The 245,839-nt window shown below is 41.7% G+C and overlaps 2 protein-coding genes across 9 annotated transcripts; one reads left to right on the forward strand and one right to left on the reverse strand.

The window, feature by feature from the left end:
- The first annotated feature begins 3,351 nt into the window (after positions 1-3,351).
- SIDT1 (SID1 transmembrane family member 1) lies at positions 3,352-144,197 on the forward strand. The gene is made up of 25 exons (XM_064280572.1): positions 3,352-3,573; positions 47,950-48,071; positions 49,359-49,529; positions 60,299-60,344; positions 63,191-63,292; positions 63,934-64,017; positions 66,014-66,101; positions 67,806-67,877; positions 68,328-68,421; positions 74,764-74,807; positions 95,738-95,809; positions 97,131-97,276; positions 99,033-99,106; positions 101,503-101,569; positions 113,381-113,454; positions 113,828-113,951; positions 114,162-114,279; positions 119,002-119,138; positions 120,129-120,237; positions 124,440-124,454; positions 125,472-125,551; positions 127,885-127,931; positions 136,525-136,831; positions 138,523-138,636; positions 141,933-144,197. The coding sequence occupies exons 1-25, from the start codon at positions 3,352-3,354 to the stop codon at positions 141,993-141,995; spliced, it is 2,592 nt and encodes an 863-aa protein (XP_064136642.1). The 3' UTR covers positions 141,996-144,197.
- Positions 144,198-163,683: 19,486 nt separating this feature from the next.
- Positions 163,684-237,000, reverse strand: USF3 (upstream transcription factor family member 3). 8 transcript variants are annotated; one of them, XM_064280731.1, is made up of 9 exons: positions 236,890-237,000; positions 196,272-196,387; positions 196,002-196,095; positions 195,370-195,430; positions 194,924-194,988; positions 193,585-193,613; positions 190,366-190,448; positions 175,306-175,402; positions 163,684-172,097 (listed from the first exon to the last, which is right to left on the reverse strand). In XM_064280731.1, exons 5-9 carry the CDS (start codon positions 194,968-194,970, stop codon positions 165,664-165,666), a joined length of 6,690 nt encoding a protein of 2,229 aa, XP_064136801.1. In that variant the 5' UTR covers positions 194,971-194,988; positions 195,370-195,430; positions 196,002-196,095; positions 196,272-196,387; positions 236,890-237,000; the 3' UTR covers positions 163,684-165,663. The 8 variants fall into 8 exon arrangements, with proteins under 8 accessions (XP_064136801.1, XP_064136891.1, XP_064136712.1 ...); XM_064280821.1 differs by lacking the exon at positions 196,002-196,095 and having other exon boundaries at positions 195,370-195,419; XM_064280642.1 differs by lacking the exon at positions 196,002-196,095.
- Between the last annotated feature and the right edge of the window lie 8,839 nt (positions 237,001-245,839).

Raw genomic sequence — 245,839 nt, forward strand, 5'->3', positions numbered from 1 at the left:
TGGCAAGGTCATGGTAGCTCCACAGATACATCCAAACTCCCTGAAGGACCGAATTGCTGGGCTGAGGGCTGTGGGGACCATGGTCTCAGGGAACATCTTGCTCAATTGGCATACATAGTTTATAAAGAATATGGTCTACATTCTACTTTGGTGAGCAACATCTGGGGTCTTAAAAGCCTGCGAGTGGCCATCTAGGACACTCCACTAGTCTCACCCCTTTGGGAGCAAGGAAGAATGAAGAAAACTAAAGATACAATGGAAAGATTAGTCCAAAGGATTAATGGCCACATCTACCACAGGCTCCACCAGACTGAGTCCAGTAAAACTAGATGGTGCCTGGTTACCACTGCTGACTGCTCTGACAGGGATCACAAGAGAGGGTCCTGGACAGAGCTGGAGAAATATGTAGAACAAAATTCTAACTCACAAAGAGTAGACTTGCTGGCCTGACAGAGACTGGAGAAACCCTGAGAGTACGGCCCCTGGACATCCTTTTAGCTCAGTAATGAGGTCGCTCCTGAGGTTCACCCTTCAGCCAAAGATTGAATAGGCCCCTGTAACAATACAAGACTAAAGGGGTGAACCAGCCCTGGGGCAGGGACTGGAAGGCAGAAGGAAACAGGAAAGCTGATAATAGGGAACCCAGGGTTGAGAAGGGAGAGTGTTGACATGTCATGGGGTTGTTAACCAGTGTCATAGAACAATGTGTGTACTGTTTGATGAAACTAGTTTGTTCTGTAAACCTTCATCTAAAAAGCACAATAAAAAAGAAAGAAAGAAAGAAACCAAATGATGTATTGCATTGGGCAAATCTCCTGCAAAAGACCTCTTTAAAATATTTAAAAACAAAGATTTTACCTTGAGGACTAAAGTGTGCCTGATCCAAGCCATGGTATTTTCAATCTCCTCATACGCATAGGAAACTGGCAACAAATAAGGAAAACCAAGTAATAATAGATACATTTGAATTATGGTGTTGGCGAAGAATATTGAATATACCACGGACTGCCAGAAGAACAAACAAATCTGTCTTGGAAAAAGTACAGCCAGAGTGCTCCTTAGAAGTGAGGATGGTGAGACTTTGTCTCACATACTTTGGACATGTTATCAAGTGGGACGAGTCCCTGGAGAAGGACATCACACTTTATGAAGTGGACAGTCATCAAAAAAGAGGAAGACCTTCAAAAAGATGGATTGACACAGTAGCTCCAACAATGGACTCAAACATGACAATGATTGTGAGGATGGCGCAGGGCTGGGTGGTGTTTCATTCTATTGTACATGGGGTCACTATAAGTCAGAACCAACTCGATGGCATCTAATGACAACAAAGTTAGGATAAAGGCTTGATGGAAGGATTATAGCTCCCTTCAAATACCTACAAGGCTGTCATGTGGCAGGATTAGGTTTATTCCTACAGCTCCAGAGGGCAGAACTGGCAGCAGTGAGTGGAAGAGAGGCTGATTTCAACGTGGAATGTGAAATCTCTTTCTAATAACGATAGTAAAAGAATGAGCTTTATCTTCAAAAGAATGGGCTGTCTCCTGAAAGAGTTCGTTCCTCATCTCTCGTAATGTTTAAAAAGGACTCCATGATCTTATATTTCCAGAGAGTTCTCGAGCTAACCAGGCCAGCTAACTTTGAAGGGCTTCATAAACACCAACCTTATGAAATTTTGTTAAATTTAGAAGAGAGACATAGACTTTTTAATACAACAGTTTAAAATCATTCAAATTCGGATTGGAAATTATTACATTGTTTCCAAAAATCAGTGCGATCAGTTTTAAACTCTATCCCAGAGTTTCTGTGAATTAATATTCCTGGAACTTCTTGCCCTTATGTCCATACATTTGCAAAAACATTAAAAAAAAAAAACCGGAAAATTGCCCTAATAAGGAGTAGTCTAGCTCCATCTTCCATAGCATTGTTTTCTGAAGGCAGAGTTATAAAACTATACACTGAATGCATTGCACTCATTCTGGGCATTTTAATAAGTTGTGAAAATTGAATAAGGTAAAAAAGGAGAAAAAAAACTTCCCTGTAAGTGGTAAATTACATTAAAATTAGCATTTTAATCCGTAAGCCTGTATTTTTGAGCAATATCTTTTTCTTCTTTGTGACTTCTTTTTTAATATTCAGGTTGAACCAACTATATTCTTTTCTGGTTTACAAATAACCTGAAGCCGAATTAAAATAGTGAGTCCTCTTCTGCACCTCAGTTGTAATTGTTTGATGTTCTCCAAAGACTTGGGATGGATGGATCATCTTCCCGCCCCCATCTTTATCTTCCTCCTTACGCATTTAAATCTAATCCTTTAACTTTGCGTACTTTTTTTTTTTTAATGGGCTGTGTTTTTTGCCTTTTGAAAAACCATGCAGTATCCTGAGGATTGTCCCAGGATGTGGGAAGAAGTCATTGTGGAGTTCAAGCAGCCAACAGGCTGCTGCGAAGAAAAATGCCCCCTGCAGAAATCCAGCTACTCTCAGTCATTTTGACAACTTCCGGGACCAGATTTGAGGCGGTGTTCGAAATTGTTTTCTTTACCGTATCTTTTTTTTTTTTTTTTAATTGCTGTACATATTTACATAGCAGCGAGGGAGAGAGAAAGCGATGACGTGACACTCTCCCTGGAGAACAAGAGATGACCAGGAAATGAAACAGGTGTTTGGAAAGGGTTACTTTTAGAGAAAGAGACTTGAGAGTAACCATCCTTCAGAAGGTCAGGAAGTCAGGCAACCTCTTTGAGGCCAGGCTCCGTCGCTTTCTATTTCTCCTGCAGCCAGGGTGCACGTTTCTTTGAAACTGAATTTCCTGCTCGATGGCTGGTCAGAGAGACTCTTGGAGACTCGTGGATATTTCTTTTTAATGTCTCCAATGCTTTCTCTCTCTCTTTTTTTTTTTTAAATTGAGATTCAGAGGATACAGATTGGTGGTAATTCTGGCCGGGTAAGTGGGGGACTCTCGGCGATGAGAAAGGGAGAAGCAAGCAGACTTGAAAGGCCGAGAGGAAAGCAGCAGCCCGCCGCCCCCGCATCCCACTCCCCCCTGGTTCCCTGCCCGTGATCTCTCTCAGAGACCCCCGGTGGCAGCATGAATATTGGATCTGCTCTTCGCCAGCGCGTTGCCAGCACTCCCGGCGGGGCGAGCTAGGCATTGCCAGCGCGGCGCTCAAACCTGCGCCCGCGCCTGCAGCGGCAGGGGCTTTGGAAGCCGGGCCCGAACCCGCGCCCGCGCCGGCGCCGGCACCTGCACCCGCACCTGCGCCCGCACCTGCAGGGGCTTTGGAAGCACCGTCCCCGCCCTTGCGCTCTGCCCGGCGGCTCGGCTGCGTGGCGGCTGCTTTGCCCACCATGCTCGACTGCGCGCGGCTGGCGCTGCTGTGCGCGCTGCCCGGGCTCCTGCTGGCGGTGGCGCCCGGGCAGCCCGCGCAACCCCCTGCGCAGTCCCTCGCGCCCCGCCGCGCCCGGGGAGACCCAGCCAGGGGCGCCGACTTCGACCGCGTCTACAGCGGAGTGGTGAGCCTCAGCACCGAGAACATCTACTCCTTCAACTACACCAGCCAGCCCGGCCAGGTAAGACACGCGCGCCCCTCGCTCGACTCCCAGGAACTTGCCAGATCTCAGAGCCCCGTCGCTGGCTTGGGTCTCCCTGAGGCTCGACTCGGGGAGACCTCGGGGACCACGGGACCCTTTATTCTTGAAAGCAATACCTGCCCTGTCCGAGGTGCCGCACCCTCCGGCAGCGGCCTCGGGGACAGCTCCGCTTCGTCTCGCGCCTTCCCTGGCCTGGCCTCTGGCATTTCGGGGGCTTTGCAGAGGCACTGCTTGCGGCACCGTCTTCGGTTCCGGGCCCCTTGCTGGGCCTTCTTCTAGGAAAGTCACAAATTCTAGGATGGGGTGGGGGAGAGAATCACACCTCTGTCCCTAATCCTTGCTGGGGAAGAACCTCGTTTCATTCGGATCCGTTCAGTCAGGCCCTTTCCATTTCATAACGCGTGCGAAGGGAGAGCTACTAAGAATCTAAAATGGAAATCGTGTGAGAGCCGACGCGTGCTGCGGAACCGCGATGTATTCAACAGTCACTTCATGGGCTTCTGTACCACTGTCGCACGTATGTGCTGCAGAGACGCCAGAAGACGTTGGGACTGCAACCGTTAGCTGATCTACGAAGGTTTCAGTTCTAGATGAGAGTGGATTAATTGTGTAAAAGTTTTGGACCTATTTCTGAAAAGAGTTGAGAGGAGACGAAGCAAAGTGGGTTCCAGTAACTACCCCTTTGACATATATGTTCTACTTATATAATGCATAGGGTAATCTTTTTTCTTCTAATGGGATACCCCTGGGTTACAGAAAGAAAATTCTCTACTGTGCTTCCCCGTGAATCTTCTTGCTGCATAAGTGTGTATGTTATCCCTTACTGTGCCAACGTTCCCTACTCCCTCAGGAAATCCCAAACCAGATGATTGCGATACTGCTGTATGCCTGCCTCTCTGACTCACTCAGATGTCCTCAGAAACCTCATAGCTTCCAATGAGGAGGGCTTGTGTTGAGCCAGAGAGACCAATGAGCCATCACCACCCCCCCACCCCCAAACCTCCCAGCTATGTGGTTCTGAAGAAGTGTTCTGAGCATTCCTGGCTCCAGTCTGGCACTGGATCCTGAGGAGCTGTCACCATGGCAGCACAGCCCTCACCCTGTCCTGTCTTCTGCTCACCTTCAGGGTCTGTGTCCCAAAGTGAGCAGAGTGGCCACCTGCAGAGCCATTCCATCACAGACAAGTGGGACAAGGGCCAGTCTTATTCCCCAAGCCCATGTAACTGACCTCTCCCTGTCCCTTGTTGGGTATAGACCAGATGGCTGAGCCCAGTTCACATTACACGAGATGTGTTCCTGGCACTGTGGTTGGCTCAGAACAGATGAGATTCTGAAAATCCCCATGATGTCTGAGATGTATGGTCAGGAAACTGAAATTATGTGTGCCAAGTAGGTCCTGACATCAGTGTTTGGTAGTTCTTCGCTTTCGCTTAGAGATACACTGCTTTTTCAGCGTTGCTTTGGCTTTTCTCCTTAGTATTCAGTAATTTCCTCCACCGCAACATAGATCGCACTGATTGCAGTTGGGGTCACCTGCGTGACTTTCGTAGTGAATGATGCTATATGAGTCATGTTCATCTCTGTACCCCAGGACCTGGCACAGTGCTTGGCACATCAGAGATTTATAGATTTTTTTTTAATGAATAAATAAGTGAAGAGAGGGTCAAACAATCTTTAAGCTGAGGCTAAATAAAATAAAATAAATACTGTTTTCAATTTCCTAGGCTGGGAAAAGGTGAGATTATTGTCATTTTTCATAAAAACAAGATTTTAAAAAATTGTTTGGAGATTATGGCCTTTCTTTGGTGTAAAAGTTTTAGACCTTTTTTTTCCCCCATGAACACAGCATGTCTCCTTATTTACTTATGATACCCTTTGATTTCTTTCGTCAGCATTTTGTAGTTTTCAACATACAAGTCCTGTACATGTTTTGTCAGGTTTACATCCAAGCACTCTGTATTTTCTTTTTTTACACTTAAATCAAGGCTTTATTTATTTTTTTAATTGTGCTTCGGGTGAAGGTTTACAGAGCAAATTAGTTTCTCATTAAACAATTAATACATATATTGTTTTGTGACATTGATTGTGAGCCCCACGACATGTCAACACTCTCCCCTTCTCGACCTTGGGTTCCCTATTACCAGCTTTCCTGTCCGCTCCTGCCTTTAGTCTTTGCCCCTGGGCTGATATGCCCCTTTAATCTCATTTTGTTTTACGGGCCTGTCTAATCTTTGGCTGAAAGGTGAACCTCAGGAGTGACTTCAGTACTGAGTTAAGAGGGTGTCCAGGGGCCGTATTCTCTGGGTCTCTCCAGTCTCTGTCAGACCAGTAAGTCTGGTCTTTTTGTGTGTGTGTGTGTGAGTTAGAATTTTGTTCTACATTTTTCTCCAGCTCTGTCTGGGACCCTCTATTGTGATCCCTGTCAGAACAGTCAGTGGTGGTAGCCAGGTACCAGCTAGTTGTGCTGGACTCAGTCTGGTGGATGCTGTGGTAGTAGTGGTCCATTTGTCCTTTAGACTAATATTTCCCTTGTGTCTTTGGTTTTCTTCATTCTCCCTTGCTCCAGACAGGGTGAGACCAGTGGAGTATCTTAGATGGCCGTTCACAAGCTTTTTAAGACCCCACACACTACTCATCAAAGTAGGATGTAGAACATTTTCTTTATAAACAAACTATGTTGAGCTAGATGTTCCCTGAGACCATGGTTCCCAGGCATCACCCCAGTAACTTGGTCCCTCAGGGAGTTTGGATGTGTCTACGGAGCTTCCATGACCTTGCCTTAGTCAAGATGTGCTAGCTTCTCCAGTCTTATGTGCTGTCTTACCCTTCACCAAAGTTATCACTTATCTATTGTCTCTTTAGTGTTTTTCCCTCCCCACCCCTTCTCTCCCTCGTAGCCGTCAGAGATTGTTTCTTTTTGTGTGTAAACCTTTTCTTGAGTTTTTACAGTAATGGTCTCACACAATATTTGTCCCCTTGTGATTAACTTATTTCACTCAGCATAATGCCCTCCAGATTCACCCATGTTATGAGATGCTTCACAGATTCGTCATTGTTCTTTAACATTGTGTAATACTCCATTGTGTGTATGTATCATAGTTTGTTTATCCATTCTTCTGTTGATGGGCATCTAGGTTGTTTCCATCTTTTTGGTATTGTGAACAATGCTGCAATGAACATGGGTGTGCATATGTCTGTTCGTGTGACAGCTCTTATTTCTCTAGGATATATTCCCAGGAGGGGGATTGCTGGATCATATGGTATTTCTGTTTCTAGCTTTCTAAGCAAGCGCTACATCGTTTTCCAAAACGGTTGTACCATTTTGCATTCCCAGTAGCAATGCATAAGAGTTCCAGCCTCCCAACAGTCTTTCCAATATTTATTATCTTCTGTTTTTTTTGACTCATGCCAGTAATTTTGGGGTGAGATGGTATCTCATTGTGGTTTTGACTTGCATTTTCTAATGGCTATTTTCTAATCGCTATGAGTCAGAACCGACTCGACAGCACTGGGCTTAATGGCTAGTGATCAAGAGTATTTCCTTATGTTTCTGGTAGCTGTGTGAATGTCTTCTTTGCTGAAGACTCTGTTCAAACCCTTTGCCCGTTTTTTAATTGGATTATTTGTCTTTTTGTTGTAGATGTGTTGGATTTTCCTGTAGATTTTAGAAATTAGGACTTTGCTGGATTTGTCATAGCCAAATTTTTTTTTTCTCGGTCTGTAGATTCTCTTTTCACTCTTTTGGTGAAGTCTTTTGATAAGCATAAGTGTTTAACTTTTAGAAGATCAGAGATATCTAGCTTATCTTCTGGTGTTTGTGTATTGTTAGTTATGATTTGTGTTCTGTTTATGCTGTGTATTAGGGCCTCTAGCGTTGACCCTATCTTTTTCCTATGAGCTTTATAGTTTTTGCTTTTATATTTAGGTCTTTGATCCATTTCGAATTAGTGTTTGTAAATGCTATGAGGTATGGGTCCTGTTTCATTTTTTTTTGCAGAAGGACATTCAGTTTTGCCAACACCATTTGTTAAAAAAGACTGTCTTTTCCCCATTTGATGGACTTTGGGCCTTTGTCAAAGATCGGGTAACAGTAGATGGATGGATTTACATTTGGGTTCTCAATTCTGTTCCATTTGGTCCTTGTGTCTGTCATTGTATCAGTACCAGGCTGTTTTGACTACTGTAGCTGTATAGTAGGTTCTGAGGTCAGATACTGCCAGTCTTCCTACATTCTTCTTCTCCTTCAATAGTGCTTTACTTATTCGGGGCCTCTTTGCTTTCCATATGAAGTTAATGATTAGTCTTTCCATGTCTTTTAAAGACTGCTGTTGGTACTCAGATGGGAATTGCATTGTATTTGTAGATTGCTTTGGGTAGATTGACATTTTCACAATGTTGAGTCTACTTATCCATGAGCATGGTATGTTTTTTTCCATTTATGTAGATGTCCTTTGGTTTCTTGCAGTAGTATTTTGTAGTTTTCTTTGTATAGGTCTTTTATGTCCTGGTTAGATTTATTCCCAAGTATTTTATTTTTTTAGAGGCTATTATAAATGGTGTTGTTTTCCTGATTTCCTTTTTCTAGTTCTCTTTATTGGTGTATAGGAATACACCTGATTTTTGTATGTTTACCTTGTATCCTGCTACTCTGCTGAATCTTCCTATTAGTTCATGTAGTTTTCTCGTGGAGTCTTTTGGGTTCTCTATGTATAGTATCATATCATCCACAAATAGGTACAGTTTTACCAGTTTGGATGTCTTTTATTTCTTTTTCTTGCCTTGTTGTTCTACCTAGGACTTCCAGCACAGTGTTAAATAGGAGTGGTGCTAAAGGGCATCCTTGTCTTGTTTCTGTTCTCAAGGGGAATGTTTTCAGCCTCTCTCCATTAAGAATGATGTTGGCTATTGGTTTTGTACAGATGTCCTTTACTATTTTGAGGATTTTCTCTTCTATACCTATTGTATTGAGAGTTTTTATCAGGAATGGGTTTTAGACTTTGTCAAATACCTTTTCTGCATTGATTGAGATGATTATGTGATTCTCTTATTTATGTGGTAGATTACATTGATTGATTTTCTAATGTTGAACCATCCTTGCATACCTGGTATGAATCCTGCTTGGTTGTAGTGTATTATTTTTTTTATATGATGCTGAATTCTATTGGCTAGAATTTTTGCATATGTATTCATGAGACATATTGGTCTTTAATTTTCCTTTTCTGTAGTGACTTTTCCTGGTTATGCTGGCTTCATAGAATGAATTCAGCAGTATCCCTTCCATTTCTATGTTCTGAAATAGTTTGAGTAGTACTGGTGTTAGTTCTTCTCTGAAGCATTGATAGAATTCTCCAGCGAAGACATCTGGGCCAGGGCTTTTTTCTGTTGGGAGTTTTTTCATTACTTTTTTTTTAAATAATTTTTATTGTGCTTTAAGTGAAAGTTTACAAGTCAAGTCAGTCTGTCACATATAAGCTTATATACACCTTACTGCATATTCCCATTTACTCTCCCCCTAATAAGTCAGCCCACTCCCTCCTTCCAGTCTCTCCTTTCATGACCGTTTTGCCCATTTCTAACCCTCTCTACCCTCCCATCTCCCCTCCAGACAGGAGATGCCAATACAGTCTCAAGTGTCCACCTGGTACAAGTAGCTCACTCTTCATCAGCATCTCTCTCCAACCCATTGTCCAGTCCCTTCCAAGTCTGATGAGTTGTCTTCAGGAATGGTTCCTGTCCTGGGCCAGCAGAAGGTTTGGGGACCATGACCGCCGGGATTCTTCTAGTCTCAGTCAGACCATTAAGTCTGGTCTTTTTATGAGAATTTGGGGTCTGCATCCCACTATTCTCCTGCTCCCTCAGGGGTTCTCTCTCTGTTGTGCTCCCTGTCAGGGCAGTCATCGGTTGTGGCCGGGCACCATCTAGTTCTTCTAGTCTCAGGATGATGTAGGTCTCTGGTTCATGTGGCCCTTTCTGTTTCTTGGGCTCATAGTTATCGTGTGACCTTGGTGTCCTTCATTCTCCTTTGATCCGGGTGGGTTGAGACCCATTGATGCATCTTAGATGGCCGCTTGTTAGCATTTAAGACCCCAGACGCCACACTTCAAAGTGGGATGCAGAATGTTTTCATAATAGAATTATTTTGCCAATTGACTTAGAAGTCCCCTTAAGCCATAGTCCCCAAACCCCGCCCTTGCTCCGCTGACCTTCGAAGCATTCAGTTTATCCCGGAAACGTCTTTGCTTTTGGTCCAGTCCAATTGAGCTGACCTTCCCTGTATTGAGTATTGTCCTTCCCTTCACCTAAAGTAGTTCTTATCTACTAACTAATCAGTAAAAAACCCTCTCCCACCCTCCTCCCTCCCCCCCTCGTAACCACAAAAGTATGTGTTCTTCTCAGTTTATACTATTTCTCAAGATCTTATAATAGTGGTCCTATACAATATTTGTCCTTTTGCATCTGACTAATTTCACTCAGCATAATGCCTTCCAGGTTCCTCCATGTTATGAAATTTTCATTACTTTTTTAATCTCTTCTCTTGTTATGGGTCTGGTCAGATTTTCAGTTTCAGTTTGTGTTGGTTTGGGAGGTAGTATGTTTCTAGAAAGTTGTCCATTTCCTCTAGGTTTTCAAATTTGTTGGAGTATAGTTTTTCATAGTACTTGTTACGCTTCTTTTTATTTCATTTGGGTCTGTTGTAAATCTCCCATTTCATTTCTTATTTGGGTTATTTGCAGCCTCTTCTGTTTTTCTTTTGTCAATTTGGCCAATGATTTGTCAATTTTGTTGATCCTTTCAAAGAGCCAACTTCTGGTTTTGTTGATTCTTCCTATTGTTTTTCTATTCTCTATTTCATTTACTTCTGCTCTGATCTTTACTATTTCCTTTCTTCTGGAGGCTGCGGTCTTCTTTTGCTGTTCTCTTTCTATTGGCTCGAGTTATGTAGGTAATGTTTTGATTTTTTCCCTTCTTTTTTGATGTGTGTGTCTATTGTTGTAAATTAACTTCTGAGCACTGCCCTTGCTGTGTCCCAAAGGTTTTGGTATGATGTGTTTTCATTTTTGTTTGATTCTAGGAATTTTCTTTTATTCTGTATTTGGTTTCTTCTGTTACCCAGTGGTTTTTAAGCAGGGTGTTAGTCAGTTTCCATGTATTTCCTGTTATTAATTTCTACTTTTATGGCATTGTGATGAGTGAAGATGCTTTGTATTATCTCAGTGTTTTGGATTTTGTTGAGAGTTGCTCTGTGGGCTAAGATGTGGTCTATTCTGGAGAATAATCCATGTGTATTGGAAAAGAATGTGTACTTTGCTGCTGTTGGGTGGAGTGTTCTACACATGTCTGTGAGGTCAAGTTGTTGATTGTGGCCTTTAGATCTTCTGTGTCTTTGTTGAGTTTCTTTCTAGATGCTATGTCCTTTACCAAGAGTGGTATGTCGAAGTCTCCTATTATTCTTGTGAAACTGTCAATTTCTCTTTTCAGTGCTGTTTGTTTTATGTATCTTGTTTTAACATGCAAATAAGACAGTTGTGCCTTCAACCCACTTAATATAGGAACTTACCATCCTTGCCTTCCAGGCAGTATTCTGTTGATTTCTCCGGAGATGGCATTTTCCTGAGCTGTCTGTCCAAACCATTCCTCTCAGTTTCTGTTGATGCCCTCCTTTCTTGTTGGTCTCCTTTGCCCCATTTTTGATATCTACAGCATCCCCTGGCCCTTACCACACCATGAACACAAGGTGCTTTTTACTGAAGCAGAATTTTAGTGAAGGTTTGCAATAATGTAGGGGAATTATAGCACAGCACAGGGTAGATGATAAGTTCAATCAGAAATTTAGATCACACCATCTGTCTTAGTCATATAGTACTGCTATAACAGAAATACCACAAGTGGATGGTTTTAACAAAGAGAAATCTAGTCTCTCACAGTCCAGTAGGCTAGAAGTCCAAATTCAGGGTGCTGGCTCCAAGGGAAGGCTTTCTCTCTCTGTTGGGTCTGGAGGAAAGTCTTTCTTATCAGTCTTTCCTTAGTCTGGGAGTATCTCAGTGCAGAACCTCAGATCCAAAGGACATGCTCTGCTCCCGGCACTGCTTTCGTGGTGGTATGAGGTCCCTCTGTCTCTCTGCTCACTTCTTCCTTTTATATCTCCAAAGAGATTGGCTTGAGACACTACCTAATCTTGTAGACCTCATCAATATAATTGCCACTAATCCACCTTATTTACATCATAGTGATAGGCTTTACAACATATAGGAAGATCACAAAAAATAGTGGACAATCATACAATACTGAGAATCATGGCCCGGCTAAGCTGACAGATATTTTGGGGGGACACAATTCAATCCATGACACCTACTGTTATGAATTGTATTGTATGCTCCCCAAATATCCTTGTAAACCCTAACCCCTATACCTGTGGATGTAATAATCCCTTTTGGGAATAGGGCTTTCTTTGTTTTGTTAATGAGGCCATATTAGTGTAGGGTGTGTCTTAAGCCAATCACTTTAGAGATTTTAAAGAGTAGATTAGGTACAGAGGAAAGCCAACACAGGTGAGATCTTCACTATCTGAAAACGACTAGGGCAGACCAGTCTACAGGCCCAGAAACTCCAAGGATGCCCAGCTAGAGAAGCTGAGACAAGAAATTTCCCCAGAGCTGACAGAGAGAGCTTTCCACTGGAAACAGGTGCCTTGAATGCAGATGTATAGCTTCTATAGAGTGGCTGTGAGTGAAAATCGACTCAGTGGCAATGGGTTTGTTTTTTTGTTTAACTGTGAGAAAATTAATTTCTGTATGTTCAAGCCACCCACTTGTGGTATTTCTGTTATAGCAGTACTAAGTAACTCAGATGTTGTCTTAACAGTTTTCCAGCTATCTCCAACCAGGGGAATTTCAAGATAATATTGCTCTCTTTAGGGCCCTGGCTTGTCATCATCTACTTGGCCACCCTCCCTTCCCAAGTACTGGCTTCCAACCCTCCAAATTTTTGTTATTCTCTCATGGCAAGCAATTTAGGCCTCCATTCTCAGCTGCAGACTTGCTAAGGGGCTCTACTAAATAAAGGTCCATCTGTGCCCCAGATCTGTGGTCTCCAGAGCAGAAGCTTTGCCATTACCATTTTTCTTTAACCTGAGCAAAGGCTTGGTCAGGGTTTCTTCTCCCACACCCACCCCTTTTCAGTACAACAAAGAATGCAGGTTAGGAAAAAAAAAAAGGAGATCTAATTTTTTAACTTGAATCATTTTCCTTTTGTATTTGAGGTATTATTACTCTTTTGGCTTGGAGAAGAAAGCCTTTTCCACCTACTCTAAGTTTAGCCCTTGGTGAATGGAGGAAGCTGTCATGGGAGCCATTGCTCTTAATCTTTCTTGTCAGCCACTGCGCCTCCCATACCAAATGCTGCCACCGAGAACTATTTAGCCAAGCATATGTCAGGCTCTTTAGCTGAATTCGACACCAGGAAAAGTCTCAAATGCCTTCCAGGCATAAAAAATATATGTATAAATATGAAGTTGCTTTAAAAACAACAACAAAAAAAGCTTCATTGAAAGAATGGAGTGATTGGTTTAAAGAAGATTAGTAAAAATAATGATCGAGGGTGAAGGTCATGCAGGGTCGTGGTTAAGTTCTCTGGAGAAATGTCTGGAAACTTCTCTTAAGGAGAGTAGAGTTACACTGTGGCAAATGGTGTCCTATAGTCATAGGGCTGGACTCAAACTACAAGGAAATCACTTAGTTGGGCAAATCACCAGGGAGTAAATTTCACTGGGACAAAGGGAATAAAAGCAGGTCTGTTGGAAAATGAGAAAACCCTTGTGAAGACTGGTGGTGGCAACAATCATATATTTATATTTGAGCTAGATGGTGATAAGAAGCCCTTGAATAAAAATCTAACCACCGTTCAGTAGGGTGCCTTCTCTGAAGTTCTCAGTAACAGAATTTGTCACTTGCCATAGATTAGATTTTTTAAATGGAAATATTTCCCTGGAAATATTCCTTTTAATTTATGACATTTTAAGGATTTATATAGTATTTTCGATGCACAAAGAACAATCTTTGGCTTGTCTGACTGGTGATTATGTATCTAGAACCAGTTATACCAGCCTCTTGGATCCAGATTTAGGGTCGCTATGAGCCAAAATCGACTTGACCACAAGCGTTTTGGTTTTGGTTGTTTTTGTATCCAGTACTCATATATAATGAAGTACCTATCTAGGCACTCCAGTGGTAACTTCTAGCTATCTGCATTGCTAGTTACATTGAAGAATTAAAAGCCTTAATGTGATAGGCTCCGTTCTTCCTTTCTCATATAAGAAATACTTGCTCGTTATGTATTGAGACCAAGGAGCCCCTCTGCTGTCCTCCCACATCCTCTTACTGAACTGGACTAGTGCTTGTTTGAGGAGAGAATTATCTCATTATCACATTACCTGGGTGATTGGTCACGCCCCACATTTTTCTCTGTGGCTCTGAAAACAGCATCAGCATGTAAAAAAGCTGCTAAGGGCAACAAATTGAGATGTGCTGTGAAACACCAGATTTCTAAGACTTAGTATGAAAAAATAATGTAAAATGTATCACTAATAATTTTCCATGTTGACTACATGTTGAAATCATATTTTTGATATACCGGGTGTGTTATTTATCTAGTGCTGCTATAACAGAAATGGCACACATGGGTGGCTTTAACAAACAGAAATTTATTTTCTCACAGTTTAGGAGGCTAGAAGTCTGAATTCAGGTCACCGGCTCCAGGGGAAGGCTTTCTTTCTCTCTCTTGGCTCTGGGAGAAGGTCCTTGTTTCTTCTGAGCTTCTGCTCCTGGGTGATTTACTTGTGCCTTGGTATATGTCTTCCCCCACCTCTGCTTACTCGCTGGCTTGTTTCATCTCTTTTGTATCCCAAAAGAGATTGACTTAAATCATACCCTACACTAATCCTGTCTCATTAGCATAACAAAGACTACCCATTCCCATACGGGATTATGACCACAGGAATAGACGTTAGGATTTACAACATATATTTTGGGGGACACTATTCAATATATAACACTCCGCACTTTGGCCCCTGAAATTCATGTCTTTGCCACATGCAAAGCACATTCACCCCATTGCTTCATCCCAAAATCTTAAATCAACTCCAAGTCCAAAATCTCATCTCCTGAATCATCTAAATCAAGTATGGTGAGACTTTAGGCACAGTCCATCCCGGGTCAAAATCCTCTTCATCTGTGAACCTGTGAAATCTAGAACACAAGTTATCTGCTTCCAAAGTACAATGGTGGAACAGACACAAAGTAGACATTTCCGTTGCAAACGGGAGAAAATGGAGAGAAAGAAGGGACAACAGGCACCAAGCAAGTCCTATATGCAGCAGAACAATTTACATTTGCTCTCAAGGGTTGAAAATAATCCTCTGTTCTCTGAGACCATCTAGGCAATGGCCCTGCCCTCCAGGCCCTGGGTGTTGGCATCCTTTCTGGATTCTGGGTAGAGGCAGCTCAGCACTGGGCTTCAGCTTCGCCTTCCAGGCCCACTGGGACAGCCACCCTGCTCCCTCAGCTTTAGGTGGCCCCATTCTCCCAGTCCATATGTGTGGCGACCCCACACCCTTGGCCTCAGCAGTCCCCGTTCTTCTGCCCCTTGGGCATGGAATGTTACGGATTGAATGTGTCCCCAAAAAATATGTGCTGTAAATCCTAACCCCTATGCCTGTGGTTATAATCCCATTTGGAAATGGCTAGTTTGTGTTATGTTAATAAGACAGGATTAGTGTAGGGTGTGTCTTAAATCAATCTCTTTTGAGATAGAAAAGACATTAAACAAGCAAATGAGTAAACCGAGATGGGGGAAGACATATGTCAAGCAACGTGAAGATTGCCCAGGAGCAGAAGCTCAAAAGAGAGAAGGACTTTCCTCCAGAGCCAACAGAGAAAGTCTTCCCCTAGAACCAGCACCCTAGATTTGGACTTCTAGCCTCCTAAACTGTGAGAATACGAATTTCTGTTTGTTAAAGCCAGCCACTTGTGGTACTTCTGTTACAGCATCACTAGATAACTAAGACAGTGGGTTAAATAAAATATACTAATAAAATTAGCTTTATCTCTTTCTTTTTCCTTTTAATATAGCTAATAGAAAATACAAAAACACATATGCAGATCACATTGTATTTCTATTGGATAGCACTACTCCAAGTACCGTAAGACTTTAGAGAAAAGAAATGTTCGTAGCTTTATTGTAGGAAATAAGACTTGAAAAGCTCATAATAGATAAGCAGACTTGAGATAGGCAAAAGGAAAGGGGAAAGGCATTTCAGATATCTAAAAATAATTCTGATTTCGTTTTTGGCAAGACTGCATCAGAGGTGGTGTTGTATATTTCCAGTGGGGGCACAGATTGTCTAGTTATCTCTTTTTGTAATGATACCCACCATTGATGATCATTGCCTAGCTCTAGCAATTCCTTAGGAGTGGCAAGATAATGACATTTTAACTCTATCATTCACTTTTCATTTATTAGCTGAAATACTTCTATAACAAGAAACCTCTCCTCATCAACTATTTTGCTACCTTAAGTGACAGTTCATAAAGTCGACACGGAATTAATGCTTCATTTTTTCCCTTCGTTTTCCAATTTTCAAAATAATGAGTTGGTCTTCTGGCATGCTATAACAGTGATCGATGAGATTTTACTTAGTGTAATCATGAGATCATGGATTTAAACATTTTCAGTGGGTTTCAATTCATTGCAGTTATTACCCTTGTTTAAGTTCCGGTTGATCATTTCCGGCCAGTGAAAGCCAATTCTAGTTAGCTCCTGAATTCTTTTGATGAAACCCAAGGACTCTCCAATAGCTTCCTTGCTTTTTGGCATGAAAAGGTTATTTCAGGCTCATCAACTTCAGTTGTTCCAATCTGAAATCAATCATTTCTCCAAGAAAGTTAGGTTTCTTTAGTGAGAAATCATTTTTAGAGACCCTCATTTTGGAACTAAAGACCCTTGTCGCTAATAGATTGGCCATTTTTTTCTAGGCCTGTTCAGTGGACAGACTAAGGGATACATTGCGTGAGGAGTTCATATTGCTACTTCCAATTCAAATTTAAAAGTACAGGATTTTGCTTAACCTCATTTATCTTACCTCTATATCTCCTTTGTCTCATGCCAGAAATCCTAGTTCTCAACTCTATCAACTTAGTTACTCAAGATACCCACAATAGTCTTAGATAACAATACTAAGATTATTGGAAACAGCATAAGGTTTCTTACAGTCCTTTTTGACTTTAGGCTATACCCCATTAAGGACGCTGAGTCAAATAACTGTTTTAAAGTCACTGTCAGTGAGGGTATGCCATCAACTTGTTAGATTCATTCGTTTCACTTTGCTTTTAAATTTTAGGTACTGTTTTTTCATTTTGTTTGAAAATCAAAACAAACAAGCAGAAAAACTACAAAACATAGTATATTCAAAGAAGTCTAGCTTCTGTCCTTATCCTCCGTTCCTCCGTTCCCCATCCTCTCTTTTTCAGTGGATAACCTTTTTTTTTAATTGTATGATGTATAAAATAATTTTTTTTAAGCTTGGACTTTTTTTTAGTGATTTCCTTTTTACTAACACATCTACATAATGCCCTTGGGTATCCTCTTTTTGGTCTATTGTCTATTAGTTTCCTATGATGAGCAGTATTAAAATAAACTGATATCCTCTTCTTCTGCCTGCCTTCCTTCAACCCCAAAATCTAAATACCTAGTAAATACCTGGGAAACCCTGGTGGTGTAGTGGTTAAGAGCTATAACTGCTATCCAAAAGGTCAGCAGTTCGAATCCACCAGGCGCTCCTTGGAAACTCTATGGGGCAGTTCTGGTCTGTCCTATAGGGTTGCTGTGAGTCGGAATCGACTCAACAGCAACGAGAGTCAATACCTGTAAGACAGTTAATGAACTTAATTCTACTTTACATGCATTCTCTCCATCCTTCATATATTTTTTGGTTAGTTGTATTTCATCTGCATTGTCAGAGCATATAACTATTGCAAACTATACCGGCTCCGTTATAACCAGCATTTAGTCCCAGTTCTACAGGTACACATATATTTAAAGTTTTGTTTTAGTATTATCCTGTTCCAGTGCTTGTCTTTTTCAGGATTCTCTTTATATTTATGTTGGGCCATGTTTCTCAGTGTTTTGGCAGTCATATAATGTTGTGATCACTTCCCTGTTGAGATTTGATATGTGATCACTTCCATGATCTCATCTGCTGTGAGTAGCCAGTCAGTGGAAAGGGAGTTTCCTTGGGCATGTGGCCTATATTGAATATAAGCCAACATTCTGGCAGGGCTAGGGGACTTTTTGCTCACCTGGCTCCTGTTCGCCTAACCTGTTGGTTCCTGAGACTTGAGCTAGCACCTTACCTGTGCTCTTGCCTACTGATCTTGGGATTCATCGATCTTTACGGCCTGTGAGCAAGAGCCCTGCCCTCTGACCTGCCAATTTTGGGTTCACCAGCCCCTGTGCCTATGTGAATCAGGAGAAGCCTCTATCCTGACCCACAGACTTGAGACGTTCCAGCCTCTACAACTGTGTGAGCCACTTCCATGATAGAAATCTCTCTCTGTCTCTCTCTCTCTCTCTCTCTCTCTCTCTCTATGTGTGTGTGTGGTTTAGCTTCTCTAGAGAACCCAACCTAAGACAGTGCCTGTGGTTAACGAGGCAAGATTTGGTTATGTTAAAGAGGATTACGGCAGGATGCTCTAATTTAAAGTAAGGGGAGTTTTCCTGCGGTGTGGCTTGCATTACCTTTTATTTTACAAAAGATAAAGAAGAGAGAAGCAAGCAGAGAGATAGGGACCTCCTACCACCAAGAAAGAAGCACCAGGAGCAGAGTGTGTCCTTTGGATCCTAGGTCCCTGTGCTGAGAATCTCCTAAACTAGGGAAAGATTGATGACAAGCACCTTCCTCCAGAGCCAACAGAGACAGAAAGACTTCCTCTGGAGCTGGTGCCCTGAATTCAGACTTCTAGCCTCCTAGACTGTGAGCAAATAAATTTCTGTTTGTTAAAGCCATCCATTTCTGGTATTTCTGTTACAGCAGCACTAGGTAACTAAAACACCACATTTGCTTTATCATTCTCACTCTCTACAAACAGATTATTTCTTTCCTGAAACACTTGAGAATGTCACAGACAAGGTGCTCCCTTGTCCCTACATACATCAGCATATATTTCTTAAGGACAAGGACATTTTCTTATATAGTCAGAAAATTAACATTGATACACTGCAATTATTTGACCTATAGACCTTATTTACATTTCACTAATTTCTCAAAAGTTTCTTTTACAGGAAAAAAAAGTTTTTTTTTTCTTTCTGTTCCAGGATCCAACTCAAGAATACACGTTGTATGTACTTTGTATGTAGTTGTCTCTTTAATCTACAACAGTTCCTCATTCTTTCTCTGTCATTCAGGACCTCAGGATTTTTTTTAGCTCAGCCTGTTATTTTGTAGGATGCCCTCCATTTAAGTTTGTCTGATGTTTCCTTGTGATTAGCTTCGGGATAAGCATTTTTGGCAGGAACAACACAGGAGTGATATGTCCCTTTACTGCATTATATCAGAGGCACATAATGTTGGGTTTTCCTATTACTGATGTGGATAACTTTGGTCACACGTTTAAGATGGCCTCTCTTAGATTTCTCCACTGTAAAATTAATATTTTACCTCTGTAACTAAAAAATAATTTGCAGAGAAAAACCTGGAGACTATGTCTATCCTATGCCTCATCAAACTTTCAATTACAGTAAAATCTCAGAAGATTGGAACCTGCCACCAAAACGTGCAACAGAAAAGTAGGAAGACCTCACCCTGTCAAAGGCAGAAGACTTGCAAGACATGGAAAAACAAGGCAGTCCCATCGAGTTCTGGCTCTCGCAGATTTCACTGTACTACTTTTTAGTATTCATTGTTTCCAAAAAAATCAAACCAGTTGCCATCAAATTAGATTCATGGTAACCCCACATGTGTCAGTAAAGCTGTGCTCCATAGGGTTTTCAATGGCTGATTTTTCAGAAGGAGACTGCCAGGAGTTTTTTTCAGAGGCACTGCTAGGTGGACTTGAACCACCAACTTTTCAGTTAGCAACAACCATGTTAGCTACCCAGGGACTCCTGCTATTGTTGTTGTGAGCTGCCATTGAGTTACCTCCACCTTCATTGATTAAAAAAAAACAAAATGATTATTCCTGTCTAAATCAGATATTACTATAATAGTTGCCAGCTAGTGATTTCCTAATTTATCACTCCTTCTACATTTATTAGTTAACGTTTCAGTGTGGCTGGAGACAGTTATGGCAGTCCGCTTCTGTGAAGATTTATCCCTTGGACACCCTACGGGGCAGTTCCATCCTGTCTTATAGGGTCACAATGAGTCAGAATAGACTCAATGGCTATGGGTCTGGTTTTGATTCTGCTGTAAGAGTTTTTCTTCTCTCTTCATTTAGTTATTTATATCAGTATGGACTCATAAGTTCTTACTTGATCGAAGTTTCCATGATTTTATTTATATTAAAATTATTGTTTTAAATAACCTGTCATACCAAGGGAAACCCTGGTTGCATAGTGGTTAAGTGCTACAGCTACTAACCAAGAGGTCAGCAGTTTGATCCCACCAGGCGCTCCTTGGAAACTCTATGAGGCAGTTCTACTCTGTTCTATAGGGTTGCTATGAGTGGGAATCGACTCAATGGCAGTGAGTTTGGGTTGTTTGTTTTTTTGTCATCCCAAGTATTATGGGTTTCTTCCCTTCAAACCAGTCATACTTGGTTACTAACTATGATAAACTTTGTGTACCTCTGGGTGGTGAGATTATGAGGAATTTTAGCTTTCTTTTCTGTACTTTTCTGTATTGTCCAAGTATTTCACAATGAACATGCTTTATTTTTACCTAACAAAAGGGCAGTAAACAGCCAAGAGGCAGAGCATTATTGAGAAAGAGCACTAGGTGGGGTACCAGGAGACCTGTGTCTTCATCACTTTAACTACTTATGGACCTTCAGCAAATTCTCTTCCCTCCCTTGGCTTTATTTTATCCACAGATAAGAAGAGAGGGTTGCATTCCTTGTTCAAGCCCTAAGGTTCCTATTCAAGCACTAAGATTCAGCCTTCTGATATTTCTGTGTCAGATAGCAATTGTTTTTTTAATTATGACAAGTAGCATTGACTTCTTGCTATAAAGGTCATTTCTCTTTGCCTTATAAAAGCAAGCAAATGAGCAGCTTACATTACTGTTTCCTAAAAACTATTCTCTCTCACTGTTTGGTTTTGTTTTCCCTTGAGAAGCTTCGCATAGGGCTAGTCAGTCCTTAGACGTGCTATTTGTTTTGTTTTACTTGTTCTGTGTTCCCCCCCGCCCCGCTGCCCCAACCCTTGCACGTGTGCTGAACGTGTATTTCAGTTCCTTTTTGTTTCTTGCTGGCATTTCTGCTGAGCGTCATGTCAACAGGCTTGCTATACTATTGTATCTCTTTTGTTTTATTTTTACTGCTGTGATGGTCCCTACTGAGAGGGTCTTTTAGGTGTCTGGTATAATACGTAGCGATCTGGCATCTGATAGAATACGCAGGCTTTGGTTTCAATTTGTTACTTAAAGTTTCTACTATGTCATTTCTCACTGTGGAGTTGAACCCAAATGACCAAGGGACTTGAAGTTACTTGCGACAACTTTGAAACCTCTTTGCTGCTGGGAGATGCAGCAGGTCCTTCGTTTCAATTAGAAATAACCACATTGTGTTAATGCATTACACGTTGCCATGCAGCACCCCAGAGTATGTTAGCCAATTTTTCCTGTATTGTTTAAGTCTGGAGCTAACAGTAGTTTCATGTCAGCACACCAAGCTGGTGCACATCTAATGAGCTATTTGAATTGAGGTCTTACTATCCTTTCTGTTTACTTAATAAGCAAAATACCAGACATATCATGGGTCTGCCAGACAATTCAATCATTGTCTTTTCTATAATGCTAAAAAAAAGTTTATAAATACAGCTTTTTTATTTTCTTGTTTATTTTGGAGAATGGAAATGTTGAGGGTTTTTAGTACATGAGTTAGCTATCCTAGCCAAAAACAAAAAGTGAAGACCTGTATTTTGCTTAAAAACTGAAGCCAGCAATAAGAACAATGTTTTGTTCTATCGTTCTCAGTCTAAGATCCTTTGGTTTTCATATATAGTAAGTTTCTAATGTGTATAAAAATTGTTTTTCCTGGTGCAGGCTGTTGCCTTATATGCTAAAAGATGAAGCTCCATTCCTGGAGATGAAAAGACAAAGTTGTAAGTTACACAGCAAATCTAAGACGTTATATTCAATGTCATTGGCAATAAAATTATGTAAAACTAATTTGCTCAAGTAGTTTATTACCTCAGTTTCTTGTTTTCTTTATTCCCTCAGTTTACCTGAAGTGACAGTTAAGACAAAGATACTGATTTTAGTGCTAGAAGAGTGTAGATAGTGATTTTGTGTAAGATTGAGTGGGGGCCTTTGCAATGGGTTGAACAACAAGAGTGAATCTGGTTTGTAGATGTCTTACCTTGAACAATGTGTTCAGAGAAAGTTGAACACAAGCCTTCTTGCTTAATAAGAAAGCTATTGTAACCCACTTCCCCATCACAACTCCAAAGAAGTGGGGAAATTTCTCTCTATTTGGGCCACGGAAAACAATTTTAGGAGCTAATTCTCAACTCATAATTTTAGACCCAGCCTTCTACAGTTGATCCCAAGGCTGGCCAGCGTTAAATCCCAGCGTCTGACTGAGGCTTCGGGGTCTCTGCTGTGCTCACCCAGTGACTCCACTTTGTGTGGGAAGCATCAGAACTTTCCTTTTTTTTGTTTTTACACTCATTTTTATAAAAGAATTAGCAAAATGCAATGGCAGTATTCAAATAAACCAAAAATACTGCTGCTCTGATAAAACTGAACACCGAGCTGACAAGTCGGGCCACCATGCAATATTGTGAAATATTTATGGTCAGCTGATGTAAGTCCAAATGCAGTGTGGGAAGACCAATTCAAGGGTGTCAATATATAATTATGAAAGTTTTGGTTAATTTAAAGTTGAAGATCAACTATGTTTTGTTGTAGAAATGGCGTGGCCAGAGCGTCTGGCCTCTTCTAACTTCACAAGGAGGAGAGAGAATCAAGATCAACAGCCCAAGGCCGATTCCTGTGAAGTGGAGGTCAGACATGCCTCCGCCATCCAACTTTTTTACAAATTCTGACACCAACCAGGGCACTCTCTACTTTTCTGCTGGGTTAGATACATTGTTGCAGTGGCCACACAGAACTCACAGACAATACTCATGATTATGCGGTTTCTTAGGGAATTAACAGGCTACAATTCAGGTTCAGGGGTACTCAGAATCAAATCCTTTGATCAGGACAGCCTCTTCCAAGCCATGCCACAGGCGGTCCTTTCTCTGGCCCTCAGCCCCTCCGCCCGGCCTCTGCTGTAGTCTGACTAGTGCTACAAAGCTCTTTTAGCTCTGCCGTTCAGTGCCCAGAGGCAGCCCACTCCACTAGCAAACCTTGGCCTAAAGGCGCTCAGCTGTAGCTTTGTGGGCCAGGGAGCCCACTGCACTGTCTCCCACCGGTCTCCTGATTCTGTTGCTGCCTCTGCTTCTCTGCCGCCACCTCTCACCGTCTCTGGTGTTACAGCTCTCCCTCCCAGTCCTGATTCTGTTGCTGCCTCTGCTTCTCTGCCGCCACCTCTCACCGTCTCTGGTGTTACAGCTCTCCCTCCCAGTCCTGATTCTGTTGCTGCCTCTGCTTCTCTGCCGCCACCTCTCACCGTCTCTGGTGTTACAGCTCTCCCTCCCAGTCCTGATTCTGTTGCTGCCTCTGCTTCTCTGCCGCTGCCTCTCACCGTCTCCAGTGTTACAGCTCTTGCTTCCAGTCCTGGTTCTGCTGCATCTGCTGCCTCTGTCTGTCTTCTGTGTTATAGCTTCCCTACTCCCTCAGAGTCTCCCTTTAAGCCTAGTGGGATGGCAAAACTGGCCAATCCCCTCGTTAGGGTTCCATATACCTTATTTGCATGTCTTACCCCCACAAGGGTGCCATGCACCTTATTTACATTATTAGCAAGCTGTCCAGTCCCCTTGGTGAGCCACAAGCACCTCATTTGCTTAGTCTCACCCAGTCATTTGGTGGAAGTTACAAAACTTTGGCTAGAAGGGCCATATTAAGTAATTCTTCGCACCACCTTTGTTTAGACTCTTAAGTATTTGAATAAAATGTTTTATTTCTGAAAATGGCCTCAAATTTAAAGTTTATCTGGCATCATCAAGTAATGTGTTGTCCTCAGTGAACATTTTCTGGTTACCTGGGTTCCTAAAAGCTGATACCCTGGACCTTTAAAAGTGAAGGTAAAGGTATGCTCCTCCCTCTGCCTAACCCATGATGCAGAAGTTTTTCAACTTCGTTCACTTCCTCACTACCCCACTATATTTTTATTATTAAAGTATTGTGTATGAGTGTATATATTTGCATTTGTATTCCCAAAAAAGGTAGGTTGAAGTCCTGATCCCTGGTTCTTGTGAATGTGACTTTGGGAATAGGCTAAGTCCAATCCCATCCGAATGGTGTCTTATAAGAGAGAATAGACTCAGAGAGTTGGACAGAGGAAGAAGGGCCATGTGACAACTTAGGTGGATGCAACTACAAGCCAAGGAAAATCAAGAATGGCTAGAAGCCACCAGAAACTAGAGAGAGGCATGGAACAGTTTCTCTCTGAAACTGTTTGACTCTTTTTGGCATCTCACTTCTCCCATTTCTGCTTTGCTCATTTATTTAATCTCTTTTATATCTCAAAAGCGATCGACTCGAGATACATCCTACATCCTATGTTACCTACATTAACATAACAAAGATAACCTATTCCAAAATGGTATTATAACCAGAGGCATAGAGGTTAGGATTTACAACACATATTTTGGGGGGGCAAAAAGATGCCAAAAGGAGTCAACACTGTTGATACCCTCATTTGGACTTCTAGCCTCCAGAACTGTGAGAAATTTCTGATCTTCAAAGCCTCTGTTATGGATTGAATTATGCCTCCCAAAAATATGTGTTGTAAATCCTAACCTCTATGCCTCTGGTTATAATCCCATTTTGGAATAGGTTATCTTTGTTATGTTAATGTAGGTAACGTAGGATGTATCTTGAGTCGATCACTTTTGAGATATAAAAGAGATTAAACAAATGAGCAAAGCAGAAATGGGAGAAGAGAGATGCCGAGACACATGGAGATCACCCAGGAGCAGAAGTGCAAAAGAGACAAGGACCTCCTCCCGGGCCAACTGAGAGAGAAAGACTTCCCTAGAGACAGCACCCTGAATTCAGACTTGTCGCCTCCTACACTGTGAGAAAATTATTTCTCTTTGTTAAAGCCACCCATGTGTGGTATCTCTGTTACAGCAGCTCTAAGTAATTAAGACAGCGACCCCTGTGTGTTATTTCTGATACAGCAGCACTAGGTAAGTAAGACAGCCACCTTTGTGTGGTATTTCTGTCATAGCAGCTCTAGGTAACTAAGACAGCCACCCACATGTGGTGTTTCTGTCATAGCAGCACTAGGTAAATAAGACAACCACCCCGTGTGGTATTTCTGTCATAGCAGCACTAGGTAACTAAGATGGCCACCTCTGTGTGGTATTTCTGTCATAGCAGCACTAGGTAACTAAGACGGCCACCTCTGTGTGGTATTTCTGTCATAGCAGCACTAGGTAACTAAGACGGCCACCCCTGTGTGGTATTTCTGTCATAGCAGCACTAGGTAAATAAGACAGCCACCCACATGTGGTGTTTCTGTCCTAGCAGCACTAGGTAACTAAGATGGCCACCCCTGTGTGGTATTTCTGTCCTAGCAGCACTAGGTAACTAAGATGGCCACCCCGTCCGGAGCTTTGTTATGGCAGCACTAGGTAACTAAGACACGTGCCTTGAACTAGAGGATTTGAAGAAGTTCCATCAGATTAACTGGGGCTTGTCATTCTTGTTATTATTGTTGTTCTTATTGTTACTGTTCCCATTAACTACATTAATGGCCCTTCTGCAGCCGGCACCTCTTCTCCCTACCATTCTCGTCTCTTTTTCTTCCTATGCATCTTATGTCTTTGCTTCTCCCACCTTTTTGTCTTTCAAACCTTTTATGAACATCAGTGTTCTCTCTCTCTTTTTTGATTTCCCCTGGTTATTTGAGTCTTTGCTAACGACAATGACATTCTTTCTTCTTCATCCCAGGAGATATGTTTTATTCCATACTTACCGATTCAGAGCCGTGATGAATAATTTCAGCTACCCAAGAGCTCGTCTCCTGATTTTCAAGATTTGTTTATGGATTTTAATAATGCCAATGTTGGAGGATGCAGAAGCTAATCAGTATATATTCATGTTGATCTCATGTGTCATCATTTCGTTCATCTAAGTCAGTAAAGTTACCTTTGACAAGTGTGCTTAGCTACAGAAATGCAATTGGTCCTGAATTTGAGAGTTTTTTCTATTCTTTTTTTATTACTAAAATAAACTTATATAAGCATCTCTTGAAACCATGAGAAAGGGGTAATTTTATTATGAACTTGAGAGTACAAAGGATCTTTTAAATTGCCCAAACTTTTCTCACTTAACACGAGAGAAAACTGAGACCCAGCAAAATCATGTAACTAGTTTGAAGCACAGCCAGGAATACAACTCAGCCTCCTGAGGGTGTTTCCTCAGGATATGTCTACCAAGCCACTCTCCCTCCTCCAAGATCATATCTGTTATGTTTATCAAAGACAATAAAAATAATTTTAAGACTCCAGAGTCATACTTTCACAGACAAGTCTTTTGACCATGCAATGTAACAACCTCGTCTCTGACCCCCTTATAATTATTGAAAATTGAAACAGGAGGTTTTGCTGTTGCTCTTCCCCCATTCGTTGTCCAGGTATCCACTTGCCTGTGTGAGTCAGTCAAGCAGGGTTGACACTAATTGTGAGATTGGTGGTTTTCTTCATTCTTCAAAGAGCTACAGCCACCGTCCAACAGAGATCTTATTCTCACTCCCTATGGACCTCAGAGGGCCAGTCTTCATCTCTTTAGTGCCTTCTTTGTATCAATACTGGGTTCCTTCTTTGTGCCACGTAAGGCAATGTGGAGACACCCCCACCTGCAGCCCCTGGCCCAGGACAGAGGCCTCAAGTTTACAGAATTGATGCTGTAATAATTAAAATAGAGATAATTTGGGGGAGGGGGCTTTCCTGGTGTTTCCAATGTTTTAGGTCCAAGCTAACTATGTTAACGGCCACACTTAGGCTTGACCTAACCACCCTCTCACAATTGGGTTAGGATCCACGCAGCTAGCTACCCTGTCTGTTACTCCAGGGCAATGTTAATCCTGAGAACAGGCATTTCTGGATCCCACTAAAAAGCCGTGACAAATAGCACCTACAGACCATTTCTGTCCTCTGGATCTAACTGTCCCTTTGTGTCCTTTTGGTTAATTAAAGATGTTTTAATTAATCAAACCAAAAAATTTACAGGCCAAAAAATTAACATGAGAAAGTCTACAGTTTTATTTTATCCTGGTCCCTTACCTGCTAAAAATAACCCTGTATTTTTCTTCCCTATCCCCACACCATCTTCACCAGGGAGGAATAATTATATCTTTCTAGGAGAGCAACAGTATTTATCTGGGTAATAAAGGGAGGAAAAGGGGAAGATGAAAAGAGTGACAAACAGTGGTGCGGTCTAGGTGTGTGGAGAGTGTGAGTGAAGTGGTCAGGGAAGGAAAGAGGACGTTGTTGGCTGCAAATGACAGAAATCAACTGGCTAACATAAGCAGAAAAAGAAGCTATTTGAAGGATATGGGGTAGCTCATAAACCTGAGTTACCAGACTCAGAGTATGTTTGGTGGCCAAGGAAGACTAAGCTGCAGGAAATTATAGCAACAGCCCTGTGGCAGGAGTGATTCCTTTGGGATGCTAACCATGGCCCCACCACCTCCACTGCCATTAGATACGGCTGTCGCCGAACACTGCTGCTATAGACCCATCTGCCGTCACCATCTCCATGAATTCTGAACCCTCCCTTCATCTTGCTGTCATCTCTCAAGATTGAATGCACTCAGTGGGAGTGCCAGCTCTCTGAGCACAAGTCATAGCCCCTTTAGTACCCACAGGCAACCTCGGCTCCCACAAAACTCAAACAGTGGGAAGGGGGGTGTTCTTCCAAAACAGACGATTTGGATGCTGAGTAGCCCAAAAGCAATCCCATCAAAAGTCCTCATCAGGGTGTGCTCAGGCTAGGGCATTTGTTGTAAGAAAGCTGTGTAGACCCAGACGTGGGCAGTCAAGAACTAAGAGATGGCAGAGAGCAAAGGTGCAGTGATACAGCTTTCTGCTTATGCCCATTAAAGAAGAACATTTAATGTGAGGTTAGAAGAAGAATTCAAGTAGTATATATATCATCTCTGCAGTGATGTTCATGACATGGTTAAAAATGGCTTTGTCTCTCAAACATGGCCTTCCCCCAGGCTCCTTCTGCTTGTCTTAAGAAATCTTTGAAGACTTAGAAGAGAAAGATGTTTGCAAATGATGAGTCTTGCCTCACTTAGAAGTTTCCTTTAGGTAATGCTTACATTCTGACAAATACTTATTTATAATTATAAATGGCACCTGCCTGGCACTAAACTCTACTACAGAAATAGCTGATATGTGTCAGATCATAACTCTGACAATCATAACAATAATTGTCTAGCACTTTTCCATCTTCAGAGCATTAATTAAGAAGGCCTCAGAATAGCTCTACAATAAACTTGCCTGCAGTGTAATCACTCAGCATATAAACAAAATCCAAGGGCCCTGGAGTCCTGCCTCAAACTATAAAATAATTCTTTTTCCCTCTTTAACCCTGGCACAGGAGAAGGAGAGTGAGCAGGAGATAAGAGAGACATGAAAGATAAAAAGGAGAGAAGGAATAACACACTGGAAGTGAGCAGACTTCAGATGCCTGAGGGGATGGAGAACCAAGCAGACAGGGGCTGCTGGTTCTCTCCCAGAAACCCCAGCCTGGAGATCTCTAAAGTCAGCAGAGGCCAGTGGGACTGAGAAACTAATGCAAAAAACCTGAGAAACCCTGGGGTACAGAAGATGGTTATCTGTTAGTGAGGTAAATGGCAGCCCACGTAATAAACCCCATTTGAGAGGTTGTGGGAGGGGAATCTGTTGGAGGAGAGCTTTTCGTTGTGCTTTTTTTGCCTTCCTCAGTTTGGCAGGGTAGATTGCTGCCTGCCCTGCCTTATCACCATATTAAAACAAACAATCCTATTAAGCCAATAATAGAAATTGATTAAAGTTTATGTAATATACGATTTGCAAATCGGGGTAACATTTCAACCAGGGAGTCAAAAATGTTCCATAGAAGAAAGAACTTCCAAAGATATTTTTTTAAGTAATATTTTGTTGTGTTTTCAGTGAAAGTCTATACAGCAAATTAGTTTTCTGTTTCTATACAAATTTGTTCAGTGACATTAGTTATGTTTTTTAGAATGTGTCGACGTTCTCTTTAATTGTGTTCTGGTTGTTCTGTTTCCAGTATTCTAGTTTCCCTGCCCCCTTATCTTCTCGCCTTTGCTTTAGAGTAATTTTGACATTTTTGATCTCCTATAGAAGGTTTTTTTAATGGAGCACTGTACTCACAGGTGATATCCTCTATTTTGTGTGTCAATTTGTTATTTTGCTGAAAGGTGACCTCAAGAGATATTTTCTGTTCAAAGTTTAAAGAGTCTCTTGGGATAGTCTCAGGGAGAGCTGTAGTCTCAACTAGTCTGTTAAGTCTGTGCTTTCCAAGAATTTGAGTGCTGTTCTACATTTTTCCCCTGTTCTGTCAGGGCTTCCAAAGATTCTTATACCCCATCTTGCTGACATTGCCATGGAAAGAGGGACATACTAGAACTGGTAAAACAGTTTGTGGTCAGCAGTATTCCATACTTTTGAATTATCTTCAGCAAAATTCTGCTTGTGTGTGATGACAATTCAGAAGTGGTTACGCGGTACATCGGCAGGGAATCACCAGAAATTCAAGCCAGATTCAGAAGAAGATGTGGAACCAGGGATATCATTGCTACTGTAGGAGGATCTTGGCTGAAAGCAGAGAATACCAGAAAGATGTTTACCTGTGTTTTATTGACTATGCAGAGGCATTCAACTGTGTGCATCTTAACAAATTGTGAATAACATTGCAAAGAATGGGAATTCCAGGACACTTAATTGTGTTCATGAGGAATCTGTACATAGACCAAGAAGCAGTTGTTCAAACAGAACACAGGGATACTGTGCAGTTAAAGTCAGGAAAGGTGTGCATCAGCGTTGTATACTTTAACTATACTTATTCAATCTGTATGCTGAGCAAATAATCCAAAAAGCTGGACTATATGAAGAAGAAGGCAGCATCAAGATTGGAGGAAGACTCATTAACAACCTGTGATATACAGATGACACAGCCTTTCTTGCTGAAAATGAAGAGAACTTGGAGCACTTACTAATGAAGATCAAAAAGGTCACCAAAAAAGAGGAAGACCTTCAATGAGATGGACTGAAACAGTGTCTGCAACAAAGAGCTAAATATAACGACTGTGAGGATGGAGCAGGACCAGGCAGTGTTTCGCTCTGTTGTACACAGGGTCACTATGAGTCAGAATGGGCTCAATGACACCTAATAACACAACAGCTTCCATGGGCGTTGATTGTGGATCCAAGTAAAATGAAATCCTTGACAACTTCAATCTTCTCTCCATTTACCATGATGTTGCTACTTGGTCCAGTTGTGAGGATTTTTGTTTTCTTTATGTTAGGGTGTAATCTATACTGAAGGCTATAGTCTTTGATCTTCATCAGTAAGTGCTTCAAATCCTCTTCACTTTCAGCAATCGAGGTTGTGTCATCTGCATAAAGCAGCTTTTTGGATTATTTGCTCAGCATACACAGAGTGAATAGGTATGGTGAAAGGATACAACCCTGATGCACACCTTTCCTGACTTTAAACCACTCAGTATCCCTTTGTTCTGTCTGAACAACTGCCTCTTGATCTGTGTACAGGCTCCTCATGAGCACAATTAAGCGTTCTGGAATTACCATTCTTTGAAATGTTATCCATAATTTATTATGATCCGCACAGTCAAATGCCTTTGCATAGTCAATAAAACACAGGTAAACATCCTTCTGGTATTCTCTGCTTTCATCCAAGATCCATCTGACATCAACAATGATATCCCTGGTTCCACATCCTCTTCTGAAACCAGCCTGAATTTCTGGCAGTTCCCTGTCGATGTACTGCTGCAGCTGTTTTTGAATGATCTTCAGGAAAATTTTGCTTGCGCGTGATATTAATGATACTGTTTCATAATTTCCACATTTGGTTGGATCGCCTTTCTTTGGAATGGGCACAAATACGGACCTTTTCCAGTCAGTTGGCCAGGAAGTGTCTTTCAAATTTCTTGGCATAGATGAGTGAGCACCTCCAGCACTGCATCCATTTGTTGAAACATCTCAGTTGGTATTCCGTCAATTCCTGGAGACTTTTTTTTTTTTCTTTCCAATTCCCTTGGACTTCTTCTTTCAGTACCATCAGTTTTTGATCATGTGTTACATCCTGAAATGGTTGAACATCGGCCAATTCTTTTTGGTACAGTGGCTTTGTGTACTCCTTCCATCTGCTTTTGAAGTTTCCTTTGGCATTCAGCATTTTGCCCATAGAATCCTTCAGAATTGCAACCAGGGGGTTGAATTTTTTTTCTACAGTTCTTTCAGCTGGAGAAATGCCAACTGTGTTCTTCCTTTTTGGTTTTCTAACTCCTGGTATTTGCACATTACATTATAATGTTTTACTTTGTCTCCTTGAGCTGCCCTTTGAAATCTTCTGTTCAGCTCTTTTACTTCATCATTTCTTCCATTCACTTTACTCTACATTTAAGAGCAAGTTTCAGAAGCTCTTCTGACATCCATTTTGATCTTTTCTTTCTTTCCTGTCTTTTTAATGACCCTTTGCTTTCTTCATGTATGACGTCCTTAATGTCTTCTTACAACTTGCCTTGTCTTTGGTCAGTAGTGTTCAGTGTGTCAAATCTATTCTTGACATGATCTCTAAATTCGGGTGGGATATACTCAAGATTGTATTTTGGCTTTCATGGACATGTTTTAATTTTCTTCAGTTTCAACATGAACTTGAGTATGAGCAATTGACTATCTGTTCTGCAGTCAGCCCCTGGCCTTGCTCTGACAGATGATATTGAGCTTTTCATCATCTCTTTCCACAGATGTAGTTGATTTAATTTCTGTATGTTCCATCTGGTGGGGTCCATGTGTATAGTTGCCATCGATGTTACTGAAAAAAGGTATTTTCCATGAATAAGTCATTGGTCTTGCAGCAGTCATGAAATCAAACAACATATTGCATTGGGCAAATCTGCTGCAAAAGACTTCTTTAAAGTGTTATAAAGCAAAGATTTGACTTTGAGGACTAAGGTGCACCTGACCCAAACCTGAAAACCCGTTGCTGTAGAGAGGATCCTGACTCGTAGCACCTGACCCAAGCCATGGCATTCTCAATCGCCTCATATGCATGTGAAAGCTGGACAATGAATAAGAAAGACCGAAGAATAATCGATGCATTTGAATTGTGGTGTTGGCAAAGAGTATTGAGTATACCATGGACCACCAGAAGAACAAAAGAATCTGTCTTGGAAGCGATACATCCAGAATGCTCCTTAGAAGCGAGGACGGTGAGATCTCATCCCACGTCCTTTGTACATGTTATCCGGAGGGACCAGTTCCTGGAGAAGGACATCATGCTTGGTACAGTGTCAGTATAAGAGAGGAGAACCCTCAATGAGATAGACTGACACAGTGCCTGCAAAGATGGGTTCAAACATAGCAATGATTGTGAGGATGGCACAGGACGGGGCAATGTTTCATTCTGTCATACGTGGGGTCGCTATAGTCAGAACTGACTCAATGGCACCTAACAACAATGACAAGAATTCCATACAACATTGTCTTGATGAACAATTAATATAATTAGGTCTTACCCTAAAACATAGCTCTAATTTGACCTTTGGAGTTTCTGTTGTCAAAACTGCACATAGATAATTCTTTAAAAGAACATAATGCCTAAGGCAAAATATTATTGAAGATCAAAGACCACAGCCTTCAGTAGGGATTGCACCTCAACATAAAGAAAACTAAAATCCTCAGAACTTGACCAATGAGCAACATCATGATAAACGGAGAAAAGATTGAAGTTTTCAAGGATTTCATTTTACTTGGATCCCCAATCAACAGCCATGGAAGCAGCAGTCAAGAAATCAAAACAAACATTGCATTGGGTAAATCTGCTGCAAAGGACCTCTTTAAAGTGTTGAAGAGCAAAGATGTCATCTTGAAGACTAAGGTGCAAAAATTCCAGGCCATGGTATTTTTAATCGCATCATATGCATGTAAAAAGGGGACAATGAATAAGGAAGACCGAAGAAGAGTTGATGCCTTTGAATTGTGGTGTTGGGGAAGAATATTGAATATACCATGGACTGCCAAAAGAACGAACAAATCTGTCTTAGAAGTACAGCCAGAATGCTTCTTAGAGGCAAGGATGGCGAGACTGCGTCTTACGTATTTTGGACATGTTGTCAGGAGGGATCAGTCCCTGCAGAAGGACATCATTCTTGGTAGAGTACAGGGTCAGCGGAAAAGAGGAAGACCCTCAGTGAGGTGGACTGACACAGTGGCTGCAACAATGAGCTCACGCATAACAAGGATTGTAAGGATGGCTCAGGACATGGCAGTGTTTTGTTCTGTTGTACATAGGGTCACTATGAGTCAGAACTGACTCGATGGCACCTAACAACAACAACTAGACTATTATTTGACTTAAAGTTGAGTTTTAGAAAACCAGTGTTCTCAAGCTCAAGATTCAAAGATCATCTCAGGATGACAGTGTGGGTGGGTTACCCCAATCTCCATGGAATCCAGAAATCTGGATCCCAAGAGAATTAAAACTCCGTCCCTCCACCATTGTAAGGGATGAAAGCAGCAGTACCATTCCTGCATTCAGTAGGGTAATGGCTGTGGAGCCCCACTAGAGGAGGAAGGATAACCACTGTGCCCGCAGACCTGCTGACCCCTGAGTATTCTCTCCTTCCCCACCACTGCCTTCACAAGGCAGGGGTGAGGTGATTCCAGCCAACACAGGAACAGCGCTGGGGCAGACATGTAATTAGATCTCCTGGGACAGACTGGACTGCTGAGGTGGTGACAAGGGGGGCATAGTCAGTTGAGAAGCCCGCCCCTCCTGTAGCATTTCCACTTTTCCCGTACTCTCTCACCTTTAGCCCTACCCCTCAGGTTGTGGATACCATGGGGAATTGGAGCACCAAGGAAAAAAAAGCACACGTGTGTGAAAGAACATTCTGTGAGGCATCAAACCAAATGCCTTTACCAGATCTGGCAGAGTTGGTAAACAGGAAGAGTAAGACTTTAAAATAAGCAAACAACCTCAAAGAGCTATGGGGGGGGGGGGGGTAAAAAAAAGCCAAACCACTTGCCATCAACTTCAAAATCCCAGGTTTTAAAAATAATATGGTTACATAAAGACCTCAGAAGTGGTCCTCCTCCACGCTTAGCCTTTGGCAACCACAGATTTGTTCCCTGTCCTCAAATTTTTCCTCTTCCCAAATGTCATTTAAAGGGATATACAGACTGTCTAACGTTTTGTGACTGGCTTCTTTCATTCAGCATGATTAATGCCTTTGAGATTTATCCACAGTTCATTTATTTTATTGCTGAGTGGCATTCCATTGTATGAATGTACCACCGCTTGTTTATCTATCTACCCATTGAAGGGCATTTGGGTTGTCTCCAGCTTATGGTAATTATGAACAAAGCTACTATAAACAGGTGTGTACAGGTGTTTGTGTGACCATGTTTCAGTTCTCTAGGGCAGGATTTCTCAACCTCAGCACTGTTGATATCTTTTTGTCATGGGGGGACATTGTAGGATGTAGGATATTGTAGGATTGTGCGTTGCAGGATGTTTAGCAGAGTTTTTCTGGCCCCTACTCACTAGATACCAGTAGCAGTCACTCCCCAAGCCTCCAGTTATGACAACCAAAATTTCCCTGGGAGGGCAAAATCACCTCATGGAGAAACATTGCTCTAGGGTAAATATCTAGGAGTAGACTTGCTGAGTCATATGAAAAGTGTCTATTTGCTTAGTATGAAGCTGCCAGACTTGTTTCCAGAGTGGCTATAATGAGGGTTGAGAATGGAAGTAAAAAAAAAAAAGTGAAGACTGCTTATTCAAGGAGGTTGGCTGTAAAAGAGAGAGCAATGGGCTCATAACTGACGAGGAATCTGGGATGGAAAAAGGGTTTTTATGGAGATTGGACCTGAGCCAACAGAAAGGGATAAATTGAAGACACAGGAGAACAGGGTGATTCAAGATCATCCAAGTTTCCTGAAAACCTAAAAGGAGCTGCTTTCTGGACCACAGGTGGAGATTAGCTTCCGGCTGGAGGAGAGAAGAATTAAGGCGTGATGCGGATGTGCGTTGCTTTGTAGATTTGAGATTGCGATATTGAAGTAGCTCCTGCCAGACACCTATCTTTCCTGTAAAGTAGGAGGCTAGCCTCCCTCTGACAATGAGGGGAAGGTAGTTAGGGGTGAGAAATTAAGAAGAGTAGAGAAGGTGTGAAACAAAAATTGTGGAGATTGGCAGAAGAAACTGATCAGGAAAATGTGATCAGATATCAAATTTAGATTGGTGATCATGAATTTATGGCAGTTACCAATCAGTCTACTGTCATGGTTGTTTCCAGCGCTAAGTTCCCTGATGGAGGCACAGAGAAGAGGACAAGTGGCATTCATCCAGGGTTGGGACTTTGCCAAGTGGTGCCGTGAAGGACTGTGAGGCACAAGAATGTATGATATTGGCCATAGGGTTGAAATGGTAGGCCACAATAGAAATGGACAGAGCAAAAAACACAAATGCAAGAGGGTAAGGAGAAAGTAGATGGGCCTTGGGCCGAAGGTTCCAGTAAAATAAAACCAGCGGTGTAATGATGGTAACTGAATGAGCATTTCTAGGAAAGTAGCTAAAGTGGATTAGGGAAGGTCACTGAGATTAATAGGTTCAAGAATTTAATGGGCCATCCATGTTGGTGTTGAGGTTTCCCAGGGTGACCACGGGTCTTGTAGAAAAGACAACACTGTGAGTCAGGTTGGTGCCAGTATTTTCCGTAAATGAAGGTTCATTTCCTGGAGACTTCCATGTTGAGATCTTTTCCATTGGTGTCTATGACACCACACCCTCCTAATTGTCCTTATTTCTCTTCTGCCTCCTTTGAAGTTTTCTCTACATTTTAGTTCTTTTACATTTGAATTCTGAACTTTAAGATCACCCACAATAAAAAAAAAAAAATAGCAGGCAGTAATTTAAACTTAAGTTATAAAGTCCATTTTATATATACTGGTAAGTAGGGCATTTCATTTGTAATTTTTTATAATTTATTTTATTTTTGTTGTTGTTTAGAACATACACAGCAAAACATACAGCAATTCAACAGTTTCTACACGTACAATTCAATGACATTGACTACATTCTTCAAGTTGTGCAACCATTCTCACTCCCTTTTGTTGTTCCTCACTCATTAACATAAACTCACTGCTCCCTAAGGTTCCTTTAATCTTTCAAGTTGCTGTTGTCACTTTGATCCCACATTAAAAAAAAAAAAAACCAAACCCAGTGCCATTGAGTCGATTCTGACTCATAGCGACCCTATAGGACAGAGTAGAACTACTCCATAGAGTTTCCAAGGAGCACCTGGCGGATTTCAACTGCTGACCCTTTGGTTAGCAGCCTTAGCACTTAACCACTACGCCATATATAGATAGTTCTTAAAAGAGCATAATACTCAAGACAGGCATTTTTTATTAGTTACGTTAAACTATTGTTTGATTTTAAGCAGACTTCAGGGGATATTTTTAGTTCGAGGTTTAAACATTAGCTTTTCAGGGTAATAGTTTCAGGGGTTCATCCAGCCTCCATAGCTGGAGAAAGTCTAGATTCCATGAGAATTTGAAATTCTGCTGTGCATTTTCCCCCTTTTGGTCAGAATTCTTTCATAGACCCTTTGATCAAAATGTTCAGTAATGGCAGCAGGGCACCATCCAGTTCTTCTGGTCTCATGGCAAAGGAAGCAGTTGTTTGTGGAGGCAATTAGCCACACATTCCATTTCCTCCTCCTATTCCTGGCTGTACTTCTTCCTCTATTACTTCAGGAGAATAGAGACCAAGAGTTGTGCCTTGGATGGCACTTGCAAGTTTTTAAGACCCCCAGGCACTAAGCAACAAACTAGAAGGCAGAACAGAAGCATTAAACATGTTATTAGGCCAATCAACTGGGATGATCCCATGAAACCGTGACCCTAAACCTCCAAACCAAGAAACCAGATCCCGTAAGGTGTTTTGTTGTACATAAGCAATCTCAGAAGCTACTCTTTTTTTTTGGTCATGGTTGTAAATATATCTATCACACAACTTTTTTACAAGTGTATAACTTATTGACAGCACTTAAAATAATCAGCTGTGCAACCCTACCCTTAATCAATGTGATTTTTTCATCACTGTAAACTGAAACTCAGTACCCCATAAGCAGTGACGACCCCTTCTCCTCCCTCCCGCCCCAGGTAACCACTAATAAATTTTGGTCTCTATATACTTGCCCATTCTTGTCTTTTTCTATAAGTGAGGTCAGAGAATACATGTCCTTTTGTAATTGACTTGTTTCACTCAGCATAATGTCTTTAAGCTCCATCCATATTGTAGCATGTATCAAGACTTCATTTCTCCTACTGGCTGAGTAGTTTATATTATCCCTTTTATTTGAAAGTTTCCCTTGCCTCAATTCCACATTTCCTGCTTAATTCCTTCTCATCTTTTAGGGAACTATCCTCCCCCCCAAAGAGGTCTATGCCATGTCCTCCCATGGGAACTTGGACCTTCATGTAATTGCTTGTTTAATTGGCATCCCACCTGCAAAACTGAGATCTCAGCGAGAGCAGTAGGTATGTCTACATTGCTTTCTAATGTCTCTCCTGTGTCCAGAACAATGCCTGGTACAGGACAGTCAATAAATATTTATTGAATGAACAAAGTTCATCCTATAAAGTAACTAAAATCTATACTGCGTATTGTTGTGAATTCTTGGCCTGTCAATTATTATACCTCTCTTCAATGTTTTCCCATATTTTTGTTGGAACTGAAATTTTTAATAGAAAATTTATGAAATTTTTAATGTAAAATTTAGATCGTAAACCAAAAGATGAACCTTTAGATAAAAGTAGTTGTGTCTAGATTATTGTTGCATCATAAAAGTGGTAAAGTGAGGGATATAAAGCATTTATCTTAGAAAAGAGCTCAATGAATACAAACACCTAGAATCTAAACGTATTGGAAATAAATAACACCTAAGGGGTAAACCCTGGTGGCGTAGTGGTTAAGTGCTACAGCTGCTAACCAAGAGGTCGGCAGTTCAAATCCACCAGGCGTTCCTTGGAAACTCAATGGGACAGTTCTACTCTGTCCTACAGGGTCGCTATGAGTTGGAATAAGGGATAAACTGAAAACCCTGGTGGAGTAGTGGTTAAGAGCTATGGCTGCTAACCAAAAGGTCAGCAGTTGAAACCCACTAGGTGCTCCTTGGAAACTCTATAGGGCAGTTCTACTCTTTCCTATAGGGTTGCTATGAGTCGGAATTGAATCGATGGCAGTGGGTTTAAGGGGTAAACTGCTCTTTCCAATGAGATGAATGAGCTGTTCCAGGCAAGCTAGAAGCCAAGCTGCAAAAGGAAATTAATATCATATGAGATAGACCATATAACCTTCTCCTTTGCCATGGGCCGTTGGGCCTATAAATGTATCTCCACACTTGGGCAACTGGCAGTCAGTAAGTGGTTGATTGATCAATGAGCGTGTGGGAGAGGAAAAGCACTTCCCCAACCCAAAGCACCAGTGGGACAGCTCTGCCTGGTGCTCTGCAGGTCACAAAACACCATCAGCTGTAGCCTATCATTTGATTAATGCAGCAGCTCAGGGAAGTGGATAGCGTGGGGATCACTGTTCCCATTTTATAGCTGAAGAAACTGAGACCCAGAAAGTTGAAGTGATTTGTCCAAGGCCACCCAGCTAGTAGATATTAGTACCAGAGAGAAAATCCAAGTCTATATCTCTTTCTTCATTACTACATAAATTTACGGAAGATAGTTTTCCAAGACTGAGTAAGACTGAGGGGATTTTAAATAAACACCTCAATAATTCCTTATTAAGATAAGGAATTATTTTAATGTTTATCTTAAAAAACTGTGGGTTCCTGGATGGTGCAAACAGTTAACATACTCGGCTGCTAACTGAAAAGTTGGCAGTTTGAGTCCACCTGGACTCAAGCTTGGAAGAAAGGCCCAGAGATCTACTTCAGAAAAATCAACCTTTGAATACAGTATGGAGCACAGTTCTACTCTGAAACACACATGGGGTTGCCATGAGTCGGAATCAACTTGAGGGCAATTGGTTAACTGGCAAAAAAAAAAAAAAAATGTATAACCTGTGATGGAAACAGCTCAATTCTCTGCAGTAGTTATGAAAAGCTTGGGATAAAATGCCTCATTTTAATATGACTTTCTATCTTCTAATGAATATACCATGGACTGCCAGAAGAACGAACAAATCTGTCTTGGAAGAAGTACAATCAGAATGCTTCTTAGAAGCAAGGATGGCGAGGCTGCATCTTACATACTTTGGACATGTTGTCAGGAGGGATGAGTCATGTTTGGCAAAGTACAGGGTCAGCAGAAAAGAGGAAGACCCTCAACGAGGTGGATTGACAGTGGCTGCAACAATGAGCTCAAGTATAACAAGGATTGTGAGGATGGCGCAGGACCGGGCAGTGTTTCAATCTGTTGTGCATAGGGTTGCTATGAGTCGGAACCGACTCGACGGCACCTAACAACAGCAACGAGACAGGATACAGAACTGCAAGGGCTGCGCTGCTTAGGGGCCGCTGTTTTCATACGGTGGTCACATGAACTCTCCCAGCAGGCCTGCTCACTCAGCCCAGCTGCGAGACACAGCACACATGAAGAACCTTGGCAAGTGGGCACGAGCTGGAGAGAAGCTCAGTTCAAGTCAGGGGCAGGAACAGAGTCTTGGAGAATGATTTTCTTGCTTAAAAACCCTGCAAACTTAATAGTACAGAATCTAGGCTAACATGTTACTGTTTGCTGCAGTACTAGCTTTATGGGTCCCCTGAGTGTATTTCTTTTCCAGGGTAGAGCCGTGTTAATGAGGCCATAGACAGTGCACCGTTCTACACCCGAGATGGCTAAGACAAAAAGGGAAGCAGCTAATAATAGCCAGTGTTTCTTAAACACCCATCCTAAAATATAGTTTCCTTTTGTGTGTGTGATAAACAATATCATAATCAATGATCAATATACCTTATAATCAATGATCAGTATAATCATAGTCAATGAAGTCAGGTCCAGCACTAAAGATAACAAAACCAAAAAACAAACCCTTTGCCACTGAGTCAATTCCAATTCATAGTGACCCTATAGGACAGAGTAGAACTGCTCCATAAGTTTTCCAAGGAGCTGTTGGTGGATTTGAACTGCCAGACCTTTTGGTTAGCAGCCGAGCCCTTAACCACTGCGCTACTAGGGCTCCAGAGTAGAGATAGATGACGACAAAACAAATCAAGAGAACAGTAAGTGTGTGTTGTGGGGACTATGTGTTTGCCACATCCCTGAATAACAAAGAGCCTGTGTAAGATGGGGTTTTCTCTTATACATGAGCAAACACAAAGTCTAGCCTATCAAACCTTCTTTTTTTTTTTATCACTATTATGAAATATTTTAGACATATAAACAAGTATAGAAGATAATGTAACCAACACCTATGTACCTACCATTCAGCTTAAGAAATAAAAACACCATTCAAGTTCCCTATTTACCTCGGCCCTGATTCTATTCTGGTGAGACAGTGTCTTGTGTTTCTGCATATCCTACAGGGAAGAACTAAAATTTGTTCTATACCATGGTTTCAAGAATGACTCTATAGCAAACGGACTTGGAAATACAGAGGGTCTCTCTCTGGAACAAAAGCCAGGCAGGCTCGCTGCCCATTGTAAAAAATTGGGTTCCCTAAACTCAGGGCTCCTCTGTTGTAACATAACTCACTGCATGTGTCAGCATCCATCTGGGCCCATTTGTGTCACCTTCGTGGCATCTGGGGCGAGAGGATCTGCTAATGCTGCCTGCTGTGATGTGAGTCACAAAGCATTTTGACCTACAAGTCTTGTGCCTTCAACCAGCATCCATGAAACTGTGATCAGTAAGGTAAGATCTCAGATCCTTCAAAGCTCTTGAAAGCCATTATCTTAAATTTGGTGTTTATCATTTCTGTATATATCAAAAATATATTGTTTTGCTTGTGTACAAAGTTTACATAAATAGAATTATGCACTAGGTATCCTTCGGCAACTGGTACTTTCTCTTAATATTATCTTCTTGAGATTTATTCATACTGATCCATATTCTAGTTCATTCATTTTTAAACACAGTAAAGCTCTAGTTCATTCATTTTTAAACACTGTATAGCTGTTGCTGGAAACCCTGGTGGCATAGTGGTTAAGAGCTACGGCTGCTAACCAAAAGGTCAGCATTTCGAATCCATGAGGTGCTCCTTGGAAACCCTATGGGGCAATTCTACTCTGTCTTATAGGGTCGCTATGAGTCGGAATCAACTTGATGGCAATAGATTTTTTTTTTTTTTTTGAATAGCTGTTGCTGAACCTGGAAAGGCTGGTCCTGTCCGGCATGCTCAGACTTGCCGGTGATCTGGACACTGGTCTTTAAGAAAGAGAAAGTAAATTCATTGCAATGTGTGAGCAAGGAGCTGGGAGGGAGCTCCTCAGATCCAACTTCCGGAGCTATGGGGAAGCAGGGCTTATATGTGATTTGGGCAGCAGGATGGCAGCCACGAAGGCATTCTGGAGAGGGAAAATTCTAGAAGGACTGCGTAGGGAAGACCTTACAGGAATTATGGCTGCCCGGAAACAGGATGTGGTATAGATCATATTGGACCTCTTGCTTTGGAATAGGGTCCAGATGATGATTTTCCTTTTGATTTGTTCCACCTGTTGCTGCATCCACTTTTGAGGCCAACTAATGGTCACAGCTGGCCCTTCTGCGCATGCGGGGTGGGCCAAATCTGACTTGGGCTGATTTAAGGTAGTTGTCTTTGACTAATGGAAATTTACTGGCATTCATAGGGTCAGGTTACATAGCATTTCACTATATGAATACAATTTATTTATTTATAGTCCTATGAGATGGAATGGACTCGATGGTAATGGGTTTGGTTTTTTTTTGGAGGGGGTTATTATTTCACTTTTGTTGCTGTTTAGATCCCTCCCGAATTTTATTTTAGCAACCAAGGCTTGCAATGAACATTCTTGTTCATGATTCTTTGTGCATATATTACAGAGTTTTTCTTGGGTATAAACTTAGGGATGTAAGGGATGGAATGAAATGTGAATTCATCTTCAGAGATATAGTCAAATTCCTCTCCAAAGTGGTGGTACCAAAGTAATATATGAGAGTTATTTCTTTACATCCTTGCCAACATGGTGTTGTCACACTTTGGAGGCTTTATTTTTCTAGTGAATGTAAAACACTGAACATCTCTTCACATGTACTTTGGTCATTCTTTCTCCTCTTCAGTTGTTGCTTGTATCCTTTGTCCATTTGTTCTGTTGCATTGTTATGTGTTCCTGATGAGTTTTAAGGATTCTTTATATACTCCCAATGCTAATATTTTCTGTTTTATATGTACAAATAATGCCTCCTAGTCTGTAGCTTATCTCTTCCTTTGGTTTATTACATAGTTTCTTAATTTCATCTTGGAATAATAGGAGAAACCTGTATCCATGGTGGTGTTCATTGGAGCCAGGGATCCAAGATAGTGATGACAGCATGTTCTGACCAAGCATTGTGTGGAGACTGGGATGCAGGAAACTTGGGTTCTAACCATGCTTCTTTTATAGCTTAATATTCTTGGGAAAATCCCATCATCTCTATGTCTCGAGGTCCTCATCTGTAAATTGGAAGGTTGGACTAGAAGATCTCCTGAGTACATTCTCAGAGGTATGGTTCTCTAGCACTGTAAGTCAAGGTCGTGTGCATTAAGCAGGCAACGACAGGACCTATGTGGAAGAGCTCAACTTGACTACAATTTAGGAGATGACTGACTGGCCTGTGTTGCTTCCCTTGACTCCTCCACACGGGTAGTAGCCACTTTCTCCTCTGTGTGCCCACAGCACCTGCTCATATCGCTACCACAATACTCATCATATGCTCTTATTGGTGGGTTTTGATTTTGTTCCTCTGACTAGATCACGAGCTCCTAGAGGACAGGGTTTCCTTCAGCTTATCTCTAGCACCTACCATACATCCTGACTCAGGGTAGACCCTCAGTAAATGTTTGATGGATGTTGGAGGGAGGAAGGGAAAGTGGGAAGAAAGGAAGGAAAGATACCTAGTGAACAGTTACACATTAGGGAAAAGAACTCTTGGCAAATATTGTTGCATCTGTTTTATAAGAGGAGTCAGTTTTTCAAGAGCACACAGGAAAACAATGATGTGGTTAATAATAAAAACCAATAATCTCTGACTTTTAATCTGATCTTGTAACTAATAGAGTCTACAGCCTCACTATTTTAGCAAAAATAAACTAGATTTGAATTAACCTCATATTTATCCTTTTTGTACAACAGGGACATAGTCTTAAAGTTTTGACCTTTTCCCTGCTGACATGGTCTGAAAGATTAAAAAGGGACTCTCTAAGCTTTAAGACCTTTTATAATAGTGATCTATCTAATATCAGGGGTGGAAGTATTTAAATAATTCTCTCTTAGCTGTAATGTGATTCTCTGCGTGTGGTAAACATAGGAAGAAAAAAAAATCTATGTGATAAAATTGCTTCTGTTGTCATGACAACAGGAAGAAGCAACAGGAGGGAAAATCTTGGCTATTAAAAATGATCTGTTACAAGGTGTGGGTATCATGAGGCATGGTGAATACTCTGTCCTTCATTTAGTTTTGTCTTTACACAGGTTACTTCACTGCCACGAAAGTAATCCAATTTTCTCAGCTGCCCATTAGCCTCTGGAAAGGCAAAGCAGATTCTGAACAGGGCGCTTTGCTTACTTGGGGATAATACATTATCCGTTCATCTTGAAAAATTGCCCGGTGTCTCTCCCCTACTGTAATATCGTTTTTTGCAATTTATTATACCAGTATCTCTGAGTTTGTTTTTATTATAGCTAGTAAGGTCATTATTATATAATAATAATAATAAAAATAAGTAGATTACAAGAGGCAGACCAGAAATAGAATTAGGGTGTGGAGATGAACAGTGTAATGGCGATAAAGGTGTTAGCCATCTATCCATTCTACTGTCCTCTGGCAGGCCTTCTCTCTGCCAAACAACAGCTTCCAGATGTGCTGGTATCGCTGGTAATCTCATGGTTGTACATCCTGTAATCCTGGGCAGTTGGGGAGTTGCTGACAAAAGGGATCATCTCTGGAGAAATCCTTTAGGTGGTTTCTTTGGAACATTACTTCCAAAAGTGTAGGTTCCAAGCCATGCGCTTCAGAATCACCCAGTGTGCTTGTTAAAAACTTGTATTTCTAAGTCCCATTCCCGGTCTGTTGAATCAGAAATGCTGGGGGTGGGCTTGAGGGATTTGAATTGTTAACGTGCATGCTAAAATGTGAAAATCACTGCCTTAGAGCAAAGTCAGAAAAACTTTAGGGAAATCCCCTCTGGCACAAAGGTGGAAGAGTTTGCACCCTAGATAATGAAAAGGGAAGCAGAGAAGCTCAAGATGAAGCTTAGCTATTTCACAGCTTTCCTCAGGTCTTCTCGCCGTTCCAATTGTTGTAGATTTAATCCAGACTATTTTTTTTTTTTTAATGTCCTCTGGAGCCCTGGTGGCGCAGTGGTTGAGAGCTTGGCTATTAATCAAAATATTAGCAGTTTGAATCCACCAACCGCTCCTTGGAAGCCCTATTGGACAATTCTACTCTGTTCTATACGGTCACTATGAGTTGGAATCAACTCGACGGCAACAGGTTTTTTGGGGGGTTAATGTGTTCTCTGGAGCCCTGGTTGCTTGGTGGTTAAAGCGCTCGACTGCTAACTGAAAGGTCAGCGGTTCAAACCCACCAGCCACTCCACAGGAGAAAGATGTGTCAGTCTGCTTCCATGAAGATTTACAGCCTTAGAAACCCTATGGGGCAGTTCCACTCTGTCCTATAGGGTTGCTATGAGTCGGAATCAACTTAACAGCAATGAGTTTGATTCTTTTAGTTCAATGCATCTTCTAAACCAGGTACTGTGTAATGCTGGTGAACATTTGTGTTACACATCTCAAAAGAGAGACTGCTTCATTCGGCCAGCCCTGGGAATTCCAGAGATGGAGTTGGTAGATTCCTAGATGAGCCAGCCAGGTAAACTAAAAGAAGGAGTGCCTTTAGACTAAAAGAAATTCAAAAGACTAGCAACCAAATGCAATGCTGCATCATGTTTCTACTCAGTTTTTTTAATTAAAAAAAGCAATTTTTGAAACAGTTGAAGAAATTCAAACACTGCCCAGATATTAATTTTAAGAAATTATTATTAATTTTATTAGGTGGGATAATGGTATTGTGTTTATATTAAAAAGAAGCCTTATCAGTTAGACATATATATTGACTCTTTACAAATGAAATGATATGATATTTGGAATTTACTTTAAAATAACCCAGTGGGAGATTGAGTGGGAAACAGGGAATATAAATGAAATAAAATGATATGTTTGTTAATGAGTATTAAAGATGGATGATAAATATATGAAAGTTCACTCTTCTCTTTACTTTGTAAATTTACTTTGTAAATCTGAAAATTCCCAGAGGCACTAAAAATCTTTTTAAATGAAACTGGCATCTTAGGGGGAGTGCAGTCCTGGAGATAAGAAGATAGATAGAGGGCTGCTAAAAAGGGTCACAAGTGATGAAGCCGTGAACTATGAGACTGTCCATGGGGGTAGAGTGGAGACCTGGATACGGACCACACTAAGGAGATAGAAGCAGTAAAGCTTGATGACCCGTTGAGTGAGGGACCTAAAATAAGTAGCAATCAAAGACAACTCTCAGCTCTCAGGCTTGGATGGATGGCTGCATGGTGGGACCACCCACCAAGCAAGGGCATTCAGAAGAAACTAAAGTTAGGAATGAAGGAGTGATGGGTTCTATTTCAGACATGTTGAGTATGAGGTGCCTATGGGACATCCAGAGCTTGGGAAAGAGGTCTGCACTGGAGATACGGTTTAGGCAGTTATCAGCTGCAGCATAATTTCCATGGAAACATTTAGAGTGTAGGCCCAGGAAAAACCTTCCCTTTGTGTGCTTGCACTTCTTATCAAATTAATAAATTGCTCTCGGACTGTTTCAACATTTAAAAAGCAAAACAGTAGCTTTACCGAGGAAAATGATATACAAGTACCAAATGGTAATGTTTTCTATCTGTGCTGCTCTGTTTCATCTCAGTTTCCATTTCAAATATGTGGTAGAGCTTCAGGGCTTAACTTCAGGATTTTCTTATTTCCCTTCCCTTTAGTAAAGAAGTTTTCAAGAGAACACTCAGGTTTTAATGCATTAGAACAAAATTCTCATGTGAAAGATCAAATTTCACTTTTTCTTTTTTACCTTTTTGTCTATTTTGTCCTCTTCCAAGTTGCCCACAGTATTCTAAAAATCAAGAGAAGATATCAAATACCTCCCTCTAGATCCAGGGTCACAGTTCAGTTCCCTGTTTTTAAAAAAATAGCCATGATAGGGTTAAATCCTTGGGTTAACATGTGTATTCTGAAGGAACCATGGAGCTGCTGATATGAAAAACCATTTTGAGTCGGAAATCAATTTATACCTTGGAGCAGGGCAAAGAAAAAAAGAATGAGCACCATGGTGTTTGTGGCTGTGGGGCTCCTGATGCGTCGATGGTGGAGGCACCGAGCCATCTGTTAGGCTTTAATGAGACATTGCAACAGCATTTTGGTTTGCAGCACAGTCATTTCCCAAACCAAAATCAAAGTTTTTCTGTCACCTATCAAGGCTCTTATAGGTCTTTTTATTAAAAAGACATTGGTATCTTTAGCATTTGTATTCAAATGAGAAGAAAAGCACATCAGTTTCTTCCTTTTTCTGTTCTGGGCTTGTCATGGATTGAATTAGGTCCCCAAAAAATATGTGTCAACTTGGGTAGGCTATAATCCCCAGTACAGTGTGATTGTCCTCCCTTTTGTGATCTGATGTAATTGTCTTATGTGTTGTAAATCCTAATCTCTGCCTGTGGTTAATGAGGCAAGATTAGGTTATCTTGAAAAGGATTAGGGCGCGATGTCATCTGATGTAAAGGGAGTTTCCCTGGGGTGTGGCCTATATCACCTTTTATCTTACAAGAGATAAAAGGAGAGAGAAGCAAGCAGAGAGATAAGGACCTCCTACCACCAAGAATGAAGAGCCAGGAGCAGAGTGCATCCTTTGGACCTGGGGTCCCTGAGTTGAGAAACTCCTAGAACCAAAGGAAGATTGATGACAAAGACTGACAGAGAGAGAAAGCCTTCCCATGGAGCTGGCACCCTGAATTTGGACTTCTAGCCTCCTAGACTGTGAGAGAATAAATTTCTATTTGTTAAAGCCATCCACTTGTGATATTTCTGTTATAACAGCACCAGATAACTAAGAGGGGGCTCATTATCTAAATATTATGTTTACTATCCAGTTCAAACTCCTCAGCTTGCCACTTGAAGCCTCCAAAATTTGGCTTCACCCAAGATCAATTAAATCAGCATCTCAGAGGACTGGATGCAGGCATCAGTATTTTTTAAATGTCCTTGCTAATTTCAGTAGGGTCGCTAAGAGTCGGAATCAACTTGACAGCCACATGTTTGTCTGTTTGGTGATTTCAGTGTGCAGTCAAGGTTAAGACCCACTGTGGTAACAACAGGAATTAGGGAAGAAAGCAGGGGCATTTAGATTACTAATCGTGAGGAGCAAATGTCAGAAATGAAAGATTTTCTGAACCTCAGATGGCAGTTATGGTGTGTGTGTGCGTGTGCATGTGTGTGTGTGTGCGTGCGTGTGCGTGTGTGTGTGTGTTTTCACAACCTCTCTCTCTGCCCTGCCTTGCAGGTGAACGCAGTGCGGGTATATGTGAACAGTTCCTCTGAGAACCTCGATTTCCCAGTCCTCGTTGTGGTTCGCCAGCAGAAAGCGGTGCTGTCCTGGCAGGTTCCTCTGCTCTTCCAAGGATTGTAAGTGGATCTTTCCCCAGATGATGAACGTTACAATCTTTGGTTTCCTTCAGTGTCCTAAAATGTATTGGTCTTTTCCCTGATGAAAGGAGAAATCAGACATTTGGAAAGTTGACATTTTATGCATGCTATACTTTTTCTTCTTTTCATACTTATAGAAAAAAAAATTTTTTTTTTCTATAAGTATAAACATTGTCCCTGGATGGTGCTAACAGGCTCGGCTGCTAACCAAAAGGTTGGAGGTCCGAGTTGCCCCAGAGGCGCTCTAAAGAAAGGTCTGTTGGTCTACTTCTGAAAAATCAGTCCTTGAAACCCCTAAGGAGCACAGCTCTACTCTGACACACATGGGGTCACCACAAGTCAGAATCAACTCCATGACAACTGGCTTCTTTTTTTTTTTTTTTTTAAGTGTGAACAAAGTTTATGGTGTCTACCCCCACTTTTTTTTTTAGCTCTGTTCAATTTCCATCTTCTTTCAATTTCAGATAAGCACTCCGCCTAAGATTTGTAGTACCTGGAAGACTTCTCTGCATTAAATTTTCTCCAGAATGTTCTGTAGCTGTGGTGGGATAATGATTCATCCACCGAGGACCTACAGAATTTATGCATTCTTCATTCAGTAACATTTATTGAGCACCACTAAGTGATAGGTGTGCTGGGGACAAAGTTCCTGCCCTCTGGAGCTTATATTTTCATAGGGAGAACTGTACAACAACAACAACCCAGTGCTGTCGAGTCGATTCTGACTCTTAGCGACCCTATGAGAACCGTACACGGTTCTATCGCACTACTAAGAAAAGACCCAGAGGACACACAGATGTGGGCACATCGTATGGTGTTCACTAATTTTTTAAAGGTTGGGGAACTTGAAGATTGAAATACTAACTCCAATAGCCTTCACTTGATTTCTGACATTTTCTTTATACTTCATTTTAGCAAAATTTTGAAGAGCAGAAAAATAGAATTAGCTGGCTGATTAGTCAGCACCATTTTGCTTTCAAATTCTGATTTTTTTTCCTCACCGAGTTAGCAGGGTGTTTTAGTGTAAGGTGGACCCTGTTTACGAGAATTAAACGGCACTGAACTACCCTCGCGTCCTGTTACTATAGCACAGAGCCCTGCTCCAACACCACTCGTTCTAAAATCGCTATCAACAGCTCCAAACTGAAATGTGAAACGTAGGACTTGGGAGCAAATTTCAGGAGAAGTGAAATGAGATAGCCTTCTGTGCCTGTTCATTGAGCTCTTTCTTGTTCTTGCTGGGTTGTCCACCAATGGGTACTGCAGAAACCAGAGGAGTTACAGCTACCAGGAAGTGAGCCGCACCTTGTGTCCCTCAGAAGCAACCAATGAAACAGGACCTTTGGAGCAGCTGATATTTGTAGATGTAGCATCCATGGCACCACAGGGTGCCCAGTACAAACTGCTGGTCACCAAGATCAAGCACTTTCAGCTCCGGTAAGCAGAACTCAGTGTGGCCTTTCTCTCCTTATTCCTCTGCTCTCCCTATAATCAATCCAGCTTCCACCCTTATGGATTGACACTCTAGAAAGAATTTATCCACTTAGTATATTACGTTACCACCTCCTGAACTCTCCTGCCCATTGCTGGACAGCAGGGCCCTGATCTATGCAATACAGAGAAAGGAGGGGACTGGTGCACGGGAGAAAGATGTGGCAGCCTGCTTCTGTAAAGATTACAGCCTTGGAAACCCTATGGGGCAGTTCTACCCTGTCCTATAGGGTTGCTATAAGTCAGAATCACTGGACAGCACCCAACGACAACAACAGGGGCCTGGTGCAGAGAGTAAGAGCAGCTGACCGCACAGGTGTATCTGCCCCAGAGGTCGGTGTAGTCCAGCCAAGAGCCACTGATGACTGGCTACTTTTGTGTTACCAACCACAGCCACTGTCCTGAAGAATTTTTTATTATTATTTATGGAAGACCTTAAGCTATTTTTTCTATCCTTATTTTCTTCTTCCAACTTAAGAATATATGTAGGTAGAAAATAATTATGTGGCTTTGTCGTTTGTGCAAAAACTAATGACTTTTTTCCTTCTCGCCACTATCCTTTGAAACTAAATCAGTTGGGATACACTACCTGAAATTGTTTATATTACAGGTGGAATACAATAAATTCAGTTTGAGGCATCATCTGCAAGGGATCTGTTCACTGCCAGAGGCTACTCTTGAAAACAACAAAAACAGTGTAAATCTATGTGAAAATTTTAACAGAAAGGCTGAGGTTATTTCTTAATAAGGCCATAAACTTTAGGGAAATTTCTTCCCTTGCCTACTGTAAGACTTCTCAAAGAGTTCAAACCATTCCTCCCCTCTGAGTGTTTTAAGTAAATTTTAGAAGAAAATATTGCTAAATTGGTTATATAAGATTATAATTTCTACTCATCACAGGGCACCATTCAGAGGACAAAAGGGCAATCCATAAACAATGAGAATATACAACACACATAACTGACAACAGGCTCATATGTTTGTGCAGAATATATAAAGAACTCCTACAAATCAATAAGAAAATTCAGGCAAGCTCCTGGCTGCTGTTTCCTTTTGCCACCCACCCTTCTGGGGCTCTGGCCTTCTGTAGGTGAGAATCCTGGAGACTGTGGGTGTGAGAATTGCTTCGGGTGGCGGCTGGCACCAGGTGGGTGCAAGTCTTTGTGCCCACAGGTCCAGACTCAGCTTCACTAAAACGTATGGGCTTTTTGAAACAAGAAAGAAGAGAGCTCAGGAACAGAAACTGTACTTGAGAAAACAACCCTTGTCCTGGGCCTCTCAGAACTTTGGGCCAGAAGCAAAAGAGTCTCGGAAGGGGAATCAATGTTTAGATTCACCCAATGAAAAACACACATTTACTCTGGACAAGATCATATCAGTGTCACAAATGGATACTTTTGTACACTTTTCCAAGAGTAGGGAGAAAAAAAGAACAAAACACTATCCTTGGAAAGGAAGAAAAGAGAACAGAGCAGAAGCAATATGTGAGGAGACAGTACCTGAGAAATTTCTTCAAACTGACCAAAGAACATCGAGCTACACTTTCAGGAAGCACTATAAACCCCAAGAAGGAAACCATAAAACTGCTGAAAATTAAAGATACAGAGAATTTTTTAAAGCAGCCAGAGAAAAATGACACATTATATTCAATGGGTGGGCAAATAAAATGGGTGAGCAACTGTTTAATAGAAGCCAGAAGATAATGGAATAACGTTTTTCAAGGAGCTGAAAGAAAATTTCTAGGTTAAGAAATAATGGTAATATATTCAATAGGGTCGCTATGAGTTGGAATTGACTCAACGGCACTGGGTTCTGGGTTTATATTAAATATATATGGACAAAAATATCCAAAATAAAAGATTAAGAATGTCAAATGGGATTTAGAAAAAAAGGAAAGTAAATATATGTTGCTTACAAGAGTTCAACCTTAAAAGAACATATAAATGTTATAAATAAAAGGATAATAAAAAAAACACCATGCTGAACTAACCAAAAGAAAGTTGGAGTAGCTGTATCAATATTATACAAAGTAGTCCTTAGGGCAAGAAGTATTATTAGAGGTAGAGGGACATTTCAAATTTATAAAAGAATCTATCACCAGGAAGACTTTAAAATTCTAAATTTGTATGCATCTAGTAACACAGATTAAAATATTGGAGAATTGGACAAATTTACAATTTTTGTGAAAGACTTCTCTATAGAATCTAATACAAAAGACTCTACGGATAGAATAAATAGATCAAAAATTCTTGAAAATATATACAGCAATTTGATAGAACAGGCATCAGCAAACTATGGCCCACTGGCTGACCATCTGGCAAATAAATTCTTACTGGAACACAGCCACATCCATTTCTTTACATGTTGTTTGTGGCTGCTGTCATGTTACAGTGGTGAAATTGAGTAGTTGGAACAGAGACTGCATGGCCTGCAAGCCTGAAATATTTACTGTCTGGCTCTCTAAGGAAAAGTTTGTCAGCCCCTGATAGAGATCAGAACAACATGATTAACAAACTTGATCTATTTAATGTATTTAGGAAACTGCATCTCCAAATGACAGAATACCCATCCTTCTGAAGTGCACACGGAACATTTACGAAACTTGCTGCGCTCTAATGCATGTGCCTCAATGAATGTCAAAGGACTGAAATCATTCATAGTATACAGAATTTTTCTAGAAATCAACTACAAAAATGATGACTAGAAAATCCCTCAAATATTTGAAAATTAATCTGCTTCTGTATAACTTATGGATCAAAGAAAAAATTACAAATGAAAGCTAGAAAATATTTTGAATGGGTGATACTAAAACACCATTTATAATAGCTCCTAAAAAAAAAAATTTAGGAATAAATCTAACCAGGGATTTTAAAGACCTATACAAAGAAAACTACAAAACACTACTGCAAAAAACCAAAGGAGACCTACATAAATGGAAAAATATACCATGCTCATGGATAGGTAGACTCAACGTTGTGAAAATGTCAATTGTACACAAAGTAATCTACAAATACAATGCAATCTCAACCTAAAACCAACAGCATTCTTTAAAAAGATGGAAAAACTAATCGTTACACGGAAAGGAAAGAGGCCCCAGATAAGCAAAGCACTACTGAAGAAAAAGAATAAAGTAGAAGGAGTCACAGAACCTGACCTCAAAACCTACTATACAGCTATGGTAGTCAAAACAGCCTGGTACTGACACAACGACAGACACATTGACCAATGGAACAGAATTGAGAACCCAGATGTAAATCCATCCACCTACGGTCACCTGATCTTCAGCAAAGGCCCAAAGTTCATCAAATGGGGAAAAGACAGTCTTTATAACAAATGATGCTGGCAAAACTGGATGTCTTTCTGTAACAAAATGAAACAGGGCCCATACCTCACAGTATACACAAAAATTAATTCAAAATTGATCAAAGACCTGAATATAAAACCAAAAACTATAAAGATCATAGAAGAAAAAATAGGGTCAACACTAGAAGTCCTAATACACAGCATAAATAGTATACAAACTGTAACTAACAATACACAAATACCAGAAGATAAGCTAGATATCTGGGATCTTCTAAAAGTTAAACATTTATGCTCATCAAAAGGCTTCACCAAAAGAGAACCTACAGACTGAGAAAGAAAATTTGGCTATGACAAATCTGACAAAGGCCTAATTTCTCAAAGCTATAGGAAAATCCAACACCTCTACAACAAAAGGACAAATAATCTAATTAAAAAACGGGCAAAGCGTATTCTCATGGATTGAATTGTGTCCCCCAAAAATATGTGTCAACTTGCTCAGGCCATAATTTCCAGTATTGTGTGGTTGTTCTCCATTTTGTGATTGTAATTTTATGTTAAAGTGTATTGGAGTGGGATTGTAACACCCTTACTAAGGTCATATCCCTGATCCAATGTAAAGGCCGTTTCCCCAGGGCGTGGCCTGCACCACCTTTTATCTTACAAGAGATAAAAGGAAAGGGAAGCAAGCACAGAGAGGGGGACCTCATACCACCCAGAAACCAGTGCCAGGAGCAGAGCTCATCCTTCAGACCCGGGGTTCCTGCGTGGAGAAGCTGATAGTCCAGGGGAAGACTGACGAGAAGGACCTTCCTCCAGAGCCAACAGAGACAGTAAGCCTTCCTCTGGAGCTGATGCCCTGAATTTGACACTTCACCAAAGAAGACATTCAGGCAGCTAACAGACACATGAGGAAATGCTTGAGATCACTAGCCATTAGAGAAACGCAAATCAAAACTATAATGAGATACCATCTTACCCCGACATTACTGGCACAAATCAAAAAAACAGAAAATAACAAATGTTGGAGAGGCTGTGGGGAGCTTGGAACTCTTAATGCACTGCTGGTTGGGATGTAAAATGGTACAACCATTTTGGAAAACGATATGGTGCTTCCTTAAAAAGCTAGAAATAGAAATATACGATCCAGCATTCCCACTCCTAGGAATATAAAAAAAAAAAAAATTTTTTTATCCTAGAGAAATAACAGCCATCACACAAATAGGCATATGCACACCCATGTTCATTCCACCAAATTCACAATAACAAAAAGATAGAAACAACCTAAGTGCCCATCTACAGAGGAATGGATAAACAACTTATAGTGCATACACACAATGGAATACTCCGCAACAATAAAGAAAAATGATAAATCTTCAAAACGTCTCACAACATGGATCAACTGGAGGGCATTGTGCTGAGTGTAATAAGTCAATCACAAGAGGACAAATACTGTATGAGACCACTATTATAAAAATTCGTGAAATTCTTTGTTACTAGGGAGGTGAGGTGTGGGGAAATAGACAATAGATAAGTGGTAACTTTGGTGAAGGGCGAGACAGCACACAATTCTGGGGAATCCAGCAAAACTTCACTAAGACAAGGTCATGGAAGCTTCACAGAGACATCCAAACTCCCTGAGGGACCAAATTACTGGGCAGAGGCTGAAGACTATGGTCTCGGGGGATATTTAACCCAACTGGTATAAACAGCTATAAGGAATATGTTCTACATCCTACATTGGAAGACCCTTTGAGGAAGACCCTCAGCAAGATGGATTGATACAGTGGCTTCAACAATGGGCTCAAGCATAAAAACGATTGTTGAGCATGGGGCAGGACTGAGCAGTGTTTCGTTCTGTGGTACACAGGGTTGCTATTAGTTGGAACCAACCTGACGGCATCTAACAACACCACCAACAACTTTCGTGAGTAGCATCTGGGGTCTTAAAAGCTTGCGAATGACCATCTAAGATACTCCACCTGTCCCCCCGTCTGGAGCAAGACAGAATAAAGAAAACCAGTCAAAAGGGAAAGATTAATCCAAAGGACTAATGGACCACAAGTACTATAACCTGCACCAGACTGAGTCCAGCACAACTGAATAGTGCCCGGCTACCACCAATGACTGCTGTGACAGGGATCACAATAGAGGGTCCCGGGCAGAGCTGGAGAAAAATATAGAACAAAATTCAACTCACAAAAAAAAAGACTAGACTTACTGGTTTGACAGAGACTGGAGAAATTCCAAGAGTATGGCCCCTGAACACCCTTTTAGCTCAGAATCAAAGTTCCCCCTGAGGTTCAGCCGTCAGCCAAAGGTTAGACAAGCCCATCAAACAAAAGGAGGTTAAATGCACAGACAAGCCCGGGGGCAGGGGAAAGAAGGCAGATGGGGACAGGAAAGCTGGTAACGGTGAACCCAAGGTTGTGAGGGGCAACCTTGTGGAGGAGTTGGCAATGGTGTCACAAAGCAAGATGTGTATTAATAGTTTAATGAGAAACTAATTTGCTCTGTAAACCTTCATCTAAAGTACAATAAAACACAAAAAAAGATTAAAATCAGAAAATTTTAAAATAGCACGTGTTACTTTTTCACAGCTGATTTTTCTAATCAGAATGTTCTGTTCCATTATAAAGCTTTCTTTAACTTTCCTAAGGCTGTTTATAAAAAGGCCTATAGCCAGTGGAGCTACTCATAGGTGTCAAATATTTATCTTGGTCTCCTCAGTACTCCTTGACATAGTAATAGACCCATAGAGACAGGTGGAGAGATTAGATGAATTAATGGTCAGAACGATGGAGGAATAATCACAATTGTTTTCCAGGTCCCTTTGTTAAATCTGGTGTTGAAATAGGTTATCATTTCAAGAGCCAAGAAACTAAAAAGAAACAAAAATATGCAGAAAAATATTCTCTGGTGGATAAGATCCACCCAGACCAATTAAATAAGAGTCTCCAGGGAAGAGGTGTGGGCATTGGTATGTATATTTTTTCAAGTTCCCCAACTAATTCCACTGTGCAGCCAGAGTTGAGAACCTATACTGTAACACAATGTCTAAATATGGTGCTTACATTTAATTGTTTTAGTTATTTTTAAAAATCTATGTATGATGTTCAAAGTTATGGGGATACACGGTTAAACATTTGAGGGGAGTAGCAGCAGATTACTTGAACAGAGTAGAATTTGAACTTCAGAGAAGTGTTGCCCTTACCGATTGGCCTGTGTGGCTTTGACCAGTTGCTGTCACCTGGTGGTAGTGTCCTTGAATTGTAGGGCCGTTTTTCTGTAAGGTTAATCAGACCTTTGGAGAACTGATCTCTGTGAAGCTGAAATCGTAAGGTCACACTCTGTGCGAGTGTTAATGGACAATTTGCACGCTGGTGAAACTGTAAGACGATTCCCTCACGTTGTTTTCTGTTGCTACCTCTTCAAACGTGACTTGACCTCAGCGAGCAGACATTCCGAGCATTTCAGAGTGTGCACAGTTACTGGGACTTTTGTAAGAAGAAGATAAGCCTGAGAAGAGATGGTAGCTGCGATATGTTTCTTTTCCTCTGTGGCAAGTTCTTGCCCTGCGTTGTCCCACGCCAGCCCTGCTGGTGGTCCAGAAATCCAGAGGAGGAAGGTGATGGGCAAGAGATGAGGACCATGATAAAATCTAGACTCTAGGTATTGCTAGAAACACTGAAGAATTAACTCAAAATTCTTACCATTCCCATTTCTGTTGCATGTTTTTGAGTGAAAGACTTCAATATACTTGGAAAAGTTCTGGGATTTTTCTTCTAGAATCATCATTTTAAGAACGGAAGGAGTTTTAGGGATCTAATTTTTTTTTTTTTTTTTTTAGTCCACCCATCCCATTTTCACAGACAAGCGAACTGACAGCCAGAAAAGTTAAGTGACTTACTTGTACAACTTCAGAATAGATGCTATTTCTATTTTCTGTTTAAAACTGTCCTCCCAATTTTTATGTTCAGTGTATTAGTTTCCTGGGGGTAGCATAATAATTAACACAAACTGAAAACCAAACCAAACCTCTTGCCATCGAGTCAATTCCAACTCATAGCGACCCTATAGGACAGAGTAGAATTGTCCAATAGAGTTTCCAAGGAGTGCCTGGTGGATCTGAACTGCCGACCTTTTGGTTAGCAGCCGTAGCACTTAACCACTACACCACCAGGGTTTCCACCACAAACTCGGTAGCTTAAAATAATAGAAATGTATTATCTCATAGTTCAGAGAGTTGGGTGTTTGAAGGAAAGAACCGATACGATTTAGTGCTGGAGTACAGAGGCATGAGGGGTGTAGGATTACAGATGCCGAGAGGTCAGGAGGGAGGAGCCGTGGGGACAGGTAAGAGAGTTCATGACAGATGGCAGCAGGAAGGTAACATGGGATGATATTCAGAAGTCCATAGTCCAAGTGAGTGATCATTTCCTTCAGCAAACAAACGTGGGTTTTGAACACCCTTTGTGCTCTGTGCTGGGGGATTTCATAAGATAAATAAGATTCTGTGAAGCTCAGAGTCCCAACACTCACCTCAAAAACCATCGTTCCTTTGTCCTTGCCTCCTTTCCACATACCCCTCCTCTCTACCCCTTTCCTTTTTCTCCTGTTTTTCTTCCTCTCCTTCCACATCTGTATGTCTTCCCCCCTCCCTCTACCTTCTTTTTGTCTGCCTCTCAGCCACCGCTTCTCCCTGCCCCCTTACTGCACCCCATCTCTCTTTCTTTCCCCTCCCTCCCTCCTCAAACTAGCCAAAACGAAGCAGGCAGTCATGAAAGGGTTATCAAGGGTTATTAACCATTCTATAATAGTTTTTCAGAAAAGTCTATTCTTGCTACCTTTTTGTTACAACTTTTACAGCACTTCACCATGATTGGTCAAATCCCCAGTTTTCTTGACTTCTCCTAGCAGGAGGCCGAGGCACAGGCACACTGACTTCAAATCTCCCTGCTGTATTACCTTCCTGGGGTGACAGTATCAAGCCTTCGCCTTTGTTTCAGGGCCGTGCGCAGTATTTTTAGAGCCATGTGCAAAAACCCGTTCACTAAAATGTGGACTGTGCACACATCACCAGACTGAAGACCCTGCCCTCACTGTTCATGCACATGTATGTCACTCTATATAAAAGGAGCAAACCTGCCCTGGTTCAGGGAGCAGGCAGCCTTAGGTCATGAGACCCTGTCTGTCTCCCAGTTTGCAGACCGTGAATAAACCTTTCTGTTCTTCCAACCCTGTGTCTGGCTGACTTCAGTTCGCTAGTCTGCTTGACAAGAACCTATTAGTTGATGGCTTCAAAAACAAGAAAACAAAATCAGTTTTTAGCCTTTCTTATATGTATTTTTTAAACATTTGTTTCCTGTGTCTAACTTTTAAAACAAATAAGTTGAAAATCATGTACTTCCTTCTCTAAAAACGAAAGGTGAATATGAGTCTCAACTAGCTTTGTTCTGTTGGTAAATGATCCTTAATAAAATAAACCCTCCCCACCTCAGCTAAGCTTCACCGAGAAGGGAACAGAACTCATATGGTTTCATCTACAACCGACACGATGTTTATTTTGCCCATGCTATTGACCCCATGAAAAAGAGAGAACTTAAACACTTCAGTATTAAAGAAAACAACATGTTTTCAAAGCTTGTATGCGTTGTATTAGCAAATAAAACACGAAGAGCAAGAAAAAAAATTGATATTTCCTATCTCCGTCCATACACTCAGTATTACAGCTGGAATTCAAATGGTGGGGGGGAGAAAAAATAAATTTCTAGCCAAAGAAAACTGACTGCTGGAAATATCATGCTGCCTGTTGCTAGCCAAGAAAACCAGTGTCATCTTCTTTCCCCTGACCCGGCAACAAAAAGGAGTAAAGGCCCCAGGGTGTCCTGGTAACAGCAGATGACGTGCCTCACAGTGGACACCCAGTCGAAAGGGCACTTGCTGCCCAGGCCTCACACAGCCTTGCGGGCCCTGAACTCTGGCTGTGGAATCTCTGAGCAGACACAGAGCTTGGTTGATAGTGTTTGACACTGGTCACTTTCTCTAAGTGACTTAAGGCTGGAAGTTTTCAACTGCATTTCAGCAGAACTAATCCTTGACCTCGATGACAATTTCTGTTGAAAGTGGACATACAAAAACTATATCAGCTGCCATGAGCTAAATTCCAAGCCTAGTCTTCCTGCACTCTACTTGTTGGTTATAACCTTTAGCGCCTGATTTGGGTTACTTCTAAATAGCACCTCGAAGTATAAATGTCTGGATTCAATGCCCTGACGTGCCCTTTCTAAGAGTCCTTAATAAAAGACATTTAATTTTTATAAAAGGAAAATTAGAAGTGGAGAGATAGACTCTTCAGAGAGTACCAGAGGATGAAGCTGGTGAGGGACCCCTGAAGAAGTTCAGGTTCAGATTCCTAGAGGCAAAGTTGGAGGGGTGGGGGCAATCCCCCCCCCAGGTATGCCTTTCCAGCAGCCTGAGCATTGAGAGTGCAATCGACGTACGTGAGTCATCTTCCCAGCTAAAGATGAAGCAAGAGCCAGAGAAAGCAAAAGCCCCCAAAACAGCCTTTACAAAACTGTAGAGAAAGTCAAGTTGGTCTTTGTGTTTTCCAGCCTCTTGAGCTGTTTCATCTATACTTACTACCAAGAGCAGTTTTTGCTACAATTTAAGCTTCCTGCACACTAAGACTTTCATTTCCTCAGTGCCTTGATCATAGCTGTCTTTCACAGAGGAATGAAAGTATCTAAAATAATTCACAGTACATTACTCATTGGAGAGACAATACCTTCTTCATTGTATTCTTTTGGTGGTATTTGCATCTTAAAGGAGGGTTATGGAAGGCAGTGCCTAACCCAAAGAGAACTAAATCCTGGAGAAGAATTTCATCCATTGCAGCAGGTGCTCGGGGACAGGAAGAGCACACTGTTATCTCTAGGGACCATCCCGTGGTCATGACCTAGTCACCATTTTCCTTTTCTTAATGACCTTACCCCATGGACACAGCAGGATTACTTTGAAGTGTTGTCTACATTAGCCAAAAGGACCTCAAGTCTATTTTTTCTCACTTTTTTCAGCCCCCTTTTGACACCTAAACCCTGTGCTTAATTATAAAATCTTAAGAGTCCTAAGGTAAAAATTTCTACAAAATTAAGCAAAGTACTTCCTCACTTACCTACAAATCCATGGATATTTAAAGGAATAAAAATTATCCCCTTCCCCGACTTTGATCATTCTTTAGAGATGAAATAACCAGGTCCTCCTGCAATTTACTTTGTCAGTTTGATGGGACCAGAACTCCCTTCACAAAAGTGCTTGCTTCTAGTCTAAGATGGCTTGCTTTCAAATAAATGGTTTTTGCTTGCTAACTTAAGCTTGTTTTCCTCCCTTTTCTCTCTCCCATTTCCTTTTCTCAGGACGAATGTTGCCTTTCATTTTGCTGCCAGCCCTTCTCAACCTCAGGTGAGTTAAGGGTTCCAAGAGGTATTGTCGTTCAACCTGTTGGTATTACTCAGAGAAGCCAAGGTAATGTACAGTCAGTATGTGGTGTTTCCCTAGATTTTTCACAACTTGAGATATATTTGTGTTTTTGGAATTTGGGGTACAACATTTAATCTTAGCACCTTAACTGATTTGAAATGGGAGGCATGATATTTGTTTGTACATGTTTCTTGGTTCAACCTTCATTCAGAAAATCGTGTGCCTACTATGTGCCAAGAACTGTGTTACATAGACTGCTGTAGGTGCTGGGGACACAGAGGTGAAGAAGAGAGAGACACAACTTTTGCCCTCATGGAGCTTGACGGCAGTGAGTTTGGTTTTGGGTTTGGTGTGCTGGTAAATATTTAACAACTGGAAAGCCCTGATGTGAAGTGTTTGCCCATTTCTGCAGTATAATTACCTCTATCATAGCCAATTTCAAGCTGCCAGCGTGATGTCATTGAACACAGAGCTGGGAAGAGATGTACAACATCAGCTCTTCCAACCCTGAATGAGCCAGTTAAAAAACCACACATCACGCCTATTAAGGGTTAAATTTCCCTTTTCAGTGAAAGCCTCTGCAGTGCGTATATACTGCCACCCAGTGATAGGCACACACCCATGGTCCCATGCCCTCAACATTCATCGACCACTTACTGTAATTCAAGAAATATTTAGAAAGCTTTTTAGTTACTAGGTGCAGTGGAAGAAGCTACCCAGTAGAGGGAGGAGGAAATTTCACCCCAAGTACAGGAAAAGTAAGTTCATAAAAAATATGATATACAGAATGTGGGGCACTATAGCAGAAGGGCTTGTAGGCTGAAAATCAGTGATGATTATATAGTGTGGTTTCTTTTTATTTTAAAAAGGTATATAAACATTAAAGCTTAAACGATTTGTATGTAAGCCCTGAGCCAGAAAAAATATACAGTAAAACAAACTAACAAAACAAAAATAGAAATTTTTTGACATCTGTAAAAGTCTTAATTTGCTCATAACAGTTCCTATTTTGGTCTCTATTTTATATCCTCTTCAATCGCTGGAAAGGATTTTCTGTTCCTGTAAACTCACTCAAACTACTGTACATTCTTAGACAACCTTCGCCATCTCTGTCTGCCTCTTTACCTGTATATATTAACAGGCTGTAAAAGCTGGGCAGTCATCAGGACCTAGAAGATAGTTTTTAGCCTCAGTTCCAGCTATTGCTTTGGGTCCATGTCATTTGCTTCTTTCCAGTGAAAGCAGATTGTCAGGACTGGAGTCGAAACCAGCTCTTTGGGGTTTATGCTAATTTTTCTGTAGGTACATGCACAAAACCAACTACCATGTAGAGATATTCTTATGATGGTCATCACTGCTTGTAGTAATCATGGAAGTGCTCTTGAGTTACAAAGTATGGCTCTCTAAGAACCAAGTACACCTCTCAAGGATTCCAGAGAACTCATCTTTGGAGGAATCCTGTATTCTGTGTATTTGTGTTATATATATTTGAATCAAGCTTCAAAATGAAAGAGCAAGTGGATTTGTGGGGGGTGGTGTTGCCATCTGTGATGAGGCACAGACAGACTTATAAACAGCCATGTGAATGGCACTGCTTAATTTTGAGATTTTTTATTTCTTCCCCCTCCGAAGGTTGAAGGTTTTAGATTACTGAAAAACATTTGATTTTTATTGCTCTGGTTCTCAGTATCAGGTTAGTAAAGAGGATGTTGGGATGCAAAATTAAGTCTTGTATCTCTTTCAAGGTGCTGGATTTATTAGAGCCCAAGGAGATGCAGCTTGTCTTGGTTCTTTTCCTCAAAATCTTCGTCACGTATTTCATGTCAAGTCTCTCAACCGGTTACCGTATTTATAATTACTGGGAAGAAGTCCCCTTTCTTCAACATTAGCAACATGTTTTTAATTTAGAGTCCATTTTTCCAGTGGACTCATAATCTAAGTAATTAAATAGTAGAATCTCTTTCTATTAGAAATGTTTCCTGATTCTGGTCATATCCGAAAAATACTATTAAAGGTATCTCAGCCTGCCTAAAATTGTGAACATATTTTGGGGTCTTAGGTGTAGAACTTGGTCTGTGAATCCAAATACCTTCTTACTATAGTCCAATCAGGAAATAGATTCTTTAGCAAGAGATCTAGGGGAACATTGGGCCTGGTGCCTATGAGAAGGTCACTAAAAATTCTTGAAGAACAGGCTTATTGGCTTTACAAGGTGAAGTTTCGTATTTCAAAATGATCACACAGAAGAAAATTCTGTCTCGTATTACATCGACATATCCTTAATCCAAAGGATGAAGTGGGGGTGGGAGGTTCTTCTTATAAGTAAGAGCTAGAATAAGTGTAACAAAATTTACCCTACAAAGAAATGATCATTGTGCTGTCATAGCATAGTAAATAAAATAGCAAAGTTGTAATGAAACAGCTTCTTCGCCTTGTTCACTGTTATGTCCCCAATGGCTGGCCCAGAGCCAGAGCACAGAGCAGTTGCTCAATATGTATGAGATAAATCAATGTCTGAATTAATGCAGATCTACTGAGATTTGGAAGTACAGGTGGCGTAACGGTTAAGAGCTATGGCTGCTAACCAAAAGGTTGGCAGTTTGAATCCACCAGGTGCTCCTTGGAAACCCTGTGGGGCAGCTTTACTCTGTGCTATAGGGTAGGTATGAGTTGGAATTGACTTGACGGCAACGGGTACTGAGATTTACATCTGAACTTTGTGCCCAATATTAGAGGAATTTATCCTATTCCTATGAAAATAATTCTGAGTTTGCAATTGTAAATATTTCTTAATTTTAACGTTATCTCCTTCTTTTTCTTATTCTCAGTATTTTCTGTATAAATTTCCCAAAGACGTGGACTCCGTTATCATTAAAGTGGTATCTGAAATGGCTTACCCCTGTTCCATTGTCTCCGTCCAGAATATCATGGTGAGTCCTGATAACTTGTCCACATTCCAACATGGAGCCTTATATTGTCCTAGAATAAGTGAGAGAGAGAGGTGGGGACCGTGTCATCCTCTTACTACGCATATCCCCCATAACTGCTAAATAACAAAAACAGTACCTTGCACACACAAGTGGGCAGTCCATGTTTTCAGGCAGTGATTGGAAGAGATAAAGAATAGTTGACACCTCATAAGTAAATAAGATGACAGAGAAAGGAAGAATCATGACCAAGAACAAGAAAGTTCAAGTTGTGAGTGGCACAAGTTAAATAGAATAGAAACCTACCATTTGTTCTATTATTTTAAAAATTTCATTGTAACATTAGTCCATTTCTAGCTCATAAGGTATTTATTCATCAAGAATGGGAAGGGTACTATATGCTTTAAGACAGTCTTTTCACAGTTCTCTTTGATAGGAAGTAATCTTGGCTTTAGAGAACAAGGCACCAAGTTTTAAGAGGACTAGTTTATCACTGCTCTGGAGTAAAACTTTTACAGCTTCTGACTTAGTAAGGACTCCCTTGCTCTGTGATGCAGCTGAGAAGACCCTGAGAGGGCCTAAGTGTGATATGACATTATAGACATCAGTGATGCTTTCCTTCTTAACCCCCGTGTGTGCTACAGTGTCCAGTGTATGATCTTGACGACAATGTGGAATTTAATGGTGTCTATCAATCCATGACCAAGAAAGCTGCCATCACACTACAGGTGAGACATTGGTTTTCTGGTCACTATTGTCAACGACAATGCATGATTTATAGTCAGGGTACCTACTGGACCAACATCCAAAAGGGATGGCCATCCATTGTGTGCCTTGTATCTTTTTCCTTTCTGGTTGGTTTAAAACCCTGAGCCTAAAATCAAAGCCTAGACAATGGGGAGCAAAACTCTCCTGCCAGGTGCCCTGTTCCCCCTTGGAGATTCTTGGGACACCATGGTGTAGTGGGACATGTATCTGGCAGATGCCTTAGAGAGAGGTAAGGTCCCATGGACTACCAGAAGGTTCCAGTCTTCTCATCACAGATACCGATTTTATGCTGGCATTTATCTGATCCATTTAAAGCAATGAGACACATAGTAGTAATTTGTATCAGTAACTATAACCAAAAGAGGTCTTCAACTCTAAACAGAATGGACAGGTTCAAAAGAATATATTTGTGTATCAGTTTACCCTTTGGGTATCTGTAATTACATTACTATTTCAATGGTAATTTTATAGCAAAATATGTACACGTGTCATGCCGGAATATTTTAAAAGGGATTCTGTCCCTGCCTTCAGGGTGGTTACTTAAGCTTGAGGTACCTGCGCCTTGATCTGTTCTTTGGAGTAAGATAATACTATTTGTTGAATAACAAGCAAAGAATGAAGACAGATGAATTATAATTTAAGCATCAGACCTAAAACCTTCTACCAGTCAGGCTTTAATGACCTAGGGCCTCGGATTTGCTATCCCAAAGGTCTGCTCTTGTTTTTAAGATTTACTTCTTCCTCAGCATTCCAGCATCATGTGGTCCCAAATAAAAATGGACAGAAAAAGAAGTATAGTTGGGCACCTCGGAGTTTATATCTTCAGGACACGAAATTAATGAAGCCCAGAGGATATCAGTACTTCTCTACCTTGGATGTATTTTGCAGTGAATCCTCACTTCTCTTTTGGTCTTATGATTCATCCTTGGGCCCTTTTCTTAGTTGGCTAAACATGATACCGGAAATTTGGGGGTGATAAAAAAGACAGAGTCTTAGAACTCTTGCTGATTTCGTTAGTTGCTGTGAGTCGGCGCTGACTCACAGCGACCGTGTGCACAACAGAACAAAACGTTGCCTGGTCCTGGGCCGTCTCCGCGGTCGTCGGCATGGGTGAGTCCGTTGTTCTGGCCGCTGTGTCAGTCCATCTCACTGAGGGTTTCTGTCATTTTTGCTGACCCTCTACTTCCCCAAACGGGATGGTCTCTCCCGATGGCATGTCCAAACTGTAACAACCTTAAAGATCATCCTATCAAACACCCTTTTGTTCATGAATAAGGGACACAGAGAAGCAAACTTAGAAAAAGTCAAAATCAGGACTATAATTCAGGTCTATGGGCTTCTGTCTTTGCTTCCCTAACCCAAATTATTTCTTTAATTGCTGACTGTGTGACTTCAAAGAAAGTCGTTTGTCTTTAGATTTTAAAATAATGAAAATGTAATACAGTGAAACCTGTGAGAGCTGGAACTTGACCAGAGTGGCTTTTTTTTTCCAGGTCTCGCAAGTTTTCCACCTTTGACAGGGTGCAAATTACCACTTTTCTGTCACTCTCTATTAATTGGAAATACTGAACTTTCCTTCTCTGACAGATTTCCACCTTACGCAGGTTTCGGCATTCACAGGTTTTAACGTATACAAGTATTAATTATTCAGCAGAGGCTGTTGACATACTATTTATATATATTTTATATGGGGCACTCAAGTGTGCACAAAAAAAAAAAGATAAGTTTAAATGAGAACAGTTTATTTAATTTCTTGGATGGAACAGTTATTTTGTCATGGAAAATCTGGAATATGAATCATGAGTAAGTGAAAGTCCTTTCGAAGAAGTTAGGGGCCAGGGGTGAATTTTACTAGCCTTCTCTCTCTTTCTTTCTGCCTTCCTCCTCCCCACGGTCTTTCTCCTTCTGGCTGTCTTTCTTGCCTGCCCTATCATAAGGTTGTTATGTCTTATGCAGAAGAAGCATTTTCCAGGCGAGCAATTCTTCGTGGTGTTTGTGATAAAGCCTGAAGACTATGCCTGTGGAGGATCTTTCTTCATCCAGGGTAAGAGATAGTGAGGAGTGCTGGCCTACCAGGACAAACCTGAAGGAGGGCAATGGACAGGGAGCCAAAAGCTAACATGCACCTTTTATCGCCACCTCCAGTTCTTACTAAGCAAGGGTCCGTCAGCAGTGACTGGACAAGACAGTCTCAGAAAAAAAATAAATAAAGGCAAGAAAACGATAGACCTAAAGATATTCTCAGTATTACAAAATGTCACGTGATACATTCCATCTTTTCAAAGTTTTATACTTCCTCAGATCCGATAAGGGGTAATCACCGAGCTGGTCCTCTATTCAACAAGTATTTGTTACTATGAAGTAATGCTCTTCTACGGTGAATCAAGAAACCAGGTCCTTTTCCTAAGATTGCTTTGGTAGCCAGCCCTAATGGAGCCATTTATATTCATTAGTATTCATCCTTTCCACCAGGCATTACCAGGAAAATTCAGACTTCTCAATTCTAGTTGCCAAACTTGTGCCTTACAAGGTAGTAAGAAAGCAAACTGTGACAACTTAGCCCACGGACAGGGGTTGTGTGAGCTCTAGGCGCAGTCCAAATAGTTATAAGTAACTATTCAGGAACGATCTTGGGAAAAGAACAGGCTGCTGATTGAAAACAGTCCCTGGCAGCTGATGATCATAAACGGTGAACACAGAGAGTGTTTTCTGTTGCATGGCCAGATCACTGGTAGTCAACGATTTTGAATGTTTCACCACAGCAAAGATTCTGCTTCTAGGTATGTCTGGCAACTGACTCTCTCCCAACCCCACAGCACCCTCCTACAGAATGGAAGCCTCTTTTCAAATTTACAATCCCTGACGGGGCAGATGACCCAGTAAGCAAGGTAAGCACAGGCTTACTTGTGCTTACTACCTATCTGTAGTGAACAATTTCACGTGGATTTCAAAGACGTGGTGAAGCCCATGTGAAATTGTTCACTACAGATGATCTGGTAAGCAACGTAAGCACCATGCTTACCTTGCCTGTTGGATAACCTGTCCCTATGCGTGTTGCCTGGTTGCCTTGGTATTTAGGTGAGATTTCTGCTGGTTTGTTTTTTAACCTAATTACATAGCTCTAGTGGCACAGTGGTTAAGCGCTCAGCTGCTAACCGAAAGGTCAGTGGTTCTAATCCACCAGCCACTGCATGGGAGAAAGATGTGGCAGTCTGCTTCCCTAAAAATTACAGTCTTGGAAACCTTATGGGGCAGTTCCACTCTGTCCTATAGGGTCACTATGAGTCAGAATCAACTCAATGGCACACAATGACAACGACAAAAGAGTTTTATAATTGCCAAAAGTTTCTGGTAAAGTACAAGTCCTTGAAAGACTATACAAGGGGGAAAAAAACTGACTAGAAAAATGCAAACTAACAGAAGAGGTAGATTTCTACTTCTGATGCTGTTTTCTTCTGATGTCTGTGATATTTTGAGCCACATGGACGTCTACAACCCTTCACTGGGGAGGGGAGATTGTGGTCCCATTTGCATCAGTGAGTGTTGCCAAAATGCACCCAAGCAAAGACCAAATTATAAGTTTTAACCAAAAGGAACATTAGATGGTTTGAATGTTTAGTGGTTAGGTTTTCCTCCAGTTCTTACTAAAATAAAATTATACATCCAAAGTTAATTCTGATCATTTTTTGAAAAATTTAACAAGCCAAGAACCTAGTCTGATCCATCATTCCTTATTCTTTTTTACCAGAAAAGGAGAACCAGACCTGGAATCTGCACAGAACAAAGAACCTTAAAGTAACCATTGTTCCTTCCATTAAAGGTCAGTGTTGACTCTAGGAAGCAGGTGAGAAATTTCTATCAGGGAGTCTATTGTATGAGTCAATGATAATGCTATCCTTCTAGAGAAAGGATGACTTCCTTCCAGATTCATCTTAAGAAAACTAAAATATGTCCACGCTAGAGATAGAAGAAGGAACCAGAACATTTTTCTAAATCCCTTCCAAAATGAAGGGGTGCTCATTATGAAGTCGTGTACAGGCAGTCTCTTCCCAGCTTCCACTGGGAAGTCCTCACTGACAATGACAGTCATTTGTGGATAATGTCTAGGTAACCTCAAGTGGCTTTGTTTTTCTTGATGGAAATTTCTTAGGACTTAATAATAGGCACAGTGGGTGTGGGGCCTTTGAAACTGTTCTGTCCTGAACATGAACATCAACTGTCCTCTTTTCTCCTGAGGTCAACTTGACCCAAGTTGTTTCTCTTCCTCCAGGATCCGTTTATAAGGAATCCATTCTTCTCAGTTTCTTCATCTTCTTCTTATTCTACTTGGGAAGCCTGCTTGTTGGATTTGTCCATTATGTCAGGTATGTCAAGAGTTTCAAGAAACGTTAACCCTCTTAGCCTATGGATTAGAGCCACATTGACTGAGTGCCCCTTAGGCAAGTTACTTAACCTCTCTGTGCTTTAGTTTTCTCATCTGCAAATGAGGTGATATTTTACCTCACAAAATAAAAATATAACTGCAGTGTGTACATCAATGTCCTGCACATAGTAAGTGCTGACAGAGAGTTAGTTATTTTTGTAGTTAATGAAACCCAACAAAAAAGCAGCTTATGCATTTTGTAGACAAGAAAATACTTACTATAAATCCCACAAAATATGGGAAATTATCTGTTCTTCCAAATATGGAGATTTAGAAACAACTTTAAACATTCTATCAAAAAGTAGAATAATGTCTAAAATAAATCTTGAAAAAAAACAATAAATAGCAGGAATAATATGCTTTGATACTATATTACTAGGTGCTTTCCTACTGTTGAAGCATCAATTTTCTAGCAAAATGTCCCTTGAAAGATAAAAAAAGTGGGGGAGGGGTATTCATCAATGGATGAATGTATAAACAAAATGTGGTACATATATACAATGGAATACTCTGCAGCCATAAAGAAAGATGAGTTCCTGGAATATCTTGGAACATGGATGAATCTAGAAGACATTATGCTGAGTGATGTTAGTCAATCACTAAAGGAAAATATTGTATGATCTCACTTTTATAAATTGACATTTTCTATATGAGTCGGAATCGACTCTACGGCAACAGGTTTTTTATGTATACAGAGACCAAAATTCATTGGTGGTTACCATCTAAAATACAACTATTGGTCTTCACTTGTCTGGAGAAAAAGAGAAAGAATGAAACCCAAGAATCAGGGAAGGAACCAGTCTACAGGACTAATGGGCTATATGAACCATGGGCTCCTCTACCCCTAGAGGAGAAGAATAAGACGGTGCCCGGCTACCACTACTTATGTTCTGATCAGAACCACATAGATGGATCCTGATAAAGAGGAAGAAAAATGTAGACCAGAACTTCAAATTGTCCAAAAAATACAGACTTACTGGACCCACTGAGACAGGAGGAATCCCCAAGACTATTGCCCTGAGATATTCTTTAAGCCTTGAACCAAAACTATCCCCTCAAGTTACCTTTGAGCTAAATAGCAGGTTAGCTCATAAAGTGACGTTCTTTTAAAAAACAATCTATATGAGACCAATGGTCAACAAATATCTAAAGCATAGATGAGAAAGTTGGGAACTGTGAGACTAGGTTAATGGGAATGGTACAACTAGAACAGAAATAATGAGAATGTTGATAAAATGTGAAGAATGTAACCAATGTCACTGAACTGTGTGTGTAGAAATTGTTGAATAAGAATGTGTTTTGCTATTTACACTTCTACTGAAAATACAATAAAATACTATTTAAAAAAGAGGGGTGGGGGAGGATAATGGTTCTATCATTTTACCAAGGAACTTTCCCTTTCTGATAGTTTGGAGCCTCTCCTAGTAAAAACAGCTGAGTCTCTCCTGCCTCTCTCAGCAGGCCTGGAGCTTGAGAATTCCATTCTTTGTTGTGCTCTCTGAGAAACAACTACAAAAGAATGGCAGGAGGTTTACAATAAACAAATGTTCTTTCTCCCCTTGAACATGTAAAGAAAACAAAGCTGACATAGAGTTCTGAGACTCTTGAAAGAGATGAACCACATCTGTAGAAAGACCTCATGGCTACCTCAGTGATACAACTATCTCAATAATACTGGCCTCTCTCTGACTCTAAAAATAACACCCTCCTGTGACCTTTATGATACTTTGAGTTACTGCCTTCAAGAAAACTTGCAACTACCACTAGCCAAATCTGAGAATAATAATGAATTATAAGCTATTGAAAAAAATAAAAATTCATGAGCCCATGTCAATAAAGGAAGGATGGAAAGAAAGGTCTACATACCCATAGATATGCACTCAGTGAATTCAACAGTTACTGAAACAGATACACTTGAGGGTAAAGAATGGTTAGCAGATACTGACAGTAGAAGGGAGGACTCTTGTTTGCAGTAGGACACCTGGACCTGACTGGAGGGAGTGCTGGAGTTGGAAGGGCATCATTTTGCAAACCAAAAACAAACCAAACTCATTGCCATCAAGTGGATTCCAACTCATAGCGACCCAATAGAGTAGAGTAGAACTGTTCCTGTAGGATTTCCAAGGCTGTAAGTCTTTACCGAAGCAGACTGCCACATCTTTGCAAACATCATAGTAAAGATTGGATCAGGTTAAGAATCACCATTAGATGTTATCTCCAGAGGGAGATTCTGATGAGGGTCAAGCTGTTTGCATAGCCTTACAGTGCCTGCCTACCAATGGCTTAGTAGTTACAAGGGGCGGAGGGGGGGGAAGAGTAAGTATATAATGGAGAAATCAGAAAATACATTGATTGGATGACAATAGTCAAAACAACTGAAATATCAACAGATGAATAGATAAACATAATATTGTGTATACGTGCAATGGACTGTTAACCATAAAGAGAAATGAAGTCCTGATACCACAACATGGGTGAACCTTGAAAACATTACGCTGAGCGAAATGAGTTAGTTGCTAAAGGACAAATAGTATGTGATCCCAAATATATAAAATATATAGAAACCAAAGATTATTAGTAGTTACCAGAGGTGGAAGGGAAGGGGAAAGAAGGAGATTTTGCTTCATAGATATTGAGCTTATGTTAACTGTGGTGCAATAATTTGGAAAAGGAGAGTGATAATGGGTGCACAGCACGAATGTAATCAATGTCACTGAATTATACATGTAGAAATCGTTGAATGGGTAAATCTTTCATTGGATATATTTTCACCGCAATAAAAAAATAAGTTAATAATGGGATATCAAACTCCCTAAAGTTGTTTGTTATTCAGCCTGGTGAAGCAAATGCAGTTTTTGAAAACTGTGTTATAAGGCTCTGTTGAAACTTCTAGCTGCCACATTATTTTTCCTACAGTCAAAGGCACACGCATAGAGTTTTTCTAAATATAGACAAACTGAAAATAGAAATCTGAAGACATAAGAACTATGTGGCATTTTAAGTAGGAGACTAGACTGAAGGAAAACGCTCACAGGGAGAGAACTCCTCCTTGACTGAACTAATAACACAAAGTTTCCTCCAAAGCCATATGAAGCCAGTCCTCACAGCATAATGCCATTTGCTCGGTGAGCCCCCGTACCTCATTATTAATACATGTGAGTTTTGTAGTTCATGCTATGAAATTAGGATGAAAAGCGATGATAAGAGACATGCCCCGCCCTCAGGGAGCTAAGAATCCAAAGTGTTTTTATGCTGTATTGGCCTGAACCTAAACACCGCCACCCACAAGGCCCAATCCACTCAACAAATATTTATTAAGCCCAAGTCCCTGGGTGTCACAAACGATTAAGCACTTGACTTCCACTAGCTAAAAGGTTAGCAGTTGAAACCCACCCAGAGGAGCCTCAGGAGACAGGTCTGGGGATCTGCTTCTGAAAGGTCAAACAGCAACAATGAATATGCAGGTCCAGGGCCAAGCACTACACACATGTTTTCTTATTTGTGCCTCTCAACTACTCTGGTGGACGTTGAGTTCAAACTGCACATTCTTGTATTAGTTATCCATTGCCACGATAAGGCTGCATTAAAAAAGAAAACAAACAAAAAAAAACCCATACATGCACAAACCCCACTGGCTTACAGCAATAAATATTCAAGTTTGCTGGCAAATCTCTGGGCCAGGTGGATGATTCCTGCTAATCTGGACTGGGCTCAGCAGATCTTAGCTGGATGTAGTCATGAGTACAACCAGCTGGAGGGTCAGCTAGGAACTAGCTGTTCTTGAAGGACCTTGGTTGCACTTGGTCTCTCATCCTCCAACAGGCTAGCACAGGCTTATTGTATCTCCAAGACAGACAGCAGAAGAGTACAAGGCCTCCTTAAGGGGTAGGTTCACAAGTGGAACAGCGTCACTTCCCTTTCATTCTATTGGCCAAAACAAGTTGTGAGGCCAGCCTAGATTCAAAAGGTGAAGATATAGACTCCATCTTTTGATCAGAGGAGCTGGATACATGCAGGGGTGCAGTCATTTTTGCAGTCACTCTAGCACAGTTATCATTTACAGTTTTTTCCTTTGTTCCCTGGATACAGCCTGCCTCACCCTAGCTTTGTAATCATTCAACTTCTCTAACTGAAGAATTTTGTCAGCTCCAAAATCTAGGGCAGATGTGGGTGATGCCTATTAACACAAACACACAATTCCAACAGATTGTCTTTTATGAGTCCACAGAGTTTCTTGGAGTCAGTGTCACCAACAGAGTTATGAAGGAACTTCACTGGAGCCCACTTTGCAAGCTAGGACAGGCCAAGTGCTAACTGCTCAGGTGGACGGGGAAGGGGATAGCTAATCTGGCTTTCTGACACTAAGAAAGAATATGTGGACCACATCTATCACGTCCTCCACCAGACTGAGTCCAGTACAACTAGATGGTGCCTGTCACCACCACTGACTGCTCTGACAGGGATCTCACAATAGAGGGTCCTGAACGGAGCTGGAGAAAAACGTAGAACAAAATTCTAACTCAAACAGAAAGACCAGACTTACTGGCCTGATAGAGACTGAAGAAACCCCAAGTATGGCCCCTGGACACCCTTTCAGCCCAGTAACAAAGTCACTCCTGAGGTTCCCACCTCAGCCACAGATTGGACAGGCCCATAAAACAAAACGAGACTAAAGGGGCACACCAGCCCAGGGGCAAGGACTAGAAGGCAGGAGGGAACAGGAAAGCTGGTAATATAGAACCCAAGGTTGAGAGGGGAGACTATTAACATGTCACCGAGTGGTTAACCAGTGTCATAAAACAATATGTGTACTAACTGTTTAATGAGAAACTAGTTTGTTCTGTAAACCTTCATCTAAAGTACAATAAAACAAACAGTCACAAAGAAAGAAAGAATGTGCCCCCCCCCCCCGCCCCACCGCCCCATGCCTTGTTCATTCAACAAATCCTTAGTTTTCACCTCCTGCGTGCAAGGCACTATGCTAGGGGCTAGCAATACCGTGGTGAACAAAACAGTCTAGATCCCTGCTCTCCTGGAGCTTACCTTCTAGAGGGGAGAAACAAATAATAAGCAGGTAAGCAATTAATAAGCAAAATAATCTCAGCTAGAGACATGAGGAGGCAAACACAGCGATGTTACAGAAATGATTGGGTTGAGGAGGCTACCTTAGATTTGGTCAGCAGGGACAGCCTGTCTGTCTCAAGACTCGAATGGCAGGAAGGAGCCACCCACGTGAGCTTCTGGGGACAGAGTGGCTCAGGCAGAGACCAGCAAGTACAAAGGCCCCAAGGCAGGGATGAGTTTGGTATATCTAGGAACAAGAGACATGAAGAGAGTTTCTTCCAGCAAACACACCAGGATCAGGGATGTGCGACTTCTTGAAACCCTCATTTGGAAGTAAATAACAGCCTGCATCAAAGCATGAACATATCTGGCTCCCAGCTTTCCTTCCTACCTCTCTCAACCTCACACGCAAAAAAGGAGGCCCATTTTGGAAGAAGAGGGTAATGCACGTTTTAATTTTTATTTAATTTTTATTTAATTTTTATAGACATTCCCAAATGGTATGCCTAGTTTTTAAATAACAGCTTTATTGAGATATAGTGCACATACCATAAAATTTACCCCTTTAAAGTGTACAATTCTTTGGTTTTTTAGTGTATTTGTAGAGCCGCGTAACCATCATTGCTATCTAATTTCAGAATATTTTCATTACTCTAAAAAGAAACCTCAAATTCAACAAAGTTGCAGGATATAAGATCAATGTACAAAAATCAATTGTATTGCTATAGACCAGCAATGAACAATCTGAAAATAAAATTAAGAAAACAATTCCATTTACAATAGCATCAAAAAGAATAAGATTCTTAGGAATAAATTTAATGAAAATGAAAGATTTGTTTGTTGAAAATTACAAAATATCATTGAAAGAGGTTAAAGAAGACCTAAATAAATGGAAAGACATCCCACATGCATAGATTAGAAGACTTCATATTGTTAAGATGATGTGGTAGACTGAATAATGGGACCCGAAATATGTCCACATCTCCTAATCTCCAGAACAAAGTGGCTGGACCATTTTACAAATCCCACCAGCAATATATCAGGGGCCCAGTTTCTCCACATCCAACCAAAAAAAAAAAAACCTGTTGCCGTTGAGTTGATTCCAACTCATAGCTCCACATCCAAAGGTCTATTTTTAAAAGTTCCTGGCAGGCGAAGTCTACAGGGAACAAATGTAAACTGCTAAGGTTTTTTCTCATGTGTGTGTTCTTCTTTGCAGGTTTCAGAGAAGACCCATTGATGGAGGCTTTGGTTCCCGTGATGGTAAGAAAAATGCCTGGTTTCCATTCAGAAAAGATGTCAGATGGTGTGGCTACATCCCATTCGATACCTCTACCTCTCTGCCTTTTGCAATTTCCAAACCCTCCCTTGATTCTTATCCCACAGAGTAGTGTAATCCCTTGATTCTTATCCCACAGAGTAGTGTAATCTGCAGACATTCTAAGGATGGCAGAGCTAGTAAGAATCACTCTTTATAGTTAATAATTATTGTGATATAGAGCTCGTACTAAGAACCTTTGCTTGGAGTGTCCTTGAATTGTCCGTGGCCTGTTTGTCAGCCACTCATATTTTTTAAAGATTAATCTTTTCTAAGACATAATGGCTCATAGTTATCTTATTCCAATGTTGAGTTATGAACAGTAGTAAGAATTTAATGTGTCAACTCTAATATGGAGTTAACTTTTCCCAAAATGATATCGAGGCTTTTTTGTTCAAGTATCTAAAAAATGGAAATATTCAAGACTAGCAAGTGTACTCAAGTGTATATTAACTTTAGAAAATCCAAGAGTAACTAAATACCAAACCACTGTGATATGCCTTTTCCTTCACTCTGAGAGTTTGAACAAAGGAATTTAGTTGCCTAATCTTTTTATCAAGACCAAAAAAATTTTTAAATGTCTTCCATTTTAAAAAGCTTAAATCAGCCTAAGTAACTCAGTGCTCATAGCTATTTGGCACAGAGTGATAATTGGAAAAGGAATGATAAAATGAGACTTGATTTTTAAGTCAAATGTAGCAGATGTTTAGTTCTTTCTGTGTTTTCTATGGTTAAATAAATCCACAGAATCTTGGGAAGACTCAAACTCATCCTCTAACCTGTTGCCCTCACCCAGCAGGAAACTTCCTGTGCTGGAGAGCTCACTTCTCCTGCCTTCCTTTGACATTTTTCTTCTTTAATGTCAGCATGTGTATTTTTCCAGCCCCCAAGTGCTTTGTTTTAATAAACTTTCAACTGCCAGTAGAGAGGGCTTTAAAAGAACACCTGTTCTAGTGGCTCCAAAATACTAAGTGCTACTTTCCCTTTTAGTCAAAAAATGTTTAAATGAACTTATCTGTTCTCTGGATGTCATCCTTTTTCCTACAGTGCTCCCCGATTTTGCTATTACGATAGGCCTTTTTTTTTTTTTTTTTTTTTTATTATAGGCCTAGTTGAACTTAGAAGCCCAGTGGGTTGGATCCCACTGGGTCCTCTGTGATCGGATGGTCGGTTATTTTTACTGTATGAGTGAAGTCATTTTATTGTTGTAGTAATAATTAAAGGAATTCTACACTCAGAAGGTCTCCTTTACATTGAAGCACATGCGAACAGAGCTGTACTTGAGCTAGATCATTTTTCAAGGTCAGAAAGGTTCTGCAAATTAGCTAAGAGGTAATTAGAAAACAGAAACTAATGAGTGACCAAAAAAGAGGAAAAATGTATCAGCTGGGAATCCTTTGGCTGCAAGCAGCAGCAACAACAACAAAATGTATCCCAAACATACTTAATAAAGAGGCTCTTGTCCCTGGAAATTGAAAAGAAGGGCGAACTTCAGAACTGACTAAAGTCCAGTGGCTCTGATCCATTTCCCTGCCATTCTCTTGGTTCTGCTTTACTCCCAGTGCTGATGGTGAGATGATTCAGATCTCATGCTTTCATCTGACAATGTCCAGCAGGAAAGACTTTTTCGGAAGCCCCCACCAACTTCTCATGTTTCATTGGCCTAGAGTGGATCACATGCTTTGTCTTATAGTCACTGCAAGGGACTAGATTTACCTACAGATCAATCAGGCCTACTTCTAGAGTTGGGGATGAGGTACAAGCTCTGCCTGAGGGAAGAACCAGCCTTAGCAACCAACCAGGTAGTTAAATCATTGAGAAACCAGTTAGGAGCAAGAGACAGAGGCAAATGAGGACCATATGTGAAAACTAATGTGAGATATTCAGGGGAGGTACCTTTGGAGAAGAGCAAAGTTACACAAAATCTTTCCCAAGGGCCAGAATCAGTGGTGACTGTGGGGGCTTCAGGAAGTTCAGTGGAGTTCCGAGTCACAAGAAATGACCTGGTGGCTGGTGCCCAGAGAAAATGCTAGGAGCAGTGTCTGAAAAGGGAGGAAATCCCACTGGACTTAGCAAGGTGTCTGCCCAAATCAACATGGAACTAGATACCTGAGGAACTTGGCCTAACCCTTTCACCTCAGGTATGCTTGAAGTGGAAGAAATGGAGCTGGGTCCCTATAAGTCACCAAATTGGTGACAGCTCTACATTAGTTAGAAAATGACAGGAAGGCTGCATTCATTAAATCTGTTAGCTCCTCTATTTTTGTTTTTCTTTGATTTGTCTGCAGTTGTTCAATTAAGTTGTATTTGCAAACTGTCAACATTGCCTCCAACTGAACTAAAAAAGTAAAGTAATTTCTTTCATATTTCACGGGATGAAGAACAAGAAACTTGGAGCCCAAGTGAGGTAGCAGCAGGGTTGGTAAAGAGCCGCCTTAGAGGCCTTGAAGGAATCCTTAATTGCGGTATGAATGAATAGATATGGTATTATTCACGTATCACTGTAACACTTATGACAGGACCTCTGTGATAACCTGAGTGGTGCTAGGAAAGGCTCTGCACTCTAAAAACAACCCCCTACTAGCTCTGTCAGGATACCTGTAACCCCACATTTCACATCGTTGTTAAAGAGCCTCAGCACAAATGCAGTTGCCAGATGGGAAGAGAGGCTAACGAAGGGCCCCTCACAGGCCTCTGGGACCACATGAGCTCTCTACATGAGCTTGGGGTGCAGCCTAAGAGAATGTTACTTACTCAAGCGAGAGAGCTCAACTAGCCTGACAAGAGTGTGGATTTAAGAACCAAATGGTCAACCAGATTCATACCTGGATAGGCCATTAGTGAATCAAGTTTTTAGCAAAGAGCAGGGCCCAGTGGGGAGAAGGAGAGTGCTGAGGTTGGCAGAGCAAGGAGCACAGGGCATCATCAGACTCTAAGGCCCATACTTCTTGCCACTGGGCTGATTCCGACTCATAGCAACCCTATGAGACTCTAAGGCAGTGGGTCTCAAGCTCTAGTTCTGGCTCTCTTCTATTTCCAAATTTCCTTGGCTTTTCTTGCCCAGCTTTTGTTGTAGATGAATTTTAGAATAAAGTTCTAAGAAAAATCTGAGTAGTATTTTTATATGAACTACATCAATCCCATTAATGATTTGGAAAAAATTGACACATTTTTCATGTATAATCTACTCATCCAGGAATGTAGTGTTTCCCTATTTATTCAAATCTGCTTTGACACCCTCCCATAAATGGTTCCCTTCATTATCTCCTGAGTATTTGAAACTGACCACGGAAGTAGTTGGAATAGGCGTCCAATGGGCAAAAAAATGACATTTCATTGCAGCTCATTCATGTCCTTGACTTCTTCAGCTTTCTACTCCTTGCATGTGTGGGGACACAAGGAAGTAGGACAATGATAAACATAAAATTTCTGAAAGACCCAAACATGATAAAAATAAAATGATCTTTTTCTCCTCAGATACAGCATTTAGCATTTAAAAAAAAAAAAGTCGTGCAAGTAAATCCTGTTCTATCTTAGCAAAGTAGACAGACGGCAGTGGGCACATGATCAGAGAAAACATACCAGAGTGAGTTTCCACATTACGATGGGATCATTCACAAACTTCCGTACTTGTTTATCCCCAACCAGACCATCGTGGGTCAGTCCTATCGACTGAAATTTTGTGTTAAATTCTGCTTTCTAAATACAGTGCCGTTGACGGGGAGCAGCTGGGAATTGAACCATGTGTTATATACACATCCAAGGAGCACTGATGAGCTGGCCTGAATTCCCCAGCGCTCGGCACATGGGAAATTCTAACCAAGCAAGTCAGAGCAGACTCCTTGGGCACAGCCAACATGGGGCCACCCCAATTCATCCATCCAGAACCTTGTGGGCCAGTACAGTGTCTATCCAAAAACCTGAGAATCATCACAAAGCAGGGTTAGCCGACTCCTAGAGGTATACCACAGTGCGCCAGAGGAGTCGGAAAACAGGATAAATATGGATCATCTTTCCAGAACATTAGTCGTATTGAAATTTTGGGTATGGGGTAGACATGCTTTGATTTTTGCCGTTAAGGAGGCTTTAGGCATAAGCATAATTGACAGACTACTGCTCCATGTTGGCCAATCTCATATGTAAATTTTGCATATAAAATTTCACTGACTTAAAACACTGTATGTGCTAGAATTGTATTGCACACGAGAAATCTTGGTGCCCTGGCCCATCAGAGAACCCATCTGGTGCTGCTGTCGCCTCAAGGTGAACAGGGCCCATGACTGCAGGGAGGCCAGATCAGGTTCAGTTACCAGCCAGAAACCAGTGATTTGTCAAAGTCCAAATAGATCTGCAGAGCTGGCCTCTTTTTTTTGTTGTTGTTGTTTTTCAATGAAGTTGTCACCTAACAAAACAGTGATTTTGTGTTTGTTTCAGGGCTTCAAACCTGTTCAGTCCAATTCAAAGCCTGAGTTTGTTGGCTTGCTTTAATTTTAATTTTTACTTTCTTTTTTTTTTTTTCTCTTGATTACTCACACACAAAACACGAGCTCCTACAAAATCATCCCAGGCTCCTGCCACAGCTGAACTCAAGCATTCACCTGCACATGCCCACCTCCCTCTCAGATAGCCCCTTGGCAACACAAGATGCCAGCAACTCTGGGTTTCCTGACTTTAGCGTCATTTTCATTTACTATTTGCAAGTTTTAGGGCCTTGATGGCTCAGTGGTTAAGAGCTCAGGCTGCTGACCAAAAGGCTGGCAGTTTGAATCCCCCAGCCACTCCTTGGAAACCCTATGGGGTATGTCTTAGTTATCTAGTGCTGCTATAACAGAAATACCACAGGTGGATGGCTTTAATGAAGAGAAATTTATTTTCTCAACGTCTAGTAGGCTAGAAGTCCAAATTCAGGGTGTCAGTTCCAGGGAAGTGTTTCTCTCTCTGTCGCTTCTAGAGGAAGGTCTTTCTCGTCGCTCTTCCCCTGGACTAGAAGCTTCTCTGAGCAGGAACCCCGGGTATGTGCTCTGACTGCTCCACCGACCAGCCGTTCCCCCATCTCTGTCCATCTCCTTGGGCCTCCCTAGTCCCTGAGACATGACAGTATTGAAGTTAGACCAATTAATAACCCATAGCCTCTAAGTGTTCACGTGAAAGGAAGAGTCGCAAGTCTCTCACTTTAAATCAAAAGCTAGAAACGATTAAGTTAAGTGAGGAAGGCATGCTGAGATAGGCCAAAAGCTAGGCCTCTTGCACCAAGAGTTAGCCAAGTTGTGAATGCAAAGGAAAAAATCTTGAAGGAAATTAAAAGCGTTACTCCAGTGACAACATGAATGATAAGAAAGCGAAACAGCCTTATTGCTTATATGGAGAAAGTTTTAGGGTCTGGATAGAAGATCAAATCGGCCACAACATTCCCTTAACCCAAAGACTAGTCCAGAGAAAGGCCCTAACTCTCTTCAATTCTATGAAGGCTGAGAGAGGTGAGGGAGCTGCAGAAGAGAAGTTGGAAGTTAGCAGAGGTTGGTGCACGAGGTTTAAGGAAAGAAGCCGTCTCCATAACATAAAAGTGCAAGGTAAAGCAGCAGGTGCGATGTAGAAGGTCTGCAGCAAGTTATCCAGAAGATCTAGTGAAGATAATTGATGAAGGCGGCTACACTAAACAACCAATTCTCAACGTAGACAAAACAGCCTTATTATATTGGAAGAAGATGCCGTCTAGAACTCTCATAGCTACAGAGGAGAAGTCAGTGCCTGGCTTCAAAGCCTCAAAGGACAGGCTGACTCCCTTGCTAGGGACTAATGCAGCTTGTGACTTTAAGTGAAAGCCAGTGCTCGTTCACGATTCTGAAAATCCTAGGGTCTTTAAGAATTATGCTGAATCTACTTGCCCCTGTGCTCTAGAAATGGAAAGACAAAGCCTAGATGACATTACATCTGTTTACAACATAGTTTACTGAATATTTTACGCCCACTGTTGAGACCCACTGCTCAGAAAAAAGAATTCCTTTCAAAATATTACTGCTCTTTGACAATGCACCTGGCCACCCAAGAGCTCTGATGGAGATGTACAAGGAGATTAATGTTGTTTTCATGCCTGCTGACACAACATGCATTCTGCAGCCCGTGAATTAAGGAGTAATTTTGACTTTCAAATCTCATTATTTATGAAATACCTTTCATAAGGCTATAGCTGCCATAGATAGTGATTCCTCTGATAGATATGGGCAAAGGAAATTGAAAACATTCTGGAAAGGATTCACCATTCTAGATGCCATTAAGAACATTTGTGATGCATGGGAGGAGGTCAAAATATCAACATTAACAGGAGTTTGGACTAAGTTAATTCCACCTCTCATGGATGACTTTGAAGGGTTCGAGACCTCAGTGAAGGAAGTAACTGCAGATGTGGTGGAAATATCTTGTTGTGATTGTTATTGGTTACTGTGAAGTTGGTTGTGACTCATAGCAACCCTAAGTACAACAGAATGAAACACTGCCCAGTCCTGCACCATCCTCACAATTGTTGCTATGCTTGAGCCCATCCTTGCAGCCACTGTGTCAATCCATCTTGACGAGGATCTCCCTCTTAGTCGCTGACCCTCTACTTTACCAACCATGATGTCCTTCTTCTGGGGCTTATCCCGCCTGACAACATGTCCAAAGTATGTGAAACGAAGTCTCATCATCCTTGCTTTTAAGGAGCATTTCGGCTGTACTTTTTCCAAGACAGATTTGTTCGTTCTTTGGTAAAAAAAAAAAAAAAAAAAAAAATTTTTTTTTTTTGTAGTCCATGGTATATTCAGTATTCTTCACCAACACCATAATTCAAAGGCATCAGTTCTTCTTCAGTCTTCCTTATTCATTGTCCAGCTTTCAGATGCATATAAGGCAATTGAAAATACCCTGGCTTGGGTCAGGTGCACCTTAGACATCAAAGTGACATCTTTGCTTTTTAACACTTTAAAAAAGTTTTTGCAGCATATTTGTCCAATGCAATATGTCATTTGATTTCTTGGCTGCTGCTTCCATGGGCATTGATTGTGAATCCAAGTAAAATGAAATTCTTGACAACTTCAGTCTTTTCTCCTTTTATCATGATGTTGCTTACTGGTTCAGTTGTGAGGATTTTTGTTTTCTTTGTGTTGAGGTATAATCCACACTGAAGGCTATAGTCTTTGATCTTCATCAGTAAAGTCTTCAAGTCCTCTTCACTTTCAACAAGCAAGGTTGTGTCATCCGCATATCACAGGTTGTTAATGAGCCTTCCTCCAATCCTGATGCCCCATTCTTCTTCGTATAGTCCAGCTTCTCAGATTATTTGCTCAGCATGCAGATTGAATAAGTAGGATGAAAGATACAACCCTGCTGCACACTTTTCCTGACTTTAAACAATGAAGTATCCCCTTGTTCTGTTCGAATGACTGCTTCTTGGTCTTTGTACAGGTTCTGCATGAGCACAATTAAGTGTTCTGGAATTCCAGTTCTTCACAGTGTTATCCATAATTTGTTATGATCCACACAGTCGAATGCCTTTGTATAGTCAATAAAACACAGGTAAACGTCTTTCTGGTATTCTCTGCTTTCAGACATTATCCATCTGACATCAGCAATGATATCCCTTGTTCCATGTCTTCTTCTGAATCCAGCTTGACTTTTGGCAGTCCCCCATTGATGGACTGCTGCAGCCCCTTTTGAATGATCTTCAGCAAAATTTTACTTGCTAAAGAACTTGAATTAGAAGTGGAGGCTGAAGATATGATTAAATTGCTGCAATCTCATAATAAAACTTTAACAGATGAGGAGTTGTTTCTTATGGATGAGCAAAGAAAATGGTTTCCTGAGATGGAATCTACTACTGGTGAAGATGCTGTGGCATTGTTGAAATGACAACAAAGGATTTAGAATACTACATAAGCTTAGTTGATGAAGCAGTGGCAGGGCTTGAGAGGATTGACTCCAATTTTGAAAGAAGTTCTACTATGGCTAAAATGCTATCAAACAGCATTGCATTCTATGGAGAAATTTTCGTGAAAGAGTCAATCAACGCAGCAAAAACTTCACTGGTGTCTTATTTTAAGAAATTGTCACAACCACCCCAACCATCAGCAACCACCACCCTGATCAGTCAACAGCCATCAACATTAGGCAAGACTCTCCACCAGCAGAAAGATTACGACTTACTGAAGACTTAGGTGTTGGTTAGCATTTTTTAGCAATAAAGTATATTTAAATCAAGGTATGTACATTTTTTTATACATAATGGTACTTCACACTTTTAATAGACTACAGTATAGTGTAAACATAAGTTTTATATGCACTGGGAAACCAAAAAAATTTGTATGACTTGCTTTATCATGATATTAACTTTATTGCAGTGGTCAGGAACCGAACCCGCAATATCTCCGAGGTGTGCCTGTAGACTGAAAGACGATGCTAGTGTGACCCTAACCCCAACAGGGAATCAGTGATATAAGCAGCAGCACTCAAACTAAAGAGCAAAAGTTGTGCTTAGATACTGTTAAAAAATATGAGTTTATTATGAAGGAGATGCGAATGAGCCTCAACCTCTGGGTATCTTTAGAAAGACATTCTTGAGCCGACATGAAAGTAACATACTTGCTGCCAATGAGTCATATTTTGAGGGAAAATTACTGTGTTTTCTTTAATTAAGAAACTGTGTTTCAACTGAGACCAACACAATGAAAAGCCCTATCAAACTAGCAAGTAGAAACAGTGCTTAGACCTTCCTCCTGCGTTAGGTTCAGAAGTGCCTTGGAAGGCAAAGCTTTGCGTGACTGGACACGCATCCTAGCTGCTCCACCCACTATCTGAGTGAATCTCAGCAATTTATTTGACCTCTCAATTCCTCAGTTTTATCATCTTTAAAATGGTGATAATTATAATGTCTGGCCTTGCTGATTAGTTCATCACCTCTTGGCTAAGCTACCAAAAGGAGGAAGGAAATTGAGTCTCCACAGCCATCTGACTTTGTCTCTCGTCACCTGGTGTGAAGGTTAAGATTGTGTGTTAACTTGACTGGACCATGATTCTCAGCATTTATATGTGATCACCCCCATATGGGATCTGCTGTGTGTAGCCAATCAGTTGAAAGGGAGTTTCCTTGGGTGTGTGGCCTGCATCTGAGTATAAGTGGACATTCTGGCTTTTGCCTGCTCTGGATCTGCAGCAGCCTTCTCTTTGTCTGAACTCTGGTTCTTGGGACTTGAGCTAGCAGCTTACCTGCCGATCTTGGGATTCATCAATCCTCATAGCCTGTGAATGAGAGCCCTGATCTCCAACCGGCCAATCTTGGGTTCCCCAGCCCCTGAAGCTACGTGAATCAAAAGAAGCCTCTATCCTGATCCACAGACTTGTGACATTCCAGCCTGTACAATCACGTGAGCCATTTCCTTGATATAAATCTATATATGTATGGATGAAAGCATGTATAGGTTTATATGCTTTACTGGTTTTGCTTCTCTAGAGAACCCAGAGTAAGCACCTCGTTAGGGCTTTAAACTTAGGATTTAATTATTTTTCTTTATGGAGGCAATGAATGGGTACAACAAAAAGTAAAAACACAATAAAGCCTACAAAGTTGACTTGCAAAATCATCAACATTTTTACCACCCACCAATGAAAATGAAGTTTGAGACCAGGATGGAGAAAGTTTACTATGACAGGCGATGAATTGTTTGAGATTTATAGTTTTTTCAGACGTGTTACCCATGGTAGTATTAATATAAACTATAAAGAACTTGAAAATATACTTACAGTGAGGATATTATAGAATATTCTCAGTGGTACTTTCTCACTGAAAATATATTTCCCTACAATAATGAAAGAGTGACCAGTTAACTCACAGACTTTTTTTGTCTGTCGTGTAATACAAACAATCTCATCTCTCCAAAAGAAGATAGATATTTTACTATTCTACTGAAATTCCCGCCAGCCTAAAAATGTACCACATCTTTGGCAGAGCTCAGAAACCATTGAAGAATGTTCTCATGCATTTCCACAAATGAGTGTGGCTCCAGGAAATAATGTGGTATTTAGTCAGAATGAGGGAATCTCTGGATGATGTAAATGGTTAACACTCTTGGCAGCTAACTAAAATGTTGCAGGTTCGAGTTCACCCAGAGACACTGTGATAGTTAATGTTGTGTGTCAACTTGGCTGAGCCATGATTCTCAGTGGTTTGGCAGTTATGTAATGATGTAGTCTGGCAGTTATGTAATGATGTAACTTGGCAGTTACATAATGATGTAGTCATCCTCCATGATGTGATCTGAGGTGATCAGCCAATCAGTTGTAAGGGAAGTTTCTTCAGGGGTGTGGCCTGTATCCAATATATACGTGGACATTCTGGCAAAGCTTGCTTGCTTGCTCTGGATCCGGCATCTGGTTCGTCATCATCTGACCTACGGTCCTTGAGACTTGAGCCAGCAGCCTACCGTATTGCCTACCAATCTTGAAATTGATCAGCCTCTGCAGTCTGTGAGCCAGTGGCCTACCTTCTTAACTACCGATCTTGGGTTCATCAGCCCCTGCAGCTACATGAGTCAGGAAAAGCTTCCAGCCTGATGCTTGACCCACGGACTTGGGAATTGCCAGCCTCTACAACCATGTGAGACATTTCCTTGAGATAAACCTCTCTCTCTATATATACATCGCACTGTTTTTTTCTCCTCTAGAGAACCCAACCTAAGACATTTGGTACCAAGGGTGGTTCTAGAGAAACAAAATCATAAAAATGAGTTTTCCAAATTGTTTCTCAAGCCTGACTAGTTTTAAAGGCACTGATGACTCTGCACGCAGTAGTAAAGATGGCACTGCTAATCCACAGCATGAGACCGCAATATTAACGCACAAAATATCACCGCCAATAGATCAAGTATTGGTGAGAAGCGAGGCTCTGAGTGATCACATGTTTGACACTTTTCTGCAATTTTGTCAGAACGAGAAGTATAGGGAAGCTGGTTGGTTGGCCCTACTTTCACTAGACAAAGTGGTGAACGATGAGCTCAGGGCTTCAGGGTCACAACTCAAGCACTAAATAAAAGACCTGAAAGTTGCCACTTGTGCCCTGAAAAAAAGCCTTATTTCTTGTAGTAATACAGCTGAAATTGCCGAAAACCAAACCCAGAGTCTTATCACAAGAGTGGCTGAATTACAGCACCAGCTCAATTTCCAACCTCAAATCGTGTCTGAAGTGAAAGTGAGGGCACTGATTGAGAAGAAATGGGACCCTGAAACTTGGGATGGGGCCATATGGGCAGATAATCAGGAAGCTGGAGACACTGAGCCCCTAAATTCTGTTGTATCACTCCTGCCAACAAACCAGGTCTCATACTCCCATCTGAAGAGATCACTCCCTCTTTGTCTATTAAACCACCTTCCCCGGTAACACCATTATCCCTTCCACCCTCATCTGATGAGATTAACCCAGCTCTGCCTGAAGAGTCTTTGTTAGAGATACCACCTGAGGTGGCACCTGGGAAGCTACCTGGGGCATCGCCTGATGTAGACGCCTTGCAAGACATTGCTGAATGTTCCCAGGATCCACCCCCACCACCCATTTTTGCTTCTAGACCTATAAATAGACTTAAGTCCCAGCAAGCACCAAAAGGTAAAGTACAAACTGTGACCCAGGAGAAAGTACGCTACACTCCAAAAGAACTGTTTGACTTTTCTAATATGTACAAACAGAAGCCTGGGAAATATGTGTGGAATTGGCAGTTAAGAGCATGAGATAATGGTGCAAGGAACATGAAGTTGGATCAGTCAGAGCTTATTGATATGGACCCACTAAGCACAGATTCTTCATTCAATATTTCAGCATGAGAGTTAGGAAAGTATCTAATAGTTTATTTGGTTGGTTCACTGAAGCATGAATTGTGCAGTGGTCTACACTAATTTGAGTTGAAATACCAGACCTACCTTGGTATACTGTAGAAGAAGGCATCCAAAGGCTTAGGGAAATTGGCATGTTAGAGTGGATTTATCAGGTTAGACCCACCTATGGAGTGCCCAGAGGACACACTTTTTACCACAATGGTGAGTAACAAATTTGTGAAGGAAGCCACAGCATCCTTGAAGACATCTGTGATTGCTATTTTATGTAAGTCAGATTGGACAGTGGGAACTGCCCTAACTTAAGACACCTAAATATAATGGGGCTGACCGGACCCCATGGTGGCAGGGGCCAAGTGGCAGCACTCAATCAACAAAGACAAGATGGGTGTGGTTACCAAACTAGACAGCAAAGTCAAAGCAGTAATCAGAATAGTCTCACTCATATGAGCTTTTGGCATTGGCTACTTAGTCATGGTGTCCCTAGGAGTGAAATCGATGGGAAATCTACTAAATATTTACTTGATCTGTACAAGCAGAAGAATTCTAGGTCAAGTGAATGGCAATCTAACTTGAATCGCCAGAATAGAGAGTCCTGGCCTCTCAGTCAGTTCCCAGACTTGAGCCAGTTTACAAACACACAACCCCTTAAATGAAGGGGAGGCTGGGTTCCCTCGAGGGAAGACCCCACTACATTGCCCAAAACTTTCACTGTTAATCTCTCTCCCCACCTTTCCCAAAGGATCAATGTCCTTTTAATGAGAGTGACTATTCATGGGGAAAAGGAAATAATCACACTTTTTAGGGATTACTGGATACTGGCTCTGAAATGACACTAATTCCAGGAGACCCAAAATGCCACTTTTGCCCACCAGTCAGAATAGGGGACGTAGGGCAATCAGGTTATTAATGAAGTCTTAGCAGGGGTTCATCTCAGAGTGTGTCCAATGTGTCCTCCAAACCATCCTATAATGATTTCTTCAGTTCTGGAATGCAAAATTGGGATAGATATATTCAACAACTGGCAGAACCTCCACAATGGATCCCCGACAAGTAGAGAAAGGGCTATTATGTTAGGAAAAAACAAGTGGAAACCATTAGAACTGCCCCTATCTAGGAAAATAAAAAGCCAAAAGCAATACCACATTCCTGGAGGGATTGCAGAGAGTACTGCCGCCATCAAGGACTTGAAGGATGCAGGGGTGGTGATTCCCACCACATCCCCCATTCGACTCGCCTATTGGCCTGTGCAAAAAACAGATGGATCTTGGAGAATGACATGGATTATCATAAACCTAATCAGGTGGCGACTCCAATTGCAGCTGCTGTTTCAGATGTGGTTTCATTGCTTGGGGAAATTAATACATCTCCTGGTACCTGGTATGCAGCTGTTGATCTGGCCAATGCCTTTTTCTTAATTCCAGTTTTGAAGAACCACCAGAGGTTTGCCTTCAGGTGGCAAGGCCAGCAATACGCCTCCAATTGCCTATCTCAGAGCTACTACATCAACTCTCCAGCCCTATGTCATAACTTAGTCCACAGGGACCTTGGTCACCTTTCCCTTCCACAAGACTTCACACTGCTCCATTACATTGATGACATTATGCTGACTGGACCTAGTAAGGAAGAAGTGTCAGTGACTCTGGACTTATTGGTAAAACAAATCGAACAAAAATTCAGGTGCCTTCCACCTCAGTGAAGTTTCTAGGGGTCAAGTGGTATGGGGCATGTGGAATATTCCTTCTAAAGTGAAGGATAAACTGTTAAATCTGGCCCCTCCTACAATTGAAGAGGAAGCCTAACCAGCGTAACACCTGCGCCCTCATTTGGGTGTGCTACTTCAGCCTATTTATCAAGTGACTCGAAAAGCTGCTAGTTTTGAGTGGGGCCCAGAACAAGGGATGGCTGTGCAAAAGGTTCAGACTGCCGTGCAAGCTGCTCTGCCACTTGGGCCATATGATCCGGCTGATCCAATGGTGGGTGAAGTGTCAGTGACAGAGATGTTGCTTGGGGTCTTTAGGAGGCCCCTATTGGTGAATCATAGCACAGATATTTAGAATTTTGAAGCAAAGCCCTGTCATCCTCTGCAGATAACTACTCTCCTTTTGAGAAACAGCATTTGGTTTGTTACTGGACCTTAGTAAACACTGAACGCGTAACCATGGCCTACCAAGTCACCATGTGGCCTGAGCTCCCCATCATGAACTGGGTGTTGTCTGATCCACAGAGTCATAAAGTTGGATGTGCACAGCAGCACTCTGTCATTAAATGGAAGTGCTATGTAAGAGACTGGGCTCAAGCAGGACATGAAGACACAAGTAAGTTGCATGAGGAAGTGGCCAAAAGCCTCGTGGTCCCCACTTCTGTCGCATTACCTGTCCTCTCCCAGTGCACACCTATGGCCTCAAAGGGAATTCCTTATAATCATTTGACTGAGGAAGATAGAGCTCGTGCCTGGTTTACAGATAGTTCTGCGTGATATGCAAGCATCGCTCAAAAGTGGACAGCGGCAGCACTACAGCCGCTTTCTCAGACCTCCTTGAAAGACAGTGGTGAAGTAAAATCCTACCAATGGGCAGAACTTCAAACAGTGCATGTGGTTGTTCGCTTTGCTTGGAAGGAGAAAAGGCCAGATGTGCAATTGTAAACTGATTCATGGGCTGTGGCCAACAGTTCAACTAAATGGTCAAGGACTTGGAAGAAACATGATTGGAAAATTGGAGACAAGAAGGTATGGGGAAGAGGTATGTGGATAGGCTTCTCTGAATGGGCCAAGGACAGGAAGATATTTGTATCTCATGTGAATGCTCCCCAAAGGGTGACCTCAGCAGAGGAGAATTTTAACAATCCAGTGGAAAGAATGAGTCATTCTGTGGAAACCAGTCATTGTATTTCCACAGCCAATCCCCTCATTGCCCAATGGGCTCATGAACAAAGTGACCATGGTGGCAGAGATGGAGGTTATGCATGGGCTCAGCAACATGGACTTCCACTCACCAAGGCCAGCTTTGCTATAGCCACTGCAGAATACCCTATCTGCCAGGATCAGAGATCAACACTGAGTCCGCAGTATGGCACCATTCCCTGAGGTGATCGGCCAGTAACCTGTGGCAGGTTGATTATATTAGACGGCTTCCATCATGGAAAGGGCAGTGTTTCATTCTTACTGGGATAGACACTTGCTGTATATATGGATTTGCCTTCCCTGCATGCAGCGCCTCTTCCAAAACTACCATTCATGGACCCACCAAATGCCTTATCCACCATTATGGTATCACACACAGCATCGCCTCAGATTAAGGGACTCACTTCACAGCAAATGCAGTATGGGAAGGGTCCCATGCTCATGGAATTCACTGGCCTTACCACGTTTTCTATCATCCTGAAGCAGCAGGCTAGATAGAATGATGGAATGGCCTTCTAAAGACACAATTATGGTACCAGGTAGGTGGCAACCCTGCAGGGTTGGGGCAGTGTTCCCCATAAGGCCATATATGCTCTAAACCAGCATTCAATATATATGGTACTGTTTCTCCCATAGCTATGATTCATGGCTCCAGGAATCAAGGGGTAGAGATGAGAATGGCACCACTCACTATTACCCCTAGTGATCCACTTACAAAATGTTTGCTTCCTGTCCTCGCAAGTCTATGCTGTGCAGGTTTAGATGCCTTATTTCCAAAGGGAGGAATGCTCCCACCTGGAAACACAACACAATTCCATTGAACTGGAAATTAAGAATGCCACCTGGCCACTTCGGCCTCCTTATGCCTCTGGATCAATAGGCGAAGAAGGAAGTTACCATATTGGCTGGTGTGACTGATCCTGACTACCAAAGGGATATCGGATTGGTGTTGCACATGGAGGTAAAGAAGAGTATGTCTGGAGTGCAGGAGATCCCTTAGGGTGTTTCTTAGCACTACCACGCCCTGTGATTAAAGTCAATGGAAACTACAGCGACCCAATTCTGACATGACTACTAATGGCCCATACCCTTCAGAAATGAAGGTCTGGGTCACCCCACCAGGCAAAGAAGAACAACCAGCTGACGTGCTTGCTGAAGGTAAAGGGAATATTCAATGAGTGGTGGAAGAACATAGTTCCAAATACCAGTTATGACCATGTGACCAGTTACAGAAACGAGCATTATAATTGTTATGAGTATTTCTTCCTTGTATGCGTACACCAAATATTTTTGTTTTCTTCACTTATAAAATATAAGATGTAAATGGGGCTAGTGCATTTTTGGTTGTACATGTTAGGTGTATCACGTTAGGCACAAATGTGACTTTGTAATTGTCTTTATTTAGAGATTGTATGTGGTTTAAGGAGACAAGTACAGGTACCAAGTTGACAAGGCGTGGACTGTAATGGTTAAGGTTGTGTATCAATTTGGCTGGGCCATGATTCTTGTGGTTTGGCAGTTACGTAATGTAGTTTGGCAGTTATGTAATGATGTAGTCATCCTCCATGATGTGATCTGATGTAATCAGCCAATCAGTTGTAAGGGGCGTTTCCTCGGGAGTGTGACCTGCATCCAACATATGCATGGGCATGCTGGCAAAGTATGCTTGCTTGCTCTGGATCCTACATCTAGCTTATCATCATCTGACCTCTGGTTCTTGGGACTTGAGGCAGAGGACTGCTCTATTGCCTGCCGATCATGGGATCCATCAGCCTGCACAGTCTGTGAGCCAGTGGCCTACCATCTTACCCACCAGTCTTGGGATTCATTGGCCTCCACAGCCTGTGAGCCAGCAGCCTGCCATCTTACCTGCCGATCTTGGGTTCTTCAGCCCCTGCAGCTACGTGAATCAGGAGAAGCCTCCAGCCTGACACCTGATACATGGACTTGGGACTTGCCACATGAGCCATTTCCTTAAGATAAATCTCTCTCTCTCTCTCTACACACACACACACAGACATATACAGATACAAATACACTTCACTAGTTTTGCTTCTCTAGAGAACCCAGTCTAAGACAGGCTTCTTGGAAGAAAGACCGGGAGATCTACTTCCAAAAAACTAGCCATTGAAAACCCTATGGAGTGCAGTTGTACTCTAACACATGGGATCACCATGAATTAGAAATCACTCCACAGCAACTGGTTTAAGTCAGAGTCAGAGAAACTGCCCAGGTATCTGCTTATTGTGTGCTCTCTTTGTTCATTTCTGCCTAGCATTTGGAAAAGGATATGCTCAATGGGATAGCATCTTGCCTACTAACCAATGAGAAGGTTGGGAGATTTTTTTCCCCTAATGCTTGTGATGGGATGGCTTCAGATCACACCCCCAGACATTCAGAGGTATGAGTTCATGCTCCCTGCAATTAGGGAGTACATCATGAGAAAATTTGAGTAGTTACAGGCACAGTTACAAATACTTGTTAGATACAACCAAACATCTCACTGGATTGATTTTCTGGAATTGAAGGCTTAGGACCTTAGTCTCACGGGACAACTAGGTCAATTGGTATGATATAGTGTATGTAATACAGGCAGCCCCAGGGCTATGAATGTCTGACTTACGAACAACCCATAGTCACGAACCAAACCACATAAAGCCTTTTAGTTGTTGCTGTTAAGTGCCGTCAAGTCGATTCCAACTCATAGCGACCCTTATGTACAACAGAACAAAACACTGCCTGGTCCTGTGCCATCCTCACAATTACTGTCATGCTTGAGCCCATTGTCGAAGCCACTGTGTCAGTCCATCTTGTTGAGGATCTTCCTCTTTTTCTCTGACCCTCTAATTTACCAAGCATGATGTCCTTCTTCAGGGACTGATCCCTCCTGATATCATGTCCAAATATGTGAGACATAGTCTCACCATCCTTGCTTCTGAGAAGCATTGTAGTTGTACTTCTTCCAAGATGGATTTGTTCATTCTTCTGGCGGTCCATGGTATATTCAATATTCTTCTCCAACACCACAATTCAAAGGCATCAGTTCTTCTTAGGTCTTGCTTATTCATTGTCCAGCTTTCACATCCATATGAGGTGATTTAAAACACCACAGTCATGCACGCCGTAAGTCTTCAAGGTGACATCTTTGCTTTTCAACACTTTAAAGAGGTCTTTTGCACCAGATTGCCCAATTCAGTGCATCTTTTGATTTCTTGACTGCTGCTTCCATGGGTGTTGATTGTGGATCCAAGTAAAATGAAATCCTTGACAACTTCAATCTTTTCTCCATTTACCACGATATTGCTTACTGGTCCAGTTGTGAGAATTTTTGTTTTCTTTATGTTGAGGTGTAATCCATACTGAAGTCTGAGGTCTTTGATCTTCATCAGTAAATGTTTCAAGTCCTCTTCACTTTCAGCAAGCAAGGTTGTGTCATCTGCATATCACAGGTTAATGAGTCTTCCTCCAATCCTGATGCCCGTTCTTCATATAGTCCAGCTTCTTGGATTATTTGCTCAGCATACAGATTGACTAGGTATGGTGAAAGAATACAACCCTGGCGTACACCTTTCGTGACTTTAAACTGTGCAATCTCCCCTCGTTCTGTTCGAATGACTGCCTCTTTATCTATGTCCAGGTTCCTCAGGAGCACAATTAAAAAAAAAACCCGCTGCCTTCAAGTCGATTCTGACTCATAAAGACCCTATGGTCTCTATGACCATATGTCTCTATGGGGCAGGGTAGAGCTGCCCCATAGAGTTTCCAAGGGAGTGCCTGGCAGATTTGAACTGCTGACCTTTTGGTTAGCAGCCATAGCACTTAACCACTAGAGTTAAGTGTTCTGGAATCCCCATTCTTTGCAATGCTATCCGTAATTTGTTATGATCCACGGAGTCAAATGCCTTTGCATAGTCAATGAAACACAAGTAAACATCTTTCTGGTATTCTCTGCATTCAGCCAGGATCCATCTGACATCAGCAGTGATATTCCTTGTTCCTCTTGTGATTCTGGCTTGAATTTCTGGTGGTTCCCTATCAATATACTGCTGTAGCTGCTTTTGAATGATCTTCAGCAAAATTTTACTTGCATGTGATATTAATGATATTGTTTGATATTTTCCACATTCAGTTGTATCACCTTTCTTGGGAATAAGCATAAATATGGATGTCTTCCAGTCGGTTGGCCAGGTAGCTGCCTTCCAAATTTCTTAGCATATACAACTGAGCATTTCCAGTGCTGCATCCGTTTCCATAAAGCCTATTATTAAAAATTTGAGGTACATACAATGGTTTGTAACAACAAATGGATGCTACTTTGTGACACACATCAAAACATTATTATTATTATCATTATATTATTATGTTAAAGACATTTTAGTGTTTCTAGAAGTGTTCTTTTAATGTTTTTTATGCTTAGAAATGTACGTTTGTACTACATACTGAGACAAACATTTGACTAACTGGCGTTAAATGCAAACCATACCTAACTGTTCTGACTTACATACAAATTCAACTTAAAGACAGGTTTAAGAATGGAACTGGCTTGTAATCTGGAGGCTTTCTGTATACAGCTTATGTTCTACATCCTAGTTTGGTGAGTAGAGTCTGGGGTCTTAAAAGCTTGCAAGCAGCCATCTAAGATACAACTATTGGTCTCTACTCATCTGGAACAAAAAAAGACAGAAGAAAATCAAAGACTCAGAGAAGAAACTAGTCTAGAGAACTAATAGTCTAGACAAACCACAGCCTCATCTACCGTGAGACCAGAAGAACTTAGATGGTACCTGGCTACCACTACCAACTGTTCTGATCATGGCCACAATAGACAGATCCTGGTAGAATGGGAGAAAAATGTGGAACAGAACTCAAATTCTTAAAAAAAACCCAGACTTACTGGACTGGTTAAAACTGGATGGCACCTTGAGACTACTGCCCTGAGATACCCTTTAAACTTTGAACTAAAAGTAGCCCCTGAGGTTATGTTTTAGCTAAATAACGGATTGGTTCACAAAATAAAGAATATCACCTGTGAGTACTGTACACCTTTAAAAAATCATCTATATAGACCAAACGGTTAACAATTACTTTAAAAACAAAGATGAGATGGTATGGGGGTGGGGAAACAAGATTACTGGAACCCAACCACCAGAACAGAAATAATGAGAATGTTCACACATTGCAAAGAATGCAACCAATGTCACTGAACGAGTAGAAACTGTTTAATGGCAACCTAATCTGCTGTGTAAACTTTCACCAAAAACACAATAAAATAATAATGCTAATAATGTTTAAAGCCTAAAAAAGAAAAAGAAGAAAAGTTCAAGGAGCTTTATCCTAAAGTCATTTTTTTCTCTTACTGCCAACAACCAGTTTGCAACAGATACTCCTATCTTACATCCTAAATATCCCCCGAAATAGTCCATCTTCCTCCACACCCTTGGTTTATGTCATCATCATTTTGTGTTCCAGTTAGCACAGTAGATTTCTTCCTACCTGGACCTTCTGCGTGTAGTTAGGGTACCCTCTATACAAATAAACCTTCAAATTGGAATGGTTTAATAGAATTGAAGTTTATTCGTGGTGTTTCGGGTCTGGGGTGGCCTCCATCACAGTGATTCAGGGACCCAAGGTCCTTCGGTCTTATGATTCTGTAATGCTATAAGGAGGCAGGAACTGGAATTTTTTTTTTCCCTATAAAAGGCCAGGGTAAATATTTTAAGGTTTGCGGGATATACAGCCTGTTGCAACTACTCAACTCTGCCATCGTAGCGCAGGAGCAGCCATCAACACAGCCAAATGAGCACGGCTGTTTTCCAATAACACTTTATATATAGATACTGAAATTTGAATTTCATATAATTTCCATCTGTCAAGAAATATTCTTTTGATTTTTTTCAATTATTTTAAAACGTAAAAACATTTTCTGTTCAAGGGACATACAAACGGAACCAGCAAGCTGGTTTTGGCATGTAGGTCATACTTTGTTGATTGACTCTTGTATTAGAGATAAAACTAAATTTAAAATACTGTGGCCTGATGACTCAGACTACTTAATTTTGCATGGTATTATTTTAGCAACTGAGCATAAAGTGTTTGCCTCTTTCCTTTTTTTTTTAACAGGTTCCGGGAATATGGCAGCGTCACATCCCATTGCTGCCACCACACCTGAAGGGAGCAACTATGGAGCAATAGGTATTCATTATGAATCCATTCATGGAATTATTTCCTAATTCTCCAGGACATAGGATACAAAGGGCCTGCCAGCTGCTAGCAGCTGTGACTGTGGGCAAGACAGTCATCACTTGCTATTTTTATTTATGAGTTGATCGGATGATCTGGAAGTTTCCTTCCAATTCTAACTTTCTCCGTTCTATTGTTCTGTTTTGGGGGGCTGCTAGCTACACTTGAGCGAGATGCCCCACAATGGCCCCAATCAACTACCAAGGCCCCAGAGGAAATTCCTTCATACCCAGCTTGAGTTTAGGGCATGAAATATGTGTCAAAGTTTGATGTCAGAGGGCCTATTGACCACCTGTTTCATTCTCAGGTTTCAGTGGAGTAAGGGCGATCAGAAGACTAAGGCTGTGCTGCAGGTGAACATGACTATAGCCTAACGGTCCTTCATTTTGGCTAACTTCATAATTGAACCTGCTCGCTGCCACCCAATCATTCACATGGCAACCCCCAGTGCTCATTAGGTGGCCTGAGAGGAAAAGAATCCCTAATCCTGCCTCATTAGGGGGGAAGAGTGTGCTGAGCTGCCTTCCCCAACCATGACGCTTGTGGACCTATAAATGGCGCTTCTTAAAATGTCAGCGTAGAGAGACTGGGAACCCTGTATTCCTGCCCTGTTTTTCTGTAACTTTGAGAAGCATGTGGGCTTAGTACAGGCTACTTATTTCTGGCTTTGTAGGAACAGGATTTTTTTTTTTTTAAACCATCTGAACAGAAGAAATAAAACGGATGCTAGGCTCTGCTCATGTGCTCATCAAGCTGCAGGAATTCCCATCTGCTGTGGGAAACGTTCGCAGGAAGAGAAGGGTTCTTTTTCCTGAGAGTGTTGGTTTCATTGTATAATCGTAGGTATGGCATGTGGGAGATTTCTGTGTACAAATACTTTATCTGTGAGAAATGTATAGCTGCTGGATATGTGTGCTTACACATATATGTGGTAGATGCTATACATAACTTTGCCTGAGTATGTTTATATATTTATGTTCATATTTAAAAATATGAAACATAAACAAGCACAATATGACTTTTGCATCCAGATAGTTAACAGAGCAGATGCCACTATATTTTAACATTCTAATATATAATATAAAAATAGGAGGAGAGGAAAATTAAAGGTCCATTGAGGAGGAAATGAGAGAAAGAGCATGTGTTCTGGGTAAGAGTTGGTGTTGACACTGACAGTGCTTTCAGGAGTGAGTCAGCACTGTGCTTGTCACAGAGGAAAGGACTCCGAGGGGTCTCTTGGCTTCTGAAGGCAGACGAGTGCTCTCTGTTGCAGATGAGTCAAGCTCCAGTCCCGGCAGGCAGATGTCCTCCTCAGATGGTGGGCGCCCATGCCAGTCAGACACGGACAGCTCCGTGGAGGAGAGTGATTTCGACACCATGCCAGATATTGAGAGTGATAAAAACATCATCCGGACCAAGGTATGCTGTTCAGCCATACTCTGAGAGGTCAGAAAGTTTGGCAGTAGCTGCCACTTCGGCAGTGTCTCAGTTTCCTTTTTTTACTCTTTAGAGGAAGTCAAATTTCCCAGAGGGTGTAGATAAAACATTAAAAAAAAAAAAAAAAAAACCCACCAGTTGCTGTGGAGTTGATTCCAATTCATGGCAGCCCCATATATGTCAGAGTAGAACTGTGCTCCCCAGGGTTTTTGATGGCTGTCTTTTTTTTTTTTTTTTTTTTGGAAGCAGATCTCCAGGCCTTTCTTCTGAGGCACCTTGGGTGGGCTTGCCCCTACAACCTTTTGGTTACCAGTCCAGCGTGTTAACTGTTCGCACCACCCAGGGACTCAGACTAAAAGCCATACTCAGTTAGCACTTGTTTGTGGAGATTGGAAAGATAAAGGAAGTGAAAACAGAATATTGAAATACTATAGGGTCTGAAGTGGCTGAGTGTGGAAAATGAGGGGTAAAGTAATCCAACCAGGTGGAAGAAGAGATTCATCTGAAGGGTGTCAGTGGCATCACTAGGAGGGTATGGACCGCAAGAGGTGACATTGTCAGAGGGGCGAGACACCAAAATGACTGTCTATAAAATTATCCCTGCAGTTTATAACAACAAAAACATTTTTCTAAGCCCAGCTTTCATGTATCAATATGCCTGCAAGGCCAGAACTCTATGCTAATTTACTTTTTGAACCTTTTAATGCACTCCAGTCAGAACTGTTATTATTACTCAATTACAATGGCCCATCAAATCACGTGGTTTCGTCTGCACAGGCTACAAATGCTTGCTGTTGTTTTCATCACTGTCGTTGTTTTTATAGTTACTGATTTTGTCAAATTTTCTGGTGTTTTAGCTACAATATTATGGTAGTTAACATTTGTGGGCATATATCAGTAACTTTTTTGAGAACAAAATAGTAATTAAAGGAAAAGAAGGAGTGATATATGGTAATTATGATTTACAAGAACGTTAGTACAAAAAACATTATTAAGGATTCTGTATTGCCCAATATGGGAGGAGGTCCATGGGGAGGTGGGACACCATGAGTTACCACACTGGGTGACACCAACCCTAGTGACGTCACTGAAGGACGTATCTGACAAAGAAAGGAGCTCTGGTGGCACGGTGGTTAAGCTCTCATCTTCTGACTCAAAGGTTGGTGGTTCAAACCCACCAGCTGCTCTGTGGGAGAAAGAGCAGTCTGCTTCCATGAAGATCGCAGCCTAGGAAACCCTCTGGGGCAGTTCTACTCTGTCTTATAGGGTCACTGTGAGTCGGAATCCACTCAACGGCAGTGGGTTTTATCAGACAAAGCTCTCTAGTTCTGTACGTATCATCCTTTAGAAGTAAATCTCAGTTCTTTCTGGTGTATATTTATTACATTGTACTGTGTCCAGTACCGGATACAAAGGTGAAAAGCACAGTTTCAACTCTGTGTAAATCAAGAACAACAGTGGACAGCTCTGAAAACTTGGAAATCAATTCTGAGGTGTAAGGAACATTTGAGACATCCAATAACTCTTTCACATCAGCCAATCCTTAGTATTACAAGGAAAATACTGGAATTTTTATTGAAGTATCCCAGATAAAATAATAAATTAAAATTAAAATTCTTGTCGAATCATATTAATCTCTAGTGTGGAAATAGGTTTAAATGTGTAATGCTGTCCTTTGAGTTTTATCCAAGAAAAGCCAAGTGTGTTTTTTACATTCCCTTTCTGTTTGGCATCTCAGGTGTTCCTCTACCTGTCAGATCTGTCCAGGAAGGACCGGAGAATTGTCAGCAAGAAATACAACATTTATTATTGGTGAGTAAATGACCAGTAGAGCCACAGTTCTCTTAAGTAAAATTGAAAGATACAAAGATAAATAATTAGTTTTCTTTGTAAAACCATAACCACTATGTCACATGATTTCAGTATTTGATGAGACATAAATATAGGGATCCATGCCACATTCCATTCAGCCACATTCCATAGGAAAAACAAAAACACACTAAAAAACAAACAGCCCTAAATTAAAGAAACGCAAAGTAAAAATAAGAATGGTAGTAGAATCTCATCCATTTAGGGAGCTGTCTTAGAGTTCTCTGGAAAAATGAACCAGTGAGATATGTGAATATAGAGAGAGAGATTTGTATAAAGGGATTGGCTCATGTGATTGTGGGCGCTGGAAAGTCCAAAATTCGTAGGTCAGGCAGCAAGTGGTGACTTCTGCAGGCTTTCGTCCCAAGATCCGTGGATCAGGCAATGGCAAGAGTGCAGCAGGGAGAGACAGAGCAAGTTCTGCCACAGTATCTATTTATAGCCTGAAAGCAGACCACACCTAAGGAAACTCCCCTTTTGACTGATTTATTGATTACATTACATTAGATTGCATTATGGAAGATGATTACATTACATCACATTGTGAAACAGCAACTAGTCAAGCATTTGGCCAAACTACTGGGAATCATACCCCAGCCAAGGTGACACATAAAATTAACCACCATAGGAGCACACTAAATCTTCTCCCAGAAAGATAACGTAATAATAATAATATTAATATCCACAATATTACATCATCACTACCCTCTGTGAGACATGATAGACTGGGCCCACTCCCTCTTCTCATCACCCAGTTCTTGCTCTTTCGGGTCCCAGGTGATTTCAGGAATTATGTGGCTGGAGCATTTGGGATTGCTGAAAACTACTCTGAGAGAAGATGATACCACCAGGCAATGATAGACAGACATTCAATGGTCATACACATGGATGAAGCCTTCCCCAAGGACTCCTCTCTTCCCCCAGAAAGCCTCAGGCTGAGTGGTATTTTCTTGTGACAGCTCCTGCCATTCTGTTCTCTTAAAGGATACAGATATTAGTGGAAAACAAGGGACAATGGGGGCTACATGGAATTTTATTAGAGGGACCTTAATTCTGGAACTAAGAGATACCCAGAGAACCACAGTTCCTTATGTCTTGATGTGATCGCCCATTACTTGCACTCTGATCACTTTAATCTAATGACATCCTAACGAGATAAGCCCTCATTAGTAATTTGATTAAACTGGAAGTAGGTATTATTTGGAAACCCTGGTGGCATAGTGGTTAAGTGCTACGGCTGCTAACCAAAGGGTCAGCAGTTCAAATCCGCCAGGCACTCCTTGGAAACTCTACGGGGCAGTTCTACTCTGTCCTATAGGGTCACTATGAGTCGGAATTAACTTGACGACAGTGTGTTTGGTTTTTGGTTTTTTAGGTATTATTTACCCTGTTTTACATATAGTTGTATGAAGAGGAAGGAAAAGAACTAATATTTGTTGGTGTTATTGGTTGAACTGTGTCCCCAAAGAATATGTGTTGTAAATCCTAATCCCTATACCTGTGGTTATAATCCCATTGAGGAATAGGTTGTCTTTGTTATGTTAAGAAGCCATATCGATGTGGAGTGTGTTTTCAGCCAATCACCTTTGAGATACAAAAAGAGCAGATTAGGCACAGAGAAGCAAGCAGAGTTGGGGGAAGATAGATGCCATGCCACACAAGATCTCCAAGAAAGGAATCAAGAAACAGAAGCTGAAGAGAGACAAGGACCTTCCCCCAGAGAGACAAAGCTTTCCCCTAGAGCTGATGCTCTGAGTTAGGACTTCTAGCCTCCTAAACTGTGAGAAAATAAATTTCTGTTTGTTAAAGCCACCCACTTATGATACTTCTGTTATAGCAGCACGAGATAACTGAAACAGTTGGGATCTAATCATTAACCTTTAAAGGCATCGTCTCAATGTTTTCAGTGTTCTCCTCCACAACCAAACTAGTAGTAGTCAAGAAGGGTTTCTCCTTACCTCCTTACTTCCCCTCTAGGCAAAGTAACTAGCTGCCATGGAGTCGACCCCATGTTTGTCAGGGTAGAAGTGTGCTCCATAGGGTTTTCCGTTTTTAGCAGTACATCACCAGGGTGGACTCCAACCTCCAACAGTCAGTTAGTAGCCAAGGGCACTAACCATTTCCACCACCAAGGGACTTGCTAGGCAAGCAATCATGTACCAAATGCTCAAATGTGAGAGAAGGGAAAAAGACTGGAGAAACGAACTGCGTAATCAGTCCCCAATTACTTTGCAACTTAGCTCTGGAGGTGTAGGGTGGAAGCAATCTTTTAAGAAATTGAGTGAAGATTCCATTGTCAATTCGGAAACAACTATTTCCATTCTTTCTGCCCGGCACAGGAACATCACCACAATCGCTGTGTTTTATGCGCTGCCTGTGGTCCAGCTGGTCATCACCTACCAGATAGTAAGTGCTGCCTAACCCAGGATCCCAGCTTCCATACTGCAGGGAAAAGATCTTTGCTGTGTCTTACAGAGAAAGGTATAGCTTGGAACCAGTTCAGGAATTAATTTCCCATTTGAGTTCCAAGTGGATTTTTCCATTACTTCATCTTTGATTGAACTTTCAGTCTAGTTACCAATTGTTTTATCACAAAGGTATCTGGGACTTCTTAAATTATTTTGTCAACCAATCCATAATTATTAACTTGCACTCATTCAGCTATAATACCCATCATCTGCGTCTGTTATGACCAGTTGGAGCTTCTGATTATCATAGGATAATGAGTACAAAAAGTTCCAAACCAAAACAAAGAACTCCAGTGTCTAATTTAGCCTGTGCCATCTCATTAAGGGTAAATATTTTTGAGGTAGGGCCAAGATAGCAGAATAGTCAGATAATTTGTGCCATCCGTCTTACAACAAAGACCTGAAAAAACAAGTGAATCGGGTATATATGGCAATTTAGGAAGCCTAATCATCAAAGACACAGATGAGTAATCTGACTGAACGGCAGGTGGAAGGGGAGACAACCCAAAACAGCAGAAACGGGGAACTATGGATCATGGGATCTCCAGCGTCTTGCTAGCTGAATCTGCACAGTGCACACAGGATGAGGCAAGCAGCAACATCCCAAGCCAAAACCTACCCCATCTGGTGCAGCCAAGCAGCAGCAAATCTGCATGCACCTCCAGAACCAAACGGGAGTGACACCCAGAAAAAAAAAGGACCGTTGCTGTCAAGATGCAAAAGTTAAGTGCAAGCTCCCAAGCCACTGTGTGTTTCATAACCCCTCCCCGATCAGAGTTCCATGGCAAGGAGCACTCCCTTCTAATCCATCCCCCTCCCTACTCCAACACCAGTCCTAGGCATTCAATAACACCATGCCCCCTAAACCTGGATCTCACAGCTGGGTCCGAAGGCACCTGCTCCTTTGCCCAGCCACTGGCATAGGGGATGCATGGACTTGTACCCCTTCACCCCTGCTGATTACTGACAACAGGGCCTTGCGACCTGATCCAGTGTGGCATGCCTTCATTAGGACAAAAAGGCAGCTCATCCACCTGAAGCCCATTTTCAACTGCAGCAGCCAAGTGGGAGCTATAGATTTGTGACATTCAACAGCACCCTACCCCCTAAGAAGGGGTCTCACTCACCCACACCAGAGGCCTGAGGGCCAGCGGTACTGCCTACTCCATCTAGCTACCCAAGACAGGCGCCTGAGAATTAGTCGTGCCCCCTAGTTCCTCCAGCCAATGGCACCAGCTGTACTACCCACCCACCCCCACCCTGTGCTCAAACAGACAGGGGCACGCCTTCCATTCAGGCACCCAGGGGCAGCCAACATTGCCCTGCCTTGCCCCCTTCACCACCCCCCACTGCAACAAGAGACCTGTACCTGCTCCAAACACCCCCACACAGCTCTGCCCACCCAGGACTGTAGGTGAGAGTCTCTGCACTACAAAGTTGGCGACTGACGACTCAGGCACCTGTGCCCTGACCAACTGGTAAGCAGCAGAGCACACAGACAACACCCAACCCAACAGCAAGGGAGAACACCCCACGCACCCATGGCCAGTGACCTTTAGGACAGATTCATCACCTCACCAAAAATCTTTGCCTACATCTTCAGCAACCCCACAAGAACAGTGAACAGACTCCCAGGCTCACACACCTAATAGCTGCAATGACCGCCTGGAGACAGAAGGTGAGAGCTTCGATGATGCTAACGACCAAAGTACCACACACATCCAAGCTACTTAGACCTATCGGTACAAAATAAAGCAAAAATACAGGATGCAGTAAGTAAAAATACAATAAATAAATATAATAACTTATAGATGCCTCAGAGAAAACAGTCGATACCAAAGCATGTAAAGGAGCAAGATAAGATGGCTCCAGAAAGCAACCAAAATAAAGAACTAGAAAACCTTCCAGAGGAGGAAGATAAGGCAACGGAACTGCCTGATAAAAAAATTCAAAAGATTAATATACAGAGGTGGAGCCAAGATGGCAGAAAGAGAGACGCTTCCAGCAAGCCCTCTTTACAACAAAGACCCAAAAAAGCAACTGAAATGAGTATATTTATGACAAGCTAGGAGCCCTGAATATCAAAGGCAAGCTTAGTAAACGAACTGAGGGGCAGGGGGAGGAAGAAACGTTTCAGAAGCAGAGAGGAGTTACCGGACCTGAATCGCAGAGAGCCCTCAGGCACAACTCCCAGAGCCACAGTGGTGGCGGGCTGGTACTAGCGTTTGGCCGCAGTTTCCTCAGGGAGAAGCAGCCAGCCACACTGCCTATTCACACCTCCGGAACATGAGGAGAAGGGTGCTCTTGAGATAGGCCCAGTTCAGTGCCTAGAGCCATCCTCCTGGTCTTGGAGAAGGAATATGCAATTATTTGCCAGCTCCACTAACCGGGGGAGCTCAGGAAAGAAGCAGCTCCTGTCCAGGCATAAATGATCTGTGGACTTTGAGTACATTTGAGTATGTTTCCCCTCTGCATGGACCTGTGTGGGCCTATTTTGGGAGATTAGGCCCTTGTTGGCAGACTCCAACCATTTCAGCTGTACGGCGGAGAGTTGGGTGTTTGATGTTTGACATTGCTTTGCCTATTAAACAGGGTCCTCACCTACCCCATCTGGAACCTAAGGGCTGGTAGCTCCACTCAGGTCACCCAGCCACCCATGAGAGGCGTCCAAGGATAACTGGTATCTCCCAGTCCTTACAACCAAAAACACTGAGTGCCCATGGTCTGTATGCAGAACCCACCCACCTGTACATTCTGGGGAACAGGGACATGCTTTCCTCAGAGACATGTGGGGGATGATTCTCAGCCCCCTGCCTTGTTCAGAGTGTGACCCCCCTGCTGCAACCAAACACATGTGCCCCTATAAGACTGTAGGACAGAGCATGTACCACACACTTGATGATCAGCTACCTGGACACCTAAACCGAATTCATACAAGAAAAGTGAATGGACTCCTAGACTGATATACCCGATAACAGCTCTAGCCATCTGTGGGCAGGATGTCAGAGCTCCAAAGGCAAAAATAATCAAGCTAGCTCCCTCAAGCAACCCATTTGGGCATATCAAAACAAAACAAAGCAAGAAGCTATGACACAGTAAGCAAACATAAAATAAACTAATACAATAACTTATAGATGGCTCAGAGACAACAGTCAAAAACACAGACCATGCATGCCTCAACATGCTCTCAAAACAAAGAATCCAGGGATCTTCTAGATGAAAGTGCATTCCTGGAATTACCAGAGGAAGAATACCAAACATTAATATACAGAACCCTTCAAGACATCAGGAAGGAAATGAGGCAATACACAGAACAAGCCAAGGAACACACAGATAAAGCAACTGAAGAAATTAGAAAGATTATTCAGGAACATAATGAAAAGTTTAATAAGCTGGAAAAATGCATAGATAGACAGCAATCAGAAATTCAGAAGATTAACAATAAAATTACAGAAGTAGACAACTCAATAGAAAGTCAGAGGAGCAGATTTTAGCAAGTGGAAGGCAGAATTTCTGAACTTGAAGATAAAGCACTTGGCATTAATATATTTGAAGAAAAATCAGATAAAAGAATTAAAAAAAAACAAAGAAGACTTCACAATCATGTGAGCCTCTATCAAGAGAAATAACCTACAAGTGATTGGAGTACCAGAACAGGGAGGGATAACAGAAAATACAGAGAGAATTGCTGAAGATTTGTTGGCAGAAAACTTTCCTGATATCGTGAAAGATGAGAAGATATCTATCCAAGATGCTCATCGAACTCCACATAAGGTAGATCTTAAAAGAAAGCAACCAAGACGTATTATAATCAAAATTGCCAACACCAGAGATAAAGAGAGAATTTTAAGAGCAGCAAGGGATAAACAAAAAGTCAGCTACGAAGGAGAGCCAATAAGAATAAACTCAGACTACTCGGCAGAAACCATGCAGGCAAGAAGGCAATGGGATGACTTATTTAAAAAATTGAAGGAAAAAAATTACCAGCCAAGAATCATATATCCAGCAAAACTGTCTCTCAAATATGAAGGTGAAATTAGGACATTTCCAGATAAACAGAAGTTTAGAGAATTCATAAAAACCAAACCAAAGCTACAAGAAATACTAAAGGGAGTTCTTTGGTTAGAAAATCAATAATATCAGGTAACAACCCAAGAGTAGAACACTGAGCAGAGCAATTAGAAGTCAACCCAGACAAGGAAAACAAAAAATAAATCAAGATTAAAAAAACCACTCAAAACAGGGTAATAGCAATGTAATTATGTAAAAGAAAACAACGTTAAAACAACAAAGAGGGACTAAGAAATGTAGTCACAGATCTTCCGCATGGAGAGGAAGATAAGACAATACAAAGAAATAAAATTAGGTTTAAATTTAGAAAAATAGGGGTAAATAATAAGGTAACCAAAAGGAGACAAAGTATCCTACACATTAAAATAAAATATAAGAAAAAAAAATAGAGATTCAGCAGAAACAAAATCAACAACAATGAATATGAGGAAAGGACAATATTTAAAGATAATCTACTCAGCACATAAAATTAAGTGGGAAGAAGAAACTGTCAACAACACACAAAAAAAAGATTTCAAAATGACGGCACTAAACCCATACCTATCCATAATTACACTGAATGGACTAAATGCACCAATAAAGAGACAGAGAGTGGCAGAATGGATTAAAAAGCAAGATCCATCTACATGCTGCCTACAACAGACACACCTTAGCCTTAGAGACGCAAACAAACTAAAACTCAAAGGATAGAAAAATATATATCAAGCAAACAACAATCAAAAAAGAGCAGGAGTGACAATATTAATTTCTGACAAAATAAAGTTAAGTCCATCATAAAGGATAAGGAAGGACATTATATAATGATCAAAGGGACAATACACCAAGAAGATATAACCATATTAAATATTTATGCACCCAATGACAGGGCTGCAAGATACGTAAAACAAACTCTATCAGCATTGAAAAGTGAGATAGATAGCTCCACATTAATAGTAGGAAACTTCAACACGCTACTTTCAGTGAAGGACAGGACATCCAGAAAGAAGTGGAATAAAGACATGGAAGATCTATATGCCACAATAAACCAACTTGACCTCATAGACGTATACAGAACACTCCACCCAACAGCAACCAAGTATACTTCCTTTTCTAGTGCATATGGAACATCGTCTAGAATAGACCACATATTAGGTCATAAAGCAAGCGTTAGCAGAATCCAAAACATTGAAATATTACAAAGCATCTTCTCTGACCATAAGGCCATAAAAGTGGAAACCAATAACAGAAAAAGCAAGGAAAAGAAATCAAACACTTGGAAACTGAAAAATACCCACTCAAAAAAGACTGGATTATAGAAGACATTAAGGGTGGAATAAAGAATGAGAATGATAACACTTCCTATCAGAGCCTTTGGGACACAGTGAAATCAGTGCTCAGAGGTCAATTTATATCAATAAATGCACACATACAAAAAGAAGTAAGGTCCAAAATCAAAAGATTATCCTGAACTTAAACAAATAGAAAGAGAGCAACAAAAGAAACCCACAGGCACCAGAAGAAAACAAATAATAAAAATTGGAGCAGAACAAAATGAAATAGAAAACGGAAAAAACAATTGAAATAATTAACAAGACCAAAAGCTGGTTCTTTGAAAAAAATCAACAAAATTGATAAACTGTTGGCCAAAGTGACAAAAGAAAAACAGGAGAGGAAGCAAATAACCTGAATAAGAAATGAGATGGGCAATATTAGAACAGACCCAACTGAAATTAAAAGAATCATATCAGATTACTATGAAAAATTGTACTGTAACAAAAATTTGAAAACCTAGAAGAAATGGATGAATTCCTAGAAACACACTACTTACCGAAAGTAACACAGAGGTAGAACAACAAAATAGGCCCATAACAAAAGAAGAGACTGAAAAGATAATCCAAAAACTCCCAACAAAAAAAGCCCTGGTCCGGACGGCTTCACTGCAGAGCTCTACCAAACTTTCAGAGAAGAGTTAACACCACTACTACTAAAGGTATTTCAGAGCATAGAAAAGGACAGAATGCCCAAACTCATTCTATGAAGCCACCATATCCCTGACACCAAAACCAGGTAAAGACACCACAAAAAAAGAAAATTACAGACCTATATCCCTCATGAACTTAGATGCAAAAATCCTCAACAAAATTCTAGCCAATAGAATTCAACAACATATCAAAAAAAAATAATTCACCATGACCAAGTGAGATTCATACCAGGTATGCAGGGATGGTTCAACATTAGAAAAACAATTAATGCAATCCATCACATAAATAAAACAAAAGACAAGAATCACATTGTTTTATCAATTGATGCTGAAATGGCATTTGACAAAGTTCAACACCCATTCATGAGAAAAACTCTCAGCAAAATAGGAATAGAAGGAAATTCCTCAACATAATAAAGGGCATTTATACAAAGCCAACAGCCAACAGCATCCTAAAAGGAGAGAGCCTGAAAGTATTCCCCTTGAGATCGGAACCAGACAAGGACGCCCTTTATCACCACTCTTATTCAACATTGTGCTGGAGGTCCTAGCCAGAGCAATTAGGCTAGTTAGGCTAGATGCAGAAATAGAGGGCATCCAGATTGGCAAGAAAGAAGTAAAATTATCTCTATTTGCAGATGACATGATCTTATACACAGAAAACCCTAAGGAATCCCCCAGAAAACTACTGAAACTAGTAGAAGAGTTCAGCAGAGTATCAGAATACAAGATAAACATACAAAAATCAGTTGGATTCCTCTACACGAACAAAAAGAACATCAAAGAGGAAATCACCAAATCAATGCCATTTACAGTAGCCCCCAAGAAGATAAAATACTTAGGAATAAATCTTACCAGAGATGTAAAAGACTTATACAAAGAAAACTACAGTACACTTCTGCAAGAAACCAAGAGAGACTTACGTAAGTGGAAGAACATACCTTGCTCGTGGATAGGAAGACTTAACATTATAAAAATGTCTATTCTACCAAAAGCGATCTACAGATCTAATGCAATTCTGATCCAAATTCCAAAGACATTTTGTAATGAGATGGAGAAACAAATCACCAACTTCATATGGAAGGGAAAGAGGCCCTGGATAACTAAAGCATTACTGAAAAAGAAGAACAAAGTGGGAGGCCTTACTTCACCTGATTTTAGAACCTATTATACAGCCACAGTAGTGAAAACAGCCTCGTGCTGGTACAACAACAGATACATGGACCAATGGAACAGAATTGAGAATCCAGACATAAATCCATCCACATATGAGCAGTTGATATTTGACAAAGGCCCCAAAACAGTTAAATGGGGAAAGGAGAGTCTTTTTAACAAATGGTGCTGGCATAACTGGATATCCATCTGCAAAAAAATGAAACAAGACCCAGACCTCACTCCATGCACAAAAACAAGCTCAAAATGGATCAATGACCTAACTAGAAAATCTAAAAGGATAAAGATCATGGAAGAAAAAATAGGGACAACATTAGGAGCATTAATACATGGCATAAACAGTATACAAAACATTACTAACAATGCAGAAGAAAAACTAGATAACTGGGAGCTCCTAAAAATCAAACACCTATGTTCATCCAAAGACTTCACCAAAAGAGTAAAAAGATTACCTACAGACTGGGAAAAAGTTTTTAGCTATGACATTTCTCATCAGCACCTGATCTCTAAAATCTACATGATACTGCAAAAACTCAACTACAAAAAGACAAATAACCCGATTAAAAAATGGGCAAATAATATGAACAGACACTTCACTAAAGAAGACATTCATGTAGCTGACAGTTACATGAGGAAATGCTCACGATCACTAGCCATTAGAGAAATGCAAATCAAAACTACAATGAGATTTATTCTCACTCCAACAAGATTGGCATTAATCCAAAAAACACAAAATAATAAATGTTGGAGAGGCTGTGGAGAGATTGGAACACTTCTACACTGCTGGTGGGAATGTCAAATGGTGCAACCACTTTGGAAATCTATTTGGCACTTCCTTAAAAAGCTAGAAATAGAACTACCATACGATCCAGCAATCCCACTCCTTGGAATATACCCTAGAGAAATAAGAGCCTTTACATGAACAGATATATGCACACCCATGTTCATAGCAGCACTGTTTACAATAGCAAAAAGATGGAAGCAACCAAGGTATCCATCAATGGATGAATGGATAAATAAATTATGGTATATTCACACAATGGAATACTACACATCCATAAAGAACAGTGAGGAATCTGTGAAACATTTCATAACATGGAGGAATCTGGAAGGCATTATGCTGATTGAAATTAGTTGCAAAAGGACAAGTATTATATAAGACCACTATTATAAGAACTCCAGAAATAGTTTAAACAGAGAAGAAAATATTCTTTGATGGTTACGAGAGGGGGGAGGGAGGGTGGGAAAGGAGTATTCACTAATTAGATACTAGATAAGAACTACTTTAGGTGACGAGAAAGTCAACACACAATACAGGCAAGGTCAGCACAACTGGACTAAGCCAAAAACAAAGAAGCTTCCGGAATAAACTGAATGCTTCAAAGGCCAGTGTAGCAGGAGCGGGGGTTTGGGGACCATGGTTTCAGGGGACATCTAAGTCAATTGGGATAATAAAATCTATTAAGAAAACATTCAGCATCCCACCTTGGAAAGAGGCGTCTGGAGTCTTAAATGCTAGAAAGCAGCCATCTAAGATGCATCAATTGGTCTCATCCCACCTGGATCAAAGGAGAATAAAGAACACCAAGGACTCAAGGTGATTACAAGCCCAAGAGACAGAAAGGGCCACATGAACAAGAGACTACATCATCCTGAGACCAGAAGAGCTAGATGGTGCCGGGCTACAACTGATGACTGCCCTGACAGGGAACACAACAGAGAACCCCTGAGGGAGCAGGAGAACAGTGGGATGCAGACCCCAAATTCTCATAAAAAGGCCAGACTTAATGGTCTGACTGAGACTAGAAGGACCCCTGTGGTCATGGCCCCCAGACCTTCTATTGGCCCAGGACGGGAACCATTCCCAAAGCCAACTGTTCAGACAGGGGTTGGACTGGACAATGGGTTGGAGAGGGATGCTGGTGAGGAGTGAGCTTCTTGGATCAGGTGGACACTTGAGACTATGTTGGCATTTCCTCCCTGGAGGGGAGATGAGAGGGTTAGAAGGTGGCGAAACAGACATGAAAAGAGAGAGGGAGGGAGCGGGCTGTCTCATTGTGGGGAGAGCAATTGGGAGCATGTAGCAAGGTGTATATAAGTTTTTGTGTGAGAGACTGACTTGATTTGTAAATTTTCACTTAAAGCACAATAAAAATTGAAAAAAAAAAAAAGGAACAAAGGGCCAAAATCAAAACATTAATCCCACAACTTGAACAGATAGAAAGAGAGCACCAAAAGAAGCCCTCAGGCACCAGGAGAGAGGAAATAATAAAGATTAGATGAGAAATAAATGAAATAGAGAATGGAAAAACAATTAAAAGAATCAACAAGACCAAAAGTTGGTTCTTTGAAAAGATCAACAAAATTGACAAACCATTGGCCAAGCTGACAAACACAGAACAGGAAGCAAATAACCCAAATAAGAAATGAGACAAGTGATATCACAACAGACCCAACTGAAATAAAAAGGATCGTAACAGAATATTATGAGAAATTGTACTCCAACAAATTTGAAAGCCTATAGGAAATGGACGAATTTCTAGAAACACCCTACCTACCTAAACTAACACAAACTGAGATAAAAACAAACCCATAACCAAAGAAAAGATTGACGAAGTAATTAAAAAAAAAAAAAAAAAACCTCCCAAAAACAATAACAACAAAAAAAAAGCCCTGGCCCAGACAACTTCATCAGAGAATTCTATCAAACTTTCAGAGAAGAGCTAACACCAATACTACTCAATTATTTTAGAGCATAGAAAGGGAAGGAATATTTCCAAACTCATTCTATGAAGCCAGCATAACCCTGATACCAAAGCCAGTCAAAGACACCACAAAAAAGAAAACTACAGACCAATATCCCCATGAACATAGATGCAAAAATTCTCAACAAAACTTTAACCAATAGAATTCAACAGCATATCAAAAAATAATACATCATGACCAAGTGGGATTCATACCATGTGTACAGGAATGGTTCAACATTAGAAAATCAATCAACATAATCCACCACATAAATAAAACAACAGGGATAATATGAATAAAAAGAATAACATGATCTTATCAATTCACACACAAAAGCCTTTTGATAAAGTCCAACACCCATTCCTGATAAAAACTCTCAGCAAAATAGGAATAGAAGGGAAATTCCTCAACATAACGAAGGGCATTTATATAAAACCAACAGCCAACGTCCTTCTAAACAGAGAGATACTGAAAGCATTCCCCTTTGAGAGCGGGAACCAGACAAGGATGCCCTTTAATACCACTCTTATTCAACATTGTGCTGGAAGTACTAGCCAGAGCAATAAGGCAAGAAAAAGAAATAAAGAGCATCCAAATTGCTAAGGAAGAAGTAACAGTATCCTTATTTGCAGATGATATGATCTTATACACAGAAAACCCCAAAGAATCCACTGGAAAACTACTGAAACTAATGGAAGATTTTGGCAAAGTTGCAGGATATAAGATTAAATAAAAAAATAATAATAAGATTAACATACAAAAATTAGTTGGATTCCTATACACCAATAAAGAGAACTTCAAAAAGGAAATCACCAAATCAATACCATTTGCAATAGTTCCCAGAAAATAAATTACTTAGGAATAAATCTAAGCAGGGACATAAAAGACCTATACAAAGAAAACTACAAAACACTACTGCAAGAGAGACCTATCTAAATGGAAAAACATACTATGCTCCTGGATGGGAAGACTCAACATTGTGAAAATGTCAACTCTACCCAAAGCGATCTACAGATACAATGCAATCTCAATCCAAATTTTTAAAATCCCAGTGCCCAGGCTGCACCCTGTACCAATTAAATCGGTCTTTGGGAATAGAACTAGACAACAGTAGTTTTTAAACTCCCCAGTGATTCCAATGTACAAGCCAAGTTTGAGAACCAATGGTCTAATAATATGCAACTAATTCTATACTTATTAAGTTGATTAGAACAAGGACTTTATGTGGTTTGAGCAGCACGGTTTAGAATTTAAATATTCTCTGAATATGTGGGGGCTCTGTCAGAAGATAAAGCTGCTTACATTATGCTGTGGTCTGGGAAGGTTCTGAACAAAGGACATGGGGATAAATATGGAAAAGTGAGCATACTTCTCCTTGTGTCTACTTGCCCGTGGTTATCATTTCAGCCCAGAGTATGGGACAGCTCCATATTCCCCATTAATGTGGAAAATAGGACAGAACGTGACTATCTGAAAAGGCAATTCCCACTGTTAGCATCCTTTCATTTTTCTTTTATTACGATAGCAAAGGAGAAACACCAAATTCCACCTTGAGGCCACATCACCGCAGGGCACATAGAATATTTCAATGCAAAGAAGATGGTAGCATGGAAATGTGCCTGTGCTGTCTAAAGGGGAACAATAACCATCTGTCCCTGCTGAGAGGGAGCGCTGTGTTCACTGTAAACCACAGACAACTCATCACTGTGAGCAGGCACTATCTGCCTGTTATGAGGTCAAAGGCAGACAGGCTCAGAGGATGTAGAAAACCTGCGTTTCCTCTCGCTCTTGATTTTACAGGTGGTAAATGTCACTGGCAACCAGGACATCTGCTATTACAACTTCCTATGTGCTCACCCCTTGGGCGTCCTGAGGTAAGCCCAGGCCTCTAGTCGCCCGTGAGGCATGTAGGGAGTCTCTTCTGTTTAGTGTTTGATTTCAGGTTTTTTTAATCCTAAAAACAATTGTGGAAAGCTACCACAGTGGTTAAGAACTGTGGCTGCTAACCAAAAGGTGGGCAGTTTGAATCCACCAGTTGCTCCTTGGAAACCCTATGGGGCAGTTCTACTCTGTCCTCTAGGGTCACTATGAGTCAGAGTTGACTTGATGGCAACAGGGTTTACCTTCGCTAAGGGTAGAGAAGAATTAAATCAAGAAGGTGAGACCACATATATTTCTCTCATTCTCGTATTAGGAGTTCAGGAAACATTGCCTGACTCTCTCACAGTTCCTCTCTCATCCCTATAGTGCCTTCAACAACATTCTCAGTAACCTGGGCCACGTGCTTCTGGGCATCCTCTTCCTGCTGATAGTTTTCCGGCGGGACATCCTTCACCAAAGAGCCCTAGAAGCCAAGGACATCTTTGCAATGGTAAGAAGAGGTCGAGCAAATTGGTGGTGGGGAGCCAGGAAGGATTGTAGCTCCAAACAGGATCCACAAAGGAGAGGGATGCTGGTTTAATGTTAGGATGACATATTGTGCTGTAATGAAGCACATGGGCCAAAAGAATGAACTTCAAGATTCTGGTGGGTATGTCGCTGATTTGTATCTTTGTGTTGACCAACCTTTCTCCTTTTTCAGGAGTACGGGATCCCCAAACACTTTGGCCTCTTCTATGCCATGGGCATCGCCTTGATGATGGAAGGGGTACTCAGTGCTTGTTACCATGTCTGCCCTAATTACTCCAACTTCCAATTCGGTAACTAGAATTTATATTAACTACACAGATTTGGGACCCTGGTGGCATAGTGGTTAAGTGCTACAGCTGCTAACCAAGAGGTCGGCAGTTCGAATCCACCAGGCACTCCTTGGAAACTCTATCGGGCAGCTCTACTCTGTCCTATAGGGCTGCTATGAGTCAGAAACAACTCGACGGCAGTGGGTTTGGTTTTGGTGTTGTTGTTGTTGTTTTTTGACACAGATTTGAGTCATGAAGTGTTATACTAGGACCTCCCAAAAGTGCCAAAGTCATGTTTGCAAGAATTAAATGGTATTTCACATGAGATGAAGTGATCTGAGGTAACGACTTCATGGAACATCATTTCCACAGGTAGTACCATTTTCTTCTCTGACCACCTTTTGGACTTGAAAAAGCTCAACCCTGAATGTTGATCCCACAGCCAGCAGTGATGCCCCAACAAACATCTAGAATGGTCCCTCTATGTAACTCAGCCTAATTTTGGCAGTTAGATTGCTTTGGTATGAAAGTAATAGAAAACCCAATTCAGACTGGGTTAAGTAATAAGGTTATTAATCGGCTCACCATCTGCAAGTCCAGAGGTAGAAAGGACTAGCAGCTGGCTTAATCTGATGGTTCTGACAGCATTTCTCTGTGGTCCCTTTGCCTGTGCCTATCCTCTGTGTTGGTTTTATCCTCAGACTATCTTCCCTAATGGTAACAAAATTAGCTGTTCTAAGTCCTGGCTTCGTATCTTTACTCCACAATATCCAGAGAAGGCAATCTGGCTTCTAGGAGACTTCTTTTAAGCAAGGAAACTTCTTTCCCAGAAATTCCCACATAAGTTCCCTCACACCTCAATAGCTTCAACAGCCATGAACCCATTTCTGATTCATTCCTTTGTGCTGGTCAGCTCAAGCCAATTATGGTGGCAAAGGAGGTGGGATTACCTTAAGACCAATCAGATCCAAGTTGGATCATCCAACCTTGGAGCCAAGCATTAGTTGTTATTGTTGTTATGTGCCGTCGAGTCGGTTCCAACTCATACTGACCCTGTGCACAACAGAACAAAACACTGCCCGGTCCTACACCATCCTTACAATCGTTGTCATGCTTGAGCTCATTGTTGCAGCCGCTGTGTCAATCCACCTAGTTGAGGGTCTTCCTCTTTTCTGCTGACCCTGTACTTTGCCAACCATGATGTCCTTTTCCAGGGACTGATCCCTCCTAACATGTCCAAAGTATGTAGGACACAGTCTTGCCATCCTTGCTTCTAAGGAGCATTCTGGTTGTACTTCTTCCAAGGCAGATTTGTTCATTCTTTTGGCAGTCCATGGTATATTCGATATTCTTCACCAACACAATTCAAAGGCATAAATTCTCGGTCTTTCTTATTCATTGTCCAGCTTTCACACGCATGTGATGTGACTGAAAATACCATGGCTTGGGTCAGGCACACCTTAGTCTTCAGGGTGACATCTTTGCTCTTGAACTCTTTAAGGAGGTCCTTTGCAGCAGATTTACAGGATTAGGTTAGATTGGAAATTGAAGCAAATGCACTGAAAGGGTCTCATTTCTGAGCTGAAAGGGGTTAGATGTATGAGGAGGCCCTGAGAGGCTGTCAGGAAGGAGGAAGGGAAGAGCTGATGCCGGCAGGCAGTTAACCACTCAAGGATAAGAATTTTAAAATCATCATTTTTATGTTTGTGCTCTGACTGTTAATCAAAACATCACAGATAAGCCCTGTCACGTTTAATTTTTTTATTATAAAACAATTTTAATAGACAGAAGTACAGAGAACAATATTATCCACCACTCAGAATGAACAAATGACAACGTTTTTAATACTTGCCTTAAAAAAACAAAACAGTTGCTGTTGAGTGGATTTCAGCTCATGGTGATCCCATGTGTGTCAGAGTAGAACTGTGCTCTGTAGGGTTTTCAGTGGCTGATTTTTCCAAAGTAGATTACCAGGTTTTTCCTTCTAGATGCCCCTGGGTGGACTCGAATCTCCAACCTTTTGGTCATTAGCCAGGCGTGTTAACCGTTTGCACCACCCAGGGATTCCATGTTTGCCTTAGATCTACTTTTTAAGAAATGAAACATTGTGATAAAGTTGAGATTCTATTTTGAACTGCTTCTCAACTGTATTCCCTTCCTTTCTTCCCCAGAGGCAACAACTGTGATTAATTTCTCCCCCAGAGGCAATGACTGTTTTTATACTTTTGCTACACAGGAGCTAGATTATTACTAATTTATCACACTGTGTTGTGCAGCATACTTTTTTTTTTCTTCTTAATTCAACCACGTGTTTTCAAGATTTATTAATATTGAATCAAGGACATCTGGCCCCTTCTTTTTTTTTTTAATATTTTATTGTGTTTCAGGTGAAAGTTCACACAGCCAATTAAGTTCCCATTTAACAATTTTTGTACAAATAGTTTCATGACATTGGTTACAATTTTTGCAATGTGTCAGCATTCTCATTTTCTCCATTCTGTTTGTTCTGTTGCCATTTATCTATCTTCCCTGCCCCACCTTGCCATCTCATCTTTGCTTTTGGGTAAATGTCGACTCTTTGGTCTCCTATACTTGATTGTTTAAAGGAGCACATTCCTCATGGTGATATTGTTTATTTTGTAAGCCAATCTATTATTTGACTGAAAAGAGACTTCTGGGAGTGGCTTCAGTTCCAAGTTAAAAGGCAATAGTCTCAGGGGTTCCTCTAGTCTCTATCAGTTCAGAAAATGTGGTCTTTTTGAAGAATTTGAGTTTTGTTCTACGTTTTTCTCCCATTCTACCCAGGATCTCCTGTTGTATCCCTGGTCAGAGCAGTCACACCATCTAGTTCTTCTGACGTCAGACTAGAAGGGGCCATGGTTCATGTGGGCTATTAGCCCATTCATTTTTAAGGATTGCCATATTCTGTAATAAAAATATACCACATTTATCTACTCCTCTACGGAACAACATATGGATGTTGCAAATTTTTTTTTTTTTTTTTTTTTTTGCTATTATCGACAATTCTGGAAGGAACATCCTTGTATCTGTCTCTGTGCACACGAGAGGACTTTCCTGGGATACCTAGAAGTAGAATTTGGGGATCACCTAATTTGTGCATCTTCTGTTTTGCCAAAAACTGCCAAATTGCTCTCTGGACCGTTAATTCCCACTCCCACTACCTGTGTGAGAGTTCCCATTTCCCCATATTATCACTAGCACTTGCTATTTTTAGACATGTACATTTTTTGCTGAATTTTGAGTAAAATGGATGTCTTAGTTACTTCATGCTACCATAACAAAAAATCCAACAAGTACGGTGGGTTGAAAGAACAGACATTTATTGTCTTTCCATCCTGGAGGCTGAAGGTCAGGACCTTGGCCTGCTGATTCCTTCTGTGGGTCCTCTTTCCGGCAATCACTGATGTTACCTTGCTGCTTATACACGTGTCTGTGGCGTCTTCCCTGAGTGTGTCTGAGTCTATTCTGCTCTTTTTATAAGACACCACTCAGAAGGGATTAGGTTTAGGATCCACCCTACTCTGGTATGACCTCATCAACATAACGCAAGAAAGCCTGTATTTCCTAACATGGCCATATTTATAGGTACAGGAGGTAGGACTTCAACATAACTTTGGGGGGACTTCAATTCAATCCATAACAATGGGACACTGCATTGTTGTTTTCATTTGTATTTATATAACCCTGGAGAAGGACATCATGCTTGGTAGAATAGAAAAAAAAAAGGGTCAGCGAAAAAGAGGAAGCAGCTCAACGAGATGGATTGACAGGGTGGCTACGACTGTAGGCTAAAGCATAACAATGATTGTGAGGATATGGCAGGACAGGGCAGTGTTTCATCGTGTTGTACATGAGGTCGCTATGAGTCGGAACTGACTCAATGGCATCTAACACGCACACACTACAATGCAGTAGCCCTGGTTTGGAGCCCTGGTGGTGCAGTGGTTAAGAGCTAGGGCTGCTAACCAAAAGGCTAGCAGTTCAAATCCACCAGCCTTTCCTTGGAAGCCCTACAGGGCAGTTCTACCCTGTCCTATAGGGTTGCTATGCGTTGGAAGCGACTCGATGGCAACAGGTTAATGCAGTAGGAAAAAAAAAAAACAAAGCTCATTGCCGTAGAGCTGATTCCAACTCATAGCAACCTTACAGAACAGAGTGGGACTGCCCCCCATAGGATTTCCAAGGAGTAGCTGGTGGATTCAAGCTGCTGACCATTTGGTTAGCAGCCGAGCTCTTAACCACTGTGCCACCAGGGCTCCAATGCAGTCCAGTCACATTTAATTTCTGTTTTCCATTTCTAGGCTATAAAGCTGTATACACCAGTGATCAATGTAGTTCTCTTTCAGGGTGCTGAGAAGGGCCTCCTACACCCACCTAGGACTCTTTATTATCACACTGCCTAAAAGGTCACCATTTGGAATTCTTACTGTTGTTGAACAAGTAGAGGTTATCAATTACTTGATCGCATGTTATCAGATACTTTCCTTCTGTGAACCAAGAACAGCCTTGGAGGGGATTAGAAGTGGATAGAGTTCAGAGGGTGGGGGAACCTACCTAGAGAACAATGCCTGGGGAGGCTGCCATGTGGGGCGTCTCTCCACAATCTGAGGGCAGCAGATACTCCATGGACTAGAGTGAGGGGATCCTCAGAGGCTGAAGAGAAATCTAGAAGTGTCATTCTGTGTGAACTCTGACTGCCTGGGCTCTTCCTTTCACCCGCAGACACCTCCTTCATGTACATAATTGCTGGTCTCTGCATGCTGAAGCTCTACCAGAAACGCCACCCAGATATCAACGCCAGTGCCTACTCTGCCTACGCGTCCTTTGCCGCGGTCATCATGCTCACCGTCCTTGGAGTGGTGAGTCCCTCTCCGTCTGCCTTCAGCCTGACTTTCAAAAGGGCCCTGTTGGGATGTGTCTGTGGTTGTTGGACCTCAAGTGAGCCAGTCTGGATTAATCATTACCCTTGGTTTATGACACACTGTCAACATTGCTCCATCAGTGGCATGCTTTTATTTAGTTAATTATTTTTTATAGCGTAATAAACCACACCCATTGCCATCGAGTTGGTTCCGACTCATAGCAACCCTACAGGACAGAGTAGAACTGCCCCACAGGGCTCCCAAGGCTGTAAGTCTTTATGGAAACAGACTGACATGTCTTTCTCCCACAGAGCGACTGGGGGGTTGGGACCGCCAACCTTTCAGTTAGCAGCCAAGTGCTTTAACCACTGTGCCACCCAGGCTCCTTTTATAATGTAATAAAACCAAAACCCACTGCCATCAAGTCAATTCTGACTCCTTGCGACTGTATAGGACAGAGTAGAACTGCCTCATAGAGTTTCCAAGGACCACCGTGGATTCAAACTGCCGACCTTCTGGTTAGCAGGCGTCGTGCTTAACCACTACGCCACTAGGGCTTCCTTTATAATGTAATAGGCACCTATAAAACTGCCATCCTCCTTTTAGCATGAACCTAGGACCTGACCCATGAGAGGCTGGGACACAGATGTACGAACTGACTGGGCAGGCTGACTTCAAGAGGTCAGTGTGGAAACCTGCATGAGCCACAAACAGTGCTTCTCCACAGTTATTTGAAGATCATTAGCCCAACTTTAGATCCATTGCCCCTTCACCACTGTCCGTGAAGATGCCACACCCATTTCCCCCTTTTCTGTCTTCATTTGCCAGGAGACCTCAGGTGTACGCAGTGAGATTATCGTGAGTTCAGAGAAGGGAAAATAAAATGTGCCCACAGCTCAGTTTTTGCCTCCTTAGGACAGACAGAGGGTTTTAGACAGCTCTCAGGAGAGAACCCTGAGGGAAGGTAACTGCCGTCTTTGTTCCTAGGTTTTGGGGGAAAATGACGTGTGGTTCTGGGTCATCTTCTCTGCAATCCATGTTCTGGCTTCTCTGGCCCTCAGCACCCAGATCTACTACATGGGTCGTTTCAAGATAGGTGAGTCACCCATTATTCTATAATAAACATGCTGACAATTTTCTCCTGAGGAAACAGGCATCCATCATCTTTGCCTTCCTCTAAATGAAAACCTGCCATCATGAGCGCATGCATAACGAACATCACAAAGTCTGGGCTGTGTTTCCCGGTGTGTATTCTTTCCAAGAGCTCCCTCATCCTTACAGGGTTGTAATAAGCTCTTACCACTAGTTCTGTTTTCAGTTGAGATGCTAGACTTGCTAGACCTCAGAGCTGAGGCACAGCTCCTAGTTCCAAACACTCTGCAACCCACCAGGCTTTGAAAGAGCATTTGGAGACTGGCATGATCACCCATACTATGTCACCCACCTAGAGGGAGATTTGTCAGTGTACCGCAGTCACAAAGAGCATTTCTCAAGTCATGGTAAATGGTTATTGGGAATGGATTGTATTTGGTTTCCAAATTCTGGAACTGGAACTTTGCACAAGTGACTTCGCAGTCACAGAGTCAGGACACCTGCTGAGCTCCCTGTGACGACATGGACTGCTCGGCCTCGAGTGTTCTAGAGAAGTCAGCTTGCTCTCTGCTGTTAGAGGTCACCGCACAGAGGAGCAAACTGTTTTAAAGTGCTTCAATTTCACAAATCATTTTAAGGTCCAGGAAGTCAGACTTACATATTGTTTTATATGTTTCAAAACTAATCATTATATATAAGATAGTCCCACCCCTAATATTCGAAAGCCCTAGAGCAAGAGTACAAATACAATACTATATGTCTAAAAAATTTAAAGTTATAAAGCAGACTTAAAAAAAATTAAATATGTTAAATAAACAAAACCAGCAAAGTGATAAATATAATATACCTTCATTACAACCTAAAGACCGAGTTCAAATTCAGAGTTCTTAGTTCCTCAGAGGGACACTCCAGAACATGGCTGTGCAGGAAAGCCGGTCCCCAGCCTGCATCCTGGCTGGGTGCACCTTCCCACTCCTGACTCTGTCTCGCATCATAAGGGATCTCACAGGTGTGCATATGGACACTCTCGCTCAACATGCAGTATCCATCCACACCTCCCACAGATAACCCCCTCTTGGCCTCCAGACAGAAGTGCACACACTAGCGGTGCTATCCGCCCTTGGGAGAAGAGGCCAGAGAGGGGGTCTCCACAGGCCCTGAGAGCAGGCTCAGGCCACCAGGGCTGGCGATTCTGGGTCCAGGAACTAGGCATGTGGTCTAGAAGAGGAAGGATGCAAGCTCCAGTTGAGTAGACTCCTTAGCCCTGCAGACTTCTCACTTAATGGTGAATGAGGCATTCTAAAATCCAGGGCTTCTCACATCCTTTGGACCCGGGGTTCCTGCACAGAGAAGCTCCTAGTCCAGGGGAAGATTGATGAGAGGGACCTTCCTCCAGGGCCAACAGAGAGAGGAAGTCTTTCCCTGGAGCTGACGCCCTAAATTTGGACTTCTAGCCTACATTATTCTGAGGAAATAAATTTCTCTTTGTTAAAAATAAAATAAAATATGGGGCTCCTCTTGGCAGGTCTAAGGAGTTTCTGCATAAACAAGGAGCTTCAAGACTAGAAGATCGAATAAAACAATTTCTCGTTTTTGAAGTTTGGTTTTCCCTTTTGCCCTTAGTAGATTTAGCCTTGACATTAATGTAGCCCCAGACCTCCCATCATTACCCAGTTGTGTGGAACATTTTATATGACATACCCCAATCTCCACTTCTCTTGAAGGTGAATGAAGTCACACAAACTAAACTTTCAAACAGGAAGTAACTTGGAGCCTTTGTTATTCTGGGTTCCCCCAGAATTGGGGAAGAAAAGCTTGAATACAGATCCATGTAATTGGTAATGATAAAAAAAAAAAAAAAAAACACATAGAGGAGCTTTAATTTATACCACCTTTTTTCCATGCAATTTTGCCATACTAAATTAGCTTACCTGTTAAGAAAGGAGGAATTTAACATACTATAGTATGGCCGTGTTTGTCAGGGTTCCAATAGGAAAAATATGTCACACCCAAAGATACCAAGGAGGATTTATTTATGAAGTGGATATTTATAAAGCTGTGGCCAGGGGAGAGGGAAAGCAAAGAGTCAGCGTAGTGGTGTGCAGGGTTAGTTGCACTGAGCTCCTGCCATATGTAAGCCCAAAAGGACAGGGAGGAAGCTGTTACCCAAACATGGAAGGAGAGTCATGGAGAGGGAGTCACACTGAAAGGAACAGTGACCTCTAGCCTGAGGCAGCCTCATAGGGAGGGCACAGGGAAGTAAATACTCTGAGATCACTGCCCACCTTCCCACTGTCCCTCCAGTTCCGCTGGGGCTCTCCATTGTCAAGTCCAAGGGGAAAGGAGGGTAAGGAAACCATCACGTCATCCATACAGGTCAGTCTCCCAGGGCATGGTGCAGGATAGGGCACCGTGTGGGGACAAATGGAAGACAGCCAGTGTGCACTTTCACTGGTTATTTTCAATTTCTCCACCCAGAGAGTCTTCTCCAGGTGGTTAAACATTTACCACTGTCCAGAGAAAAACTCACTATTCGCGGCAATGATTGCTACTAAATTTAGTCCCAAGACAGGCATTTGGATTATTGGAAAGTGGTTTAGGTAATGCCAACCTTCTTACCCATTTCTTAAGCTGCCTTTGCTTTCGCAACACGCATGCTCCTTTCTCAGTGGCCTTCAGGCTTCTCATGAAAGCAAACGTGGACAGGAAAGTGGCAGCGATGAGGCAGAACTTAGATAAGTTGGGAGGAAATCATGACGCTTCGTGCCCAGATCCTGACCCCATCACTTCCGTCACCATCACCAGTTGGAAAACCAGTTGGCATTGAGTAGATTCTGATTCATGATGACCCACGTCTGTCGGAGTAGAACTGTGTTCCAGCGGGTTTTCAAGGGCTGAGTTTTTTAGGAGATTTTTTTAGATTCCCAGACCTTTCTTCTGAGGCACCTCTGGGGTGGCCTGGAGCTGTCAACCTTTCGGTTAGCAGCCAAGCCCGTTATCCATTTGCACCACCCAGGACCCAAGAAAAGGACTGCAGGAATTTCTCATGAGAGAAGACAGATCATAAGTTGCAAGTAGTGACGGAAGTGGGGAGTGAGAGAGACAAGTCTTGATTCACTCTTGAGGAGTAGCAAATGGTGTGCACTCAGCTGCGTGCCATGAAAGAAAGCCCTGACAATCTGCTTCCATTAAGATTACAGCCAGTGTGGGGACTGTGGTCTCCGAGGACATCTAGCTCAATCGGCATAACATAGTTTATAAAGAAACTGTTCTACATTCTACTTTGGTGAGTAGCGTCTGGGGTCTTAAAAGCCTGTGAGCAGCCATCTAAGATACTCCACTGGTCTCACCCCTTTGGGAGCAAGGGAGAATGAAGAAAACCAAAGACACAAGGGAAAGATTAGTCCAAAGGACTAATGGATCACAACTACCACGGCCTCCACCAGACTGAGTCCACCACAACTAGGTGGTGCCTGGCGACCACCACCAACTGCTCTGACAGGGATCACAGTAGAGGGTCCCAGACAGAGCTGGAGAAAAATGTAGGAACAAAATTCTAACTCAAAAAGAAAGACCAGACTTACTGGCCTGGCAGAGACTGGAGAAACCCAAGAATATGGCCCCCAGACACCCTTTTAGGTCAGTAAGGAAGTCACTACTGAGGTTCACCCTTCAGCCAAAGATTAAACAGGCCCATAAAACAAAATGAGACTAAATGGGCACACCAGCCCAGGGACAAGGACTAGAAGGCAGGAGGGGACAGGAAAGCTAACAATAGGGAACTGAAGGTCGAGAAGGGAGAGTATTGGCATGTCCTGGAGTGGTTAACCAATGTCATAAAACAATATGTGTACTAACTGTTTAATGAAAAACTAGTTTGTTCTGTAAACCTTCATCTAAAGCACAATTTAAAAAAAAAAAGATTACACCCAAGAAAACTCCATGGAGCAGTTCTACTCTGTAAGGCGTGGTGTTGCCATGAGTGGGAATCACTTCAACAGCAGCTAACAACAAAGTTTTGGATGTTTTGAGACAGACAGAAAGATTGTGTGTTCTTTTTGGTGGACAAACATTACTTTTATAATCAGAAAACAAAATTAAAGTTACCTATTTTAGGAAAAAATAAAAGGATGGGTCAGTTTACCTGTTTGGATACCTTCTGATAATTTTTTTCTTCTCATTTCTCCTCTGCTTCCCACTGATCAGATGTGTCTGACACAGGTAATGAGCAGCCACCTTCCCAGGGCTTTAGAGTGTTTGGGCTTCTTGTTTGTTTTTGCAGTCACCCACCTTGTTGTCCCGCCTGCACCTGCTCAGTGAACACCCCCTTTCCAGGCAGGCAGGCTCAGTGGGAGGGAGCAACAGAAAGGTCAGAGGCCAGGACGCATTCCAGCGCAGCCTGCTCTGAACCTCTTCTGGGCCATCATGTGGACAGACCATCCACTTGGATGTCCCTCCATCTTTCCTCCCCCAGCTTGTTCAGTCTAGTGACCACGGGTTAAATGGAACCCAGGGGAAGCCTAGAAGAGGGGTAGAAATCACAACAGAGCTGGGGCCCAAGCTTGCTGAGATGCTTGTTTGTGCAGACCTAGCCTTCATTTGATGTTTTCTGTTGGGATAGCTCACAGAAAGCTCACATGCTGCTTTTCATGCCATCTTTTTGAGGGATTTGGGATAGCTCGTGCCATGCATTTAAAAAGAAATCTTCCCTGTTTTTTTCTTCCCCATGTTAACTGGCATTCCTTTGTTTATTATTTTAGTATGGATCTAGGTTTTCTGAACATGCTCAGGAGAACCCAGCATCCCTTGGTTCAGTTCTTACTATCATAACTACATTGAGAAATAAAGACTAGCTAAGATTTCTTTTTTTTTAAGATTTCCCATCCCCTAGGGAGGTGAGCTTGAGAGGGTCAGTAAGATCTCTGCTAGAAAAGAGACATCACCAGGGTAAACCCCAAACAAAAGACAGTTTAGCTGAAGGAGAGGGGTGTGTAAGGGTCTTCCAGCCACCCCTCTTGTTTATGTGCCCTCGTGTCTGCTCCATGTGCCTTTCTGCTGTATTATACGTGGCACGCCCTCTAAGACCGCAGAGATGTCTGACCACTCACCTGTTAGGTGCAAAGCACTATCTTAATGAGGTGAAGAAAACAGCATCCCCACCCCCAAAAACTTGAGCCGTATTGGAGTATTTTGTATCATCTCTTACTCAGCCTTCTTACTATGCGATTATGTCATTAGCAGATTTGGGGATCTTCCGGCGGGCCGCTATGGTGGTGTACACGGACTGCATCCGGCAGTGTAGCTGGCCTCTGTACAAGGTACGTGGGTGTGCCTGTGTTCTCTGGCCTTCTCCCAGCAGGAGGGGCAGGCTCGGGGAAACCACTGAAGACTCCCAAAATCAAGAGAGCCAGATGGTTGACAGTGGCTAAGGCCCACTTAGTGGGAGAAGAGTCATGTTGCTTACTCTTCTTTTCACTCACAAAAGACAAGCTAGGATTATCGCATTTTTATAAATGAAATATTTGCTAGTATGTAAAGAAAAGCAAAAGAATGTATACGAAACCGTTAGAAAATGGGAATGGTTGTGGAGGAGAATCAAGACAGGTGCCGGTAAGTAATCATCCAAACAGGTGCGCTCCTGAGAGTGAAAGGGACACTGTTAACAGCCACTCCAGGGCAGCAGGTACGAGCAGACCACCAGGGCAGACTGAGATGGATGGCCACTCTGGGCGCTTTCATTAGGATCTTTCACTTTCCACGTTATACATTTCTGTATTGTTTAGTTTTCATAATGAGCAAGACTTTTAAAAATTTGTGGTTGTTGCTTGATGGCAGAAATACACTTTAAAAATTTCTTCCTATTACTTTATTATATATACATTTTCTGCAGTGAGCAGAGGACTCGGGGCCCTGGCCCCAGCTCCCTTTGTTTGCTGGGCTATGACCTTGAGTAGGCTACTTACCTCCTCTGAGCCCATTGCCTCAACCCCTACCCAGTGCTGTGGACAATTCCTGGTGCCTTTTGGGCCTGGCACACAGGAGCTTGTTAAGCACCTGCTAAAGGTGGTGCAAACAGCCAAGTGCTTGGCTGCTAACAGAAAGTAAAGGTGACAAGAGGGAACCCAAGGTCAGGGAGGGAGAGTGTTGGCATGTCCTGGGCTGTTAACCAATGTCATAAAACAATATGTGCACTACCCGTTTAATGAGAAACTAACTGAAAGTTTGGCAGTTCAAACCCACCCAGCAGCTCTGTGGGAGAAAGACCTGGCAACCTGCTTCCGTAAAGATTACAGCCAAGAAAACCCTATGGCGAAGTTCTACTCTGTCCCATGGGGTCACTATGAGTCAAAATTGACTCGATGGCACCTGACAACAACAACAGTAGTTTAGAATCAGAAGCATCTTTACATAAAGGAATGTGGGAACTTCAGGGAATTGAGCCTGGAGGGTTTTATTCAGGGGAGAATCGAGAAACCTTTTAGGACCTATGAGTATTTTGAGAGTTAAGCGTCTCCCAGCTGTGAAACATGAGAAACAATTAACGTTTTTTAAATGAAGATATTTCCTCCAAATTGGATGGATTCCCAGGAAGACATAGAATCTCTGCTTTGAAATAGTAGATGAGTGGCCGATCAAACTGAAGTGTAATCAGACAGTGCCTGGAAGTTCCAAGTAGTACGCAGAGGTGGAGGAACGAATGTGAATAAACCTCTGTCAGAGATTGTTGTTGTCCCTTGGTGGCGATGGACTTGATTCTGACTCCTGGTGATCCATGTGTGCAGAGCATAACTGCTCTATTTCAAAAGCAGATCACCAGGCCTGTCTTCTGAGGCATCTCTGGGTGGTTTCCAACTACCAACCTTTCAGCCAGTAGTCAAGCACTTAGCCATTTGTGCCACCCAAAAAAACCAAACCAAATCCGTTGCCATCAAGTCGATCCTGACTCATAGCGACCCTATAGGACAGAGTAGAACTGCCCCTCCGATTTTCCAAGGAGCACCTGGTGGATTTGAACTGCTGACCTTTTGGTTAGCAGCCTTAGCTCTTAACCACTATGCCACCAGGGTTTCCCTGTGCCACCCAGGGACTACTAATTGTCCTTTAAAATGGACCTTTTGTCTCTATTTTCTCCTCTTCCTGGTGACTTTCATGTTGAGATGATATGTTGTAGAAACAAAGAGGCTGGGAATTGCAAGGCCTCATTGGAACCCTAATAGTGACCCAGAAACTCACTCCCTACAGGCAGGTCCTGAGAGCTCCAACAGAGCCCAGCAAGTAACACATCCCAGGAAAGTAGTCCTTGATTACAGAACTCAGTGGTGGAATTCTTTTAACTACTAAGTAACTGGCACACACACCAGCTTCACCCATCACCCCTCAGTGTGGCCCCCGCTGTCCGCTCCCCTAAGCATGGGTGAAAAACAGCCAGAGCCCAGCTTTTTCGGGGATGTGGCCACATCTGTGTGTATCCCGAGGCCTTGCCAGTTAGTCCATTTCAAGGATTATTTCCAACTGTGGGCCCAGCTCTCCCAGAACCATAGACACTTTCCTTTCACCGAGGCTATCCTTTCCCCCATAGTTAATGCTTCTCCTGTGGTGGGTTTAAAAAGCAGCGTGCTCAACATTTGACATTTTCTCTCTTCCTTCCTAGGACAGAATGCTGCTGCTCATTGCTGGGAACCTGATTAACTGGTCCATGTAAGTAGTCTTAGAAAAACACATCGTTCTCTTTAGTACTATCTCCTTATTAATGCTGGGGGTTAGCTTTCCTTGCTTGTCATTTTTACAAAGAAATCTGGAATTAAGAAGGAGGTAAGACTATGCTATGCTTGTCCTAGAGACTTGAAAGGGCACTTTTCCTCTTGCAAAGAAAATGCTAGGAAGCTTTTATGTACCAACTCTGGCCTCTCCTAAAGGATTAATCCATTGAGTTCATTTACTCAACAAGACAAAATCAGAACTTGTTATATCTATGTAGGTACATATGAATGTATACTTAGATATATGAGTATAGAAATATGTAGAGATTGTATCAACAATTGCACAACTACAATATGGTTTTAAACTCTTTTGTAGAATTTTCCATAGAAGCTACTCAGTAGGCATTCTTTTCTATGGAAAGTTCTCTTTCTCACCAGATATGTTTGTGTATGTATGAGCAAGTATCTCCTATTTTTTCTTTCCATATAAGTCTCTCTCTTCCTGTTGCACCTGCATCATTTCTTCCTCTTTTTCACCTTCATCATCTCTTTGGCCTTTTTTCCTCAAATGACCTGAAAATAGAACTGTACAACAGATGTATGTTTTTCCTAGCTCTGATTATTTTATGCAGCCTATTCTCAACTAAAAATTTAAATGAGTAGGATGTTTTATGGATCGCTCAAAAAAAAAAAAAAGGAAGTTCAGCAGGTTTTATTGATAGCTCTCAACTGATGAGGTCCTCTTGATCAGTGACATTTGATAGAAAAATGGCTCTCTCCCCCTGGCCCCCATGAAGACACACAAAGGAATGATGAAAGAGGCGTGCCTTCAGGGGAAGCCAGTATCAAGTCATGGGACCTTGAATCTCGTTTGGGGGCCATATGTTTCTGGAAGAAACTTCCATGATGTTGTCACCCCAGAGATTACCTCAGAATAAGGTCCATAGTTGTAAGCCCCCCCCCCCACCTTTACCTGGGGGCCAAGTTGAGATGAGGTGATTCTTGGAGAGTGGTCACCTTCATTGTTCTTCGTGACCACCGTTTTGTGGGCAGATTTCACAGTCCTTGGGGCTCTGTAAGACTGGGTGCTGGTGTGAGAAAAGGGATCACCAACCTCTTGATAATGAGCAACACTTAACTATGACCCTGTGGGCTCAGAACCGCTTGGCTTGTCTCTACGTCTCACAACATCAAAACCAAACCCACAGTCTGCTTCCAAGACAAGTGAATGGGGTCTCTCTCCTTAGACAGAGGAAACCTGAGGGACACTACCACCTTTGGAGATGAATGAAGTGCAATGGCACACTAATGCTGTAATTATCTGGTAGAGGGTTAGCTCCATAATTGGCGTCTGTCACGCTCAGTTTGCTCTGGACATAACAAGACATTGAGTGATTCGATGCGAACCTTGAATGTTATATAAAAAGGAATTACTCTCAAATAATTGCAAAGAAAAATGTGTGTGTGTGTAGATACATACGTATAGGAGTTTATGGGTGGTACAAACAGTTCATGTGCTCAGCTGCTAACCAAAAAGCTGGAGGTTCGAGTCCACCCAGAGGCATCTTGGTAGAAAAGCCTAGCAATCTACTTCTGAAAAATCAACAATTGAAAAGTCTATGGAGCACAGTTCTATTCTGACACACATGAGGTCACTATGAGTTAATTCCAACTCAACGGTAATATTGTTAGGTGCTGTTGAGTCAGTTCTGACTCATAGCGACCCTATGTACAACAGAATGAAAGACTGCCTGGTCCTGCGCCATCCTTACAATCTTTGTTATGCTTGAGCCCATTGCTGCAGCCACAGTGTCCATCCTCTCCTTGAGAGTCTTCCTCTTTTTTGCTGACCTTCTACTTTGCCAAGCATGATGTCCTTCTCCGAGGACTGGTCCCTCCTGATAACATGTCCGAAGTATGTGACATGTAGTCTCACCATCCTTGCTTCTAATGAGCATTCTGGCTGTACGTCTTCCAAGACAGATTTGTTCGTCCTTCTGGCAGTCCTGGGTATATTCAAGGTTCTTCAACAACACTGAAATTCAAAGGCATCAATTCTTTTTCGGTCTTCCTTATTCCTTGTCCAGCTTTCGCATGAGCATGAGGTGATTGAAAACACCACAGCTTGTGTCAGGCGCACCTTAGTCCTTAAAGTGACATCTTTGCTTTTTAACACTTTGAAGCGGTCTTTTGCAGCAGATTTGCAATGTAATGTGTCGTTTGGCTTCTTGACTGCTGCTTCCATGGGCATTAATTGTGGATCCAAGTAAAATGAAATCTTTTACAGCTTCAATATTTTCTCTACTTATTATGATGTTGCTTGTTGGTCTAGTTGTGATGTGTGTGTGTGTGTGTATGTGTGTGTGTATACAGAAGGAGAGAGAAAGGGAGAGAAGAGAGAATGATAAAGCCAATGTGGGGAAAATTCTAATAATTGGTGAATCTGAGTGAAGGATATACAAGTTTCTTGTACTATTCTTGCAACTTTTCTAAAGTATTAAAATTATTTCAAAATGAAAATTTTAAAAAGAAAAAAGGGATAAGAAAGAAGGTATACTGTACAAAATGTACATACGTACAGTACATGCAGCCATAAAGAATTCTCAAAATATATTATCACATGGATGAAACTGGAGAACATTACAATGAGTGAAATAAGTCAATCACGAAAGGACAAATACTCTACAATCTCACCATTATAAAAAGACAATAATAGGTACACCCAAACAGTCAGCATTAACCCTAAAGCAAAGATGAGAAGGAAAGGAGGGGCACAGAAGCTAATTAATAGAAATGGAACAAACAGAATGGAAATAATGAGAATGCTGACCAAACCAAACCAAAAACCAAACCCAGTGCCATCGAGTCGACTCCGACTCATAGCGACCCTGACACATGGTGAAAAATGTAACCAATGTCAGGGAACAATTTATATAAAAATTGTTAAATGGAAATCTGATTTCCTATGCAGACTCTCACTTAAAGCACAATATTATTAAAAAAAAAAAAAAAGACTAAGTATACATACTGAAATCAAAGTTCACTGGTGGTTACCAGTGATAGGTGGGAAGGGAGGTGATCACTCTCTAGATAGCAGACTCTTGTTATTTGGGGGACGGGAAGTATAACACCAAATGTGGGTGAAGTGTGCACAGCTTGACCAAGGTAAATGATGTCGCTAAGAAGTACACAAAAGAAAGGACGTTTTTGCAAATGCTGGGACATATACAATGTGCAACAACAATTAAATAGTAGGAGTGTGCACACACCTCTGAAACAGTGGGAGCAGTAACAGTGTCAGAACCTGTCTGACTTCAGGGGGATAGGGTGTCTCACCAACAGCACAAAGCTGATGCCCGTGACTGGGAGGTCAGACATACCTCAACTCTCCAACCTTTTTATCAATTCTAACACCAGCAGTCCCTCCCACAACACTCTCTACTTCTCTTCTGCATTTGATAATCCATGGCAATGACCACACAGAACTCACAGACTATACTTACAGTTAAGTGGTTTATAAGGAACAGGCTACAACTCATGGTCGGGATCAGGAAGTATGTAGGCAAAGTCTCCTTCAGTGCAAGCCAGCTCTCTCAGCTACTGTTGGCAGTGCAGGTCTCTTCTTGACCCCCTCAGGATAGGCTCCTCTCACCCCCCTGAGGACAGGCTCCTCTCAGCCATCTCAGGACAGGCTTCTCTTGGCCCTGCTGTCTGTCATCATTGACTCTGCCTCTGGGCCCCTTCCTGGCCAGTCACTGTCTTCAGTCTTACAGCCCTGACCCCCTCTTACAGCTCTCTTAGGAGGTTCCTTGCCTCCTCTCTCTGCTTCTTCTCTCTTCTTTCTTCCTTCTGCTTCTCTTCCTGTTTCTTTCCATCTCTAAAAAACCTCTGTGAGACTGGCTGTATATATATATACCCACACAACTCTTTGTCAATTTCAAGACAAGGCTCCTCCTAGCAGGGGCCACAAACTAACCAATTCCCTCTTGGTAGGCCACAAACACTTAACTTAATTTGCATAGTAGGCTATAAATACTTTATTTGCATAGTTCATAGTCACTTCATTTGCATAGTCTATTGACCAATCCCTGCAAGGTGCACACCAATCACAGGGCAGGCTGCAGCCCAGGACCAGGCAGAAAAGTATCAAATCATTCTTGTTTACCCAGAAAATGTCAGTCAACCTGGGCAAAAGTAACAAACCCTCTAGGGTAGAAAACTAGGGCAAGGTAACTCCTCAAGACTTAGGGGAAAAAATCTCTCAAGCTGTTTTTCCAAAGTACCAAGGCCACATAAAGGAACTCATTTCACCACAATGTGTATGTATGTATGCATACAAGTATATCAATATGTATATGTATGTATATGTGTGTATATAGGTGGGCATATATAGATGTATCTATTTTATATGCAGGTGTGTATATATGTAAGTGTGTGCATCCATATATATTCATATACATGATAAAGCACATAGGAGGCACAAACATGATACTTATTAAACACCTTACGAGATTGGATTACAGGGTGTGAAGGCTTAGGACCGTAGTCTCCTGGGACAACTTGGCCAACTGACGTAATATAGTATGTAAAGTTTATGTTCTACATCCTAGTTTGGTGAGTAAAGTCTGGGGTCCTAAAAGCTTGTGAGCAGCCATCTAAGATAAACTATTGGTCTCTACCCATCTGGAGTAAAACAGAAAGAAAGAAACCAGAGACTCAGAGAAAAAACTACTCCAGAGAACTAATAGTCTACACTAACCACAACCTCATCTACCCTGAGGCCTGAAGAACTAGATGGTGTCCAGCTACGACTACCAGCCATTCTGATCAGGAACACAGTAAATGCATCCTGATGGAATAGGAGCAAAATGTGGAACAGAACTCCAGTTCTTAAAAAGCCCAGACTTACTGGACGAGTTAAGGCTGGAGGACTCCCCGAGACTGTTGCCCTGAAATACACTTAAACCTTGAACCAAAACTATTCCATAAGGTCATCTTTTAGCTAAATAACAGATTGGCTCAAAAGGAAAAACAAAACAAAACAAAACAATATCACTTGTGAGTACTGTGCCTCCTTTAAAAAATAATCTATATTAGACCAAATGGTCAATACTTACTCTAAAGCAAAGACAAGAAGGCAAAGGGGCAGGGAAACTAGATGACTGGAAACAGAACAACCAGAATGGAAATAATGAAAAAGTTGACACACTATGTAAAATGTAACCAATCTCACTGAACAAATTGTGTAGAAATTGTTAAATTGGAACCTCATTTACTATGTAAACTTTCACTGAAAACACGATAGAATATTATTTTTTAAAAAAAGAAAGCAGGTATACTGAAGATTTCAAAATCTAGGAGGAGGGAAATTCCTATACTATATAGAACAAAACCAGTTGGAATATAAAATGGACAAAAAGGGGGCCCATTTATAATAGCTTTACAGATGAAATACCTAGGAATAACCTTTGAGAATTGTGTGTAATCTTTCTGCAGGAAACTTAAATACCTTATTAGGAGACAGAAAGGGAAAACTAACTAAATGAAGTGGTGTATTGTGCCCTGAATGGGAAGATTAACTATTATAAAGATACCAGTTCTCAAGTTCATGTGTAAGTTTAAAATTAGAGTTGGAATTAAGTTAACAGGACTGACGGGGGGGATGCCTAGCAAATTTATTCTAAATTTTATTCACCTATTTAGGCAAAAATATCAAAGATTTCTGAGAAAGGATATTAACAGAAGGAAGCAGCAGCCAAGGGGGTATGGTGACTGGCGCAGCACTGCTCAGTAGCCCTGGAGTGATGTAAGGGTTGTAGGCTGCACTGCCCACTATGGTAACTACTCACCACGTGTGGCAACTGAGTGCTTGAAATGTGGCTAGTGTGACCGAGGAACTGAATTTTAGATTTTACTTGCTTTACTTTCAAATAGTCACTTGTCCACAATATTGGAGAGTGGAGGCTAGCCTAATCAGATAATCTAGCATATTATAAAACAATAATAAAACAGTGAGGCATTGATCCAAAATTAGAAATTAGACCCAAAAATTAGTGAATCAGAATGGAGAGGACAAAAGCTCACCCACGTATTTATACATACATAATTTTAAAACCCAACTAAGTATATAATTAAGCAGCCATGGTGGCACAGTGGTAAGGTCAGCAGTTTGAATCTACAAGCCACGCCTCAGGAAAAAGATGTGGCTGTCTGCTTCGTAAAGATTACAGCCTTGGAAATTGTACAGGGCAGTTCTACCCTGTCCTATAGTATTGCTATGGGCCAGAATTGACTCGACAGCAACAGGTTTAAATGTGTGTGTGTAGGAATTGACTCAACAGCAACAGGGTAGATGTATATTTATTAGAAACAAGCTTTTCAAGACAAGGAGATAAGGATTATATAATAGTTTAGTTATAATTGAATAGAAATTTAGAACAAAATGAAGACTAAACCCCCCAAAAATAAACTTCAGTATTACATTAAAAAACCATGGACAATACTTCAACACTTCAACAACAAAAAAACAAATCACCCAATTAAAAAATGGGCAAAGGGTATGAACAGACACTTCACCAAAGACGACATTCAGCCAGCTAACAGACACGTGAGGAAACACTCAAAATTATAGGCCGTTAGAGAAATGCAATACCATCTCACCCAGACGTTACTGGCACTAATAAAAACAACCAGAAAAAAAATTTTTTTTTGGACAGGTAGAAGAGATTGGAACTCTCATGCACTGCTGGGAATGTAAAATGGTACAACCATTATCAAAAACAATTTGGCACCTCCTTAAAAAGCTAGAAATAAAAATATCATACGATCCAGCAATCCCACTCCTAGGAATATATCCTAGAGAAATAAGAGCCTTCACATGAATAGATGTATGGACACCATGTTCATTGCAGCATTATTCACAATAGCAAAAAATTGGAAACAACCTAAGTGCCCATCAACAGATGAATGGATAAACAAAATTATGGTACATACACACAATGGAATACTACGCAACTTTAAAGAACAGTAATGAATCCACAAAACATCTCACAACATGAATGAATCTGGAGTGCATTGCACTGAGTGAAATAAGTCAATCACAAAAGGGCAAATATTGTATGAGACCACTATTATAAAAACTCAAGGAAAGGTTTTCACACAGAAAAAAAACAATCTTTGATGGTTACGAGGGAGGGGAAAGGTGGGGAGAGGAAATCACTAACTAGATTGTAAACAAGTGTTAACTTTGGTGAAGGGAAATACAGCACACAGTATAGGGAAAGTCAGCACAACTTGACCAAGGCAAAGTCAGAGAGCTTCCTAGACACACGTTGAGGGACCAAGTTACTAGGACTGAGGGCTGGAGACCATGGTCTCAAGGGACATAGGTCAATTGTCATAGTTCATAAAGAAAATGTTCTATACCCTACTTTAGTGAGTAGCATCTGGGTTCTTAAAAGCTTGTGAGCAGCCATCTAAGATGCATCTATTTGTCCCATCACATTTGGAGCGAAGGAGAATGAAGAAAATCAAAGACACAAGGACTAATGGACCACATGAACCACGGCCTCCACCAGCCTGAGCCCAGAAGAACTAGATGGTACCTGACTATCACCACTGATTGTTCTGACAGGGATCATAATAGAGGGTCCAGGGCAAAGTGGGAGAAAAAAAGGAAAAATAAAATTCAAATTCACTAAGGAGACCGGACTTTCCAGTCTGACAGAGGCTGGAGGAACCCCCAAGACTATGGCCACTGGAGACCCTGCTAACTCAGAACTGAAGCCCCTCCCGAAGTCCACCTTTCAGCCAAAGATGAGACAGACCTGTAAAACACACAATAGTGCCCAAGTGTAGGAGACCAAGTGGGCAGCACCCACCCAAAAGCAAAGACAAGAAGGCAGGGAACGGACAGGAAACCTGGATGAACGGACACGGGGAAACCAGAGTGGAAAGGGAAAGGGGGAGAGTGCTGACATATTGTGGGGGTTGCAACCACTGTCACAAAACAGTTTGTGTATAAATTTTTTTAATGAAAAACTAATTTGGGCTGTAAAGTTTCACCTAAAGCACAATAAAATTTAAAAAAAAAAAAAAAACCATGTGCAGCCAACAAAAATTTGGTAATGTGTGTCAAGCCAATTATTGAGACACTTCAGTTTCTACTAATCTACACATGGGGTCACCATGAGTCCAGGGTCCACTCGATGACCACTAACAACACTTAGGAATTAAGAACATTTAAGAATTCATCTTAAATGCACACGAAAAGTGTGATAGTGTCTGAAGGTATCCGTTTATTTGCCACAGAGTTCTTGATAACAGTGAAAAACTAAACAGCAAAGGAGAAACTCAATGAGAGAGGAAAAAAATATTGTTTATGTGATACCTCCACTTGTGGGAATTTTCGTAGTCATTAGAATGAATGGTCTGAATATAATGTCATCAGTGAAAAGGCACTTCTAATACTTCAAGTGTTTCTTTGTCTTGTTTTTTTTTTTAATGGACAAAAGGTGAGGGGGCACAAAAAAGCAAATAGTATTACAAATCTACCTGCATGGCTACAAAACATTTTCTCGCCGTGTTCTCAGTGCCCTCTTTGGACTGATATATCGACCCAGGGACTTTGCTTCCTACGTGCTGGTCATCTTTATCGGTAACTTGCTGCTGTACCTGGCCTTCTACATCATCATGAAGGTAAGAGTGGGCGCTAGGAGTGGGCAGTGCCTCCAGCCCTTCACCAGCTGGCCAGGTGAGCTTTGCCAGCGACCACCTCTCACCCCACAGATTCTCAGCTCAGAGAAGGTCCTTCCAGTCCCATTCTTCTGCATCATTGCCACTGTCGTGATGTGGGCTGCCGCCCTGTACTTTTTCTTCCAGAATCTCAGCAGCTGGGAGGTAAGAGGACAGTTGTCAGATGTTTTCTCTCCCTCTTGCTTTTTTGACCTTTCGACTTCCATTGCTTCATGTGTTTGTTGCTTTCGCCTTTTTTTTTTTTTTTTTTTTTTTACCTTCTCTAAAATGAAAGCTTCCTCTAGAAGGGACGGTTTTTAATATCCACACATAAATGCTCAATAAATGACACGTTGTCGTCACTGTCGGGGTCCTTCATCCCTTTGTAAGCCCTACCAAAACTGGTTTCCATCAAGTCGATTCCGACTCATGTGACCCCAAGTGTGTCATAGAAAAATGGTCTTCCAAAGGGTTTTCGGTGGCTGAGTTTTCAGAAGTAGATCCCCAGGTCTTTGGAGCCCTGGTAGCACCGTGGTTAAGAGCTTGGCTGCCAACTCGTGGAAACCTATGGGGCAGTTCTACTGTGTCCTATAGGGTCACTATGAGTTGGAATCAACTCGACAGCAACGGGTTTGGTTTCGGGTTTCTTCCAAGGTGCCTCTGGGTGGACTCGAACTTCCCACCTTTCAGTTAGCAGGTGAGCACCTGAATCATTCGCACCACCCAGGGACTCTGTAACACTGCAATTTGATCCTCATTATATATTATATTTGATTATATTATATTGTATTATATTACATTACATTATATTATTTATATTATCATCCTGTTCCCAGTGGATGTTTAACGTGTGTGTAAAAATCTTGATTCGTGTATCTTCTTATCATAACCACACTCCATAAACAAATGCCCAGAGGCAGATGTTTGTGCATCCATTTCCTAGACAGGAAAGCTATGGCCTAGGAAGTCAGTGATGGGTCTGAGGTTCAGAACTGGGAGGAGACTCAGCTCTCCTGACTCGTGTTCACACTTCCCTAGACCCTCCTGACTTTGTTCAGTTGTTGAGGCAATTGTGTGTCCATCTGTCATTTCTTAATCATGCAAAGCCCCAGATCTTCCGCTCATTGATCATAAAATCAGAGAGAGCCTTCAAAAAGACCTCTCCCTAGTCTACAACAACCTGGTCGTATACTTAGGAGCCAGTCTGGAAGCCAACTTTAAAAAAATAATAATAGCTTTATTGAAATATAATTCACATACCATGCAGTTCACCCTTGTAAAATAGACAATTAGGTGGGTTTTAGTGTATTCACAGAGTTGTGTAACCAACACCACAATCAATTTTAGAACATTTTCCAACATCCCCCAAAAGAAACCCCATACCCATTAAACAGAAACGCCCATTTCCCCTCAAGACCCCCACCCCAGCCCTAAGCAACCACTATGGATTTGCCTGTTCTGGACGTTTCAGATAAATGGAATTATATGTATATGGTCTTTCTTGTGTGGTGTTTTTCGAGTAGCATAATGTTGTCAAGGTTCACCCATGTCGTAGTTGTACCGTGAATCAGTACTTCATTTCTTTTTCTTGCCAAATAACATTCAATTGTATGGATGTACCGTAGTTTTAGTGATCCACTCACCCATTGATGGGCCTTTGGCTTGTTTCCACTTGTTGGCTATTTTGAATGACGCTGCTATGGACATTTACATACGAGGTTTTCCATGAACATATGCTCACGGAAGCCAGCTTTTTGAGCTAGGTGTCTAATAGCAGGTTTGTGGCTGCCTGGATGCTCATCCCCTAAAGAGCTGACTTGTGGGAACACTTGTCCATCTGCCTCACCTTCCCACAGGGAAGCCCAGCGGAATCCCGGGAGAAGAACCGAGAGTGTGTCCTGCTGGACTTCTTTGACGACCATGACCTCTGGCACTTCCTCTCTGCTATTGCCCTGTTTTTCTCATTCTTGGTGAGTTTTTAATCTCTGTTCATCTCTTCTCTCTCTACATGCCATTCTCTCTTTTTTTCTCTTCCCCTCTTCCTTACATCCTCTTTGGTATTCCTCTCTATTTTCCCTTTCCAATAAAACCAAACCGGCTGCCGTCTAGTTGGTTCCAACCCACAAGGACCCCACGTGTGTCAGAGTAGAACCGCATCTGCTCCACGGGGTTTTCAATGGCTGAATTTTTGGAGGTGGGTCACCGAGGCTTTCTTCCAGGCACCTGTGGGTGGACTCGAACTTCCAACCTTCTGGTTAGCAGCCAAGTGCTTCACTGTCTGCCATTCAGGGGTTCCTCCTTTTCTAATACCTCATCGTCATTCAGTGAACGTACCATCCTGAGTTTCTTTTTTAAGTCTGATCTTCCAGTTAGGTCTTTATTTTCATTCCTTTTTACTCCAGTATAATAAGGTACAGAGTGTCACAGTGTTTTTCCCTAAATTGCACAGCGTATTTGGACTGAAGTGGTATTAGAACTCACATTCCCAGAATTCCTCCAGGAACCACTTCTGGCATCACTAAAATTCTGGTAACATTGGGTTCTTTGTTCTCTTGCTATTCCCACATTCCGGCCCCCTTTTCCATTCTCACTGGATATTTTACAGATTCCTGGAGTGGTTCAGGACAGCAGCCAGGCCTCTGTTGCCTTCTAGCCAGCCTGTTCCACATGTCTCCTGTCGTCCCTTCCCTGAAGCCATGTATTTGTAAAAACTCTGGATAATAACTTTCAGAATCCTTTTATCCTAATTTTGACTTTTCTATATTAAAAGCCTATGGTGCCTGTGCCACAGGTTCAAGTGACAATTAACATTGCTAGCTCTCCTGGGCTCCCACCCTGTTCCATTTAAGCAGTTTCTGGACCTGCCGCGGAACCTCAAGAGTGGAGCAGGGCTACCCCCTCGTGGCCAGTTTGGGAGGTTTAACCAAATTGTATAAGCATCATTCCTCGTGGCTTTTGTTTCTGTTAGTCACCTTCCTGAGAGACAGAGATAACAAAAGAGGAGTTAGGGTCCCTTGTGGAGAGAACAGTGGTAGAGGGACTGGGGCGGGGAGGGGGGTGGGCAGGGATCAGGGACGTCCCTTCTATAGCGAATCCAATGCAACAAGACCTCATTTCTTTCAAGTCTCGACTCAAATGTCCCCTTCTAAGTAATGACTCCCCTGGTCACCCTATCAAACATTTTTTATTTTGCTCACCCCATATTTCTATATTCCCTCTGTAATTTAACTTTTATCCTTAGTATATGTTACCATCTGTTGTTGCTGTCAGTTGCCTTCGAGTCGGATCCTGCTGATGGTACCTTCACGTACAACAACAAACAGAACAGAATGTTGCTTGTCCTGTGCCATCTTGGTATATCTGAGCCCATTTTCTGGCCATGGTGTAACTAGCTAGCATACTGTATATTTTACCTTTTTTTTTTCATGTCTGAAGTTCTCTCTTGAATGTAAGCTCCATGATGGCAGGGATGTTTGTTTCTTTTGTCCCAAACTATATTTCTAGCATGTATAATAGCACATAATAGGTCCTCAATAAATGTCTAAATGAATTAATAAATGAACCACCATATTTTATGCAAATAACAAGGACCTTCTATGTTTGTTTGCCAACCGCACCCTCCCCACCCCACCACGAGATATTTTTGTAACTGTGCTATGCTCATTTTTTACAGCAATGTGTAAAACAAAATTGCCATAGCAGAGCTTATGAAAATACCTCCAGGGGAGAGGGAGTGGTTGGCAAACACACGTAGAATGTGCTCATTATGTAAAAATACAGTAGGTAATTATAAAAAAAATGCCTGTTCAGAGCAAGACATTTACAGAGGATTGCAGAAGACATGAAAATGAGTGAGGGAATTTTAGCTGAAGGGAGAGACAACACACAGTACAGGAGAGGTCAGCACAGCTGGACTAAACCAAAAGCAAAGGGGTGTTCTGAATAAACCAAACACTTTGAAGGCCAGAATAGCAGGGGTAGAGGTTTGAGAACCATGGTCTCAGGGGACATCTTGGTCAATTGGCATAATAAAATCTATTAAGAAAACATTCTGCATCCCACTTTGGTGAGTGGCGTCTGGGGTCTTAAATGCTACCAAGTGGCCATCTAAGATCCATCAATTGGTCTCAACCCACCTGGAACAAAGGAGAATGATGAACACCAAGACACAAGGTAATTATGAGCCCAAGACACAGAAAAACTAAAAAACCAAACCTAGTGCCATTGAGTCAGTTCCGACTCATAGCAACCCTATAGGACAGAGTAGAACTGCCCCATAGAGTTTCCAAGGAGCACCTGGTGGATTCGAACTGCTAACCCTTGGGTTAGCAGCCATAGCACTTAACTACTACACCACCAGGGTTTCCAAAGACACAGAAAGGGCCACATAAACCAGAGACTACATCAGCCTGAGACCAGAAGAACTAGATGGTGCTATAACTGACGACTGCCCTGACAGGGAACACAACGGAGAACCCCTGAGGGAGCAGGAGAGCAGTGGGATGCAGACCCCAAATTCTCATACAAAGGCCAGACTTAATGGTCTGACTGAGACTAGAAGGACCCCAGAGATCATGGTCCCGAGACCTTCTGCTAGCCCAAGACAGGAACCACTCCTGAAGCCACCTCTTCAGATAGGGATTGGACTGGACTATTTTATAGGATAGAAAATGATACTGGTGAGGAGTGAGCTTCTTGGATCAAGTAGACACATGAGACTATGTGGGCAGCTCTTGTCTGGAGGGGAGATGAAAAGGCAGAGGGGGACAGAAGCTGGCTGAATGGACACAGAAATACAGGGTGGAGAGAAAGAGTGTGCTGTCTCATTAGGGGGAGAGCAATTAGGAGTATATAGCAAGGTGTATATAAATTTTTGTATGAGAGACTGACTTGTAAACTTTCACTTAAAGCACAATAAAAATTAAAAAAATAAGTGAGGGAACCAGGACTTCCAACTGGTTTGCATTTCCCCTCACCTCCCACCCACCAATATACCGAATCAGAATCTACATTTTAACAAGATCGCCAGGTGATTCTTAGGTATAATACATTTTGAGAACCACTGCTTTACAAGTGGTTCTCAGCCATGGTCCCCAACCAGCAGTATTAGCATCGCCTGAGAACTTGTTAGAAATACAAATTCTCAGCAGGGGTTCAAGCCTGAATGAACCAGCTCAAAGCACTGGAGGAAATTTGCAGTTTTCAGCCTGCACAAGTCTTGGCAACAAAAAAGAACTTGCTGTGACTCTCCCCTCTCTCGTTTCAGGTTTTGTTAACTCTGGACGACGACCGGGACATGGTTCGGAGGGACCAGATCCCTGTCTTCTGAGCCTCCAGCATTAAGAGGGTGAGAGGGAGCCAGCACTCTTGGTGCTGTTTTGTGAAACATACAGGGACTGCAGCCAAGTGACCACTGCCCACTGTTCCACTCGCCCCCTTAGAGTTGAATCTGCTTATATCCACACAGGAAGAAGAGGACCTGGGGGGGACCCTCAAATCTGCCAGAGGCAGGACAGAAGGGAAACCCCAGCATTGGACAGAGACAAGCCCGGAAGAGCCAAGAAACATCCCATCCCCTTTTGTCACCAGCTCTGAGTTAGAGATGGACAAAAGCTGCACCAAAGTCAACTCTCTCTTAGGACCCCTCCCACCCTCACCTCGGATTTGCCAGATTTGGTGGAATGATTGTGGGCTGCCTCTGTGCCCAGAAAGGCCAGCCACTCAGAGTTCCTGCCGAGACGCACTGGCTTGCCCCCTTGGCATTTCTGCAACAGCTGCTGCTCTAGACACCCCAAAGCAGGAGTCCAGGGAGGTGGGATTCCTCAGAGGGTGGTAGAGAGATGACCCAAGACCCTACCCAACTGAGGTAGATGTTCCACCCTTACCAGCTGGTGGCCCCCTTCAAAGGAGAACTGTATGTTTCACCCAGGTTCTTGACCCCATTAGAAGGACACAGGATTGGGCTTTGTCACATGCTCCTCTTAAGAGGTCACTGGGACCAAAGGCTTGGGTGCTTACTGGTTCCTCAGTGTCTCCACCTCACTGCTGTGTGTCGACCCCATAACTCAGGCTCTACCTTCTTGGGAAGGCCCTGTTCCTACGCAGCTTCTGGCCAACTCCAAGGTGGAAGGGAAAATGGGAAAATCACTTCTAGCAGCAGGAGGAACCAGAGAAAAATGGCCAACAGTACTAAGAGCCTGGTAATATCAGCATCGAGCAAACAGGCCACCCATAAGGACTTGCGATCCTGGAGCAAATTCAGCAAAGGAAAACGTGCTTACTGAACCTTCCAATTCATACAGCTCAATTCTGCGCCCACATCACCTAGGGCCCTCTAGAACTGAGCCCCTTATCTGTCATTTTGTGCATATCAGGGGCTCTGGGGGTTTCTCCCTGAAGTTCTCAGAAGTGACTCTCAGGATGACCGCCTCTGCTCTTCTCTGGTTGCCAAGAGCACAGCTGAGTTAGAGCCGTCTCTTGGTTGCGCCTGATACTCATTCTCCCCAGTGAGGTGTTGAGAAGCTCAGCACCCCAGTTTCACCCTCATGCTGCCTGACAGCTCTGCCGCTAGGAAGCCCCATTCTTACAAGCTCCCTTGTTGCTGGAACATGGCGTAATTAAAAATACATGTGCACAGGTACACACACAGACATGTTTGCTTGAAAAACCGAAGTCACCTGTCACTTCTGCTTTCCCTCCTGAATCAGGCACTGTTTTTAAAAATTATTATCTTTCTCTAGAATATTTGCATGATGTTCAAAAACACAGTTTGAAAGTTTGAATCTCAAGTTTTTCCTGATTTTAAAAACACAGAGATGCTTCCAGTGAAATACTCTGTGGTTTTGTTTTTTGTTTTTCCTAAAATGCCCCAAGTTTGTAATTGGTCTTATGTTATTCTTTCTTCCTTACACCACTAAGCCATTTGAAGGCCAACTATTAAATAGTCGGGTTAATTGAACATCTAAAAAAATTCCAAGCCTGACTTGATTTCATTCTTTGGATTTAAATGAACTAATGGTTTCAAAAGGAGCCCTGGTGGCACAGTGGTTAAAGCACTCTTCTGCTAACTGAAAGTTGGCAGTTCAAACTCACCAGCTGCTCTGCAGGAAAAAGATGTGGCAGTCTGCTTCCATAAAGAATTACAGCCTTGGAAACCCTATGGGGAGTTCTACCCTGTCCTATAGGTCAGAATCGACTCAACAGCACTGGGTTGCTTGGTTTGGGGAATGGTTTCAAATCCAAAAAAAGACCCACTAAGAAAATGTGAGCAACAGAGTCTACCCAGCTAGCCTTGGGGCCAGAAGTGAGTAAATTGTACGATGCCTTACCTGTTCGCTAGCTTGTTGGGGAAATATGTCCATGGACTGGGCAGTGTCCTGTAAAAATGGATAGATCACGACACTATATTCTTAACCATTTTCTGGTAACGTCTGTCTTGTGCTATAAAGTCACACATTATGGTCAGTTTTGTTCTCTGCATGAGGACCAAAAACCCTGAACAAGCTTACTCTTATAAAGACTACTTCTAAAAGTGCTTGTTGCTAATTCTTTCAACAGGGAACATAAGGAAGCCATGCGACTGTATCCATGGGATAATAGGAGCACTCAGGGTAAAAGGAAATGACAAAGGTTTATAGTAGCTTAACTGTAAATTGTCCATATGTAGTCCAATGCCTAAGGCGTCCTGGTGGCACGAATGGTTAAACACTCGGCTGCTAACTGAAAGGTTGGTGGTTCGGACCCACCCAGCGACTCCGCAGGAGAAAAACCTGGCGATCTGCTTCCATAAAGATGGCAGCCTAGAAAACCCCATGGGGCAGTTTGACTCTGTCCCTTGGGATCACTAGGAGTCAAAATCAACTCGCCAACACCTAACAAGAACCATGCCTATGGTTGATTTTGCCCTTGCTCATGGACTTCTCTCTTTAAAAGCCAAGTTGGGCAGGAGGGGGCTGGAGGGAGACAGCCACCATGAAGAGCCTCTTGGCAGGGCAAACGCAGTCATGGAAGAGGTTCAGCTGGAGCAGGACGGGGATGTGGCAGCCAGAGGAGCAAAACCTGCATGAAAAAAGATCTCTTCATACCTCTGACTAATGCCGGAAAGGCAAGCCCACCTGTCTACTCTGGGTGGTTGAGGGATTAGCCCAGTTTTATTTTAGCAGCAGAAAAGCCAGTGGCAAACCAGAGTCTATCTGGGGAAGGGACTTTCCGTGACTGGAGATCAACTGAGCCAGCTCCTTGGGGTGAAGAAAGTGGCAGCTGCTTCCTTTGTAATTCCAAGCAGCCACGAGAATGTTCTGTGCGACCACAACATGCGTGGGTTGGTTAATCAAATAATACCCAGATGCTTCTCCTTCTGGAAGACCATCTCAGGTAGATTAGTCTCTGTCTAAGGCTTGGGAGATAAACATTCTTCACAGAAGGAACAGGGAAAGAGTCCAGAGTCAGAGTTAGTCCTTGGCTACTGTGTGACCTTTTGGCAAGTCGCTGAAACTCTCTGGTCCTTAGCTACTACATCTACGTGAACCTAACACTATGTGAGGATAACAAAAGCAGAGAGGTGTCAAGCACCCAGAGCAAAGATGGCACAGCGAAGATCCCCAGCCTCCGTGGCTCTTCAGTGCCACAGCAATGTGGGCCAAGAGCAGGTTTCTTCTCCGGACAGGAATCCCTCTCTTTTAGGGACTCCCCACTGAATCCAGCTGTTCTATTTCCCTATCCTTGGTTCCAGGATGTTAGGAGGACTCTTCACCTTCAGAGATACTACCCTGAGTTATCATGCCCCCAGCCCCAGCCCCCTCTGCGCCCTTTACCGCTGCACTTCACTACATCTGGCCCTTGATACTCAGATTTCAACTCAGATGAAAAGGGCTACCAAGGCCAGGGCCAAGTGGAAAGGCTGGCTGTGTGGAACGTCACCTCATCACTACCACCTCTGCCCCAGCATCTCAAAGTGAACAACACCTAGACTTTCTCCTCTCCAATGGCTAGTACCACCAAGGTTCAGGGAATGCCTGGTGCAAATCTCTCCTCCTGCCCTTATCACTAAATATTCTGTGGAGAAAGCCTGGATGTTCCCTCTGTGTGAGGATGGGGTTTCCGCCTGCGGATGACAAAACAGCTCCCAGAAAGTGGGACGATGGTTGGGTCACTTGGGTTTTAAAATGACTGACCAAAGCCAAACCAAACCCATTGCCATCGAGTCGATTCTGACTCATGGCGACTCTATAGGACAGAATAGAACTGCCCCATACGGTTTCCAAGGAGCAGCTGGTAGATTTGAACTGCCGACCTTTTGGTTAGCAGCTGAACTCTTAAGCACTGTACCACCAGGGCTCCAAAATGACTGACAGTGACTCTAAACTCCCCTGATGAAACTAGGACAGGCGGTGTGAGTGAAGATACTATTTGTCTCTGCCTGAAAGGCACCATGATTCTGCCCAGTTTACTGTAGTCTTTTTTTTCTTTTTTTAACCGTGTTTGGAAGAGACCTGATATATTATTTGTTTGGCTAAGTTTTTCTTTTTTTATTGTAGTGAAAATATACTCAGCTAAACATTGGCCAATCCAACAATGTCTACATGTATGTTTCAGTGACATTGATCACATTCTTCATGTTGTACAACCATTCTTGCTCTCCTTTTCCAAATCGCTCCACCACCATGAACAGAACCTCAGTGCTTCCCTCCTACCCTTCGTAACCACCAGTAACGTTTGGTTTCTGTATGGTTGCTTATTTCATAGAAGTGAGATCATATAGTAGTTGTCTTTTTGTGACTGGCTTATTTCACTCAGCATAATGTCTTCAAGGTTCATCCGTGTTGTGGCATACATCAGAGCTCCATTTTCTCCTTATGACTCGATAGTATTCCATTGTATGGATATACCACATTTTGCTTACCAGTTCATCTTTTCATGGACATTTCAGTTGTTGCCACCTTTTGGCTATTGTGAAAACTGTTGAAATGAACATTGGCGTACAGGTTTCTGTTTGCATTCCTGCTTTCACTTCTTGTGGGTATATACCTAGGATTGGGATTTGTGGCTGTTTCAGTGTATCCCCAATATTAAGGCACTATTTTACTATCAGTAAGGTTAAATGCCTACTAAATCTTAGGCCTTAACACACATAAAATCAAATAAGCTTGGGAAGGGCCATAGAGTCACAATCTTCACCACTGAGTTCCTAAAATGCCATAGTGGTAGAGTTTTGGCTTGGATGGGACTCGACTCTAAAAAGAGACCCTTCTCTATGAACCCCAAGGGGGAAGTTTTAAAATTCTACAGTTTTCCTGAAGTGTGGTCTTGTTATTTGAATAGAAAGAAACTTAAGTGGTTCAATTGGCATAATAAAATCTATTAAGAAAACATTCTGCATCCCACTTTGGAGAGTGGTATCTGGGGTCTTAAACGCTAGCAAGTGGCCATCTAAGATGCATCAATTGGTCTCAACCCACCTGAGCAAAGGAGAATGAAGAACACCAAGGACACAAGGTGATTATGAGCCCAAGAGACAGAAAGGGCCACATAAACCAGAGACTGCATCAGCCTGAGACCAGAAGAACTAGATGGTGTCCGGCTACAACCGATGACTGCCCTGACAGGGAACACAACAGAGAACCCCTGAGGGAGCAGGAGAGCAGTGGGATGCAGACCTCAAATTCTCATAAAAAGACCAGATTTAATGGTCGGACTGAGACTAGAAGGACCCTGGAGGTCACCGTCCCCAGACCCCAAGACGGGAACCATTCCCAAAGCCAACTCTTCAGACAAGGATTGGACTGGACTGTAAGATAGTATCGCTTTAATACTGGTGAATAGTGAGATTCTTGGGTCAAGTAGACACGAGACTATGTGGGCAGCTCCTGTCTGGAGGGGAGATGGGAAGGCAGGGGGGTCAAAAGCTGGCTGAATTGACACAGAGAATACAGGGTGGAGAGAAGGAGTGTGCTGTCTCATTAGGGGGAGAGCAACTAGGAGTATATAGCAAGGTGTATATAAATTTTTGTATGAGAGACTGACTTGATTTGTAAACTTTCACTTAAAGCACAATAAAAATTAAAAAAAAAAAAAAAAAAGGAACCTAAGTGGTTACCATAATTCCTGTAGAATTACCCATCATACCCACAATCTTAAGGGCATGGAGCTCTGCCCTTTTCTCAAATATCTCTAGCTTTACAGATTTTATCATTTTCTCTGAACCCTTCAATTTTAGAAAATGTCTTGGCTGTATTCTACATCCTTTTTGCTGCTTGAAATCCTTGTCATCTAAGGCTTTCTATTTCATTGAAGAACAATAGCTGATCATTGTGTTTTAACATAGTCTAAGTCTTATCACATTTCAATCAAGTGCAAAATAAAGACTAGGTGTCTCACCTCTTGTTCCAACATTATACTTATGATTTAGAAAGCAACAGATGTAAACAACAAAAGATCTTCAAGTCACGTCAAAAGAAATCTGACATACAATCCCACCATCACTGGGTTCCTGAGCCCTTACTTAAAGTCTTGACGTTCTTCATGAATTAGGAATCTTAAGTCCTTTAAACAGAATAGTATCCAAAATTATTCAAAATATCTAGTTTAGGGTGTTCTAACATTGCCATCGCAAAAAGAAGTTGATTTGCACTTTATGATTACTATTTCATTGTTTATCTGAGCCATTCACAAAGCACCCAGTACTAGGCAAGCCGTTTCCATGAAGAGGACAAATTCAGGCCTGCAGTTTACTCTGATTCTATCTCAATGGGGAGAACACCATGTGACGCAGCCTGCTCTCGTTGCTGTTCTTGGCTTCTGTCAAGTTGGCCCCCATGCACAACAGAAGGAAACGTTGCCTGGCCCGGCACCATCCCCATGACTGGTTACAGATGAGACTCTAACAGATTTTCCCTGGGTGGTTTTTCAGAGTAGATCTCCCGGCCTTTCTTCCTAATCTGTCTTAGTTTGAAAGCACCTCTAAACCCTGTTTAGCATAAGAGCAAACGACATGCAAGCCTCCACTGATAGACACATGGTGGCTGCACATGAGGTGGACTGGCTGGGAATCAAACTCAGGTCTCCCACATGGAAGGCTAGAATTCTACCACTGAACCACCACTGCCCCCCTCACTGCTTTTATGAGGAGCATTTACCCTTTCTTCTCTCCTTCCTCACCACTCCTCTGTTCACTTAAGTGGAATCAGAAATTCAGTGTCAATAGTTATTCAAGAAATATTTGGGCCAGGCACTAGAAGGAACTGGGCACAGCAATAAACAAAACTCATAGTCTCTTCCACCATCAGGTCTGTCACCCAATAGGGAAGGTGGACATGAAATGAATAATTATGATTTGTTCATTGTAAGCTGGCAAAGAGCTACAAAAAAGAATTGCCTCATAAGAATCTTATCAATAGCAGATGCAGAACAAAAAGAAGTCCAGATAATTATCAGCAAATTTTTATACCCAGATGTGAAGTCCTAAATTACTGGTACAATATAGTATCTCACAGTCCAATTTCTAGAAAGAATACTTGGCTCTGTAGGTCTCCTTAGGTATCCCTGGGTGGTACAAATTGTTAGTGTGCTTGGCTGCTACTAATCAAAAGGTTGGGGGTTTGAGTCCACCCAGAGACACCTTGGAAGAAAGGCCTGGTAATCTACTTCTGAAAAATCAGCCATTGAAAACCTTATGGAGCACAGTTCTACTGTGACACCCAGGAGATTGCCATGAGTCAGAGCTGACTTGATGGCAACTGGTTTAGTTCTCCTTAAGACACCTCTTCTGGGAGGTGCAGACTTTCTCCATTCATGACTCCCAGGTCTACTACAGGATCAAACCAGGAAATAAAACCATTAGAGGGGACCCTGACCAGGACCTGGAACTGGGGGAGGGGGGGAGGGGTGGGTGGGGAATGCATGCTAGCTCTCAGGGATGTGTAACTTTAAAGAAATGGGCGTAACACTAAAATTACTCCAAAAATGAGAATTCCAAATTGACTCCTGAGAGCTAGAACAATGTAATAAGTATGCGGATGGAGCATTAAGAAGAAGGAAAACTGAAATCACGGAGGAATTAAAAACTATAAACCTGGAAGACAACATTGAGGCTCTGAGGGAAGTCAGGTTCAAGTGATAGTGTTTTCTGGAAGTCTAAGGGGAAGGGAGCATATGCGATTTCAACCCGAACCATCCCTAAAAGCTACAAATATGGAAGATGGCTTGAAACAAGAGGGTAAATTAAGACTTGGTGGGGCATGGAGGATGGATGCTTTTCTGGGTAGTGAATTTCGAGGAGTAACTAGACAGAAGAGAAACTTGTTCAACTACAGGAAAAGCGCTGGGCCGTGGTTCAGCTGCAGAGATGCTGGGTAGAGCCCACAAAACATTGCTTTAGTGAGAACTCTGTGGATGTGGTTGGGGAAGGTGGGACTGGACCAAAGTGAGAGAGAGACAATTGTGATGCGGTGGGTTTGTGGGTTTGATTTTGTTTTTGTTTTCAAGCAGACTGAAAACAAAAAGAAATAGATCCCTAGGTTCCACTGAGCTGAGACTACAGAGCTGGGCAATATTTTAAAACATCACGTTTAGACTAACAAGGAAACTTTGCTGCTGTTGTTAGTTGCTGTCAAATTGATTCCAACTCATGGTGACCCCAACTGTGCAGAGTAGAACTGCACTCCATAGGGTTTTCAAGGTGTGATCTTTCAGAAGCAGATTGCTTACTTCCAAGGTGTCTCTGGGTGGATTTGAACTACTATCCTTTCAGTTAGCGGTCCAGCACTTAACCATTTACACCACCCTTACAACCTGCCAAACTTACAACCTGCCCTGTCATACCCGGAAGAACATAACTGTCCTTCCCAGATAAAGGGGGAGAAGACAAAAATAAAAGGGATTTGAACTGATGGCCTCAAGTTTTTCATAAGAAAAATGAAAGTTCCAGTTTTAATCCCAGCAGAGAACAGAGATGTAGAGAGAAGGATTACTGGGGTGGGAATCACCTGAGTCCATCCTTGAAGAAATGAAAATAGCACCATCTCCCTAACTCTTAGAGATTGCAACAGTCTCTCTCTGCTAGAGGACAAATATGGCACTGAGGTTCTCGTTCTGCCCTTTTAGTGGGATCTTACTATTGAAAACCATTGTCTTCAGTACCTATCTTAGTTGTCTAGCGCTGCTGTAACAGAGGAGCCCTGGTGGCACAGTGGTTAAGAGACTGGCTGCTAACCAAAAAGTCAGCAGTTTGAATCCACCAGCCACTCCTTGGAAACGCTATCGGACACTTCCACTCTGTCCTGTAGGGTCAAGGGCAATGGGTAACTATGGGTTGCTATAATAAAAATATGACAATTGGATGGCTTTAACAAACAGAAATTTTTTTTCAAGAATTCAGAGCACCGGCTCTAGGGGAAGGTTTCCTCTGTCTGTGGGCTCTGGAGGAAGGTCTTTGTCTCTTCAGCTTCTGCTTTCTGGTTCCTTGGACATCTCCATGTGTCTTGGCATCTATCTTACCCCATGTCTCCTCTGCTTGCTTGTTTAATCTCTTTTATGTCTCAGAAGAGATTGACTCAAAATACACCCTACACTAATCCTGCCTCATTAACATAACAAAGACAACCTATTCCCAAATGGGATTATAAACACAGGCGTAGAGGTTAGGATTTATAACACATATTTTGAGGGACATAATTCAATCCCAACACTTAGAACATTAAGGCTGGCAAAACTGATCATTAAAATAGCAAACATTTATTATCAAGCGCGCTACCAAGGGTTTTATATACATTACCATATTGAATCTGGAAAACAGACCTATGAAGTATTATCCCCAGTTTCCAGATGAAGAAAGAGAAGTCACTGTTCATTAGGTGAAGTGAATGGTACAAGAACCTGAATTAGTAATCAGAAATGAGGGGTTTAGGTAAAAAGACCAGAGAAAGGGAAGACATATTGTGTTACAATGAAGACAACTTTTATTGGTCATGTATGTATATGTTCAAAACACAGAGCCTAGAATTACGTAACTCCTGAACTTCTTAACGAAAAGGGAAGGTTTTCCCAAAAATTAAGACGATGTATGTCAGTTACATAAACCCCAAGTAACAATGAAACCTCTGTGCTTTAGGAAAGCCAACCAATAACACTAGACCTTTAGGTCATTTTGGCTGGCTAAGCTGGAACAGCTGGATTCATATGAGAACTGTGGCTTCGCTCCACAGACAGATCCAAACTCCCTGAGGGACCCAATTGCTGGGCTGATGGCTGTAGGGACCATGGTCTTGGAGAACATCTAGTACAATTGGCATAACAAAGTTTATAAAGAAAATATTCCATATTCACTATGGTGAGTAGCGTTTGGGGTCTTAAAAGCTTGTGAGTGGCCATTTAAGATACTCCACTGGTCTCACCCTTTAAGGAACAAGGGAGAATGACGAAAACTAAAGATACAAGGGAAAGATTAGTCCAAAGGACTAATGGGCCACATCTACCACGGCCTTCACAGACTCAGCCCAGCACAACTAGATGGTGCCCAGCTACCACCGCTGACTGCTCTAACAGGGATCACAATAGAGGTTCCCAGGTAGAGCTGGAGAAAAATGTAAAACAAAATTCTAACTCATAAAAAAAGACCAGACTTACTGGCCTGACAGAGACTGGAAAAACCCAGAGAATATGGCCACTGGACACCCTCTTAACTCAGTACTGAAGTCACTCCCAAGGCTCACCGTTCAGGCAAAAAATAGGCCCATAAAACAAAACGAGACTAAAGGGGCACAGCAGCCCAGGGACAAGGACTACAAGGCAGGAGGGGACAGGAAAGCTGGTAAAAGAGATAAGAGAACCCAAGGTCAAGAAGGGAGTGTTGACATGCCATGGGGTTGTTAACCAATGTCATAAAACAATACGTGTACTGTTTAACAGGAAACTAGTTTGTTCTGTAACAAAAACAAAACAAGAATTAGATTCAGATTCTAAGCTTGTAAAGCCAAGAACCAAAGTCCCTTTCATAAACTCAATTATTGCACTTGGCAATGGGTTGCAGACCCAAAGATTTATTTTAAATGAAAATATACATAGTATAAGGTGTCAGGTTGTTAGTGGGACCCTATTTGTTCAAAGTCAAATTTAACGATGGAGAGAAAGTGCAGGAATGTGGTGAATTTTTTGTTTGTTATTTTATTTCCTAAAAATCATTCCCAGACTCAAAAAGTATTTCTAAGTATTTACTTCCTCTGAGGCCTATCTGTGCCAGCCCAGTACATCAGGCAAGATCTACGACCTTCATCAAGGCCTCCTGGCCTTGTTCTCAGTCCAGGTCCGGTCTCCTCCTGGAAGAGAGTAGCTGCATCCCAGCTAGGTTTAGGGAGAGGAACTAGTCTTTACTGAACTGGTAAGTCATAATTCCACATTTCAAGCCCAATGAGAAAAGTTTAAGTGTTCCTAAGTTTGTCCAGAAATAAGGCAAGAAAAGCCAATATGACTTGGTTTGAAACACTGACATGAAACCAATTTTCTTCTGTACAAGTTGTCCGATGGGCATTTTAGTTTATTTTTTTTCAAATATTTAAGGTGAATATGTAGATTCACCACACAACAGTATTCACAAAATGAGATTTAACCTAATTGAATCATGAATTCCCAGAAAACTTAGTTGAAGCAGTAAGTTCTCCCCAAGTACAGTTTGGCTGAAGCCTCTTTCCAAACCACAGATCTGAACGTAGTTCAGCAACGTGAGAGAACACCAACAACCACCAGACCTGCACTGCAGAAATTTTGTTAAAGCTGAATTTTCGTATCTTCCAAAAAAAATCTGTAGCTTACTTTATTGTGTGAAAAAATGAAGTGGCGCACTGAGATCAGCTGGTTGAACAGCTGGCTTGATTTCTGAATTCATCTAGGAAGCAAATTAGCATCATCTTCTGAACTCTTCACAGGAAGAAGAAAAGGCTATTGAGCTAACCAACAGGACGTAACCTAGTGGAGGCCTGTGCTTCAGTCTCAGGTGTGGGGCGGGGGGTGGAAACGAGGAAGGTCATGGAAAATAATCGCGACCTTACAATTAAATATTCCTTTACAACTGTGAAAACACTTTCAAATATAAAACTCATTTATTCTTCACAGCAACCCAGTGAGGTAGGCAGGACAGGTAATGTACCAACAAATAAACTACGACACAAAGAAGTCATACCACCCGCCCAAAGACACACAGCCAGGTAACAGAGGAGCCAGAGCGAGGATTCAAATGTCCTGTTACAGAAGGGTGCTGGGATTTTTCTTTTCTAGGGAATGACGATAAAATTACTTCCATTTTCTTGAATCAAGGGAAATTTACCAAGAGGAAATGAACATTACTGACAACTTCCACAGATTTTTTTTAAACATTTTTATTTATGCATGAAATGTACTCAGTAATACGCCAAAAGTGTGCTAATCTTAATATAAATAGTTCAGGGAATTTTTACATACGTAAATGCGTATGTATGCATATATACCCACACACGCATACACATATGTAACCACCACCCACATTAAAATATAGAACATCTTCAGCACCCTCATGCCCAATCCAAATCCATCCTTGTCCCAAAGATAACCACTACTCTGACTTTTCTCAACATAGATAAGTTTTGCTTGTTCTTGAATTTCATATAAATGGAAACATGCAGTGTATATTCGTTTTTGTCTGACTTCTTTTACTCAATATAATGCGTGTCAGTAGCTTCATGGTGTGGATATATGACATTTTATTTAGCTATCCCCCTACTGGTGGCTCTTCGGTCATTTCCAGACTTTGGCTACTGTAAAGAAGTCTGCTATGAACATTGTTGTATATCTTTTTGGTCAAGCTATGCATTCATTTTCCCCAGAGAAATCACACAGCAACATAATTCCTGAGTTATAGGATAGGTGTATCTTTTATTTTGAAAGATAATGCCAACAGTTTTCCAAAATGGTTGTACCAATTTTTACTCCCCTCAGCACCATATGAGAGTTCCAGTAACTCCACGTCTTTGACAACTGTCTTAGTCATCTAGTGCTGCTATAACAGAAATACCACAGGTGGATGGTTTAACAAGCAGAGGTTTATTCTCTCTCAGTCTAGGAGGCTAGAAGTCCAAATTCAGGATGCCAGCTCTAGGGGAAGGCTTTCTCTCTCTGTCAGCTCTGGGGGAAGGTCCTTGTCATCAATCTGTCCCTTGTCTAGGAGCTTCTCAGTGCAGGGACCCCAGGTCCAAAGGATGCATTCCACTCCTGACTTGGTGGTAATGAAGTCCCTCTCCTTTATGCTCACTCCTCTCTTTTATATCTCAAAAGAGATTGACTCAAGATACAGCCTAATCCTGTAGATTGAATCCTGTCTCATTAACATAACTGCCTCTAATCCTGCATCATTAACATCATAGAGTTTAGAATTTATAACACATAGGAAAATTACACCAAATCACAAAATGGAGGACAACCACACAGTACTGGGAATCATGGCCTAGCCAAGTTTACACACATTTTTGGGCGGGGGGGGGGGACACAATTCAATTTATAAAACATTTGGCAGTGTCAGTTCTTTTCTGGGTGAGAGTGTAGTGGTATCTCATTGTGGATTTAATTTATCTATCTCTGATACTTTTTCATAGGCTTCTAGGCCAATTGTGTAAAGCATTTGCTCAAGTTCTTTGCCCATTTAAAAAATTGGCTTATTAATTATAAGCTGTGTCATAGCTTCTTGCTTTGTTTTGTTTTGATATGCCCAAATGGGTTGCTTGAGGGAGCTAGCTGGATTATTTTCACCTTTGGAGCTCTGACGTCCTGTCCCGAGATGGCTAGGGCTGTTATCAGTCTAGGAGTCCATTCACTTTTCTTGTAATGAATTCAGCTCAGGTGTCCAGATAGCTGATCATCAAGTGTATGGTACAGTCTCTGTCTACTGTCTTAGAGGGGCAGGGGTGATTGGTGTAGGTACTGGTATCTGGTTGCAGCAGGGGGTCACACTCTGAACAAGGCAGGGGGCTGAGAATTGTTCCCCAAGTGTCTCTGAGGAAAGCCTGTCCCTGATCCCTAGAGTGTACAGGTGGGTGTGTTCTGCAGACAGACCATGGGCACTCAATGTTTTTGATTGTAAGGACTGGGAAGTACCAGTTAACCTTGGACCCCGGTCACGGGTGGCTGGGTGACCTGAGTGGAGCTACCAGTCCTTAGGTCCCAGATGTGGGTAGGTGAGGACTCTGTTTAATAGGCAAAGCAATGTCAAACGTCAAACACACACCTCTCCACCACACATGTGAAATGGTTGGGGTCTGCCAACAAGGGCCTATTCTCCCAAAATAGGCCCACACAGGTCCATGCAGAAGGGAAAGGTGCTCAAAGTCCACAGACTATTTATGCCTGGACAGGAGCCGCTTCTGCCCTGAGCTCCCCTGGTTAGTGGAGCTGGCAAATTATCTTTTCCCCCAAATGCAAATTTTTTCCTTCTCCAAGGCCAGGAGGATGGCTCTAGGCGCTTAACGGGGCCTATTTCAGGCTCAGGGAATTCAGCCACTAGAGCCGGCTTGGGAGTGGCGGGCGGCGGGGGGGGGGGGTCGTGGTAAAATATACACAAGTACTTAGCTTTTGCCAAGAGCACCATTCTTCTCTGGTTCCAGAGGTATGAGTAGGCTGTGTGGCTGGCTGCTTCTCCCTGAGCAAACTGCAGCCGAACGCTAGTACCAACCAGCCCACCGCCACTGCTCCGGGTACAGTGCCTGAGGGCTCCCCGCGATTCAGGTCCGGTAACTCCTCTCTGCTTCTGAACCGTCTCTTCCTCCCCCTGCCCCTCAGTTCGCTTTCTAAGCTTGCCTTTGATGCTTCCGGTCTTTGTTGTAAAGAGGGCTCGGCGGAAGCGTCTGTCTATTCCGCCATCTTGGCTTCCTACAAGCTGGATATAGGTAATCTTTTCTACTCTATAACTTGATGAAGACAAGTTCTTAATTTTAATGAAATCCAATCTAACAACATTTTCTTTTATGACTGCGGTCAAACAGATATTTACTCTAATTTGTTCCACAACATTAGTTTTCAAACGTTTTGGTCTCAAAACCTCTTTACACTCTTAAAAATTATTGAGGACCCCAAGTTTTTATATATGTGGGTTATGTCTATCAATATTTACCATAATAGATATAAAATAGAAAATTTAAAAATAGTAATTCATTTCAAATAATAAACTCATTACATAAGACAAATAACATATTTTATGAAAAATAACTTTTCAAAACAAAATTATTTGTGATATAAAAATAGAAAATTTAAAAATATTAATTCATTTAAAAATAACGATAAACTCATTACATAAGACAAATAACATATTTTATAAAAAAGTAACTTTCTCAAAACAAAATTATTTATGAGAAGAGTGGCACCATTTTACATTTTTGCAAATGTATTTAATGTCTGGCTTAACAGAAGACAGTTGGTTTCTCCTATTCCTGCATTCAATCTGCTGCAGTGTTTTGCTTGAAATATGTGAAGAAAACCTAGGCTCATAGAGGTATGTCCTTGAAAAAAGCAGGAGCATTTTTGTTGCCTTTTAAGACAATTGTGAATATTTTTCTTTGATATACTATACCAATAATGGTAGTTTCCTAAAGATTAGATGCAATGTGGAATTTGAAACCATGTCAGTGGAGTTTTCAGGAGACACACTAAATCCACTGGTCTGCCTTGCACTTCGAAAGGATCTTTCGACCCAGGCATGATTTTGGAATAGCATACCTTGGGTTATTTGGAAAATATTGGCTCAGTGAATTATGCAGATCTTCCAAATATTTATACATTTAATTATATAGTGTCGAAAACCCTATTCATTAATATCACTGATATCAGAGAAATTTTATTGGAACCTGTGAAGCTCACAGAGGTGGATATAGTAATGTGCCCATTTCATTCATTCTTCGGAAAATACCTGCCAAATACCCAATGTTTTTTTTTTTTTTTTAACCATAGTTTGTAGTAATTCTTTCAGCTCAAAATAGTATTTCATGAAAAAAGCAGCAATTTCAGTTCATAACCATCATACTTTGGTATGCAGAAGTGTTTCGTATTTGCTTCCTGTGTGGCCACAGGCTATTAAATATGAATGTTTTAAAAGAATATTAAAAAGATGTATACTCAAAAAAAAAAATACTCAAGATATAATCAAATTAATAGTTTTTCTTGCCTCATCAAGGATATTCTAAAGTAAAACTGACTTTTAATTTTTATTTTCACTGTGAGTTCATGGCAATGAAGAATGCAATGGCCACGAGTACAGTGACGGTGCCACTGCCTTGTTTCACGTTGAAGTGCCAGCAGCTTTACCCCACCATTGTTCTTCCACCAGGAGTGGAAATGCTAACACAGTGTGTAGGCATGTCACATCGCAGTATTATCATGAAAATAAATTTGACCTTTAAAAACTAAAAGGTTTCAGAGAACACCAAGGATTATGGGGACCACGTTTTGAGAACGCTTGTTCTAGAAAATTTAGTGTTTTATCTTTCATATATAGGTCTATGATCCATCTAAATATTTGTATATGGTGTGAGGTAGGGGGTCTAGGTGTTTTTCCCCTCTGTGTAGATATTCAATTGTACCAGAACCATCTATTGAAAAGATAATCTTTTACCCACTAAAATGCAATTGACTTCTTTGTCACCAATCAAGCAACTGTATGTGTATAATCTATTTTTCAAGTTTTTGTTCTGTTCCATTGATCCGTACTTGTGCCAGTATCACAGTTTTAATTATTGAAGCTTTAATGTTTGAAACCTAATACTAAGTCTTTAACTTTGTTCAAGATAATCTAAGCTGTTCCAGGATCTTTACATTTCCATGTAAATTTTTTAATCAGGTTGTCAACTTCCAACCAAAAAAAAAAGCCAAAATCTTTGCCATGAATTAAATTTCATGAATCTATAGATCAATTTGAGAACTGACATCTTAATGATTGAGTCTTTCAACCCATGAATATGGCATGTCCACGCATTTATGTGGGTCTCTAATTTCTCCCGGCAATGTTTTGTATTTCTTATAGGGTAGATTTATTTCTTGGTCTGCACCGGCTGGGAACTTGAACATGGTGCCAAATAGTGATAATGGTCATGCTTGTTTTGTTCCCAATTTCAGGGGAAAATCATGAAGTATAATATTAGCTGTAGGAGGTTTTTGTAAGTAACTTATTAGATTGAAAATGTTCCTGTCTTATTGTTTGTAGACTTTTTGCCATAAATGGATGTTAAATTTTATCAACTTTTTTTCTTTCCTTGCATGTACTGAGTTACTATACGTTTTTTCTCCTCTATTCTGTTAATGCAATAAATTGATTTTAAAATGTTAAATCAACCTTGCATTCCTGAAATAGCCCCTATTTGGACACGATGTACTATTCTTTCTAAATCACTGGATTCACTTTTCTAACAGAGAGTGTACATTAGATCATCTCTAAATAGTCTTCCAGATTGAAATTCTAATTTTACTTTTTACACTGAGTATACAAATGTATATTTTGTGCTAATAATATACTGCTGGTCATAGTTATGATTTATTTGAGGTTGACTGTTGGATCAGGAACACAAACTCTGGGGAAATTTGAGGTTCTGGCACCATTTTCAGATATTTTGGCAAAATTTAAAGACTACTTGAATATAATACTTCAGTGTTCAAGATAAATTACTTTAATACTAAGTTTGAAGTGGCACACACAACCAACAGAAAAGACAATTCACAATGCAAAAATGCAAAGTTTATTTTCTTAAATAAAATACTATATTCGTATCTATACAAATAATTATTACAACCATGAAAATGTTACATTTAACAATAAAAATTTCAAAACTTTAAACAAGAGCATGGTTTAGAATATTCACACCCTAATACAATGCATTTGTAAAAAGATGTCAAAATAAACAGGGCCTATTCTTATTTACAACTGTAGGACAATCCTGATCATATAATACATATCTGCTCTGGATTTCATTATAAAACAAATTAGTTTCCATTAGAATTATAAACCAGGTGATTTACAGCAATAGGACACAGCAGACGCTGCTGGCACGAGAATAGATACAAATATTAAAACTATTGAGAGCACTACGATTAGTTTTTTCCTGGTGACTGCCCTACAGTAAGCTTCTCACCCAGTGTATCTATAAATAATTTGTGAATGTAATTATGTTCTCCTCAGATTTTTCTACCTTATTTTACCAAAATGAAAATATATTCTTTCATTGTGGTAAAATATATACATATCTATATAGCCTGATGAAAGTGGAAGCTAATAGTTTCTTCACAGTAACAACTGCAGTATCTTAAGCAACACTGTCTGGTTGGTCCCTTTCTTCTTGGAAGATCAACAGTTCAAAGCCCCTTCAAGGTTACCACTATAGTCAAGTCCAGTGCCTCAGTGACCTCACAGGTGAAAGATGATTTTAAGACTTGGGGGTGAGGGGTGGGAGAACAGAGACTCGAAAAAGTGAAGAAGGAATACGGATGGAGTAAACTTTAAGTTCCTATGACATTGTATGCTGTAGACTTGTACACACAACAAAAACAATTAAAGATCACCTGTTTGTTTTTTTTTAAAAAAAAGTGTTAAATTACAAATGAAGAGTTATCTTCGATATCTCATAAAATCACTAGTGATAGATTATGTGGTCATCCAAAATAACACCAATTTGCACATTACATCCAATATTTTCAACCCAAGTTGGCTCATGTGCCAAAAAAAAAAAAAAAGTTGATAAGAGTTTGTGCAAATGTAGAAACAAGGACGTTGAACCACCACCACATATAAGCTGAGTTTAAAAGTTTTGCTACTAACTAGTCAGTCTGTGACAAGATCAGCATCAAAGATGGCTCAGAAAATGATAAGGCAACAGTGAGAAACATCAGCTGTACTTGTCCTCTAGGAGGTGTCTGATGACACAGCACGTACCATCCCGGCTGGTCCTGGGCTATAACTGAGGAGTGGGTGGGTGATAAGTCCCAATGGCTGGTCTAAGGACCCGAGGCACAGTTTCAGGTAAAGTGCAGTACCAGGGTAGAGGCATGTGGGTAGAAGCTCTATGTCCAAGAAGGTCCTCAAGGCTTCTTACCAGAGAACTGGACTGCCTCAATCTGAGCTTGGTGTTCCCCCACAGGCTCTCGCAGAAACACACTCAGGCTCACATGGGAAGTGTAGAATGCAGAAAATATGGTTGTCAAAAAAAGGACCATTTTCTAACTCTGGGGGAGGAAAAATGGTAGCATTCAAGAAAAAACGAACTTCGGCCTTTAATTTGCACATAGGTATGGAGCCTTGGTGGAGAAGTAGTTAAGAGCTCAGCTACTAACCAAAAGGTTGGCAGTTTGAATCCACCAGCTGCTCGCTGGAAACCCTATTGGGCAGTTCTGTCCTACAGGGTCGTTATGAGTCGAAAATTGACTTGAGGGCAACGGGGTTTTTTATCATAAAATCATCACTCACAGATTAACATCACAGTTGCCCATCTGGCCGTTGGCTGTAACTGTTGCCCCCAGATGTACATAACCATGGGTGCAGTATCTCCCGACAAACGCAGAGTTTATATAGACAAGAGAACCACAATGACTTTCAAGTGCCTTAAGATGTCAACCCAAAGCCATTTGATTTGGGGACCACCTCTACCCTTTCTTCATTCCCCCCAGGAAAAATACGTCCACCAAAAAAGGAATAGGAGCTATATGGCATGTTGGAATATTTTAAATCAACTTTGAGTTAATTTTGTTTCAAGAAATTCTTGTTACTCTTTTAGAGAGAATACACAGTGGTTCACAAAGCCAGGAATCGAGAACCACTGAGTGGGGAGTATCTGCTCACTACCACACACAGGTCCCATAGATGGTGGGCCCAAAGAGCCTATCAAGGCAAAGGAATCATCCTCTGCTGAGGAAGCAACCGGGCTTCTTGCCACCTCCCTGACACCGAGCAGAAGGAAGAAAAGAAGAGCCTGTCTCCCTACGTACCAAAAGAAAGGTAAAGAAGATTAAGACGCATCTTAATAAGCTTTTACCCTTTCTCACGTTTTTTTAAAACTTCACTCCAATCAATATATTTTCTCACATTTTTTGGAGTCTAAGTTCTAGCCTCTCCATAAAATGACTCATGTTAGAAGGCAAGAGCAAGGCAAATAAGTTATCTATAAAATGCTTAAATAATTGTTTTTTAAGAAGGCTGATTTTTAAAAAGCTCATTTTCATTCCAACTTAACTATGATCTATGACTGGAAACCACTGCAAAAGAACATTCCTGCCCCATTCCTCCCTTTTCACAATTCTCATATGTTAAATTTTATAAAGCATGGCTACTGGGGAATTCTCACTCCTTATTTAGAAAGATGGCACCATTGCTGGTACCTCAAAAAGTCTTACCCTAAAAACAAAAATTAATTTCCTGAAATGGTATAAAACATATATATTCCAAAGCGACCTGTATGTAACAAAAAAAAAAAGACATGAAAACCTGATTTATCTATGATTGACATTAAAATTCTACACATGAACAGAAATCTAAAACTGTTCATCTCATTGGAAATATTAGGGGAATAGAGCACTTTCTAGAACTGATTCTATGTGATCAATATGTTAAAAAAAATTTAACCAGTGACATTCACTTATGACTCAGAGACGCTTTCGTATATCCAGAAATTACAAAATTTGTGGAAATGGTTTTACTTTCTATGGTCATATGTTAGCAAGCCAAGAAGAAAAACATTAAACATAATAAAAATTGACTCCATTTTCTGCCATCTCTTTGCCTAAATTAAGCCCAGATATCACTGGATAGCATATAATAAATTGCCTTGCAAGATACCACATAGCTCCAGTTATCAAATACTTAATACTGCTGGTACATTCATACGCTCATGCTTTTAAATAAGTGCTATGCTCTGAGCACTTTCAGAATTGAGTGCCTATCTGAAATGATCTCCTATGTATATATATGCATATCCAAGTCAGATAATTAGAGCTACATATAAGCAGGAACCCAGTTTGCAGGTGATCACACCTCTCTTCAGAGGGTCAGACAAGCCTTAGTTAGGTGCAGAGACTCAAGATCAAAGTGCTATATTCCTGGACTGAAAGCTCAGAGAAATGTAAATGCTATCTCTGAACAGCAGGAAAAAAAAATTAATGCAAAACAAGTATCTGAAATTATCAGGCTTCGAGGCCTTCGCATTGCAATGTTCAATTTTCAAATGGCAGGTGACCGCACCTCTCCTTAGACTGTTACCTTATAACCCGTCATCCAATTATAGCTAACGATGGCTCAGAACAAACAGCCCCTCTGCAGTCGCGCGTGCACGTGTGTGAGTGTGTGAGACAGAGAAACAGGGAATGAAATGAAGAGCCAAACACACTGAAAACTGCCCTTCTTGAAATTGGCAGGTTGGACCTTTCAAGTACAAAGAAAAACTTGAACGTTCAAGCTTAAAATTCAGTTAAAACAATTTTAAAAAGCTACTCTAAATTTCACTTTTTCCACAATAAGCCGTTTTATCTTTGTCTTATTTGGCTTACTCATTAAGTCCTCCTATCCCTCCCTATGGCCATGCTGATGGGGGAAAAACTCTAGAAGTTTGTCTTGTTTACAATATTTTTTGCCCCCAGGAGGCTGCTTTAGTGGGCAGCAGGAACAGATCGGGAAGTTTGGTGAGAACAGTTGACGGGGCACACATAACCCTTCTGATGAGTCTTTAGAAGAGGTATTGACAGGAGTGAGCCACTCTGACCAAGCCTACAGAGGCTTTTTATAGGAGGGGAAAATGCCATCCTGGGGTTCACTTTGCTGACAAAGCAGGCAGTTTCATGCTTCTCTCCCCTCCTCTGTGCCACACCATCCCATTTTGGGGAGAACATAACAACAAAAAGTGATCGGTCTGAGAATGTAAGTATAGGGTTGTTTTCTTAGTGTTGCCTTTTTGTTTTTATTTTCAAAACACAGAATGAGTGTGTGTGTATGCACATATACACATATATAAACACTTTAAATTTATTATTAACTTCAGTTGTTTTTTTTTTTTTTAGCTCCTACATCAAGTTTTTCTATACTTCGGCAAGTCTCAGGTCTCAATTTCCCATTTTCAGATGGACAGCCTGTTTTAAAAAGACCAGTTTAGACTTAAAATCTATGTCTTCACACACACAGCCAGACGTACACACAGGACACACATGGACATATATAAAGATGGTATTTTTTGAAGCACCATTTCACATTTTCCATCAGGAAAAATAAACAAATTAATCTCCTTATAATTCTATTATGAAGGAAAATAATGTAATACACAACGTTATATTTTAAGTATAAATCTCAATAAATGAAAATACTAACAGGGCTGAAGAATCTGCTCAGAAATATTTTCAAAGTAAGGCTCAAATAAACGGTAGATTCCAAATACACTATTTACTGAGCAGTCCCAATGATTAAATGAACGCCAAAAAATCAAGCTCAAATAAATAGAAGACAGAATACTGAAACAAAAAATTAATGGAAAAACTGCTAACCGAACACACACAAAACTCTACAACGTAACTGCTTTTCTCAATATGGCCTGATGCAAAATCCAAGTACGAAATGGAAAAAAAATTATATACTTTACTTTTTAGCTTTCCATTTTTAAGGCTAATTGTCTAGGCAAGACCTTTGCTTTAAAGAATCTTGGTACATTAAATAATAACATGACTCTCGATCTTGAAGAACAAGATGCGAAATAATTTATGAATTGCTATAATCCAGAAAGAAGCCTCTACGTAAACAAAACCTATGGAATAAAGGTTGATTATGCCTAATTAATTGATCTGTTAAGGAGCCCCGGTGGTGCAGTGGTTAAGCTCTTGGCTGTTAACCAAAAGGTCAGCGGCTACAACCCACCGGCCACTTCATAAGAGAAAGATGTGGGAGTCTGCTTCCTAAAGATTACAGTCTTGGAAACCCTACGGGGCAGTTCTACTCTGTCCTATAAGGTCACTACAGGTTGGAATCGACTTGATGGCAACGGGTTTTTAAAATTTGTTAACTGCTTGACTTTAACTACGAACATTCAATTCTACACCTGCCATGTGTAAGAAACTAGTCTGGAGCAGTGGGATGCAGACCTCAAATTCTTGTAAAAAGACCAGACTTAATGGCCTGACTGAGGCTAGATGGACCCCGGAGGTCATGGTCCCCAGTCCTTCTGTTGGCCCAAGACTGGTACCATTCCCAAAGCCAACTTTTCAGACAGGGGTTGGACTGGACTATAAGATAGAAAATGGTACTGGTGAGGAGTGGGCTTCTTGGATCAAGTAGACGCATAAGACTATGTGGGCAGCTCCTGTCTGGAGGGGAGATGAGAAGGCAGAGGGGAACAGAAGCTGGCTGAATGGACATGGAAATAGATGGTGGAGAGAAGGAGTGTGCTGTCTCATTAGGGGGAGAGCAACTAGGAGTATACAGCAAGGTGTATATAAATTCGTGTATGAGAGGCTGACCTGATTTGTAAACTTTCATTTAAAGCACAATAAAAGAAAAAAGAAACTAGTCTGGATGTTGGCATTAGTCAGCATTTGGCTATGAACCATTGTGTAATATCACTTTGTCTGTATTTTTGGATAGCAACTCAACTATCTACTTCACGTTCAAATCTAGGTTCCTTCCTACCATCCAGCACATACCAAAATGAACTCCCCCCAGCCTCCAGCTGATCCATATTTAGGGAATAAAAGAGGAGAAATCAAACTTGGAATTGTAAACCTGCCTGGAAATTTAAAAAGCACATCATGCAGTTTAAAATGAAAGATAGCTTTTTCTTTTTTTTTTGGACAATCCAGCATCTGCCTCATCTCTGACACGGCTTCCAGACATTCAGAAGGAAAGTGAAAGTTGATTATGGAAACACAGAGACATACGCACACACACAGTCTCACTGTTCACGCACGTGTATTTGTGCATGCACACACAAATACCTCTGTGATCTCACCCATTATATTTCTGTTTAGTCGCTCAGTATTTAAACAGCAGAACTGCAATCATGACCTAAAATATGGCTTATGTTGTGGGCCGGTCTGTTTGAGGGCTGCTTGGAAGAGTCAGAGGCAGAGGAGTTGGCTATTGTAAGCAAAGGGGACATTGCTGAGCCATCCGGAAGAGCTGTCGCTATTTCTGGAAACAAAGACGTCATATTAAAATTGGATAAGTGAGAGTTGGTCATGTGCATTGGTGGCATATCTGGGAGAAGAGGAAAACTTGGCTGAGCAAAGCCAACTGGTCTGGGAGGGGATAAAATTGATCCGAATCGGTTATTTAAGCTTCCACTGTTTACCTTCTCTGTGCTGGGATTTGAGAACATTTGATTAGAAAAATAGGGGATTGAAATATCATTGGACAGTGGAGGGTGAGCAGGAGAGTAGGGCGGATAGAAGGAGGGCAGGGTATTCTGAGGATCTACAGGGATGAGGGCTGGAGCTCGAGTGGCACTGGGCTGAGTAACCTGTGGAATGAAGGAAGTATTAGCATTTATGGGTGGATTCATGCCACCCTCGGGAATAAAAGAAAAACCAAAATTTTGGGATAGCGTATGCTGGTCAGGAGCTGAATTATCGTTGGGTACTTGTGGGCTATCTGGCATAAAACGCACAATACTTCCTCTCTTCTCTGAGGTTGGCTGTTGGCGTCCAAGGATCATACTGCCGCTGGTTGACAGAGGAAGATGGGGAAGACCTGGATCAAAGACGTTACTATGTCTTTGGTTTCCAGAACGATTCCTTTCAGGTTGACGAATTTTGGAACTGCTGCTGTCTTGTGCGGGATGCCTTGATCGCTGGGGAACTGAAGAGTTGGTTTGACGTACAGGAGGCCCTTGATCAGCACTTCCATGAGACACAGATGGATGTGGCAAAGCTGGCCTTGCAATCCCATGCATGTTGGTTGTGACTGGGGGGTTCATGTGGCCCTTTGTCCCATGACTGTCAGTAATCCTCATGGGGTTGGATTTCTGAACAGAAACATTGGGACTTGTGTTTCGACCCTGAATATCTCCTGAGGAAGAAGAACTTGAAAAAGGAATATTCAAGGTACTGTTCCTGGTGTTGATTGCATTTAAGGGCATGTCACAACTTTCCCTATTCTGACTCTCACTCTCTCTTCTAATATGGACACTTTCGTGAGCTGGGGGACAATTATACTCAATTGCAGAGGATGGGCCACACTGTGTATTCCTTTGATGTTCTGAGAGTGATCTCTGGCTCCCGATGACCTGATCACTGAGGTGAGGGGCAAGTAAGCTCTGCATAAAACTTTGGTGACATGTATTGTCACTGTCCCTTGGTGGAACAGCATCTCCTGTTGGGATGCTCTGAACCGGTGGATAAGGTAATCTCTTCTGACGGTCGATGGCTGGAGGACCAGAGTTTTGACTAATTCGAAAAGTCTGGGACTGCATACTCCTCAAAGATGATACAGGGTTACCTATTTCATTATTTCTTGAAGATTGTACTTCAAAATTACTCTGGGGCTGTTGACTGGCCCCACTTGGTTTAAATGTCTGACAATCAGGGAGGCGGATATCTGGGGCAAGGGTATGGTCCACACGGCTCTGCATGTTATGAATGGCCAAATTCTTATTTCTGGGAATATCAAGGTAATTTCTCATTTCAAGCTGATCTGAAACTCGAGAGCCCTGAATCGATAAAGCCATTCTCTGCTCTGAATTAGAAGACGTTTTTCCAATGAGTGCCTCAGCAGAGTAACTTGAAACTCTATTTCTCTCTGGCCTGTGTGGAGTACAAGTCATGTCAGAAGGTCTTGTCACGATACTTGGCTGGGACACCATCTGCTGCTCTAAGCCTCTTGATGTCAATAGTCTCTGCATTGGATTGTGTCCAGGGACATGTTCAGAAGAAACCCCTGAACCTTGCTGTCTGCTTCCAACGTCCTGCTGCTGGTGCATGATGTCTTGATTAAGATGGTTCTGAGGATGGTTATGGTGGTTCCGGCTTGTCGAAGGGTTGTCACAGCTCTTCTCTGGCTGGGAATTTCCAAACTGCTGCTGCATCTGTTGCTGCATTTGTTGGTGGTGGGGATGTGGCTGACCACTCTTGGGCCGGGACTGGTCAGTTCCATGGTGCTTCGGTTGTAAGGAGAGCTGAGAGGCCTGAGTGCCCTGAACAAGATTCCTCTTCTTCTGCATCTGGACTTCCTGTTGTAGAGTTCTCTGTTGGTGGACACTGTGGGGCTGAGGGTGGCCAGTGCTCTCTGCGTGGGGTGCATGATGTTGCAGCTGATACAAGTGATGCCTCTCTCTCAACTGCCCCACTTGCTGTTGCTGCTGCTGCTTTAAGTAAAGATGGTTACTATGGAGGTGAGACACTCCTTGAGCTGGAACGTGCTGTTGCAGGGCCTGTAGGTGTTGACTTGCCTGGGTTGGCTGTTGCTCGGCAACCGAAGGCTGAGAACTACACTGAAGTTCTGTTTGCCTCAATGCAGGGGCCACAAAGTTGTTACTAGGAGGAAACAGTCGTGTAAGGCCATCTCCATGTGTCGGGTTGCTAACAGGCACTATTGAGTTTGAAGAGTTGGGAGGGATCTGACTAACCATTATTTGAGTTTGATCAGAAATGCTGTCTGGAGTTCGGCTCATCAAAGACATGCTTTCAAGCCTGAGTGGGGCTGGCTGACAGTGCTTCTGACGCTTAGCAGAAGAAAGTAAAAGGTCGTCTTGGACAGCACGCTTAGCAGAATCTTTACGGCTTTCATGGCTCGGCTTTAAGAGTGGCTCTTGAATCTGTGAATTTGGTAGGGTACTGGTCATAGTATTTAGCTGTCCTTGGGCATATTCAGTCATCAGAGATGGTCCAGGAGGCTGACTGCCATAGGAGCTGGATGCAACAGTCAGATTAACTGTCGCCGGAACAGCCGTTTGCTCTGAAGACTGGGATAAACCCGCACAGCTGACCAGAGGATGGCTGATGCCGCTCTGATGGATAAGATTATTCACACTTAAACTGGTGATGCTTGGTGGCTGAGAAGCTGAAACCTGTAAAGAGGCATTTGATGTTTTGATTCCTACAGAGCAACTTGGTTTTTCCAGGGGCCTATCCACAGCTGCTTCGACTGAATCCTGAGAATTAAATTCATTTGGTACCGCTTCTGCCTGTCCTGTGCCATTCTCTTTAGGTATCTGTGATTTGAAAGGCTGATCTCCCTCTAAAGATGCTGTGTCAGAAGGCTTTGAAGTGCCTTCCCTTATATCGGCCTGGATGCCAACTCTTCCCTTCTCAAGGTTCTCCTGGTCAAAAATAGCTCTTGCTGCAAGAGCTACTATATCAGTTTGCTCTACAAAGGTACAGCTGTCGCATGTACTAGCTGGTGCACTGCTGGTCACATCCTCTCTGGCTGCTTCAGGAAGCATGGAGGCCACCGAGAAACTCCGACTACTGCCAGAGCTGGTTGACATGGGGGAGTCAGCCTGCCTACCGGCGAGCAAAGAACCACTAACGACCTCCTGACCAGGGATGCAGGAATGATGCTGTGGTAGATCTCCACCGTCACCGTTCAGCAGTAACAGCTCCTGTTTGGGATGGAAATCCACACTCGAGTCTGCTAGTTTAGAATTTTCAGGAAAGTCAGGATGGTCCGCCTGGACTGAAAGAGATGTTTTCTGAGCATCTTTTTCTTTAGCAAGATCAGACAGCAAGGCAGTTAAACCTTGCCCCTTTAAGAGACCAGTGGTTTGCATTGTATCCGATGGATCTTGCTCGATCCTGCAAGGTTCAGCAACGATTTCCACCTCAGAAACACAGTCAGGGCTTGCCGTGTTCGTGGTGGATGACAGACCAGAAACCTGAGACACCAAAACCTGGGGATCACTTGGAGATGGGATCAACACATTGGCTGAAGGACATGACTTGGCAGCATCTGAAAATGCCAGGCTAGTTGGTGGCTTATCCTGAGATATCTCTGGTTGCAACACAGGGGTAGAGTCTTTGGATTTTGCTGGGGCCGTTGCAAAATGTTCGCTTGTGACAGGTTCTTGGGAGGGTGAGTTAGACTCTTCGGTTGACTTACATTTGGGTACAGACTCAGAATTCAGAACTTCCAAAGAATGTGAACCACACGCATTTACACTATTTGCCTGGGACACAGCAACAGATGGCAAATCAACAGGGAGGCTATCCAGCAGTACGTCATCACAGGATAGCTCTGCAGAACCTTCTGTGCTGGGGCAGCCCAGCTTCCCCACTTCTCTGACTGGATTCAGAGAGCAGGCTGACTTGCTAGCTGCTAAGTGTTTCTTGGCAACTGGCTTCTTATTCAACCTCTTCAACTTCACGTTAGGTGGCAAACAAGCTACACTGTTCACTGAGGGAGTAGTCGCTAGATCACATGCGCTGGGTAGTGTGGCTGAATTATCTGCTGTCACGGGAGGTGCCACAGCAGTTGTCAGTGAAACACAGTTAGCTGAAGTGGCTTGACTATTTGCAGCAGTTTGAAGATTGGCAGGCTGGCTAATCGACAATTGCACACAGCTTTGCCCAGCCATCTGTGATATGCTTTGATTGAGGCTGGCCAAAGCACCAAACGTATTCAGGGCAACGTTGGTATTTGGATCTTCGCTGGTGGTGGGTTGAATAATTTGCATAGGGGTTTGATTTGTAGCTCCTGATGAAGACATCACAGGCTGCAAAGCAAAGAGCTGTCCATTTAAAGAAATGGTTTGAGGCTGCTGTTGGTTTGACATGGCAACAGAAAACGTTGGTGTTGAACTAGATGTTGATAAAGAAGAAGGTCTTGGTAATATGTGGACAAGGTGCTTTCCTCCAAAAGTCTGTGGGGTTGAAGCATTTTGCATTGAATGATTAGACCCTATGATAGCATTGACTCCATTGACGGGGAGTCGAACAGAACCAGGAGGTGGTGCAGAGAGGAGCGGCACAGGGTTCTGATTGGCTGTCTGTATGATCACTATCTGCTGACCTACCGTTTGGCTGGGAACCTCTGCTCTCATCACTGTGGGGCATGGGGCGGTGCTGGGTGGCTGAAGAATGATCACATTTGGATTACCTGGAGCTGCATTAACAGCCGACCCGACTGGCTGAGCCATCTGAATCACCTGCATTGCTGAATTCAATGGAAGGATAGTTTTTGGAGGCTGAGGTTTAACTTGTGGCTGGGCAGTTAATGGCTGCATAGGTAAAGATGAACACGAAGGCAAGGTTACAACTACTTGCTCACCCGCTTGCCCATCTGCTGGAAAGGCATTGCTCGAGTTGATGCCTGCAGCCACATGTCTACTGTGGTTGGTTGTGGTGGGGCTAGGAACAGACTCATTTAATACCGGGGCTACAGCGACAGCTGGTGCCTGGCTCAAGGGCTGAATGGTGTTTCCCGCCAGTTGCAAAGTAGTCCATGTTGTCTGTGTGTTTCCGGCTGAGGAAATTCGGGTAAGGCTGTTAATATTTTTCAAATCTGAAGTACTAACACTTGAAGAAGGCAAAGAACAAGAAAGAGTCCAGCCACTGTCCAAAGGGTTTGCAGACAGAGTGCTCACAGGAGTGGCAGTCTTCCCCACTCCAGGGACAGGTAGGGACACCACCGTGGCACTGTTTGTCAAGTCTGTACCCTGGCTAATGCCCACTGGAGAAGACGCACCTGCAGGCCTGGGAGGCTGGGAGCAGACCGCGGTGGTAACCGCAACAAGGGTGCCGGGGAGCTCAACTCTGCAGGCCTGCGCGCTCAGGCAGGGCTGGCTGCTGGGCAGCACTTCAGTGGTGGTCGCTGAGGAGGCAGAGCGGACGTTCAACGCACAGGGGACCGTGTTCTTCAGTAATTTGGGGCTCTCTTGCCCATTCTTATTTTCAGGTGAGCTTTGATCGTTTAGAGATGTGTGAAAGGAACAGTGTTGATGAGGTTCAGGCCCAACTGGAACAGCGATCAGTGAGCCGCTGGTGGCACCAAGCACGCTCGATTCGCTTTCTGAAGTGGAAAGCTCAAGAATATTTTGAGCAGAAATGGTAGCAGGAAGACAAAGAGGAAGAGGCTGGTTAGCAGCCACCGCAGAAACTCTGGTCTGATGCCATGGCTTGTTTTCAGAAGGGCAGACTCCAGAAACAGACACAGGAGTCACAAGATTGCAAGCCCTCTGTACTGGCACCACGTTGGCGGTTTGCTTTTGTAAATTATGACCAACGTTAAAGGTTATCCCCTGAACAGCTGCTCCCTGGCTGTTTCCACCAGGCTGACTCCCATTTGAATAAACAATGATATTTTTTTGAATCTGATCACTGGGAATAACAACAGAGACCTTCGAGTTTTTAAGATTTCCTTTCCAGTGGATTGTGGGGTCATCATATAAGCATATGTCATTCGCTTTCAGTAACTCAATGTATCGGCCATTTTCTTTTTGGATTTCTTCCAGTTGTTTCCGTAGCTTTTTTATTTCTTCAGCTGTAATATTAAAAAATAAAAAATCCATGAATGTCAGTATTAATTTACAATAACCTAAAAAAGAAATAACTGTGTACTAAGCTACTGGTGGCATAGTGGTTAAGAACTACAGCTGCTAACCAAAAGGTGGGCAGTTCAAATCCACCAGCTGCTCCTTGGATAGCCTATGGGGTAGTTCAGTTCTGTCCCATAGGGTCACTATGAGTCAGAACTGACTTGATGGCAATGGGTTTTGGTTTTTTAAGCTACTGAATTTGAATTCTGGCATTCTAAATACATCAATTAAGAATCTTCCATTCTTTTCTAATATAAGTCCTTTCTTCTTTTTAGAATGGTAAATCAAACCCCTATCCCATCCTTTTAAAAGTACAGTGAAAGCTCTGAGAGCCAGAGCTCAGCGAGACGCTGCCTTGTCCCCCGGTTTCCGCCTGTGGCAGGGTGCAGTCCTACCACTTCTCTATCACTTGCTTTAGTGGAAAATATTTGTGTTTTCTTTCTCTGACAGGTTTCCGCCTTACACATGTTCCAGTTTTCATAGGTTGTACTGTGTCTATCTTTAAAGTGGAGCCCTGGTGGCGTAGTGGTTCAGGGCTCAGGTGCTAACCAAAAGGTCAGCAGTTCAAACCCACCAGCCGCTCCTTGGAAACCCCACTGGGCAGTTCTGCTCTGCCCTCTAGGATCACTATGAGTCAGAACCGACTCCATGGCACCTAACAACGACAATACCTTTAAAGTGCAACAACTGAAAAAATTACTCAGACTGTAGGGAGCTCAAAGTTCCCAACTGAAAAAATTTCCAAGAGGGCAGTGACAAAGGTGAAGCATGGGAAGCTATACTGATATCAAGGTACCATTCTAGCAAAATAACATTGAACATCAATTAAATATCCTTTAAACTGCTGCAATGGCTAACATTGCTTGTGGTGATAGTCTCTTCTACATGGCTTTAAACTAGCTTCTATTTTACCCTCTGAAAAAATGAAGATTATTGTTAACCAATGTCATACAACAACGTGTGTATTGTTTGATAAGAAACTAGTTTGTTTTGTAAACCTTCATCTAAAGTTCAATTAAAAGAAAAAATGAAGATTAAAATGAACAAGAAGAACATATGAGAAGTGTTAGGGCGCTGAAGAAAGCACTAACAATGCGACTTGCATTTTCTTTGACTACTTGTGTACGCTACTGAGCCACGAGGGTGTCTGTCACACCCCTGCTCCTGAGGAAGGCTGCCTCACTCATGGATCCTACTCGTGGGGCAGTCTTGGATGGTGGTATTTTACGTCTTGTGATCCCATCCACCCCCACCACCCTTGCCAAAGCTGGTGCAGGCATTCCATCCCACCAAAGGCAGCCAATCCTCACACCCAGTACTAAAATGAAAAGTTCCGTTCAGACAAAGAGGCGCTGAGACTAGCAGATTATTTTCCTCAGATATTTAAACTAAGAGACACAGAAGATGACAGCGTACCACAGATATTATAAAGAACAACCATTATGGACCAAATAATAACGATTGCTCCCACTTATTGCACTGTCTCAAATAATAATAATAAGCCGCTAACACTTGTGAAGCATCTACCATGTGCCCGGCTTTATTCTAAGTGCTTTGTGCTTTACTTCAATCCTCAGAACAATCACGAGGTGGGTATCACCCATCAATATCACCATTTTTAGCAATGAGAAACCTGCTCAGAGTAGTTCTATAAAGTCGGTGAGGTAAATACTGTTATTCCCATTTTAAGACAGGGAAACAGACTTGGAGAGGTTAATTAGCCAAAGGGTGTCAAGAAAGTGAAATTGAAACACAAAGCCAGATAGACCTAATGCCAAAGGCCACAGCTCTGGTCACTGTGCTAGATGTCCCCCGCACAGTGAGTATGCAAGGGGAGGTGCTGGAAGAAGGACGTGGGTGAAGCAGGTGCCAGGAAGAACCAGAGAAGCGAGGACGACACAGATGACCATGGAGTGAGACTCAAGCTGCCTCACCTGCTGGCTCCAACCCCTAGTCCAGCTCTTTCAACTTTTTGTTGTTTTTTCTATAGTTTCCCTTTTTCCTAGGGTAACTTTACTGCCTCCACGTCTGTGTTTTGAAACCAAAGGAGTGCTCACTAGGAAAGCTAAAGCATCATTGTGGCCTTACCCACCCTTTTGTGGGGTGCCTCCAAACGGTTAGCACACACATTATTATGCATCTCACTATCAGACACAAAAAAGAGCCCCTGACATAAGAGACAGCTAACCTAGTGAGGGAGTGGTTGTTACTGAACGAAAAATCAACCAGAAGAATTCTGAATGCTGACCTTCTGGACACGCTTTCCTTCCGGGACAACAGGCGCAGCCCAGCAACATCCCACCTCAGCCAATTCAGCCCTTGTTTCCTTCCTTTTAAGGTAGCCCATTGAGTTGTCACAGGAAATTCTCTCTCTGCTCCTCTCAGGGGTATAAATAAAGGACAGTTCAAACTGGCCGGCCACCTTGAGCTTTCTGAGCTTTACACTTGCCTGGAATATTTTTCTTTCTCGCTGTTATAAGCCAACCTTCTCTCCAATACTGATGGGAAAACAAACCTCATCTGACAGCACAGCAAAGTCAACTCAGTCTAAAAATCAAAGATCATGATATGATCAGGCAGATGCACATATGACATGTGGTATAAACCGTTGTGAATGGACTGTGCTGGCCTTTGGGGTCAATTCGCAGAGTCAAGTCTAAGTCTAGCCACAGACAAATCGCCAATCTCGCTCCTGAGTCACCGTAACCAGAACTCTCCCCACACCCTCTCCTGGGACGCCCCTATTAGGAGATTCAGCTGGAAGAAAGGAGATCCGACACTATCAGCATCACGAGTTACGCAAACACGCGGTACACAGGCGACTCTAAAGTCAAAATCATGTCTACCTGAAAAACTAGAGCTGCTCGCAGAAGGGGAAAAGAGTTAAACTAACACGAGTTTCTTTAAACACTGCTTTTCCAGACCTACTGAATGCAGGGTCTTAATACTGTTTTGGGGTGGAAAGAACCCTCTGCATTCTAATATAAACTTCATTGTGAGCTTAGATTTGTTGCATTCTAATATAAGCATTATATATATATATATACATATATATATATATATATAAGCATTAATATAATATAATATAAGCTGCATTGGGAACTTGGATTTGTTGAATTAAAAAACAACAAAAAGTAAGTCTTAAATCTTTACCTTGTTCATTGTTTCCTCCATTAAGTAGGAGTTCATCATTTTGCCTTTTTAATTCCGTTATATATTTAAATGCTTGGTCCAGGATCATATTCTTGCTCTGCCAAAGAAAATGAACCATATAAAAGTTTCCCTGAAAGGTAAACTTGTCAGAAGAGACTTAAATAAGGGGGAGAGAGAGGCTTTCATTTGGCTTTGGCTATATTTTTTATATCACATACATGGCAGATACAGCTTTTAAATTTTTAAACAGGCAACATACTCGAAAGCTTTTACTGTTCATTTTTCATTTACTTAGTATTTATTGAGCACCTGCTACGTGTCAGGCTCTGTTCTAGGCACTGGTGATACGCTAGTAAACAAAGATAGATGGTCTGTGCCCTTGGGAGGCTACAGACATAGACACAGGCATGTTGTTGTTGTTTTAGGTGCTGTCAAGTCAATTTCAACTCATTGCAACCCCATGTGGCGAACAGAAGCGTCCCATACGGTTTTTAAGGCTGCAATTTTTTATGGGAACAGATCGCCAGGTCTTTCTTCTGCAGAGGGGCTGGTAAGTTTGAACTGCCAACCTTCTGGTTAGCAGCTGAGTACTTAACCATTGTGCCACCAGGACTCCTTATTAGACATACAGCTATATACCAAGTGATGATAAGTGTTATGAAGAAAAATAAAGCAGGGTAAAGGGGCTAGACTGATACCCACTACTGTAGAGTTGATTCCGACTCATAGCGACCCTATAGCAATGGCAGAGGTTATTTTATAATCTAGTTTGGATAGGAAGGATCAGTGAAAACCTCTGAGACTTAAGCAAAAAACCTAAAAGAAGTAAAAGGAAGCATGCTCTGTGGGTATCTGGAGAAAGAGATTCCAGGCAGTGGAATCGGCAAGGGCAGAGGGCCTGAGGCAGGATTGTGTTTGGCACGTTTGAGGAACAGTAAGGTCGTGAGTGGGGTTAAAGTCAAGAACACAGGAGAAGAATGGCAGGAAAAGAGGTCAGAGACAGCCTTCAAGACCACGGAAAGATTTTGGATTTTAATGTTATACTTTACTCTGTCGACAATTACGAATTATTCTAAACAATAAGTGGAAAAAGAAACGTCACTTAATGGAGATTGGGTGTCACCCTCCCAATATATTCCATCCCTAAGCTTCTTAGAAAAGACTGTATTTTACAGCTGGACTAAACCAAAAGCAAAGAAGTTTCCTGAATACAACCAAACGCTTCGAAGGCCAGAGTAGCAGGGACGAGATGTCTGGGACCATGGTTTCAGGGGACATCTAGGTCAACTGGCACAACAAAACGTATTAAGAAAATGTTCTGCATTCCACTTTGGTGAGAGGCGTTTGGGGTCTTAAACGCTAGCAAGCAGCCATCCAAGATGCATAAATTGGTCTCAAGACACCTAGAACAAAGGAGAATGAAGAACACCAAAGACACAAGGTAAATATGAGCCCAAGAGACAGAAACCAAAAAAAAAAAAACCAAACCAGTGCCATCGAGTCGATTCCAACTCATAGCGACCCTATAGGACAGAGTAGAACTGCCCCATAGAGTTTCCAAGGAGTGCTTGGCAGATTTGAACTGCCAACCCTTTGGATAGCAGCTGTAGTGCTTAACCACTATGCCACCAGGGTTTCCAAGAGACAGAAAGGGCCACATAAACCAGAGACTCCATCAGCCTGAGACCAGAGGAACTAGATGGTGCTTGGCTAACCATTCACTGCCCTGACAGGGAACATAGCAGACAATCCCTGATGGAGCAGGAGATCAGTGGGGTGCGGACCTCTAATTCTCGTAAAAGAGCAGACTTAATGGTCTGACTGAGACTGGAGAGACCCTGATGACCATGGGCCCTGGACCCTTTGATAGCCCAAGACTGGAACCATCCCCGAAACCAACTCTACAGACCAGGATTGGCCTGGACTATAAGACAGACAATGATGCTGGTGAGGAGTGAACTTCATGGCTCAAGTAGACACATGAGACTATGTGAGCGACTCCTGGCTGGTGGCGAGATGAGAAGGAAGAGGGGGAGAGGAGCTGGTTGAACGGACACGAGGAATACAGGGTGGAGAGGAGAAATGTGCTGTCTTATTAAGGGGAGAGCAGCTGAGAGGGCACTGCAGGGTGTGTATGGCTTTTTGTATGAGAGGCTGACTTGATTTGTAAACTTTCACCTAAAACACAATAAATAATTTTTTTTTAAAAAAGGCTGTATTTTATGTCACAGCATTCCTTTACTGCTTATTAACAATTTTATATTGAGGTAAAAATATATACAACAAAACATTTGCCAATTCAACAATTTTTATGATTCAGTGGTACCGATTATATTCATCGTGTTGTACGACCATCACCACTACCCATTATTCCACCAAATTATTCCACCACCATTAACAGAAATTCAGTGCCCTCCATCTCCCTCTCTCCCCCTCCCGGCTACCCATTAATCACTAACAAGCTTTGGTCTCTACACATATGCCTATTTATTGTAGTATTTGTCCTTTTGGGATTGGTTTATTTCACTCAGTATACTGTTTTCAAGGTGAATCTATGTTGTGGCATGTATCAGAACTTCATTTGTCTTTATGGCTGGCTAGTATTCCACTGTGCGTATATACCACAATTTGTTTATCCATTCCCCTGTGGGGAGGCATTTAGGGTGTCTCCACCTTTTGGCTATTGTGAACGGTGCTGCAACAAACACTGGAGTACAAGTTTCTGTTTGCACTCCTGCTTCCAATTCTTTTGGGTGTTTACCTAGGATTGGGACTGCTGGGTTATACGGTAGTTCTGTTTAGCTTCCTTTTGGAGGAATCGCCAAACTGTTTTCTGCAGTTGTGTATACCATTTTGCATTCCCACCAAAAGGTGGATGAAGGTTCCAATTTATCCATATCCTAGCCAACACCTGTTATTTTCTTTTCTTTTTTTTTTTTTTTTTTTATCGCGGCCATTCTAGTGGGAGAGAAGTGGTATCTCACTGTGGTTGTAATTTGCAGCTCCCTATGAGTCAGAATTGACTTGATGGCACTGGGTTTGGTTTTTTTTTTTTTTTAATGACCGTGAGTCGGAATCGACTCAACGGCAATGGTTTTATTTTTTGTTTGTTTGTTTAATGACTACTGGGAGCCCTGGTGTTGCAGTGGTTAAGAGCTATGGCTGCTAACCAAAAGGTTGGCAGTTCAAATCTGCCAGCTGCTCCTTAGATATCCTATGAGGCAGTTCTACTCTATCCTATAGGATCGCTACGAGTCAGAATTGACTTGACAGCAAGAGGGTTTTAATGACTAATGAAGGAGCCCTGGTGGCACAATGGTGAAGTGCTCAGCTGTTAACCAAAAGGTTGGTGGTTCAAACTTACCAACCATTCCACAGAAGAAAACACATAGCAATCTGCTCCTATAAAGCTTACAGCCTAGGAAACCATATGGCACAGTTCTACTCTGTCCTATAGGGTCACTATGAGTTGGACTCAACTTGAAGGAACACAATAATGACACATCTCTTTGTGTGCTTGTTCACCATTTGTTTCCTTTTTGGCGAAATGTCTATTTAAGACCTTTGTCCATTTTTTCATTAGGTTGTCCTTTTTTTGTTCAGTTATTCTTAATCAACAATTTTAAAAACAGAAAACATAATATGTGCGTATGGCCAAAAAAATTGCAAATAATACAAAGGACCATATAATGAAAAGTAATATACCTTTTTGCTTTAGCTCTCCAGGCCCCTTTCCAGAGCCAGTCACTGTTGATCACCTGTGTGTCCTTCCAGAAACACTCTACGCCCACCTGCCCGCCTGTGCGCCCCCGAGCACCCACCCGCACAACTGTGCATATCATTTTTAAAATCCAGATAGAAGGATGCCATAAAGAGTAAGTTGCATCTTTTTTTTTAATTTGAAAAACGTACCTTGGAGATACTTATATAACAGCATTTAGATACCAATCTTAGTCTACTGGCTATCTTTCTTTCATTTACCAGTCTCTTGCTGATAAACACAGTCCCACCCTGGGTGGTGCAAAAGGTTAACATACTTGGCTGCTAACCAAAAGGATGGTGGTTCAAGTCCACCCAGAGGCACTTTGGAAGAAAGTCTCGGCAATCTACTTCCGAAAAAGCAGCCATACAAAACCCTGTGGAGCACAGCTCTACTCGGACATGCACAGGGCCATCATGAGTCAGGACTGACTCCATGGCAACTGGTGCCAATAAACATTTAAGCTGTGTAGGCTTTTTTTTTTTTTCACTTTTCAGCTGTTAAAAATGTTACAGTGAATGTTTAACTCCTACTCCAGTATACAGGATGTTAAATCTCTTCTGTACTTGATCAGATAGCTCTGCATTGGTTCTTTGGTTTGACAAGGTTCCTTAGACTGAGTTAAGTAACTGAGTCCCCAAAGAGAAACAATATACAAACCCAGGAAACTCTTTTCTGTAGAAAAAGAAAATGAATACTGTCCTTTCTTAAAACAAGAATTTGAACAAAAGTATAGCCTAATAATACCCACCCACCTGTCTCTCTACTCCAGACAGAGAGAGAGACACGCAGCAACGGTGAAGAAAATCTTAATTTATTCTGCTCCTGGGAGCCACATGCTGACTTCCACTGTATATTCTAGGGCACCAAGGAGTGAAACCATTGTGGTTTCCTGTCTTCAGAGAAACTCATGGGAATGAAAGCCCTGAGCAGGAAAAATGGGGTTTTACTGGGTAGTCACCAGTATTTACTGAGCAGCTATGATACATTAAGAAAGGAAGTAAGTAAGAAAAACAAATCAGAAGACACGGTGCCTACCCTTAAGTGTACCACTGTGTTAAGGAAAGAAAAAGTACATTCTGAAAAACATTAAAGCCGTATTTATACAAGTCTAAGTGCCACTCTGTAGAGCAGAGTGAAAAGAAACTAAAGGGGGCGCTTGCCTCGGAGACACACTGGTGGGAAGTGAGCTGGCCGGGCCTTCGACATCCTAAGGCGCTCCAGCACTGGGAAGGACCAATCACACAGAAGAAAGGGGTAAGTAAGGCATGGGATTAAAACTGTGGGGACTGACCTACTAAGAAGTAATAAGAACCTCACCCACCTACCCTCCTCCTACCCCCATCATCCTATGCAGCCAGGTGGCTTCTCCTTCCTGCCCAACCACAGAAGAGAAGTTTATTTTCTGAGAAATTTAAACCAGAGAATTTCAACTTTAGCAACATAAGACACAGAAGAGGACAGGATGAGGTTCTTGAGTAAAAACAGGGAAATAAAGTAGAACTCTGCCTACCAAAGCCTAGGACTCTCCAGTACCTCCTGCCCCCCACCATTCCCAGAATAATGGCAACCAGGCTTGTATGCCTCTTCCCACTAATCCCACCCATATAGTGGGCTGAAGGATTCTTCTTTGGGGGAAAAAAAAAATTCATAGCCTCCTCCCAAAAGGAAAAAAAAAACTACAAATACTGATTTTTAATTCTTCAACAACAACAACAACAAAATATAGCTCATCACCGAATCACTCAGCAGTTAGAACAATCAAAAGACAACCCTATCTAATCAGCTTTTTATGCCTCGTTCCCAAATGTGAATAAATAGCTAAGTACCACAAAACTTTCATAGAAAGTCTCCAACAAGACAGACGAAACATCAAAACCAAGTGGAAAAAAAGGGAACTAGAAGAAATAAAGACTGACGAAAACACTTAAAAACCTATATAACATTCTCAGTCACGAGACAGTATTATATCCAAGAAACAAACATATACTATGAAAAGGAACAGAGTTTAAGAGAAAAAAAAAACTTAGAAATTAAAAATATGAGAGCTGAAATTAAAAACAGAAGAGTTGGAAGAGAATAACCACTGAGATTGAAAAAGGAGAGCAGAGGGCTCCAGAAGGAAACTCTCAAAAGAAGGTGGAAATTATGTGGTACATCTGACCACACAGAAAATTATACTTAGAGACTGCTAGAAGTGAAGGAAGAATTAAAGATAGGTATACTGAAAATTAAGCAAATGAAAAACTATGAGGCAATTATTAACTCCAAAAAAACCTAACATCAGACTAATGGACCACAATTACCACAGCCTCCATGAGACTGAGTCCAGCATAACTAACTAGATGGTACCCAGCTACCACCACGGACTGCTCCTACAGCAATCATAACAGAGGGTCCCGGACAGAGCTGGAGAAAAATGTAGAACAAACTTCCAACTCACAAAATAAGACCAGACTTACTGGCCTGACGGAAACTGGAGAAACCCCAAGAGTAGGCTCCCGGACATCATTTTAGCTCAGTAATGAAGTCACTCCTGAGGTCACCCTTCAGCCAAAGGTTAGACAGGCCCATAAAACAAAATGAGATTAAAGGGGCACACCAGCCCAGGGGCAAGGACGAGAAGGCAGGGTGGAACAGGAAAGCTGGTAACAAGGAACTCAAGGTTAAGAAGGGAGAGTGTTGACATGTTGTACGGTTGGTAAATCACAAAACAATATGTGTACTAACTGTTTAATGAGAAGCCAGTTTGTTCTGTAAACCTTCATCTGAAGTACAATTAAAAAAAGAAAACAAAAAAAACCCCTAAAACCTAATATATGAAATGAAACATAATAGTAGTATACTAGTTGGCTCAACAATGAACAGTACTGATACAGTTTTAATAACATAAATACCGCATTACAGCCTAGAGAGGTGGGGCCAAGACGGCAGACTAGTCGGATGCTTCCTGTGGTCCTTCTTACAATGCAGACCCGAAAAAACAAGTGAATTGATTATATATGACAATCTAGGAGCTCTGAACATCAAAGACAAAGTTAAGGAGTCAGACTAAGTAGCAAGGGGAGGGAGAGACAGTTCAGAAGCAGCGAACAGGTGCCAGACCTAATCTAGCCAGCACCCTGCAGGCTGGATCCTTTGGCGCACGCAGGCTGAGGCAAGCGGTAGCGCTTAGGACGCATTTGGCCATGCCAGGAGAAACCAAGCGCTAGAGAGTCTACACGAGCCTCTGGACCCAAGAAGAAGTGGCGCTGGATCTGCAAAAGTTAAGTGTAGGCATCTAACCTACTGGGCAGGACCAAAATAACCCTCTCCCCTATGGGACTTCCACAAGGTACAAGTGTCTCTCTTCTCTTCATCTGTTTCCTCCCTGCTCTGCTACAGTCCCAGTCCAGCAGTCTTCAGCAGTTGCTGCACCCCCTAGGCCAGAAGTGGGACATATCACGCCCGACCTTATCTCCCAGCTTTGGGGAGGGAATAAACAAATGAACAAACAAAGAAAGGAGGCTGCCAGCTCCCCTAAGCTGGGAGGTCAGAGCTAACTACACCCAAACCAGTCTTGTAGCTTAAAAAAATTGCCACACTCTCTAAGCCAGGAAATCAGGGCAGGCACTACCCCTTTTACCTAGGCATAGGCATAAGGTGTTCACAGACCCTAAACCCCTTGCGCCCCACCCTAGACCTGTGCAGACCCACTCAAAAGCATAAGCCCTCATTAGCACAGTACAACAGGGTACACACCTGAAGCCTATTTTCAACTGCAACAGCTAAGTTGGAGTGGTAGATTCCTGACATTTGACACTGCCCTGCCCATTCAGCAGAGTCCTCACCTAACCACATCGGGGCCTGAGGACTGAAAGCTTCACCCAATCTACCCAGACACTCACGACAGGGGTCCAAGTATAAGTAGAACCTCCCAGTCCTTACAGCCAACAGTACTGGGTGCCCATAGTCTGGCAAGAAAACCCACCCATCTACGTGCTGTAGGGCACAGGGGCATACCTTCTACCTAGGCACTCAGGGGAAGCCGTCAGCCCCCTACCTTGCTCAGCACATAACCCCCTCCTGCAGGAAGACACCTGTGCCTGCTGCAATCACCCCTACATAGCCCTGCCCATCTAGGACTATAGGTGAAAGCCTCTGCTGCACACTCGGTGGCCGACAACCTGGCCACCTGAGCTGAATCTACACGAGAAAAGTAAATGGACTCCTGAGCTCGCACACCTAGTAGCAGCTCTAACCACCTGGTGACACAACATGAGAGCTTCAAAGACACCAATAATCAAAGTAGCTCACGCACCCAGCCTATTTGGACATATCAAAACAAAACAAGAAGCTATGGTACGGTAAGCAAACATACAATAAATAAATATAATGACTTATTAATAGCTCAGAGACAACAGTCAATATCAAATCACATAAAGAGGCAGACCATGACGGCTCCAGCAAATGACAAAAACAAACTTCCCAGGAAACTTCCCAGAGGAAGATAAAGTCTTACTGGAGGTAGAATTCAAAAGATTAATATAGAGAGCTCTTTGAGACATCGGGCAGATCAGGCAAAACTGAGATCGAGCCAAGGAACACACAGACAAAGCAACAGAACAATTTAGGAAAGCTATAAAAGAGCAAAATGACAAATTTAACAGGCTGCTAGACTCCACAGAGAGACAGCAAACAGAAATCCAAAAGATTAACAAAACTTCAGAATTAGGCAACTCAATAGAACGTTATAGGAGCAGAATTGAGGAAAAAGAAGTCAGAATTACTGAGACAGAAGATAAAGCACTTGACACCAATTTATTTGAGGAAAAATCAGAAAAAAGAATTAAAAAAAATGAAGAAACCCTAAGAATTATCTGGGACACTATCAAGAAGGATAACCTACAAGCGATTGGAGTACCAGAATGGGTGGATAACAGAAAATACAAGGAGAATTGTTGAAGATTTGCTGGCAGAAAACTTCCCTGATACCATGAAAGACAAGAAGATATCTATCTAAAGCTCACTGAACCCCATTCAGGGTAGATCCCAAGAGAAAGTCACCAAGACATATTATAATCAAACTTGCCAAAACCAAAGATAAAGAGAGGAATTTAACAGTTTTTGTTTAGGGATAAATGAAAAGTCACCTACAAAGGAGAGTCAATAAGACTAATTTCTGACTGCTCAGTAGAAACCATGCTCGCAAGGAGGCAACAGGATGACATATACAAAGCCTTGAAGAGAAAAAATTCCCAGCCAAGAAACTATCATTCAAATAAGAAGGCAAAATTAGGGAGTTTCCAGATAAACAGAAGCTAAAGGAATTTGTAAAAACCAAATCAAAATTACAAGAAATATTAGAGTCCTCCTGACAGAGAATCAATAATATTAGATAACAACCCAAGATTTAGAACACAGGACGGAACAACCAGATATCAACCCAGATAGGGAAGTCACAAAAATAAACCAAAGCTAAAACACTGAAAATAAGGAAACAGAGATGTCAATATGTAAAAGATATCAACATTAAAACAAAAAGAGGGAACAAAGAATGTAGTCATAGAACTTTCATATGGAGAGGAAGTCACGGAAATATCAAGAAATAAAAGATTTGTTTAAACTGAGAAAAATAGAGGTAAATTTTAAGGTAACCATAAAGGAAACTAACAAATCTGCACATCGAAATAAAAAAAACATGAAAAACATAAAAACTCAGCAAATACAAAATCAACAATGAAAAGATGAAAAGAAAATACACAAAGAAAAATGACTCAGCACAGAAAATTAAGTAAAACAAAGAAACTGTCAAAACCACACACACACACAAACACACCAAAATGACAGAACTAAACTCTTACCTATCAATAATTACACTGAATGTAAATGGACTAAATGCATCAATAAAGAGACAGAAAGTGGCAGAATGGATAAAAAAAAAATCGTCTATATGTGGCCTACAAGAGACATACTTAGACTCAAAAACACAAACTAAAACTCATAAGATAGAAAAAAATATATCAAGCAAACAACAATCAAAAGAGAGCAAGGGTAGCAATATTAATCTCTGACAAAACAGACTTTAAAGCAAGATCCATCAAAAAGGATAAGGAAGGACACTATATAACGATTAAAGTGTCAATACACCAGGTGGACATAACCATAGTAAATATATACGCATTCAATGACAGGGCTCCAAAATACATAAAACAAACTCTAACAGCATGGAAAAGAGAAGCAGCTTCACAATAGTAGTAGGAGACTTCAACACACCACTTTCGGTGAAGGACAGAACAATCAGAAAGAAGCTCAATAATGACAGAGAAGCTCTAAATGCCACAATCAGCCAACTTGATCTCACAGACATATACAGAACACTCCACCCAACAACAGCCAAGTATACTTTCTTTTCCAATGCACATGGAACATTTTCCAGAATAGGCCATACATTAGGCCACAAAGCGAGACTTAACAGAATCTAAAACCTCGAAATATTACCAAATATCTTTTCTGACCATAAAGTCATAAAAGTAGAAATCAACAGCAAAAAAGCAAGGGAAAAAATAAAATCAAATACATGGAAAGTGAACAATAACTTGCTCAAAAACTACTGGATTATAGAAGAAATCAAGGACAAAACAAAGAAATTCAGAGAATCAAATGAGAATGAAAACACATCCTACTAGAACCTTTGGGACACAGCAAAAGCAGTGCTCAGAGGTCAATTTCTAGCAATAAATGCATACGTTAAAAAAGAAAAAAGGGCCAAAATCAAAACATTAACCTTACAACTAAAACAAAGAGAGCAACAAAGAATCTCTAGGACACCAGAAGAAAGGTAATTACAAAAATTACAGCAGAATTAAATAAAACAGAGAATAGAAAAACAACTGAAAGAGTCAACAAGAGTAAAGGCTGGTTCTCTGAAAAGATCAACAAAATCAATAAACTACTGGCCAAACGGACAAAAGAAACACAGGAGAGGAAGCAAATAACTTAATAATAAATAAGATGTATGATATCATAACAGACCCAACTGAAATTAAAAGAATCATAACAGAATACTATGAAAAACTGTACACCAGCAAATTTGAAAACCTAGAGGAAATGGACAAATTTCTAGAAACACACTATCTACCTAAACTAACACAAACCAAAGTAGAAAAATTAAATAAGCCTATAACAAGAGACTGAAGAGGCAAAAAAAAGACTCCCAACAAAAAAAAGCCCAGGCCCTGACGGCTTCACTGGATAATTCTACCAAACTTTTAGAAAAGAGTTAACGCCAGTACTACTAAAGTATTTCAAAGCATAGAAAAGGCTGGAAGGCTGGAATACTCATGAACTCATTCTATGAAGCCAGCATAACCTTGATACCAAAACCAGGTAAAGACATCACAAAAAAAGAAAACTACAGATATCTCTCATGAACACAGATGCAAAAATCCTCAACAAAATACTAGCCAATAGAATTCAACAACATATCAAAAAAATATGGCATCATGACCAAATGGGATTCATACCAAGTATGCAGGGATGGTTCAACATTAGAAAAACAATCAATGTAATCCATCGCATAAATAAAAGACAAGAACCACATGATCTTATCAATCAATGCAGAAAAGGCATTTGACAAAGTCCAACACCCTTTCCTGATAAAAACTCTCAGCAAAATAGAAACAGAAGGGAAATTCCTCAACATAATAAAGGGCATTTATTCAAAGCCAATAGCCAACATCACCCTAAATGGAGAGAGACCGAAAGCATTCCCCTTAAGAAGGGGAACCAGACAAGGATGTCCTTTATCACCACTCTTATTCAACATTATGCTGGAGGTCCTAGCCAGAGTAATAAGGCAAGGAAAAGAAATAAAAGGCATCCAAATTGGTAAGGAAGAAGTGAAAGTATCCTTATTTGCAGACGATATAATTTTATACACAGAACAGTCCAAAGAAAACTACTGGAACTAACAGATTTCAGCAAAGTATCAGGATACAAGATAAACATACAAAAATCAGTTGGATTCCTCTACACCAACAAAGAGAACTTCAAAAAAGAAATCCTCAAATCAATACCATTTACAATAGCCCCCAAGAAGATAAAATTCTTTGGAATAAATCTAACCAGAGACATAAAAGATCTACAGAAAGAAAATTACAACACACCATTGCAAGAAACCAAAAGAGACCCACGTAAGTGTAAAAACATACCTTGCTCATGAACAGGAAGACTCAACACTGTGAAAATGTCAATTCTACCCAAAGTGATCTACAGATACAATGCAATCTCAATCCAAATTCCAGTGACATTTTTTAATGAGATGGAGACAAATCACGAACTTCATATGGAAAGGGAAGAGACCCTGGATAAGTAAAAGTATTACCAAAGAAGAACAACAAAGTGGGAGGCCTCACATTACCTGACTTTAGAACCTATTATACCACCATGGTAGTCAAAACAGCCTGGTACTGGTACGACAGATACACAGACCAATGAAACAGAATTGAGAATCCAGACGTAAATTCAACCACCTATGAGCAGCTGATATTTGACAAAGGCCTAAAGTCCGTTAATTGGGAAAAAGTCAGTCTCTTTAACAAATGGTGCTGGCATAACTGGATAAAAAACCAAACCCACTGTCATCAAGTTGATTCCAACTCATAGTGACCCTATAGGAAAGAGCAGAACTGCCCCATAGGGTTTCCAAGGAGTACCTGGTAGATTTAAACTGCCCACCTCTTGATTAGCAGCCATAGCACTTAACCACTACGCCACCAGGGTTTCCCATAACTGGATATTCATCTGCAAAAAAATGAAACAAGGCCCATACCTCACACCACACATAAAAACTAACTCAAAATGGATCAAAGACCTAAATACAAAATCTAAAACAATAAAGATCATGGAAGAAAAAATAGGGACGATGTTAGGAGCCCTAATACATGGCATAAACAGTATACAAAACGTTACTAACAACGCACAAACACCAGAAGAGAAACTAGATTACTGGGAGCTCCTAAAAATCAAACGCCTATGCTCATCCAAAGACTTCACCAAAAGAGTAAAAAGATTACCTACAGACTGGGAAAAAGTTTTTAGCTATGACATTTCCAATCAGTGTCTGACCTCTAAAATCTACGTGATACTGCAAAAGCTCAAAACAAAAAGACAAATAATCCAATTAAAAAATGTGCAAAGGATATGAACAGGTACTTCATCAAAGAAGACATTCAGGCAGCTAACACATACATGAGGAAATGCTCATGATCATTAGCCATTAGAGAAACACAAATCAAAACTATAATGAGAGACCATCTTACCCCAACGAGGCTAGTACTAATTTAAAACACACAAAATAATAAATGTTAGAGAGGTTCTGGAGAGACTGGAACACTTATGCACTGCTGGTGGGAATGTAAAATGGCACAACCATTTTGGAAATTGATTTGGAGCTTCCTTAAAAAGCTAGAAATAGAAGTACCATACAATGCAGCAATCCCATTCCTTGACATATTACCCTAGAGAAATAACAGCCATCACATGAACAGATATATGCACATCCATGTTCACTGCAGCGCTGTTCATGATAGCAAAAAAGATAGAAACAACTTAGGTGCCCATCAACAGACAAAAGGATAAACAAACGATGGTATATGCACACTGTGGAATACTACACAATGATAAAGAACAGCAACGAATTCTCAAAACATCTCACAACACATAAATACCGAATACTAATTTAACCAAAAGTTGTGAAAGATTTATATTAGGAGGCTCGAAGACAGCGAAGCCAGAGGAAAACATATTAGGATGACAACAGATAAGATCTAAAAGGAAAAATCAAGATATATCAACAGAAGCACATTATTTAGAAATATAAATACCAGAAGAAACAGCTGTGACTCGTTCCCTTTAAGGAGCTCTATTAAGGTTTAGAAGCAGGCAGGAGACTAGCGTTTGTTGTTTTAAGCTTTACAGTGCTCTTTGTTATGTACATATATTAGTTTTCACATATATTAATTTAAATTAACAAAAAACAAGGCTACCGTAAATTATTATATCCTGTTACAATGAAATGTCATATAACCATTAAAGGAAGGAAATCGTATTAGGAAAGATACCTGCAACCGAATGTCCCCTATGTGCCACTGAGTGAAAATAAAAAAGCTTTTCATGAAATAACCCTGACACACACACAGTTACACACACACACATATATTCATAAAGCAATGTCTAGAGAGATATGCAGAAACATTTTAACAGCAGTTATATCTTCAGGGTAGAATATCAATTTATTTTTTAAACTTTTTTAAACCTTCCATATTGTTTCAATTTTTTTTTGTTTTCAATGAGCACATTTTATTCTCATCAAAAAAAGAAACAAAAAACTATCTTCATTAGGAAAAACTGGCATGCTTTGACAACTGAAGTACTAGGGGTGGTTGGTTGATAGGGCGTGGAGAATAAAGTAAAGAAGAGATCTCTGAAAGACTCTAGTTAAGAACTTATAAAAAAAAACAAACCCCATTGCCATCGAGTCGATTCCGACTCATAGCGACCCTATAGGACAGAGTAGAACTGCCCCATAGAGTTTCCTAAAAAACATGAACGGGCAGAAAAGAAAGAAATGCCCCTGAATTGAGGGGCATATATATAAACAATCACAGGAAAAGCTTAGTAATTCAAGAGAAAACACAACTTAAGAAGTCTATAAATAACAAGGAACAAAAATAATTAAGCACAGAAACAACTTAGGGAATTGTCTGTTCACAAGTGTCTTAATTATCTTGTGCTGCTATAACAAAAATACCACAAGCGGATGGTTTAACAAACAGAAGTGTGTTCTCTCATAGTTTAGGAGGATAGAAGTCCAAATTCAGCGCACTATCCATAGGGGAAGACTTTCTCTGTCAGCTCTGGGGGAAGGTCCTTGTCATCAACCTTCCCCTGGTTCAAGAGTTTCTCAACACAGGGACCCCTGGTCCAAAGGATGCACTCTGCTCCTGGCTCTTCTTTCTTGGTGGTATGAGGTTCCTCTTCTCTCTGCTCGCTTCTCTCTTTTATATCTCAGAAGAGATTGACTCAAGACACAACCTAATCCTGTAGATTGAGTCCTGCCTCATTAACATAACTGCCTCTAATCCTGCCTCATTAACATCATAGAGGTTAGGATTTACAATACATAGCATAATCACATTAGATCACAAAATGCTGGATAACCACACAATACTGGGAATCATGGCCTAAGGTGACACACCTTTGTGGGGACACAGTGCAATCCATAATAACAAGTAATGAATGAAAATATGGCTTCTTACCTGCTTCAGGGCAGGGGAACACGGGATCAGCTCTCCTATTCTGTTTATCCCAGCATTGATTTTCTTCTTTCTATGCCTCTCCACTACAGAGAGGGGAAAGATCCGTTTATCAATTTTATACCAGCACTGCCAAAGTGCCTCATTCTCCCTGGGTGAAGAAACTTTAGGTAAAGAAATCCCTAAGAAAAGTTTATCAAACAATATCTACTGAAACAAATGACTATAATAAGTAAATAAGATTTCTAAGAATGTCATATTTTACTGCCCTGACAGGGAACACAACAGAGTCCCTGACAGAGCAAGAGAAAAGTGGGGTACAGAACTCAAATTCTAGAAAAAAGACCAGACTTAATGGTCTGACTGAGAGTGGAGGGACCCCAGAAGACATGGCCCCTGGACTCTCAGTTAGCCCAGAAGAAAAACCATTTCCAAAGCCAACTCTTCAGACAAAGATTAGACTGGACTATAAGACATAAAATGATACTCACGAACAAAGTGCTTCTTAGCTCAAGTAGATACATGAGACTAAATGGGCAGCTCCTGTCTGGAAGCAAGATGAGAAGGCAAAAAGGGACAGGAGCTGGTTGAAGGGACACGGGAAATCTGGGGTGGAAAGGAGTGTGCGGTCACATTATAGGAGAGCAACTATGGTCACATAACAATGTGTGTGTAAATTTTTGTAGGAGAAACTAACTTGAACTGTAAACTTTCACTTAAAGCACAATTTTAAAAAAATGTCATATTTTATGTCTTGTGTTACAGAAATCTTCATAAGCAGCACTTGCATTAGCATTTTAAAGAATGTAATACATAATTAAATAGAAATTATAAACAAATAGAAACTGCTAATATTACAATTAGGCCACCTTTTTAGTTCAAGTAATCACTAGAGATTTTAATGACAACTGAATCGCAAGAGCTCAGTAACAAGTTCGTTGTTCTTAGTTGACATCGAGTTGATTCCGACTCATGGCAACCCCAGGCGTGCAGAGCAGAATTGCTCCGTAGGGTTTTCAAGGCTGTGCGCTTTTGGAAGGAGACTGCCCGGCCTTTTTTCCAAAGTGTGTCTGAGTAGGCTTGAAACCGCCAACCTTTCCATCACCCAGGGACTAACGAGCAAAGATGATTGGAAGCTACCTTTTCATGGCAAGTTGGCAAATCAGACCTTTCTGGGCTGATTTAGGAACCTTAAAACGCCTTTAAGAAGACCACAGGGTTGAGAGGGGAGAGTGCTCACATGTTGTGGGGTTGTTAACCAGTGTCACAGAAGAATCTGTGTACTAACGGTTCGATGAGAAGCTAGTTTGTCTGTAAACCTTCATCTAAAGTACAATTTAAAATAATCAAATATTAAGTACACAATTCAAAAAAAAAAAAAAAAAAGACCACCAGAGGGCCCTTTTGGAATAGAAACAACTATTAGTTATGGTTTATAACAGACAAGAAAAGGCATTGGTTGGTTTTGTTTTCTCTGTGGTGCCTGAGCTGTCCACTTTGGCCTGTAGGACCTCTCCCACCTAAGAAACTGGGCAATGGACAACTTCTTACTTAGCTGAGAAATCTTCCAGGCTTCTGTGCTATGTCTTTAAATGTTGTATGGAAGGGGAAAGAATACAAGAGACGCTTTAAGTCGTAAACATTATTGATTTTCTGTTAGAAAATTTTCTAAAACCTTCCTTTCTAATAAAGGATTTCAGTGCTTCTAAGAAGATGAATGGGTAGGGCTTGTTTTATAAAATATCTATCTTCTTGCTTCATAATCTAGCAGTAAGGGTATCCTTTTCTATAACCTCTAATTACTCTCTAAGTTGCTGCCAGACATATTTATGGCACCACCTAACAGTTAATTCCAATCAAAAGATTTAGTTCATACAGCAAAAAAGATTACATTTCTTTCATATGGCCAAAAAAGGCAAAGCATAGTATATTTTACCTTTCCTCTGAATTCTCTAACAACAGATATATAAAGGATATCTAGGAGATTTTTAATGTGTGGAGGTAAAAAAAAAAAAAGACTTAAAAAAATTTTTTTATTGTGCTTTAAGTGAAAGTTTACAAATCAAGTCAGTGTCTCATATAAAAATCTATATACACCTTGCTATATACTCCTAGCTGCTCTCCCTGAGACAACACACTCCTTCCCTCCACTATCTTCGTGTCCATGCAGCCAGCTTCTGACCCCCTCTGCCCTCCCATCTCCCCTCCAGACAGGAGTTGCCCACACAGTCTCACGTGTCTACTTGATCCAAGAAGCCCACCCCTCACCAGTATCATTTTCTATCTTATAGTACAGTCCAATCCCTGTCTGAAGAGTTCGCTTTGGGAATGGTTCCAGTCTTGGGCTAACAAGGTCTGGGGACCATGACCTCCGGGGTCCTTCTAGTCTCAGTCAGACCATTAAGTCTGGTACGTTAAGAAACTTTTTAGCCGTAACAATAAACAGGGCTTCAAAGAAAGTGAACTCCTTATTTTGGGGAATACCAATCTCTCCCCAGTATACCACACATCCTTCCATGATAAAATTTTCCCAAGGGCCCTCAGCAGATGAGTGAGAAGACCCTGAGAGAAAGTAAGCTATCATTTATAGAGTAATAGACATTAACCTCTAAGACAATTTTTCTAGTTCTGACTGTGGTCTCTGATGAAAAAGCAAAGCTTACTCAATATGCCCAGTTGTAAATCAATGCACTATTAACCCTGGCTTTGCTCTATAATTTTGATGTTTGAGATAAAATCAAACGTATATTTTCTACATTCTTCCTATAACATTAAAAAAAAAAAATTTTTTTTTTTTTTCCTATAACGACAGAGCCTACAACTTAATTTAAAACTCTTCACCTTTGCAAGTTACCCTTCCGATCCCCAGCCTGCTGCTCACCTCTTCCCCACTCCCCTCAACAGCCAGTCACGTCTGTTCGTTCTAGTGAGGAGCAGTCTGGGCTTTCTTAGCAGGTGAAGTCACGTCAAACACTAGCTCCAGGAGTGCATTCATCTCCGGCTTTAACTTAGCTAAAGAGACTACAAACCGGAAGATGACAACCAAGCCATCATCTTAGGGGTGCTTTCGTCAATTAAAAACAAGAAGGGAACGTTTTTCTAAAACGTGATGAATGATGATTCTACACTTTGTAATGTTAAAACTTACAACCAAGGGCAGTATGATTTCATTTTGAAAACAAAAAAAGCTAGCAAGTAAGTAAAAATTAAAATTGTTGCTACCTGCGTTGTGTGTCTCCCGGTTCTTCTTTCTGAAACAAAAAGTGTACATAAATGGTGACACAAAAGTAACAGGGAGGCGTTTTTATCACTTTCTATTCTGAGCACCATAAAAACAAATTTTCTGAATTTTCATTTGTTGTCATCAATCAGAAGGCATTGGAAGAAAAAACTTTAATACGTATGATGGTCTGGGACTCTAACCAAGGACACATTAACATCAATTTAGAAGCAACAGATTTTCATACACCTACAAGTTACAGGCTGGGAAATGAATCTGTCATTGAATACCCTAATTGTTTGAAAGTGTAGCTTAAAAAAAAAAAAAAGCTTAGGGGCTAGTAAAATTTCAGAGCAATGTGCCAAATAGGTGGCTTGTGATCCTTCTCCAGCATCTCACTGGGCAGGGTTGGGAGCGGGTAGGTAGAGAAGACCAGCAACAACAGAGTCACCTTGTAACCCCCAGGGAGGGAAATACGGCAGCCACGGCTCGGGTGCACTGACAACTAGCGTGGGAGCCATCTTTTGCACTGTGTGCCTTAGGTCGTCCACACTCACATTTTCGTAAATGCTGATCGACTAAAAGCATTGATTTTACACACAACTACTTAATACATTAGCACACTCCAATAGCTATTTGGTAAAGAAATAGAAGAATAATTTGAATATTAGTAGAACTTTGACCATGCAATTCTAAGCAGAAATATTATCCCAAAATGCTAGAAACTTAGAAGGATTCAAGAAAGAACCTGAAGTAATACTGTGCTGATGTGCATATTAGCATTAAAACAAATCTGTTGTCATCAAATCAATTCCGACTCAGCTGCCTTATAGGACAGAGTAGAACTTCCCCATAGGGACTTCAAGGAGTGGCTGGTGGATTCCAACTGCCAATCTTTGGGTTAGCAGCCAAGGTCCTAACCACTGCACCACCAGGGCTCCTATATTAGCATTAGTGGACTGTTGGGTCCAGAAATGTCTATTCAAACTGACTAGAGCCTAAAAGAACTTGGGGTCTATAAGAACTAGTACCGTAGAAGTTAAATTTCAGTAGAAACTAAACATTTAACATAGACTGGGTATTACACTATTTTAACTACTAATGATCATTCTTACTTCTTGACGCATTGCTAATAGAGCAAGGAGGACAGGGAATTTTAACTACAGACCTCCTTCAGTAAGTGTATTTGTATTTATTCACACATATTTTTGGAGTAATGATCTTCTAGGCATCCAAATGAAAGTTACCTAAAGACTACTCACTTAGCAACCAAAAACCAACCCCACTAAGCTTCTTATCTGCCCAAATTCTATCACTTCTGGGACCACAACAGATACAGACCGGTGCTGCTTTTTTGTAGGAGTCTCATTCTCGGTCATTTCTGGCATGGTTATGGTGACAGGAGCCTACAAAGACATGGAAAGACACACCAGAAAGTATCAAAGTTGTTCTGGAACTTGAGAAAAACTGATGAATAACAACTTAATTTGAATGCAAAAAGGCTAAAAAAATAAAATTGACATGGAAAAAGTACCAGACTGGGTTCCATGGATAGAAAGAGGTGTAAGAAGACAGAAGAGGACAAAGAGGACAACCAGCAGATGCAGAGCACTGTCCACAGCAAATGGAATGGATGCAAAGAAATGTACAGAAGCGCTTGAGAAGATCAGAGGACAGGAAGATCCCTGCGAGCCTGGAAAGACGCTCAAGGGGCACGCAGATTCCAGTAAAGCAAAAGTAACGAGCACATAGACGTACAATGCTTCATAGGTGGAGACAACACTCACTCATTCACTATGCTTCTTCAGTTTCAGCTGCTAGAGGTCTCAAGTTATCCCTGGAGAGTGACTTAAACATGAATGTTAAAATTCTATTTATATTTACAGTATAAGGACACTAAAAAAATACAGGCACTCTAGGAAGATATACAGGTGTAAGAAAAATCCTGAAAGCAAACATACGAAAGTATTAAGCCTAGTGATGTAAGGCCAGTAATAGTATAGGTTCTTTCTTTCTCATCTCTGATTTTTATAAATTTCATTAGGAGAACTTTGATTGAGGAGCTTTCAAAAGCAGTACACAGAAGTGGGAGTGCCTGCTCAGGTACGATGGAGGAGGGGTATGCGTGGCTTCCCGGGTTTTCTTTGAGAGACAAGGCGGGAAGGACAGAGTTTGAGGTCACAGAGCACGAGCCGAAAGCTGGCTCTGCCACTTACTAGCAGTGAGATTGTGGGCAAGTTACTTAAGCTCTGGGAGCCTCAGATGCTCTCATCTACAAAACGGGTCATAGTAATGGCATCCAGGTCATTGGATTATTGCAATAAGGGAATGAAACAATGCAGGCCCAGCAAAACCACCATGCCTAGCATGTAACGAGGATTCAGTAAACGTCAGCTATGGTATTAATGAAATATTGTACCTTAAGGCCTCAGCCGTGGACAGGAATGGGGGGCCCTGAGAAATACGTAGTGAATGCAGGCAAGGTGACAACAGAAGGCCCTGACTGAAGCAGCCTGAGGAAAAACATGGGCTCAAGACCCACTTCCAGCAGCTTGTCCCACCTTCCCCCTAATATCCAAGTGGGTCCAACTCCGCCTGAAAGCAGTGCACTCGCACTAGATAAGCATATAATGATAACATGGGCCATGTAATTAAATTAAAAAAAAAAAATCCCTGTCACCTGTCTCACCCAAGGGCTTGCAGAATTTCTTCACTTTTGACTCCAGGCTTCCAACGCCTCCCGTTTCTGATCCAAATCTACCATATTCTGCTAGAAGATGGTCTATATGTTATGTTTTCTTCTTACTACACAAGAGAAAAAAAAAAAAAATCAATGAGTATTTACAGGTTTCTAGGTGAAAGTGCTCGGCTGCCAACCTAAAGGTCAGTGGTTCGAACCCACCAGCCACTCTGTGGGAGAAAGAAGTAGCAGTCTACTTCTGTAAAAACTACAGCCTTGGAAACCCTGAGGCAGTTCCACTCTGTCCTACAGGGTCGCTGTGAGTCCTAACCCGCTTGATGGCGACGGGCTCGTCTGGGTTAGGTTTCTGTCGGCAGCACCTGGCATGCAGGCAGTTAAGCGGCACGCAGGATGATCCTGAATGCTCCCCACCGCTTGAAAGCAAAGGAATACAGTTGCTTTCAAAAGTCACTTCTCAATGGGTTACCCATGCCCTACTCCTGAAAGACTGCGTCCTACAGTCAATGGCCGTCCTTCTAGAGTTGATGATTTCCTCCTTTCTCTCCTGCACTCTCCGTGGTTTTTTTTTTTTCTCCTGCACTCTCCGTGGTTTTTTTTTTTTTCTCCTGCACTCTCTGTGCCCCTTAGGTACCCATTGCCTCCAGGTTACCCAAGATCCTCCACCTAGAGCTTATGCTGAGATCTGTCCTCAGCTTCAAAACTATCTTTCCTTCAATCTCCTACCTCTCTTCTTTCTTGTGAGGGTGACTGGAAGCTTACTTAGGGATTTTCCACTACTCAGTGACACGAAGACATCCCCCAGACCTGTGCACTGTATGTGCTCTTGAAAAATGTAGATCTGGGGCCCTCACCCCAGACTTGACTATGAAAGGCCTGGGTAGGGCCCAGCAATCTGCATATTCAACATGCTCCTTTGGTGACTTTTTTTTTTTTTTCCCAGGTTGGTACAAATAGTTTGAGAAACTTTGCTCTAGTTTAGGGCAATGTTTCCCAAACATTCCTGAAGGTAAGAATTATCTGGAAGTACTCGTTAAAAATACAAATTCTCAGCTCACTGCAGATCAATCGAATCTATCTCTGAGGGAAGAATTCTCACCTCTAGGGGAGAGGTATGAGATGGAATGAGTGCCCCAGGTGATTCTTATCAGGGAAATCTGCAGGAAGCCTCAATTGGTGAAATTTCAGACATCTGACCAATACTCCATAACAGCAGGGATTTGCTACATATAGCATGTCAGCTGACCGCTGTTATTTTACCTACAAATCAGTAAAGTTAGACTTGCCCTCTACTCAAAATAAAAATATACACCAGTATTTGGTCATTTGTATCCCAGTTCCAGTCTTTCCCCTCCAGCACATTTAAAAGTCTGCTGATAATTTAATGTTACAACTCAGATACAAAAAGCAGAATTCTCATCTTCTAAACACACAGAATGGTAATGTGAATGGCCACACAGGTGTCATCGCACTCCAGTCACAGCCAAGAGTTTACAGAGGGCCACAACTGCAAATCAAAATCATCCAATTTACCAAACGCTACTACCAATATCCATCTCAAACTACTCGTTAACCTATTCAATTACACCCATGTCCAATTCCTGCTGATGTTAAAACTGCACTCTTGATGTTAATAAAGGAAAATCTAGTAAAATAAGGAACTTAATTTTCATAAATCCTTGTCTGTCTTAGCATCTAGTGCTGCCGTAACGGAACTACCACCAGTGGATACCTTTAACAAGGAGAAATTTGTTTTCTCACAGTCTAGTACATTATAAGGCCAAATTCAGGGTGTCGGCTCCCGGGGAGGGCTTTCTCTCTCTGTGGGCTCTGGACGAAGGTCTTTGTCCTCAATCTTCCCCTGGTCGAGGAGCTTCTCAAGCTTCTAGGTGGTGTGAGGTCCCCTCGTCTCTCTGCTCCCTTCTTTTATATCTCATGAGATTGCCTCAAGACACAATCCAGTCCTGCAGGTTGAGTCCTGCCTCACTAACAACTGCCACCTATCCTCCCTCATTAACATCATAGAGGCAGGATTTACAACATATAGGAGAATCACACAATACCAGGGATCAGGGCCCAGCCTAATTGATTTTTAAAAAAAAAAAAAAAATTTTTTTTATTTTTTTTAGGGAGCCATAATTCAATCCATGACATTGTCTACTTACTAACCTACTAATAAAGAAATGCTACTTTTAATTAAAAAATACTTAAATAAAGAAATGCTACTTTTAATACAACACTTAAATACCTAGATACAAATAAAAGAGCCCTGGTGACACAATGGCTTAGTGCTGCTAACTGAGAAGCTGGTACTTCGAACCCACCTGATAGCTCTATGGGAGAAATGAACCTGGCAATCTGCTCCTGTAAAGATTACAACAGAAAACCCTATAGGGCAGTTCTACTCTGTTACCTGGTGTCTCTATCAGTGGGAATTGATTCGACAGTACCTAACAAACACAACAAAAACAAATACATCCTTTAAAATATTTCAACAGTGTCACGAATTTTTAAAGATTTCTAAATATTACATTAATAAGCTGGGAGTTACTGTTTTTAGTGAGAAAGAATTATTTCTAGAATTAGTCAAACTCAGAGGTTCTCAAAGTATGGTCCTCCCAACACCGGCATCCAAATCACATTTTTTTTAACTGTTTTTTTTTTCCCCTGAGGTAAAGCCATTCTGGTAGGTATATGGAAACCCTGGTGGCATAGTGGGTAAGAGCTACAGCTGCTAACCAAAAGGTGGGCAGTTTGAATCCACCAGGCACTCCTTGGAAACCCTACGGAATCTGTCCTACAGGGTCACTGAGTTGGAATGGACTCAACGGCCACAGATTTATTTTTTTTCAGTAGGTATACAGTGGTATTTCATTGGAGTTTTAATTTCCATTTCCATGATGACTAATGTTAGTGAACCCCCCCTTTTTTTTTGATGCGCTCAAAGCCATTTGTAGGTCTTTTTTTTTTTTTAACAGTGGTATTTCATTGGAGTTTTAATTTCCATTTCCATGATGACTAATGTTAGTGAACCCCCCCCCCTTTTTTGATGCGCTCAAAGCCATTTGTAGGTCTTTTTTTTTTTTTTTAATTGTACTTTAGATGAAGGTTTACAGAACTAGTTTCTCATTAAAAAATTAGTACACATATTATTTTGTGAAACTGGTTGCCAACCCCACTGCATGTCAATACCCTCCCCTACTTGAACCTGGTTTCCCTATTACCAGCTTTCCTGTCCCCTCCAGCCTTCTAATCCTCGCCCCTGTGCTGGTGTGCCCCTTTAGTCTCATTTTGTTTTATGGCCCTGTCTAATCTTTAGCTAAAGGGTAAATCTCAGGAGTGACTTCGTTACTGAGCTCAAAGGGTGTCTGGGAGCCATGCTCTTGGTGTTTTTCCAGTCTCTGTTAGACCAGTAAGTCTGGTCCTTTTTTTTCCCCCCCCATTAAAATTTTGTTCTACATTTTTCTCCACCTCTGTCTGGGACTTTCTATTGTGATCCCTATCAGAACAGTTGGTGTTGGTAGCCAGGCACCATCTAGTTGTGCCAGACTCAGCCTAGTGGAAGCTGTAGTACTTGTTCCATCAGTCATTTGGATTAATCCTACCCTAGTATCTTTTGTTTTCTTCATTCTCCCTTGCTCCAGACAGGGTGAGGCCAGTGGAGTATCTTAGATGGCCACTCACAAGCTTTTAAGACCCTAGATGCTACTTACCAAAGTAGAATGAAGAACATTTTCTTTACAAATTATGTTATGCCAATTGAGCTAAATGTTCCCTGAGACCATGGTCCCTACAGCCCTCAGCCGGGTAATCTGGTCCCTCAGAAAGTTTGGATGTGTCTATGGAGCTTCCATGACCTTGCCTTGGACAAGCTGTGCTGGCTTCACCAGTACTGTGTACTGTCTTACCCTTCACCAAAGTTATCACTTATCTATTGTCTATTTAGTGTTTTTCCATCGCCACCCTTCCCCTCCCACATAACCATCAAAGATTGATTCTTTTTGTGTGTAAACTTTTCCATGAGTTTCTACAGTCGTGGTCTCATATATTATTTGTCCTTTTGTGATTGATTTAATTCCTTTTGTTTGCGGATTTTTTTTTTTTTCCGTTTCCTTTGTTTTTTGAAGATTTTGTTTACCGAGACTTTGTTTTTCTTATTTTGATGAGTAGGTTTGTTAACCTTCTTTGTGCTTACCTGGAAATTTACCCTTATCTTCCTAAGTTTGAGCCAGTCTTTTATTACTTGATATCACCTTGACTTCCTTTCCTTTTGAGAAATTTCTGTACCTACACTGTTTATTCCCTCTTTTATGGTTCTGAAGTTGTTGTCATTTACAGCTTAACCTCCCTGGTTCCCTGTAGTAAATCTTTTAGTTTTGATTTACCCTTCAGAGTTCATCATCTAGGTTGATATCTGGCTGATGAGGTCTTGCATCCTAGATTCAGACCGTCGTCAGATGTTGTTGGGTCTCTAACCAAAGGACTCCCTTTAATAATTCTTGTAAGTTTGGTTTGTTTTTTACATATTCCCTTAATTTCTGTTTATCTGAAAAATCCCAATGTCACCATCATATTTAAGTGAGAGTTTTGCAGGATATATTTTTCTTGGTTGGCAATTTTTTTCTTTCAAGGTTTTATATATGTCTTCCCATTGCCTTCTTCTCTACATGGTTTCTGCCAATTAATCAGAGCGTAGTCTTCTTGTTTCCCCTCTGTACATGACTTTTCTTTTTTCTCAAGCTGCTCTCAGGATCTTTCTTTGTCATTGGTATTAGTGAGTGTGATTATGACATGCCTTGATGATTTTCTTTTGGAGTCTATCCTATATGAGCTTTGTTGAGCTTCTTGGATGGTCAGCTTTTCATCTTTCATGATATTAGGGAAGTTTTCTGTCAGCAATTCTTCAATGATCCTTTCTGTGTTTTCCATTTTCTCCCTGTTCTGGAACTCCAATCACTCGCAAATTTTTACTTTAGATTGTATTCCACATCGTTCTCAAGGTTTCTTCGTTTTTTATCATTCTTTTCTCTGATTTTTCCTCAAAGTGGTATCTAAGGGTTTGTCTTCAATTTCACTGATCCTGTCTTCCATTGTTTCAAACCTGCTCCTCAAACGTTCTTTGACACTGTCCGTTTCTGAAATCTTGTTTATCTTTTGGATTTCTAATTGCTATTTTTGTATGATTTCTAGTTGTGAATTCATCTTGACATTTTGTTCCTGCATTATTTTCCTGAATTCTTCCATTTTTTGTCTTTTCCACGATTTTGTCTATTTTTTCCTCATTTTTGTCTGCCTTTTCTTTCAACTTTTGGATAGCCCTGAATATTAGAGATTTGAATCCCCTATCAAGTAGTTCCAGTACCTTTTCTTCTACTGGAAGATCATCCAGTGTTTTATTTTGGGCACCTACTTGGAAGCATTCTGTCCTGTTTTTTTTATATGTTTGATACTGTCTGCTGTTTTTGGGACATTTAGGGATTATTCTCTTTGTTTACTGATTGTAGACTTGTTTGTTTCATCCTGCTTTTTTGTTTAATTTGGTTGTCTGAGCAGGCAGGCCAGGCATTCTTTGTTGTTTGCTCATCTGTGGGCATGATACTTCTCACAACCTCATCCAATGGGCAGAGACAGTCACTCAGTTATGGTGCAGCAGGGCAGGTCTAGCAGAGAGGGAGGGCCCGGGATGGGTCATTTGTGACATATACTGGGGCCAATGTGGTGGGGCCAAGGGTCAGTGCAGGGGAGGTTCTGGTAGACAGTGCCTGTGCTGCTCCAGGGTGTGATGCTCAGCACACAGTGCAGATAGGCATGAGGGAGGAAGGAGGTTGTGATGTGTGCTGCTAAGTCAGTGTGGGAAAGAAGAGGAGAGAGAAACAGCACCCCCTGCCCAAAAAAAAGTACTGAGGGAGCCTACTGTTGGAGTGGCACAGACCCAGGGAAACCATGTGGCAGTGGCTTTCTAGCCAGATGATGAGGCACAGCCCATCAAGGACAGATATGGCACACGCAGCTAGGTGGGTGGGAGAAACGAAAGGAAGGAAGCAAGAGAGAGATAAGAAACTAAATAAAAGAGAGAGAGAAAGGCGCATGCAGGCAGGTGTCGGGAGAAAGGAATGGAAGGAGTGTAGGGAGAGACAACAAACCGGGGGGCGAGGGGAGATGCCAGATGGCTGGGAGGAAGGAAAGGAAGATAGAGAAAGAAAGAAACCAAGAAAAAAAAGGAGGAAAAAAAATGCCGCAAGGGAGCCCACCTGAAGAGGGTCATCAGCTGAGTGGTGCTACACAGCCCATCAAGAAGGAGTGGAGGTGGCACACAGCACCAGGTATTCAAGAGAAGGGTAAGGAAGGAAGGTAGATAGAGACGAGAAAAAAGAAAAGAAAAAAAAAAAACCCAAGAGAGTATCTCAGTGGCTGAGTAGTCCAAGATGGCAAATTCATGCCACATTAACTGATAGGAGACTTCCACTCCATATCTCTCCTCGCTCTCTGTTCTCTGTCAGTTTCTTATTCCACTCAGTGCTTGGTTGAGTTTTTTATCCCTTCACTTGATGCTTAGGGTTCCAGGATAAATGTCTGTCTCTGTTTTATTTAGTTTTTCAGGTCTTTGCTGCAGAGGGACAGCGTGGTACTTCTATCCATAGCACCATGTTGGCTCTGCCTCTCCTCCATTTGTAGATGTTCTTTGTCAAATGTCTGAATATTTCGCCAGTTTTTTTAATTGGGCTATCCTTTTATCACTTAGTTATAAGTGGTCTTTATACAGTCTGAGTTCTTTACATTCTGGATATCTGTCCTTTGTCCGACATATGTTTTGCAAATACTTTCTCCTGTTATATAGCTTAGCTATTCATTTTCTTAATGGTGTCTTTTGTTGAGCAGAAGTTGCTAATAAAGTACCACCTATCAATTTTTTTCTTTTATGATTGCTTTTTTTTGTCCTATCAGAGAAAGCTCTGCACCAAGATATTCTCCTATGATTGCTTCTAAAGGCTTTACAGTTTTAACTGTCATGTTAAATATGATGCAAAGTATGTATGGGGTGATGTAGGGGTCCAGGTTCATTTTTTTCCTCAGGTATTTAGTTGTTCCAACACCATTTGTTAAAAAGGTTTTCTTTCCTCGATTGGATTATTCCAGCACTTTGTTGAAAATCAAATCTCCGTATGTGTGGTTTTACTTTTAGGCTTTCTGTTGCTCTCTATTCTGACCAATCCTTCTGCCAGCACTACACAGTCTTGATCAAGTATATACTCAAAATACAGATTGTCACATCCCACTCCAGACACACCGAATCAGCATCTTGGGAGGGAGAGATCCAGGAATACGTAGTTCTAACAAGCTTTCCAGTTGATTCTTACACGCTCTAAAAATAAGGACTACATTACTTCACCCTCTAAAACTGATACAAACTGTTGAGCTCAGAAATTAAAGTTCACATGGAAAGACCGATAAACTGAGAGTTAGGAAATATGAGTTCTAATTCTAGATTTGCCACTCACTATTTTATGTACCAGGGCCTAGTTTGTAAAAGGAAACCCTGGTGATGCAGTGGTTAAGTGCTACAGCTGCTAGCCAAGAGGTGAGCAGTTCGATTCCACCAGGCACTCCTTGGAAACTCTATGGGGCAAGTTCTACTCTGTCCTCTAGGGTTGCTATAAATCGGTATCAACTTGACAGCAATGGGTTTGGTAATCTGTAAGACAAGAAGGCGGAACTAGGTTCAATCATTCAAATACAGATTGAGTACCCACACTACTCAAGGAAATGCAGATATAAAAATGAATAAGGCACACCTGGTTGGTTAAGTGCTACGGCTGCTAACCAAAGGGTTGGCAGTTCAAATCCGCCAGGTGCTCCTTGGAAACTCAGTGGGGCAGTTCTACTCCGTCCTATAGGGTTGCTATGAGTCGGAATCGACTCGAGGGCACTGGTTTTTTGGGTCCTCAAGAGGCACATGGTCTAGATCAGTTCTATCTAGAAAAACTTCCTGCATGATGGAAATATTCTGTATCTGCACTATCCAGGGTTCCTAAGAACCCTGCCTTAGGCTGGGTTCTCTAGAGAAGCAAAGCCAGTAAAGCATATAAAGAGAGAGAGAGAGGGAGATTTATATCAAGGAAGTAGTTCACGTGGCTGTAGGGGCTCAGGATAGAGGCTTCTCCTGATTTATGTAGCCGCAGGGGCTGGTGAGCCCAAGATCGGCAGATCAGAGAGCAGGGCTCTTGTTCAGAGGCTGTGAAGATCAACGAATCCCTAGGTCAGCAAATAAGACTGCAAGGCCTCTCCTGACTCACATAGCTGCGGGGGCTGACGAACCCAAGATCAGCAGGGCAGAGAGCAGGGCTCTTGCTCACAGGCTGCGAAGATCAACGAATCCCATGACTGGCAGGCAAGACCGCAGGTAAGCTGCTAGATCAAGTCCCAAAAACTGGAGGTCAGATGAACAGGAGCCAGCAGCAGGACCCAGAATAAGCAAAAGCCCTAGAGTCTTGTAGAACATCCGCTTATATTTGGATGCAGGCCACACGCCCAAGGAAACTCCCTTTCAACTGACTGGCTACTCACAACAGATCCCATCATGGGGAATGACCACATATCAAATCTCAACAGAGAAGTGATCATAACATTATACGACTGCCAAAACACTGAGAATCTTGGCCCAGCCAAGTAGACACACAATTTTAAGCATCACAATTCCCACTAACCACATGTGGATATTGAGTACTTGAAATGCGACTACTGTGACCAAGAGATTAGCTTTTTTATTTATATAATTTTAAGTAATTTAAATTTAAATAGCTAGAAGTGGATAAGGGCTACCATACTGGAAAGCCTAGGAAGTGGAGAAGACAAAGATGAGTAAGAAAATTGGTAAGTGAATGCCGAGTTGGTAAATTCTGATATTGTACTACAGCTATATAAGGTGTCACCATTGAGAGAAGCTAGTTAGAAAGTACAAAAACTTTTTGTGTATTATTTTTGTAACTTTCTGTGAGTCCTATAATGATTTAAAAATAAAGCATTTCAAATGAACTAAAAACCTGAAGATCAAGAATCTAAATATAAGAACTAAAACCATAAAACTCTTTGAAAGTTAGGAGCAAAACTTTAAGACCTTGCTTTTAAAAATGCATTCAAACATAGTACATCAAAAGCACAAGCAATAAAAGACAAAATTAATTAAATGGACTTCAACATAATTAAGAACTTTTCTGCATCAAAGGACCTTACCAAGAAAGTACAGAGACAACCTACAGAATTGGGGAAAATATCTGGTAAACGAATATCTGATAAGAATTTAATCTCTACAAGGCTCATGGTGTTGCTGCAAGCACCTAAGGAAAAACGTGTATGAATATGCTTTGCAGACTATAAAGCCCTGGACCACTGTGAGAATTAACGCAGCCCTCAGTCTTTCAAGAGTTCTTCACTACGCACCAGAAAGAACAGATCACAAGGAGAAAACATCTGAACACAGGTTTTACTCCTTCCTCCACCCTTCCTATATTGGCTCTATTTCTCTCATCGTTGCTATCAACCAAAGTGTAATAAGATTTTCAAGCTGCACTGACACCAGAAGTCCTAAAACAAGATCTAATTATCTCTTCTGTATAAACCCAACTGGGCTTCTTTAAAGCCAGAAAAGGATTTTACTGAGGTCATTTATGTCTAAGGAACAAAAAGCAGAGGACCTTGAAAAGTGAGGATTCCTTTAGATTCTCATTTGTGCCACACAGTGCTATACAGGAAAACGAGCAGAAAAGAGCTGAACCCTCTATCCACTGTATCCTTCACTTCTGCCACTCATTTCCCAGTAGAATTTTAAAATGGAACGTGAGAAGACTGGTAGGGCTCACTTCCAACATGCTCATTCATTCATTCAGCAAATATTTATTGACTACCTATCAATCTCTCCTGATTTTAAGTATGGGCATTCCAGTGATAGATTTTTATTATGCTGCTTTTTAAAAATTATCTACAGGAGCCAAGGACCTGGAACAGATTTCATTTATCATCTCATCTCATTTATATAAATATATTGTTAACCCATAAACGTGATTTGGATTCCAACTTCCTGAACAACAGGAGGAGAAACGAGGAAGGGACAGGAGATGAGAAGAAAGGGATAGAAGCAGAGGAGAAGGAAGGACAGAAGCAGAGAGGGTAGGACAGAGGGAAGCAATAGGACCCTGGCAAATGAAGTACTTCTACTGCTCCACGGAGCCTGTGGGGTTGGGCACTGGTGCACACACAGGGTGCAATGATGACAGTGCACATGCACAGTGTACCTGAATGTGAGCTTACTTCCCTTCTTTGAAGAGTGTATTAGGAGACAGGTCTGCTTGGAAGGGATTCTTAAACCAAAGCTATCAATAAATCTTGTGCTGCTTCAATAAAAAAGTTAAAAAAAAAAAAAAAAAAGAATCCAATCTTTAGAATATACAAAGAATTTATACAACTCAACATCAAACAGCAAAACAGCCCAATTAAAGAATGGGCAAATGACTGACTTAATTAGATATTTCTTCAAAGAAGATATATGAATGGCCAACAAGCACGTAAAAAAATGCTTAATGTCATTAGTCATTAAAAAACCAAAAACTAAACCCATTGCCACTGAGTGGGTTCCAACAAATAGCGACACTATAGGACAGAGGAGAACTGTCCCACAGGGTTTCCAAAGGGCGGCCGGTAGATTCAAACTGCTGACCTTTTTGGTTAGCAACAAAGCTCTCAAACATTGTGCCACCAATGCTCCAGTTATTAGGAAAATATAAATCAAAACCACGATAAGATACCATTTCACACCCACCCCTCTACAGTAGTTAATAATAACATCGAATGTACAAAGTATGAATCTAGGAAAACTAGAAGTTGACAAAAAGTAAATACACCACAAAAACATTGATATCCTAGGAATCAGTGAGCTGAAATGGACTGGTATTGGTCATTCTAAATCAGATAATCATATGGTCTACTGCACTGAGAATGGCAAATAAAAGAGGAATGGCATCACATTCATCGTCAAAAAGAATATTTCCAGATTTAATCTGAAGTAAAATGGTGTCAGTGATAGGATAATATCCATACACCCACAAGGAAGACCAGTCAATGCGACTGTTACTCAAATTTACACACCAACCACTAATGCCAAAGATGAGGAAACTGAATATTTTTACAAAATCATGCACTCTGAAATTGACTGAACAGGCAACCAAGATGCATTGATAATTATGGGTGACTGGAATGCAAAAGTTGGAAACAAAGAAGAAGGATTTGCAGTTAGAAAATGCGGCCTTGGTGATAGAAATGACACTGGAGATCGCAAGATACGATTTTTGCAAAACCAACAACTTCTTCATTGTAAATACTTTTCAACAACATAAACAGTGACCATAAACACGGAGCTCACCAGATTGAATACACAGGAATTAAACTGACTACATCTGTGGAAGCACAACCAGAATGCTCCTTAGAAGCAAGGATGGCAAGACTGTGTCTTACATACTTTGGACATGTTGTCAGGAGGGATAAATCCCTGGAGAAGGACATCATGCTTGGCAGAGTACAGGGACAGCGAAAAAGAGGAAGACCCTCAATGAGGTGGACTGACACAGTCGCTGCAACGATTGTAAGGATGGCTCAGGACCAGGGAGTGTTTCGTTCTGTTGTGCATAGGGTCGCTGTGAGTCGGAACTGACTCAATGGCACCTAACAACAACAACAACAGCAACATCTGTGGAAAGAGATGACGGAAAAGCTCGATATCATCAGTCAGAACATGGCCAGGGACCACCTGCAGAAGAGACCATCAATTGCTCCTATGCAAGTTCAAGTTAAAGCTGAAGAAAATTAGAGGAACTCCAAGAAAGCCAAAATATGACAGTGAGTATATATATATCGCATCCGAATTTAGAGACCATCTCAGGAACAGATTTGGCACAATGAACACTAATGACCAAAGACCAGACAAGTTGTGGAATGACATCAAGGATATAATACATGAAGAAAGCAAAAGGTCATTAAAAAGACAAGAAAAAAAGAAAAAGACCAAAATGGATGTTAGGAGAGACTCTGAAACTTGTTCCTGAACACAGAGTAGCTAAGGCGAAAGGAAAAAATGATGAAGTAAAAGAGCTGAACAGAAGATTGCAAAGGGCAGCTTGAGAAGACAAAGTATTAAAATAACATGTGCAAAGACCTGGGGTTAGAAAATTAAAAGGGAAGGACATGCTCGGCATTTCTCAAGCTGGAAGGCCTGAAGAAAAAATTTAAATCTCCAGTGGCAATACTGAAGGATTCTACATGGAAAATACTGAACGACACAGGAAGAATCAAAAGAAGATTGAATGAACACACAGAGTCACTGTACCAAAGAGAACTGGTCGACGTTCAACCATTTCAGGACGTTGCATTTGATGAAGAACCAATGATACTGAAGGAAGAATTCCAAGCTGTGCAAAGAATTTCAAGCTGCACAGAAAAAAAAAAAAAAATTTTTTTTTTTTTTTTTTAAGGCACTGGGCAAAAACAAGGCTCCAGGAATTGACAGAATACCAATTGAGATATTTCAACAAATGGACGCAGCGCTGGTGATGCCTGCTCATCTATGTCAAGAAATTTGGAAGATAGCTACCTGGCCAACCTACTGCAAGAGATCCATATTGGCGCCCATTCCAAAGAAAGGTGATCCAACAGAATGCAGAAAATATCAAACAATATTATTAATATCACACAGAAGTAAAATTTTGCTGAAGATCATTCAAAAGGGGTCTCAGCAGTACATTACTAGGGAACTGCCAGAAAAGTCAAGCTGGATTCAGAAGAGGACATAGAATGAGGGATATCATTGCTGATGTCAGAAGGATGTTGGCTGAAAGCAGAGAATACCAGAAAGATGTTTACCTGTGTTTTATTGACTATGCAAAGGCATTCGACTGTGTCAATCGTAACAAATTATGGATAACATTGCCAAGAATGGGAATTCCGGAACACTTAATTGTGCTCATGCAGAACCTGTACACAGATCAAGAGGCAGTCGTTCCAACACAGCGAGGGGATACCGCGTGGTTTAAAATCAGGAACGGTGTGTTTCAAGGTTGTATCTTTTCACCATACTTATTCAATCTGTATGCTGAGCAAATAACCCAAGAAGCTGGATTGAAGAAGAACGTAGCATCTATATGAAGAAGAGTGTAGCATGACTGGAGGAAGACTCATTAACAGCTTACAATATGCCGATGACACAACCTTGCTTGCTGAAAGTGAAGAGGAATTGAAGCACTTACAGATGAAGATCAAAGACTACAGACTTCAGTATGGATTGCACCTCAGTATGGAGAAAACAAAAATCCTCACAACTGGACCAACAAGCAACATCATGATAAACGGAGAAAAGATTGAAGTTGTCAAGGACTTCATTTTACTTGGATTTACAAACAAATGCCCATGGAAACAAAAGCCCAAGAAATCAAATGACGTAATGCATTGGGTAAATCTGCTGCAAAAGACCTCTTCGATGCATTAAAAAGCAAAGATGTCACTTTGAGGACTAAGGTGTGCCTGACCCAAACCATGGTATTTTCAATTGCCTCATATGCATGCAAAAGATGGACAATGAATAAGGAAGACCGAAGAACTGATGCCTTTCAGTTATGGTGTTGGTGAAAAATATTGAGTATCATGGACTGCCAGGAGAATGAACAAATCTGTCAGGAAAGAAGTGCAGTCAGAATGCTCCTTAGAAGCAGGGATAAGGCTTTGTCTCACATACATTGGTCATGTTATCAGGAGGGAGCAGTCCCTGAACAAGGACAACATACTTGGTAAAGTAGAGAGTGACGTAAAAAAGGGAAGAGCCTCAACAAGATGGCTCGACACACTGGTTGTTAGAACGGACTCAAGCATAACAACGATTCTGAGAATGACACCAGACCGGTCAGTTTGGTTCTACTGTACATGGGTTCTCTATGAGTTGGAACCAACTCAACAGCATCTAATGATAACAATGAGGATGGTTATGATCAGAAAAATGGAAAACAACAAGTGTTGGTAAAGATGCAGAGAAACTGAAACCCTCAACCAATTCTGGTGGGATTGTAAAATGGTGCAGATGTTGTGGAAAACAGTTTGGTCGTTCCTCAAAAAGTTAAACACAGAATTAGCATATGACCCAGTAATTTCACTCCTAGGTACATACCCAAAAGAATTTAAAACAGGCACACAAACAGATGCTTAACATCAGTGTTCATTCCAGCACTATTTCAAATAGTCAAAAGGTGGAATCAACCTAAATGTCCATCAACAGATGAATGGATGAACAAAATGTGGTATACACATACCATGTCGTATGTATATACCACGGTCTGCCAAAAAAAGAGAACAAATCTGTCTTGGAAGAAGTAAAACCAGAATGTCCCTTACAAGCAAAAATGGCAAGACTACGTCTCACATACTTTGGACATGTTATCAAGAGGGATTACTCCTTGGAAAAGGACTTCATGCTTGGTAAAGTAGAGGGTCGGCAAAAAAGAGGAGGACACGCATCAAGATGTACTGATGCAGTGGCTGCAACAATGGGCCCAAGAATAACAACAGTGAGGATGGTGCAGGATTGGGCAGTGTTTCGTTCTGTTGAACATAAGGTTGCTATGAGTCAGAACCAACTTGACGGCACCTAACAACCACACATACACTGGAATATTATTCAGCCCTAAAGAAAAATGAAGTTCTGAGGCACACTATCATAAGCATTAACATAGAGAATATTATGCTAAGTGCAATAAGTCAGACTCAAAAGGACAAATACTGTATGACGCCACTTACATGAAATATCTACAACAGGCAAATGTTTGTATAGAGACAAAAGTTTTATCAGTGGTTATCAAGGGATGGGGACAAGGGGGAGTAAGCAGTTATTGCTTAAGGGGTACTGGGTTTCCGTTTGGCGAGATGAAAAACTTTTGGACATTACACTAACTGAAAAAACCAGTCACAGAAGACCACATATTGTATGACTATATTTATATGAAAAATTCAGAATACGAAAATCTACACAAATTTACAGAAACAAAAAGCCTAGGGCTTCAGGGAGGATGGGGAAAAATGGGGGATGACTGCTAATAGATATGGGGTTTCTTTGTGGGGTAATAAAACTGTAAGCTCTATGAGTTTCCGTTTGGGGTGATGAAAGCTTTTGGAAATGGACAGTGGTGATGGTTGTACAATGTGGCAAACGTAATTAATGTCACTGAATTATACACTTAAAACTTGTTAAGACCGAGTTACTGGGGCTGAGAGCTGGGCACCATGGTGTCAGAGGACATCTAGGCCAATTGGCATAACACAGTTCATAAAGAAAATGTTCTACAACTTACTTTGGTGAGTACCGTCTGGTGTCTTAAAAGCTTGCTAGCAGCCATCTAAGATACATCTATTGGTCTCATCATGTTTGGAGCAAAGGAGAATGAAGAAAACCAAAGGAACAAGGAAATAATGGAATACAACTACCACAGCCTCCACCAGCCTGAGGCCTTCTTAGAACCAAATGGTGCCCTGCTACCACCACCAACTGCTCTGACAGATCCCAAGAGGGTCCCGGACAAAGCAGGAGAAAAATGTGGAACAAAATTCAACTTCACAAAAAAAGATCAGGCTTACTGGTCCAACAGTGGAGGAACCTTTAAGACTATGACCTCCAGGCACCCTGCTAACTCAAAACTGAAGCTGTTCCTGAAATCCACCTTTCATCCAAAGATTAATCAGGCATATGGAAGAAACAGTAACACACATGAGGGACATGCCTCTTAGCTGAATCAAGTATACGAGACCAAACGGGCAACGCTCACCCAAAAGCAAAGATGAGAAGGCAGGAAGGGACAGGAAAACTGGGGGAGAGTGCTGATGCATTGTGCAGAATGCAACCAACGTCACAAAACTGTGTGTATAAATTTCCAAATGAGAAACTACTTTGCACTATAAACTTTCACCTAACAATAAATTTTTTTTAAAAAGTTGAAATGGCAAAATTTGGGGTATATTTTACAATGAGATTAAAGAAAAAACACATACAAATAGTGTAATAATTTTAAAAATAAAAGACTGGATGAATGCATTCACAATCTACATCATTGGGGGCTGATAAAAACATACGGTACATCAATACAATGGAACACATGTAATTGCTAAAAACGATAATGAAGTAGAACTTTGTAAACTACAGGGAAGAATACAGAAGATAACTAAGTAAGGGAAGAATGAAGAATGCATCCTAATGGGTGGGGGTTTCTTTTGGGGATGATGAAAACATTCTAAAATTAGATTATGCTGGTGGTAGCACAATTCTGGAAACATAATAACCATTGAATTGTACACTTCAAACAGGTGAACTTTATGGTAGGTGGATTATATCTCTATCAAGTTGTTAATAAAAAAAAAAAAAAGAAAGGGACTTGCGGCCAACATGGCATCATAGACAGAAGCACCACGCCATCCCTCCACGGAAAGACCCGAAAAAATAAGGAAAAGAGAGACAAACATCAGTCCTGGAACACGAAGTGTCAAATGAAGAGATAAAGAACTCAGCCAAGCACTAAATGGAATAAGAAACTGACAGAGACAGTGAGGAGAGAGACGAGCGGAGGTCCCCTATCAGCTAACACAGCACAGATTCACCATCGTGGACTCCTGTTGGAGACAGGCACACAGAGAGCACAGGAAAGCAGCTTCACTGAGCTCCCAGAAGCAGACAGAGCACCCAGTAAGTAATCAGCTGTACATGTTTCCTCACTCCCTTCTCTCCCCGCTGCTCTATCTCTGTGCTTCATGGCTGGCAGCGGTGGCTCAGCCAGTTGGGAAGTACAGCATCCGTGCCACTGGGATTCGCCCCACCCACAACAGAGATCCGCGAACAGGGAGTATGGGAAAGCAACTTCACAAAGTTCCTAGCAGGAGACAGGGCACCCAATAACCAGTGATATATGCTTTCCTAACGCCCACCCTTCTTCTGCCCCTCGCCTTCGGCCCCCTCTGCTTCCCACTGGCCAAAGTGTCTTGGCCCAAAACTGCTTCAGCCACTTGGATTCACCCTGCCCACACTGAGTGCCATCTGTCTGTTGCTGGCGTTGCTTTTTTGCATTTCTTTTGGTTTCTTCCATGCCTCCCATCACCTCCCCCTTCTTTCTCTCTAGCACCTGGCTCCCTATACCACCTATGCTTCCTCCTGAAGGGCTGTGAAACAACGCTCGACTAGGAAACCACTCTCCCAGCCCACAACACTACACTGGTGGGACCCCCAAGGCTTTTTTTTTTACTTTGTTCTGTTTTGTTTTATGTTTATTTTCTTGTTCTTTTTGCAGCTTGGGAGCCCCTTCTGCAAAAAAATGAAACAGGAAACATACCTCACACCATATACAAAAACTAAGTCTAAATGGATCAAAGACCTAAATATAAAGCCAAAAACTATGAAGTTGATAGAAGAAAATATAGGATTAATGCTGGAGACCCTAAGACATGGCTTTAACAGGATACAAACCATAACCAACGACACAGAAACTCCAAAAGATATGCAAGATGACTGGGATCTTCTAAATATTACACACTCAAGCTCATCAAACCTTCACCGAAATTGTAAAAACAGAACCTACAGACTGGTGGAAAAAAACTGCCTATTAGAAATCAGACAAAGGTTTAATCTCTAAAACGTACAAGAAAACCCAACACCTCTGCACTGCTGGTGGAAATACAAAATGATACAACCATTGTGGAAAACGATATGGCACTTCCTTGTTGTTTTTAGGTACTGTCGAGTCGATTTCGACTCATAGCAACAATATGTACAACAGAACGAAACACTGCCTGGTCCTGAGCCATCCTTACAATCGTTGCAATGCTTGAGCTCATTGGTGCAGCCACTGTGTCAATCCACCTCGTTGGGGGTCTTCCTCTTTTCCGCTGACCCTGTACTCTGCCAAGCATGATGGCCTTCTCCAGGGACTGATCCCTCCTGAAAACATGTCAAAAGTATATAAGACGCAGTCTCGCCATCCTTGCTTCTAAGGAACATTCTGGTTGTACTTCTTCTGAGACAGATTTGTTCATTCTTTTGGCAGTCCGTGGTATATGCAAGATTCTTCGCCAACACCACAATTCAAAGGCGTCAATTCTTCTTCGGTCTTCCTTATTCACTGTCCAGCTTTCACATGCATATGATGCGACTGAAAATACCATGGCTTGGGTCAGGCACACCTTAGTCTTCAGGGTGACATCTTTGCTCTTCAACACTTTAAAGCGGTCCTTTGCAGCAGATTTACCCAATGCAATACGTCTCTTGATTTCTTGACTGCTGCTTCCGTGGCTGTTGATTGTGGATCCAAGTAAAATGAAATCCTTGACAACTTCAATCTTTTCTCCGTTTATCATGATGTGGCTCATTGGTCCAGTTGTGAGGATTTTTGTTTTCTTTATGTTGAGATGCAATCCATTCTGAAGGCTGTGGTCTTTGATCTTCATTAGTGCTTCAAGTCCTCTTCACTTTCAGCAAGGTTGTGTCATCTGCATAACGCAGGTTGTTAATGAGTCTTCCTCCAATCCTGATGCCCCATTCTTCTTTACATAGTCCAGCTTCTCGGATTATTTGTTCAGCATACAGATTGAATAGGTATGGTGAAGGAATACAACCCTGACACACACCTCTTCTGACTTTAAACCTATCAGCATACCCTTGTTCTGTGCGAACAACTGCCTCTTGATCTATGTAAAGGTTCCTTGTGAGCACAATTAAGTGTTCTGGAATTCCCATTCTTTGCAAATGTTATCCATAATTTGTGATGATCCACACAGTTGAATGCCTTTGCATACTCAATAAAACACAGGTAAACATCCTTCTGGTATTCTCTGCTTTCAGCCAGGATCCATCTGACATCAGCAATGATATCCCTGGTTCCACGTCCTCTTCTGAAACCGGCCTGAATTTCTGGCAGTTCCCTGTCGATATACTGCTGCAACCATTTTTGAATGATCTTCAGCAAAGTTTTGCTTGTGTGTGATATTAATGATATTGTTCTGTAATTTGCACACTCGATTGGATCGCCTTTCTTGGGAATAGGACAAATATGGATCTCTTACAGTCAGTTGGCCAGAAAGCTGTTTTCCATATTTCTTGGCATAGACGAGTGAGAACCTCCAGCGCTGCATCTGTTTGTTGAAACATCTCAAGTGATATTCCATCAATTCCTGGAGGCTTGTTTTCACCAATGCCTTCAGAGCAGCTTGGACTTCTTCCTTCAGTACCATTGGTTTCTGATCATATGCCACCTCTTGAAATGGCTGAACATTGACTAATTCTTTTTGGTATAATGACTCCGTATACTTCTTCCATCTTATTTGATGCTTCCTGTGTCATTTAATATTTTCCCCAATTGTCTGTCAGTTTGTCATACTGTGGGGGCTTGTGTGTTGCTGTGATGCTGGAAGCTATACCACTATACCACCGGTATTCAGACACCAGCACGGTCACCCATGGAGGACAGGTTTCAGCTGAGCTTCCAGACTAAGACAGACTAGGAAGAAGGACCCGGCAGTCTACTTCTGAAAAGCATTAGCCAGTGAAAACCTTACAAATAGCAGTGGAAAACTGTCTGATATAGTGCTGGAATATGAGCTCCCCAGGTTGGAAGACACTCAAAAGATGACTGAGGAAGAGCTGCCTCCTCAAAGTAGAGTCGACCTTAATGATGTGGATGGAGTAAAGCTTTCAGGACCTTCATTTGCTGATGTGGCATGACTCAAAATGAGAAGAAACTGCTGCAACATCCATTAATAATCAGAACCTGGAATGTACAAACCATGAATCTAGGAAAATTGGAAATTGTAAAAAATGAAATGGAACGCATAAACATTGATATCCTAGGCATTAGTGAGCTGAAATGGACTGGTATTGGCCATTCTGAATCAGACAATCACATAGTCTACTATGCTGGGAATGACAACTTGAAGAGGAATGGTGTTGCATTCACCGTCAAAAAGAACATTTCAAGATGTATCCTGAAGTATAATGCTGTCAATGATGGGATGATATCCATATGCCTACAAGGAAGACCAGTTAACATGACTATGATTCAAATTTATACACCAACCACTAGGGCTAAAGGTGAAGAAATAGAAGATTTTTATCAGCTGCTGCAGTCTGAAACTGATCGAACATGCAATGAAGATGCATTGATAATTACTGGCGATTGGAATGCCAAAGTTGGAAACGAAGAAGGATCAGTAGTTGGAAAATATGGTCTTAGTGATAGAAACAATGCCAGAGACTGAATGACAGAGTTTTGCAAGACCAACGACTTCTTCACTGCAAATACCTTCTTTCACCAACATAAACAGCGACTATACACGTGGACCTCGCCAGATGGAACACACAGAAATCAAAGTGACTACATCTGTGGAAAGAGAAGATGGAAAAGCTCGATATCATCAGTCAGAACAAGGCCAGAGGCTGATTTTGGAACAGACCATCAACTGCTCATATGCAAGTTCAATCTGAAACTGAAGAAAATCAGAGCAAGTCCACAAGAACCAAAATATGACCTTGAGTATATCCCACCTGAATTTAGAGACCATCTGAAGAATAGATTTGACGCATTGAACACTAGTGACCAAAGACGGGACAAGTTGTGGAATGACATCGAGGACATCAGACATGAAGAAAGCAAGAGGTCATTGAAAAGATAGGAAAGAAAAAAAAGACCAAGATGGACATCAGAAGAGACTCTGAAACTTGCTCTCCAACGTCAAGCAGCTAAAGCAAAAGAAGAATTGATGAAGTAAAAGAACTGAAGATTTCAAAGGGCATCTCAAGAAGACAAAATAAAGTATTATAATGACATGTGCAAAGAGCTGGAGATGGAAAACCAAAAGGGAAGAACACGCTCAGCATTTCTCAAGCTGAAAGAACTAAGCAAAAATTCAAACCTAGAGCTGCAATAGTGAAGGATTCTATGGCACTTCCTTAGAAAGCTACAAATAGAAATACCATATGATCGAGCAATCCCACTCCTAGGAATACATCCTAGAGAAATAAGAGTCGTCACACAAATAGACATATGCACACCAATGTTCACCGCAGCACTCCTCAAAAGAGCAAAACAATAGAAACAACCTAGATGCCCATCAACAGAAGAATGGATAATCAAACTGTGGTACATACACACAATGGAGTATTACACAACGATAAAGAACAATGATGAATTTGTGAAGCATCTCATAACATGGATGAATCTGGAGGGCATTATGCTGAGTGAAATAGGTCAATCACAAAAGGACAAATATTGTATGAGATCATTACTCTAAAAACTTATGAGAAGGTTTATACACAAAAAGAAACAATCTTCGATGGTTATGAGGGATGGGAGGGATGAGGATGGAAAAACACTAAATAAACGGTAACTTTGGTGAGGGGTAAGACAAGTACACAATACTGGGGAAGCAAACACAACTTGTATAAGGCAAAGTCATGGAAGCTCCATAGACACCTCCAAACTCCCCGAGGGACCAAACTGCTGGGCTGAGGGCTGTGGGGACCATTGTGTCAGGGAACAATTAGCTCAACTGGCATAACATAGGTTATAAAGAAAATGTTCTACGTTCTACTTTGGTGAGTAGCACCTGGGGTCTTAAAAGCCTGTGAGCGACCATCTAGGAATTCCAGTGGTCTCACCCCTTTTGGATCAAGGAAGAAAGAAGAAAACTAAAGATACAAGGGAAAGATTAGTCCGAAGGACTAATGGACCACATCTACCACTGCCTCTACCAGACTCAGTCCAGTACAACTAGATATTGCTTGGCTACTACCCCCTGACTGCTCTGACAGGGATCACAATAGAGTCCTGGTCAGAGCTGCAGAAAAATGTGGAATAAAATTCTGAGTCACAAAATAGGACCAGATTTACTGGCCTGGCAGAGACTAGAGAAACCCCAAGCGTATGGCTCCTGGATACCCTTTTAGCTCAGTAATGAAGTCACTCCCTTGGTTCACCCTTCAGTCAAAGATTGGACAGGCCCATAAAACAAAATGAGACTAAAGGAGCATACCAGTCCAGGGGCAGGGACTAAGGGGCAGGAAGGAACAGGAAAGCTGGTAACAGGGAATGCAAAGTTAAAAAGGGAGAGTGTTGACATGTCGTGGGGTTGTTAACCAATGTCATAGAACAATGTGTGTACTAACTGCTTAATGAGAGACTGGTTTGTTCTGTAAACCTTCATCTAAAGTACAACAAAAAAATTTTTTTAAATAAAAAGGAACTTTTTGAGAAAAAGTCTTTTTGGGTAATGTGAAATTCTCTATTCATTTGTGTTTCTCATCAGTTTATAAACAAGTAGCCCCCAATTTATGATGTGTTAAAGTTACGACCGTCCTTTTTTTTATTTTTGTACATCTTATCATTGGTAATATGCCCTACATACAATGTTGTAGCATGTAATTTGCTGATGTTATTCTCAGATGTTCGCTTACGGATGTTCAATTTTATAATTTACTGTTCAAAACACTGCTGTACAAATTTTGTTTTCTAAACTAAATCAGCAGCTTTAGTTGTTTGAAAACACGGACCCAAACTCTGATTGCTTTGCTAACGTCAATACACAAATTCACGCAGCAGTGAGATGTTACTGCAAAATACATGAAAAAAAAAAAAAAGAAAAGGACCATAGAGACAACTCTCATTAATTTTCTGACTAGAAATGCCATCCCCATTCCCAGAGATAATCCAGACGACCCAGAACCTTCCACAAGTGGAGTTATTACCACAACAGACAAAATGCCAAAGTTACCCAACTCTTCTTCACTGTCAGAGTAAATCTTTACGATCTGTGTATTTTTTGATGAAGATCAAAGACTACAACCTTCAGTATGGATTATATCTCAACATAAAGAAAACAAAAATCCTCACAACTGGCAAGGGAGAATGAGGAAAACCAAAGACACAAGGGAAAGATTATTCCATAGGCCAAATGGACCACAACTACCACTGCCTCCACCAGACTGGGTCCTGCACAACTAGATGGTGCCCTGCTACCACCACCAACTGTTCTGACAGGGATCTCAATAGAGGGTCTCGGACAGAGCTGGAGAGAAACACAGAACAAAATTCTAACTCACAAAAAAAGACTAGGCTTACTGGTCTGACAGAGACTGGAGAAACCCCAAGAGCATGGCCCCCGGTCATCCTTTTAACTCAGTAGTGAAGTCCCTCCTGAGGTTCATCCTTCAGCCAAAGATTAGACAGGCCAATAAAACAAAATGAGACTAAACAGGCACACTAGCCCAGAGGCAAGGACAAGAAGGCAGGAGGGACAGAAAACCAGGCAATGGGGAATCCAAGGTCTAGAAGGGGACAGTGTTGACATGTCGTGCGGTTAGCAACCAATGTCACAAAACAATGCTATTAATTAATGAGAAACTAATTTGTTCTTTAAACCTTCATCTAAAGTACAATAAAGGAAAAAAAATTCTCACAACTGGACCAATATGCAACATTACGGTAAATGGAGAAAATACTGAAGTTGTCAAGCATTTCATTTTACCTGGATCCATAATCAACATCTATGGACGCAACAGTCAAGACATCAAATGACATATTGCATTGGGCAAATCTGCTGCAAAACACCTCTTTGAAGTGTTGAAGAGCAAAGATGACACTTTGAGGACTAAGGTGCGCCTGTCCCAAACCACGGTATTTTCAACCTTATATGCATCCAAAAGCTGGACAATGAATAAAGACCAAAGAATAATTGATACCTTTGAATTATGATGTTGGTGAAGGATACTGAGTCTACCCATGGACTGCCAGTTGGTGAAGGATACTGAGTCTACCCATGGACTGCCAGTTGGCGAAGGATACTGAGTCTACCCATGGACTGCCAGTTGGTGAAGGATACCGAGTCTACCCATGGACTGCCAGAAGAAAGCAAGGCTTGCCTTGGAAGAAGTACAGCCAGAATGTTCCTTGGATGTGAAGATGTTAAGACTTCGTCTCACCTACTTTGGACATGTTATCAGGAAGGGACCAATCCCTGGTGAATGACATCATGCTTGGTCAGGTAGAGGGTCAGTGAAACAGAGGACGACGCTCAACAAGATGGATTGACACAGTGGCTGCCACAATGGGCTCAAACATAGCAGCAATTGTGGATGATGACGCAGGACTGGGCAGTGTTTCATTGTATGTGGGGTCGCTATGCTCGATGGCACATATCAACAACAACGCATGTATGTATTAAAATATATCTCTGAGTTTACATGTAATGTTTCCAAAACCCAAAGACAAATAAAGATCAGATTTATAAAGATGCTGATAATCATTCAACTCACCTCAGAACTGACTTACATGGAGTCGTTGAAACAGGGCCTTGTCGTAAATCGGGGACTACCTGTATCTGCTTTCTTTCAACACATAATTTCAAAATTCTATTTAGTTACCAATCCTCCCCAATTTCCCTAATATGGGGAAAATGTGAAATCGCCAGAAATAAGCACGGGCATTTACTTAGAAGAAAACTAGGTCTAACTGCTCAGTGGAAAATCATGTTGTCTTCCCATCAAGAAGCAAATTAGTGGTATAAAAAAAAAAAAAAAAGTATAGGTTAATTTAAATTGCATCTTCATATGCTACAAAGATATAAACTTAATTCTCACAAAATTTTGAAGAATTAAATTTCCTTAATTAAAAATATTTTATAGCACGTTGCTTAAACATTACATTTTTATGGATCTCCTGGATTTGTTTCTACGCACATCTGCATTTTTTTTTTTACAAAAGTTGAATCATAAGCAACTTTGTGGTCTGTTTTTTACTTAATGTAAGCATTTCTACATGTTATTAAATATTCAGAATCATGATTACAGGCATTTATGTTTAATACCATAGGTATATACCAAAAAAAAAAACCAAACCCATTGCCGTCGAGTCAATTCTGGCTCATAGCTACCCTATGGGACAGAGCAGAACTACCCCATTAGGTTTCCAAGGAGTGGTTGGTGGATGGTGGATTTGAACTGTCAACCTTGTGGTTAGCAGCCTGAGCTCTTACTTCTATTCTTTTTAAATGTCTTATGCATCTTTACTATTTTCTTTGCTCTCTGAATTTTGCTATATGAGGTACTATTTGCATTTATCTTCTTCAGCACTTTAATAATCCCCTACCTGGAATGTCCCACTACCTGGTCTATTTGGTCCAACTCATTAATCTGGAAATCCTGGGGCATATCTGTATGATAGCGCAGGTGTGTTCTCAGGTGCCATCAAGTCAGTTCCAACTCATAGCAACCCTAGGTACAACAGAAAGACACTGTCCAGTCCTGCGCGCTCCTCACAATTGTTGTTTTGCTTGAGCCCGCTGCTGCAGCCACTGTGTCAATCCACGTTGTTGAGGGTCTTCTTTTTCGCTGGCCCTCAACGAATCATGTCCTTCTCCAGGGACTGATCCTTTCTGATAACATATGCAAAGTATGGGAGACATAGTCTTGCCATCCTTGCTTCTAAGGAGCATTCTGGTTGTACTTCTTCCAAGACAGGTTTGTTCATTCTTTTGGCAGTCCATGGTATATTCAATATTCTTCACCTACACTGTAATTCAAGGGCGTCAATTCTTCTTTGGCCTTCCTTATTCATCGTCCAGCTTTCGCATGCATATAAGGCGACTGAAAATATCATGACTCGCGTCAGGTACATGAGTACATGAGTACCCACTTACATAGTGAGTCTTCAAGGTGACACGACAGCACCGCATAACACTTAATACAGGTACTTTTCACGCCCAGAAGAAAACTTCCTCCTTGTTGGTGATTTCAGTAGCTGCTCTACTTCTTGTCTTGGTAGGACCCTGAGGACCTGTTTATGAGTGTGCTGTTACCCCCTTTTGTGTGTAATTGCTATCGTAAGCTCTAATTTCCTTTATCGGTAACTAAATCTTACATCCTTTAACAGTGTTTGTGGGCTGCTTTCCGTCCATCACGTCACCCCGTGTTTGGCACCTGAGCAGTCAGTGATTGGCTATCAGTCACAGAGGTTCGTGATGCCAACCTGAGATACTGTGAGGTACACAAGAGGATGCAATAATGGAGGCCTACACTAGAGCTTTCCCTGTGAAGCTGAGCCACGGTATATCTCGAGAAAAAGAAATAAGCCAAAGGCATAATATGCAGGATACAGTTTTAAATCTTTATTTTCAAACTACACAAGTAACCTGCTTGTATAAAAACATATTCTCAAAGAATACAGACATGCATAAAGTTAAACGGAAAAGTTTCTTAACTCTACAGTCCACGCTTCAGGGCTAACACATCATTTTTTAAGGCCTTTTCTTGTTTCTTGCACTTGCTCACACAAACTACAAACATTTCTGGAACAAGTTATATCATAACTAAATTCAAAGAGTACTCCGTGTTTCAAAGCTTTTTTTTTCAAAACTCAACTCCAAAAACAATACTTGCTTCTTTGTAAAAAATTTAAACAGCACAAACATGTATGAAATATAATGTGAATATCTTTACGTCTTCCAGTTTATGCCCCTCCACTTTTAACAGTCTGGTAGCATCAATCCCAGACATGTCCCCATATATACATAAGTGGGTACTCATGTACATACTGGTCCTGAAATAACAGGACACATAAAATGCAAAGAGTAACAAACACCATTCTCTGCTACTTCAATCTCTTCTGTAGGTGGATCTTGCTCCTTGGACAAAATTTGGGGCAGACCCCAGGACGTTCCCGGTCACAATTACATAAAAAAAATCCTCTAGTAATTTTTAATCACAAACTATCCACCGGAAACATCTCAGTCAGCTCCTTTGATATGGGTAATGGCTCTCCCCACCCAGTCTCTTACCTCCTCCCTCATCTCATTTCTGCTTCTGACCCTAAACTGCCGGCCCCTTTCTGCTAAGGCAACCTTGCCCCTGTCAGGAAGGCTTGTGGCTGGGTGCCCAGACCAGCTCACTTCTGCCTGGCCCACATCTGGTCCACAGATACCTCTTTGATGGCGCACGCCTAGAAATTTACCCTACAGGTACATTCACACAGATGCTCAAAGGCATTTAGTCAAGGATATTTATTGCCACATTGGTTTCCAGTAGCAAAAGACCAGAAACACCCTAAAGGCTCATCAAAAGGAGACTGACTAAGTAAGTCATGGTATTATATTACACCATCTGAAATTGCCCGTTTTCAACATTTTCTGCCTCTAGAAACAGCAATGATGGCTCCATCTAATATTTCTACCCATACAACGTACTGATATGTACTGATAACAACTAAATATATATAATCTCATTTTAAAAGTAAGTTGCAAACTCTTGCATAATACTTATCCTTTGGGATGTGGAGAATATACATATATATGTTTACAAATACACCAAATATCTCTGGAAGAATTGCCTTTGAGGAGGGGAAATGGGGGATGGGGTACAAGGGAGACCTTCCTATACTCCTTACATAGAATTTAAAAATTTTTTGCCACATCCATGCATTTTCTATTCCAAATATGAATTAATTTTTCAGTCTTCCTAATAAATAAACTTCAGGCTATAACATTTCCTCAGGGTACAACTTTGGCCACCAGTCATAAATTTTGATATATAATATTTCCATAGCAATTAATTTCTAAACAGTGTGTGAAAAAAAAAAAAACAGGATGTAGCTTCCGTTAAATTTTATATAGTTGTAAAGATACCAAAAAAAGCAAAAAAAGTAAACATTACCCCTAACCACATCTTTTCTTTTTGAGGATGAAAAATGAAGTCTCCACTACCATATATCCAATTCCACCCTTCCCCAACTGTGAATCAATCTGGCATCAATTTTGCTGATCTTTCTACAGGGTTATATATGTGTACATTATCACATACACATAAATTTTTTACAAAAGTGAAATTATATATTCCACTCTGAAGCATGTTTTGTTTTGACTTATGAAAATCATTATGGACATCCTTCCAGATAAGTACATACCAATTTAGTTATGGATGAGCCATAATTTATTCAACTGTTCTCTCCACTGATGAATATTTCCCTTATTCCTCCCCCTCCATTTTTTTGCTATTAAAAAAATGCTGGAGAAATGATGCAATGAACCATCTTTTAAATTGTTGTCAATCCAAAAGACATCTTGTTCTTATTTAACTTGCGTGTCCTTGAAGACTAGTGAGACTGAATACCCTTTCACATGTTATAAGCCATTTATATTTTCTCTTCTCTGACTTGCTTATTTTCAGTACCTTGTCATCTCCTTCCTTGTAATTTGTTTGTATATTCTCTTCAACCTGAGTAAACAAAAAGCTTTCCAGAGCTTTCCCCTTTTGTTAATATTTTTTGTTAACTTTTCTCTTGCATTATGATTGGCAATAAATAATATCTAAATTTTAGAATTTGAGATTTTCTCTGTAGCCTTTCTACATATTTCTGTTAAGTTTTTAAAATATTTGAAGAGTATGTATTACTCACTCCTTAGGTACAAAATTACACTAAATATTAAATAAAGCTAAATGTTTGTTGTCTAGAACTAAACTTTGTTTGATAACAATATTACTAAGCATTTTCTTTCCATCAACATCTGCTCCGTGAGTGTTTGCGTTTTTTTTGTTTGTTTGTTTACCTCTCTGTATTTTTTTGTTTGTGTCAACACAAATATGGAGTTTTTCTACACAGTCTGAGAGATTTTTACTTTAAACAATGGCAATTTATTCCAAACCAAACAAAACCCAGTGCCACTGGGTTAATTCCAACTCATAGCGACCATATAGTCATATTTATTATAACTATTATTACATTTGATCATATTCTATTCCCTCTTTTCCCCTTGTCTAATAATTTTGTTTGTTTCTCTTTATTATCCTTAATATCATTTCACTTTGTCTATTCTATTTGTAGGAATCCTTTAAATTTTTAAGAAACCTACTCTAGTGGATACCTATTGAACATTTTCCCCATCCCACTTCATCAAATTCCCCAATTTAAGCTTAGGTATGTAGAATGGGGCATCAGGATTGGAAGAAGACTTATTAACAATCTGTGTTATGCAGATGACACAACCTTACTTGCTGAAAGTGAAGAGGACTTGAAGCACTTACTAATGAAAAACGAAGATCACAGCCTTCAGTATGGATTACACCTCAACATAAAGAAAACAAAAATCCTCACAACTGGACCAATAAGCAACATCATGATAAATGGAGAAAAGACTGAAGTTGTCAAGGATTTCATTTTAATTGAATCAACAATTAACACCCATGGAAGCAGCAGTCAAGAAATCAAACGACGCATTGCATTCGGCAAATCAATTGTAAAAGATTGCTTTAAAGTATTAAAAAGCAAAGATGTCACCTTGAAGACTAAGGTAGCCCTGACCCAAGGCACGGTATTTTCAATTGTCTCCTATGTGTGCAAAAGCTGGAGGATGAATAAGGCAGGCCAAAGAAGAACTGATGCCTCTGAATTGTGGTACTAGCGAAGAATACTGAATATACCATGGATTGCTAATTTAGAAAATAATACTGCAATTATTATTCCCTGTCCTTGAGCAAAGGGAATGTGACCCAGCTGAAGCTGGGTAAACAAGGACTCACAAGGACACATCAACTGGGCCCTGAGAAAAAGACAATAGATGGGACAATCTTAGAAATTATCTTTCAGGCAAGAAGAATATCTTTTAGGGAACTTTTCATATAAAGTCAATCAAACATAACACAAGACTTTGCACTCTTATCTTTTTCTATTGACATTTAGTAAACAGAAATTTGTTGGAGCAATGAAGACCCTTCTCACCGTCAGTTACTGAAACCTATACCAATGATTGTTAAGACAATTCAAAACGTTAAGATCACAGTTTCTAGCCAATCTGTGAAAAGATGAACCTTTCAACGAATCTACCCATTTTTGTGATAATATATACTGACGATTCTGTAACTTTCCTCGGATTCGGGCAGACATTAGCTCTGGCAGCCTGCTTGTCTGCTTCCCACTTCTGTCTTTTTAAATATATGCCGAATAAAGCTTTCTTTTTGCTTTACTATGTGATTTTTTTTTTCCCCTACGACACTGCCAAAAGAAGGAACAAATCTGTCTTGAAAGAAGTACAGCCAGAATGCTCCTTAGAAGCAAGGAAGGGGAGGCTTTGTCTCAAGTATTCTGGACTTGTTATCAGGAGGGACTAGTCCCTGGAGAAGGACTTCATTCTTGGTAGAGGGTCTTTGAAAAAGCGGAAGACCCTCAAGGATGGATTGATACAGGGGCTGCAACAATGGGCTCAGGCATAACAAAAGACTGTGATCCTGAGGATAGCACAGGACGGGGCAGTGTTTCCTTCTGTTGTACACAGGGTTGCTATGAATCAGAACTGACTTGATGGCACCTAACATGTTCCCCGCCTCCCACAAGCCCTAATGCTTCAGCAGCAGATGCTGGCAGGTCTTGGCAAATGAGTTTTTTTAAATTTTTTCTGGCCTTAGTGATTGGGCTCAGGTTGGTCAATTGATAGCCAGGATTCCTATCTACAGCACGCACATTCAGGGCCAGGAGGAGAACGATCTTCACGCAGACTAAAGCTGTGGCTCTTAGTGGTGGGTGCACATTAAAATCATCTAGGCTTTTTCCTTTTTGTATTTTTCAAAGGTGATTTCTACATAGCAGTAATTATTTGCATGGTGTTAACAGGAAATCTGAGGAAAAATGATAGTGAAGTTATGTCCTTTAGTATGCTTTGAATTGTTTAATATAAGCATACTTTATTTTTATAATGAAAAAAATCTAGTTTAAGTAACTATTTTTTGTTTGTTTGGTTGGTTTTGTTTTTCTGTTTGCTTTCACCCTACAAAGTTTTTAATTGTTTCTAAGTGTGTGAGACAAAGAACTAGGTTTGGCCTTTTGTCTCGGGTTCCTGAAAATAACTTTTGGAATTTGCAGCAATCAAAGCGCCTTTGTTTTCCAAGATAGCCAGGCTAATTTAAACATGTGCAAATGTCGTAAACATGTGCAAATGTCGTGGAAGTCCCAAAGATGTACCTAGCAAATAAGTTCAGGAAGAGAGGGGCGCAATACTATGGATCAGATGGATCAGGCATACTCACTGATTAGATCAATCACACATAGGCAGTGAGGCACCAGTCACGCATAAGTACTCAGGTCCCAGTGACTATTTTACAGGAGTCTGGATGAGTCGGAATCACTGGATGGCAAAGGGCTTTTTTTTTTTTTTTGGTTTGGACTTTTCCTTTGAGCTTCCTGACTGATGATGCTTGTGGAAGGGCTGCAGTATCTCGGTGCAGGAAGCTCCCTGCTGAAAACTCCTCCCAGACCTCACCTGTGCGTTTCTTTGTGTATATCCTCAAAAGAAAAACATTGCCGTCTAGTTGATTCCAACTCATAGTGACCCTATAGGACAGAGTAGAACTGCCCCATAGGGTGTCCAAGGGGTGGCGAGTGGATTCAAACTGCCAGCCTTTTGGTTAGCCACCTGAGCTCTTAACCACTGTGCCACCAGGGCTCCTAATACACAAATAGAATAGCTTTTATATAGTATGTTAATAATAACCGACATAAGGCCGATTCCCGAAATGTGAAGGTAATGCACACCCCAATTTCTCACTTCTCAATCATTTCTGAGTACTCACAAGTTAGAAGGACTCTTTCCTTCTAATCAACTGCCAAATAGGCAGATGCCAGGCCCTGCTGGCTAGAATGACTAGAATGACTCACAGAACTCATGGAAAGGGCTATATTCACTATAATCTTTTTAATACGACCTATTTTAAGAAGTAATTGCGTTACCTTCACATTTTGGGAACAGGCCTTATGTTATTATTAACATATATAAAAGGCATTCTATTTTTATATTAAGGATGGCTTTCAACTCTGATCTCTCTCCAAATCTCCGGTAAGGCATAGCTTTCTTCAGAATATTTTGTTTCAAAACCATTTACCAAGTTTGTTTGGAACATGTTAAACTGTGTTGCCTCTTGAGAGACCTACTTCCCATTTTGTCAATGACACCAAACCATTAACCTGACTCTAACCCCAAAAATACTATTCTTCTCCTCACCAAATCCTACCAACTCATTTCACCGTGTCTTCGCGTTCACTGCCACAATCTTAGTCTAGGCCCTGTTTTACAAATGTCTAGCTCTTATTAGGAGCCCCCGGGTGCTGCAAAGGTTAATGCAGTTCCCTACTTACTGAGAGGCTGGCAGTTCAAGTCCACCCAGCGGTGCTTTGGAAGAAAGACCTGGTGATCTCCTGAAGTACCAGTCACTGAAAACCCTATACGTGGGCTCACCATGAGTTGGTATCTACTTGATGGTAACCAACATCATCAGCTCTTAATGCTCTTTTTTGGTCCCAGCCTTTTCTCTCTCTCCTTCAGTGGATTTTATACTTCACCGTCTCGTTAATCGTTCCAATTCACCACAGTCTGTCATGTCACTGTCCTGCTCCACAATCTGTAGTGCTATTTCCCACCTTCTATGTATCAAATACCAAACTCTGGGTCCTAGCTTTCATGGCTCTACCTCACACTAACTTCTTCACTTGCCAGTCTTCACCTATCCACTCCCACCTGCACAACACGTAGGCGCGCAGGGTTATCTAGCCAATCATGTCATCTCTTTTCTGCAGTCCAGACAGCTTCTTCCTTATGCTTCTTATCAACTAATTCATTCTTCCCTAAATCCATACTTTTCCACTGAAATGGCCTGTCCTACAGTAATCAAACATAAAATAAAATACAGTAACTTACTGATGGCTCAGAGACAACAGTCCATATCAAATCACATAAAGAGGCTGACCATGACAGCTTCAGCAAGCTCCCAAAAACAAAGAATGAAGAAATTTTCCAGATGAAGAGTTTCCTGGAATTATCAGAGTGAGAACACAAAAGATTAATATACATAACTCTTCAGGAGATCAGGCAAAACACAGAACAAGCCCAGGAGCGCACAGACAAAGCAACAGAGAAACTTAAGAAGAATAGAGAAGAGCATAACAACAAATTTAACAGGCTGCAAGAATCCGCAAACAGACAGCAAACAGAAACCCAGAAGACTAACAATAAATTTCAGAATTGGACAACTCAATACAAAGTCATAGGAGCAGAATTGAGGCAATGGAAGTCAGAATTAGTGAGGCTGAACATAAACCATTTGACACCAACATATTCGAGGAAAAATTAGATAGAAGAATTTAAAAAAATGAACAAACCCTAAGAATTATGTGGGACTCTACCAAGAGGAATAACCTATGAGTGATTAGAGTCCCACAACGGGGGGATAAAAGAAAATACAAAGAGAACTGTTGGAGACTCCACGGCAGAAAACTTCCCTGATATCGTGAAATATGAGAAGATATCGATCCAAGATGCTCATTGAACCCCACACAAGGTAGATCCCAGAAGAAAGTCATCAAGATATATTATAATCAAACTTGCCAAAACCAAAGATAAAGAGAGAATTTTAAGAGCAGCTAGGGATAAATGAAAAGTCACCTACAAAGGAGAATCAACAAGAATAACCACAGACTACTCAGTAGAAACCCTTCAGGAAAGAAGGCAGTGGGATGACATATAAAGCCTTGAAGGAAAAAAATTACCAGCCAAGAATTATATATCCAGCAAAACTGTCTCTCAAATATGATGGCGAAATTAGGGCATTTCCAGATAAACCAAAGTTTAGGAAATTTGTAATACCCAAACCAAAATTACAAGAAATACTAAAGGGAGTCCTCTGGTTAGAAAGTCAGCAAGATCAGATAACAACCCAAGACTAGAACACAGGACAGAACAATCAGGTATCAACCCAGATAGAAAAATCACAAAAATAAATCAAAGCTGAAATGGCCAGTCCACTTTGCCTTGCTTATCCAAATCCTCTCCAGCCTTTAAAGCCCATTCAAAGTCCTTCCTCCACCAAAAACAAACAGCTAATACTTCTTAAAAAAAAAAAAATTCTAGCTAATATTAAATGCTCTGCCTATCCTTTGGACTCTATCACTCCCACTTCTTAGCAACCTTGTTATGTAATGTCTCTTTTCTCTGCTATATTTTTAAATTTCTCCTTCCCTACTACTGTTTTACTACTAAAACATATCCTTATTCAGATTTTTTCCATTTAAAAGGAAAATATAATTTTTTTCTGACCTTGCAACTTTCTTTTGGTGGCAAAGTGGTTAAGAGTTCGGCAGCTAACCAAAAGGTCGGCAGTTCAAATCCACCAGATGCTCCTTGGAAACCCTATGGGGCAATTCTACTCTGCCGTATAGGGTTGCTATGAGTTGGAACCAATTCAACAGTAACGGGTTTGGGTTATTTTTTTATTTTTTATTCCCCCTGCCCCATCACCACCAGACATTAACCATCAGGCTTTGTGAATGAGTAGTTTACTCTCATTGTTCCCTTTTCCTCACTTTTCATTCATTCCTAACCCACTGTTAAAAACTGGCTTTTATTCCTAAAACACCCCAAACCAAGCTCACCAAAATACCTCTACGCTGCCAAATCCAGTAAATATTGTAGCGGCTATCTGTTCCTTTGGTGTTCTGGCAACAGTACCCTCCTTTTCCTTTGGGGAGCATCTCTGTCCCATTCCTGAGATCTGATGGGACTATTAGTCATGGCCTCACCTGCTGTGGTGAAATAAGTTCCTTTATGTGGCCTTTTGCCTTGGTTCTTAAAAAAAAAAAAAAAAACTATGAGACTTTTCTCCCAAACCCTGAGGAGTTACCTTTGCCCTAGCTTTCTATCCCAGAGGGTTTGTTATTTTGCACAGGTTGATTGACATTTCCAGGGTAAGCTGTAAACAACTTATTTGACACTTTTTGTCTGGTCCTGGGCTGCCCCATCCTGTACTTGGTATGCAACTTGCTGGGACTCGTCAATATACTATGCAAATGAAGTGACTATAACCTACTATGCAAATGAAGTATCTGTGGCCTACTAACAGAGGATTGGTCAGCTTGTGACACTGGTGGGAGGGCCATGCCTTGATATTGATGAGGAGTTTGTATATACACAGCTCCACACAGGTTTTTCAGATAGGAAGCAGACAGAAACGAAAGGTAGAAAGAAGAGAGAAGAAGCAAGGGGGAGGCAAGGAACCTCCTAAAAGACCTGTAACAGCAGTCAAAGGATGTAACACTGAAGAGAGCAACAGGCCAGGAAGGGGCCCAGTAGCAGAGCTGGTGGTAACAGACGGCAGGACCAAAAGGAAGCCTGCACGGCCTGCACGGCCGAGATGAGCTGAGAGAGCTGTCTTGCACTGAAGAAGGGAGACTTTGCGTACATGTTTCCTGATCCTGATTTGAAGTTGTAGCTTGTTGATCCTGATCCCAAGTTTATCCTGTTACTTCTGCGTGGCCATTGCAACAGATTATCGAACCCAGAAGAGAAGTAGGGAGTGCCGTGGGAGGTACGGCTGGTGCCAAGAATTGGTAAAAAGCTTGGAGGGTGGAGGTGTGTTTGATCTCCACCTCACAGGAATCAGCTCTGGGCTGATCTTTATTTGCATTATTCCCCCCTAAAATTACAAATTCTGACGTTACTAGTCCCACCATTTCACACCTCTGGCTGTAGCTACAGGCCTGACCAAGAAGACTCACAGGCACAAGGAGGAAAGCTAGGTGGGTCTGAATTAGACCTAGGTGATTCTGGGAGCTGCTCTGTTTCCTGGCCTTCTGAGGCTTTACTATTCTATTTTCCTTCACTTCTGTGAGTTTACCCTATATCTATCCATGAATCCCTGTTTCCTGTTTAAGTGAGCCAATGTCAGTTTCTGTGGCTTATAACCAAAGAGAAATTGTTCCCATGAGTGAAGTAAAAAGAGGTAAAAGAGGTACCTCTCATGATCATACCACGAATTTCTTCTCATTGTCTCCTTCGCTGTGGCTTCTGCTGTTTAAGTAATTATAGTAGCTAAGGTGAGAATAAGAGCCCAGGTGGCACAAGTTTGGGATCAGCTGCTAACCTAAAGGCTGGCGGTTTGAACCCACCCACCAGCAGCTCCATGGAAGAAAACTCCTGGCAATCTACTTCCATAATGATTACAGCCCAGAAAATCCTCTGGAGCAGTTCTACTCTGTCACATATTGGGTGGCCTTGAGTTGGAGGAAACTCAATGGCAGCCAACAACAACAAGGTGAGAATGCTTTCACCAGAGGACCCGCTAATGGTTTCATTAATTGGGAGGTGAGGCTACTGGGTTTCCTCATGCTGCCAGGCAACAGACAAAACTTACAAAGAGTCTAGATGAAAACTCGGGGCATCCTGGGACATCTCTTTGTATGACAGCTAGCAGTAAAGTTACCACTAGACTACTGCTACCCAACAGAGGCAAGATCAGCAAAGGCCCAGACCTCTCACGAATCAAAGTTTGCAACCACACCTGTCACACTCTAAAGTCCACGCTCTTAACATACTACTTACTTTCTATGGATAGCAATCTACTGAAAGCTCCTTAGTATGAGGGAATGCCCTCTCTCATTTCCACGCCTTCACACCTGTTACTTTGTCTAGAATGCCTATCACAGCTTCAGCTGGGAGCATGTAAGTAACTAAACTCTTTGAAACTTTCTCTGAGCCCTAGAGGTTAGACAAGATACCCTTCTTCTTAGTCCCAAACATTCTTACCTAATATCCTACAGTGTCTTAACACGAAATATACTCTATGTACTTGCCCAGTTTTCCCACTAGTTTGTAAGCTTCTAAATGGTACAGACTGTATCATTCATATTTATACCCTCAACAATCAGTAGTTAGTAGATGCCTGAGAGAATGAGTATCTGCTCTTTCCTAATTTTTCACAGCATTAACCGTTGGATTTGGGATACTTATGTTTAATTTAGCGCCTAATAAATACTGTGTTGAGTCCCTTAATTATTTGATATGGGTGTCCCCATCCTCCCAATAAGTCTATAAACGTCTCCAGAGCTGGGTTCACATCGCTTACTACTTCTGAATTCTCTTTAGCACCTAACAGTGTTGGGCACATGGTAAAAATTCAATAAATACTTGATGAACTGAATTAAAAACAGACTATTTGCACGTTAATAGGAGCAACTTATCGTGCCTTACTGATCTAATTAAAAGATTTGGCCTCCTGAAGCAGAGCAATTGTGCCCATATGGAAAAGTTAATGAGAAAAAGAAAAATTATCCAATTGGACAGTTAACAGCTTTTCTCTTAGTAAGAGTTCCACAAATATTTTATGGGTAACAAGAATCAATCTTTAGAGCTCAGAGTAAAAGACTCAGGTATATATCTGCCCATGCACACGGGAAGGAAGCTGACAACATGCTTTAACGGGGGCTGCTGATACCACCATTATTTGGATCCCACTAATTCTTAACAAATTCATAACAGAAGTACAGGACATAAGGATATTTAATAGCAAAGTTAGCTAATGCCAAATCAGCCTATGCTAAAGATATTATGTGGTTATCTTTATTTGTTCATTCAACAAACATCTATTAAGTGCCTACTAATGACAAATGCTATCACAATATGCTCACTGTGGTAGTTTAGTGGTAGATAGAATTCTTGCCTTCCATCCTGGAGACCCAGGTTCAATTCCCAGCCAATGCACTCCTGAGCCGCCACGACCCCAGTTTGTCAGTGGAAGCCTGCATGTTCCTATTATGCTGAGTGGTTTCAGCAAAGCTTCCAGGTTAAGACGGACTATGAATAACAGCTGACAATCTGCTTCTGAAAATCAGCCAATGAAAGCCCTACGGTTCATAAGTGACTGGGGCTGAAGTGACTCGGGATGAATCTACAGCAGGTACAGCAACAACGACAAATGCTGTGTTAGGTCCTGGGAACACAAAGATGAAGAGAACACAGTTCCTGTGTAGGTCCGGCTCTAGCTCTGCCACGCTCCAACCGTATTTAAGGAAACAACGTAAACGGTACCTGCTGGAGCTGCCTAACAGAGAGGACCTGGGGTTCACGGTTTGGTGGAGAAGGCAGACAGACACGCAGTTGTGGCAATACGGTAAGTGTTAACACAGAAGTAAGTACAAGACGTTATGGGACCACATGAGAAGAAATAACCAGCCTCCTGAAGAGATCAGGAAAAGATACGGAAGAAACTGATATTCATAACATGAAGTCAATGCTATTTAAGCACTGGAATCAAGCCTGACATTACACTTGCAGGCAGAAATCTCAAAGGAACCAAAGCAAACCAATCTAACTCAAAGCAACCTACTGTAGAGAGGCCAAAAACAAAATGCTCCTCAACATCTGTCAGGTCTGGGAATGAAACACACGCACAAAATAAGTCACGCTGCTGCATCAGAGAAGTGTAAAGTGTGACTTCCAAATAACATGTGGCACAAAAGTTCAAAGGAAGCCGATCACTAAGAACTAGTGTAAGCTGTCAGGAAAACCCCTTCACAAAAGTGGAATTAGAACTCTTGTTGGTGGTGGAGGGATTCGTCCATATCCTGACAAAGGACAGTATCCAGGACAGAAGCAAAGATGTGAACCGCACACCTGTGGGACCCTGAAGAGGCCCCAAGGTTCATGCTGGGAAGCAGTGAAGGAAAGCTGGAGCCATGAGTTAAGGCGTGGTTTAGATGAACCTGGAAGCTTGGACACTGTTCTAGACTCACAGTTCTTAACCCTGGCTGCTCAACAGAGCCAGGTAGAAACCTTTAAAAAAAAAAAAAAAAAAGCCAAGCCTAGCCCCCAGTCAAAAGTAAGAAAACCTCTAGGGGAAGTGGTCTGAGAATTAAAATTCAAAAGCTCACAAAGTGGGTCTAAGGTACCATCCAGACTGAGAACAGCTAGCTCACCTACAGAAGTTTATCTTCTAATCTGTCCCTTGTTGACAATGCTAAACTCCGAGAACAGGAGAGAACCCATCAACTTCTCATACATGACTAGTTCATGACCTGTACAGTCTGCAACTTTATCTGCGTGATGCCCTACAGACAACTAACCTAGAAAAGTAATGAATTCAATCGTAGGCTGCCCCTAATCTGAATGAAATGCTTTTTATATTAGGGGATGATCCAGGCTGCATACATGTCCAGACCCTACAAAACTTCTCTTTTAAATGTAGAGGGAATCTAATATCCCTGTTAAAAAGAAAAAAAAAAAGTCACATTGCTTGAATTAGAACAAAATGTGAATATTGGCTCCAGTCATTCCTGAAGTACCCGGAGCCATTAAACTCTTCCTGGTTTCCGAAATGCAATGATTACAAAGTATCTTCCTCATTTTGTAACAAATTGTTTCAGAGCATTTCAGGGGTAAGGGGAAGCCACACATGTATGGTTACAGAGACTTTGTATCTCTGCATGAAGTTAAACAAGTGTCCCGTGTAGGTAGGAAAAAGTCACCACGGTGACTGGAGGCTACAACAGCCTGTCGATCCTTCCAGAAGAAAAAAAATTTTTTTTTTAAGAAAAACTTATCAGTATGCTTCGGGGTTCCCGTTACTCACCAGAAGGGTTTACTGAAGGAATCTGAACTTGGTCTATCTAGCAAGCACCTGTCCTTCTTACCTGCGAGCTTCAGGTGGCCAGAACTGTCTGGCTCTGTTTGACGCTGGGTCATTCTATGTCCTTAAGGGTAAAAACGTTACGGGAACAGAAACCGGCTGCCTGGAGCTGGAATCCTGCATATGGGTTTCCGCAGCCTCTCATTTCCAGAAACAGTGAATAAGCGCCAAGACCCGATCCCACTGCACCCCTGGGCGTTAGGGGACGGAGCACGGGGTAACTTCCCAGTGGAAGTGTTAAACGTGAGTTAGAGTCGAGAAACCCTAAATCTTCGGAAATCTGGAACTAAATCCCAAGAGCCTGACATTCACCTGGACTGCCACTTTCCAAAACGGCAGAGAAGGGTCCCAGAAAGGACGCGCCCCCGAGCCCCGGACACGGATGTCAGGGGGAGCCCCCGAACCCCGGACGTCAGGGGAGCCCCCGAGCCCCGGACGTCAGGGGGAGCCCCCGAACCCCGGTCGCGGACGTCAGGGGAGCCCCCGAACCCCGGACGTCAGGGGAGTCCCCGAACCCCGGACGTCAGGGGAGCCCCCGAGCCCCGGACGTCAGGGGGAGCCCCCGAACCCCGACACGGACGTCAGGGGAGCCCCCGAGCCCCGGACGCGGACGTCAGGGGAGCCCCCGAACCCCGGACGCGGACGTCAGGGGAGCCCCCGAACCCCGGACGCGGACGTCAGGGGAGCCCCCGAGCCCCGGACGCGGACGTCAGGGGAGCCCCCGACACGGACGTCAGGGCAGCGGGTCCCCGGAAACCCAGGGCAGGCGGAAGCGGCGGGACCCAGAGCCGGAGCGGCGGCGGCGGCCAAGGCCGTCGGGGAGCCCGGCTGCCCGGCCTGCCCGCGCCCCGACCCGCCCGCCCGCGCGCCCCGCACACCCGGTTCGGGCGCCGCGCCGATGCCCGGGCCCGGCGGCAGGGGGCGCGGCGCAGGGTGCGGGCCCGGCAGCGCCCGCGCCGAGGGTCCCGGAAGGAGGCGCCGCGCCGGGAGGGTGGGAGGAGCAGAGCCCGGACCGCCCCCGGAGCCGCCCCCGCCCGGCCGTCAGCCGCCCCTCCCGCAGCCACTCACCCGCGGGCGGCGCGGTCTCGGCCGCCCCCGCCTCGGGCATGATCCCAGGCGGGGAAGGCAGGGGCGTCCGGCCGCCCGGGCGAGTCTCCTTCCGCGGCCGCCGCCGGCGCCTCCGGGGCTGGGGGAGCGCGGGCCAGGCCCTCCTCTCCCCCCGCCCCGCCGCTCCGTCCGCTGCCGCCGCCGCCGCCGCTGCGAGCCCGAGCCCTCGAGGCCGGAGACCCGGCGGCAGCGCGGCCTCAACTTTCCCAGCCCCCCTCCCCCCGCCCTCCCGCCCGCCCTCCCGCGGCCGGGGCTGGCACGCCGACAGCCTACCCTGCGAGCGCCGTCCGCCCGCCCAGGCGCCCAGCCCGCCAATCCGGCGCCGGGGAGGCTCCCGTGCTAGCCAATCAGGGGCCAGGCTGCCGCTGTGCGCGGCTAGGGGGTGGGCGGAGGCGGAGGGGAAACCTTGGGCGGCCCAATGAGGAGGACCGGGGGGCGGGGATGCACAAGTTGGGTTGAAGTAACAGGAAATATTCTTAAAGGTAGAGTGATGGGCAGGAAGGGCAGCCAGTAGGTGGAGGAGAAGGAGGTGGGGCTGGGCCCTTAAAGGGGACGCCTTGAGACCCTAGAGAAGAGGGGGTTTTAGGGAAGTTGGTATCCTGTCTTCTGTGCTGCTGTCCACCTCCCTGAGCAGGAGCTTGGAAGTGGAAATCACGGCGAGGAAGGGAGCAAAGACGACCCTGGGCAATGGCTGAGGGCACCTCTGGGCGCAGAGCAGGAAGGCGGCGTGGTGTCTCTGGAGGAAGCAGGGAAGAGGCACAAACCCAGACGTCTCCTCCTGCCCGTTCGGGGGAAGGCGGTTGCTGAGCGGGGCTGCTCGGGTTCGCGGGCTGTGACCTGTCATCCTTCATCTGCAGCTACGCCCAGATAACTGCCAGCCGGAGATGGCCGTGTTCCCTAATGCGCGGGGTGGGGGTCAGGGGGTGCGAGCACTGAGAGGACGGGGCTGGGGACTCCAAGCTTGGGATCCCAGACCTGGATCTGGGAAGTGTGGGGTCGCAGGTCATACAATGCAGACCGGGAGGGACCCCTAACTCCAAGACGGGTTTGAGGGCCCTGGAACCATGGTCCCAGTTCCCATGTTTTGGTTTCACCTCCTATTTCATAACCTCTTAGCCTCCTATAGCAGGTGTTCTCCACCTAGTAGTGGCGAAAGGTTTCCAGGCGCTTCCACCACCACGTTAGGTCTTAGATCTTAGATCGCCAGGGAACTTCCCGAAGGTGCACAGAAGGCCGGGCACACAGGCAATTACTTGAGCCTGTGCATAGAGGAAGCAGACCTTGCAATGAGAAAAGGTGTAAAGCTAACAGTAACAGCACCTTTTGTTTGTACGGCAGTTTGAAAAGCTACAATGAAACAGAAGGGGTTTAATATTATTTATAAACTATGGAACTAAAACAGTCTGAAACTTTTCTTCTGCTCTTCATCTTGGCAAAGAAGAGCTAATTAGCCTCCAAATGGCTTTTGCACAACCGAATCCAAGCTGCAGAAGAGAAAGACCCCAGGATTCAGAGCCATAACAGTGGTGCTAATGTTACCTGATTAGGGTCCCTGCCCTGGAGCAGTCCAGCCAATGAAACATACTCCAAGTCAGAAAGAGTGAGAAAGTTTATTAAGGAGTTGTCTACATTACCAGGGACCCAGCAGCAGCAACACAGGCTGTCTCTGTGGAGTCCCCAAGAGCAAGTTTACATTAGAGTTTATATAGAATCTTACAAGGGTTACAGGCGTCTTTGTAGTCCCCTGCCAGACATTTCTTTATTAGGCTAAAGATATACATATCTGATACCTGGGCTCCGACTTTCCTGTGGGGGTTGTAGGCCACAGATAGTCCAGAGGGAACAAAAGGTTATTTGCATCAGTTTAAAACAAAGAACAAAGTCATTAACATTTTGGTCAAAACAAAGTCATTAACAGAGGTATGTGAAGGAGGCAGGCAGAGGAAGAGCAACTTACAGGTTTATCATGCCCTTAGTTATGTTTTTTTTTTTTTTTTTTTTTTTTAGTTAAGTTACGTTAAGCTCTCAGTTACCCATTTTGAAAAGGAAAACATGCTGGGTGGTATTGGGGTCACACTAATGATAAAAAAAAAAATGATACCACCATGAAATTGTATAGTATCTGTAGGAAACCACTTCCATTGTAGTCATAAAATACAATAGTCTGGTTTAGAAAATTATTCTGGTATACCATTTACAGGGTAGGGATGATTTTTCAAAGAACAACAATGCACCAATACTAAAGTACCACACATAGCTGTGATGATTCAAAAAACAATTTAAGATTTTCTTTGGGCCACCATTAAAAATACACATTCAAATACCTTTCTGGTAGGATTTAGAAGTGGAAAATAAGAGAAATTCCTCTTTAGTAAAAGGCCAGATTATTAGCTTCTTTATTTAATCTGAATTTCCTAACCGATGCCCAAATTCCAACCAGGAATTATTTTTTCTTCTTTTTTTAAGGTTTAAAGATAATCTTAGGGCAATAGTTCTGGAGTTCATCCAATTTCAATGGCTCCAAAAAGTCTGAATTCCACAAGAATTTGCCATCTGTTTCACATTTCCCCCTTTTGATCAAGATTTTTCTATAGATTCTTTGATTAAAATGTTCAGTCATGGTAGCCAGGCACCATCCAGTTCTTCTAGTCTCATGGCGAAGGAGGAAGATGCTCATAGAAAGTAATTAGCCATACATTCCATTTCCTCCTCCTATTCCCCAACCAGGAATTCTTTAGTTGGCTTTGCCCATTCAACATTGGTTTGGTGCACTAGATAGGAGAGGATGGCATCAGTTAATCACACCAGTCCAATTTCCAGGCTAGCTTGGCATGAACTTACAGGGCCTGAACTGGCGATTCTGGTGGCCAAGAGCAACTAGTCTGGTTTGCCTCCAGTCCAAGTCCATTCTTGACACTGCCAGAGTGAATCTGATTTTCACCCACATACTTAAAACCCTTCAATGGTTCTAAAAGACTTTTTGCATACAACTGCATACAAGTCCCTTGCTTGTATTCTCAGTTTCACTTCCTGATATCTCCTCTTTCCTATATCTGGGGGTGATTGACTATGGCGGGGGTCGCTCATACCAGGGGTGGGGGCCGGGACAGAGCTCTAGGGGTGGCTGTGCTCCACCTGCCCCCTCCTGCCTCTTGAGGAGAGGTCTGCAAAAAGTGTACCACCTTCCTGGGGACCCCTTTCTGCCAAGACCAGTGATGCACACACCCCTCTTCTCCTAGACCTACTGGTACCCCATGCCCCCTGCTGCCAGGCATGTGAGGGGCTCTTGCTGCATCCCAGCCCTCCCAGATGGGTGTGGATAGGAGAGGCCTCAAGCTGGATGCATGAAGAGCTAAGCATCCAGGTTCACACCTTTGCCGACCTCCTTCACCTTTTTTTGTCTCCATCCCCTCTTCTTTCCTTGTCTTCTGGATTTCCTTTGGGTCCAGGCTTTTCAGCCCTCATCCCACATACCTCTCCCCAGACCTATCATTAATTTTCTAATCATGTCCTTCCAAGTCACTGACCATCCAGCCAAACCATTGGCCATGATCCATGAGTCGTTATAAACTCGGTATACATTTCTTCCCAAGCCATACGAACAACCAGGTGTACTGTTAGAAGTTCTGCCCACTGGGAGAATTTCCCTTCACCATTGTCCTTCAAGAATGTTCCAGAAATGGGCTTTAGTGCTGTAGCTGTTCACTTCCAGGTGGTACCTGCATATCACACAGAACCATCTATAAGCCAGGCCTGAGTTTTTTCTTTCTTGGTCAACTTCATAGGAGACTGATATGGTGCAACCTGGGAGAAAGAAGGTATTGTTGCAGCAGTGGGGACCAGGGGCATTTGGGCTGCTTCCTCATGTACCTTACTTCTGCCTTCAGAGCCTGCTCAAGCCCGATCTCTTATATACCCTTTCATCTGATGATGGAGTGCTGCCGTGCGCATCCAACCTCACGGTTTAGTGTGTCAGACAACACCCAGTTCATGACGGGCAGCTCAGGTTGCATGATAATTTGGAGGTCCATGGTTAAGGGTTAAGTTCCTACTATGGTCTAGCACTAAGCCAAAAGGTATCTCTAAAAAGGAGAATAGTTATCTGCAGAAGATGATGGGCGTTTGTTCCAACATCCTAAGGGTCTGTGTTGTGATTCACCGATACCTAAAACAAAGCAAACCCATTACCATCAAGTTGATTCTGACTCATACTGACCCTACACGGCAGAGTAGAACTACACCATAAGGTTTCCAAGGAGTGGCTGGTAGACATGAACTGCCGACATTTTGGTTAGCAGTCCAAACCCACCTTCTGGTTAGCACTGTGCCACCAGGGTAGGGGCATGCTAAAAGCTCAAAACAGCATCTCTAACTGCCACTGACTCTTCAGTCACCATTGGATTGGTCAGATAATACGGCCCACCTGGCAGAGGATCTTGCACGGCAGCCCGGCCTATTGCAGAGCCTTCTCTGATGCTAGGCCTCACTCAAGCTTTTTTGGTCACTTAGTAAATGAGCAGGAATTTGTTGTTGTTAGGTGCCGTCGAGTCAGTTCCAACTCATAGCAACCCTATGCACAACAGAATGGAAAACTGCACGGTCCTGCACCATCCTCACAGTCGTTGTTATGCTTGAGCTCATTGTTGCAGCCACTGTGTCGATTCACCTAGTTGAGGGTCTTCCTCTTTTCCACTGACCCTGTACTCTACCAAGCATGATGTCCTTCTCCAGGGACTGAGCCCTCCTGACAACATGTCCAAAGTATGTAAGATGCAGTCTCGCCATCCTTGCCTCTAAGGAATATTCTGGTTGTACTTCTTCCAAGACAGATTTGTTCGTTCTTTTGGCAGTTCATATTATATTCAATATTCTTCGCCAACACCACAATTCAAAGGCATCAATTCTTCTTTTGCCTTCCTTATGCATTGACCAGCTTTCACATGCATATGATATGATTGAAAATACCATGGCTTGGGTCAGGCACACCTTAGTCTTCAAGGTGACATCTTTGCTCATCAACACTTTAAAGAGGTCCTTTGCAGCAGATTTACCCAGTGCAATGTGTCTCTTGATTTCTTCACCGCTGCTTCCATGGCTGTTGATTGTGGATCTAAGTAAAATGAAATCCTTGACAACTTCAATCTTTTCTCCGTTTATCATGATGTTGCTCATTGGTCCAGTTGTGAGGATTTTTGTTTTCTTTATGTTGAGGTGTAACCCATACTGAAGGCTGTGGTCTTTGATCTTCATTAGTAAGTGCTTCAAGTCCTCTTCACTTTCAGCAAGCAAGGTTGTGTCATCTGCATAAAGTGGGTTGTTAATGAGTCTTCCTCCAATCCTGATGCCCCATTCTTCTTCATATAGTCCAGCTTCTCGGATTATTTGCTCAGCATACAGACTGAATAGGTATGGTGAAAGGATACAACCCTGACGCACACCTTTCCTGACTTTAAACCAATCAGTACTCCCTTGTTCTGACCGAACAACTGCCTCTTGATCTATGGAAAGGTTCCCTGTGAGCACAATTAAGTGTTCTGGAATTCCCATTCTTCACAATGTTATCTTTAGTTTGTTATGATCCACACAGTTGAATGCCTTTACATAGTCAATAAAACACAGGAAAACATCCTTCAGGTATTCTCTGCTTTCAGCCGGGGTCCATCTGACATCAGCAATGATATCCCTGGTTCCATGTCCTCTTCTGAAACCGGCCTGAATTTCTGGCAGTTCCCTGACAATACACTGCTGCAACCGTTTTTGAATGACCTTCAGCAAAATTTTGCTGGCGTGTGATATAAATGATATTGTTCTATAATTTCCACATTCAGTTGGATCACCTTTCTTGGAAATAGGCATAAATATGGATCTCTTCCAGTCAGTTGGCCAGGAAGCTGTCTTCCATATTTCCTGGCATGGAGGAGTGAGCACTTCCAGCGCTGCAACCGTTCGTTGAAACATCTCAACTGATATTCCATCAGTTCCTGGAGGCTTGTTTTCTCCAATGCCTTCAGAGCAGCTTGGACTTCTTCCTTCAGTACCATAGGTTCCTCATCATATGCCACCTCTTGAAATGGTTGAACATCGACTAATTCTTTTTGGTACAATGACTCTGTGTATTCCTTCCATCTTCTTTTGATGCTTCCTGCGACATTTAATATTTTCCCCATGGAATCCTTCACTATTGCAACTCGAGGCTTGAATTTTTTCTTCAGTTCTTTCAGCTTGAGAAATGCCGAGTGTGTTCTTCCGTTTTGGTTTTCCATCTCCAGCTCTCTGCACATGTCATTATAATACTTTACTTTGTTTTCTCAAGCCACCCTTTGAAATCTTCTGTTCAGTTCTTTTACTTCATCAATTCTTCCTTTTGCTTTAGCTGCTCGACGTTCGAGAGCAAGTTTCAGTGTCTCCTTCGACATCCATCTTGGTCTTTTCTTTCTTTCCTGCCTTTTCAATGATCTCTTGCTTTCTTCACGTATGATGTCCTTGATGTCATTCCACAACTCGTCTGGTCTTCAGTCACTAGTGTTCAATGCATCAAATCTATTCTTCAGATGGTCTCTAAATTCAGGTGAGATATACTCAAGGTCACATTTTGGCTCTCGTGGACTTGCTCTGATTTTCTTCAGTTTCAGCTTGAAGTTGCATATGAGCAATTGATGGTTTGTTCCACAGTCAGCCCCTGGCCTTGTTCTGAATGATGATATTGAGCTTTTCCATCGTCTCTTTCCACAGATGTAGTCAATTTGATTTCTGTGTGTTCCATCTGGCGAGGTCCATGTGTATAGTCGCCGTTTATGTTGGTGAAAGAAGGTATTTGAAATGAAGAAGTCATTCGTCTTGCAAATTTCTATCATTTGATCTCTGACATTGTTTCTATCACCAAGGCCATATTTTCCAACTACTGATCCTTCTTCTTTGTTTCCAACTTTGGCATTCCAATCGCCAGTAATTATCAATGCATCTTGATTGCATGTTTGATCAATTTCAGACTACAGCAGCTGATAAAAATCTTCTATTTCTTCATCTTTGGCCCTAGTGGTTGGTGTGTAAATTTGAATAATAGTCGTATTAACTGGTCTTCCTTGTAGGCGTATGGATATTATCCTATCACTGACAGTGTTGTACTTCAGGATATACCTTGAAATGTTCTTTTTGACGATGAATGCAACACCATTCCTGTTCGAGTTGTCATTCCCACCATGGTAGACTACATGATTGTCTGATTCAAAACGGCCAATACCAGTCCATTTCAGCTCACTAATGCCTAGGATATCGATGTTTATGTGTTCCATTCCATTTTTGGTGATTTCCAATTTTCCTAGATTTATAGTTTGTACATTCCAAATTCTGATTATTAATGGATGCTTGCAGCTGTTTCTTCTCATTTTGAGTTGTGTCACATCAGCAAATGAAAATCCCAAAAGCTTTACTCCATCCACATCATTAAGGTTGACTCCACTTTGAGAAGGCAGCTCTTCCCTAGTCATCTTTTGAGTGCCTTCCAACCTGGGGGACTCATCTTCCAGCACTGTATCAGACAATGTTCCACTGCTATTCATAACGTTTTCACTGGCTAATGCTTTTCAGAGGTAGACTGCCGGGTCCTTCTTCCCAGTCTGCCTTAGTCTGGAAGCTCAGCTGAAACCTGTCCTCCATGGGTGATCTTGCTGGTATCTGAATACTGGTGGCATAGCTTCGAACATCACAGCAACACACAAGGCCCCACAGTATGACAAACTGACACATGGGGGAAGCTGGAAATAACACACCCAAATTAGGAATATGTTGCCCCCCAAATCCAAAGAGGTCCACTTGGCATTGTGCTCCTTTTTGTTACTGCAGGGAGGGCCAGATGCAATAGCTTAACCTTCACTTTAGAAGGAATGGGAACCCCTGGTGGTATAGTGGTTAAGAGCTACAGCTATTAACCAAACGTTCAGCAGTTCAAATCCACCACGCGCTCCTTGGAAACCCTATGGGGCAGTTCTACTCTGTGCTATAGTGTTGCTATGAGTTGGAATCCACTCAACATCAATGAGTTTGATCTTTTTTTTTTTTAGAAGGGCCATCTCAACGTGCCCACACCACTGGACCCGTAGAAATTTCATAAAGTGATAGGCCCTGAGTTTTTTTTCAGATTTATTTCTTACCCTTTCACAAATGTTTAACCAATAAGTCCAGAGTGTTATTGTTGTTGTTAATTGTAGCTGAGTCAATTCCAACGCATGACAGATCCCATGTGTGCAGAGTGGAACTGCTCCATAGGATTTTTAAGGCTATGACCTTTCAGTAGCAAATCACTAGGCCTGTCTTCCGATGTGCTCCTGGGTGGGTTTGAACCACCAGCCTTTTGGCTAGTAGTCAAGCACTTACCTGTTTGTTCCACCTAACTTAATCAAGTCTAGAGTAGTGGCTACTTTTTGCTCATTAGGTCCAATCAGCATAGTCTCATCAATGTAATGGACTAGCATGACGTCCTGTGGAAAGGAAAGGTGATCAAGTTCAAGTGGCTACAGGGTTGGAGAGTTGATATACCTCTGAGGTAGAACACTGAAAGTATATTGCTCACCTTGCCAGCTGAAAACAAACTGCTTCTGGGGTCTTTACTAACAGGTATTGAAAAAAAAAGCATTTGCCAGGTCAGTAGCCACATACAGTCTCAGAAGATATGTTAATTTGCTCAAACAATGAAGCCACAACTAGAACAGCAGGTACAGTTGGAATCACCACCTGGTTAAGTTTACAGTAATTCACTCTAATTTTCTAAAATCTGTTTTCTGAGTATGTCAAATAGGGGAGTTGAATGGGGATGTGGTGGGAATCATTACCCAACATCCTAAAAGTCCTTGATGGTGACACTAATCTCTGTAATCCTTCCAGGAATGCAATATTGTTTTTGACTTACTATTTT

The sequence above is a fragment of the Loxodonta africana genome, chromosome 1, assembly GCF_030014295.1.
Source record: "Loxodonta africana isolate mLoxAfr1 chromosome 1, mLoxAfr1.hap2, whole genome shotgun sequence".
Classification (NCBI taxonomy): domain Eukaryota; kingdom Metazoa; phylum Chordata; class Mammalia; order Proboscidea; family Elephantidae; genus Loxodonta; species Loxodonta africana.

Bases quoted from the DNA above. Each gene is read 5' to 3' on its own strand.
- SIDT1 (XM_064280572.1), top strand. From the start codon at position 3,352: ATGCTCGACTGCGCGCGGCTGGCGCTGCTGTGCGCGCTGCCCGGGCTC. The intron at 66,102-67,805 runs GTAAGAGATAGT...CTTTTTTACCAG, and splicing joins AGGATCTTTCTTCATCCAGG to AAAAGGAGAACCAGACCTGG. The intron at 68,422-74,763 runs GTATGTCAAGAG...TCTTCTTTGCAG, and splicing joins GGATTTGTCCATTATGTCAG to GTTTCAGAGAAGACCCATTG.
- USF3 (XM_064280872.1), bottom strand. From the start codon at position 194,970: ATGCCAGAAATGACCGAGAATGAGACTCCTACAAAAAAGCAGCACCG. The intron at 175,403-190,365 runs GTAAGAAGCCAT...TTTCTTTGGCAG, and splicing joins GTTCCCCTGCCCTGAAGCAG to AGCAAGAATATGATCCTGGA. The intron at 172,098-175,305 runs GTAAAGATTTAA...TTAATATTACAG, and splicing joins TGGAGGAAACAATGAACAAG to CTGAAGAAATAAAAAAGCTA.